Source organism: Astatotilapia calliptera, chromosome 11, assembly GCF_900246225.1.
Source record: "Astatotilapia calliptera chromosome 11, fAstCal1.2, whole genome shotgun sequence".
NCBI lineage: Eukaryota > Metazoa > Chordata > Actinopteri > Cichliformes > Cichlidae > Astatotilapia > Astatotilapia calliptera.
In genome coordinates, this window is record NC_039312.1 from 29,793,060 (window position 1) to 30,081,417 (window position 288,358).

General features: G+C 39.5%; 2 protein-coding genes across 5 annotated transcripts; both read left to right on the forward strand.

Annotated features, from left to right (window-relative positions):
* Positions 1-96,204: 96,204 nt before the first annotated feature.
* sema6cb (semaphorin 6Cb) lies at positions 96,205-241,194 on the forward strand. 4 transcript variants are annotated; one of them, XM_026183764.1, is made up of 22 exons: positions 96,205-96,455; positions 115,545-115,632; positions 137,528-137,657; positions 157,170-157,351; positions 180,055-180,257; positions 184,695-184,809; positions 186,251-186,308; positions 189,413-189,469; positions 189,865-189,966; positions 195,048-195,138; positions 196,038-196,160; positions 197,229-197,317; positions 197,496-197,713; positions 198,726-198,857; positions 199,128-199,283; positions 201,438-201,614; positions 202,065-202,202; positions 209,444-209,521; positions 222,354-222,412; positions 222,866-222,916; positions 227,023-227,178; positions 239,359-241,194. In XM_026183764.1, the coding sequence occupies exons 5-22, from the start codon at positions 180,116-180,118 to the stop codon at positions 240,687-240,689; spliced, it is 3,273 nt and encodes a 1,090-aa protein (XP_026039549.1). In that variant the 5' UTR covers positions 96,205-96,455; positions 115,545-115,632; positions 137,528-137,657; positions 157,170-157,351; positions 180,055-180,115; the 3' UTR covers positions 240,690-241,194. The 4 variants fall into 4 exon arrangements, with proteins under 4 accessions (XP_026039549.1, XP_026039550.1, XP_026039551.1 ...); XM_026183766.1 differs by having other exon boundaries at positions 96,206-96,455; positions 227,023-227,100; XM_026183765.1 differs by lacking the exon at positions 137,528-137,657.
* Positions 241,195-278,471: 37,277 nt separating this feature from the next.
* LOC113032767 (cortexin-3) lies at positions 278,472-285,269 on the forward strand. The gene is made up of 2 exons (XM_026185855.1): positions 278,472-278,771; positions 283,846-285,269. Exon 2 carries the CDS (start codon positions 283,923-283,925, stop codon positions 284,172-284,174), a length of 252 nt encoding a protein of 83 aa, XP_026041640.1. The 5' UTR covers positions 278,472-278,771; positions 283,846-283,922; the 3' UTR covers positions 284,175-285,269.
* The last annotated feature ends 3,089 nt before the right edge of the window (positions 285,270-288,358 follow it).

The following is a 288,358-nucleotide window of genomic DNA, read 5'->3' on the forward strand; positions in this document are numbered from 1 at the left end:
TCACGCTAGTTTGCGTGGTGCAGATGGTCAGCCCTATAAGCTTTTTTAATTTCTTCCAGTGAAGGTAAGACACCAGGAGAAAGGTAACACAATTACACAGAAGGCAATTAGTGCCTTGCTCTCAGCATTATTGAACTGGGAGGTGTAATTACGCAGATGAAGTTTGTGACGACTATGAATATCTTGTATGAGACAATGCCATTACCCAACCCTGTTTTTTTTAATTAGTATTTTGCTCATGTTTGCTGTGACATTAGGGGTAATGTTGCAGAGAGGAGAGCAAGTGGAGGACACGGGCATACTTTACATACGTTAAACCATTAAAACCTGGGATGCAGTGTTATTCTGAATAACAGACACCATTAATTAAATCAAATTATATCTTTACACATTTCAAGAGTGTCATGGACCGTTCTATACATATTGCAGCTTTGTACTGTCACCAAAGAACATTCTGAAAATATGCAGAAATCTGTAGGCTGGTCTTGTTTGTGATTGTGCTGCTGCTGGTTCTTTAGTTTAGGCCCTGCCTTCGAGACCACAGACATTATAACAAGTAAACTCTCTATAATGAAATAATTTTAAGGTTGTTTTAGCACATAAAGTATAAATTTTTTACATGTCTATCTGTATAGCACTATGTTCCTTTGCAATAATAATAATAATAATGGATTGGATTTATATAGCGCTTTTCAACACTGAAAAAAATATGTTGTTGGATTTACTTAATTCAATGGTGGACATTTGTTGCACACAGATGTTTTGCTTCGGCAGCAACTTAAACAATTGAGTTAAATTAACACAATTTATTCATGTTCAATAAACCTGTGCAATTTGTGTTGATAAAATGTGACTTAAACATGTTTTGATGAAGTAATTTGAGCTCTTGGAATATTTTAATCCTTCACAATTTTCTCACGTTATCCCAACACGATTCAATAACTTTTACCCAATACTACTTGGTCACTTAAATACTACATGTTATCTTCAAATTACATTTTGCTATTATATTCTAGTATCAAATACACAATTTTCAAATGGAGGCCTTATAACAGATTGTATTGTTCTCTTCCAAGATGGTTGCTGGCATCCACCAGTAACCTTTCAAAACAAAATGTCTAATTTCACTGCATTGACAGTAGGTAAAGAATTAAACTGACATTACTCCTCCACTGAATCTATATAAATCAACAGTTAAATAATGTCAGTTCTTCCGTGTTCTCTGGAATCAATCACAGCAAAGAAATTGGACTGTTTCTTTTGAAAAATGTTGGGAAAGAACAAATCAAAACATTCTATTTAAGGCCTCTGACCTCAAGATTCAGTTAAACAACAATTATAACTAAACAATTTGAGGTAATGTTAGTTTCCATTAACATTAAATTAGGTTACTGAATTGGCAAACACCTTCCTATTAACACCTCCCATTTTACCCCAATAACTAAAGAAATTAGCACTTGCAGGTCAAAACCTTTATTCAAGAGACGCAAAAATAACATTGATACAGTGACTGTCAAAAATTACAGCACTGATCATACTGTGACATCTTGGTTCAAAACAGCACACTTAGAAATATTCAACGTTCTTTACTTCAACTGAATGAAACTGAAAATACCATTTCACACGACCCATATGGGATATTTAGACTGTATAACTGTTCACGCTACATCTCTTCACTAGTAAAAGAAAGAAAAAATACAAAGAGAAATTTAAAAATGCTGCCAAACAGACAGAGAACTTGTACAGAGCAAAAGGAAAAACAAACAACAACAACAACAAAAAAACGGCTCGTCCTCATGGCAGTTGCAGAGTATATAAAAATGAACCCTGCGATCCGTTCCTGGAATTGAGCTTCAAAAATGCAGCAGAACAAGTGTGAGATTTAAATGTCCTCTCACCTAGAGCTGATCACCTCACATGCGTAACAGTGAGCTTCGTTGCAGGAGCAGTTTTGTCTTAGTTGTGAGCTTTTCTTGAGAGCTGAGTTGCATCCAACTCCATTACCACCCTTTGAATCACCTCAAAAGTGTAGCAGAGTTGTGATGGGTAACTCATGTTGAAGGAATAAAAAAGGTCCAAACAGCATGGCTACTGCAAAGGTCACGTTATCCAGATCTTGAAGAACAACATCAGAAAAGTCATTGCCTGGCGCATCTCTGGAGACAGATGTTCATTGTGGTTTTCTCAATCTGTGCAGTGGCCTCAGTCAAGTCCTGGTTAAACACAAAACATTTCTTTAAGATTCCTTTTTAAACTCATCTCTTTTGAATCTACCAGTTCTAATGTTAGAGTAATTTAAACCAATGCAAGCAACATAGTAAATAGCTATAGCCAAAGAGTGGCCTGCCATGCTGCCATTCATGGTCTAACAGAGTTTCTAAGAGAGGGTGAAAAACATAATAATTTCAAATGCTTTACATTAGTTTTTGTTAGAAAGACACCGGCCCATCAGAAATCCAGGTTATGTCACTCAGAAGATGTTAGAATTTAGACTTTCAGCCCCACAATTTGGTTAGCTGTTGGTCTTTTTTTTTTTTTTTTCAAACAAAAGCTAATGTAAATATTGGGGGGATTTTTCTTTGTTCACTAGAATGACAAATTTAAAGTTTTTTCACACTGATGTGACCCCTAATACAGGGGTGGGGCCTCAAGGGCCGGCGGCTGAGTTCACTACCAGGCCTCATGTGAACTTCAAATTATTAAAGAGGACTACTGGTCCTAACCAGTCCAATGAGGATCAAGTGGATAACTAAATGCATTTTTAAATGTTGCAAAGCCACAATCTACTCATAAAACACTCACCATGAACTCCTGCACCAAGATGTTGCAATTGTCTTTCACACAGATGCGGAGCACTTTGATGAGGGACTCCGAGCATTAATGTCATCCTAAAGTATTATAACAAAGAAAACAGAGATTTGTGAACTTTTCAGTAGCACAGAAGAAAATGATCCCAGACAAAAACTCTTGACTTTTTAAACCAGTCAACATGCAACACCAGCATCTACAAAGCAATATCAAAAGTTCCTGTTTGACATCAACTTTATGGATATATCGTTTCCAGAACATTTATTTTTTAAAAAAGATAAATTTTTCTCAGTGGGCCAGTAAATGCATGACGAAAATTATGGCATCCTTTTAGTGGAATCAGTACTCACAGGTAATAGTTGACGGTTTCAATGGATGTAGCATAAAAATCTTTTACTGACCTAATGCAATACATATACACTTTGTAGTTAAAGAATTTTAAAGTTCTTACTGTCATAATGGCAGCTACATCCATTAGCTTTGTGCCCTGTTCCCCCGATCACTTTGCAAACACTTTCAGCAGACTGCCAGAGAGAAACTCAGCTCCGTCAGAAACCTTGACTGTAAAGGCAAGGTTGGGATGCACTGGAATGCTGCATTTCATCTGAAATGACATAAAATTATTTTGAAATAACAGCAGGCACTGTGCTTGGTTAATCAGTAATGTTTTGTTGAATAAAAACTGTGTTTCCAGATCTTATGGGATTAAAAAAATCCAAAGATGTTTGTTTCTGATTTGCAACCCAACAACCCACAAGTTACAACCTCATTTCAGTTCAAGTGTGCATTAATGCGAGTCCAGTAATCACCTTTCTGGCAATACATACAGGTATAAGATAAACCTATGGCAGATTTTGGATTTCTCAGTTGTATTAATAGGGTGAGTATGCATGCACCTAATAATTATAAAAAACCTATTATAATTAAGTTACAGAAACGAAAATAGAATATACTTTCTTACCATAACACCTTGAACCCACAATCCATCAGCTGACTCCTGGTGAAATGCAGAATAGAGGTCGTCTCTCAATGTGCAGCAAAAAAAAACAAAAACAAAAAGAAAAGGACAGCAGGTGAGGGCAGGAGGGGTAGGGATGTAAGCTAGCATAATGCCGCTGATGATATTAGCTAAAGCTGTTCAATGTCCAAAATCTCACTAACACCACGGTGCAGTAAATACACAATGTAACTGAAGAGTCAGTTGGCAAATCTATTCACACAGAAAACCAAATTATGTTATGAGTGCCTCGTAATTAGGTTTAATGTGATATTACGGCTCTTGTGCCAAAGACAAATTCAAATGAAAAAGCGCCAATTCTTTGACAACAGATAAAACAGCAAATAAGCTAACGGCTCTTTTTTAGCATGTTACATGGCGACACTCTAGACGTTTAACTACATTTGGCTGAAATATGGTAAAAATTAATTCAAAAAATCAAGACATACCAAAAACGTACAGTTGGCTGCTCGACTTGACTGAGATGGATGCCTTTTTTAAACCACGATCCAAAGCCCGCGAGATGAAATCACGCGTGGTTTCACGAGATTTAACGTTGCTATCTTATTAACTTACTTCACCTGAACATGATATGAACAATTTAATACACCCTTTCTGCATATCATGTAGTTTTTACACTATATAGTTACATTTAACTTTAAAACATGAGGCAATTGTGTTAAATACATGCAAGATGCTTACATAAATCCAAGAGATGGCCAGTCCCTTTTTTTCAGTGAAGGCACCCAAAGCGCTTTACAATGCCACTATTCATTCACTTTCACACACTGGTGGAGGCAAGCTACGGTTGTAGCCACAGCTGCCCTGGGGCAGACTGACAGAAGCGAGGCTGCCATATCACGCCATCGGCCCCTCTGGCCAGTACACAGATATATGACACTCCCACAAACTGACATGAGGGTGACTCGGTGCATCTTACATGGACATTTAATGCTTTAATTGTTAAATCATAGAGTGAAAAAAAACAATCAAATAATGCACTGCTTGTGCTGGGATAAGCTGCGTAGTGCTGTTGTGTCAGTAACACATTAAAAGTGTTCATTTATAGCTTCAGCACTGTAAGATAGTTTATGAGTATCCAAAGTATTCCAAAGAAAATTTAATTATCTTTTTTGCAAAACAGTTTTTAGCCTTTATACTTACATAAGATATATTCTCTGGTTATCCACATCTTAATACTTAAATGCGTTATTATGCAAAGAATGTAAAACGCAGTACACATTGACTGCTTAAAGTCAACACAACTTAAATATATTTATGAATTAAAAATATTAGTAGTAGTATAGATATACAGATATGTTTATCAGTATCCAAACATTAAACGCTATCAAGCAGCAGTGGATCATAAACGGTGACATCATCTACCCTCCCAAGACTTGGTGTGACTACCCCCCCCCCCCCCCCGACACTCAGAGTTCAGTCCACAGATCTGAAAGCCAGGGGTCCCGGCCTTTTGGAGGGAAAAGCTTGTGGCGTCTCCCATCTGTCATCAGCACAGCGGCCAAATGAGCCTGTTCTTTACTGGGAGCCAACAAGATAGATTGAGCCACTTCATCATGGCTGTATGGGGCAGAGTTGAAGCACTGCACTGCATGCCTCTTTGACAGCCTGCCCTCCCCCTCTGTGCCTCTCTATGGTTACCATCAGGATAATATAGAGTACAGCGAACTCATTAGCAGTACTACCACTGTGACTGCAATTTTCAATTACTGAATAATTATTTGCACTCATCAACATAACAGGGAAGCTTGATCCTCAGCTTATATTACCCATGAAAAGCTGGTTTGTTATGAAAGACCATGGTGGTCCATGTGGTTTACTTATTTCTCTGAATCATCTGGTTTGTTTGTGCTTCAGTCTCTGACAAGAATGAATCTGAGACAGAATTTGTGAACAAGAAATTCAACCTTACGATAAAACTTTAAAGCAAATAAATGAACATTAAACACATTGCTTGCTTCCTGGGAAAATCATATGGCTTAGACAATTCTGCACGATTTACATCAAATGCCAAAGCAAAATTTTTGTAGTATGAAAAAGAGAACTGTCAGGTCACACATCCAGCTCTTTTCATTACAACTAGAGATGGACCGATCCGATATTACGTATCGGTATCGGTCCGATACTGACCTAAATTACTGGATCGGATATCGGAGAAAAATAAAAAATGTAATCCGATCCATTAAATATCACGAAAGCACCTCACAAAACTTGCAACACGCCGTAACTCACCTCAGAACGTTAGCACGTCGGAGCAGTATGCATCACGTGATAGAGCGGACCTGTCAGTGGTCTGGATAGCATGTGGAGCTTCGCTAGCAACCCGGTATTTCATCTCCGACAAAGTTATCCCCGAGAGAAGTAAAGCAAGTGTGTAAGTCCATCTCTGAATGTTTGTAAAGCATTCCTGCGTTAATCTTACCAAACGATATATGGAGCGACTGCCTCTTCTGGCTGCTACTTCAATCATGAAACTGCTTAACGATCAGCTGATCGGCTTTTCTGTCGCAAGTCCGTCTCTCTGGTTTGTTTTTGGCCCACTTTGCACCAGAAAGAGGAAACCAGCGGCTGAACAACAGCAGCACGTTTAAGCTTGATAAGCTGTTGTTAGAATTTATTTATTATTACTTTCTACTCGAGGATCTTTTTCTACGTAGCTGACGGCTGGTAACTGTGCAGGGGCGGATCTAGCAAAGTTTAGCCAGGGGGGCCGATAGGGCATGAACAGGGAAAAGGGGGCACAAAGACATACTTTTCTTTCTTATTCTCATTTAAAATGTCTAGCTTTTAATAAATAATTATCCGAATCTTACACCCAAAGTTTTAATTTGATGTAAAATGTATAGAAGTCCATTACTGTATATAGTGACTATTAAGTCTAATATATATACCCTAGTAAGCTATAGTACTTTTTCCTTTGGGAAGGTACCATCTGTGCAGTCTGCAATTTTGTTGAAGAAAGATGTTGAATCTATTTAATATTTCTTGAAAAATAATTGATTTCTGTGCATTTTTTTTCACACTGCATCAAATTAAGGTTGATTACGTTGATTAAGCATCATGAGGTGGAGTGTGAGGGGTGGTTCCCTATTTTTTATTTATTTATTTTTGTTGTTGCTGGGAGTTGGAACCCTATTAGTTAGGTTGCTTAATATTTACGCTAAGTACTCTTTAAAATACCAGAATAGGGAGGATGGTGTAGGTTTAAGTTTATTAGATTGATCAGTATTGCTGAACTATGAAATATTTTTTTTGCATATAGGTATAACAGAATAGCTTTAGTGTAGTTGTTGTTTTAAACTTGAGTATGAACTTATACAAAATGCAGCAAGATATTTAAAAAAAAAAACAGTTTTGTTGATTAAAAAACATTATATCGGATTCATATCGGTATCGGCAGATATCCAAATTTATGATATCGGTATCGGTATCGGACATAAAAAAAGTGGTATCGTGCCATCTCTAATTACAACAATATAAAATTAGAAAGCAATTATTAATAATATTTTTTTTTAAAGGCAATGCATGTTTAAAGTGGGCATAGTCCACAAGTTAATTGGAACACCCACCTTTAATGTTCTTGTTTGGTGGTGCTGATTTATTACCCCCTTGACGACCTTTCAATCCAACCAACAAAATTAATATAGTTTCAAACAATGTGGGGAGGAAAATAGTGTTCTTTATTATTTATAATAACTAATGTTCTTTTGCCTCTACTGAAATAACCCTAAAACAATGAAGATAAAATCATTTTTTTGGAATGATTTACTAACATAAACCACAGTTGACATTATAAATCCATCTGTCAGCTTGTTGTGGCTGAAATTATTGCAAGTAAATACTGAGAAAATGGTACAGCAGTTTCTCTTTTAAAAACTAAAGGAAAGCCATGTGAACTGGAACTCCACTAGCCTGCAATTGCAGGAAGAAAAATAACTGTGAGGGGTAGGGAAGTGTGTTCTTCTTTACCTGCTATATTTGGCTGATCATGCTATACCAACAGTTTTCTATACGACATGAAAAGATAATATAGACTGATAGATAGACAAATGCTGATGGATCCTTGATGTTGTTGGGCTTAGTCAACATAATCTTTCCTGTGGAAGTCAACCGCAATCCCTTTTGTCTTGCTGAAATTCAAAAGAGGAACATTTCTTCTGGACCACTCCACAAATGCCCCTTTTCCACTAGTGCCTACTAAGCTCTGACTCGGCTCATTTTTTAGGGCAGCGGTCCCCAACCTTTTTTGCGCCACGGACCGGTTTATGCCCGACAATATTTTCACGGACCGGCCTTTAAGGTGTCGCGGATAAGTACAACAAAATAAAACTAGTACCGGTACCAAAAAAAAGAAGATTTATTCATAACACACGTGAAAAGACCCAGGAAAACCGAGTTGACGATAAAAACAATAACAAAATAACGCTGAAAACCGATAAAAACCCTGAAAACCATACATTTCACACCTGAGCCTCTACTCTCGCAGCCCGGTACCAAAAGACTCACGGACTGGTACCGGTCCGAGGCCCGGGGGTTGGGGACCGCTGTTTTAGGGTACCAGTCCATGCTCCTTTGGGTGGCAATCTCACTTGTTGTTGGCTCTTTCTCTTTCGGTAGAGCATCACTTCCTGATCTTATTACAATGCACAGTGGTGTTTCACTAACAGTATTCACTCACTGTGTCTTTAGGGATTTGCTAGCTTAGCTTAGCTTGTAGCCTACTCACTAGCAGCATAGCCTCTTCAGGTCCCTCCACCACTTTTTATTCATTGTGTCAGATGTTTAGTTACTCCTCTGTTTCCATTAGTAATAACGATACTTGTAATACATGTATTCCATGTCCCTATTGCCAGTCTTGGCAGCCGGGGGTCAGTCCGCCAGGGCCTCCCGGCCGGGCCCCATGGCCTAAGGCCCGGCCACCAGACGCTCGCCCTCGGGCGAGCGTCTGGTGGCCGGTGTTCCTGCCCCTGCCCACTTGGGGCAGGAACCCCAAGGAACCCCACTTGGGGTTCCTGCCCCAAGTGGAGGAGTTCAAGTATCTCGGGGTCTTGTTCGCGAGTGATGGGAGAAGGGAGCCGGAGATCGACAGACGGATTGGGGCTGCAGCTGCAGTAATGCGGACGCTGCACCGGTCCGTCGTGGTGAAGAGGGAGCTGAGTGTAAAAGCGAAGCTCTCAATTTACCGGTCGATCTACGTCCCTACCCTCACCTATGGCCACGAGCTGTGGGTAGTGACCGAAAGAACGAGATCGCGGATACAAGCGGCAGAAATGAGCTTCCTCCGAAGGGTGGCTGGCCTCTCCCTTAGAGATAGGGTGAGAAGTTCGGCCATCCGGGAGGGGCTCAGAGTAGAGCAGCTGCTGCTCCACATCGAAAGGAGCCAGCTGAGGTGGTTCGGACATCTGACAAGGATGCCCCCTGGGCGCCTCCTGGGTGAGGTGTTCCAGGCATGTCCCACCGGGAGGAGGCCCCGGGGCAGACCCAGGACACGCTGGAGAGATTATATCTCTCGGCTGGCCTGGGAACGCCTTGGTATTCCCCCGGATAAGCTGGAGGAGGTGGCTGGGGAGAGGGAGGTCTGGGCCTCTTTGCTTAGGCTGCTGCCCCCGCGACCCGGCCCCGGACAAAGCGGATGAGGATGGATGGATGGATGGATGGATGGATGGTAATACATGTAGCCTATTTGCACCTCTGGAGATCACTGAATTGGAGACCCAGGCTAGACACCTTTGAAAGACCTGTAGCTAGCCAAGATGTTGGTAAAATCCAAGTCAAAACATCAGTTTAGCTGGAAAAAGAGGCATCAGCTTCATTTGTCATGGTTGAAAATCAGATAGATTATCCATCTACATGTTCAATGACATAAAGCATAGGTGTCAAATTCTGGCCCGCGGGCCAAATTTGGCCCGCAGCCTAATTACATTTGGCCCGCCAAGCCATACCAAATTATTATTAGAGCTGGCCTACTGGTTTTATACAGCTAATATATATATATTGTTTACTATTAAGCTTTGCTTGTTCCATATTCAGTTTTTCAGCAAAACTTGTTTGAGTCCATGAGAAGAGATTCATTCTTAAATCTGGGGGAAGATTTTTTTTTTTCTATAAATATTAATGTTAGCCCGCAACCTTGTTCTAGGCCCACTGTGTATCTGAGTTTGACACCCCTGACATAAAGGGTTATTCTGTTATTTTCATTTAGCTACAGCCACCATCATTCGAGGTGGTAACACCCCACCATACCAGCTAGTAGTTGGTGGGTGTGGCCTACTAGCATTAAGAATTGGAGTGGCAACAAGTCATATCCGTAAGTTCATTCACTGAGTTGACAAAAATCAAAACTGCTCTTGTTTCTTTCAGGAGCTCAGATTTGTGTTATAATTAAACTCCGGCAGCCAACCCATTGACAGACTAAAGGCACAAACAAACTTTCTGGGAGCCTTTGTTTTAAGTTTTACTCATTAGTTAAAGACACAAACTCACACAACAAACTCTGACCAGCAAATGCTGCTGAAAAAGCATGTTACTTAAAATGAACCCCTTTGCTTGCACAGTTTGTGATTATGATTGCATTAAAACAGATGCTTCCATTGCATAGGCATGTGGAAAGAATAATTATAAGACTCATTTCATTCACATTAACATAGTTATTCACCTGCCTCGTACCAGGTCTTTGGAACTGCTTGAAGTAAATTATTACATTATTACATTATGAGTTTCTATTGTTAACTCATTGTCAAAATGAGATTTTATGAACAATTACCACACAACGATATTAAGTAAAAGAGATTCAATTTATGTTCAAAACTTACAGTTTTACATTGTAATTTTAAGTGCTTCTGCCTTGGGCGTTTGCTTGGTCTCTAACCCTTTTACTATGATTTCATTTATATGCATGACAGACTGCAGTCAAGTGCTTAGTCATCAGTGAGCTTATAGTCCAGCTTGAAGTGATTTCCAGAGTTTATAATATTCCAACTAACCACAGCTAGGCCTCAAAATGTGATCATGTCACCGTAACCCTGACATCATTTTTATTTAATTATATTCTTTATATCTTGTGTACAATTATCCAAATTGCAGTCTGAAGTACAGAGTGCAGAGAAGTGCACTATCCACTGTGAAGTGCTGAAAGACAAGGTTTTTTTCATTGGAATTTTGATGGGGTTTTGTGTTGTTTTTGTTGAAATGAGATCAGATACTACTACCAGCTATTTTGTTAGTTAACATGTTTTATGAATTTTCCATCTTAAACAAATATTAAATTACCTCAATGGTCAAAGCTTTATACTTAAAAGAAACAAATAGCCCACGCATCAAGTCTGCGTTTGTGTGGTTTGTTAAGATTTTAAGTGTCCTTCATTAATCCCATGTTGATAGAAAAAAAATGAGCAACTACACCTTCAGCAGCCTGTTCCTTATTTTTTCACTGCTTCTCGTCTCTCACCATGCTGCAGACACACTCAACTTTTCACCATGAATTAGAGTTCACAGTCAGGCATCAAAAAATGGCTCCTTTCCTTGTGGAGTCTCTGTCAGCAGTCAGAGCACTCTGCTGTCCTCATATTTCTTTTTTTTTTCTCCATTCCTTTTTGGCTCATTGTCCCTCTTATCTGTAGCTCTGTCTGCTTTCTCTTTTTGTTATCTGGAGCAACTATGAAATAATAAAGGGGAAGAAGAAAGCAGGACGAGACATACAAGATGAATACTATAGGTGCTGAGGACACAGAAATCTCCAGATGGCTATCGCTTGTTGCCACCATTAGTCTGTGTGCACTTGAAAAAATAAGCATGGGGCCTCTAGCATATTGTTGATCCTTTACAATGTAAGTCTTTTATTTTTTTTCTTATATTCAGTGTCACTGTGAAAAAAGAAAAACTTTATCTTAATGACTAAAATGTCTAAAAACAGAATGTACATAATACACAACCAGATTTTTTGTTTTCTGCCGCTGAAAAAGATAATCATGATCTCTTGATCTATAACATCCCTAAATTAAGGTAAGGTAATAAATTATTGTTGTTGTTTGCAAGAAGTATTTTGACCTCATTTTGTGGGTCTTTGTGAGTGTAAGTACTTTAAAGCAAAGTGTGAACCTCTCAGTGATGTATACATGTATTGCTTTATATTTTAAGCACACATTGATTGTTATAGCATTTTCCATAACCATCAAGAATACCCATAATAAAAAATACAACAGTAATCTGGACTGTCAAAACTAATAAAGAAATCTCCCCAAGCACAGACATTTACACAAATGTACATAATGTAGAATCTGAAATCAAAGTGGAATAAAATAAAAGATTAGGATATGCAAGTAATGTGGGTGCACACACAGCAGTAGGAGATGCAGTCCACAGGAAAACTCGGGCTAAAGGTGGTGGCTCCTTGCTTATTCAACACCCATAACAATTTATTTACAGATACTAGAAATGTACGTTATATCATTGCCATGCAATAGAGAACACATATAGAGTAAATACTTAGAATTTACCTCTTTTAAGCACATTTATAAATAAAATTACTATTCATGTTTCTGACAAAATGTAATAAAAAACAAAAGTCCATCATAACCAAGAAATAAGTCGAAAGACATGTTTAGCATGAGCAAATATATATATATATAGCAAGGTCTCTCATCACTATTAATGTTTGGGGTTTTTTGTTGTTTTTTAATGAAGTAGAAGCAGATTCATGTCAGTCTATATCACAGAAGGCCATTCACGCTCAGCATTTTTTGACATCGATATTTCTCCCCTTGCTGGCTGCGATTGGCTTCTTTTGGAGCTGACTGATGATCAGTCTCAACATCGTCTGCAAACTGACTGTCAGACTGATTAGACAGTGGTTCTATAGCTCACCTGGTGGAGCAGGTGACCCGTGTACTGAAGGCTAGAGTACTCACTGCAGGGACGTGACCCAGACCATTTCCTGCGAGTATCGTTCCCTCTCACTCTGTCCCCAACCTCCAGCATACTGTCTGCTTTGTCCTGTCCAATAAAGGCCCCATATTCTGAAGTCTTCTTCATCTTTCTCTTCTAAAATCCCTGAGCTTCTCTGAATAACGAACATTTTTGCCACCTTGATCAACAATGAGCAACACATGAAAGATATTTCTCTGTTGTGTCACACCCCCGAATTACAGCTGGGACAGAACATGAGGAAATATAGAATAGATCCTGAAAAACCGAGACCAAAGCGTGCGGGAAAGGGAGAGCAGAAAGGTGTAGGTGTTTAAAATGTAACAATGTAGGAACCTTGCACAGGAAACGCAGGAACAGAAAGACAAAACACACAGAGGCACAGAAACAGGCATAGAAACAAATACAGCCCCATTTCTCCCCCCTCATCTTTCTCACATCTTCCTCTCTCTCTCACACAAACACACACACATATAGATATAGATACAAATACAGCCCCCATTCCCTACCTCATCCCACAAACACACACAAGCTGACAACAGGCTATGCAGGTTAAGGACAGAATGAAAGGACACATCTCCTCCAGACTTTTATAATCCATGGGTACACTGGATCTGAACACCACATGTGTAAGTGTGTGTCTGTGTGCATAAAGCATGTGCTTTCAGTCACACTCTATAGCCAGGACCGTAAAGCTTGTAAATTCTCTTTTGTTGTTATAAAACCCAACAGAACATACACATCTCTGATCAAATCATCTTCCAATTTTTACATTTGTAGTTGTGTTCCCTCCAAATATCAAGTTAGCATTCTGACTAGCAGTATGCATAGAAACAGAAAAAAAGCCCCGGGAGGCATGCAGTTTTGGGAGGAGTACAGTTTGTAGTTACCCCAAGAGAGTGGTGGGTAGTGTTTTGTTCAGTATAACCAGTATTAGTGAAAACACATAGTCAGAATGTCCAGAACTAAAGTAAACAGAGGATATCCCACCATTCCCTATGCGAAAGTAATCTCTTGTGTACTTATTATATGTACAGTATGTCTCATAAGACTTTTGTGTCTCATGCTGTGAGAGACTGTGGGCCCTTTTGCATTTTTCTCACACAACGCAATTAGAGATGAATGGATTGCAATTCTCTTGACCAATTCCAAAGCATAACCTGCTGATTCTAATTCTCTTTCCACTAACTCGCAGTATGTACAAGCAAAAATCGAATTTTCTTCAATGCAAAATATTTTTTTTGCAATAAAAGAAATGATTAGCCTTTACAGTTTATCCTAAACTGAAGTTACAGGAGCTTCTCTGACTTAGACAACAACTCTCAGCAATCTCTGTGAAGACGTAGAAATAATGAACTGAAGATGAGTTTTTGTACACCAGCACCTTACCACAAAAAAGCAGATAGGCAGCTGCTTTTCTCTTTAACTTTCCTCATAACTACTTTGATCCTCTGCTCATACCAAGGCTCATACCAAGGCATTTTGCTTGTGGCTGGCATGGAGCAGCGAACTTTAGCTTTAGCCATTTTGCCTTTGTGAGCTCATTTAAAGGGTCCATGTTCAACTGGATAATGGTGATTTAAGTGTCTTTATTCTTTTGCCAGTGTTTTCATGAGGGTTCCCTCATAGTTTAGTTTGGTGAACTTTGTGTCTACCCTCACAGTAATGAGCTTTACGCTGACAACGTGTTAGCATTTGGCTGCAAGTGTGTCACCAAACGTAAGTTGACAATACCGGATATGCCTATTCCATTTCCATTTCTAATCATTTTCTTAAATCATGTTTAATTTGCATGTTTTTGGTGAATAAGAAAATTGTGAAAGAGAAAGCTTTATGAATAAAGGACATAAATATAGTTATAAAATAGTTATTATTTTTTCCTCTCGCTCACTTTTATTATGCACAATGGTACAATTCCATTTTGGCAGTTGTTTTAAAACAATGGTGGCTCACAGTTTGTGTTTTTTATTTTTTTGCTGTATAATTGAGATTTTATAATAGACACTTTGCGTGTGTTTGCTTTTGATTTCCCCTTCAAATATGCGGTTCAACCAATAAATTGTCTGTTTGTTTACCTCTGGATGTTTGTCTGACAGCTCATCTTTCTCATCCTGTTTGACTTCTTGTTGAACAGATCTCAGCAATCAGTCTTGAGATAAAATATTACGAGTAAAGACAGAAATGATGGCCACAAAATGAATGTCCTTTAGACAAAGACACCGCTTCTTTTATTCCTCCACTAAAACCTTCTCAGTAGGCATAAAAGAATCTCTGAGCGTCCTAACCTTCAGACTGTCTCTTCTCATTTTAATTCTCTTCTCACAACAGCCTGTCAGCTCAAGAAATGTTCTTCAGTAGTGTATCACAAATCGCCTTGATTTTCCATTTTTAATCCACAGAAATATATCAAACACCACCTCCCAGGTGTGCAGTAATCATGGATTATGTTCACTAAGCAACCACTAAGTCATACATAATGGATTTGGTCAACAGCCTAAAAGAGACAGCATATCCTTCTGTATAATTACTTAGATCTTCTTATCTCAGGCGTAATCACATTCCATGGTTTTGATAAGACTTCTTGATGAGTGAGAAGGATTTCAGAGGACTTTTTTTCCATCACTTCGTTTTACCGACTCTCTTGGGAGGGAGTATGGAAAGGAAGAAATGGTTTGCTTAAAAAATAAATAAAATAAAGAAATCGTTGTTGGAAATTAATCCTTCTCTCTGTATTCCAGAGAAGCCTCCACGATTTCAAGCTGACATGTTGCATTGCTCCACCAGTTTTAAATTATCATACAGATAATGCAAGTCTATGTGACAGTCTGTTGCTTTAGTTCACTTTAATGGAATGACATTAAAGCCCTTTTACAGTCGAGTGGAGAGTGAATGCAAGGAAAAGTGTACGATGTCATTCTATAACGTTCTCGCCTGTGCAGAAGGGCAGTTACTTAGGCAGTGAAGCTCACAGTCTGATTTAATTCATTACACACACCTCACACACAGAGGAAACCCTTGTCTTCCCAAAATGCATATATTCAACTCGGGGGAAGGGAGAGAAAATGTACACCAGCCTTTGCCAGGTACGGCACTGTGTATCTGCATCAGCTAATCGATTGGTACTGTGAGACTGAGTCAACAGCTGTAACTGGACAGATGTACTGTCAGTCTCTGTGGCTGTTTCTCCTAGTTCAACTTGGAATTTATCTTCCACCTTTTGTCTGCAAAGTCTTTTTTTTCAGTCAAGACTTGGAAACACTTCTTTTGTTAGGAATGTATTTCTGATTTCAGTATTAGCTCTGACTGGCAGATTTAACCTGCAAATCTTCAAGTTCAACAAAAGAAAAAGTGCTGTTATGATGGGTTTTGTCAAATCAATATTTGACAAGACCACCTTTAACCTCCTCCCTAGATGATCCAAAAATGCTACAACATTGCCCGATAGAATTCCTGCTCATCGATTTGCAGAACTGGTCAAATAAAATTAGACAAACTTACCTTTCTACACGTCTCTCACCATTTATGATTTATGATATACGGTTCTGAGTGGGCCCATTCAACATGCAGGAGTTGCAAGAGTCATTGCAAGTGGCTAGTTTTTGGAAGATTTCCTAACTTAGGACACTGCAGAAGCTTTGAGTGTATTATTTAATAAAAAACATGAATGTACACCTTGAGTCTGAAAAGTCAAGTGAATGTAGAAGTAACTTAAGTTTTTTTTCTAATGGCTAGCAGGGGGCAAAAGAAATATACTGTATTGAATTTGGTTGAAGTTGAAAGGTGTTTTTCATTATGTTAATAATAGAGGAATAGTCTAAAGCCTTATATGTATCTGGAGAAGATGAGCAGGGAAACATAACCATTTTCTTGGCAGAGGTGTTTTGATTTTGATTTTCAAGTGATGTAACACATAAACCCTGCCTCTCCATATTTATATATGGATAATGTAATAGACACTGTGTGAGAGAGATGCAACATAAGTGTTATAATAATGCATACATTGCATACATTCTTGCACAGCTATGCAATGTTTTTAATTGTTGTGCAAAGTCTAAGAGGTGCAGAATAAGGCTCATTATGATTCGGCGTCACCACTGCTGCTTTGAACTGTTGTCTGCTGAAGGTTGGAATTTAAGATTTCTTGGACTGGGGCCACACTGTACAGATTTGTACACCAGGCGTCCTTCCCTACTGCCTGGTCATGATCAGCTGGCAGTTCAGCTTCTCTCGTCACCTAAGGGGCCAAAACATACCGCCACTGCACACGGTGTGCTGGTAAAAAACTGCACCAATAAATAACCTCATGCTGGAACATGATGTCCGTTATGAATAGACTGTAATCAGCACCGAGGTCCAAAAATAGAAACCCAGTTGAGTCCAGATCAGGCAGTGTATTCCTCACAATCATACCCCTACAGATTTCCCTGTCAGTGCCAATTGAGGCTTTGTGATCCCTCAACAGAAAAATTGCATCCCTACACGCGGGTGCTTTGCAGCACCACATCCCACAAAAGGACTTTAAGAAGCCCAAGAAGACGTCTTGACATTAAAGGCAGTCCTGTTGTCAATCAGACACACATTTTCCTCCATGGCAATAAAGTAACACTTGATGCAGGGGTTTGTAGTTGTGGAGTTCAGTTTATATTTAACAATGTCATTCATTTCCAAGCGCTCAGCACTTTTCTTTGGTGAGTAAAAACTGTAGTTAGCCAGCTATCAACAGAAAGTTCTGATCAGCAGTTTTTGCACGATAATGTTCCTTATAGTCCCAAATCAACTCTCTTCATTATTGACCACCTGTGAGAACAAACATTATTTGTAAAGTAAATGTAGCGCAGGTGCTGAGGTGATCTGCAAAGCTTTTTTGGCTTTCGTTCATTTAACACCATAATTTCTGGTCGCAATTGTAAATATACTCTACAAGCAGTGACACATCAATTTTTCTTTGGAGTCTTGTGTCTCCAAAGAAAACTTTTCGCACAAAGGGGTCCTCCATCTTGTTTCTTTACTTGTCTCATTGCTATAGACCAACACAACCTGGACCTTTGTGATAAAAGTAAGCCAGAAGCAGGGGGAGATCTGTGTGTCTTTTCAGGCACCGCCCTCACAACTTTCCATAGCTCAATGAAATGTGATTACAGAAGACTTTCAAAGAACACTAAGAGATCAACCATCTGATAGGGAGCATTGAAATTCACACTGGTTTGCTTTCGGAGTGAGTGATGCTTATTGCATATCCTCCCATCTGCACTGCTGATAGTTGAGACATAATGAGAAGTGCAAAGACAAAGTGTGTTGAGAGGCTGTATCATTGCTCCAACTTTGAAGGGTATATCTCTCATCCTCTCCCTCCAGCTGGCGACTCCCTCCCTCTGGCACTGTCTCAGCTGCTGGTAGTGGTCTAGGGCTCAGGGTTATGGCCGTGTCACTGGCATCACAGACAGGCAGCAGATGAGCCACGTACACTCATACAAACACAAACACAGTCATATAAGCAAAAAATCACACACAGACGTGCCATATGCAAATAGACCTATAGATGAAGAAAGCATATGGCTCCTTTTTCTTCTTTTTGTATTATTTCTAAAACCCCGTTGTGGCTTTTGCAGTTTGCCTACATTTATGAATGTATGTTTGATTCTAAATAAAATTATTGATTAAATGTGATCTTGAACTCCTTCCTGTTGGCAACGTGTTCATGTGAAAGATTTAATTCAAGATCAGTGTTTTGGCCTATTTAAAACTGTTAACTAGAGCTAGCGGGTTTCTAGTGCTGGAGGCAAGTTAGCATGTAAAATATAAATTTTTAGACAACTTCTATTTTCTTTTGGGCTTTACCAAAGCAAATATATATACCTTACTACAGCTAAGAGCTTTTCGCCGCCTTTATCAAACCTTTCTGAATTAAATTATACATGTCACATTTCAAAATGGGATAAACAGCACAGTTAAAATTAAATAAATTGTGGCACTGACAGCACTTCTACTACTCCTGGCTTGTTGCTGACTTACGAGCATATTAGCGGTTAGCTCCCTATCTTAATTAGCATTTAGCACTGCAAAAAGTCTTTCTCCTCTAAGCTTTACAAGCTTTTTTATAACACACAGATGAACCTTAAGTTATAGAAATGCAATACACTGAATTAACCAACAAATGTTTTAATGTTCAGCCCATCAGAGACTGCTGACTGACTCAGCAAACTGAAAGCTTTGACAGAATAAAAACTAGCTTTGCACCATGTACAGCACATGCCTTCCTTGTCTTGCCTCGGTTAAGATGGGGAAATTATTCCCTTTAACTGGAGAAAGATGACAGAGACACAAGGGGCATCCTTCCTCCAGAAGAGGCAGGCATGTTATCTGACTTTACTTTTTGTCTCAGGATTTAGGGGCTTGGAAATTCATGGAAACTCAGCACAAGTTCAGGGAGACAAAGATGTGTGTCTTTGGTCATGCATACAGATGTGTAGTCATGCTTAGTGATGCGTAGACAATGAGGCTGAAGAGTCAGACAGTGATTGAAGGAGCGTGAGCAGGGCTCACTGATCAGTCCGTCAAATCACATCTGCGTCAGCTCTTTTGAGACTTTGCTGTGACTTTATCTACCGAAAGTGCCCATGTGCCTTACTAAAAGAATAGACGTGCATCCTTTTTTGCACAAAGCAGCAGAATTGTATAATCCCTAGGCTGGTTGTAACTTAAAGGAAGCTTAAATGGGGGATGTTTAAAAAGCCTAGCCCTTTCTTTTGTGACGTTACGATGTTCAACATGTGTCACAGTGGCACCTCTTAAAATGAAACGGTCACAGGAAATTGCGGATCCGACAGTTTCTTGGATAGACCAATTAAATTGCTGTAATCTACATTAGACTTAAATTAAAGTTTTAGCTGAACGCCTGGACATTTGCCTGACAGTAGAAGAGGGTTTATGGCTCAGTGCATTGTACTTTTAACGAGTGACTCACACAGTCCCATAAGTCAGCAACAGCATGGTGTCACTTTATGTTCTACTTTTTCTCAACTGTTGTTTAATTGTGCAAATTAACCTTATGAACTGTCCTGCTCTACTCTTTTTACGCTGTTGTTTCGTTTTGTAGACAAACTGTGTAGACATAGTTATATGTTTTTGTTTTATTTTTGCATTTGAATTCAGTTTTAATTTTTTTTTTACTTTATATATTTATTCTGATTTCTTTTTCAGCTGAGCAGATAATATTATTGTTGAGTCTCTGATTCCATTATTCTAGATTCAAAATCGATATCTTGCATTTTGGTTCACATTTAGATTTTTTTAAATGGTAGATTAAGTCTTTTCTTGTCTGTTCCTTTTGTTCTTTAAATTCTGTTTCTCAGTCTGACGTCTGGTTAACTGTTAATATTCTGGATTCTGCATTTCTGTTTTACTTGCTTCCTGTTTGATGTTGATAATTAGTTTTCTCTGGTGTCTTGTGTTGGGCTGTACTTCAAGTCTTTCCGGCTGTCTTGACTATTTTCTTCTGTGTCACATCTCCCTCCTGTTTTCCTGTGTTATTTTTTGCAGTCTGTATCATTTTGAATTTGTTCACTTTTTTCCCTGAACACTAACTGCCAGCTATAAATCTCTATTTGTTTTATTGCCATTTTTATTCTGCATTTGGATCCATACTAAACTTAACAATAGATTTCAGTGCGGTTGTCTCTCCGAAAAGTGCACCATAATGCTTTTGTGTTATGTAACTTTCTGTCCAACTTCTTAACTCTTTTCCATAATAAGAATATTCACATGATAATAACTCATGACATTTAGAGGAATGAATGATCCATTTGTTTAAACTGTATGAAAATAATATGATGTATTTCAGAGGGAGCGTGGTTATGCAATGCACCCTCTGGCAGCCATTCTGAAGGTCTCTCAGTTCAGCAGCAGGAAAGAGTCACTGCAAACAGAAATATTAAGAAGGTTTGAGGATACAGAAGTTTTCAAAAGTACTGACAAATAAATATTTATGTTAACTAGCATATTGATGAATGGGAAATATGAAGGTTTCCACTTTGGTTGCCTCAGGATCTTGTTTTTGTTTTTTGCAGATGACGTGGTTCTGTTGGCATTAGGTGGTGGCCTCGGGCTCACACTAGAGTGGTTCACGGCTGACTATGAAGTGGCAGGAATGAGAATCAGCACCTCCAAATCTGAGGCCATGGTAAAACTAAAAAGGGTGGAGTGCCCACTCTAGCTCAGGGAGGAGAATGTTGACCACCATGGAGGGGAAAGGTTCAGAGACTGACAGATGGGTTGGTGCTACATCTGCAGTGATGCAGATGCTGCACTGGTATGTTGTGGAACGTAGAGGAGCTCAGAGTAGAGATGCTTCTCCTTGAAAGGGGTCAACTGAGAGGGTTCGGGCATCTGATTAGGATGCCCTCTGGGTGCTGCCTTGTTGAGGTGTTCTGGGCACGTCCTATCAGGAGGAGGAGGAGGGTAGACCCAGGACATGCTGGAAAGATTATGTCTTTTGGCTGGCCTTGGAACACCTGAGTGTTCTTCCCATCCATCTCCCATAAGGTGGAAGAGGTGGATGGGGGGGAGAGGTCTGAGCTTCTCTGCTTAAGCTGCTGCCTCCACAACCTAGTATTGAAAAAGTGGCAAATACACGATAATATCAATATTTAAATATCAAAATTAAGTAAAAGAATGTATGAAATCAAATTTTATTCTCAGAAAAAAAGGGCTGTCCTATTTCCAAAGCCTTTACTCAAAAGCACGATAAGGCCAAGCAAAAGTTTAGATTTGATTTTGATTTTGTCAGGTTTCAGTTAACGGACTCAGGCGCAGACCGGGACTCCTTACAGGATTTACAGATTTTATTTACACAACGACACCAGGTGATGCTATTTACAAAGTGCTGGAGGGAGGGGAGGGGGGTCCAGGGTTCCGGGGTATGTGAGGGAAAAGACGGGAATCTGACGTCCTCCAAAGGCTCTCTCTCTTCACTCCCCACACTGGGGAAACACCATCCACTCACTCGTCCACGGGATGACAGGCAGGCAGGGAAAGGTCCGGGATAGATCTGTACACAGAGATTATAGTTAGAGGCGAACAGACGGAACGAACTCACAGATCCTTATTTACAATCTACTGAGCGACTGACGCTGATAACTCAACGATCCAGCGACGAGTGACACAGTGCTGCTGTCTTAAATCGGCCTTGTGATTATCCCGATCGGCAGCAGGTGCGTGGGCCAGGGGCGGGAGCCCATAATGAGCATCGCCCCGGCAGGAGAGAGAGAGAGAGAGAGAGAGAGAGAGAAAACATGTTGCCTAATACAGAATCAGCTGGTGAGGCACAGGGACCATGACAGATTTGATTTTTTTTCCAGGGAAAAAAAAAAAAAAAAAAAAAGCACAGAAGCAAAACTTTCTAAATCAAGAACACAAGACTCCAATCAGCAAACGTCCAGTGGAAAGGAGACGAAAGGTCTCAGAGCGTGAATTCTGGTCTCTAAACCTCATCCCACGAGGGCAAAAAAGGCCAAATGGTTGGCGTGGGCTCAAACTTTCAAAACACACTGCAGTACATGAAATGCATCATAGAAAGCTTCAGTTGTGGAACTATTGCGCCTAAATGTAAGTTTGAAATCTGTAGTGAATGAAATCTATCCTGACCGATGACAAGTCAAACTTTGTCCATCAGAACCATGAGAAATCCAAGCAGTATGAACATCATAAGAAACTCTTTTTGGAGCATATACACACCTCTTTTTGAGAGCCTTTTTGCAATAAATCAATTAAATTGCTGTACATTTTCCTGTAAGAACACGGGCATGGTGCCAATCATCACTTTGAACTCGGCAGTGCATAATTCTTAATAAGCCATCAAAAAACACAAAAGACAAGATAAACATATCGTTTTATTCTGGCTGAGAGGATTTGGATGGATGAGGAGTGACATGTACAGTGGGGCAAAAAAGTATTTAGTCAGCCACCGATTGTGCAAGTTCCCCCACCTAAAATGATGACAGAGGTCAGTAATTTGCACCAGAGGTACACTTCAACTGTGAGAGACAGAATGTGAAAAAAAAATCCATGAATTCACATGGTAGGATTTGTAAAGAATTTATTCGTAAATTAGGGTGGAAAATAAGTATTTGGTCACCTCAAACATGGAAAGTCTCTGGCTCTCACAGACCTGTAACGTCTTCTGTAAGAAGCTTTTCTGTCCCCCACTCGTTACCTGTATGAATGGCACCTGTTTGAACTCATCATCTGTATAAAAGACACCTGTCCACAGCCTCAAACAGTCAGACTCCAAACTCCACCATGGCCAAGACCAAAGAGCTTTCGAAGGACACCAGGAAAAGTATTGTAGACCTGCACCAGACTGGGAAGAGTGAATCTACAATAGGCAAGCAGCTTGGTGTGAAAAAATCAACTGTGGGAGCAATCATCAGAAAATGGAAGACATACAAGACCACTGATAATCTCCCTCGATCTGGGGCTCCACGCAAGATCTCATCCCGTGGGGTCAAAATGATCATGAGAACGGTGAGCAAAGATCCCAGAACCACACGGGGGGACCTGGTGAATGACCTGCAGAGAGCTGGGACCAAAGTAACAAAGGTCACCATCAGTAACACACTATAACGGCAGGGAATCAAATCCCGCAGTGCCAGACGTGTTCCGCTGCTGAAGCCAGTGCATGTCCAGGCCCGTCTGAAGTTTGCCAGAGAGCACATGGATGATACAGCAGAGGATTGGGAGAATGTCATGTGGTCAGATGAAACCAAAGTAGAACTTTTTGGTATAAACTCAACTCGTCGTGTTTGGAGGAAGAAGAATACTGAGTTGCATCCCAAGAACACCATACCTACTGTGAAGCATGGGGGTGGAAACATCATGCTATGGGGCTGTTTTTCTGCCAAGGGGACAGGACGACTGAGCCGTGTTAAGGACAGAATGAATGGGGCCATGTATCGTGAGATTTTGAGCCAAAACCTCCTTCCATCAGTGAGAACTTTGAAGATGAAACGAGGCTGGGTCTTCCAACATGACAATGATCCAAAACACACCGCCCGGGCAACAAAGGAGTGGCTCCGTAAGAAGCATTTGAAAGTCCTGGAGTGGCCTAGCCAGTCTCCAGATCTCAACCCCATAGAAAATCTGTGGCAGGAGTTGAAAGTCCGTGTTGCTCGGTGACAGCCCCAAAACATCACTGCTCTCGAGAAGATCTGCATGGAGGAATGGGCCAAAATACCAGCTACTGTGTGTGCAAACCTGGTAAAGACCTATAGTAAACGTTTGACCTCTGTTATTGCCAACAAAGGTTATGTTACAAAGTATTGAGTTGTATTTTTGTTATTGACCAAATACTTATTTTCCACCCTGATTTATGAATAAATTCTTTACAAATCCTACCATGTGGATTCATGGATTTTTTTTCACATTCTGTCTCTCACAGTTGAAGTGTACCTCTGGTGCAAATTACTGACCTCTGTCATCATTTTAGGTGGGGGAACTTGCACAATCGGTGGCTGACTAAATACTTTTTTGCCCCACTGTAACAAAGAGTTATGGAGTCCTGCATGCTACTAATAACGTTAAGAGGGATGTATGAGACTTCTGTGGTTTCATGGATGAGGCTGAATACAATAAAGGTTAATGAAACTTTGATTTTTAAATTTAAAATGACTACATTACAAAATTAGGTTCTCCATTTGTCTCAGACTATGATAAGAAACCAGTTCCTGACCTTGTGAAGAGTTTTAGATCATGGTTTTTCCTTGGTAGTCTGTGAGTGGGCAGTATTTGCATTTCAACATTTACATGCTGAAGGTTAAACTTTATTTTTTACTAATCCTGTAAAGAGCACAGTAACAACGCAGCAGTGGGACCAAAACACCCTATGGCAACATGCTTATCATGAAATATGGCCTTCGCAAATCATATTTTCTTATTTTGTACTAGCTTCTCCTTCCTGGGATTGTTGAAAGTTGTTATTATTTTTAAAAAGTTTCTCAGCCATTCCCAATACATTACCTTGTCTTTACGTGATGTCTTGGTTCTGTTAGTGTCAGAGCTGACGGGACAGGGGAAACGTAAACTGAACACACTCACACAAGACAGGGACCTTCAGAATAAAACAGGAAACTCAGACACAAAGAACCAGACAAGACCCTAAACTAACTAAACAGACAGATCACAGAAGTGGGACCAGGGTAAGCACAGAACAGAAACCTAACAAATGGCAAATCATAACAGAATACATACTCAGGATAAACAAACGCATAAAGAAACACAAAACACTGAGTCGGCAGACTCAGGACCATGACAGTTAGCACCTGTTGTAGGTGAAATCCAGATTAATTTGCTGCAGAAAAGAAGGAAGAAGAGATCTTCTATCTTGGTGGATAAATATTGCATTTCGTATGGCATGTTACTTTGAAAAATGTTTAAGCTTACATTACTCATGGGTGCCTGCCAGAAATAGTCTAAATGCATAAAGTTAATGATAGAAAAAAGGAGCAAGCAGACATTAATGTTATGCAGAGCCCCTGCAGCAGGTATACTTAGATATTTACATATTTTGCTTAGCATACACTTCTCCTGAAATTGCAACTGTATACAGTTACATGCAGCGCAGAGTATAATTTGTTTTTCAAATCAGCATAATAAGCACATGTTGATTAATGTATAATTGGAATATTCATTGTGAGAGTAAAATGATCAGACAAAGCTCTTTTATGATTATACATAGATGATCAGAGCTCTAGGTTGAGGTTAAAGAAAGATAATAGTCACTTTTTTTACTACTGAAAAAGTCTTGAATGCCTTGAAGAAAGACATAATTCCAATCTGGTAAAAAGAAATGAGTTTGTTAAAAATGTGATTTTAGGTGATAGACTGTAACTACTCTCTTAGCTGCAGGATCATTTTCACATCCAACATGCTATGAGCATAAAGATAAGACATTTTACTCCCACAGTAATCTCAGTCTTTCTTATCAGATGGTTTCACTTTGATGAACCATGTTATAAATCTACAACAACCTGAACCCTTTGAGCTGCAGTGACAAACAAAATAATCAGCAAGGCTTTAAATGTTTGTGCTCCTTTGTCTGTGCTGCATTACATAGTTTAACAGATTCCTAGGTCTTGGACTAAGGGTTTTGAGTTTGTATTTTTTTGTGTTGCATTTTGGTTCTACGTTCTGTGTTTTTTAGTCTTCTGGTTATATTGTGTGCTATATTGTGTCCCTGGGCTTGATTATTCTCATCATAATTCTCATAATAATGATAATTCCTGTTTCGTGTAATGTTATATTTTCTGATTGCTTAGTTCATAGGTTTATTAATTCCTTTTTGTATTCCTATTCTGTCCTTCCAGTCATGTTTCTGTTTCTCTTCTGTCTTTGTCTAAGGTTGGTCTTAGCCCTGGTCTCAGTCATAGTGATTTCCTGTTTTATTGTGATAGTCTCTCATCCTGTGTGCATTATGTCCAGTTTTGTCTCATTAGTTAGATTCTGTCAGCTGTGTTCCCCAGGTGTGTCCACTCTGCCCTCATCTCCTCTCATGTATTTGAATTGTCTGTTTCCTTCTGCTCCTTGTTGCATCCTCCCTCAAAGTATGAGTTCCTTGTTGGTTTGAAGGATAGGCTTACCTTGTTTTTGACTGGTATTATTTTGTACTTTGTTTTAGTTTATTCCTCGTGCTTCCGTCTTGTACTTGGATCCAGCTCTGTCAGCCGCACAGCCAGTCCCAACACTCAGCACACTGTTTTATTTTATTTATTCTTTTCAGCAGGTTGAGTCATGAAGCATTCATATTAGTTTTAATTAAACTGATTATATATGTGACTTGCAAAAAATGTGAAGTTTCTATAAAGTTTAAAAAAAAAAAGATCAAAATTATGAAGTGTCCCCTTTGGTTTGACTGTTTCATATCCATGTTTGTAGTGTCAGTAAGTAAGAAATTCAAGTGAAACTCAGAGTAAATTTTATTGTCAACTCTGATATATCGATTGCAGCATACAGAGAGACGAGATGACGAGGCTCCAGTTCCATCAGTGCAAAAAAGCTAATAAATAGATATAAAAAGAGTAAGAAAATAAATATATGCTTAAGTCTTAGGGGAAGTCTTAGGAGAAGTTACAATTTACAGCTTGTAGTGGTTTAAAGTGACCAGTGTAAAGTTTATGTATAAAGTGCTTTTCAAAGACATGAAGCCACAAAGCACCGTTCAACAAACTAAAATTCTAGGAATGATCATAGTGAAGCAGGAATGGGAAACAGGAAAGATTCAAACGGCTTTTTGAAGAACGCCAAGCTGACACCAAGTCAGCAAAATGTAGCTGAAGTTGTCTGTTCTAGCATCTTAGGCCATCCTAGTCTTTAATCTCAAACAAAAAACAGCTAATAAGACTGGAGTCTGGCCTTTGTCAATTAGGGTCACTGTAGGTAAGTATGAGAATTAACTTGAAAATCAACTGGGGTCTATTATAAGGAGTAGAAAACAGTAGTAATGTAGCTTACTGAGAATTAATTAATCTGGCTGTCACATTTTGTGTCTCTTGGAGGTTTGAAGGAGATGATTTATTTAATCCAGAAAAGAGGGCATACCAGGAGATTATAGCATGCAGCTTAGAAATATCTCTTAAATAAAGGAAAAGGAAAATGAGATTGTGGTGGGGCGTGGTCTGCGGTGCCGTGCGGACGCACCTGCACGGCATCCGCAATCACGCCCGCCGTGTTAAAACACGGGGACTCAGGGGTTGGGGGTGGTGTGGTGTGAATCTAATAAAGTTGGCTCTGAACGTCGCTCCGTGGTCCCGCCGTGCCTTATTCATGCCACAGAGATATGTGAATCAAAACCCATGGAAGAATCAGATATTACATCTAGGTTATCAATACCAATGAGCAAAAGGAAGCAAGAGTTTGACTGATTCCTGAATGTATTTCAGGAAGAGCTATGATAATGGTCTAAACAAGGTAACTGTTGGAGAGCCAGTTACTGATCTGTGATAAACAAAGGACTGGGGTGGACAGCCTATCCATTTGGTGAGGCTTAAATTACATATGTAACTGAATGTCATCAGCGTAAAAATTATAGGAAAAATATCATTTATTTAAGATCAAATTATTTTTGGCTTAACAAAGGATGTAGAAGTAATATAATAATGTACCTAGCATTGAGGATGTTAGTGTTAAAGAAGAACTTGCTCACTCCAACAGAGCCCTTCCAGGTAAAAAGTAGGAAAAACAGTGTTCTGCGGAGCCAGCAGCACCAGCCAAAACTATAAGCCTGTAAAGTAAAATATTATGTTTAACACTATCAAAGGCTGCATTGAGGTCAAGTAATGTGAGGACAGAACAATACTTCATTATAGACCTTTAAAAAAGATGTGTCAGCCTGTGCTGCAATGTATATGAACATATGAGCACTGTAGCTCTAGGCTTAAGTTCTGCTATGCATACTGTATGCTCCATGAGCAGTCTACATACAGGATAACACATTAAATGTAGCCAGGGCATTAAGTTTTGTTTTCACTTGCACAAGGTTTAGTTAGCAATAGTTAGCAATTTTTGGAAAACAATTAAACTGACCCTGTGACAATACTAGAGACATGCTAGAAAGCTTATTTTTTTCTGTCTAAATACGTCTATTACAGCTATGCTCTTCCAGGAATAAAACCTAAAATTAAATATAGCTGTTTCAAAGTTGTATTTCCAGTAGTGAAGAGTTTTGAGTATAGAGAATGTTCCATGATTTAAATATTGTAAAGCCCTCTCGGGCAAAATTATATTAGTTTATTCACTATATAGAGAAAAATACCTGGACATTTAAACATTAAACATACAGGAGCAGCTCAGAGTTGGAAACCCATGCCATGAAGTTCCCAGTGAACAGGTTTCCTGCCGATGTATTTTTTTGTTGTTGTTGTTTTTGCAACGTGTGGCTGCTCGTGTCACTGCTCGGTGACATTCATCTATCCTGGCCTGAAAGCAGATGCTACCAGTAGACTGCAGCGAGAAGTGCCAGCATCTGAGCCAGCCAGACTCTGTCTCTCTCATCATGGTCATCTAAATTCCACGCACAGTAATAGCAGTTTTTTTAATAAGGTAGATCGCACTAACATAATATACAATGTTAGTTGATTATTTATTTGCCATATTAACGGGAGAGGACGTGCAAACGTTACCGCTGCTGCTGGGTTGAAATTCACGAGTCGGAATTAAAAGCACGACATTCATTAAAGGTTATCGTGTGTTTTGTGAGCAAATGCTTTTGCATATTTGTAGTGTTTCCTCCCATTGATGAAATATCTACTTTGCAAGTATTGCAAGTTGCCCTGTTGGCATCCGTTCTCGTAAAGTATAATCAAACTTTTGAGCGTTTGTGCCGCTTAGGCGCCGTGTTTCCTGCCAGGTAAATGATGCTGTGCAACGTGGTGACATCACTCGAGGCGACTGGAGTCGATATGGGAATCGTTTGCAAAAATGGCAAACAATCCCAGTTAATCAAAACAGTGGGAACTGGTTCTCAACAAGAACCGGTTTTCGATTCCCATCCCTACTTCTACTTTTTAACAATAAAACTTAGAGATGATTGAGGAATATCTAGGAGGGAGATATTTTATAAACTGACTTGTTGCAACAGCATCCTATTACAGGAACATGCTTAAATTGAGTGAGCTCTTTATAACACTCCATGCTTTCACAAGTGTTTGTAGGCAGATTGCATGGCTAGGTGCTTGAGCTTATGCCTCTGTTTTAATAGGAATCAAGACCCCTGAATCTGAAGATTAATTAAACCTCTATACTATTATTAAGACCTAGTTTTGGCTTAAAAATGTAAATTTTAGAGAAAAGCAGTAAAACTCAAAAACAGCTCCACAAAGTTGTAAACATCTATTTCTTGTCCAAATGGCTCTTTTCAAATATTGTGAACATGTGTTGTGCGTCATATTTGGAACTGAAGTGTTATGTGATGCACGGCAGGGTGTCTGTTGTTGAGCGGCCATCCCTCCTGCTCAATTATTTTGTATAAACTAGTAAAATCATTAGATGAATGTTTGCATGAAAATTGATATCATCTGAAGGCTCTCTGATTACTGATGGCTTTTTCACTTATTGCACTGCGTGACACTTGTGAGTTAGTTCCTGATGACAGGGATCAAACTGAGGAGCACAACAACACAAAAAGACAAAAAGTTATGTTTCCTAGCATACTTTTCCAAGTGCAGGTCAACCAGCATGTAATTAGGAGATTAAATGAGCACTAAAGTTGGAAGCCTGTAGTGCAGGTTCCCATTAGCTAGACTGACAGCAGTGGGAAATCTGCTGCAATAATGGCAACCTCCCCTGCTCAGTGCAGATGTACAGTAATTAGCCCATCCGCTTATAATAGCTTAACAATTACTGGCATGTCGCCATTTGTTATTTGGGAGATTTGCATTGTTGACTCACCTGGGAGGTAACTGATATGAGTTTTTGATGCAATTACTCATCATTAAGGATTTAGTTGTTGTTGTCATGACTCTTATGAAGGCTTACCCAGGAGGAAGATTAGTGTGGACATACTTTTCAATTGTTATTGGTTGTCTTTTTTCTTTAAATAAAACAACAAATAGTTATAAAATAGAAGGTTATTGTATATTTAGTTGTTTTCTGGCAGGTTAATAACCCAGTGTTTGGGCTTTCACAACACAAGTATTACTGATAGTAGAGACAGCAAAATAAAGTATGATTTGGGGGGAGGGATCATTGTTTTCATTAGATTAAAAATGAGAGCAAAACCCTTTGAACCATCAGTAAGACCCAGATAATACAAAAACATTCAAAAACAGTATCATTCTGCTGCTACAGGGGTTTGTGTTTCCTGTCTACAGTGTGTGAGGAGTAACCACTAGGTTTGAGATGCAGCTTTGCTCGGAGCTGGGTTGTAGAAATAATAGGTGAGCAATTTGGGACAAACCATTTCCCAGAGCTTAAAGGAGGCAACATATTCTAAATTCAACTATACGGTTTCAACTCACTCAGACGATAGGAACAGGAATTGTATTTTCTTTGCTCTACTTCCATTATCTTGAATTTACGGATTTTTGTATTTCTTAAAACACAAACTGTTACTCATTCTCAGACTGGTCTGATAATAGCCATAGATTGGCACAAATGAATGCGAGCCAAGGATAAAATAAAGGCAGATGAAGTCATTATACATTATATCAAGTTAACTACTGTTAAACAGTTTGTCTAATTTCCAGTTTTTAATTTATTGTTATGTGATGTTTTGCAATTTGTTTTAAGATAATAATTCCAATAAAAGAAGCCAAAATGGCACATCGGTGTGCCGGTGTCACCCTTCATGTCTAGTTTAGTGTGCCTGAACATGCTTCACAACAAAATATTGTTAAAAGCGGGTTGTTTCCACTAAAATGCTAGAGAGGCATGTAAACTGTTCAACTAAGTACAGCGCAGTAACTGCAGTAACAGGAGCACATCAAAATAAAATTCAAACAAAACGGCAACAAAAGCAATCAGTTATATTTATTAATCATAGGAAATCAAAAACGGATGTGCTTCTCCTTCATATAAATGCTTGTCCCCTTCTGCACTTGAGAAAAATAAAAGCCAGTTACTGTTTGAGGACATCAGGTGGTTCTTCCAATGCACAGCTGGCAGCTTTTATCACTCCTGACAAATGCATCGATTTTGTGACTGTTATAAATTAAAAATATTGAATCACAATTTAAAAGTACAAAAGCTAGACAACAAATAAACACGTAGAAAGTAAACTTCTCTAAAAACTAACAGAGCTAATTTCATAATCTGAAGATATGAGGCTGTTCAGGTAAATATGTTTGATGCTCTGTAAATTGTAAAAGAGGTAAATCTTTAGAATTACAATCAGTGTAATCTGAAACTGTTTTATAACTTACCTCAAGGTTTTTTGTTATTTTTTTTTGCAATTATAAAACCCACCAAGAGCTTTCATTAAAGGACACCCTTGGTTTCTTCACAATGGAACATTAAGCAAGACAGAGTCTATCAAAGCCTTGATGTGACTGATTTCACAGTTACCAAACACCTCCCCTCCCTAAGCCTGGTTCTGCCAGGGGCTTCTTCCTGTTAGAAGGGAGTTTTTCCTTCCCACTGTCCCCAAGTGCTTGCTCTTCGGGGATCATCTGATTGTTGGGGTTTTCTCTGTATTGTTTTGGTCTCTACCTTACAATATAAAGCACCTTGAGGCAACTGTTGCGATTTAGTGCTATCTAAAAAGACTAGAAGTGAATTGAATTCAATCGAGACACTCTAAACACTCCAAAATACATAGATATAGACAACTCAGTATTCCACTTTAAGCCCTGATGTCAATATTTGGGCTTTTAAATTAAGAAATCAGTATGTAATAGGCTGAAAAGACTGAATGCAGTTTTAGTACACCAACTCACGATCTGTGTTTCTGAATAAAACGTAATTTATGCTTGCAAATGGAGGCCTCTGTGTCATTCACACTATATAAGTAATTAGTACTTTAGTCACACCATGCAACCATTTTGATTCAGTAATTGGAAATGAATAATTCTGAATTACAGCCAAAAAGCTGCAGTATGTAAAGGTTTATGAACTAATTATTTTCCCTTGTATGTCCATGGATAACCACACTGGAATGAAACTGTGGCAAGGAACAAACTTAAATGACTTTCCCCCAGGACAGTATTTCAACAATCCTCACTCACACTTTTCCCTCCCTGTTCATCTGTGTTCGCTGCTTTTGCCAAATGAAGTCTCTTACTTTATTCCTCTCTCTGCCTCCCAAACGGCTGTTTGAGTCGCAGACTGTGGCCTCAGCTGTGACAGAGCACATACGCCGCCATCAGAATGTTAATACAGCTCCACATTAATGTTGAATAATGTCATAAAATTATTGCTCATGTTTTTATAACCACATTTTACTGTTGCTGCAGATTTTAAGAAGTCAGCCTGAAGGCAGACATATTGTGTGAGCGGCAGAGGAAGAGCACGAATCCTAATGCAAATTTACCGATGTCGCCTGCTGTGTGGACAAATAATCCTTTTCCTGGTGAATGTGTCCTTGGTGGAACCATCTCCAGTGGCTTAAGATGTTGACAGAGAATGGAAAATGCCATGCACAACAAATATTGATCCACCAGATGTGCCATCAATAAGCTGTGATTAGGGGAAGAAAAAGGCAGGTGATGCATGTGAAGGTTTGTCCACCCATTGATGGGCTCAGATACCACACATATTGAGCTATTTTATCTACATGCACAGAAAAAATAAAATGCAAGTGGCATGCATGCAGTGGTTGTGACCCTGGAAGATGAGATTACTGAACACTGATGCAGCACATCCACAGGTGCAAACACTACCAATTAAACACACTTTCTCTGTCTCTCGCTCAGACACTCACACACACACACTGCAATCAGATAGATGCATGAGATAAGAATCTGTGCAAACATTAGAGCAGCCTCTGCAGCTCTGCCCTATCCTTCACAATGGCACGGTGACCTTTCAGGAACATTCCACACACACAGAAACAGAAGGGAATGATCAGCCGCTGCATGGGATGAAGAGAGATTACACGCTCAGTCCTGCTAATCAAATGAAAGAGCAGAAAAATTGTATTAGGTGTTCAAATAATTGAGTTACACCTATTGAAGGACACTAGCGGCTACAGCTGCTCGGGCTCAATACTGAGTACAGTGTCCCACAAACACAGTGTTTGTATTTCCCACAAACAACTGGAAAATACATTTTTCTGCATCAATTATATAACAGTGCAAAAAGAACAATCCCATCAGTCACTAAAAATGCACATCTGAACACACAGCTGTCTGCTTCCAAATAGCCCGTGAGACTGTTTATCAGCATCAGTTGCAGCAGTTTTTTATGGCTGTTTGTTGAGTTGTTATTGATTATCTTTGTCTGCTGCGAAGACAAGCTAACAGCATGAGCAAAAGTCAGAAGGCACAGATTTGTAAAGATAATGTCTGAAGGCACTTGTCGGCTCTCTTTCAAGAAAATATTTTTGTGCTAAATTTATGTTACAAAGGATGCCAGTTTTGTCTCTTACCACAATCATACATGTGTGGGGACAACTAGCATTGAGCCTCTTTTTCACAGGCCTTTTGCCTTGTTCTCTGTCATCAGTTCATCACTTTGTAATCCTTACCACCTCTTTTCCTTTCTCCTCCTGTCAGTTTCTGTTCCTCCTTGTCCTCTTCTCTTCTCCATGTCTTCTTCACTCTTGTGTCCCTTTAATCTCTTTCTCACACTCTCTCCTGCTTTCCCTGAGTCGCCCTCTCCGGGTTTGTAATGGCTCCTGTCATCCAAGTGGATGTGATGAGGGACGGGAGCAGGGAGGTTTTATTCCCTGAAGCACAGAGTCCATCAGATCCTAATTTTTTTCTACTGTCAGACAGGATATTGTATTGTTTAAGCAAACCTGCAACTTTGGTTTTTCACTTTTGTATTCAGGTTTAGAATTTCATTGACTTTTCAATGGTTAAATCTCAACAATGAAAAGAATAATATTCTTTAGAAAAGCCTAATACACACCATAGCTTAGACAGTTTGCATGCAGTTTGCATCGTAACTGATGCAGTTCATTGTCTCTCTTTTTTTTTGGAGGGGGTCTCAGTGTTTAAGCAGCATCGCTCTTGTTACCAGATCTGACTTCAAGAGGTTGTCACTGAAGCTGAAGGTACTTTTCCTGCCTTAAAGGGCTTACAAATGTCACCCTATTTTGTGAAAAAAGGTGTGCTACCATCTTCAGTGCCACTTCTTGTCAAATTGCTACATTGTGCCTTAAGTGATTTCCAAAGAAGAGTCTCCTTTGTCTTTTCCCAGTTTGTCAAATTCAGCAGAAAGCTGGAGGATAAAAGTCTGTCTTTGAACTGTTTCATTGTTCATATGCTGTGAAATCCACATAAAGTTGTATTGTGAAATTTAGGATTTAAAATGTTTAGGTTGAAAAAGGAGCAAAATAATAAACAAAAAGAAATAAAAGAAATCCATCTCCATGAAGGAAAACAGCAGCTAAGGGGACGAGAATACTTAGTAATAGGTGCATAGAAAGCACAAGCGTGCATGCATAAGAGTCCTGTTCATTTGACTTCCCAAAGTTAAATCAGACAGCTGCTAATTGTTTTAGAGCAATAAAAGAGACGTTTGGCCTGTGTGTACAAGACAATGGAATATATATTCATATTTAAAGTGTAACCGCTGGTGTTCCCCTACATAATATATGAGTATCAGTAATACCATAAACACATTGTAGAGGGGGCAGCATGCTGGTGCACTGGTTAGCACTGTTGCCTTACAGCAAAAATATCCTCAGAGTAACAGTTGTTAGACTGTTAGTATTTGACCACCAGGCAGAGCTCTTCTAATGATAATGTAATTAAGGTATTTTATTTTATATGCTTTATTTTTATGTGGAGTATGTTAACATTGGTCTACTGTTAATTTGATACATGGAAAATAACCGGTTAATTTTGTAAGTTTAAGGTAAGGGCAGAGGTCACTTACTGTTTTGGAAAAAAGGTCAGAGAAGTTGCTCATGGTGACGGTCTAGCCATGTAAAAGTCAAGCTAAAGAAGAAATAACAAGTCCTAAGTTCCAATTACAGCGGTTTGTCTACTTGCAGGCCAAAGTGGTATGGTGGTACGTTAAGAGAAGCACAGTAAACATCAGCGAAGAAGAACTCTCGTGTCTCTCACGTATGTGTAGCCGGCATATTCAGTTCAAGTCCACCATCTGTCCAGGTCCTTTCTGTGTGGAGTTAGTATGTTCTCCCCATATTTGTGTAGACATGCAAAAGCATTTAATTGGTGGGGTTAGGTTAATTGGAAATTGGAAATTGCCCATAGCTGTGAATGTTTTTTGATTTAATGCTTCTAATACAGTGGCACCCAATTTTTCTCAGTCATTAGCAAATAAAAAAGGATTTTACTCAAATGAAGGGCATGGTAGCAGCACTGACAATGTCCACTTATTTTTTTTAATTACTAACTTAACTAATGATGATGTTTTGTTTTCACATCCATCCACCCTGACCTCCTCGCTGTGCAGGTATGTGGCTTCACTCATCCTCTCCCTTTTGTCCTATACAGACACACACACCAGGGTGTAATTAGTACAGCTTCAAGAAAGCTCTTCTTTCAGTTTTAAATAAAATGTTCGGTAGCATTTTCTATTACAGCTCAGTAATAAAGGGGTAATAGTTGGGTAATAAGGGGGCAACAAGAGGGTAATAATGTGGTCATTCCTAAGTTGTTACCGCTCAATTAAATCTGGTATTTCTGTGTAATAAGCAGGAAACAGAGCTGCAAAATACAAAACTGCCAGTTTGTATTTAATAACATATGAATAACCTATTAAAAGTAACTTAAAGATGTGTGGTTATTACCTGGCAATATCTCTGATACTCCCTGTGTAATAAGGAGGGAATAGCACTGCAAAATTCAAATCTGCCTGCTAAATGTTCTCTTAAAAGCAAAAACTGATAACGTGACCAGATGTCTTCGGTTTTAAGTTAAAAAATTAATTAACTAAAAATTAAGTTAAGTTAAAAAATAATAATAATAATATAAAAATTGATACTAAAGCTGTTTTCCTCTGTCTCTGTATGCACACACAAACACAGACAGACACACCCACACTGGTGAAACAGTTTGTCTGATTGAAGTTGCCACGCTATATTTTCAGAGAGTCTGGATCACTCAGGCTCACTGGAAGGAAACATTTCTCAGAAAAAGCCTTGGCTCAGTAAAGTTTATTGGGAAGATCAAGTTGCCATTTCTTCGTGACACCATAGAGTTGTTACGTTTCTTTTCCATCAAATGGAAGCAACACTTGAAATGATGAAACTGTAGAAGTACAACTGCTTCTTTGGTGAAAAACGTTGCAAACAGCTGAAATGCAATGTTCACAATATATTGCAAGACATAAAAGAAAGCACAAGTTCATGTGTATGTTGACAAAGTTCAACAATTTATGGCTCTAAGTGAGAAACATCAAGGAGTTTATAAATATTTATTGTTTTAAGTTTTTCCATTTAGTACCAGTATTCAAAACAACAAATCTGAATAGCTAAAATATATGCGACACAAATCTAAAATCGATAAAATGGTGAAGATGTTTATAGATTGTTATTACTCCTCTGAGATTGTCCTTCTGCAGAAAATGAGTCCATAAGTTAACTGATTATGAGCTACAGTTAGCTAGGGGATGCTAGGGGAGGTAGCTAGAGGACGAATTGATGGATGGATTTATTTTAGACAGACTGAAACTACCGTTAAAATCACTTTTTCTACATTTTGACTTTCAAACCAAAGGCATTCTGAGATGCTAAAAATTTTTAGGGTCAGCCTCAAAACTCCCATCAGCTCTTCTTGTTTTTAATTCAGTCAAAAGATCATGGAGGCTGCTGTAAGTCTGGTACAATCTGAAGCCCTAATCTGCCAGAGTTTGAGGGATCAAGCAGCAAAAGCATAGAGGACAGAGGAAAAAATGTCTTCAAAATGTTTTTGTTTTTTTATTTTAACCCCTCGAAAAAGGTAAAAAAGACAAAGCTCAAAACATGATTAGCAGACCCACAAAAGGTCAACTACATATAACTCTACTCATAAAGTAACTTCCAAAAACTTAACCAAACAAAATAGACACAAGTTAACTCACAAACTGACCTGAGCACAAAGACACAGGAGGGTAACCTTTATAGTGGTTTGGCCAAACCATTTACACACAATAGGAGGAAACAAAACAAACGCCAATACTAACTAAACCTAAAATACCCCCATTTCTGACAAGCACTTGGTTGTTCCTGCTCAACAGCTGTTGCGTTTTCAAGTCCCCAGCCCTTGGCCACACATTTTGCCCAGACAAGAAACAGACCCCTCCCCAAACCCAGTAACTCCAAGAAAGAGAAACATAATTAATATAACAGAAAACATTTTTAAAAACCACACAATGCTACTATGTACGCTCTTCTTAATATCACTGTTTGGTTTAAGTAAAGACATTACTGAATAATATTACTGAAATAATTGCAAACCAAACTAATGAAGTGAACGAATGGACTGATTTTACTCATGTGTGGCTGATGCATCACAGGCGAGAAGCCTTTAATTGAAAGAATCAAGAAGGCTTTTCTGGCAATGTTTTACAAGGACAGAGTCGGAACACAGAGTTTTATGCTCATCTAAACCAAAATTTTAAAACTAAAAGAAAAGGAAACATTTGTATCTGAATTGAATGGCTTTTTCACCTCATGAGACATTAAAAATCTTGATTGTGTTAAAAAAAATATACACTTAAGGACATGAAAAGTGGCTCGCTAAAAGCTTCTTCCAGTGATCACAGAGACATGCATTTAGGATGATTGTAAAACTGAGTGACAGGCAAATGATTACAGTGCTCTATCTTTGCATTAGCAAATGGAAATGAATGGCAAAGGATAAAGAGACCTAGGATAAAAGGTGTCTTTAATGATGATGTATGTCAGTGGCATTTGAGGGAAATCTAGCTGTGCAATCCAACACATCCTTGTTTGTGTGAGTTTATTGAGGTCAGTGTAAATATAATGAGAGGGTTATAGTTCACAGAAACCTTTATAAGTGTGGTGTTTCAGATTAATATTTAAGATGTGTAACAGACACATGGGTTAAGAGAGTTGTACTGCACATACTGCACTTATTTTCCTCACTTGTAGTTACTTTGTTTAGTTTCTTGCTTTTAATTTGCCATTGTGATGAATAAATAGGCCTTGTGCATAACCAGGGGACTTTTAACACAGACCAACCCAGTATCATGGCAAAACATATAATAGATACGCTGGTCCACCATGTCCATTTCATGCTTAGCCTGTTCAAAATATGAAATGTGCATGCATGCAGAAGTTGCCTTGCTCCATGCAGGCAATGTGTGAAATGGACACAGTGGACTGGCATATCTATTACACGCTTTGTCGTTGCACAGACAGCAGTGGCGAACAATGGTGTGCCACTGAAGTTGCCCAGGATAAGTCTTTATTCACACCTGAGAAGGCAATAGCGCCCATGCGACACCCAAAGATGACTTGGGTTGTGTTCAAACTTATTTACTGTAACGGGATTTAAAAGGTAAACTTCAAACACTATATAGTGCCCTATGATATTGTCACATGACACATCAAAACCCTGACGCATCAAAAATTTGCTCTATAATTCCATTTTAATGTGGTTTTCTTCCCCAGTGAGAGCACCTACTCATTAGATACCCCGGCCTTTAATTGGCTCATCGTCTCTGCCTCACAACCATGACTTAACAACAGTTATTTAAGCATAACACAACCACATTTGTGAGACTTTAGCTGCGCATTGTAAGCTGTAATTGTGTTAGAGATACAATGTTAAGAAGCTTGCTCATGAAATATTTGCATGCAGGTTCTAACAATCACAAAGCTGCTGCTGGTTTAAAAATACAGTTTTTGTTTTAATGAATTTGGGGCATTAGGGAGTGGTTGAAAGGGATGACATTAATTCGTATTTAATATGTTGAAGAATATTATATAATAACACAGTCACAGTTGCTTTTGTGGGTCGTTCCATTTCGTCCAAAAGTATGTCATGAATATGTGTTGTATGTTTTATTTACATTTTATACAGAAGATTTACTTTTAAAGAAAAACACACAGTTGGTGTCCATGGCCTGAAATGTGGTGCAAATACTGTGCCACTGTTTTTGGGACAGAGATAATTAGGAACAGTAGCAGTTCAGCATTAATGATGTGTGGCATTAAGTGTTAGTCAAAGTGGTTTGTATGTTTATCATGTTTTGTATTGAATTTGTGTTGTAGATAGTAGACATACGTGGAGTACATTAATGGACCGGCTCCACTAAAAGGAATGACAGGACTCCAGTTTAAGGTTTTAACTAGAGAATCTTCCACAATTCACCAAGTATTGTTACGGTTGGAAGGAGGACTCAAGCGCAGGACTCCGGTACTGATGCTTACAAGAAGAGTTTATTTACAAGTCACCAGGTGTATATACAAGAATGTGCGGGGGGGTGTTATATACAGCTGAGTGGGGGAAGAAGGGGTCTCCAGGGAAGTCCAAGGGAAAGCATACGTTCTTCAGAATATCCACTCACACGATCACAGGCTCACACTCCAACACTGCCACACGGGAAACGCACGGGGAAAAATCCAAGAGGTTCTGTAGACAGGGAGACAGGGTTAAGGACGACGCACAGAGGAAAACACTCTTCACTAAACTTGCTGTAGCTTTGACTTTACTAACGCGTGGTAGACAACGATCCAGCGACGAACAGCAGTCACCTCCTGGCTTAAATGCTGCTCCCCTTAATGAGACACCTGGGTCTCATCTCCCGAGGGCGTGGACCAAGGGCATGAACCCACAGTGAGTTCCGCCCCGGCGAGAGAGAAGAGGAAGAGAAACAGAGAGGGCTGATCAGCGTGCAGCTGATCCGCCTGGCCGTGACAAGTATATCAAATTCTGGCAACTCTGTGAAAACAAGATTAGAAAAGCTACAAGTTCTAAGTACTGAAACTTTCTAGACAGAGGCTTTTGCTTCAAAAGCGGTTCCACATTCACTTTTCCTGATTAGTTAGAGCTTGTCATGATTTTCCATTACAAGCCTGTCATTTCTTTGAGTCAGTTTTTATTTAGCCTCAGAATCTGAAAGCTCATCAGTCTGTCTGCTGTCAGGACACTTGACAAACACAGACCAGCCTAGAGTCTGTATCAGTCTGACATAAATCTTCTCTCTTTCATTCATTCATTTTGCAAGGAAATACAAACATGCATTGTATATACATGCACAAACACACATGCAGCCATGCTCTCTAGTTGACAATGGATTAGTTCTTGTCTTTATTACCTGTCTAAACTAGTCAAATGTGACAGTGCCTTGAAGATTCTCTGTGAATTTCTGTACTTTCAGTTTATTAATCCTTTTACTTTTGACATACTAGGTACCTGTGTGGTGTACTGTCCTCCTAATGTTAAATTAGACTGTTATACTGGTCTATTTTGTACATTTTCCTTTAGAGCAGCTGTCAGAGCAGTAGGTCCTCTGAATGGTCTTTAGCATTCAGAGCCCTGCTGCTTTTGTAATTTTAGCCACTTAATCAGGAAACCAATTAACACCTGAGGTGTCAGGTGAACGCAATTAACTAACTGACAGGACAGAAAACAAAAAAGAACTTACCGCAGTGCATGCAATATAGACACAAGAGGTTACTACAAATGTAATAGTCAGAAATGTGTTCTATGTACATGTGCAAAAACAATGCCCATATTTTGCAATCACAATTTAGCATCTTGACCCCTAAAAGCAATTGCAAAAATATTTAGACTACTTAATAAAATACTAGGTCACATCTTTGAGTGGAGAAGGCTGTTGGTTGGTTGTTGGTATCAGACTGGGTCTCAGTATTTAAGAAACTGTTCCTGTCCTCTGGGATTTTCCAGCTAAACAATTCCACGATTTACAGAGAATGGTTTGAAAAAAATATATATACCCTGAGGCAAAGTTTTACAAAATAATATCTTGTTGAAGTCAGATTGTAGGGAAGCAATAATGACTCAAATAACCACTGATTACAACTGAGGCATGCAGAAGAGCATCTCTGGACGGACAATAGCCCTGAAACATTCTTCCTTCCTTCTTTAACTAAATGTTGTTTTTTTTCCGTGAAAAGCTTTTAAAGTCAAAACTCTCGACACTGATTGGATTAAGCACATTTAGTCATCACAAATTACAGTATAATAACCCTATCAACCTCCTGCGGGTGTACCGTATGGTTATTTTATGCTGCAATGTGAAGTGGCAGAGGTTGATAACCTATTTAACCCCTTATTTTAAAACCCTTATTTACTATTTATTTGAACAAAAATGTTTTTCAGTTTCATAAAACCGATGTTGTTTTCCAAAGCACTTTGTTAATCCCTATTGAAACTAGTTCTTTGGGGTTCATTTACACAGAAATTATGATCTTTGTATCGAGGTCCTCTTGTCTGCCAAAGCTGACTTCCCTGTTTTCTCTTGCCATGGATGTATTGAAAGCCAGGATTAACATACTGCTTTTCAACATAATACTTTATAGTTTATTGTCCTAATGTCAGTGCAACAAAAGGGGAGGGGAAAAGGACCTTCACGTCACCCGTAACAATCAACACATACCTTATTTAAATTTAGCTGATCTTCCCTTCAAGGTTGCTTCCTTGTTCACCTCAGACACACTTCCAGCGCTGTCCGCTGCATAAAGACAGCAATTCTTAAACTTAATTTTCACTTGTAACGGGAAGACAAAGTCACATCTGGTAAGTGGGTCTGACCAGTGATGTTTCTGTTTACATGGCCAATTAACTTCTGCCTTTTTAATGTGCAGTCAGCCAGGTGGCTCCCGGCACACGTGACAACATTTTTGCCAACTGTTCTTCCTCAGATTTGAATAGAATTCACACCAACAGTTTGTCTTTGGGAGGAGAAATGCAATCTCTGTATCTTGGTAAAGAGAAAGCCCCATCACAATTCATTGTGAAATTTAATTTAAAGCTAATTTTTGATGTTTTCAGAACACTATCTTCATTAAGCAATCTGAAGCTCCGCATTCCAGAGGTTCACTAGGACAGGGGAAGACCTGAATATTATAAACACTTAAATTTTATTTTTGTAATTTTTTCAGAGATTTTTGATTGTATCCTGTTGTTATGTCATAAATGAAGCAGAGAGCATGACTCTTCAAGAACATCTCTACCTGCAAAATCCACCCAAGACTAGACCATTTTTGGTCGAAGCAGTGCCTCCAAATCTTAAATTGGAGTGTCCTAGTCTGCTGACAACCTTGCTGCAATTATTTGTTAGAGACATAAAATATTGTAGATATTCGGTTTTACACCTTTTTTTGACGAGTTGCAGACCTAGTAATAGGTTACCTAGTTACAAACATATATACAAACAAGCGGGTTGCAAAACAAGAGCACACACATGTACAGACTTATACCAACTTCTCACTCTTATATACCCCCTAACCTTTAATCTGTTCTGTCACTGTTTCTCCTCAGAAGCAAAAATACAAAAAAGCCCAAAACAAATCCAAAAAACTGAGTGAACTCTGAGCTTTATCTTTGACAAACAAAACTGGCTTATCGTGTATGCATTGGGGAAAAAAGCCTTAGGTGTGATAGGGGCAATAAAAAAGGCCAGTGAAAGACTATAGGTCTATGAGGAATTTTATTAAGTTGTCAGAACATGAAGAGACAATACTGTGTGCTCCAATTCACCTTGGTGTAACAACACAGAATGATAATGCCTCACAAATATTTTACAACAGTGTTTTCTGTATGTATGTGTGTGTATACACACTCGCCTATATATATATATATATATATATATATATATATATATATATATATATATATATATATATATATATATATATATATATAGGCGAGTGGCTCCAGCAGATCCCGGGAATAACATCGGAGATCTCTGTCCAGAAGAGCGCAGTCCTGGGAACAGCTAAGATACTGCGCAGGACCCTCAAGCTCCCAGGCCTCTGGTAGAGGACCCGAGCTTGAAGGATAAACCGCCCGCAGGGGCGTGCTGGGTGTTGTTATATATATATATATATATATATATATATATATATATATATATACATATACATATATATATATATATATATATATATATATATATATATATATATATATATATATATAGCTTACAATTCAGTTTGGATGTTCAGGAAAAAATGGCAAAAACATTCTGATCCTTGTCATGCAACAGTGTTTTCTTTTGTTTATTTATATATTTATTAAGATAGGTTAATTTACTAATCCAGCACCATTCTTAAATTGATATTAATTGATTACACAAAGAGAGAAAGGTCAAAGAGCTGCTTTTCTACCGACTGAACTCCCCACAGCGTGTGTGACTTTACCGTCACTGGTGTCACACCAGTCCCAGGAGACCTAATAAAATCCCTTCAAATATTATTTTGATGTGCATCTTGTTGTCATGTTCTCTCAGTGCTCAGAGCTGCACAGGCGTGATTCAGCTGGTGCTGAACAATACATAAGCCCACGAGTTCAAATTACAGCCCACATGTGCGTGACAGTCACATTTCGTATCTGGCAACGTTTTGGGGCCTTCTCTTAGGGATGGAATCTACATGTTTGTTTACTGTCAGCATCTAATGAATCCAGAGCTCTGTTTTCTCTTCTGTCTTTAATGCGTGATTGTTCTGTAGCAAGAAATTATGATGACGAAGGCTATAGTGCTGTGGTATGATAATTGCTTCAAGATCCTGACTTTTCTTAAGCACAGTTTAGGTATACAATCTGTTGTGCACTATAAAATGGTTACTCCAGCAGTGTGACCATTATTCTTTGCATTCATTCGGTCCCATATTTTATTTCAAATGTAAGTTTTAGCTGATTCAAATAGGTGTTGACTGTTGTCCGTGGTTAGATACAGGAACTAACCAGTCATTAAGGTGTAACATTAAGAATGGGGACTATATTTTCTAAGCTGTGGCAGCCAACATACATCCTTGAGGAAATTGTCCAAAAACTGGTAACAAGTTGCTGTAAACTGACAATAGAAATCATTTTAAATATGTCATTATGTCAATGTTTTTTTATGATTATTATTACTTTTATTCAGGCAAGGCACAAAGTCAAACAGAGCTGCAATACTGGGAGATCAGCTAATCTCAATGCCAGCACATATCAGCTGATGGTTTAGCTGTAACTATACTACCCATCCAATGGACAAATCTTATATTTAAACAGTCCCTAACTCTTTTTAGCCTGCCTACAGTTCACATTTGCACGATGTTGTCCTGACTCAGTCAAGCTTAATCTATTGTAAGTTTTTCTCTGTTGCTTGTGTTCTGCTAATGCTTTCCCCACCTTATGCTTTCCATGTAAGCATGTCAAAGGGTGGGGAGGTCCTTGAACAGAGCAAAACAGCCAAATCGAAATTGCTGCACAGTCTTTTACTTTTATGACCTTGAAGGAAATAACAATAGTCCTGATTGTATTGTGTAATGTTGAGGAAACTGATCTAGAAAACAACAAAGCTTTGCAGGGAATTATATTTAATTATATTTACTCAGATTATATTTAAGTAATTATATCTCAGGCCTTTATAAGGTCAACATCTCTTACAGACCTGCAACAATTCAGTACATTCAAGGCCATCGTGGGAAACTTCTCACCAGTGTCGCTCTCATGCTGTTAACTTGTTTAAATATTCATCCCTATGGTCTCCAAATAACTCTCAGACTTTCTTGCGATCAACTACTAAGCAACAACCTCCGGTAGGTTCACACACGCAAAAAGATACCAACCTCTGACTGAACCGCATGTTCTTCATTATATCGAACCACTGACATGGGGAGCCTTGGGCTGTTCAGTAACCCCTAATGGGACTGTCTGAATGTGTGTGAAATTTTGTGTGTGTGTGTGTGTTTGGGTGAGAATGAGAGAGAGTGAGAGAAACTTCGAGGTTGGCTGAAGCTGAGAGAGTTTGGGTTGAGTTAGGGAGATTAACTTTCTCTGTGGGGCTTACAGAGGATGTGCTGAAATGCAACCCATACCTACAAATTACAGACAGTTTTATTAATATAAACAAAAGGGAGCCGCATGTTAAAGGGTGTGTGGTTGCGAGTGTGTGTGCGCGTGTGTGTGTACTCATGTAAAGAGCAATTTGAGTTTTCTCACCTTGACTTTGGAAATACTTTGGGAAAGTGATTACATTTTGGCTGGTGCTTGCTCCTATGAACTGTTGAGGCATTAAGATTTCATTTTAAGATTACATTAAAGCCTGATGCTACCTTTAAAGAATGACCATGCTGTGCACTGTGTATTCATTTCTATGAAACTCCATTCTATGAATGAAGCCGGAGAAATTACTGACAGCAAGAGAAACAACACCAAAAACACAAACAAGCTACTCGTTTGCACACCGAACAGATAAGGAGACTCAATTTTCCTCTGTAATAAAAAGGTTTGGAGGGGGGGCATTTCAGGTGATCTTATTGTCAGTTTTACCTGGAAATACAACTCTTTGTCTTTATGTTATAATAAGTCGAAGTTTTAGTTTAAGACTGCAAGTTTCCATCAGCTTAATGAGTGAGGAGCCTCATTAATATGGCAAAGTGAAAGCACATGTGTGGCTCTGCCTTCACACAGGCCTACCTGTTGAGATATATACACAGAAAAGCACTATGTGTGTCTTTTATGTGTGTATGTATCGGTACATTTACACTATGTGTATGTTATGTGATACAGGCCGGTGGCTAAAGACACTGCGTAACCCGAGAGCTGCTGTTTTATTTATTTAGTCTGGCTCTGGCACCTTTTTTTAACTGGAGAATCTCCTGTGGGATTTGAGGGTCGTTGCTTTCAGTCGGCAAGGCAGCGTGAGGTCAAACTGAAGTGTTTTTACACTGTCAGCTTGTAGTTTAATTACCTTTCTCCTGTACCAAAAATCCTCATAAGGTTGGAGCCTGCCTCCCACTCATGATTAAAGATGTGTCATTTCCAACGTGCTGCCTCCCATTGATAACAATCAGCATCAGAGCTGCAAGCAGAAGCGATGGGATTAGTATTAATTGTTAGCCTACTTTGTTCCGATCATGCGGACTGATCTTGTGTGTGTGAGATCAAGGTAAGGATAACATTTCATTGCACTAACATGCTCCACTTGAACCCCCATAACCTCAGATAAATGACTTACGATTACAGAGAAACAGGGACCCAAAAGTGCTGAATATTTATAGCGTTTTTGTAATATGCAAGGAATATTTTATTTCAATATTACAAGATAAATGGAGAAAATGTTCACAGATGATTAAAAATCCATTCCACAGTACAATAGCTGGTGTGATGTATCATTTTATGCAAAAGCCAGAGTAGCTGAAACCTTTGATTTTTAAAGTGGAAAAAACACTTCTGAGGGTAATTGTCACACTTTCCGCAAAATGTCCCGCAAGTCTTTCTGAAAAGCTTGAAGTGAGAAGCTGATCATTTAGTTGCAGAATCATGATTTTCTTTATATCTACAGCAGTCATCCAGTTGCTAACAGACCACTGACCTCTCGAAAGGCAGAGAGATGCATCCTTATCTAACATGTTGTAATCTGTCTCTCATTGAAAAGGCAGATTGTGAAAGGTAATCTGACTTCATCAAGCTGTAGCAAAATAACAGCAGTTGTTGCTGCCATCTGTTTATCTCGCATTTTGACAGATCTACAGTTAAATACAGCATTACATTTAAGGCGATAAAAAAAGTAGAATTAAAGGTTGAAAAAAAAGAGAAAAATAATGTGTCTATGATAACTGTTAGCAAACAGGGTTTTTTAATGTATTTTTTAATGAACTTTTTATTTTTATGTGTACAAACATGTATAGTACGAACATACAATGCACTAAGGTTGTTTATAGAAATTAATTTTGGGATAAAGAGAAATCTTATTTAACCTGAACGCTGATACAGATATAGCACAAATACTGACTTAATACCAGTGTTGGTCAAGTTACTTGAAAAAAGTAATTAGTAACTAATTACTGATTACTTCTCCAAAAAAGTAATTCTGTTACTTTACTGATTACTTATTTTCAAAAGTAATTCATTACTTGGTAACTTAGTTACTTTTTAAAAACATAATACACAATCTGAATACGTAATAAAGCAGTAGACCTTTCAGCCCAATTCTATTATCAATTCTATAATCCATGTTATCCGATCACAACACATATGTTGCTGCCACGGACATCGCAACGTCATTGTCATGAGACACTCTCACAAACAAAATCATGACGGTTTAGTAACGTAGTAACGCAGTGTTCCTACTGGAAAGTAACAGTAATCTAATTACTTTTTTGCAATAGTAATCCCTTACATTGCTCATTGCGTGAAAAAAATAATCAGATTACAGTAATGCCCATCTCCGGTTAATACTGGGCGACAAGGTGGTGTGGTCTTCACAAGGTGGCTTGAGTCCTACCTTGCACAGTCAGATAACATGCATGTCAGGTAAACTGGTAATTGTGAATTAGTCATAGGTATCACTGCGATTGTGAATTTATGTCTGTCTCTCTGTGTCAGCCCTGTGACAGACTGGCAGCCTATCCAGGGCATACGCCACTTCTTGCTCCAGGACAGCAGGGATAGGCTCCAGGCTTCCCACCTTCTTGAATTGGATAACCAGAAAAAATGGATGGATGATATGGATAATATCCAGTATTTGGTCATAACGTGATCTGCTGTTTGTTTTTTTTAATGCAATCTATAATCGCATTATTTCCAGTTTGCTTCATTTCATTTCAAAACCTACAATATTAGCATTTGATTTAATCAGACAATGTTTTCTAGCTACTATTGCACATTCATGAGTCCATGCCAACAGTTTAGCCACCATCTCCCCAGCTCTCACTCTAACTGGGTGGTTCAGTCATGTTGTGTAATACAGTACTTTAAAGAATCTTAATTCACCACACAGTCCCTCTCAGTGACATGGGACAGCGGCATCGGCAATGACAGAGGGGGCCTGAAGCAGCGATGTGCGGCTTAAAGTAGCTGTCACGCTGATTTGCCGGTCAGGAATCAAGCTTCTGTGCTGCGTCACCGCTGCTGTTATTAGAGAGCAGATTCTGTGGCTGCCTCACAGCGGGGGTATAAGCTCCTTGAGTGCAACGAGGCACAGAAAGTTTTAGCCGAACTGATCAGTCTAACTGTACTGCTGCAGAGAGCCAAAGGGCAGTGACTGTGTCAAAGTAGTGAAACTGAGAAAAATGACTTCACAGTCTGTTTGCTGTCATCAAGACGAACTGTTAGCTAGGTAGACTGTACACCATTTAATAATTTACCTTTTTTTCTCTGTTTTTGAAAATAAGGCTGGGATTATTCTTTATTAGCCAAACTCTAAGCTCATTTGTTTGTTCCCTCGGAAGATGTTAATATTTAATGACGTGTTGGAGCTATACAGTCGAGTCCATAAATATTTGGACAATGAGTCATTTTTGTGTAATGTTGCCTTAATATACTATAGTGCTCAAATATAACATAATGTTAAATATAAAGATTATTTTTAATAGTTAATAAAATTAAAAACCTTTCCAGTCAATAACTGCCTGAAGTCTGGAGCCCATGGACATGGCACAAATGCTGTGTTCAGTGCCTTTACTACACCCACCTTCAGTTGCTGCTTGTTTTTGTCTTTTGTCTTTGATCACTATCAAGCATACTCTGTAGGGCTTAGATTAGGTGAGTTGGCTATAAGTATATCCCATTTCCTTGCTTGAAAAACTCTTGGGTTGCATTTTTTTACAGTATGCTTGGGATCATTATCCACTGACACTGTGAAGCACTGTCCATTTTGTAACATTTGACTGAATCTGAGCAGAGAGTATAGCCCTCTGCGCTTCAAGATTCCTGCCACTTCTATCAACAGTTGCATCTTCAGGTTTCAGATCATGACCTTTCGTTCTTCATATTTTCATCTTTTCAGCATCATCAGCCCAATGATGCACCCACCAATCATGCCCCATAGATGTCCATGTGGGCCAACTGTAGACCTATGCACCCATCATGGGCCCACCATGGGTTTTTAATAGAAAACCCTCTTGGAGCCCAAAAGGGATAACTGCTATGGGACCCATATGGGCCAGCCTACACGTGCACCACTGTGTTTTTGTGAGTAAGCCCACTGTAGGTTGACCACAAATAATAACTCTGCAATATTTCTGCAATCGACCACTGTAATTGTATTCTGCAGTCTTTTGCAACTTGCTGAGCTGGCCAATTCTTCTTTCAGAGAATACAGTAGATTGTTCATTTGGACTGTCCTAAAGCTTTTGCACTTTTGATAAGTTTATGTTATTTGTTCAGTCTAATAATGCCAGTCTTTATTCACATCACCATATTTATGAACCTCATATTGAGCGTTCCAGTCAAAAGTTGCAAAATATAAGTTCAATACTTGCACTGAGCTCAAATTCTTTTATTTGCTTAATTTGGCTTGAAATAACAAGGGGCCAGGCTTCACCTGGTCATGAAACAGCCTGTTTGACAATTGTCCCAATTTGAGCTCTGGGGGGATACTTTTGTTACAATCTATGAATAAAAACTGAAAGTCTGCAGTTCAATCAAACCTTGATTGTTTGATCCAATCCACTGTGGTGGTATACAGACAAAAATAATGAAAAAAGAAAAACCCTTATGAGCCTAGCTGTAAATTGTACCACTCTCAGAGGAGACAGGACTCACCACCTTGGTTGACTTTATTGCTTAACCTTAGCATGACACATGGGAACTACGGAGGTTTCTTCAAAAATCTATGATTTTTGTTTTGTTCATACATAAATGAAAGGATGTGCACCCAAGTCACAGTTATTTTTCCTGAAATGCAGGAACTAAACATTCTTGAGTGACTGATATTTCTGTTTTATTCTCACTTTTGTGAGAAACCCAGAGCCCAAGTGGCTGCAGATAGACACAACCTGACCAAAATAAGTACTGCGCATAGATCAACCTTAACGTGACTCTTATTTGTTGAGTTAAAACTCTGAATGTGGAAAAACAATTTCATAATTGTAATTCTAAAAGCAATCCATGCTTCACGTTAAGAAAACAAAAGGGAGAGCAGCAGTGCCCTTGTTTATATTTACGGAGCATTACTCAGTTTGTGTAGTGTGCAAATATTTCAAATGAGTGGACTTTTGGGCACTTATTGCAGATTTTTAGGCATTTTGAATAAATGCCTAAATGTGGATTCCACACACTTGTTTTGTGACGTCTTCTGCTTTTTTCACTGACTTTAACAATCTACATTTCTATGACGAACCTCAAACTCTTTTAATGTGGAGATGCTCTATAAGCTAAAAAATTAAAGGAACAGGGGCTTTTAAACCTCATTTATGAGTCTGATGCAGTCACCTCAGGTAATCTCAAAATTAAAATGTTACAAAGTTTGAGTCGGATAGTTTCAAACATTACATTTAAAGGTTGGCAACAGCTGTTGCTGGGAGCCAGGATAAATCAGAGGCAACAAACTGAATAAATTGAGCATAAATTGCTTTGTGTTTTGAGGAGTCAGTTGAGGTTTCAGCATTTTAGATGCAAACTTGGAATTTTATTTTATTTATTCATTTTTTTAAGCACAGACAGCCAAAAGGAAGAAGAAAGTGAAAATGTCACCATTAAATCATGTAAAGTATAGTCTAGTTCAAGTGATCTTAAAGAAGCCAATGATGATTTCCTAATCCTAGGAAAATAAAAGCATACATAGAATTATAGTTTTTATAATCTAGTTTTTAACTGCTTTTTTTCTCTCTTTTGGAATAAGCACCAAGTAGAGAACACCCTTTTTTGTATTAAACAACAAACTAGCTCTACACTCTAGCTCTTTGTTGTTGCCTTAAACTTTGATGGACACTAACTGCCTAATTTCATTTCATTTGTTAATACTGTTGAAGGCAAAATGCAATTCTGGTTGTGTGGTGGTGATTTCAAATTAGCATTTTACGTACCCAGCAACCCATTTGCTGGGTTAAACAGTCATATAAGGCTAACTTTATTATCGCTGCTTCAGCTCAAACTCCACCCATCATCCACCTGCAGGCTCTGAGAGAAGTTTCCTTTGAGTGAAGGAAAAATTTATTATCATCACTCCCCAATCTCAGTGCCCTGCAGAAGGGACAGAGCAACAGCCAGGACACATTCGTCATACTTGTACCTACATCTTAATATTCCTACTGCATGTAAGTTGGCTGATTAAAATAATTTATCTGTAAAAATCCAGCCCTGAAGTACAACTGTATAAATCTGATGAAAAAAAAAAACTGTTTCAATCAAGAAGCACCTGTTTAAAATTCTTGCCTGTGGTGCGCACGGCACCAAACTGCTCAGAGGCTTCAGGGGAGGATAGTCATTGCTTTAGTGCAGTGAGGGGTAACACTATTAACTAGATACTATGGGAGTTTCTTAGCAGCACTCCACACTCCTGCAGTGTGTTACATACATAAAGATGTATTCCTAATGATTGAGTATTTTTAGACTTTCCGCCTAGAAGATTAGCATGTTATGTGCAGCCATACACTGTCAGACAAAAGTTCAGGAAAGGAAAAGAAGCACCACCACCTACACCTAAGCTCGAGTGTTTGCTGCACAGCCAGGCACCTGGAACAATATGCTACTTCTACCTTCAGGGTTTAATCTTACTTCATTGTGCTATGTGTACATCAACATTTTGTTTCTTTAGTACCACAAATATTATCCAACATGACCTAATGGATGGATTGTAATTTGCCCTTCACAATAAGGCATCAACTTACCTCACATGCCTGTGAACACTTTCTCACCACAAGCATAAAACTTATTTTCTTCTGATAAATGTTATATAATGATATCGAGGCAAAACTTTGATAGGTACTATGATATTACTCAGACATAAATCGCTTTCCTTTTCCTTTCAGGTGCTCATTTTGAACTTCAGTGGGTCATCCCTGACCTTAAGTACAGACCTAAATGTTGCCATGTCCATCCATCCATCTTCTTCCGCTTTATCCGGGGCCGGGTCGCGGGGGCAGCAGCCTAAGCAGAGAAGCCCAGACTTCCCTCTTCCCAGCCACCTCTCTAGCTTATCAGGGGGGAACACCAAGGCGTTCCCAGGCCAGCTGAGAGATATAATCTGTCCAGCGTTGCCATGTGATTGGCTGAATAGATATGTGTCATATTTGTCCCTTTAAATGGAATTCTGGTTCGGTTTCCCCCTTGGTGTGATGCCCTAAGGCTCTGAATCACTTTGTTTCCACATTTTCTTCACTTGGGAATGCACTCCCAAATTTTGTTGTTTAACTACAAGGGATTGTGTCCATGTTTGCTGTTACATGCTTTCACCCTGATATCCTGCCTGCTTTTTATTTTCTATCTCAGGTACATTATAAGTACATAAACAGTGCTTCTCACAACCCAAGCACTTACAGGAGCAAAACTAATTATATCATGAGCCTAAAACAGATGTATTGTTTACACTGAGTACGCTTATAGGAGCTTGTTTCAGTTCCTCTGCAGAGCGAGTCTTGTTTCCTGCTTCACTGGTTGCTTTTTTCAAATTCAATTTTAAAGTTGCTAAACTTAAGACATATTTGTATAACCTTATGTGTTATTTTTCCCATGACCCTGGATTGGATAAGTAAAAGGAAATGTATAGATAAAAACTAGTTACTAAAATAGCTTCAGTTATATTTAAAAATTTGGAAATACCTTTTGCGTTTCAACCCTCTCAAATTCCAGCTTTTTACGTGCAGGGAACAGCTATAGTTCTGTGTGCATCGTCCTCTTATTTGACATTTCACATTTAGGCTATAACTCAATTATCAAGCTCCTCTCATGTGTGCAAACTGCACAACATTAATAAGCCCATCTTAAGTGCTGTTTAATGAACTATACATAAAGTAAAGGCCATCTTTTTTCTCAATGCCACTGTATGCTAATTGTCCTCATGTCTCTGACACCGGATCAGACTGGCTTAGTTCAAGGTCGTGGTTTGCTGAATTACACCACCACTACAGTAATCTCTGGCTTTAAGCCCACAAGATTTATTAAAATATTCCACTGAATATAACCACTTTGCATTCATGCTGGCGATCTGTGTTGAAATGTCAAAATATTCTATTCTGGCCTTTGGCTTTGTTCTTTCCCCGGAGTCTCTCGGTTCGTTTAAATCATTACAAAAACCTTAGGCTACCTTTGCACACTGGCCTTGCACTCACATGTTGCTTTGCATTTTCCCACCCACACGTCTTATTTTTGGCATTTACTTCTGTGCCATTGTTGTATTACTGATTGTTTGCCTTCTGGTTTGCTTGTATCTTTCTCCCTTTTGCTTTGCTTTTTAAAATGAGCATTGCGTATGATTTTTACTGCCTTCGTGATGCAGAATGATCACATATCTGGACTGGCTTGATGGATTTTTAATTAACATGACAATCACTGGCCCAGGCTGCTGAGATTTCTGGCTTTAACTTTCTCCGTTGAAACAAAAAATCCCATCAGTTACCAGTGGCAGCAGATGAAAGACTTTATATGTGGGGCTATGTGTTTTCCAACTAGGACATTGCAGCAAAACTTTATGGCAGCAATATAACAGGAAAAAGTGGTGTAGCGAAGGTGTGGAAGCACAGGCCTGTCAGTGCTGTTAATTACATTGTTCTAGCAGTCTGAGATGTTTTTACGGGTAGAGCAGCAGGTTGTGTGCAAGAATCACTCGGCAGTAGAACACAATGTCCTTCACAACAATTGAATTCAATCACACGGTCAACCACGCTGCTGGTGGACCTGCTTTGTGCGAAGAATTGCTAAAAAATTAAGAATTGTGCTAAAAATTCAAAATTTCTAAGCTAACAGTTTCTTTGCTCATTGATAATGGCATGTCTCATTATTACTATCAGTAACGCGCATGCACCTAGAATTTCTCCAAAAAGTAATCCACATCACAAACACTGAAGCTGACTTTAAGTGCATATTATGTGGGACATGGAGGTAATTAGCATACAGCAGCACAGAGGAAAAAAAAGATGGCCTTTTCTATATGTATAGTTCATTAAACAGCACTCAAGATGTTCTTTATAATGTTGCGCAGTTTCCTCACATGAGAGGAGCTTGGTAATTAAGTTATAGCCTAAATCTGAATAAGTGGAAAAAGAGAATAACACAAACAGGCCTATAGCTGTTCCCTGCACTTAAAAAGCTGGAATTTGGGATGGGTGGCACATAAAAGGCTGAAACTATTTTACTAATTAGTTTGCATCAATCCATTTTCTTCCATGCAGTTCATAGTGTTTTATTTGTATTTTTGGAAAAAAAAACCCAAAAAAAACCCACTCCCAGCACCCAGCATTTGCAACTAATGGTAAACACTTAGATGATAAGTTTAGTAATGTCATTTTTCAGTTTTACAGTCAGCAAGGAGAGCAGAAAAGTGAAAGCGATGAGGAAGAGAAACAGGCTGCCTTTCTGTAAAAGTGACCACACGCCACTGTAACTTTAATTTCCTTTGGGGAAGAGGATGAAGTTGTGCAAAGCCAAATCTTTTGAGTTGGATGTGTGATGAGTGCAGATCGTGTTGGTGTAGCCAGAAAAGTTGTGCCAGTGGGCGTGGGTGACGTGCCACAGTTGGGTCATCTACGGCAAATGCTACATTTGAGACTGACAGTCTGACACTGCGGGCTCTCAGTGATGCTCTTCAACACTGAAGGTTAGGTCGGTTTAACACAATGTCAGTGATGAAGAAAAGTTTTATAACAATAATAATAATAATAATAAATTTATTGTTTGAAAGCTTTATTTATTTATAAAGCTTTCAAACAAAGTGCTGAATAGCTTTATGAAGATTTAAAAAAGGATAAATAAATAAACAATACAGGAAAAAACAATTCAGTTTAAAAACGGATAAAACAAAAGGGAACAACAATAAGAACCACTAAGATCTTTAAGCATAGAATTAAGACACACAGGATAGGGTGAAAAAATGGGATTTTAACTTAGCTTTGAAAACCTCCACAGAGTATGCCTGCCTAATATCATGAGGGAGGTTGTTCCACAAAGACGGGGGCATGAAACGAAAAAGCACGCTCCCCAGTAGTCTCTTTTCTGGTTTTAGGAACTTTCAGAAGGTCAGAATCCTGAGATTGGAGAGCACTGGATGGAACATAAAGGTGCAAAAGGTCAGAGAGATATGAAGGTACCAAACCATTTAAAGCAACAAGAACCCCTGCAGTGTAAAGTGATGAAACTCATCTGATTTTATCTATCTTCCTTAGGTGATAAAAGGCCGTCCTCGTTGTGTCTTTTACATGAGACGCGAAGGAAAGCACCGTGTCAAACCGCACGTTCTTTACCTTGTCCCTGCAACTTATGACAAAAATTTCAAGGTGAAATTTTGAGATGAGTACTGAAAGTTTTGTGGTCCAATGACCATCAAATCTGTCTTATCAGCATTAAGAAGCAGGAAATTATCAGATAACCAGCCCCTAACTGCAGATAGACAAGCTTCTAATTTAGACAAGTTATGTTTGTTGTTTTAATTATTTCCTTCAAGTAATTTTATTTGCAGGAGTTGTTTTGCTAGTGAGGCTTACAGAAAGAAACACAATGAGAAAAATATATATGCATCATACATATGTGCAATGATAGATGTAAAAATTAAGTCTAAATCACATTTACCATTAATAATATACTACTTGGAAGTAACATTTTAAGAAAGTTTTGACCTGGCTGACACAATTTGCCTATTCAAACGTTATTTTCCATGTCATTTTTCATAAGACTGTCAATGGTTACTTTTAATCCTCTTTCTATTGCTGTATCTTTGTACTTTTACAATTTGATTATATACTAAAACTATAAGATTTATAACAATTTCTCAAATTATTTTAGCTTTTTAATCTCTCTACAGCAAGTTATAAAGTTAAATAAGGAAATTGAGCCCAGAAGATTACATCTTAAATACACAGACAGTGAGGTAGAGTCCTCCCATGACTATGACTGTATCCTTTCCACATTGGAGACGTAGCATTGATTACCAAAGGGTCTAAGCTATTATAGTCATTTGAGACATTAAGTTATATAGCTTTAATGGAGTCTTGATTTCAGTTTGCAAAGCAATACCAACTGTTCTGAAAATTACAAAGATTATTAAACAAGAAAAATAGCTGTTGTTTTATAGTAAGGAAACAATTCTTTGTGCCAGTTATTGGTGTCTCCACTACTGTGTGATTGTTCTCTTTAGCTCTCTGTCTGTACTCTCAGACCTCTGACATCATCTCTGTGCATCTCTTCCAGCTCATGAAATTCAATGTATGCCCCCCACACCCATTACCCACCCTGACACACTTAGCATGTGTCTGTATTTGTCTCCTGCGCGTTCCTCCTTTCTTTCTCTGTCACGAGTCTCTCCAATTGTATATCCTCATCATGCCAGATGGATCATCAAAACATGTTATATAAATATATAAAAGCTTGATGCTTCTGAACAAGGAAGGCCACATATTGTTTTCTTCCCACAAAGAGAGAGCCCTCAGTCTGGCTGAACCAGCAGGTTAGCGGCATAAACAGCATTGCAGTGTGAGGACATTATTTGTGAGAATGCAGCCTCTGTGTGGGTGGGAAAGGCTTCCACATCCATACAACATAAACACACAAGACCTTTAATGTATTTCAGTACTTTAGAGTTCCAGTAAATCAGTGGCAATTGTTACAAATGGATCAGTCTTTTTTATAATAGAGACAGCGAAATTTATACAATAATGTCACTACGAAAGTATTCATCAAGCAAATGGTCTAGATGTGACCTTGAGTCGTAGCGGTTAATGTTTTTTGTTACCAAAGGCAACCACTTATTCTAGAGCAAAAACATCATAATTCAATAACATGACAGATACATAATTTTACTCTTTTTTTGTCCAAATGGAGCAACACCAGGATTCTGTGGTAGACTGCCAGTAAAACAATATGAAAATATGAAACTTTGAACCAAGTTGTGGCATTACAACAGCTTATGCTCCTTCAGCAAATTCTCTAAATCTCTAACATGTAAAAACATCATGACAAAGTTGCCCAGAGTTCATTAAAAGATGAAGTCAACTTTAAATTATTAATTTCAAAACTTGACATGTTATGAAAGTGGTGATGCCGCTGTTGAGAGAGCTCATTCTTCTTCATGGGTCTTCAGTCATTTTGTTAGTTACTGCTGTCTGAGAGCGACTCAGACATTTTTCATTGGCATAACATTGTGTAACATTGTTGGGGTTTTCTCTGTATTACTGGAGGGTCTTTAAATTACAATATAAATTGCCTTGAGACAACTGTTGTTGTGATTTGAAGCTATATTAATAAACCTGAATTGAATTGAATTGAATTGAATTGAACTGAAATGGCACACTAGGTCATGGTAATACCAAGAAGGGTCCCACTCATAACTCATCATACATGGACCACTAAAATAACAAGTAAATACACTACTCTTTTATTAAACCCAGCTATGTTTAAGTGTTTAAACCTAAGTAAACAATATAAAATCATAAGCCAATTACAAAAGACAGAGATTGAAAACACTTAAAACTAAAGGATCACTCACTCACCTGCCTGTTCTAGATCTTTCCTCCATGGTCTTTCATCAGCAGATGAGGGTTATGCACTTGTCATGGCAATGAAGAAATCTAAACTAATGTTAAGCTAAATCAAGCTCAAGCATGCATTCATACATAGCATACCTTGTCACTGGCTCATGAGTGTTTTCCTGCTGATTAAATGAACAGCACCATGAAATCTTGGCTCCCACAGAAGCATCATGATGGCAATGTTGTAAGAGGCTTAGCCTGTATAAATCGTAGTCTTTGCAGTTGTACCACTGATATACAAAGGCGGATACAATGTGCTCATAATGCAGGCTACACACTTGACATGTAGAGAACAATGGCAGCCATTTATTTCAGGCAGTCAAGAAGGTCCAAGTGGAAAAGTGGATCCTCAGCATCTTTGATAACCTGCAGCAGTAGGACACTTTGCCAATTTTTAACAGCCAATCACGTTCCAGTGCCTCTTGGTTATTCCTTTGCTTGAGTGTGTGTGTGCGTGTGCGCATGCGCGTGCGCGTGGGTGGGTGTGTGTTTTTAATGACCTGAGTGAACATTCTCTTTCTGTCTATGTATGAGTGGCCTGTGGGTGCCTTAAACTGTTGACACGAGTAGTTTTACAACCTTCTGTTGAATATTAAAATTAATATTGAATTATCTTACACCAATATACATGGCAAGTACCTTTAGTAGGTGAATTAATCCAAGGTGTCCTGACTTTTATACTTATACATGTCATAGATGGAGACAATCAGTGTCACTTTCTTTTGTATTCAAGAAAGCATATTGCCCAGTAGTAATATATATTTATGAAACATGCATATCATACACCATTCCACAGCCATAAGAAAGATATACTTTTGTGAAACAAATCTGTGATTCATTCTGAGTATGGCTGACACTGCATCAGATTTACAATAATATATAATATATTTCCAAATGCTTTACAAATGTGGTAGCCTGGCAGATCTAGTTTTCCCCTCACCAGATATATATGTATGAAGGATTTTTGTTATCATTATTATTATTAATACTTTATTTTATTTTGTTTTGTGTTTTTTTAGAAATTCTTTCCAGCTGTTCATTTAGCTATTGTAACTATTATTACTCTTGGACATATTACAGAAATAAAACAATTATGGCCAAAATAATAATCAATTACTTTGAACTATGCTGAGATCAAAACCTGTGCTAGAAAAATGTAAATATAACATAGAGGAAAACTTCAAAATTAAATCAACCCGACAATGCTTTTATATTGTTCTACATTCCTGATAATTAAAACATATTTCAAGGTCATTTAATTCAAGCAAAATATAACATTTTTCATTACATTCCTTGAACCTGCAGGACGGCTGCAAATAAAACTGATAGGAGTCCACATCTGTGAGATACCTTTAAAATTCCCACAAAATGTTTTGCATAGAGCCCAGGTACTGCCATTTGAGGGAATGGCATATGTTTTGTCCAGTAAGTTGATCATTTTTATAAAACCTCCATTACTCACTGTGTTTACTGGACGCATATCTCTTGCTATTGCACCTCTCTAAGCTAGATGGATATGCAGACGTGCTCATGGGCTCACTTCTATGGATGTCTTAGTCTGTGTTGGACAATTCACCTTAGCAGTCATTGCTTAGTTTTTGTTTTGTTTTTTTGCCTTCATGTATCCATTATACTGCAATTTCTGTGTTTTCAGGCAGCCGAATAAGTTGTGTTGCTTTGCAGTGCTGACACAAATGCACAGCCCTCTTTGTATATGGTTTGTTCTTGGGCAACATCACTTGGGCTACATCTAAAGAATTTCCAAACAATGGATGCTAAGCATTTTTGAGAGATTGGTTCTTCCCCTTCTGGTATGTTAGACATTTGAATTGTGTTGTATTTGTGTATTTCAACATAGTGTTACTCATCCTGACCAGTCTGAAAAACTTCAAGCTGCAGGAAACAGCTGTGATGGGTTTGTATAGATATGTGGTCAGGCATTGATTTTATAGAGTGCTTCATTTGCTTTTGCTCTGTGTTGTATAAGTGGACAACATTTTCAATCTCACTCTATCTTGCCTATTAAACTTTATTGCAAAAACAACAAAAAAAATGAAGAAGTTCAAAAAGGTTTGAGTCAGACAGATTTTATGACTTATCTCCATAATTAGATTGAATCACCTGCTCGTATAGTCTATGTTTCTTTTTCATGGTGAAAGTAAGAAGTACTTTCACTAGCAGAGTGTCTGCAGAAGAAAAACTTTCAAACCTTCAAAGCGTCGAGAGGTCTCCTTGATTAAATGCAGTGTAATCCTTTCAAAAAGCAAACAAACAATAACACAATCTATCTAATTTATCTCTGAATGATGTGTTTATCAAATGATCTCACTCAAAATATAAAAATGGGCACGGAGAGAGAGAGCATGTAATCATAAATGTGTAAAAGAATGGAAATACACAATTACTTTATTTGTCAAGTCAAGTGTTACGGCCCTGGGCCTTGGAGAGAGTGAGTCTACCCTTTTGTGTTTATGCAAATCTAAGTGTGCTAGGACTCGTGGATGACTGGCTGCTGGGAGTCCTGTGCCAACCTTCTTTTATGCAGATCCAAGTGTGCCAGGCCATGCAGATGATTGGCTGCCTGGAGCTCCCATGACACTCCAAGACCAATTGACTGGCTGATTCTCTGCACCTGGGAGTATAAAAAGGCTGAAGAGCCTTCACACTATGGGGGCTGCTGCGCAGAAGTGAACATGCAGTGGCTGCCTCGTCTGCGGCGCAGTTGAACTTTGTTTATTAAACCCTTTTGCGGTGTTGCTCTTTGTTTGTTAAACCCGATCTACAGCTGAACTTAGTTTCATTAGAGTTTTGTGATTGTTTACCCAGTGGTCTGTTGAACAGCCCCGTCGGTTTTCTGTTTAAAGTTTGAAATTAAAACCTTTTACTTTACTCGGTGTTGTGTGGGGGGGGGGCTTGTGTATTTTACTCCTCCCCTGACGCCTAGCAGAGGTGGTCGTAGCAGTGTAATCCTTTCAAAAAGCAAACAAACAATAACACAATCAATCAAATTTATCTCTGAATGATGTGTTTATCAAATGATCTCACTCAAAATATAAAAATGGGCACAGAGAGAGAGAGCCTGTAATCATAAATGTGTAAAAGCATGCAAATACACAATTACTTTATGTGTCAAGTCAAGATATTAATTCACAGATAACCCATTGGTGTTGCCACAGTAAACACTGTAGTGCAATAAAAACACATTTCTGATTCTGCCTTTTTCTTGATACGAATATTTCATTTTTAAATGTTATTGTTATCATCAAAATTGATATATGTCAACACATTAATCACTGCACAGCATGATAATATGTCAAGTAAAACAAAAAAAGCAACTACCCAAGGTGAGGTAGTGAAGATGTGAACAGGATTTTAAACAAAGAGTTTTTTAATATGTGAGACTGCTGCCATATCATTCATCTGCTTGTGTGAAAACACAAGTATGGCATTTGGAGTTTCTCATGCTGGCCGCTGCTGATTGCAGCTGAAATACTTGCAATCAGTGTAACACAGGAATATTGTGGTGAATCACACTGCTCGCCAGAAATATAAGGTAAAGGAAGAAAGGTAGAACTTTGTAAGAATTCACACTTACCATCATCGGGGCTTTGATATATCCTGTTTGACTTTTTCATCTTCATGAAAATTCAAAAAAAAAAGACGTGACATTAAAAAAAACGTTTTCAGAAAATTATAGCGCTACTATGACAACCAAGGATTTCAGAATTTGGCATTACCTCCTCCTCTTTGACATTTGCATGACTTACCCTTTTCAAAAGTAGGTTATGCAGCAGTTTGCAGTGATCTTGATGTGCCCCTGCTGCAGAGCTAGTCCGATATAATATGGATTCATAACATCCTCTTGTTTAACACAAAAAAACAAAGATGAAACTCTTGTAAAGCATGCACACATGGATGACTTTCTGCACTGCTGAATTAAATATGAGTCCTTTTCTCTCCTGGAGGAGTCTCGGTCTCATCTATTCTGCTCACATTCACTTTCAGGCCAGCGATGTTTGAGGAGGGCTTGTTGGGGTGTAAAGGTTTGTATAAGATTTTCTGTTATCATTTCCACATCTGGAAGCTAAAACCTGTCACTTTTTGACATGAGGTTAAACTCTCAACACTCCTGACTGAGATTTTGCTGAAAGCCAGCACAACTTAATATGCGGGCGGAAGTCAGCTAATGTTAATCACTCGTTATGTAACTCCTCAGCAACTGTTCGGCAAAAGTGATTTACCGTTTTCAGCACTTAATGTCGGAAATTAATCAAACAAGCTGAGTCATAAGAAACTATTTGCAGCACCAAAGGGTGTTTTTCCCTCTAGTGGAAATTTTCATTTTTTTCTTTCTCAGCAGTCTTTCCACTTATTGTGATTACTTATTAGAATCTTAATATAAAGAAGTTTAACTTGTTTCAGTGCTTGAATTCAAAGCTGACGGGGTTACTGAGTTTACAGTCAAAATGAACTTGAGATGTAAGGACAGGAGTTTGAACTAATCCTGAATCCTTTTCAGCCACGCATCTGCTTCATGATATTCTGAAGACACTGTACTGAATTTTTTGCACCTGATTCATTGCAGGTGACAGCATATTCATATTCAGAGCATGCTGCATTAACAAAAGCAATTTATAAAGCTGTGGAAAATGATTTAAAGGTATCAGATAGAAGCTTATTACTGGAGATGTGTTCACTAGATAGATAGATGGATAGATAGACAGACAGACTACTAAAAAGCATCCCATCAGAAAAATCTAAAGATTGTGCAAATTCCAGAAATCTTTTAAAGAGACAATTATTCGTTGACTGTGAGTTCTATTCACTGCTTCTGCTTAATAAGAAAAATTCTAAAACACTGTGCTTACTGAATATTGAATTGTGTTGATTAAATTAACCGAGCATTAACAAAGAACATAACTGGTCTGTTTCATATCAACCATTAACAACCAAGACAAAGTTGACAAAACCATTAAACCAAAGAGGATGGATCCTAAATGAGCTGCTTTTTTTTGAGTAGGTTCCTTGTGTTATTGACCAGTCATGACTTTGTGCTGGCAACCACATTAACCCATACATACATTCAGTGATAGAGTGATCATTTTCTAACAATTGAACATACCTATGCACTCATTGGAGGAGCCAAGATCAAATCACCGGTATGCCCTATGTCATGGTCTGGCTGAGTCACAGTAAATTTCCACAGTGCCTACTCTCCTCCTTCGGGGGGAGCCTGTGCTGCTCCTCGCCAGAGTGCCACCTGAGACTGATTAAACCAGCTGCATATAAGACCAGCGTCCACAACCTGCCTTCGCCAGATTGTCTGCTAACCCACTTGTTTCATGACTCACATTACAACCTTGCAATAGTCTCGCTCTCCAGGACGTTGGACTCCGTTATACTCCAAACAGCTGGTAAAACTCTCAGTTTTCTGCATCCTCACCTGTCTGCCTCCCTGCCTTCAGTGTTTTTGGACCATGGATCACTAATCCACTGGACTCACCGAGGCCTCGTTATCCTGCTTTCCCCCTCTCGCATGACTCCGCCTGCAACCAAGTAAGACTGTTCAGGCTAACAGTTTGGATTAATTCAGTCATTTCCCCAAGGACCACCCTGACTCTGTTTTCCCTCTGTTTCAGTGCCTCCCCACCACCCACTCGCGTACCACTGTTTTTCTCGCTGAGTCCTGTCAACCACCATTCATGTTCTGGGACAATCTAGTTTAAAGCCCCTTAGTGCTTCATGTCACCTTCTTAGTTCTTAGATCATAGCATGTGACAGTTTGCTCATAGCTTCTATTCATAGTCTCAACTTCATTCATATCTCCGAGTCACAGTTTGTTCTTAGTTTGCGACCCTTGTATTTCACAGTTCATGTTCTTATCCTCTTGTACCTTCACGTCATTGTAAATAAAACCCTTGTTCACATCAAAGTTCTGATTCTCAGCTTGAATCTGTTTTTGGGTTCACTCTACGTTCTGGCTTCCAGCCGTGACTCTCTACCGCCTGAGCCTTAACTATATATTACCATATATTTCATTTTAAAAAATAAGGTTTTTTATGTTTACCAGCTGGACTTGTTTTAAGCTGCTTTTGAACATCAAGCTCTTTATTATAGCAAATTAAATTTGTTGTGAATTTATGCATGTGACCTTTCCACTATTATAGTGTTTTTAATGCCTACTTTTGATGTTCTGAAGAATATTTTCTCCAACAGGATCCTGTGTATGGCAATAAGTGCAAATAAACTGCAGTTGTAATTAAGGAACATGCCACCCTGTGATCAGTGTGGTAGACATGAGTTAATCTCTTCTTTTCATTGCATTTATCGACGAGGTAAAGTTTCTGCATATGTCAAGTTGCTGTAGACTGTATCACCCCCTGTACAAAAAGTAGAGGGAAGAGTGCTAACATTGCTGATAGAGGGCACCACAGAACATTATATGGATCATTTAACAGCCCTGCTACACACAGTCCAGAAGTGGTGAAGGTTGTTTTGTGTCCTCCAACATTTTGAAGTAGAATCAAAATGTTGGAAAATCACTGAACTTCACCACCATTAAACTCATATCTGCTGTCATTTCTGTTGAATATTTTTCAGTACGTGATTTTCCTCAAGTCTCTGGCGATGCCTTGAGCAGAATCGCAAACTTACATTTATCAGAACATGTGTAGATATAGAAATTTATGATCATTATTAACATTTTAATTATTAAAATACAATAAACTGAATAGTAAATAACATTTGCAGTAAGAAAATAATACAATTTCTGTCAAAAACATGTATTTCCCATTAATCATTGGCTTCTGCAGCTTGCTGCCCCTTTCTTCCCTGGTATTATTGTTTCAGCTGCTCCTTCCTTACTTTTAGTAATACCATTGTTTTACATTTATCGTTTCCATGATATGACTTTATTATCATTAGCTTGACATAACATATTTAGTGCAGCAGCTCTCCAGACATGTCCAGCTGAGCAGCAGTAATTGGGGTTTGCTTTTCAGTTTTCACACTGGAAAAGGGGGCATTTCCAGGATTGTTTTTTTTCAATGAGTTATAATGATTTCAGCGTGCACAGACCTGCTGCCTCAATAAACACATAGTATAAGACATAGCTCTCCTGTCAGCAGCATTAAAGCACAAGATTTAACAACGTAATGGAGCTAATAAAATACAGTTTGTTTACAGTAATTAATAATATTAAGCACATTTAATTTTACTGAGAAGTAAATAAGAGTGTTTCAAACATACTTTCTTTACAGTTTGAAAATTAAGAAAGTTGAGGAATGATAGGCACTGGACCAAACCGCTGTGAGACACACAGGGGAGTGTCCAAGTTTCCAATTTTTTTCTTTCTTTTTTTACAGAAAAAGGAAGCTATATCTCCTTTTCCCATCTGATAACCCAATGTCAGGAGGTCTCACCGGGGGGTCGGCAATAAATTTATGGGGGCAGAGCTCCTCATGCCAACCTTTTAGCCTCTCCATGGGCTGGAAGAACATTTGGGCTGCTCTAGAAAGATTTCTGTCAGATTTCTCCCAAATTATTCACCAAAATGGGCCTCACATTAGAAGTAGAACACATCAGAAGTACCATATAGGCCATCCAGCTGTATCATGCCTAATTTAAAAAGCCTGACTGGACCGACTTACTAGATGTTTTTCAGATTCATATCCCATGAAAAATGAAACCTGCAAGACTTATTTTGACTTTAAAGGCTACAGTTTTCTTGTTGTGAATAACAGGCAGGTTCCAATGTTCCTTCAGTTCCCCAAATTAATTTTGTTCAATGCAAACATAGTTCCTGTGACTTCAGTCTTATAGACTGTTTGCAAGCTATTGTCACTCTGTTTTATTGTTCTTTACTGCATATATTGGAGTCATGATGTTAAGTTGTTTTCATTTTCTTCTAAGTGTTTTTTCTAATTCAAGTTTGGATAACAGGTTTGCCAAAAGCACAAAAATACTGATAACTTCATACTCACTGTGCAGGATGGGAGACTATATTAAAATAAATGACATTTTTCAATAAAAGTTGTTGTTTTTTTTAAAGTACATAAAAAAATCAACAACAAAAACATTTATAATGGTTTAAGACTATGCACTTTAACCTTTTCATAAACAATTTGGCCATTTGACTGAATGTAGTGTGAAGCGCTTTGGGGTCCTATGGACTAGAAAAGCGCTATACAAATGCAGGCCATTTACCATTTACCATTTACCATTTATTTCCATCCTATCTGCCATTCCTATCAAATCAAACTGTTCTCTTCACATTAACTGATCTTAATCTCTTGTGTGTTTGAAGTGGGGCCTTTTTCTTCCTTTGAAACCTGAATGTGTCCTGATAGCTGCAGCATACCAAAATAAATTCCTCGCGCGTAATACCATACTTGACCGAAAAGAAAATCTTGTCCTGATTCAGATGTAGTATAAATGTTAAGACTAAAATTGAATTGCAGCAATAAATTCCTCAAATTAAACAGCAAAATATGTTGCTAGTAAATGCTCACCGGAACAAAACGCAGTGTTGAGCTCTATTCCAGTTTAAACCCTCTACCAGCGGGACAACATCCTTTTCTGAGCCTTTCACAACTGTTGGAAATAAAACTTAAAATAAAGTCGCACCATGAACCATTTAGCTTCATTCAGTTAAGAAATGTACCAACTTTGTGGCAGCATTCAGACACAAGCACTGCTATTTTTAAATGCGGCAGTGCTTATATCAAAAATCCTTTTAGTTCAGCGATACTGAGGTTAAACATGTACTGCGTTTTGGCAATTTACTGTTGTTGTCCAGCGGTGGACTTTTTAAAGTACAGAAGATATTTCTAAAGCTGAAATGCTTTATGATTAAATAATTCTTTTGCCAGTATCATAAAGGAAGGAATAAATCCTACGAGAGGCGCCTCTGGAAGCTGTGACAGACAAGAATGTGAATTGCAGCTATATAAAGACAAATTAAATCAAATTTCTATTTATGTAGCTCAAATCATACGTCAAGCAATCTAACTATAGACTGTTAACTCTAATAAGGAAGACGTCCCCAGAAACTCACTAACAAGGGGAAAAAAAATGGAAGAGCAGCATAGGAAATCCTTTTCCCACGACAGACAGATCATTGTTGTGTGAACAGAACAGAGCAGCATTGTAAGTTTATAGTAGGGAAGATATTTACACTCACTGGCCTCTTTAACAGGCGAACCCCTTTGTGTTAAGTGCTTGGTAAAGCAAATATCTAATGCGCCAATCACATGGCAACAACCTAATGCAATTAGGCATGCAGATATGGTCAAGATGACCTGCTGAAGTTCAAAGCACGGGTCAGAATGGGGAATAAAGGTGATTTAAGTGACTCTAATCATGCCATTGTTTTTGCCAAATGTGCTGGTCTGAGTATTTCAGAAACTGCTGATCTACAGGAATTTTCTTGCACAACCATCTCTTGGGTTTACAGAGAAAAAGACAAAACATCCAGTTCTCTAGGCAAAAACATCTTGTTGATCTCAGAGGTCAGAGGAGAATGATCAGACTACTTTGAGCTGATAGGAAGGCAACAGAAACTCAAATAACCACTCGTTACAAGAGCATGTCTGAATACACAAGCAGACTGGCTACAGCAGCAAAAGACTACACTCCTATCCGCTAAAAACATTAAGCAGAGGTTACAGTTCACATGAGCTCACCAAAATCTGACAATAAAAGACTGGAAAGATGTTGCCTGGTCTGATGAATATCGATTTTTGGAGCAGCATTCAAAATTTTGCATAAACAACATGAAGGCATGGCTCCATCCTGGTTTATATCAGCACTTCAGGCAGGTGGTGGTGTAATGGGGTGGGAGTTATTTTGTGGACTCCTGAGTAAGTACTGGGCATCATTTAAACACCAAAGCCAGCACGGGTATTGTTGCTGACCCTTTCGGTCCCTTTATGACTGCAGTGTACCCATCTTCTGACAGCCACTTCAAGCAGGATACGGCGCCATGTCGCAAAGCTCAAATCAACGCAAACTGTTTTCTGATCCAGTTGGGATGTGGTGAAAAAAAGATTCACATCACTGATGTACAGCTGCAGCCAACAAATCTGCAGCAACTGACGCTAGGATGTCACTATGAACCAAAATCCAGAGGAATGTATTTAGCATCTTGTTGAATCTTTGCCATGATAAATTAAGGAAGCTTTTAAGACATGTTTACTCTGAGAAGAGGCTTGTCTTTTTAGGTAGAGTACAGCAGTGTTGCTTAAAAGCAGCTTTTTCATATTTTTTGAGGCTGTCTACAGTAAAAGTTGCTTAGAACAAGTGGCTGACAGCTCCATATATGATATGAGTACCAGAATGAACATAGAAGGAGGGAGATAGAGCGTGAGCAATAGACATGTTCTTATCTCTCTGCACAGAAATAGTAAAGGTCAGACAGGAGCCCCTAATCAATCTACTATGTGTCACTATTTTGGATGTAAGTGGAGTGCTGATCTGGAGGTCAGTGGTTTCACAATATTAACTTGGTAATCACATCATTTTTTTTTGTTCGGTTTTTAAGAGGAGCCCTATAATTGGACAGTGTCAATGGTTTTTTTTTAATAATTTTAGTAGAAATAAGGCTTCAGAGATTGCAACCCATCCACATAACATACTACTTCATATTTGAATTACACAGAAATCATAGTGAGGCCCTTCGCCAGGTAAAGTGCTTGTATCTGCTGAACAAGGTTTGATTTTCCTCTGCTGCCAAGTCAAACCCCACAGTGTGAGACAGACAGCCGTGTTATTTTGGCCAAGGCCAGCACGTCATTATCTTGTTCTCAGCTTGTCTTTGGAGGATTTCAGGGCAACAGTGATGTGTCCTCTCCATTCACACTCAAACACAGAGTAAATATGCACACAAACATAACTCAGCGTGATGTTTTTTGCTTTTATCTTGCCTTTTCCCCTCTCTGTTTTTGTAGCAGTGACCTGTCCTGTATTATTGTATGTCCTATGCTACCTACAGGGATCCATATACAAATTTATAGACTTAGCATGCATCAGGGCACAATGTACTTCTTGGACACAAACCCTAGCCTTAAGGGGTAAATTCCACTATATTGTTAAAGAAATAGATCTCATTCACACTGGGTGCTGTGTGGATGAGATCATATTCCTGTTGATTTTGGCCTCTAAACCCCTGCTGCTTCACACAGAGGAATTATATTATATATATTATATTATATATTATAAAATAACCATGGCTCTGCCGACCGTTATTATAGGAACTAAGTTATTTATTCTAAAGCTGGAGCAAGTGGTCTCTGTTCAATTATATCTACTTAACTAGATTCCGCTAACTAAACTTCACTAATACTAATTATAAACTTACAGAGCACTGCAGCCTATTTACCAGAAAGTGTATTTTTTGTACTTAATACACTAAATAAAAGTAACAGTGCAATACCAATACATTGCTTATGTGAATAATAGTATTAACAATCTGTCCAAGAAGCCTTATGAGTAACATTAATCAGCAATGCATCCATATTGGACACCAAGCTTGCTTGTAACTTAGCATTCTACCCTGGCATCCATATATGGTCACTTCTAGCTCCAAATAAACCAACATGGCAGCAGCCAAAGGGCTTATGTTGGAGACTGAAAACAATACAAGACTGCACTTGACATTGTGTCGTTACCTCGTCATTTTTTCCAGACCTTAGCTATTAACCTGTTAAACATGCATTACCATATCAGCAACAATTATGCTGCTAAAAACAATAAAAACAAGATCCAGTCTTTTGTAAAGTCTCAGCCATGTCTGAAACAAGCACTGGGGGAAAATGGTCTCCTGTCTCAAAAATATCCTCACTCTAATAATGCAGCCAATATGGTCTTCACAAAGGTAAAGGCACAATAGCGCATAGACAGACACAAACAACTCATAAAACACAAAATATGTCAGCCTGTCACACAGCCCAAACCATTTTAAATCCCCTGTCCCCCCTCCCTTTAGTACCTGTTTATCACATCCACAAATTCCCAGCTGTGCACACACAGTCTCACAACACACCAGCTCATTTACTGATCAAGGGCTTGTCTGCATGCTGTACGCCTCTTTTGAGCAAAGGTGAAGATGTAAAGGCCCAAGATAGCTTTAGTTTGAGGGCTTGGGATACTGAGACTGAGCCAGATCTTATTTCTCCGTGACTGGGGTTGTCAAAAGCTCAACTTCCTGCAAAGTTGGCTTCTCTCATAGTCAAAAGTGACAATTACCTTAAAAGAACATGTAAAAAGGATTTCTGATGGTTGAATTATCTTTTCATCTGAGCAAAAGCCGTGAGGAAAGACTGTGAAGACAAAGACGTTGCTGTCTAAGAAATGCCACCATTTCTCCACTGCTGCACAAGATATTCACATTTCAAATGCCACCAGGCACAGGCATTGGGGGGGGGGGGGGGGGTTAGCAGAGGGGGGATATTGTGGGAGGGCTGATTTGATCAAGCAGCAGGCGGCTACAGATCACCCCCCACCCCCCTTGCTCTCCACCATCCCATCTCTCTTCCACGGAGCGAGGGAATAAAAGTGACAGAGTGCAATCACTGTCTCTTATCTACCAATGAGGAGAATGGGTAGGGATGAGATTGAGTGACCAGCCGGCTGTGGCGTGTCTGCCGTGTCAGCCTTATTGAATTATGACTCGGCAGGAAGTGGCATGTTATGAGCCGCGCGGGGCCACGGCAAGATATCACGGACGTGGATTCGGGATGAGGCGACAGGGCGGTAAAGTAGCTGAAATGAAACCTGTCTGTATGTAAAGTTCATGATGTCTTTTATGGGGTAATGAGATTTGAAAAGATACTGGATTGGCTGTGATGAAAAGATGAGCTACAGCAGGTTTCAGGTAATGTAATATATCCTGCTTTGAACATATTGACGTTTTCAATATAAGAAACAATGGCTGTGGATGGCTAATTGTCTAAAAAAAACATCACTGAGATACATTTGATCAATAGGGGGCAGTAAGACACAGACAGAGACAGATGCAGATACAATCACGTTGTAAAGATGCTATGGCTAAACTTTAAGAAAGTAATAAGAAATCATGGAACACAAAATTTGATATGTTTCCCTGATGAAATAACTGTAAAAGAGCCAATATTTTGGATCTTATCTCTGATTTACTTTCTACCAAAACTTGAGAAAATGAAGATGCTACATTGGCCACTCAACCATAAAGTCTTTTGATTATTGTTTGTTTCATATTTCTTTGCACGAAATCAGACAAAAATAACTGTAGACAAGTCAACCAACAGATACGAAAATACCTGTAACCCTCTAAAGCCTGGACCATTAAATAATAATTGCCAATAACAAAACTGTAATATTAATTTGCGTATATAAGTTTTAATATGTATCATATTTGTACATGAGGGGTTTTTTGCAGTTTATTCCTTATTCCTTATGTATTGTGCAATTTATTTTGTTTTTTCAGGGTTATAATTTGGTAGAGTCTCAAAAACACACAAAATTTCAAGTATCAAATATGATGCACTTGCTTGGACTAAGGACTGGGCCCTTGTTAAAAAAATCAAAGCTTTTTCATACTGAGGGTGTGGCCATGAAAACAATGTGACATGCCATTGGATGTTGGGACACATAATAACATGACGCTAAGCGTCGGCCAATGAATGTGAACTAACAACCACAAGGTCGCGGGTATGGCTGCACTGTAGGAAAGAATCCTAATATAAAAGTATTTTACTGTGCATTTTACAGTTCTGTTCTGTTCTTCTAAAATATCATTAAAGTTACGTAAATAGACTGTGACTTCACATTTCAAATGTAAATTAACGTTAAATCACTGTAATGTAATAAAACATAATTCTCATGATTATTAAATGTATCTGTCTGTACATATGCATATTTAGATTGTTAAAATACATTCACAAATGTATCATGATTTCACAAATATCTGTCCGTTATTTGAAAGATTAAACTGTTCAATTCAAATGTAATGCTATGGAAAATTATATAACATGATTCCTATAAGCTTGTGTTACATCACATAAGTATTATTATCACTGCTCTTTAGGGCGATCGTGGCTCAAGAGTTGGCAGTTCACCTTGTGATCAGAAGGTTGCCGGTTCGAGCCCCGGCTTGGACACTCTCGGTCGTTGTGTCCGTGGTCAAGACTCTTCACCTACTGGTGATGGCCAGAGGGACCGATGGTGCGATATGGCAGCCTCACCTCTGTCAGTCTGTCCCAGGGTATCCGATCCATTATTTTTTAAACCAACTGTTAACTGTATATTTCTGTACATTTACGTATTATGATTCATATTGCCACATTCAGTGACCTGTTTATAGGTAATTTCATTGTTTGATCACATTAAAATGTTCCTAATTTAATGTTTAAGATCACTTGAAAAGGCAAGATCGCATGTAAAATTAGCACAACAAACTGTATTGTCATTACTGGAAATAACTGTATTTTTATGAGGAAGTTATTTTCTGTTATTTTACGGTAGTATTTTGGTGCCCCAGCTGCCGGAATATTACCGTTTTTTTAAGATGTTTTTTTAACAGTGTAGTCTTTAGGACTTTAGAGTATCCTTTTTAGTTCTTGTTGCCTTTCAGTGTGAATTTTTTGATTCACCGTGCTTTTGTTTTTTAGGATCTTCTTTCTATGATAGTGCTGCCTTGTTCGTTGTCTGCCTGTGTTTCCAGCGTTGTGTGTTCCTGACTACCTTCTAATTATTTTGGAGTTTTTCCAATTGTTTCCTGCAGTAGAGTTTTGCCGTGTTTGCTTTGGACTTATTGTCAAGTAATTCAACGTAACAAGTTTTGCTTTGGAGTCCTTGGATTTGATTAGTCTTCCTCCATTAACCTTGACAACAATAATTTGTGGAAGTTCAGTGCTAGTTGGAATTTTTCACCCCAAGACGTTACCAGATGGTTTGAGAGCAACTTCTTAATTGCACTATACGAGCCCAGTAATTAAGCATTCAGACTTTGTAATTGTGAAAGTTCTTTGTGTTTCTGCCTTACATTTTTTTCCCCTTAATTTCAAGTCAAAGCTTGATGTTTTGACAGTTTTGACATTCACGTGTCAAATTGTCAACTCGTGAGGTTTGCAAAAACTAAATCAAGTCAGACAGCAGCCCGACTTAAGAACAAGAAGTCCAAGTCTGCAGCCCTAATTAATACTACTACAATTAAGCTGGCTGATTACAAAGAATTTAAATGGCAAAAGCTGTCACTAGCAAAGATTTAAAGATTAATGAAGCAGTACAAACCTCTGCAAAAAATAAAAGTAGTATCTCCCTATTGGCCTACCAAATGATTAGTATATTATTAGTTCAAATATTAACATACAGTTAAGTGCTACTTTTATTACAGTCTTTAACTATTTATAGTACTACATTTATTTAACCTCATGGTTAAATGTTCAGCTATAATGTGGCAAAATATGACTTTTGTATCTCTTCATTTTCGTCTTTTCTTTTTCTTCTTCCTTTAACTTTACATTTTCAACATCCTTCCAGATCTTTTTCACCCATTTCACACTTTCATTGTCTGCTACATCTAAGCAGCTGACCCCCATATGAGCAAGAGAACACACAAGGACAGCAATTATCAAAGGTACATTGAGGCCTGCTCTGCAGCTCAGGCTTGGGATTTGTGGAAAATTACACGGCAATAAAATGGTTGCAGTATTTCTATGCAGATATATATAGATGTGTGTGTGTGTGTGTGTGTGTGTGTGTGTGTGTATCTGATACAGAGGGCAAAGGCTGTATTATGGCTGTTGAGGTATTATATGAGAGAAAAGATACAGGCAGGTGTGTGACTACATGCCCTGCCTTGAAATGAGTTCTGAGCAGAGGAGTCACCACAGAGGGCAACAGTCAAGATACCATAGAAAAGAGTAGATGAGAGGGAGGTAGTTCTCTCTCTTGACCATTTATGTGCTTTGTGAAATCACAGATATCTGCTGTCTGGTCTAATAAGTGCTACTGAAAGCATCACAAGTACAGCTGCAACTGTGAGGGAGCTGCTGTCACCGCTGGCAGTCAGACTTTACTCACACAGCCGTCAAAACATGGCGCTGATATGAATAAATTACAACCAAAACTAGAATACTCCTCACTTCCACATCAAAAAGTCTTTTTAATCATTGTTTTGATTGACATTTATGTTTTTTGTTGTTTTGTTTTTTTCTCTGCTAAATTGTTTACTCAATCCTGAGTCCCAACAAAAGCAAACGATGCCACTGAACCTAATTATATGTTATGGATTGTTCAGTCTCGATTAGATCTGTGGATGCACAAGCGCTTTTTATTAAAAATTAATGAGTCCTTTGATCATATTCATTATTATTTAGGTATTATTAAAACCCTCAACATCCAAACAACACCTACCTATTCGGCACAGAAATTACATTTCATTTTTATTCTGTATTTGAACTCTTTTAGTGTTTTTGCTAAAATGATCCCTTTAAAATGGTCAACAGAGAATAAAAGTGAAACTAAACTGGTGTAATTTACCTTGTTGTATTATATCATGGGTATTTTTTAGCTGTGGGGTGTTTTTTTATATATATTATTATTATTATTATTATTATTTGCCTTGCAGAAGGAATTCAAAGCCAGAATGTTACACATGAAAATCAGGATGAAGTATCTGCAGATTTATTTTATGGCTACTTTTCTAATGATGTTGTTGTATTTCAAGGTCATCACAAGCCAAGGGAGTAAAAACCTTTTGTTTTCTTTTTGTATTTTTTGTTTTTTTCTTGAATCACAGGCATGTGGATGTCACTGTATAGACATGAAATAATGGAAAAACTCGATGCCGTCCATCCTGTCATCTGTGTAAAAGTGATTCGTGTTGCTCTAGTTTGAGAGCAGGTAGTGGGGTTTTTAAACAATCCAAAGGTTGGTGGTTCAATCCCCACCTCCTCTAGTCTACATGTCAGAGTGCCCCGGGGCAAGATACCAAACCCCAAATTGCTTTGAGTTCATCCATCAGAGTGTGAGTGTGTGCTTGACTGTCACAAAGCACTTAAAAGGCATCGAATCAAGAGCTGTAGGAATAGCTGAACGACGCTTGTCGTGGAAAGTGGTTTGAGTGCTTTAGAGCAGAAAAGTACAGTATAAGTACCACTATTCTTTGTTAACAGTACATTTAGAAATATACATTTTCTGGGCATCCATATGAACATCCAATTGCATTTGCACTTGCATCTGCTTTACTCCTCTGGCTTTCATTGGAAAAGCAAACCAGAACATCTTTCCCTAAAATGCCCAATCAGTTTACAGAGACAGAGTGCTGAGTCCAGAAACAGATGGATTCAGTTTCCCTTTCTTTAAAGCATCACAGACCACAGCCAAGTTGGTAGTTAAATCTCTGGTCTCAAAGCAGCTGATTATGAGAAGAGAGCTGTCTGTGGCTGCAGTGTTTTCTTGATATATTGCTCTGAAATGAAATACTTTGTAGGCTTAATAAGTAAAATAAATATGCATGGTTCCAAAGCAGTTTCACAGATGTGCTGAAAATGACCTATTTTAGCAGAACCTGGCAGTTTACCTAAAAGAATGTCATTAATGTGGGGTTCAGTGAAACCTACAGTGACTCACAGTCTATGCTGTTTTATGGACCTTTCCACCATCCAGAAAAAGGGTTTTTGCAGGGAAACTGTTCCCCGAATCACTTCCTTTTAGCCAGTTGCCCACCTTTTGTTTATCTGAGACTTGTGTTTGACCCTTGACCCTAATGGGCTGATATTTTGCTAGCGGTACAGCACTGCTTCTCAAATATTATTTCATCTTAATGTCAAAATATTGTATGTGTTTTTGTTGTAAATTTTCTGTGAACGGTGCTTTTCCAAGAAATAACCCTACTATAGGGAGAGTTATTGTTCCTTGTTTCAGTAAAGGTCAGAAATAAAATAGCTGTTTCACTAGCAAAAAGACCGGAAGAGATTTAACACAGCAAATAAAATGGGATGCCAAACTATGGAGGGTTTATCACTTTGATCTTTGCTGGCATTAGATTTAAAGGTTAATAAACTTTTTTTAAAATGTAAAGCAGCTCCATAAAGTTTCACAAAGTTAGCTGTCTTTCAGTTTATATCAAATGTTGTGTTCAATAGAGGACATGTATGAATGATTTATATACATTCGGTTTTAAAGGAATGCTCTAGCAGTTATCCTGAAAGATTTCTACTGAAAACTTCTCTTTCTTTCCCCTTTTTGGAGGACAACAACTACATCAAAGTGATAACAGGACGCAGCAGTTGTATATGTATTTCTGTCAGGCAGAAACTGGGTTTAGAAACATTAAACATACAAATACTGATCAAAGGGAGAAAGGGGATGATACTGCAGGATCTGTGTGACAAGTTGGATATCTTAAAAGGTTTTGACACATTTTTGCCATGGTTTCAGTCTGATCCTGTGCAGTCATAAATCTTGGCTGGTTGACAGATTTTCTCTCTGGTTCAGTGCTTCAGTAAAGACATGAGGAAATACTGTGAACTCAGTTTTATGAGTAGTCATGAATTCATTTCCTCTGTTTATGTACCAACAGTTTGAGGTCATGGTTTGGGTGTCCACACACCACTGAAAGCAAACAAAAGAGAGATCACACAGGAAAGGACAACTAACTCAGATCAGTGCTCTTTTAAAAGCATTTAAAATATATATTCTCCGATTATGAGGTTTTGCAGTCATGTAGACGTGTAGCTAACTCCAGTGTGTTAACTTTTCTGCCATATGGGATGTTTGACAATCAGAAAGGCCAGGTGAAAATTGTTCTCAGTCACAAGGACCCAGAGACCAGTAAGGAGCCTGTCTAGAGACCACTGGTCATGAGGGAAAAAAAATATTATATTATATATATCCCCCAACCAGTTAGCAAATCCTTGTGATTGCTTTGGTCAGTTGCTTTCACAGCTGTTCATAGTTTACATGGAAGACAAGGACTTGTTTACAAACCCTTGCCAGCTATTCTCCAAGCTGTAGTGAAAAAGACTGAGACGAACCAGAAGCAGAGACTCATTCTGAAAGTCAAGGTTGACCTGTTGAAATGTGTTGACTTCAATGCTGAGGGAGAACTTTGGCTTTGAAGTTGTGTCTCATCTTTAAAGTCAAAGTTGTTTACAGCTTGCATCACACTTTTTTAAGTTTTACAGCCACTTGGCTAAAAGTTAGCAAGTGTTTGCAGACAAGCCAGCAAGCAATCTGCAGCAATCTGCTGATGACCAAAGGAATCATAACCACATTGAATATGGAACCAACTCTAAATTTAGATGCAAAAATATGACCACAAAAAAGGCATGCTGTTACACAATGAATCAGTGTGTTACTCGTTCTTTGTAATTGGACTTGTTAATGAAACTCAAGGAGAAACAGCATGCATGTACTCAACTGGAAACATTACAAATTTATACAGGACATGCAGAGCCAGCTGCACATCACCAGCACCCATGTACTGATTCTTCACGTCTGTAATTCTACTATATAACTATGAGGTGACAGTTAAAATCCATGTTTAATCTTTAGTCATATTTTCCCAAATTAGCATTATTTTTGTGTTAGAAGTAGTTCACTCACTGGGCCCACGTCCTCACTGTGGGTTTGATAGCGTTTTAGTAGATAAAGGTGAATGGCTTGAACGTGAATTGAGCTGCATTTGGGGAAGGCCTTGAAGGGGACTGGCAGCAGCTCCCGGGCCTGGCAGATCCCCGTGTGCTAAATAGAAGTGAAGAAGTTAAAGACCTGAAAAGGGGAGGGAGGGTGGAGCAACTAAACGACAACAAACAGCTTGTAAAACTGGGGGAACGTATATAGATAAGAACTGGAAGGAGCATCTTTGGAGACGTGGTCCTGCTCCTGAAATTCAGATATTTTATCTCCAGTTGTAGTGTTGAGCTTGGTGGCAAAAGCTGTTGCTTGCTGCTTTGGTTAAGTACTGCACTCCCTATGGATTATATTCTTTAAAGTGAATATAAAGCTCAAAAATGCAATATTGGGGTTACACGGGCCATCGGTGTGGATTGCAAAACATAACCTCTTTTTCTTAGTGCTAACTATTCAACAACATTGTCAAGTGCATGAAGAGAAGAGTGCCATCTGCTGAATCACAAACTACATCAACAGAAAATCAAAGTAAGATGCTGCGTCGTGCTGCCCACATTGTCTGGCAGGTGATCTCAGGGAAAACTGCGCAGGAGCACACAGTAGTAAGAGCTTAGCAACAAAGATGGAGACAAAATGAAAAAGAAAAAAAAAGAAATAAAACACTCTGTCACAGATTACCCCTTCATAAAGGATTCTCATTTCTAACACATCCTTTCTCATCAGAGCCAGGGCTGCTGATCTAACTGAGCCAAAGATTTTCCACCCAAATAAAGATGAAAAAGGAGGAAAAAAGCAGAATAATCAGGGACACGCAATATGTCTCACACGCATCATCATACTGCTGCCACTTCTCTTTTCGTGGCGATGTTTTGTTTGTATGTTTTTGCTTCCACAACAGCCTGAAGATAGAGTCAGGCTACCACAATGTGGCAGTACGCCTGTCACCTCGAGGTGGTGGGGATGGGGATGAAGGGGGTTAAGGGGGGTTGAGGGGGAGGAAGTCACATGCAATTCTGCATTAATTGGTGTCACTTCACCAAGGGAGGGGGCATAGTGTTACATTAGGTCTCCCTCTGCTCCTTTTTCCCTGACAGTCTAATTAATGTTTCTGAGCTGCAGTGCACCTCTGTGTCTGCAGGCATGCATGTGCTGTGCGTGTGTCCGTGCATGTGCGTATGTGTTGAGGGGGCTTGTAAACAGGTATGTGGGGCACATGAAAAATTTCCTGATGAGTTATGGGTCATCAACACCTTATCTGCTGCTAATCAGCACTGCGTTTCCTCCCTCTCTCAGCCCGGCACCTCTTCATCACCCCTGTGCTTTTTGCAAACTCCTGGGTCCTAAAAGGAGCTGCTCTGTCACTGGGTTACTAACCAGTGTTTTTCATGGTAAATCACAGAAAAGGCTCTTTCTTTCTAACTGAGTGCTGTAAACATGTTGTAGAAGACTGGAAATGTTTGACGGACCTATCAGTGGCATAATCAAAAATAGCATCCAGGCCCCAGGAATTTAAATAATGTAGAAGAGACTTTAAGACAAAACACAAAGTCCTTGATTATTTTATATAAACAACCATCGCCAGCCCCTAAAGTCACAAATATGTTATACTTAGGGATTTGATTTGATAAGGTTTTATGCAAGTCAATGCCATTATCTAACCTGCTCATCGATCCAAATCTTTATTGATTTCCATATTGATCGTTGACCCATTTTATATGTGGAAATAAATATACCTACACAGACTTTTCAGGGTCAGTACAACTGCTTTATTATCTAAAATCCCAAACAGACTGCTGCTTAATGCTAAACGTAGCATCTTAAGTGGAGAGAATGTTTGTATGGCCTTATTTTTCATTCAGGCTTTGTGAATCACATAAAATTGTGTTAAGCATCTGTACAGATGTTCAGTTGGGGAGCAGTAGCTGCAGCACCTGTGATTGCACATGCATACACAGAGTGTTAAATACATGGCAGCTCTTCCATGTTGTGTAGAAAAATGTTTCATCGTGTTGCTGTGATTGGTGTTTCCAGCCTAGTTGAAATTATCATGTATACAGACATTACAACTAGCACATCATCTTTCTCTGGGAAGCAGTACTTTAGAGCACTTTGTCCGCTCTGCAGTGACTCCTTTTTTGGCAACGCGAAACTTGCATGTATGACATTGTTGATTGGTAATCAGTGTGTAGTGGCAGCAGGTGCGGGCATTGATAAAGGAATTGATAAGCTCAGGCGCATATGATACTGATGCTCTGGAAAATTTGGGACCCGATTTCAATTCCCATCCTTAACAGAGCAGCACAGCTATTCATCGGTTAGTACTGTTGCTTCACAGTAAGACGGTCCTGTGTTTGAATCCAGTGGCTTATTGCTGCTTTAGTGGCTTTGCAGTTGATTGTTTCTTAACTGTGTGATGTTTAGTATGTTTCAAGTTATTTTTCCCCTGCAGCAGGTAACCATATTAGAAAATTTTCATTTAAACCTTTAATCGTTTCAATAAATTTCTTACCTGTGTGAGCATGTCACCAGGTAGAAAACAACAGAAGCAAAGTCTGGAATTAGCATTGGCTCTTTAACATCACAGCTCTATGACATTAAACAAAAAAGTCATAACCTTCATAATTTTATGACTCATGGACTGATATGAGTGAGCAACTTTGTTGATTTATCATCCTCACATTCTACGTATGTGGAATATGTAAATATCGATCGGGTTTTTATTATCTGCAACATCCCCGTTTCTGAATAGATCCAATTTTCCTAAAAGATCATCTGACATTAACCCAGTTTCCCTCTTACAGTTTCAAAACCAATCATTTATGCAGGGAAAGTAACACACAATAAGCCACCATTTATGTTTTATTAGCCCTCTTATTACCTTGACATTTCCTTGACATTATTATCTCGGCGTTATCTTGACAAACTACGACTGTGTTCTGCTCGTCTGCGCTGCTCCCCCTCGACAAACAGGAGCTTCATTGGGAAAACTCATATTGAGGGTCAGGAAGATTAGACTTTTTAATAACAAGGCCAATATTTGACTCTAGACTTCGCAGTGCAAAAAACATCAATATTTTTAGTCATTAAACAAATGCTGAACAAAAAAAAAAATTACTCCCGGACCACTTCCCACTCCAGAGGCACGGCAGACGGATGCTGTAAAACATTTAATCACCGCTCTTTAAAAGCTCAGAGATTTACTCACCCCACACTGTAGAAGGCTGCAAACGGTGTGATCTGATCTGTTTAAAATACTGCCCTTCATTCGCCCAGGGCAAGAGGGCTTTTTTGGCTCATTTTGTAATGTGACTTGCTATTTAACTGCCCACAAGTGATGTAGAGAGAGGGAGCTAGGGAGCCAGCAGGCAGTAGAAGGTCAGCCCAATGTGAGCTGCCGTGCCTGCCTGGTAAACTTTCCCGCATACCCAGTGTCGACCCGCAGCCCACCAGGCACGGCGCAGCTGATGAGGCAGGCATCATTGAGTGAACCAGCCAAATCTCCCACCTACCTACCTCCCACTAAATTCATTCTTATTTGTTATTCACATGCCCTTAAGGGCCCGGTGCCTGCCTATTGACATCCATGCCAGCCTCTCTGTGTCCATAACACCTATCTGACTCTGGAGCTGGTGGGTGGGTGAGTCTAACACAATGCCCTTTTTAGAGGCCCCTAGCCTCACCTCAGACCATAAATTTAAGAACTTTGTATACACAAAGCAAAAGCGTTTCCAGTATCAAGTAGACCTTTTTTCTGCGTAACCTTGTGGTTCCCTGCATTATTTCTCTCTGATGAATCTCAGAAGGGTCTGCAGCTGTCTCACCATGTGCTGTTTCTGCAATTGTTTGCTCAGGTTTGATGGATGTGACGCCTGATCCTTGTGACAAAGCGGCTGCTGCAGCGAGCCCAGAGCAACTCCTCGTGCAGCCCGCCTTGCTTGCCTCGCCTTGGGCGAGTGATGTAAGCATCCAAGACAAAACCGTGATGACGAACACATGACGAGGTCACAGGACATTCTTCATGACTGACAGGCAGCATAATAAGGGCCTTTGTTTAATTAGAGTACATGAGGAAAACTGCTGAGTCAAATCCTGTTCTACTTGCGCCAAACAAAAAGTCACCAGGGTAGGTGATGCTTAAAGAGCAAAAGACAAAAAAATAAAAACAAAACAGATCATTAACACTGTGACGTCCAGGCCAATTATATTATCCTCTAATGCTGAAACAGTGGTTGGTACACAGGGCAAAAACAAAGTCCTCTCAAAGGTTATACACTTTGTCGTTGCATTTTTGGCTGTCCAATCTCTCAATTTTCCTTGTTAAAGTTCAGTAAAGTTCAGCTCTTAAAGGAGCGTTTACAACGATTCCTCAAGCAAATCCTCTGATCATACCAGCTACATTGGAATCTAATTGATTTTTGCCATCTAAAGTCCTGGTGTGACGAGAGTCTTAATGCTAAAAATCATTCACCATGTTTGGAAAAAAAAGTCAAGTCAATTGTGACTAGTCAGAACTGAGTTTGAATTTCAGTTCCACTTCAGGGATCCAGTACAATTACTCTGTGTGTATCAGCCACCTGAGAAAGTTCTGCAGTGGGTGCAGGTAATGGGTTATTGTCCAAGATAACTGTGAGCTAGTGCGAACTCCTGGACAATTCTCTGAGTAATAATCCCTGAAATCCTGTAAACTATCAGGCAGATCCACTAGTGCACAATAATGGAGAGGATGTGAAGATTGCGGCTCTTCCTCTTCTTCCATCTCCACTTGCAAGCCTGTTTTCTTTCAGATGGGTAATGACACTATTTGGGAGGGCAGCCTTGATAACTCTGCTGAGATAATCTGATGTTGTAATCCTCTCTTCTGTAAATTGGGCCTTTTCGACTGCCAAGACGATGGCGCTCTGAAGTGCTGTTGAGAAACACTCTCCTACATATTACCCCCCTCGTTTCCCATCTTATACCCCATTTCACACATTTTCATGTTGCCATTTTTCTGTTTTGTGCACTGCTTTTTTGCAAGAATAAAAAAAAACTGTGATCCTTTTAAACTACAGCCATTTTTTTTCTCCAAAATCCATTTGGAGAGTTTTCCCATTTGGTGTCTATGAAATGGAAGCTTTTCCAAGAACTGTCAACAAAGTTAAGGGCCCTGCATGAGGTGGCTGTTTGTAAGATTATTATTGCTCATAATAATCAGCATGCCTTCAGGCGAGACTGTGTCTTTTGCTGCTTCATCGAACGCAGATGAGTGAGGAAGACATTTGGAATGAGACTGTATATTGTATTTTGAAATGATAATGATGATGATAGGATTGTGCTAAACATGCTTCATGGGTGACAGCTTGGAGAAGCTGCAAGCCAGCATATCTATTTTGTTACTAGGGTTCTCGTGCCATATGGTCTATTAATGTAAGAACTGTAATAAAACACTCTTTTTGTCTAGTTATGAGCTGGCTCAAAGAGCAGTTAAGTTGCACAATGACCACTCGTACATGTATGCAGACCTTTTTTTATTTGTAAAATTTGCCACTGAAAATTGGACCCGGAACTGCGTAAGTGGTGAAGAAAATGGATCGGAAAGTGTTTATAACTTATGACAGGATCTGATATCGTCGTGTTGGTGTTGTTCCCAGATCATCATGAAAATGTTGTTCCAGGTTCAACATTGCAAGTGACCAATCACATTGTTGTGACGTTATTCTTTTGCGTGCCAAGCCATTCGTGCATTTATGAAATTCTAATGTTGCAAGGACAATATCAGTTCTGCTTACCGTTTATTAAAGGGTTACGGTTAGGGTCAGGGTGCGTTGATTGGCGGACAGAGGCGATTTCTCTCAGCTTAAGTACAGTTTTTTGTTTAACAGCGGGTTTTCCCGAAGTCGCAAAAGTATGACATCACAACATTCTGATTGGTCACTTGCAATGTTGATCCTGGAACATCATTTAGTATGATGATCTGGGAACAACACCAACACGATGATATCAGATCGTGCTTTTTATAACATAATAGAAACTGGATTGGGAAAATGAAACTAATATAAAGAGATAAATTTATGTAATGACTTAGATCATTAGTATAGTAATGATATACATGACTCAGTGTTTGAATGTGAGAGTGAATGAATAGTGGCATTGTAAAGCGCTTTGGGTGCCTTGAAAAGCGCTATATAAATCCAATCCATTATTGTTATTATTATTATTATTATTATTATTATTATTATTAACAGTTTCCAAAAAGATGCTTTTTTTTTAGAAAGTAGTGGTGAAAAGTTGAACCACTTAGGTTTTTGGACCTGTGCGCCAAAGGAGCAAATAAGTAGATAAATCAAGACATAAAAATGATGAAAGACACTTCAGGCATTTTTCGTATAATTATAAAGAATGATCATCATGATCAGATTGATCATTACACTGCCATCTATTAATGCGGTACCTCAAGGTTTGAGGTAATAACGGCAATTTTGGACCATTTTGTGAAGTTTTGTGTTACCAGAAAGAGAAAAAGGGAGGAAGAGCAAAATACAAGGTTAATTTAGGTTGACCAGTTGGACCCTTAATGATTTCCTTTCCTTTATTTCTACTAAAGTAGAAAACAAACTATAAAGTTGGCCACAAAAAATAACTCATCGTTCTTGTCCTTTGTACTTAAGTGTTTAACCCTGTAATGCTGAGAGTATCTGACTATCCTCTACTTGATTAGTGCGATTTTGTTTTTCATCGTTACCTTCTTACATGTTTTTATTTGTTTAAATAATCAAACTGTTGGTAATAAATTCCCCAAAGGTTCAGATGTGGCAACAATGATAAGAATACAAACTCAAATATGCAAATTGTTCAATAAACACTGAAGTTTGGTTTTTTGTTTTTTTTTAAATCAATTTTCTAACAATTTTTTCATGGCTCAGGTCATACAGAGGTAAGTAAATGTAACTGTTTTTCCTCTCCCTTCAGTTAGTAACATTTGTTTTAATCTATACAACAATGTACTATATAATAGTTTTCCTAATTTGCAGTATGTGTGTTGGTTTCCCAGCGGACACAGTTTGTTCGTTATCGAAAAGTTCCACTGCAGACACAATCACAGCCTTGAAAGTTAAAGTAACAGCGAGGCACTGAATGAACCCAGCAGAAAAATGTCCTTCTCACACTGTTTTGTTGCTGCATTGAATGTTGTTTTGGAGCCTTTGTCTGTGCCAGCTCTGACTTCTATTCCAGGTGTACACATCGTACTGTTAAAGCTATGCACATTAAATGAATGCAATGAGATCATGAACAATATCACTGAGCTGAGAGGATTTTATACAGCCTTTTAACTGACCTCTCTGATGTGCCAAAAAATGTGTTACAGAGGAATTTTTAAAATGAAATTACAAATAAGTGAATTTGGGTGAAAAACGACTTGGATTTAAGTTCAACTTTATTCCTTAACCTTTGGGTTTATGATGCAAGTCAACACATCTACTGTATGTTCAAAGTTTGCCTCTCACTACATTCTTCTTCCCAGCACCTGCTTTGTTATCGATCCACATAGGGTCATCTCTCTAATGGTGGAATGACCTTCCTATTCCAGTCATAACAAAGGATTCACGCCTCGCTTTCTTTGTAGACTGAAAACTCACCTCTTCAAGGAGCGCCTCATATCTCTCCTACTCCAAACACTGAATCATATCCATTCTCCATATCTTTCCTCTCCTCTTGTTCTCACATGTTCTCATCAGAAATCTTTCATCTTTTCCCCTTAGCCTCTATTTCTATTTTTTGCTCCGACCTTTCATCATTCTGTCACAGTAACGTTCTGAGGGTGCTGCGGTTGTAACCCTTGACCTTCCTAGTATGGTTTTCTTAATATGACGGTGAGCTGCTGCCGGGGGTGAAGTTCATTCTGCTTTTAGGTTCGCTGCTATTCGTCAGCTAAAGGTCTACACTGTAAATGAAAGTGGATATAAATGGATAAAAAAAAAAGAAAATGGATTATTGGGGGGAGAAAAAAGAAAGCCTTAGGGCAAAGTATATACGATAGACCAGACAGAGGGGTAGTGCAACACTGTAATGGATGCAAAAAGCTGGCACACTTTGGAGGATGTTCAGAGTACATGTTATTCCTTTCACTGGAATTGGAATGTAATAACCGAATGGAGTCTTCATTATAAATCTGCCTTTTTAATATGTTCCTTACTTGTTAAGGGGATGAGAAAATTATTTTGCATCCTTTTTTACTTTGGAACATGCAAGTCTAATATTAAAAACCCATTGTACTTTGAGGCATGTGCGGAGTACCATTTAACCTGGTGCCCTGACCATCAAAGACCGTGAAAACCACCATTTGGCTCATTTTAATCTGAATATGAAGCATAGTAGAGTTAAATCTTAAAAAAAACAAAGAAGAAGAAGAAGAAGAAGAGAAAGTATCCAGAACCTAAACAAGGACATTCACAAGTTCCTAAAGAATACAAGACTTGCAAGAAAATGTAGCTATAAGTGGAACAATTTAAATGCTTTTGTATGCTTAAAAGAATAGGATCAGAACGTGTATAAACTCCAAAATTTGTCGTTTTAGAAGTCCCTCAAAAAGCATTTACGGCTTTGAAACTGGATGTGCAAATGACAGCTGACAGAAGCAGCTGTTAACTGTATAAAGATGTAATATGTCATGTTTTTTTCTTCTGTCTGTTTTCTGAGCGACTTTGAAGAATATTCCATATCTTGTAATAGTTTGTTTTTTTTTCCTGCCATTGTGGGTGTCTTGTTTTCACCAGCTGCTTATTGCCCTTTCCTCCTTTGTAATTTGGGCTTTTCTCATTTATCCACTTTGTGCCTTCTTGTCGCCTCTCTCCTCCTGCATATGACCCAGAAATTGATCACAAAGCGCCATCTTGCAGGACGTCAGGATGCATCTGCATCTGCATTTACATCAAAGAGGAACAGGGAAAGAGAACTGCTGGAGGAGCTTTGAGCAAGAATGCACAGGCGCACTCTTTGTGGAAATGTTTCTAACCATCACTTATAAACAAGGCGTGACACCCAGCTTGAATATATAAAATGTGACAGTCATTGAGGGGTGGACACAAACACAGGGCATGAACAGAAAAGGGTTCAAGTCATAAAAAAGATGTTAACAGGTAGTGGTCATACACAGGGCATCAGACACAGTGGGAAACAATCCAAGTGAGGCCAAAGCAAAAGGCAACGTCAAAAAAACAAGCCAGAGGTCATACATGAGGAAATACAAGCAAAACAACAGGAAGAAGCGATAATGGGCAGAAAGCTAAAATAAGAAAAGACAATCTCACAACTGGGAGGTGAAGGCATGAGATATTTACACCGAGAAGAAAGATCGACTGAACACAGGTGTGGCTCAGAAAGGGCAGAAAACAGGACAAAGACTGGGCGTAGAGCAAATTAATGTAGACAAAACAGATTTGAGAATAAATTCATTATCACGATAGAAAAAATCTACATATGAATAATTCTGTTGTAGTCTTTGTTTTCTGTTAGTTTTTGTGGGATGAGCCACTGTGTAATAAAATGTTCTGTTCTCGGCCATTTGTGGCTTTGATGTAAAAACAAAAGCAAAAGCTGGAATAATGAACACTGATATGGTCATCTGGGACAATAAAATGACAGGTAGCTTGTCAACAAAACAACTGATAGATGATGCAGCCCATACCTACCCATACATCATAATTAATCAGCATTGCCTTCAAAGGATTGGTCTAAATGGAGAACATGTTTTCTCACAAGCTTAGGTGAGTTATTTTGTTGTGCTCTCTGTGGGTTTTTTTTTTCCAATATACACTCCATAAAGACTCAGGTGAGATTAGTTTTTTTGGACCTATTCAACTTTTTTGTATATAAGGGCTTATATAAAGACATTCATGTGATTTGAGTATTATTATACACTTAGAACCAAACCACTACATACTGTGCGATATGTGCTAAAAGCAATATATAACTAACCAAGACTATTTCTAATCTTTTATAAAGTGTTTTTTTTTTCTATATAACTGGTACACACTGGGCTTTTTTCTGCCTTGCTGCTCTTTGGTTATTACACTAAATGGTCCATAAGCTTTCCTTCAGTGTCCCTTAGACTGTAACAGCATGTATCAGCTGTGGTATTTTTCACATTTCATAAGTATTATGTAACACAATATGAAACAAAATTGTTATGGCAGTTCAGTATAAAAATGCTCATTTTCAAGAAAAACACTATGAATCAGGCCAATTTCTGGCAGTTAGGTTTCTAGGAATGCTTTTATTCTCATGGATGTCTCACATGCTGTTTTAGCCACACTGTAGTGGGTGGATTGCTGCATCTTAAGGTCCTTGGGTTCAGACTGTGAGTGTCCTTCAGCCAAGTGGCCTAAGTTCAAATTAAAGTGTCAGCAAATGTCCACTCTGCCAGAGTGCCCTTGTGTCAGACGGTGAAGCTACTGTGAAACACTGTTTTCACCGTTCACCACTATCGATTCTGTATTAGTGTATTTTGGGCAATTTTTAACACAGAACAATGGACCATAATTTGAATAAAAGCATTCAGTGTCTGATCCATTATTGAAACATGAGGGCATGAATACCCAAAACACATATATATGGCAACACAACATCATAAGCTACTTAAAATGTGTAATAGAATTCACGAGCTTATATAAGCTGGGGGCTCGTGTGGTCTTAAATTTAAGACTTTTTTTCTTTTCTTCTCTTTTCTTGTGATCACAATGCTCCGTTGTGCTTGCAGCTTTTTTGTCTGTTCTTTGATGTTTTGTGTCTGCCACTGAGGTTGATGAGGATGGCTAAACTAAACCAAACTGTACGGTGATAAAACTTAAACGGTCTATAGAAAAACCCTAAAATACAAAAATAGAATCGAGAGGAAATGTTTTGAGTTCATGATCATTTTCTATTGGTTTTTCACTACTCTCTCTTTATTCTTCTCCATTCTTTTTTCATTGGCTCCATGGTTGACATAAACAAGTCATTACTGCAGCTTTAAAACAATTGAGATGCCTATAAAAACTTTCAATTCTGAGAGGAATCTTTTCACAATGCTTTAACAAAACCATAAATAAAGGATGCAAGCGTGTCCTGTAATTAAAAAAAAGAAGAAGAAACATGAAAGCCATTTATTATCAGAGATAATAAAATAATAATGACAACAGAGCAGCTTTTTGTAACTAAGTCATAACCTCCAGGAAGTTCACATAAAATATTGTTACGCCTGAGGTAATGTAATTGCTTTGGTTTATCTCTTTATTAGCACGATTACTCAAAAGGTTCTGAACAGATTTACACTGAAAACTTTTCCCATAGGAGAATCTTGGTCCAGTTTGCTGGGGTGCAGCTGTTTTCACACATGGCAGGAAATGATTGCATCCACTCTTCTATTGTAGCTGCAAATTTCAGAAGCAGCTCTAAATAGCCAAAGTGCTATTTTTTTATCAAAACGTGTCAAGCTGTATGAAGCACTGAGGATGACAGAAATCCAGGCAGGAAGATTCCAGTCAGTTTTCAAAATAAAAGACTTCATGAAGACTAAGCAGGTGTGATTTTAATCTCCGTTAAAGATGGAACTGAATAGCATAACAGACATTAAAAATATGCACCCCATTCACTGATGTATTTCCAAATTCAGAGGTGATTGACTTTTAGAGTCAATCTGGATCTAGATTGGATTTTTTCCATTGTGAGATGGTGCAAAATTGGGCCTTTCACTGCACTAAACCCCAGAAAATAATATCAAATTGAAATGAGAAAAACTGGAGAGATCAACTTCATATTCTCAAGAAAATAAAACCAAAAAATCCTGATCCAGATAGTTTTCTGAACACAGAAACTCGATTCATTCGTTGTGTGGTGGTGCATCAAGTGGGCATTTTGCAACAACAGTAGATTTCTGTCTGAGGCTCAGTGTCTTGGCATTGATGGGAGTAGTGAGAAAAAATTAGAGCGCCATTTGTTCTGCTTCCATTTGTCCTGAAGCTGACCTCTGACATTCATTCAGATGATAAACAAGCAGCCAGATTCCTCCTAATCTTTGTTTAGTTGAAAAACCTGCTGGGGATAACGAACCCCAGTATTGGATTAAGATCACACAGACAGCAGATAAACACAGCCTATCACTAATACAGCCAAATGGCTAGACATGTTTCCAGACTCTCCTTATGCCTGCTAACATTATGAAATCACCACTTGTTCACACTCAGCTGTGAGGGGATAAGTATTGTAAGAGTTATTTAGATCAGATACACGAAGAAGACACATGTTTTATTTTCACTCTGCAGTGGAACATGTTTTGGTTTTGTGGTCCTGCAAATTTCATTTAGTAAGACACAGCAATAAATGTTTTATCAATTAGGTGCTCTGTGTCAGCTTTTATTTTAGTGTGTTTGCATCAGAAATTTATCAGATATAGAAATCTACCTAATGTTATCACTATATACACATTTTCACAAAATTCTGCCTGACATAAACAATGAAAAAGTTGTCAGTCTGTGTCTGATCTGACCTTCAGTTTTCCCTCCTTGTGCACTTCTACACCACTTGCATTTATTTTTTACATTTGTTTAAACCGTTGTGTTTGTATGTGTTCCACTATCTAGTTGCCATATTTAGAAACTGTGCTGTGCCCAAGTTTTGTGAGTTTGAAAAATGTTCATTTTCACACTGTGAGTTGATAATCACTGACTCACGTATAGTCTCTAAGGGTTACATATTGAAACATAATAATTCATAATCTGGTCTATACCACATCTTAAAATAAGGTAAATAGAACAGATGAACTACACATGACTTATTATAGTGTGTCCTTATTTATTTACCAAATATAAGCCGATATGCAGGAGCAGTTTGTGAAAACTAAATGCTTGATTAATTGACCATCAGCAAGTGCCACTACATCTATTAAGTTTTAGTTTGTATTGAGAATCCAGGTTTGTGATAACACAATGCTAAGGACGAAAAACCTCAGCAATGATCTTAGGGAAGCAATTTTTACTGCTCTTTAGTGTGATGGGTTATGAGGTCATTTCCAAACAATTTGAAACACATTGTTCTACAGTGAGAAAAGATTATTCACAAATGGAAAACATTCAGCACAGTTGACAGTCTTTGCAGGAGTGAAACCAAGGCAGTCTAAAAGTCTACATCTCAGCCTCAGGTAGGCTGTTAACTGTTAAAGTTCATAATACTAGAAGACAGACTTCAAGAAGAAATAAAAGACTTATTTCAAACAATTGCCAGGAGAAAGTCTCATCTCTCTAAAAAGACCATACAGGACTGCTTCTGTTTGCAAAGCTGAGTCTAAACAAAATACAAGACTTCTGGAAAAATGTCATTTGGAGATGTCTAGCCAGGATGCACAATACCATGTTTGTTGAAAACCAAGCATAGCATATGTCGAGCATAACAAGTATCAAGCGTGTTGGTGGAGGGGTCATGATTTAGGCTGGTTTTGCTGCCTTGCAATCATTCAACTCCTCACTATGTCAAAGAATTCTAGAGTTAAATGTGAGGTCATCGATCTGACAGCTAAGCTTGGTCATAACTGTGTCATGCTACAGGATAATTATCCCAAAATGATCCCACACTAGCAAATTTACACCAGAATAGTTAAAAAAGGAAAGAAGGTGTAGCAATGCTGCGGTTAAAGCTCAAACCTCAACTCTCCTGGAATAACCTTAAAAGAGATGGGCATAATCAAACAGCCACAAATCTCAATGAGCTTAAATAACATTGTAAAGAAGAGTGAGCAAAAAAAAAAAATACTTGTAGTATGCAATGCATAATTTTTCAAACATAAACATTATCTTTGACAATAATCTCAACACCACCTTCTAAAGTTGCCACATAAAATTTTATGGTATTATTTTCTTGGCAGTTTAAAGTCAGACAGTAGCATTACCATAGAATACATGAACAAATTCCACTCATATTCCCCTAGAGCTTAAAAAGATAAATTGTGCATTACATTAGTCCTTTGCCACATACTATCAATCCAAGTTTATAGCAGCAGTATAGCATGAATATATTTACATTATATTAATGATTATTGACAGGCAGGGATAAGTCCAGCTTCTGCGTAAACACAGGGGATCTGTGGTGTACAGGCCGTCTTTGCAGTCCTGTGAGAGGACGAGACACCAAAGCCTTGTAGAGCACTGTCATCATTATGCTGGATTCATAGCCCACACTTCTTCTCTTCTGTTCTTCCATTTTCATTGCTTTAGCTTGCTCAAAGAGACCCATGGGACCAAACAGGGAATATATTGCTTGTGTGTGTTTTTTATAATTGGCTCTAAGGTGACACGAGTCCTCGAGTTGTTCCAGCAGACTCCAAAACAGGTTGTTTGAATTTGCCCATTGTGTTTACATGATTCTCTGTCAATGCAGGCATTTGTTGATATGCTGCATGATTGCCAGTATAAGTTGCAGGGGCAATTTTGGAGACAGTCTTGTGGTCACAGGAGTATTTTGTATGCATTAACTTGTTTGGTATTTAGATTGCTGGCTCTGTGAGTTGGGTTATTGCAGTATTGATGCAAGCCTTTCACTGAAATGGACCAAGTGATTAATCCTGCGATTTCATCAACAACATATTACCACTTTATATCGATAAATATACACTTTACTTATAAAAAAAACAAGTACAAATTGTATTTCTCATTTAGAAATTCTGATCACCTCAAAGTTTTTACAATTTTAACATGAAAGAAATGCATTTAGTTGAACAAATGTTATACAGCGTTGTAATATACTGCAACGGGCCAATGTTTAACGCAGCCTCCAATATTGCTGTCTTGTAATATGCAGTGGATATATTAGTGGCAAATAAAAACCTGTCTATTAAATGTTGGATTCCCGTCTTAATCTGACTCAGCAGAATCACCTCTTCATGATTCCTAATGTTGGCAAGGAAAATGTAGAGGGTACAGTAAACAGAAGTTAACTAACTTTAAGTAAAAATAACACATTGACAGGTGTGCATTGGTGGACAGTGGTGTAAAATAAATGAATGGAGACAGTACTGAAATGACATCGATCGGGCATAGCACTAAGACCAGTGACAAGTGAAGTGAATAACACTGTTTATCTCTTCATCATGGCGCCTGTTAGTGGGTTGGATACATTAGAGAGAAAAGAGAACATTTGTGCTCAAAGTTGATGTGTTAAAAGCAGAAATAATTGGCAGGCATATGGATCTGAGTGAGTTTGATGGGGTCAAATTGTGATGGCTAGATTTCTGGATCAGAGCATCTCCAAAACTGCAGCTCTAGTGGGTTTTTTCCAGTGGTCAATATCTATCAAAAGTGTCTATCAACCACAGACTCACCGACAGCCAAGGCTCAATGATGCACATGGGGAACGAAGGCTGGCCCGTGTGATCTGATCCAAAAGGTGCAAAAAAGTTAATGCTGGTTGTGTTAGAAAGGTGTCAGAATACACAAAGCATCACAGTTTATTGCATATGGTGCTGCATAGCCAGATCTGATGATTCACGTTACCTTTTGCATCACATGGATGTTTGTGTGCGTTGCTTACCTTGGGAACATTAGGCACCAGGATACGCTATTGGCAAACCAGCAGAGGCTGCGCGATGCTGTGACCCACAATCTGATGAAAAACCTTGGATCCTGGCATCCACGTAGATTTTACTTTGACATGTACCACCTACATAAGCATTGTTGCAGACCACGCATGCCCTTTCATTGAAACAGTATTCCCTGGCTGTGGCCTCTTTCAGCAGGATAATGTGCCCTGCCACAAAACAAAAGTGGTTCGGGAATGGTTTGAGGATCACAACAATGACTTTGTCCTCGGAATTCTCCAGATCTCAGTCCAATCAAGCATCTGTGGGATACACTGGACAAACAACTGTAATCCATAGAGGCTCCACCTCGCAACTTAGAGCTCATGCCTCGACAGGTCAGGGCTGTTTTGGCAATAAAAGAGGCACTAACACAATAGTAGACAGGGAGCCATAATGTTTGGCTGATCGGTGTACGCTGACAAAAGCGGTAAATTTATACACAGTTCATTATGTCTGTCTTTGTTCTGTTATTTTTCTTCTTCATTTACAGTTGCTGCAATGTGTTCTAGATTTTTTTGTCTTGTGATATATCAAATATCACAGGATCATATCATGGTGTGATGGTACCATCATGTCAGGAGAATGACTGAAGTGTTTTATTGTTATATGTTGGAAAACCAAGGATGGACAAAGGGCTAAAGCTCCCGCAAAAAGGAGAAAATTCCTGAATGAATTTGTTGGTATTCTTGTGCACAGTTTTCAAGTTGGTTGTTACAAAAATCTTGGCGATCCTTCCTCAGTTGATCTGGGTATCTATTCTGAGTCGCATCTGTCTTTTTTTGTAATCCCAAAATCACTTGATGAGGCCTTGATAGGGGCTGTGGGGGCTCCATGCAATCTGTTGCAGTGCTTCTTACAAATAATTCTTCATGATTCTCACTAAATGGTGCAGAATGAGCTCAAAAACTAACAAAATAGTGAGATTAAACTTTGAACATGTTAAATAGCTAAAACAGTTGTATATTACTGTATATATTCCACTTGTCTGATGTAAACACACAAATAATTTTCCAAATTTGTTTGAGTAGGATTGAACAAATTTTAGCAAGAAAAATAATTAAGACATAGGCCTGCTGTGCCATAAGTGTGCTCATATCGGTTTAGTCTAACAACATCCTTGTTTCTGTGTAAACAAATGAGCATCAGTTTGAATGATGACGATGATGACAGCTGAAACCACTGCTCCCATTTTCCCAGCAGTTACTGTGTTTACATCTCTCAACACCTTTGTTGTATTTGCTGTGTGTTTTCGTTAGATAAGAAGGCAAAAAGTCAAGTTCAATCCTCGTTGTATGCAGAGAGTCACAGAAAGAAAATGATCTGCCCCGTATTTAAAATGTCATTGTGAAATAACGGTTGGATTGACAGAGTGAGAGATGTATTATTATCAAATAATTATTATCAAATTAAACAGATGCGTAACCTGAAATGCTGAACTATGGTTATTGTCAGCCCAGCAATTATTTTGTCAGAGTGGCCTTGATGTCCTCTACACATGAAATGGTCTTTATTGAGAAACCACCACATCCCTAGGCTACAAAGTTATTTACATTAAGGCTCTAACCACTGACCCGCTTATTTAAGGAAAACAATAAAATAAGGAAAACAGTTTGCCAATCTTTCAAGCCTCTCTACTGCCAAAACCACTGCAAATGTTGTGGTGAAGTGAAAGTTGCCAAAGATTTACCAAATCCATGTAAATCATGGCCCTCTGAGCTTGTGTCCTCTCCCTCTCCTCAAAAGCCCTTCAACACAACAGGCAGCATCGCACTGCCAAAAGAAATGTCTGGAGTAAATCTGCTGGTGTTGAGTCACAGCTAACCCAAGGCACATCCATTTTTTTTTCTGCGGCTCGAGGCCAAAGAGAGATCTAATAAACAAGTAGGACCTGAGAGAAGGGCCCCTCATTTATCCGACTACCAGAGCAGTTAGTATCATAGCACAGAGGCCACTTGAACTATTGTCCTGTGTATAACTCATGAGCATTTTGACAAGAAAGACTGACTGAAATGGTAATGCAGTAGATGAAGGCTAGAGATGAATGAGACACAGAGTCCATGGCCATCTATTAGATTATCATCAAACAAAAACGCAGTCAAACCAAATTCCTCAGCGCTGCCGTCTCTACACAGGTGTCTTATTAGTGTTTCTGGCAATGCATGGCACATCAGCATCACAGCTGATTAACTTTTGTGGATACATTTTGTTCCCTTCTTCAGATTATACTCAGCTATTTTCCTCAGTAGGATACTGACAGAACATGCACAAGTTTCATAGTGTAGCATCCCCTATGGAAATGTGAATGTGTTATGTATGAAATTATAGTATTTGTGGAACACAAACCAAAATGATCTGAAAGTCTTTTAGTTAGTTCCAGCATCTACAACTGATTTTATCCTCTGCTTTATAGCCATTTAAGCTGAATATCTTAAGGTTTAAGAGTGTTAGCAGGGCAAAATAAGAAACTGTATAAAGAGCTTTTGTAGGACGTAAAGAAGAGTATTTTCATTGTTTTCTAAAATTTTATATTTCTAACACTTCATGTATAATATCAATTACTGATAATTACTGTAATGAACGGCTCTTACACTAACAATATTCACTCATACATGTATATTCTGTACAAACAGCAGAGATTAGTCGAATCCACTAGCATGACTATACTAAATTTTGTTTCTGTTATAAGATGCTTTATTATAAATTGTAAAAAAAAAAAACTGAATTCAGAAAAATAATTCTCTAACAAACATTTTATAATACCCTATAGTGCGGGCTAATGTGCAAGATAATAGTGCGGCTAAAGTACTTTCACATTGGTTTAAATAGATTCAACTCCTCCCATAAAGTTAAATTATCTGCGTTTAAACCCCGTATCTCGCGCTCTGATTGGCTGGCTAAACTGTATGGGGACCCTGGTGCTGAGGCATTCAACATCTGGGAGAAAAGTGAGCATTACAGGGGCGGGGCGTAGCGCAAAAAAACTGCTCCATTGGCCAATCGAAGGCAACCTCATCCTAACTTCACTCGTTGATTGGTTTGAATCCCTGTCAAACAGCACTACGGGGCGTGGTCTGAGCTGCAGCCGAGGTGTTGTGATTTTAGTCTAACCAGCTTCAGTCCTGTCACAACAGTGAGGGGCGTCTTTTCGCTACGCTGGCGCTCTGGGAATACTAACCATTTCAGAAACAACTAGCTAAAACTAACAACCCCGCTTTTTTTCCTTCGTCATTCTCGAGACTTTACAGCTTGTTCTCTGCGACAGTATCTCAGAAACACTGCGACGTGTGTATTTTCAAGGTGGAAGCACGAAGGTAAGTGGTTCGTTTACTAGTTGAGGACTTTGGCGATGCTGTTGCAGCTGTGCTTACTTTGCTAAATACGAGACAGATGCTTTAAGTTTGCCACAGAAGAGAGCTTATTTAGGCACGTGAAGATCGACGATAATCACTTGAAAACAACATATCAGACGCTTTTAATAAACCTGAACTGTCCCTGTACTCTCCCGGAGTTTCATTTATGGTCCGGAGAAGCCGCTGCTTTTCTCGGCTGTGTTTCGAAGTCCCCGTTTTTTCTGCACTGGTAACTGAATAACAGAAATTACAATCTGACATCAGCCAGGGTTAGACCAGTTTTATATAATAGTTGTTTTTTTGCAGTAGCTCTGTTCCTTTTTGTTTTCATTATTTTCATGTGTGTATCACGGACGGGTTTGGAAGCTGTGTTAACATCGGCAGCGAAAACTATATGCATAGTCATATGAAACCCTGACATACACGTTTTCTCTCTTGTTGCTGCAAGAGTCCCCAGCAACTTATCACAAATAAGCAACCGATAACACGTCTCTGACTGGCATCTCGCCTGAGACACTAATTGAATTTTTGGTTTATTTTCTGGCGGAAGCAGCCCAAACTTGTTTATCAAGGACCTGATTGTGGAAAAACAAAAGAAAGAAAGAAGGGGAAAAAAGCGGGGGATTAGTGCGTAATGGAGACTGTTCACCATCAGATAGAGGGGGAAATCAGTGTGAGTTTCTGGAAAAGAAAAGCAGCAATTACGTGGCAGTTGGATTATTGTGAAACGGCACATCTCCCTCTCACTCTGCACAGATTTTACCTCTTAAATCACGCTTACTTGTCTTAATGCCAAACTCGGAGGGAAAACGATGAGCTCATTGTTCTAACAGGTTTCAACGGGAGAACCTGCATTAGACCTCAGTGTTGCCTACGATGCAGAAAGAAATTGGAAACCTGTGTTTTTCTTCTCTTCTCCTGCTTTCCTAGGAATCGCTGGTGAATGTTTATGTTGAAATGGATGCTCGTGGCTGCTTTTAAACCGTCCTCCGCACAAAGGGAGACCACGATTTGTCTCAGCCCGTTGTGCATTAGTCCTCTAATTTCCTTAAGTGGGTGTTCAGTTTCAGTTGAGGCTAAGAACATTTCAACAATAAATAAATCTCTGTTGTGCATAAACACTGACAGACTACACCACTGCCTTTTCGATCCTGGACTCTTGCAAGGTGATATTGTAGACTGCATGCCCTCTTGCTTAACTCAAAGGCTGCCCGCTTCTGCCGTTTCTCTTTGCTGTATCTGTAGCCTTGCAAAAGTTTCCCAGGCATTTTAAAAATTCATGTTCAGCTTAAGGGTTGCTTTGCCTGGATTGAACAGCAGAGCCAGCACTTACTCGTCTAGCATGTGCCTTTTTGTTCTGGCTGTGGCATGATGTTTTCCTGGAGCAGTCAGATGTTTAAGCAGAAAGTGTGATTAGATCTTGTGATCTTCTTTGGGGTTTTTTTTTTTTTTTTTGCCTTGTCCCCACTCCTCACAGCTGCTGCAGTGATATCATAGGATGATGAAGCCACAAATGGCTTGCGGTTTCCTACCCTAGTTGTACAATGACTTGGCACTCTTTGCTGCTGCGAGGACATTGCAGTGTGCCTTCAGGTTATTTTATTTGACATGTAACTGGTGCGCTAACCAGAGGAAAGGTGCTGCTGCTGTTGTGCAGGACTAGTGGGATGCTTCTGTGTAACGTATCCAATGCTTAAGCAGCAGCAGTGGTGGTCTGTGGTCCCATCTGTACTGTGCACAGTTCATACAAATCTACATTCAGCCCTCATTTGTGGTTGTCGCCCACAGTCGCAATGAACCAACTCTTTGTTTTTTTTGTTTTTTTCATTCTCTTACCATTAGGAAAGTCACATTCTGCTGATGGGTGAGTTATAGTTGTGAATGTGAGCGAGAGCAAAGTACCAGCAGTGCGTTCATTTCCCTGTCACTGCTGAAAATTGCTTGCTCTTCGTCCAGCTCTCATTTTCAGGCCCCGATAGGTCGGTCGCTCAGTTAGCATGGTTAATGGTGCATTTAGCACAGTGTGTAATTTTATTTCCAATTTCCATTCCGCTGCTTGCTTTTAGTTTGAAGTGACAAGAAGCCCCGATGGAGGGGCCCTGTGTGTGCAGATGGCATCTTCCTAATGGTCCTCAGGGTAATGATGGTTGAAATAGGCTCCTAACCAGGGGCTGAGGACTGTGGCCCTTGGGGGACATTCAGCAAGCCTATTTCCATTTTCATCATCAAGATAAAGTACTCAGAACATAGGCGTATGTACACACACACAGTTAGTCTGCACTTTGGATTGGTCAGAAGGAAAAAAAAGAAAAGAAAAAAAGAAGAACTTCAGCAGGACTGATGAAGACACTTTAAACCCTCAGGCGAATTTGAAGTTTGTAAATTGCTGTGCCCTATTTTGAGCTCAGTGGAACTTGAGGGCATAGATAATATATTTTGGGATAAATTTTGTTTCACATCATGTTCAAAATTGTCTGAAGCGCTTTAGACTTTAAGCACTTGTGCAACTGCTGATGTCTAAAGAAGGGTGGGTGCAGTGCCGTGCTTCAGGAAGCAACAGTTAATCGCCACTCCTCATCCGCAACATATGGGACTTTGTTTGGCCCTGTACCTGAGAGAGTCACCGGTCTGTGGCACCTCATATTTCATTTTGATAATGGCTGGTAACCCGTGGCAACTGTGGAGGCAATGAGAGCTTGGCTTCCTGAAGGGCATGGTTGAAAAAGGGAAGAGGGTGGGTTAAGAGGATGTGAAGTCCAAGGCTGCTTCCCCTGCTCTTTCCTGGTTGGTTGCGTTGTGTCCAGCGAAGGATGTGGGACCCCTGGGGAGTGAATTATTACCTGTCAGCCCCGCAGGCTCCCTGTCATCCATAATCCAGGGCTGACACAGCACAGGCTGGTCCAGGCTATCTGCTGGGACCACAAGGCCTTGGCCTCCAGGTCTGGCCTGGTTTGGCCGTAGCTGGTAAGAAATCGCATTAACATGTTGAATCAAGCGTTACAAATGCACAGTTTAAGACTATCATACAAACCTACCTTGTGCCTTTTGCATTATAGCCAGTGGGTCTTTGTTATTATTCTGACTAGTGTAGCTTTTGGGGGGGTTTAAGTTGGTTCTTTTTTTTTTTCTTACTGAGCAGAAGGAGCTTCTTTACTGTGCCTTGAAGTAAAGCTGTTGCTCATCATTTTGCTGATTCAGTGTACTGTATCTCCCAGGTTTATCAGCCTGTGTGGTTTTTAAAGTTCATTTACAGATTGCCAGTGGCACAGACATAATATATACTGCCAGCTGCATCTGTTTTCCTGTGATTGTCGCAGCTTGTTGAAAGTAAAGGTGAATACGGCACTGACAATTTTTGTCCGACAGGTCTAATCATTAACTGTTAGATGTGAATCCTTAGCAGGCATATTATTACTTTTGATTTCAAAAACAGGCGTGCAGCTTCATCCTGCAAGTGGTCCTGTGGTTAGGGTAGAACTGAAAATTATAGCCAAGCTGATGAGTGTGTAAGTTTTGGGAGGAAAACCTTTGAGTTCAGTGAAAGGCTAGAGGGAAGAAGTGAAGGAAGAAGAAAAAGATGGCGGGAGGCGGCAAACCACAAACTGGACAAGAGACAGGCCTTGGTGCTTTTATCCAGACTGCCTGTCTTCCTGAGGTTTTGTCAAGCTGTTCCTCAGAAACATTAACCCCTTGTCAAACATGGACTGGGTCTCTGTTTTCCAACTCGCCACAGCCACATGCAGTGCGGCAGGAACACAGGATGATTGTCTGGTAACACTTCATGAAGCATGGTGGATGCAGTCCAGCAATTGGAGTGGAAAATATAACCTGTGGCTCTCAATGTCAGCAAATTAGCTCAAATTCATATTTTTAGTCTAAATGGGGGTCTCGTGTATCACAAAGGAGTCTTTGTCAAAAATCAGACCTCAGCTTTATTCTCCTTTGTTTCTTTTCTGTATTAAGTCATGCACTGAGGTTTCACTGTTTTCAGTGTGGTTTGTCTTTTTAAAAATGCTGAAGTCGAGTAATGATACTTGTAGTTTCATGCTTTTTGTCTATCTCACTCCATATCAGTTGCCCTTTAGATGAAGGACAGAATACCCATCTTCAGATATCAGACACACTCACTCTTTGATTTGTGTAACAAGGAGGCTGTGTACGCTACCTACGGGGAAGCTTGGAAGCAGCATGCACCACAAAAAGGATTTCTTCTGAATGGAAAGAAAATGAATCATCCAAAAATAAATTCTTGTCATTTTTCATGCATATTCTATGTGGAGAAGTAGCTAATGTAGTGCGCTGTGTGCGCTTGAAGTTTTTTATATAATATATAAAATTATTAGCTATTGAATAAGCACAAAGATCCTCCAAAATGCCCATTCAGCTGTGTGATCCACAGAATCCAGTTTATTTTGAAAACCACAACAGTCAGTAGCAGAGCTCCCCAAAGATTAAGATAATGCAGACATCACAACAGGCTCTCTTACATCCACAGAGAGCAGAAATCCCCACATTTATGATTCCATTTCTTGCCTCTGTGTTTAATTGTAGGAAGCAACTGATATGAGGAAACGCGTGTCTCTTTAAGTAGCCTCTGCTCATAAATACTAGCTCTTGATTCTTGAACTCTTAGTTGGGTCAGCTGGGGAATGGCAGAAGGGCCCAGTTTGTTGCTCCAAATGATCTCTTAATTACTTCATAATGTGGGCAGTCCTCCTGCATCATTGATTAGCCAGTCAGGCTTAACATGGAACAAATTGCTCCATGACTTTCCAGTCTCGCGCCCTTATTGCTTGTATTGGTAAAATTGGAAACTACAGTGAATGTTTTATGTTTTTTTTATAAACTAAATATTAATTTCATTCAAATGGTATATACTGTACACCAGAGACCTTATTAGTTGTTTAGCTATTTACCAATAGTTACCAAAAGTAACATCATAAATGCAGAACATTAAGGCAGTATGGGATCATCTTGACAGAGAACGTAACTAAAGACGACCAACATCCGAATTTCCTAAAGACTACTTAAAGAAATTACAAGAAAACTTTAATTCAATTAAGTTCAAATCAAGTTAATTCAGTTCACTTTTATTTATATAACACCAAATCACAACAACAGTCATCTCAAGCTTTCCTTAAGATAGTCCAGGGTGCGTTGAAGAATAAATGGTCATACCAAATATTGACTTATATACTGTATTTACGCCTATGTTTGCATATTATTCAATGCACTGCACCTATTTCTAATTTTTAAGAAAAATATAAAGTAAAAAGGGGGGCAGGTCAAGACTTTTTCATAGTGCTGTACTTAAACATGCTGGTATGTTAATAAAAATGATCAGACATTAGGCACTAAAGTTGGCTTGTACTTGCCTATTACTGCAGTGCATTTGAAAGTACTAAAGTAGACAGTTGGATATCTGATTATTAATATCAGCATTGTTACTGAGCTTGTCTTGCAGTGTTTCGTTTTCTGATTTTATCTTTGTCTCCACACAAAAACATTGTTGAAACCTATAAAAAGGCCCAAGTGTACAAAAAACTCTGCGCTTTAATGTCACTGTTTTGCGATGTGTGACTCTCAGAAAAACATGCCAGCTCTGATAAAAGGAATTGATGAGCTTAGAGGCTTAGAGGCTTAAAGGCATACAATTCCAATGGATTGAAAAATGTGGAGAACTGTTTCTCGATTCCGATCCTTTGTCCCATCTAACTGTTTTTAGCAGTGCAATTTATTGAGACTGCCCAGTCTATGTCACACACATAATGGCCGAAACACTGGAAAAATTGCAGCTGGTGTAGCATATGGGGAAGATCGAACAAAGAACAAAAACCTGTATTAGTTATGCCAGAACAACTGGCTTCGATAAACAGAGTACAGAACAACACAAAACTACACTTTAAAATTAGTGTGTGAGGGAGCGAACAAACTATGTATTTTATCGCCTGAAACACAGCCATGATATGTTACAAATGCTGTGTAGCAAAGAGAAATGTTGCACATTTGCTGCAGTCAGTTACAAAAGCTTTGCTAATGTGAATTAATTAGGTCATATTTGGTTGTTTATGACACTTTTTTTTAAGTGTTTGAGTATTTTAAGATAGCTGCTCTGCATGTATTCTTAATATTTTGGTGGCACAGTTGGAGAATGATATTCAATTCTTGGAGTTAAACTTTGTAACTTTAATTTGGCCATAACCCAAGAACTAGAAAACACAGATCTCAAAGTAGACAAGAATAACAGCAGTAAAAGTTACACATGTGCAAAGTGTCCTCTATGAATTACCCAGTTGTGTGTTTTTTGCAGACCTGGGCTCACAGAGCATGCAAATTGCCATCCTTCTGAGCTGATCTTGCAGGGAGTGTGTGTAAGTGAGACGGCCTCTGGCCAAACCAGCCAGCTGACTTCCTGTTGGCTCCCCACACACATGAAAATAATCACATTGGTATGACTCCTCCGCACTTTCCAAATGATGTTGTATCGGATGGATCAAATTCTGGTAATAATTGGGGTCATTCTCTAATCATTGTAAGCTCGACCATCTCCATATACATTCACTGAAATGGGAAAGTCAGCCTACTTCCAGCATGTTTTTCACACTTTGAAATCTGAATGTTTGAACAGGAACATCTTCAAAACTGTTAAAGATAAAAACCTGAAATTTTCAATGACCTTTCTGGCCATAACATTGAAGCAGGATCTATAATTCAGGACAGATGCATTTAAAAAAACAAACAAACAAACAAACAAACCACTTGAATAGTGGCTAGTCAAGAAACATGTTATGGGTAGACACAAACATATTTGCTATATACAGCTATAATTATATATGTCTAAATTTTAAACTATAGATTTTACAGGCAGAAACTTTGAGCAGAAATTGTTCAAAAACTGTAATGATTTGATATGGAATAAACCAAAGGAGTTTTGGGTTTCTTAATACTCGTAAAACAAATGTGTTTTAGCAGCTCCTTTTCCAGCAATTTGGTTTATTGCTGTGTGCATCACAAGATGAATGTGGAAGTTGTAGTAATGTGGTTTGGCCAGTTTGCTGTGCAGCCCAGCAACATTTCCTCGTGTTGGATTTTTGTTTTTCTAGAGCAGGAGGGCTGGTAGATCTTTGATTTGGGTTTTGTTTTGAGTTTTGTTTTTTATTCGCTTGTAAAGCGAAAGATAAGAGAGAGATTAATTTTGCCTTAATAATTAACTTATTTCAGTTCTGCGCTGCATCAGTGCAGTTTTGAAGTTCTTGTGTTTTGACAGTTAACCACAAAAGATTATATCAGTCCTTTAGCTGGCAGTATGGCAGTTTAAGTATGATGAAGTTCTTTATTTTGTTTCCTGTGCATTTTCCTGTTTTATTTCTGACAATTTTTGATCGCCTTTCCACTAAACCTGGAGCCTTTTTATAGTGCATGTTCTCAACAACGTTTATCTATTTTCTCTGTTGTGCAGTATCGTGTTTTCTTCAGCATTTTCGTCTTCATTGCTGGTTGTTGTTTCTTTCTTCTTCTTTTTTTTTTTTTCTGTGTGTGCCTCACTTTTCAGAGATTGGCTCTCAATCAAGTGGTGTGGGCAAGACTGTAATGCTGTTTTCAATTTGTGAAGTTTTTGCTTCTTTTAGTGGAGCTTTTTTTTTCTTTGCCTGTTCAGCCACAGTGGCTATCACAGCTTCTACTAACAGCCAAGTTACTCTCCTATTTCCTGCAAACAAACAGCTGTTGTTTCTGGAGGAAATGTAACCATCCATCTTTGTCCTTGGCAAAGACCTACAAGATAACCAGAGCTCTTTTTGTTTTGGTTTGCACTTTCAAAAAGAACATTAGGCACAGCTTATTTTCCGTAGAATAAGTTGTTACAGACATGTATTGCTTTGAATTGGAGCACGTCTCTATCCAAGACAAACATTTGGGTCTTTTAAAAATATATATATTATTAATAAAAAAAGGGCTAGTTTGTCCCTACATGTTTGGCTGGATATCATTACACACAGAGCTTTTGGTGGCACAGATTAAAATCTCACAACTCCTGAAATGGTGAACTGAGAGAAAACAAGGCTGATCCAGATCGGGTGGCAGAAAAAAGACTGGCCTCATTTAAGCCGGCTAACAATGCCTGAGAATCAGCTGTCACCCGTGTCTGTTTTGATACAGTTGTTTTTAGACTCTTCATTAGTCTGCTGTTTAAACAGAGTGATACTTTTTAGTCAGATGCATGCCTGCTTTGCGCATTTCGAGGATGAGAGACTTTATTTTTGTAACGATTGTGAGTACTGTGTGTAAGGAATTTATGTTGTGTCAGTAATCCAGTCTGCTAATGTTTTAGAGGAATATTGGAGCTGCTGGCATCATTACTTCTTTTTTTGTTTTTTAAAACACAAATGCAGAATGAGGCCTGTTTTCATAGTAAATCTTTTGATAGCTGATCATATGAAACAAGCAACTGTAAGTGTCATATTGCACTTTAAGCCACTGTATTTATTTTATTTCTCATACTATAAATCAACTGATTAGTTTTTGGAAATAACAATAAAATGAGTTGATACTTCCAGGTCTGCATGCACATAAATGTATCAAGTGTATAATGGGGGGGAAAAAAGAGAATCCCGCCAAATTCTCACATTTGAGAGGTTTGCCAAACATAATTGAAATCCACCAGAAGTGGGTTGCACTGAAAGACTTGGAAGGAAGTGTGCAAAGTGTTGATGTTGAAATGGCCATCGCTAAGGCTGTAGAGCAGATATGCGGAACGAATTGGGTGATGCAAAGCAATGTGGGTTAAGAGTTTCTGGCAGAGTGAGACTGAGAGATTGAATATCTGATTTTTCTCAGGTTTCTCTTTTGATAATCTGTTGCACAGAAATTGTCTGGCTTGTCAGATCTCGACTGAAGCAATTAGGTTGACTGCATGAGGGAGGAGGGGTCTGGTGTGTTGTTGCTATTGAAGTAACTTTGAGTTATGATCATGCCTCATTGTTGCTTATTGCAGTTTTTTTGAAATGAGAATTTTTTATGGCCCTGAAACGTGAAATGAAGCAGGAAATTAAAAACCTACGTTTTTTTCCCCCCCTCCTTCCCTCCTGTCCTATTCATCCACAGCTGATGCCTTCAAACAGTAGTAGTTCCTCGTTTCTATTCTCCACGCACTCAGGTGACAGGTATTCACATATTTAATTCATTTAAGTGGTCAGAGAATTGATTTTTTTTCTGCAGGGAGTTATCTCACATCTTTTGAAAATGAAATGGGCTCTTCTCACAGCTGGATGGTAATATGACAGTCATACTTTGAAAGAAGATCATAAATGCATCTAATTTCCAAACTTTCCAAAAATAGCCCAAACCACTTGACCCCATTCCTTGAAAGGTTGGGCAAGTCTACATGCACTTACCGTGCTGGTCTTACTTTAAATGGATAGCAGAAGTTAAACTCTGCAAACCTTAAATTTAGGTGGAAAGTAGATTGATATTTTCCGGAACCGAGACTGGCTTCCCAACTCTCGGCCTCCCTCGGGGTCTTTATCCGATTTCTTATGCATGCACCCTGCGCTTTGCAGATAGGAATTGTGGCTGATTTTGTGCAAACAACACTCTGCATACCCTTGTGCTTAAATCTGTAATGTGTTAAAATTAGAATCTATAGTGTGTTTTCTTTTAAGATTTAACTGTGAATTCCTGGGTGAGTATGAAATGTTTTACCTGTGTGAGCATTTGGGGCCGGATGTTGGCCGCTTTAATCTGCTCTGACGCTCTCATGCTATTATTTGTGTATATTTTAGTGGTCACCATATGTGCAGTGAATGTTTGGCTTGGACAATGTGCGATAAGTCTGCTCGCCTACACTTAGCTTGGTCATTTTCATCCATTTCTCAGAACTCCGGGCTTGTTTCCATTAAACTGAGGCTATTTTTATATCAGTGTTTGAGGGGGAGGGTTTATCAGGGGGTTTCAGTTAGTGTCATATGAATCCAAACCGGGCAGGGGTCCAGGGTGAGTAAAACAGACCTCCTCCTCCTCTCAAGTGCCCTGAACTCTTTCCATTTGGAGAGTGTGTGTACCAGTTTATTAACCATGTGTTGACTCACTGCCACAGCTGTGTGATTGTGTATGAGTTTGCATTCTTGTGGTTAGGGGAAAAAAAAGAGGAATTCTTCATAGATTCACCATGAATCCCTTGATGGTTAAGCACTGATGCAAAGAAATGTTAAGAAGAATTAAAATGTCACACTGTGTTGCTTTTTTTTTATTTCTTGACCATAGACTAAAAACGCCAAACGTGAATTTACTGACACAAATCAGAGAAAAACAAATTAAAATGCCCCAAAACATGAATAACATAATTGGATTAATACGTTAAAGCTTGCTCTATACCTCTATAAGGTCTTGACTAGGGATGGGTATCGTTTAGGTTTTATCCGATACCGGTGCCAAACCGGTACTTTTGAAATGGTGCTCAAACCGGTGCTTAAAGAATGGAGAACACAAACTTTGTCCAAAAACCTCTCATGTTCAGCTGTTTTGTTTTTTTTTTTTTTTTGTTTGTTTTTTTTTTTTGTAAAAAGGTAACAATGTTAGCCTTTTCTGCAGCTATGGGGCATATATGGTATCACTCTTGGCTGGAAGCAGTGCTTAATCAATGGAAAAAACACAAACTTTGTCCAAAACCTCTCATGTTTAACTGTTTTCCACTTTTTCTTTGGTCATTTTAGCCTTTTTGGCCAGGGTGAAGGGAGCATCTGCCATCAAACAAGAAGACAGCTGCATGTAGCTATGATGGTGTTTGCTAGTTCACCTTACATGCATTAATGTAATAACGTGGTTAGCCTACTCAACGTAAATTACACACGAACAACATTAAGCTACTCACGCAGAGAAGAACGGCTGCTGCCACCATCACCCGTCATTCATTTCTGCTACACTGGCAGGGCTAGGGGCCAGGACTCTATTCTTCGGGTCTTTGGGGGATGTTGCTCCGGGTCCGATAACTGGCAACCCACCCGCAGTAGATGTGCACGGTGTGAGGTCTTGCAGCAAGCTATCAAATACGGCGCATTTCTCGGCTTTTAAAAAAAACGCTATGCGTCGCCAGGTGTTTCATCGGATTTGAGGTGTTACCTCCTTTGACAGTATCAGCTTAAAGCACTTGTTGCAGGCTGCTGAGTTTGCATCTTTTGCTGTGAAGTACAGCCAGACTTTTGACCGCTTCGCCTTGGGCATTTTAATCTGTAGCTCTGCATAAGAGAACGTACGTACCTAGACCCGCCTACTATCCTCGGAAACGTAAAATGATTGGCTAGAATCTAAAATGTATCACAGCTTAGGAAAAATAAAGCACCGAAATGTGCGCTGCTTTTCGGTCTGGTTACTACAGTTTATGTCAGAACCGGTACCCATCCCTAGTCTTGACCTCAGTAAATGCACGGAAATTACTTTTATTTTGATTTTGCAATAGATTAAATTGAATTCAACTTAATTGCTGCTTATTCCCTAATCAAATAAGCAGAGGATCATTTGAGCACCAAGTTAACATTTCTTGCATCATGCTTCATGTGTTATCTCAGATTGTGAGCTGTTCATCTTTCTTCTTTTTGCATTACAAAAAAAGCATCTTGCATACATGACACATTTATAATTGGGTTATAGTGAGTGTGACTAAATAAGAAAGCAAATGGAAACAAAGGTTGAATCTTCTTACTTGAGCATATATAAATAAAATATAAAATAACCATCAATTATGTCAATTTGCAGCTGTGTTATTGAATTTTGGATATCCACTGGTGAAGGAAAAGGTCATGTTGCTTGTCAAAAAATTATGTTAGTCAAACTATAATTCCCCGAACATAAAAACAATCTTAGAGTAATTGCACATGATAATTTTGGCGTGCGTGTGTGCGCGCGCGCGTGCATGTGCGTGTGTGTGTGTGTGTGTGTGTGTGTGCGCGCGCGCGCGCTCCACAGTGATGTGGATGACTGTGCCGGGATTTAAAAACATGTTCATTAATTTACTCTGAGGCTGTAAACTTATTTCCACCAAGAGACACACAAACACAACAAAACACACCCACTCAACCACATGAGCAACTTCCAATTTCCAGCGAATGAAACCTTGTTTGAGCTGTCTTCATTGCCTCCCTCTCTGTCCTCCCGGCTTCCATCGTCTCTCCCTGAGGGGCAGTTTTTAGTGACTGATGGCATGAAAGCCAGCTGAGGGTAAACAAACCAGCAGACCACACTTTTGCTTTAATGTCACAAGTCAATGACATGCAGCTGGGTGAAAGGAATGAGAGGGGGGGGGCAACACCTACACTTTCACTCTCAGGGCCATATCTGAGGCTGACAGTAGCCCTCCAGCTAAACACAGACAGTCTGCATTAGTGTTGGCCTGTAGCTACAGGTGCCAGGAGAATCAAGCCCAGTTTTATAACTTGGACAGAAAGACATGGTACGAGTGTTTATGCTGCTCTGAAGCAGGTTTATACAGCTTTGTTAAAATTATCATTATTAGGTGTCAATTTTGCAGCCTTATGGAAAAGAAAGAACAGTTCTATGAGCTACAAACCTTATTATGTACACTTAAGTGTATTTCAGTTGAGCTGTATTTTTTTTGCACAATCACTAAACAAACACTATTTCTCGTTATTCAACTATGAAATATGTGGGTTCTTTAAAAAAAACCAAAAAAAAAAAACGAGGGGGGCTTCCCCTCTGTGTGAGGCACCCCGGATTCTTACTCGTTTGTGGGCCATGAAGTTATCAAATACCAAGTTTCCACAATATGGCAAGATTAAGAGGAAGGCCTGTTCAAATTGCAGTGTCTCATAGTTTTCTTTTGTTTGGTTTTAAGATTTTAGTCATTTAGACCCAAGTAGGTTTGACGTGGGTCAACCTTTCACAATGCAACTCTGTCCACCAGCAGCTGTCAGATCCTTCTGGAAAAATAAGGTTTGATCTCACAGGATAGTTTTTGTCAATGGAATTTAAATGAGTTTAAAAGTGCCACTGAGTTGGCAATATTTCTCCTGGATTACTAAGTATCAAACCCTTTCTACTAGGATTGTGACAATAGTAGAATTTCACATTTGATATCAATACCCAGGAAATACTCAGTATGACTTTGATACCAGATTGTCTGACTGTGCTATGTTTCTGTTGTCAGAATTTTGTTGCTGATCAGAGTTGGTAAAGTAGGGTGCCGCTCTTGTCTAGTTGCTAGTGGGCTTATCTCAGCTTCAGAAAGCTTGCAAATAGCTGTGATATAAATTAACACTGCCTGTTGACTTTACAGACACGCAGGACTCAACATTTGCTTTCTAGTTCCAACATTACTGTCATCATTTTTTGTACTATCCCCCACCTTAATGATAACTTAACAGATGGCTGATGTGCCAAAGGGGTAATTGCTATTAGTTTTACAGTTACTGTTAATGTTTGCAGTGTCTGTGTGAAGATATACAATAACTGGTAACGGGCGCTTTAGTGGTGTTGAAGTGTAAAGTGCTGTGTCAGCCTGGAGGCAAAGGTGGGATGCTGCAAATAGTAGTTGTTGTTTTTTTCCTACCTACTTATCTGTCTCATACAAGCAGGTAAAACAAAATGGACTAATGCAGAATTATTGTCACATGCATGGGGTTTGGGGTGTGTAACATATATTGACACAATAAAAGAGTGCAAACATTAGGCTTGGTGCCTGTTTTGTGATAAAACAACCAACTTCTTCCAGTGAAAGTAAAGTGCTATGCCATATATAATGGTTTTTATTGTTTGTTTCTTTTTTTAAAATATTTTTGCCATAAGTGTCTTTTTTGTAATTTCTTTTCCAAAGCGTCTTGAGAAGTAGATCTCTTCGATTTCTAAAGATCTTTCAGAAACACTTGACTCTGACCTATGAATCATCAAGCATATAAAAGGCACCTAACTCAAGGGATGGACCAGTGTTGTCTACCCATACCAGAAAACTTTTTAAATTGTATCTTTAGGCACTTTAGTAGCACTTTACTGCCTGGGACATAAATGCACAATTTGTTCCTATTTCTTTAGTTGAATCTATGAAAAATGCCAGAGATAATGACACACATGCACGCCATTCGAACTGGCATCAGAAATGACATCAGTGAAAGTGTGGCTGTCAAAAAGCCATTCTTAAGGAAAACTGGGAGAAAAGGCTGAACTGTTCCTGAAGACTACTTAAAGAAATGATTAAAAAAAAGTTTGCCTACAAGGGTTCAGGCTATGTTGAAGAATAAAGGTGGTCTTACCACATTTTCACTTTCAGGCTTGTTAGAATTGTACAAACTCACATTGCACATTTCAGTAAATCAATCTATTTTTCCAATTTTTGAGCAAAACATAAAGACAGTACTGTATGTTCCAGAAACATTGCTCTCTAACAATTCAAGTCATTAAAAAAAATAGCAGAATAACTTTAAGGCATAGTCGTGTGTGCATGTCAAACTGTCTTTGAACACATTTCAAATTTGTACTAACTGAAAAACTCGATATATTGACCTTTTTGTGAAAAAGTTCTGCACGAAAGATGGGGAATTAAATCAAATGTCATGTGCAAGTTTTATTGACTATATAATAGCAATTCAAAGCCGTTTATCAAGTACCAGCACCCCAACCGAGATCTAGTGCACTTCCTGCAGCGTACTACTGTGTTTGCCGCTCGTCAGTCAAAACCCCTCTGATTTGAAAATTAAATCTGTGAAAGAAGAGAGCTACTGACTGGCCTATGCCTAACATGTGCAGGAGACAGAGGTCAGTAACTCCATAGACGGCAGTCTATTCACAAGGAAGATCTTTTTAATTAGACTATGTTCTTTTAATTAACCAGCCAGCATAATATCTGTGTCCATTTGTCAGCCCTTTACAATGCTTAGCGGAGCAGGGTGAAAATACCTTCTTTTGTCTCCTCACTGTTTCAGAGATCCCTGCTTCCTATTATTATATATCATTGTTCACTGAAATGTATTTTTTCTTGTCTTTTAGATTAGCATGATAATACCCCCATGGAGGGGAGGAAAAGTGGTGAAGAGCTATTGCAGGACTGCTCGTCAGGCTCACTGTGTGCAAGACCGTGGTTATTATCATACTGAATGCACCATCAGTTAAGCTAACAGCCCAAATTTCGACATTTATCTCCAATATCATAGCCTGACTGTCAATTGCATAGGGAGCACTATGGTAAATTACAGGTTATGTCTTGCTCCTTGGAGCCTGGATCGTTCCCCAGTGTAATTACGTTATGCTAATTCTGCCCCCCATGTACTTCCCATGACAGAAAGAAGGCTTTCCAACTGTTCAGATATTAAGTAAAATATGAAGGAATAAATGTGGCGATTTACGCTACGGCATTGCTCGCGAAACCCAAGCACACCCCTTGTTTCTCCATGGAACTCTAGGGGATTGAGGAAAAGGCTCAGCTAGAGCTTGTAGCCATGTTTCCATAGACCGGTTCAGCTGCAGGTCAGGCTACCTTGAACTCCTCAGCTGGAATTATTGTGTCAGAGGTGGACAGGGTCAGGCCACGCTCCTCCCTTCAACACAAGGACTTTGTTAGTGTCGGACACGCAGCAGACACTGGCAGCACAAATCCCTGTCACGCTCTCGGAGTAGAACCCTGCATGGGTCAGAGGTTGTGTGTTAAGGGGGCATCCCCATTTCATGACCTGAATACTGATTGATTTCCTTGAATGGCTATCAAGGTAGGGGGCCTTGCCTAGTGATTGCAGGGACTGGTCAAATCACTTACCCTTACCCCATGTGGCGATTCGCAGTGAGAGAATGCGGTACAAGGGAAGGGAAAAGCCACTCTTTGTCACAACATGCGCAACTCCTCTGCTCAACTGTGTACCTCAGCGGGCGTATGTTTTCACTTTCCCTGAAACAAGACACTAGACCACATGTTTCCCTTTTAATAGGCAGCTGAGTGAGGAAAGGGCAGGAGTGTGGTCTGTTTGCCATTTGGTAGAAGATGGACGAGGCAACACTCCCTAGTTCCTCTGATAGATTTATTAGTTGTTCAAAATTGCACAACTGAAGTGGCCATTGACCGTTATATCAGTCATTCAATTAGCGGTGTTCAATGTGCTTGACAGTCACCTAAAAGGCTGAACAATTTTCTTTATTTTCACAGCCAGACGAGTAATTAATCATTCCTTTCAGTAACCATGTTCTGGTAAACACTAACCAGAATATGGCAACAATGCTAAAGTTGGAATAAACAATAAACAATAAACAAAATCAAAGGCATGATAAAATGAGCCCTTCAATTACTGTAAACTTTGTTTACCATAAACTGAATTTGATCTGTTAAAATGACTAGCACAGGGAGAGCAGAATAATGCACAGAACTGTGATTATGATTACTAAAAAGTTCATCCTTATAGAGTATCTGCAGTGGGACAATGCCATTTAAATGTCTCCCATCTCCTCAAGTGAAAAAGAAAGGTCACAAATAAGACTGAAACATGGCACTCATCATCACTATAAAACCTCATGATCCCTTGTACTGATGGGAAACCCTTTAAACCTGAGTTTCCCCCATCAGGGTGGATTTGATATTTGAAGTTGGCTTGTTTCTGCTTGAGGAAGCAGCACAACATGTCCTTGTGTCCTTTTACTGAACTACTAGTAAGTGAACACATTTAACAATGTTGTCAATTGTTCAACTAAAAAAATAATCTTACCCATTGTTATGATTTTGGTTGATCATGTTGTTAATGTCTGTGTAAATTAGTTGTAAAACGGCCTTATTGACAAGAGCTTGTGTATTTAAAAAAAAAAAAAAAAAACTAAAATATTAGTTTAAAAATAAGGTGAGAATAAGTTCAATGTGTGATTGGCCTAAATATTTTAGTGGCTTTCAGCTTTGAGTCATCACACGAATTGTCACAGCCCAGATCATACACTCTGGAGTGATATGAAAAGTGAATAAAAAAGCGAATAAATATTCCTACAGCGAACTCGGATGATTAACCAAAGGCTGAGAGTTAGAGAAGATGTGAGCGTTCACACTGAGGCTTTTTGCTTTCCGTGCAACCTGAAAGTTTGTGCTTTTTAGTATAATTAAATAGTAATTAAGAACTGCTAATCACTCCTCCCCACCATTGATCTGAAAAAATGTGCATGTGGTGTGTTTTGTTCATTGGAACTGAGAAATGATAGTGTCATCTCCAGTCTCATTGTGGTGCATTTCTTTACTTTGGTCACTTGAAAAGACGTTCCCCAGGCGTGAGCTTGGAGGAGTCGATATAACCGTAATTGATTCTTTATACTGAAATGACTAAAAGCTTGAATTTGCAAAAGCAAGCAAATAAGAAAAGAAGTAAACATCCAGTCCAGAGATGAGGCATCAATTTGATTACTCCTTCAGCTGTAGCTCCCAGTTGTGGTTTTGAAATTATTCTATTAGAAGGATCTAGTTTATGGGTTTTATTAAGAGCTGAGTGTGAGCCCAGACTAGTCCAAAGTTCTAATGATCAGGGATTTTCTTTCATGCTCGTCACACGCTCAGGACAGATTAATATAACACTAAGAAGAAAAATCTCTCTTTAATGTCAGGACTTATTTTTTGATTTTTTTTGTCAGTATTGAAAATGCAATTTAAACCGTTTGCAACCTTAGGTAATATGTTTGATATTTTATATATTTATGTAGCAATTGCCACATAATACTGAGTTGTATATTTTGTGGCAATTGCCCCCCTATTTCTAGACACGTTGCACGAATCTACCAGATGGCCTGATGTATGGTATTTAAATCTTCCTTAGTTCTGGTAAAAACACAAGAACACAGTACTGAAATCTTCTAGATGCATTTAGGGGCAATTTAAAGTCTTGAAAGTGCACCAGAGATAGCTTTGTAGCTCAGGCAAAGGAATTTGTTTTCCACAAGCCCTTATCTTCCTTTTGAAGTTTTGTGTTTTTTCTCAGACAGTATTGTAAGTTCCAACAAATACCAAACACAGATCCTTATTGTCAACATACCACTGATGCAAGAAAATAATGACCGCACGCCCAATGGTGTCACAATAGCTGGTATAGGCTGTTACTGATGCACAGCAGTTCTACTTTCCATTTGGGACTTGTGGTCCTTTTGTCAAAACAGTGAGAACTTGAGAGAGAAGAAAATATGCTGGCGAGCTGGCTATGCCTTAACCTTAACTGAACCATCATCAGCATGTGGCTGCCAGCTGGAGTGTTTGCTAATCCAGAGGATGCTGCCTCTGCAAGTCTTTCTGGGCTCTGCTACTTGAAATTTGCAGGGTGTAAAGGTCTAAACCTCAGTCATCACCATTTGTCTGAATTAATATTGGGACAGGTGGAGATCCAACTAGGTCATTATATTACACAGTATTTCACAAAAATGCTTAATAGTTATTGCTGGTTTAATAATTGAGACTCTACATACTCCCTATGGCTATATGATAAAGCAAATTAAATACTTTTGCTATAGGATCAGGAACTACATCCTTCTAAAAGAAAGATAATCACTTGTCAACTTTTATGCATCAGTGACTCAGAATTTCACATTTTACATTTCAGCTTTCAGCTCAGATGGAATTTTTTTATTTTTTTTTGGTAATATCAGGCTGTATGAAGCTCTGTTTAGGTTTGTGCACTGGCAAGGTGAAGACGTTTTTTCTGGGAGCAGACTGCCAGAGCAGATTGTGAGCTGAGATGCCATCATCAGATTTGGCAAGTTTGGGCTCTTGGATTTGTCAAAAGATTTTGTTCACTTATTGCAAAAGCAACCTGTTGTCATGCGAACAGCATTTCCAGCAACATCTTTTCCTCAGAGTTCAAAGCAAGTTGATTCACATTTTCATTTCACATTCTGGCATTTTTCTGATGAAAGTGAATAGGACACCCAGCAATGGATACTTGTCATTGTTATCTATACTTTGGCGTTTTAGAGATTTGTGATGGAGAATACAACATGACTACTATGACTGTTTTTCAAGGCTTAGGCAGCATCACCGTAAGCTGTCCTGCATTATGTCTGAGATGTACACAGATCTAAGAGGCATCTCCTATTTTTCATTCACAGATTCACTGACAGCTGGAGTGTGTACCAAGCTGGTCTAGTTACCTGTTTGGTGGATCACTGGATTCAGCAGAGTGTTTGAAAAGTTAAGGTAAGCTTTGCCGCTTCTTTCTAAAAGTGTGACTTTCTAAATGGATCCAATGTAATTAAAAGTTAAATAAGATTTGATTTGATGAGGCACGGAGTCACTATTCACTGATCTTTCAAATGCAGTATTTAGATTGAACTGAATATATGTGACAGTGAAAGTTCTACTTTCATGAGGCATCTACAGAGGATACTTAATTAATGGATGGTCTATGGAAACACTGCTACTGCTGCTTTTTTTTAAAAAATAGGTGATTGAACATACAGCACTGTATCTATCTAATTAATTTAATCAAAGGTAAGGAACCAGCTTTAACACATTTGCCATACAGCATTATCCAAGGACAAACTTAATTTAGTCCACTGGTTTTTAACTGGTGGGCTAAGCAACTGAATGAATATGCTATTTTTAGGTAAAGACTTTGCTGATAGTATTCCTTTATTCAATTAAAATATAATTTTTTTTCTTGCAAATCACATAAATTGTGAGGTGTTGAGCATGAACTTTTTTTGTTTTCGAAATAGGGGGCATTCATAAATTTAGAGAACCACTGATTTAGTCAGAGCGTGCATAAGAACCACATATTACAGTGATACGTAGAAAGTGTGACGGACTGAGCTCATGGTTTGAGTTTGCAAGTTGTCAAAATTGCTTGAGTGGTCAAGATTTCTATATTTCTGTTTTTGCTCTCACTGGTTTGAATTTGGTGAAGCTCTGTTAATGGCAGTTGTTGAATTTGATGACATATGGGACTGTTTGCCTACATTGCCAGAAAATGAAAATGTAGAGTTTGTCAGATTGCACAGCGCATTTGTTAGAATGGACAGATGGGAAATGGTTACTTTAAATCAAGAAGTTTTGGTTCCTTATGTTGATTTAGAGTGCTCACCATCACTGTTACTTAATGTCCTCAGGGGGAAAAATGTCCAAAGTCTCTTCATTCATCGATACTCGATAATTGCAAATTGGCACATGTCTGGTGTTGACCATGTCAATGTTTTCTGGTGCTGTGAGCTCTGTTGTCAGGTAGACAGGTAGTCAATGGGGAGAACAACTGAACAAATGCATCAGAAACTTGTAGCATCACTGAAAAGCTATTGTGTCTGGCCAAGCATTTCCCTTGTGAGCTTGAATGTGGACAGTAGAGGACAGGGCCAAGGAGTGCCGATGACAGGATGCCTCATGGGAAGGCTGGAGACAGATGGCTGGCCAGATGTAGCCCTGCTGTGACCTTGAAGGCATCTGAAGGTAAAAGCATAAAATGTCTCAAAAATGGCAGACAGAACAGCAAAGAAATGGGAGTGTTTTGTTGTGGTCTTCTCATGAGCTGTTTTGGTTTTTAGACTCGTTGTTATGTTCTTTGTTCTATTAGCATGTCATCATTTATGCTCCTAATTTTCTTTGCGGTGAGCTGAAGTTTTTGTGCACATCCGGTTTATTTTTTAGCTCACACTGTTGAGGGATTATTAGACACACGAGGCACTCACTTAGTTGTGCAGCTTTACGTTGAAAAACTTTTCTAGCAACCCTAAGAGTAAGATCTGATGTTGCAGGGAGGTAAAATTACTCAGGTTTCAGTTCATAGTCATTTTCACACATGTACTGCATACATTTTTGGAAGAAAAAGGTCAGCACACTGTGCACAATTGCCCTTTTGCACTTCAGGACCCACAGCAGGAGTTTTTGTCAGGCAAGGGTGCTGCCTCGGCAGAGTCTGCAGGAGGTAACCACTAGCTGGCTGTGAATTTGCTGAACTATTAACCATGCTGTTCCTGCATTAGTGCAAATCGTACAACACACAGACTTTGTACTATGCAACTCTCTGCATAAAGACCATTTAATGTATTTAATGTTCCAGCAAACTGTTTTGGATGTTTGCACCAGCATCAGAAAATGTCTAGAAAAGTACTGAACTGCATTGTATGTGTGAATACAGATGCATGATGGACTTATGTATGCTATTTTCCATAGTTTACTTTTACTGTTATTCATGCCAGTTAATAATAGACAAAGAAACTGAATGTAAACATAAGTTAAGAGTCTTGTTCATCTTTGCTTCACTGTACAATGTTGGGCTCTCTAAACACTGGGAAGTATCAGGTGTCAGCATGCACATTCTTAAACCCAGTGTTTAAAGGTTTCTGTGAGAATATCTTATTTGGTCATGTCTTCTTGATTCTCTCTGGATCGTGGAACTTTATTTTAAATTTGGAGTGAACTTTCCACTGTTGCTGGCTGAACAGTAGTGATTTTATGTCAATACTAGAAGAGACACACTCCTGATGCAATTCAAGCAGCAGACTGTGAAGCAAACGCCACCAGCAGCCCGATATTGTACAGGCCTCTGGGGCTTTGAGCACAGCAAAGGGACAGCCTTGATCAGAGCTGGGAACTGGATGGTGAGCTGAGGGTGGGGGGGTTGCTGTGAGAAATAAGAGGAGATGGAGGAGGGTAGAGGTGTCAGGCGAATAATTGGGGTGAGGAGATCTCAGGGGTGGATAGAGGGAAGCTTTATTAAGACCGCTCAAGTCTGATGTGCTTGCATGGCCGCCTAGCTCTTCCTCACGCACCCACGCCTATGGGCCAATCCGCCGTTTCCACAAGAGACTCTGTAACAACAAAGGGATGAAGGCCAAAGTCCTCAAGCTCCTTTCAGTCACAGATAAGACAAAAGACCCCATTACTTGAAAAGCGCTGATGGGAAAGCAGCAGTATATGGATCTGCCTTTTCTTTTAAACCAAGGCTCATTGTTGCTTCTTTTAAGCTATGCTGCTGTTACTTGCTGCTGTATTATATCCTGAGATCCTGTAGATTTACTAAGTTCGATGAGGTGCTGGTAATGTGTTTGTTGTTGTACCGTAACTGGTGAATGCTTGATAGTCTTTTTGAATTCCTCCGCTCGTAGAGGAAATGTCCTGACCTCTTTGCTAAGTTCCTCTGAAATGCACGCTTTTGTCATTAGCTCACTGTGACACATTTAGACACGTACTTAGCACACTGCACAATACGGTCTGCTTTTAATGCATTTTGTTTGTGATACAATGAATGCACAACTTGCAAATGTACAAGCTCAAAGTGCAGACAAATATTACCACTTAATATGGATAAAAGATGAGTAATCTCTTTTGTTTTGCCTCACAATAGGAAAACAAACTTTCCAGGGTGACCGTGACCGATCGTATCAAGTGTGATGGTGAGATTAGGAGCTTAACTGCTTATTTTCCCCTGCTCTGTGAACATTGAAATGTTACTTTTGAGTCAATGAAGTTCCCATATCAATAATTGAATCCTTTGTAGATGCGTGCTTCCTTGAGTTTGGTATTCTGAAAATGTTTGCAGTTTCACAAAAGCAGATTTTTGTGAGTGACACAACAAGGATTTTGAGTTGAAGCAGGAGGCGGTTATGGGGAGAATTAGCGGCCTCCCCCAGTTCTCTGCTGTAAATTGGTTTCTGTGGAAGTCATGAAAAAGGGGGCTTGGAGGTCTGTTTTCTGCTTCCTTAGTAGCTTGCTAATCCCCCACGGCTCTGGCTGGAGGGAGAGCTGCTTGCACATATACAACCGTTGTGGAAAATGGCGTTTCTCCTCCTCCAGCCCTCTTTCGTCCTCTTTCCACTCGGTCCTGCAGGGCTTGGCTAATCCTCTGCCTGGTCATGGCAGGGAGATTGCAGCCTTTTTCAAAGCTGGCTGGACTTCAAAGTTACAAGGATACAGGGACTAGAGGAGGTGGGAGAAAATTGGGTCCACCGCAAGCAAAGACTGCAAGGGGTTCACCTCAGCTATTTCTTTTGCTGTTTATGAGGTGACACTGAAGAATTTGTGGTCTCAAAGGAGAGACTTTGTTGATCGTAAAGACAAGACCTTAGAGGTGGTGGCTTTTTTGGATTATGATTTCTATATAAAAAGAAAAAACAATACCCTTATGCAACAATGTGGGGCACCAACATGCAAAGTAATAATAGACACACAAATGATGCAAGATTCGTGATAAAAACACTAAAAGCTTATGTATGCTTTTACCTCTTTAGAAAATCAATCATGTTAGGGTTTTTTTTAACTTTTGTAAGAACTACTGCCAAAATGCACAACGAAAAGGGAAGTGGTATTTTTTTCCCTATTATTTTAGAAAGTGTGTTTACTTTGAAAGATCAATAGATTTTGAACTCTTTTCTCTACGCGTTCCTTTTATGTTGGCCGAGTTTTATCAGGTTGTCATCAATTTAGCATTGCCCAGTTGGACTCACAGGTGCTCAAGATTTTGGTTCTGTCATTAGACTAGTCTTTGTTAGAGCTTCAGCACTGATGTTTTGTGCCAGTTTTTTTTTTTTTTTTGTCCATTACTCTTTATTCTGCTGGCAAATTGTCTAATTTGCTGGAAATGCCTTTGAATGCTGATCCTTTGTTAAATTCTCAGATGACAGAGAGATTAGAGTGAGATCATTCCAGATGAAGAAAAATGTCTGCTATTGAAATTTTGTGTAGTAGTGTGTAGTTGGCTTTGTGATGTGTTGACAAGCACTACGCATGTTCACTCTGAAAAGTCAGACGGGAACTTAATTTGCATGTGAGTTTGCATGTGTGTTGCGACACACATCTCGTGGCAACAAAGCTCTTTGCATCCTTGAAGCCATAATGTCTCAGTTTGTGTTTAAAAATGCTTTTTTACTACTTGGAATAGATTAATATAATGAAATTGAGAAAAATGAAAGACACACTTCAAGGATATACTTTTAAAATAATTCCAATTCTTATTTGCCAATGTCAGAAATCAGTTTTAAGTAGTTTTACATAAGTCTTGATAGAAATTACTCAAAATGGCTTGTAAATCCCTTTTTTTTTTCTTTTTTTTTTTTTCTTTCTTACAGACTTACTTGGTATTTCAGTAGACTGCTGATCCCAGCTGTCCTTTAATTTAAGAAAATATTGGCTAAAAACAACCCAAGAAAAAAACCGAGTCAATGGTCACACTGTATTTCGTCTTTCTTTAAGCTACTCAAACCCTTTAGGCCATTGTGTATCCTTCTTTATTTGGATTTTGTCTGGCTTTTTAAATATAGCTTTTAAAAAAATATTTTCATGGCTTTAATAACTTATTTTATTTAAGGTCTTGACTACAAGGAACCAGGATTGCAAGTTTATTGGTACTCCCTATTCACCATCAACATGGTAATTACTTTAAGTGGACTCTTGGGGAGGAGGAGGCACAGGGTTAGAATTTTACATGATTCCCTGTTTTGGTGTTCAGGGAAGTGTGCAGTCAATATATATTGCGTCAGTCAGATCTAATTCACACCCCTTTAACCAAGCGGGTGCGAGATGTCAATAAGCTTTTCTAAGCTTCACCCTGGGGTAACCCTTCATGAAGGTTGGTTAGTTTTAGCTCAACTAGGAGGATTATGTAATTAACCATGGTTTCCTTAGTAACTGCTGTTATGGAGTTTCATTGCGTTCATTTTATGTCATTAGTACCGCTTACTTTAAATGGATTTTAGATGCTATCAATATGCTCATGGTGCAGAAGACCTGCAATCTGCTTACTTTGGTCTGAACCGTAGCAGAAAAGTTTAATGTGTTTTTGTTTTTTTCTTATATGCTTTAAGGTTTAAATGGTTTAATTTTGGCATATTGAGCTCAGATAGCACTGGCCGATGGCTTTGAAACAAAGGTTGGTGCTTACAGGAAAGTTTAACAATCTGAGTTTATGTGTACTTCTATGTTAAAGAAAAAAATTATTATTATTATTATTATTATTATTAAATGGAGAGGGATCACATGGATGTCAAGTACACAGCTTTAGGTTTTATTGGCATCCACCCTGCAGGTACAGTAAATGAAGTGATTTTATAATTTGCTTCCAAGAGATGCACTTGGGCCAGGTGAACTTCTTATTCAAGCCACATTATAAAGGTTAAAACAATGTCAAAGATGTATCATATGGAGGCGTAACAAACTATTACACGCCTAGTTAACATCAAAAGTGCAAACAGTCATGTAACAGAGTGAGTATTGTCCAGGAGGTCTGTGGATTCCCTGCTTTCTGGCTCCTTTATTGTGTGGGTCAAACCACACCAACCTTCCAAACTTGACCTGCATTTTGATTGCAACTACATGCTGTGAAGCTTTGTGACTAACATGTTTCAGCACGCTTGCATTGACATTTTGTTACACAGCTGCCAAAGTGTTTAAAACTGATGCCCTGAGGACAGACGAACTCAAAGGGTCAAAACATAACCAGCTATGTTGTCTTCTGGGTTAATGATGGGCAGAGTTGTTTGATTTGGAGATGTAACTTTTCAACTTCCAATGAGATTATTATATTTTTTACTGCGAAGAGCATGCCGTAACTGCTGCAGAGCAGGAGGCACTTTATCCGAGAGCCTCTCATATTTCTTAAATTGATGTTTACAAATTCCCTAGGTGGGGCATTAAGGAAGATTGGTATATTAATTGCCATCGCATGCCATCTAAACGGGTAATTGCAAGCTGTTTGCTGGAATGCAAATGTGCTCAGCTTCAGTTTGATGGAGCTTGTTTATTGAAGTGCTGGTCGCTGACAAATTAAGATGGTTAAATTGATGCCCTTTACTTTTAAGTAATCAGTTTGTTTGCTGATTGTTGTATTAGAGTAATAGCAATTTGCCATTTTTCTTTTTTTTGGGCATATCAACACATTAACAACAGCTCAGTGGCAAAAAGGACACGGTTGGGACCTCTGTGTGCTACACTAACAATTATTTTCATTATTTGTTAAACCTCCAGTCATTTTAGATTATTTATTCAAATGTTTAGAGTAGCTGTTTGAGACTTTTGGAAATGAGAACCTCTAACTTATCTGAGAACTATGACTTTTACTCGGGTGTTTAACATATAACAACAACAGAATGTAACAAAACAAAGGAGCAGATGAATTAGTTTGTATGGAGTACATTCCTCTTCCATTTGTGTTGTTACTGTTTTGAGGCTGAAATATTAAGTATCGAAGTCCATAGCTACATGAGTTAACCCATAATTACTCGTATGTATAACAATGCCAGCCCTACAGATGGTTGTGATTTATTTGTTTTTTATTATTGTCTTGCTCATGTATATCAAATTGAGGTAATATTTTTTTGGCTACATCACCACACTCTGTGAGCAACTAATCAACTCAATGTTTCATCACGATAACTCATGCACCCCAGCTTGTAAATTGTTTTTTCCATATCCCGGGGTTCAGCAGTGCAACTGTAAAGTATGCAAATGTGATTTACTTGCATAAAAATACATTCTGAGCCTCTTGGGTATTCTTCCTCAATAAAAGTGTTTATATCTATGAGAACCAATGAATATGAATGACTTAGTTTTTTTTTCATTTCTTATCTTATAAAAAAGACATTTACCTGAATGCCATTTTTCTCTGCACCACTGTGATTTGAGTTAAGCTACTTTCAGCCATCGTTACCATGAGACTGATCATGACTGATGAATGTCTGTTGTAGTCAGCTTAAGATATTGGCATCCCCCTCTGTTCCAGAACACCTCAACACCTACCGTTTTTAATAATATTGGCCGTCCCATATCTTTACATATGTGTGGGTGTTTGAAATAAGTTCATTTTCATTCATCCCTTCTCGGCGGGCTTGACTCCTGCACTTAGTATCCAATTTCTGCCCATTTGTGGGCGTAAGCAGCAGAACACTCTTTCTACAGCTCCCGTTCGCTTCCTGAATTTCTCCACACATCAGCACACACCGTCTGCAGGGCTGATCCATGGAGAGGGGGGTTAAGCGCTCTCCTCATAAGCACCTGTGTACCTCAAAGATCAGGGGATGAGAGTGGGCGGGTGGGATAAGAACAGAAGGCGAGGATGAAGCAGTTGAGAGGGTGAGGAAGGTGATTACTGAGGGCCAGCTTCAGAGAAAGTGGCACTGGGAAGAAAAGATGATAGAATTCTCTTTTCATTGTGGTACAGCTGAACCATTTCTCTCACACACACACACACACACACACACACACACACACACACACACACACACACACACACACACACACACACACACACACACACACACACACAGTTATTTGTCAGTCCTTTCTTCCTGTTTGCGGTTATTTTCAATCACTCCGCCTGCCTCTTAGAGCCCATCGGCCTGTCCTCTTTCTTGTATTTCTTTTCACCTTTGTTATCATTTCACTCTTCAACTTCTGTGATTGGAGAATACTGAGCATCAATGATCTAATCTCATCCCTATTCATCACTCTAGGGCCTCCCTTTCCCTTTTTCCCCTCCCTTTCGTCAGTCCCCACATCACTCAGTACACAACTTGCCGCCTCTGCTTTTTACCTCTTTGTTTCACATGTTTTGTTTAGCTTTTAAGTCCCCTTTTTACTCATCCGACTGACTTGCCTACCGTAGAAAAGTTGACACGGCATCACAAGCAAAAGGCTTGGTAAGCTTTTTAGAGCCAGTCACGGTGCACCATTTCCCCCATCTTAATTACTGCTGAAACAAGCAGCTATGGGAAGTTTCAGCACTGGTGGACCCGTCATTACTGACAATCTCCCAGCCTTTATCTGCCATAGCTAAGACGCTCTTGCACTGCGGGGCTGTGATGATTGCTTTACTGAGCTTGGGTAAGAATACGGGGGGGGGAAGAGGATGATCAGAGACTGTGCAGTTGGAGGTTTTTCATAACGGTGAGAGTCATAGCAGTGAAGCTAAAACCCTTAAACTTAAAAAAAAAAAAGTATTTTAAACCAAATGCTGCCCAAACCCTCCAAACCACCATCTCAATGTCCATGGTGATTTAACACTCTCCAGCTCCAAGAGGAGAACTTCAAATCTATTACACTCACCCTGTCTCGTCAAGCATGCTTTTGCTGAGGTGTCCAGCTCTTGGCTCCCAGCCTCCTGTCAACACAAGGCGCTAAAGAACACCAGATTGTTTGTGCCCTTCAGATGAAGGCATCAGCACTTGGAGCTCAGGATGTCAGGAGTCATTTACTTGTCCTCAAGCAGTGTTTGCATCAACTAGCAAACCTATTACTTATCAGTTACAAACCAGTTCTTAAAGCATCGTGTATGAGTGGATTGAGACCATGATGCAATTTGGAGCTTTTAACTGTTTTAAGGTTTCTGTAAGGAGAACTGTTATGCTCATGTATTGATTTTGTGACTCCTAAAAAAATATATAGATATAGAGATATAGATATAGATGTATAGAAAGAAAAATAAATAAAAATCTATTTCATACTTTGCTGTGGTGCAGCTCTTTCACTGCTCTAAACACATCATTCTCACTTCCATCCCCCTCCCTTTAAGACAACTTCCCTCTGATTGGATGTCACAGACAGAATACTTGAGCAGTAGGTGTAGCTTCTGGACTCGCAGCCAGAAATGGTCTGAGATGACCATATTAATCCTGCCTGTTCTCACTGACATTGTGCTGACCCAGTTCACATATTTTACTGAGCCAAAAAACTGCCAGAAACACAAAATAATTGGAACAGTCTTGAGCTTTTGAATAGCAAGAATAACTTGCACATACTCTGACTAGATTATTTAAAAAAAAAAAAAAAAAAAAAAAAAAAAAAAGAGGGGTTGCTGAGGCGCTCTGTAACACCGTTTTATTCTAAACAAATGTATTATTGGAGCAATTCAGCAAGCAAAACAGACTGATGTGCATTGACTTCCAAGTCTTCAGCAGGATCTCTACGTCTTTGAAACTCGTTACGTTTAATATAAACAACTATCATATATATATGTGAGAAAATAGGCCCACTATAAAGGTTCCCTGTTCCTTTTTTTGGAGTACACGTCCAGTTTGCAGAATAATGTATGAAGTCCAAAATCAGTGAATTGTATAAAGGCCTAACATGTGTATTTAAAAAGATTTTGAAAAACAGATCAGAAGTACTTGTGATATGTCTCAGAAATAAATGATAACTTGGAAACGTCTGTATCTGCAGAAAGCTTTTTGCTCAATATTTCTTGGGTTATTTACATTTGACGAAGCATGACTCATTGCTTCGAGAAACTGTTAAGTCTGGCATTCTTTGTGGTTGAATTGTTATTTCAGAAGCCTTTTCTTCCATTTTTAGGAAACAAATGTATTTCTGGCTCTGAGATGAGTCACTAAATGTGAACATAGTGATAATCAATCCGTAGTAGTAACCCAAAGGCTCTGGAAATGTTCGCCGCTGTAGACCAACCAACTGTTTTCACCAGCCATTGTGCAGCATATAGTCTACCTTCTGTGCTCACTGCTTGTGCTTCAGTGTTCCATGAAATAACTTGGCTAAATTTGCAGGCTCGTGGGTGTGTGATTGCATGCAAGTGCGTGTTTGTGCGTGTGTGTGTAGAGCTCCATCCGCTTCCAAATGGACGTGGGACTGTGCTAAAAAGGGAGAAGTGAGGCAACTGCTGGCAAAGAGCAACTGCGACCCAGCAGGTGGAAACAGGTGTCATTACTTACCTGCCTGGCTGTTAGCACCTGCCCCCAGGTGGAAAAAACCTGTTCTTGAGAAAACAACCCAGGTAGAGGGACACAAGGGAGTGAACCTTTTTATTTTTCCATTCTGTAAGCTTGGGCGGGCTGCATTTCTTCTTAAGTGTATTCTTGTGGTCATTGTGCTTCACACAAGCTTGAAAAAACAACTTCAATGCACAGCCTTGCTGTAATTTTGAGTCTCAGAAGAAAGATTTGGAAATTTACCATAATTTTATTTCCACAACTTGGAGCCGGACTGCAGATTTATATACTTCCTTAAACAACTTCAGAATAACTTTGAAAGCCAGTATTTCACATCTTTTGCCATTCATCTCAAGTTCACATTTTCTGACTATACTGTTTTTACTGTACTGAAACTAGATGATGGCTTGTATAGTGTATATTCAATTTGTTTAAGCTCTGTTACCAGTTTTTACACTGCTGATACTCTACCACCCCATAATCTCATAAATTACTCATCACTTGATTTCTACTCAGAGGTCACATGCATAATTCAGAAAACATACATAATATCATAAAGGAGTAGATTGAAATTCCAGCATTATTGGTGTTTTGTCTCCTTCTAAGCTTGGGTAGAATATGTAAAAGTGCAGCATGGGAGTTTATTTTTACAAGTAGAGCACAGTGGGAGGATTTTTTTTTTCTCCCCGAGGTTGTTACAGTCTTCTCAGTTCTCTGCACAAGCTTTGGATATGCTTTCCAACTGCATAATACCAACTCCAACCATGCCGGTGTTGTCTCAAGGGCAAAACCTGAATAGGCAGTAGCTCGCTGCCCCGTTGATGGATGAAGCTCATCCATGTGCCAAGTTCAACAAGTCACCCGCTCTTCCCTTGCCATGCACCCCTTCAGCCTTTCTTTCAGCATACTGGTCTGTGTGCCCCCTGCTATTGCACTCATCTTCTCCCTTTTCAAATGGTAATAAAACTGAACCATGCTGGAACTCTTCAGCTAGGAGTGAACTCTCTCTTCTCAGAAGAGAAATTATGGATGGTCATGCAGAGTTTTTAAGGTTTGGCCCAGCAGGCACCAAAAATTTTCCTTGTGGCCGAATCATTTTGGCCACAGTCTAGGCAGCTTACCGCAATACACCACGGGTCTCTGGCTATTGTTATTATGCATAATGGAACAAAATCCAGTTTCAGTGCCCTCTCTGCACACCCCCTCCCCTCACTCTCTGCTCCACAACCACTAATGTAGGGGATGTTGCCTGGCTTCTGCATGCTAGTGTGCTGACAACTGCCCATATTAAATTAAATTTGCCTCTTGAGCAACATAAACAACTCACATCCCCCCCCCGCCCAATCAAAGCCTGTTTAGCCAAAGGACAGACATTGACGATCAAAAGCTGAGCTCCAGCAAGGCTGCTCTTGGTGTGTTTGGCTTGTGGAAAGCGTGGACACGATCACACATAAAGTAGAGAGAAAGAAGAAACATAAATTTGCATCTGTCTTCTATTGTTTCATGGTTCCTTGTCTACTCATCCCACAGCCATCAGCTGTCAGTACACCTGCCAGATAATATAAAGAAAGCTTTTTTTTTTCTCCAGAGCTTTTTTTTCCCCAGAGTTTTAACAGATGCAGCAGTTTCAAAATATTTAAAAAAAAAAAATGTACAAAGCAACAGTATTTGCGTCAGTCTTAATTGTTGTGGAACATTTTCTTTCTATAGTTCATCAAAAGGGTGTTGCAAAAATGCAGTGTGACAAATATTCATGACTGCTCTGAACATAAAATATTAAAGGTGCGCAGCTGTGGTGCATTAGAGGTATGCATTACGACTGTGCCATTGGCAAAGGTGTAAAATATTGCCCATTACAGCAAATAAATAACAGGGCATTGTTAGAAATAACAGAGCGGTGCAATCAGCTGCTTCTGCAGTGAGCCTGTCATCCTTTGGGAAAACTGCAACACCGCCTTCTTGGACTGCTCCACTCCTTATTCTGGCTTGCAGCCTCAGTTTGCGCACTGCACATGTATTAGATTTCCACCTGCTGTTGCTGGTTCTACTTATAGTGACCCTTAAGCTCACAGCAGATCTCCATAGCAAAAGGCAGACTGATGTCACCAAATGCCATCCACAACAGTGGAATGGAACCACTGTAGCTCCTATGCTCTATACATTTTTAAAAGTTGTAACGTCCGCCATTTTCTTTGAGTATTTATTACACGGCGTGCTTCTGGGAAAAGCCTGTTCTAACGTTTGAGTCTAAGGTTTATTTTGTTTTGAGTTGTCTTTCTGTTTCTCATCATTTCAGTTTATTTTGAAAAATCTCAACAGGATCTTCAGCTCTATTGTGAAAGGTTTATGTGGAAAATAAACAAGCGGACGGTGGAGCCACACGCTGGGTTTACCGTTGTCGTTACTTATGACAACGCGTAAAAACAGTGGCTTGTCCATTCGTAGTGTAGTTATTTTAAACATAAGAGAAAGAGAGAACTTTAAGAAATGAATATAGCCACTACAGTACCATCAAAACGATGAAAAAATATTGCCGTAACAGTTGATTTTTGGGACACCACGAAACAACGATGGTGTAATTTGAAACGATAGACGTTTTCACATCTTCATCCGATATATATCGTTATATCGAACAGCCCTGTTTGATTTGTTGATTACAAATGTGATTGACGTATAAGGACTTAGGCCTGAAGTAACAATCGAAAGTATCAAGTTTGCAGCAAGTGCAAAGTTAAGATTTAACATTAAAACTTAACATTTAAAGGCTTGTTTTAGGGCTTCTGTCCCTAATTCTTTGAGTCCTAATCTTCCGTGCCTCACAGTCATTAAATGTTCATGTGTGCTCGTGGTTGAGGTTTAAAATCACTTCCAGGTGCATGAAGATTTTCAATGAGGCAGCAAAAGCGTTGGCTTCTGTCTGTCGCATTGAACTCTTGCAAAACTGGTTAGTAGGACGAAGTCTGAGATGCATTTACCATATGTTGCCTGCCAGTTCTTCTTGAAGGTTTGACTTTGCATAGAGCAATAAAGTACTCACAGCACTGGTCAGCAAAATAAAGTGATATCTTTTTCTTTCTCTCTGTAAAAGAGACAGAAAGAGAGACAATCTTGGCAACACTTAATTTTCAAAACAGCCAGACGTGTCCATGAAGGCAAGGCTACACCCTATTAAACATTGAGATGAAAAGCACTTATTAAGTTCTTGTCAACATAAATAAGTTTAGGCGTGTGCTGTGAGCCAGCAACTACGGTATAAACCAGTTCTTGGCCAGTTTCCAAAGCTGTTGTAGTGAGCAGCATTTACTCATGATCGATTGTCAGCTGATTTTTGTTTTTAAATCCTTCACGAGGTTCAGGGTTCCTCCGAAGCAGCTTCTTGTAACTCGGCTTCTATCTTTCTTATACTGCACATGTGAAAGGCCACAAGTTCCTAGAGTTCATGTAGGGGAAAAAACACAAGAGTACAAGAGTCCAGCGCTTGTTCCTGCAAATAACACGAAACAAATTGGATACAGAGACAGAGGCTGTTGAGAGAGGACAAGCCAGACTAGATGACCATCTAGCCCTTGCAGTGTCAGTGACCCAACCAATATGCTGTTGATCTTTTTCCCTTAAATAACTCCAGTCTTTATTGCTACAGCCTTTATCAAAACCTCAGATCATGGAAGAAAAACTCTGGGTTGTAAACAGTGGGTTGTTCGCTTGATTACAGTTGCGTGCTTGTGCTAGTGTGTGCGTGAGTGGAATCTTGTTGATTGTCTGCATGAGCTGATTGGTGGTGATTTGTGCGAGGGAGGGATGGAGTGACAAAGTAAATTGAGGCGGGGAGTGGAGTTGTTGACTGCCAAGTTGTAGGCTCACTGTATAACTTGTCTGCAGCTTGCTACATAAGTCATGTTTTTTCTTGGGGCTTTTCATAGCACAAAAAGGCAGCAAAGCAACAACTAGGGTCCTCTCAAAAGACATTAATCTGAAGCTGGCACCGCTCTGAAATGATCACCTCTCACTTCATATGTCTTTATTATGGTTTAACAACCCTCTAGAGTTGAAGATTGTTCTGTTTGTTTGGTTCTTTGTTTTCTTTCTCAATAATTAAAGCCTGAGGTTAAGCAACACAAACTTGCCTTTTAAAAAAAAAAAAAAATAAATTCTGTTTGGGGTACCTATTGGGACTAAATATTGGTTCACAGTATGAAGGAAAGCAGCACTGTATTCAGCTACAGCCATGCCTCCCAGTGGTGCTGCAGCATTGTCACTGCTACTGGATTTCAACATGGAAAACACGGCTACTCTCGCAGAATCCAGGCGTGTGTTTAAGAAGTTTGCAAAACAATGCCTGAGTGCCTTTTTTAATGTCTTTTTTTTCTTTTTCACAGTTTATTACTTGTGTAAAACTAAGAAATACAGAAACAATCAGCTGACATTTGTCCAGGAGGGAAATTCTAGGGCTCTGTAATTTAGTCATTTGTGTAAGAGGGTGGCAGTTTGGAGATTTTTATTTATTTATTTATTAGGATTTTATTGGAAAACATTCCCACTCATATTTCCAGTGGCTTTGACTCTTAATTAAATGCAGCCTCTAAGCAACCTTTTAGAATTTATGAGTGTATGATGACAGAGACAAAAGAAATCCTGTCTCTTCAGCAGAAATATACACGTCTGATGGTTTAATGCTACATTCATGCAAATATTGCCTGCTGTCCTTGTTTCAGCTCAACTGTTTGTTCTTTCATTTTTTCCTCTTTGCTTCTCTCTTTGGTACCCCTCCCTTTCTCTTCTGTTCTCTGCTCCTCCCTGTCATCACCTTGGCAAAAACCCTTTCACAGGCCCTGAAACACTTAATTGACTTTTCATTGGCACAAGCTGTAATTGGCTTTTAATCACTGTTTTACATCATGTTTTGAAATTCAAATCAGCAGTGTCAGCTCAGAGAAAGGGGCCTCTTCAGTGCTTTGCTGTCATTCACGGATGCTACAAGAGGAGCATCTCAGTATTGATGGCATGTTTAACATCTTTCACTTGCTAAGTGAGTGAACGGAAACTTCAGGGTTTGTGTATAAGGTCCCTTCTGCAAGCACCAATCTACAGACTGAGTGATACTTGATAGAAAACATTTGGTTTCGCTGTGGCTCTTTCTGACAGGCAGCAGTTATGAGACGTTAGCATCATTTGCACAAGAACCAGGTAGATGGTGCCTTTCTTGACCTCTCTCACCATTTAATGCTAAAAGAACCCAAACAAGTTCTGAGTATCATAAAACTAATATGTCATATCCCAGTACATGCAGTGGAAAATAATGGACAGCTTAATTTATGTAACAGTAAAAAGCAAAGGTAAGTCATAAATACGTCAGCAACCTCAAAGTGTGCATTGTGTTATGCAAACAATGCTTTTTTTTTTTGCTCTTATGGTGTCTATAATGTAACTATACAGAGAGAAATGTGTATATAGGTTTATAAACTTGCCATGGATTTGGCTGAAGGCCACGTCAGGCATGAAGATGTGCATTGTGAGCACTGTTCGATAAGTCAGGGTCAGTCTTCCACCTCCGCTCAACACTCTAAAAGCAGTTCCCACGCTCTCTGTTACCGATGGATGAGAGATGAGAGCAGCCGTGTACACTTGGATGGCATCAGTTTTACAGTACCCCTTTTGTGTGTGTGTGTGTGTGTGTGTGTGTGTGTGTGTGTGTGTTAATTTCTGTCTTTGTTCTGACCAACTGTGAGCCTGGCAGCAAAACCTGAGCCGTGCATCAAGATGCCTGTAAACTCCTATACTTCAGCATGGCCTGTAGTTATTTGTGCTTTGCTTGGATAGCAAATCCCTTCACGATTCCCAGCTCTAACCCTTTCTCACATTGGTTAAAGAGCCATAGGAGACAAGGATTAGCATACATAAGTGTTTTTTTTCTTTCTTCACTTTCTGTCTCCCTTTCAACTTTTAACTCCTTTGTTTTTTTTGTTTTTTTTTTCACATCAACCCTCTCTCCTCTTTGTCGATTCCTGTCACTTTCTCTATTTCCTCCTTTCATTTCCTCCTTTTTACTCCTTTCTGTGTTTTCACTCTCTCCTCTCCCTGGTGGCTGAATGATCGTGAGTGACGTTTAGCAACTCTTCAGCCGCCAGGAAGGCTTTGGGAGAGAGCCCACTCTTTTTAGAGCATCCGTGATGCTCCCCAACAAATTGTGACACTAAGACGAAATGTAAGCTGGCAGCCAGCGTGTAAACCGTTCAACTCCTTAGACCCTGGACAGTTTTTTTGCTCCACTGCTGCATAAGACTTATTTCATTCTCCTTTCACATTCCTTCGGCGCCCAGCTGGAGAATGGAAAATAATATTTTTTATTTATTTATTTATTTTTTTAACTTCTGGAACAGAGCAGAGGAAACCCTGTTGCTCGACAATCCCTCCCACCACAGCCTTTCAGCTGCTCCAGTGTCTTTCCTTGATTTAGGATGTAATTCAAAGATTTGCACTTAAATTCTTCGTTTTCTCACTCATTTCTGTCTCACCTCCACTAAAACGTTCCTTTCAGTTTTCATTATCATTGAACTGTCAGGACAAAACCTCCTTGTTGTAAATCACGGTTCTCTTTCCACCCCAGCAGGAGGGATTCATTTTCCAATTCACTTGCCACATGTGATTAAATTTGGTTGAATTGTGAGGGAGGCAATTATGATTTCAAGTAATTCATATATTACTTAACATTGAATAGTCTCCTTAGGTCATCATTCAGGCGCTATATTAACTTTAAATAATCAAAAATAATAAGACTGTGATAATGCACATTCTGAAACTGAAATGGGAACGCCGAGCATTAATATCTTTCGGGTTTGTCACTTGGCAGATTCATGTGTTATTAAACACCCAGTCAAATTTGAATGAATGGAAAAAATTAATTAGATCAAATGATTGAAGGTCTTTGCTATTTGCCAGTAGCTGATCTAATCAATCAAATGTTCTATTCTAGTTCATTAATTCTAATGTTCGAAACACTGTAAAATGCTAATGTTGTTGCTAAATCTTGATGTACATATGCCAGTTCATTATTTTTAATAGTCCCGTTAATGCTCAAAAGAATTACGTGGACTAAGTTGCCCATTTGTGCACAGCCCTAATTGGTACACTATGTGCAATTCTAGTATTTTATGAATAATACTAGCTTATTTTGAATTTGATGGAAATTCAGTTCAAATCAGCAAGTCTCACAACAGTTGGGATGGGGCAACAAAAGAGTAAAATAATAAGTGGCACTGAAATGAGAGAGCTGGAGGAACATTTTATAACAAACTGACAAAATGTCATTTAACCTAGTTAGCTCACTGGGTAAAAAAAGAAAGAAAAAAGAGCATTTTAGAGAGGCAAAGTGTTTCTGATGTAATGCAGGTTGAAGCTCTAGCATGCAGAGAAGAAGCCATATGTGACCATGATCCACGGGTCTCGGATTTGCAAGTCATTGCATTGTTTTTCTATAAAGCGCCCACACTTTTTTGGATTTGGGATGTACATGAGCAGTGCATCAGTAGCTGTGGGTTGGGATGATAAATGCTGGCAGTGAAGATGGTTTGTATGAGCTTATTTAATTGTAATAAGGGGATAATCCTTAAATTCCAGCTGGCTTTAATAAAAATTAGAAGTTCCTAATGTAAAATGGCCACAGTATGGTTTCAGTGTGGCTCGTCTGAGCTGCGCTGTCCTGGTGAATAAGGGCTAAAATTCCCAAAAATAAAATCTGTAGAAAAACCCCAAAACATAAAAAGTCACAGTGGTAGAAGTTTTTTGTGGTGCTAACACACAACACACATCAATACGACTCTTCACAAAATCAATCCATTGCTGCTTTTGATTCGGGAGAATGAGCTGTTCTGCAAATTTTGGCTTCCAGGACGGATACGTTGGACAAGGACATAGCTAGTGTAAGAAGCTGTGTGCTGCTGTACCAGTAAATGTAGTAACTGATTGAGCGGGAAAACCACAGACTTAAATGTCAATGGTAAAACCGCACACACTGTGTAAAGTGTCTCTCCCACATTAGCTCAGTAGTTCAGCAACCTCTCATATTAAGCTTCAGCAGGTCTTCTGTCCAACCCTTCGTTACTGATGACCCATTATCAGAATCTTTGTCCCTCTGAGGCTGTGAAACCAGACTGATAACGAGGCTTGCCATTTGAAAGGCCACAGTATTCTCACTGTGTCATGTCTCATTACAAACCACCACGATATTTGTTTACATCCTCTCCTGGCCCCTGAGCGCTCTTATCAAGACCTTTTTTGTAAGAGCCCCTGCAGTCCAAAACACCTTCATCAGAGATGGGTCTGACAATTTCTGCATTAGTGTGAAGTGCAGTTGCACTCTATATTTTCCATCCTCTGCTGCCCCCTCCTCAATTATTTCTTTTTCTTTTTCAGTGAGATGAGTCTTATTTCTGCACAATTGCACTGATTGTAATCTATTCCAGCTTTTTTTTTTTTTTTTAAAAAGAGCTCAACCTGAAATGAAGCCATTCATCACAGAGTAAACAGCATAGCAGAAGGGCAGGAGCAGGAGAATGATAAGAGAAAATGCTTGGGGTAGAGGCAACAGAAGAGAAATCCATGCTGAAAAAGCAAACAAAGCATGACACCCTTTGCCTGACAGAAGTTCGCCATCCCCTGCTCTCCTCACGAGGATGTGACATTTAAGAGGGTGGTGTCTTGTTATTGCAGGCCTAATTAACATTCCACGTTACGCCAGCTGGAGATGGACACCCTGCCAGTGCCGTCCCCCTTTTCACCCTCGTGTTTGTCCATGAAGTTCTTTGCTTTCTCTAAGTGTAACTGGCTCTCAGTGTTCCCTCATGCCCTGAGGTCTTTATTGTGTGACGATGCACACGGGCTCTGCCAATGTCGTCTCAAATGTTCCACTGTGGTCAGTCTATTTGCCATTGCCAGAGGTGTCAGGCAGTAGTAACCATGGTGACAGTGTAAGGTCTGAATTGTTGGAGGTGTCGGAGCCCTCGGGGGTGCTGCAGATCTAACTACAAGAATCTGTGGCGCCCAGTGAACTTTCTCTGTCAGGTCAGTTACCGTCTTATGACAAGATGTCGAAAGTGATTGATTTCATTTTTTTTAATTTTTTTTATGAAGATGTATTTAAATTTAAATATATTTCTCAATATATCAAAGTGGCCATGTCTGTGGAAGTTTCTCTTTGATAGTTTTGTTTCCACCATGAATGTTATGATTGCTGATGTGATTATTTTTGCATTTTTATTTCAACCTTAAAGCTGCTGTTTTTAGAATGGGGTTTAGAGGAGAATTCCTGTCTGACCAAATCAATTACCGTCAGTTTAAAGCAGTAAACCGGTTTGTTAAATTTAAAGATCCCAAAGCAACAGTTAAATAAATGGGCGACTTTAGTCTGAGAAGACCTGCACAACTTCCAAACTGCCACGAGGATGGTTTTGGCAAAGGATTTCTCTCTGAAATAAAGTAGGTTTAAAGCAGTGAGCTGTTTTTGAAGCCTAAAGTTGACAGAGGTGAACGATCCTGTTCACTCCTGTGCTAGTGATTTGGTAAATATAGAGAAGCTTAGTATGTAGAAATATGTGAGTATTCAAGGAAATTTATATAAAAATGGTATTGACGTAAACTTGTATGCACAGCCCCCCCCCCACATCAAAGAGTTTAAGTTATTACCCCATGGCTTTACTTTTCAGACCCTGAATGCTATGACCATCATGTACATGCATTTCTATAGAGATTAGACGGGGATTTTTCGGATTTCTTTTTTTATTATGTACTTTTTATTATGTACTTATGTACACAGTCGATATCACCACAGAGCTCATTTAAAATTTGAAGTAACTCTTCAAAAATGTTACACCGAAAAACAGGTTTTTTTTTTTTTGTTTTTATTTAGTTTGGTTTGATGTTGGTAATGATCAAAGCAACGATTTAACAAAAAAAGAAAAAAAAACATCTCTATATTCACTCCCCATCCTTCAGTGATTTCCAGAAAGAGCTGAAAACATTTAGTGTGTGAGAACAAGGAGCAATCTGACATGCAGGGCAGGGGGTACAGAACTGAAAGAAAACAGAAAATTGCAGACAACAAATAGTGGATAGTGACTTTGAAGTATATATATTTTTGTTTTGGTACAGGCGCTGTACTTATTATACTTGATGCTTAGATGTTATCCTTTTTGCACAAAACCTTAAACACTCTCTTCAATGGAGAAACAGAGTGACATAATATCGGACGTTGCTGCAAAGAAAGTTAATTATCGTTATAGCGTTTATGGACCTCTTGAAAAAATGCGAGAACTCTTTTTTTTTTTTTTTTTTTTTCTTTTTCTTTTTTTTTTTTTTTCCCTGCTGTTGGTCCTCATTTCAAAAAAAGGGGGGAAAGCTTAGATATGGAACAACAATTTGATATTAGAGCATTAATTCTTGAGTAAAATTAAAGAATTAGAGAACCAATTTTTTTGAGAGATAATTTCAAATACAAAGCTTGAAACATTGTTAGTCACACAATTGTCACACATGTCACACTGACAATATTGTGAAATGGTGTGAATGTGAGGTATCAATCATTACCATAAGTAGTGGTGTGTGCACCTTAACCAAATAATACAGCATGAAGCTGTGCACAAAATGTGTCCTAGAATTCTTCAAACTAGCCAAAAATACACCAAATAAATTGGCCTCCTCCTGGTTTTAGCACATGTGTATGTGCTTCATTGTGATTTATTCATCACCTCAGTGTTTGGCTACTTATCAGCAGTGCAGGCAAGTATTGAGCTTGTGGAGATGATAGAATTGTGGGACTTGCTGTGCCGGGCTGGAACAATAGACGATGAAAATAAGAGTGGCAGTGCAGAGTGGGGGTGGGGGGGCGTTGTCACTCGTGTGAAAGATGGATGCCACACAGAGCCAGGGCTGAAAGTGGGACAGCTCTCAGAAGGACAACCGGGAGACAAAGGGCTAAGACACCAAAAAGCCTCAGAATCGGCAGTCTGAGGAGATCTTTCAAGGACTGATTCCGCAGTCCTCTGTTTCAGGCATGCCAGTCTAATAAATAATAAGCATGCGCGGTTTGGTTTTGAAGTTTATGGCCCCTTCTCTGCTGTCAGTTCAAATCAAACTCCAATTTAGATTGTATTCCTCTGCGCATTTGTGCCTCTAACTGTAGTGCTTTCTCCCACTGGTAGTAAATTCCAGTGACATTTCATCGTCTTTGATATCCTTGATTGTGTACTTCACCTCAACTAAAACACAGCCTCTGAGTCTGTGCTGGTCTCTGTAGACTGTCTCCACTGATCAATTCTTCAGCCCATCTGTCTGCCAGGCTTATTCACAGGGCCGCACCATAGGCAGACGAACTCTCACGGCAGGAGTCTTCATTAAACCAATCCTCCCTACCTCCTCCTCTCCCTCCCTCCTTTCCTTTTTCTATCTCTCCACAGGCCTGGGGAAAGTTAATAAGAAGATTCGATCAGCTGGCAAACCACCCCCCCACCACCCCCACCTTCCTCGACGCCATCCTCTTATCCCAGCCATTGTGTTGCTGTGACTCACTGACATAGTTGGATGCTGGTGAGTCAATAATGGTCTAACCTCAGCTGTTTTTTGATGGGGGTTAGTTCACTTAATTTGAGAAATATTGCTAACTGTTCCAAGTATCAGATGTAACTACAGCAGTATTAACGCAGCTTTATCAGTTGTAGCAAACGTTGTTCTGCCTTATGTTCATATCATAGCTTGATTAAAGCTGCTAAGTAAGTGAACTTATATTAGCTGTAGTTTCTTGTTTGTATACTGTTGGAAACTAATGATCCAAAGTAATCCCATCTTTTTCTGTGATCGGTTACCTGTAAATGAAAATCCTGTAAATAGCTTTACCTCACTTCACACCAGTGTCAATCACTGCTGTCTTGATCTTAGGGTTCAGGCTTACGTTACTGTGCATACACAGAAATAACACTGGTGTCTGTGTCGGGGCAGTATTTGTTATTTGTACCAAAGTTTTTATGTTGAAGTCGGGAATAGAAGAGCACGGAAATGGGGCAAAATATGTGAACAGCAATCTTAGTGTTATTTTCATCTAAGCTGTGTTGGAGAAGGCACATTTTTGCCGAGTGTTAGGAGGATTAGAGCGAGAGGAACTGTAAACAAAAAAGGGCTAGTAATATATGGTCATCTTCAGCCTAACAAGACTTCCCTATTTACTGAAACCATCAGAACCCTTGTATTTTATATTTCTTTCTACCTGCTGCTATGCTGTGCTTTGCAAGGTGAGGGGGTGTCGGTTTGGCTCAGTTGTCCTGCCAGAGAAATGGATTTGCCATGATGGATGGCATCAGTGGCACTGTACAGGTCTCAGCCTGTTGCTGAATCACAGCTTTAAACTAATTTTGTGGGCACAGCAGAGCCGTTGTGCTTTGTGCCCGAGCTTGGGACCTGGCTCATCTAACAGCCCAGCTGAAGCTTGCATGCCAATTACACCCCCCCTCCAACCCCCACCATTGGCCAAGAAGAGCAGGCAAAGCAAGAAAATAAAGAAGTATCTGCTCACTTGCTGAGGCAAACACTTTGCTTTAGTGCCCTTGTAATTCAGTAGTGTAGGTAACAGCCATGCGCTGTAATATCCTGTGGGCGAGCACCGAGTTAATTTAATTATACTCGTCATGGTCACTTTCCTTCCCTGTAAAGATTGTTAACGTAAGTGTACTACTTTTATAGTCGCAATTTCTGCTTGATTCAAAACATCTCGGACATGTTGACATCTTGTTGTGATTTATAAGTAGCGTGTGGGGCTCAGATTTGTCTTAAGCGTTGAAGCTCAATGAGCACTGTTTATCCTGTGCATGCTTTGAAAAGTGATGCGAAACCCAAACTGACGAAATGTCCAAAAGTTTTTATTGATGGAATTAATTTTGCTCAAGATACTTTCATGTCACGCCCTGTTTTTAATTTTCCATAGACTGCTGCACTTGCATGTGTTTAGCTTAGATTAGAGGTTTGCTATTGTGTGGCAGGAAATGTCTTGAATTCAAGGTCTGCATCACAGCAAAGAAGAATGTCTATTGCATAGTGTTTTGACCTTGAGCCCTTTCTTGTTCTAATTACTGGTTTTGCTGTGTTCTTTAGACTTCTGTGATTCGACTTAAGCATTTCCCCGTGACATAAGATTTTGATGCAACTAGGAAGATGGTGAAGTTGTAGTTGGATTCGCAACCTTTAGGTGTCATAGGAAAAATCAAGTGCTTTCACATTGTTGGATGTCATCTCAGTCTGATATTCAGTGCCTTTATTTTATTTTTTTTAAACTTGGGATTCAATTTACTCTTATGGTGTAACAACCATAAATAATGAGCATAAACTGATTTAAATCAAAGCGCTTTTAGTCATGGTGAGTAAATGTAAACGGCTTAAAGGTGTGTTTGGTATGTTTTGGGGTATAATTAATCATGATTGTGCTCTTGACTCCAATCTCTTTGTGGGTGCTTTGCATTATTGTGCTTTTAATTTACTGTGTGAGAATTTTGACTTGGGGCGCTTTCAGAGTGAGACGCGACAACAGCAGCAGCTGCCATTTATTCTGCACGGCTCTCACCAGATTACACAGTGGCCTGCTCTGCATCCAGCAGCAACATTTTTGACATGGTCAAACTCGAGCAGCAGCAACAGAAGAAAACTGCTCATTCACGGTTCTCTACCCCCACAATGCCCTCTCTCTGTTCTCTGGTCAGAAATGACATGCGGGTAAAATAGCATGGTGGCAACATGCTTCTGATACTTGGACCTTTTTTCACACCGACATTCTGACTTGCCACAATAGGTAAAGCAAGGCTGCATAATGGTGAATGCATCCATTCAGCAGCAGTCAGGCTTCTGAACATGCTGCTTGGCTGCCATCGCTTACTGGGACACTTCTTATGCTGAGCACAGTCTACACAATATTTTTGTTTATGTATATGATGGCCAACATTTCAGATTAGATGATTAGAGCCATAAAAGCTTGTTTCTTGTTTTTTTTTTTTTTTTTTTTTCAGTCAAGCTTGCTGGCTTTCACGACATGCATGATGTCAGTGGAAAGGAGAGTCGAGCTAGAGAGTTAAGCTGTGTGTGTGTGTGTGTGTGTGTGTGTGTGTGTGCGTGTGCGCGTGTATTCTGCTTCACAGTTCCACCTACCTAAACTGGATAATGAAGCAGTCATGGAAGATTTTTTTTGGGAGAATAAAAAAAATGACATGCAAGTCATTGTGCAGGGACATTATAATGTACCCCAGATATGAGAGATGTGAGAGAAAACAATCAACTGACATGCACGTTAACCATTTCCAACAAGACCCTATGTTGTGTGTGTTGGACCATAACTGGGCTGTTATTGTGCAGTCTGAACTTGGTAAGTATTAATTCCACCTGCGTTTCCTCCCCCTGTGGAAATTGTGATGTAAGAATTCTGCAAATCCACAGTTTGAAAGGATATAGGCATCATTACTTAATCGTAATTGGATCATGAATGAACTCTTATTCTAATACACTGTTTTTCCAGTTCACGGTTTACCTGAAATATCTTTAAACATGAAAGCTTTCAACACGCTGGCATTTGTAACAGTTCAGGACAGTTAAATGCCAAAAGTAACATGGCGTCACCTCAAGACTGGTCTAGTCTTGAGGATGTTTGTACCTCAGTTTTAGTCAATAGTGGAAAAAGTTCTGGCAGTGAATCCAGCTTAAAAGAAATTAGTCTTAGTCACGCAAAGTATGCTGCAGTTGTGCGTCATAAGGATGCATTTTAGGGTGGCTTTACCCTATTAGAATTGGTAAAACATTCTATACTCTTAGGACAGCTTTTACTGATGGCCTGTCACGATGCAGGTAGTGCTAGGAGGTGATACAAACATTAAAGTGACAGTATTGTTCTCCTGCTATCTTTGTGCACCCACCAACAACTCCCTGGCCATCTCATCTCTCCTCCTCTTTTAGAATCAGACACAGGGATTCATGGCAGCAGTGTGTGACCTGGGACCTGTTTGGGTCTGCAATGCATTAAGATGAATACAGCCATCCCACTGTCAGATGATAAATGGCGGGCTGCAGGGAAGGCTCTTCACTATGTAAAAGAGGTGCTTGCAGACATGGCACTTTCATCAATCAGAATGGGAACCGCTGTAATGTTGTTACACCACAGAAAAGATGTACAGTCTGTTTCCGTGCAGCACACAAATGAATCCTCTTTGTCTGTTTGGATAATGCTTTTCACCCTCTGCGTTGCAGGGGACGTGATTTGGGTGCAGTGATGAGATATTTAGGTGCATAAAGTCCTTGTTTTGAGCTTCATTTAAACATAATCCCACTGTGTAATCAGCTGTCCTTACACAGGTGTAACGTCGCCTTATCTGCGCTACAATTTTTCCGTTTCGCTCAGACGGCAGCATCAAGGTCTCAATTAAAGTGACACCTGGTATCTCACATTCACACTTCCTCGCGAAACCCCAGCAGAGCTCCCTGACAGTGAGCCTGGAGCTGCTTAGTCAACACTTCAGAAACCCTGGAGATGATTTTGGGAAAGGTGCAGTGGAGTGACGGTGTGTTGTCTCTAAGGCTACGTTCACACTGCAGGCAAAAGCGCATCAAATTTGACTTTTCTGACCGTATGCGACCCATATCTGATGATGGTATGACAGTTTGCACAGCACAAATCCGATATTTTCAAATCCGATCTGGGTCACTTTCGAATGTGGTACTGAATCCGATACATATCCGATGTTTTAGAAAGCGACTGCTGTTTGAATGATCATGTCGCATTAAATCTGTCTTTTACGTCACTTACACAAGACAGACGCCAATTATCAGCTCAGGAGAAGCGCCCGAGAAGACATCGCGAACGCTTCCTGGCCATCCGGTGTAGATGTCAGTGAAACTGTTGGGAAGACAACATTGGAGAAACGTGAACATTTTATTTGTACTGTATAATCTGCGACTATCCTTGGAAGCACCGCTCCTCTAAAACAGCAATAAGGATCATTATTAGGTTACATTATTATGTAAATAACAAAATAGCTTAAAGCAAAAATTGGGAAACGTAAAGTCAGAAATCTTTATATAAAGGGCCAGCAGTCAAACAATACGGTTTGCTCTGGGTCTAAACAGAGCGCGTTGTGTGTGACGTCTTCTTTTGCGCATGCGGGCCGCTTTGAGGGTTCACGTTAGAGCGCGTTTGCTGTCGCATTTTATTTGTAGTGTGAACAAGCAGACAAAACAAAATCGGATTTGATCAAAAAATCAGAATTGAGCATTAAGACCTGCAGTGCGAACGTAGCCTTAGATAAGAACAGCAGACGGGTTTATGTGGGACACGCAAGGGTGAATAGTGCAGTCCCAGGTCACTGGTAAAGAAAGCAAAAGGTAAAGGAATTTTTGAGGGGTTATTTTTATCTTTTATTTCTTGTCTTTTTCTTTCTTGTTTTCTGTTGTGATAAAGGATCCAGTGTGAATTGGGATTTGGTTGTGGAAATATTATGATTAGTCTTTAATGTCTCTGTGTTTGCGGAGCTCATTTAAGTGCCTCGGCTCAATAAAATGTGTATGTTTTTCTTTAAATTGCTTGCTAAATCTCTAATATCAGTACCCACACATATATCATTTTCACCATTTCTCAGTTCTACTCTCTCTGGTATTCTGCCTCTTCTACAAGCAGCACTTTCTTATAGCTCAGAGGATCTAATCATTCTCCTGGCTTTTGTTTTTTGTACGCTGCTAATCTCCTCCCCGAACCTACTGTATCTCTACCTCCCTTTTCTCACGTCTCTTCCATCATGTTGCTACCCTCTCATTCTCTCTGCATGTAGCCGTTGAGTCGTAGCAGTTCTTGTGGCAGGAGGTGTGGTGTAACCCCGGCTGTTTTGGCAGATAAGCCTCAGCCTGCCCACCTGCTTCCCCGCTGCTTGTCAGCCAAATAGGACTTGCACTGTCACTGACATTCATTCGGCGGCAGGAGGTTGCCTCCTCGATGGATCCGCCACAGCCGCCTCACCGCCTCTAATTTTCATGCATGAGAAGGCTGAAGAGCATTCGACTCTCCTTGAAACAAACAGCAAAAGTCTCAAAAGAATTAAACCAGTGAGTGTTAAAATTGCTCCCTGTTTCAGTTTGAGATGGATTTTACGTTTATTTTCACTCAACCTTTATCTTACCTGTGGAGATCAGAGTATTGCTTTTTTATTCTGGCTATATAATCGCAACACAGTGTACAGAGAAAAAGCTGCATTGCCAAAAATCTAAATTCTAACAGATTTTGTTGATCAGTCTGTTATTTTTTTATGATATATTTTTCTTAAACAAGCCTTCCAAACTTGACAGTTTCCCATTAGTCTGTATTTAGACTCCAAGTCTACAAACATGATCAACAACAAGAGGAAATAAAGGAGAAAGTTCAGTGCCAGTATACCAGCTCTAAAAGAACATTTGGGACTGGCTATTTTAAAAATATCTGTGAGGATGAAGTCTGTCATTTTAGATTTGGGGAGTTTTACTCCATTTTAGGGCTTGATCAAAATCGGGGAGCAACACATAAAAATCAAATTAAAAAAAAAATGTTTTTTTTTTGTTTTTTTTTTTTTTGTTTTTTTTCCCCCCTTCAGGAGAGACTGGTTTGACTTGTTTCTCTTGTATGCTTTTATTCATACTGCCCTTCCTTAAGGGCATTGTCCTAATTGAAGATTTTAAAGCCAATAGGTTATGCCTGTGAAACTGGATGACAGCAGCTTGGGCAAGACTGAGAACCATCAAGTATAATGTTGTGAATACAGACTGCGAAACCATATGCCTCTCAGGCACTCGTGTGAACACGGGCCTTTAGTGCTGTAATTCCCTTTAATTGATTTGTTACTGCACTAATGGTGGTTATAATATTGAGTTGTCTTCTTTGATGATACAATCATCGCTGCTGTCAGAGAGGCACTCCTCCTTCGCTCAGGCACCAAACGCACTTCCTGAACTATGTACGCAGCTATTGAAGCCAGTTGTACATTTGTGGATTTGTAGCACTGAGGCGGCAGAGCAGTGGGAGCTATAGCTCTGTGTCTTGAGCCAAAGGAGTGATTGCCTGGTGAATAGTTGTATGGTAAAGGTCAATAAACAGTGGCTAGGTTATTGTGCGGCAGATTGAAAAGGAAATTATATTGCGGTGAAGACGGGGAGGTGTGCGTTTGCATGTACTGTTTTTATGTGTGAAATTGTGTGTAGAGGTGCAGCCCTGTGCTCTTTTCTTTCCGTCGTGAGTTTCTCTTGGCAGTGAGTCTTCCAGCTGACCTGTCAGTGTTATTCAGCCTACAGGGCTGTGAAATGACCCACCACAGGGCTCACCTGGGGCACTGCAACCTCTTTTAGCTTTTCCCTTCACACTGTTGCTCCCTAACTATGTTTTATTCCTTTTCCTCCCTGTGTTCTCACTGCTTTATATTCACTCGCCACACCTCATTCACTCTGTCTTTTCACTCTTTCACACAGACAGAATTGCTGTACTTTCTCTCTATTCTCCAGAGACTTAATGTTTCCTGTTTGGATCCTGCTTGCAAGGCTTCAATAAGAATCGCTTAATGAAGTAAGAGGGGCGATGCAGACCCCTATTTTTATTTTTTTTTCTCATAGACTACTGAAAATGTTCCAGGAATAGGAACAACCTATCTCAACAGCTCGTCTTGCTTTCTGTGGTTTTTGGCTGTGTCTGATGCTCTTCTATTATGTACAAGACGAGAATGCCAAGTTTTTTCTTTTCCATTTTTGTTTTGTCTTCTCTTCTGCTGCAGTAAATTTATCCCCTTATCCTCACAATACTCAAAACACACCCTGCTCTACCTGCAACTTTGAAGCTTCAGGTGTTTTATTGTGTGAGGTTGATTTGGGGAGCAAATCCATGTTGTTCTGGTCCAACATGCCGGAGCACTGTACTTTTGCTCTGATGGTGAAGAGATGGATGATTGAAAGAGATTAATCGTCATGGAGCAGACATCAGTCAAGCTGACAAATGGCAGCCGCAAACTTGGAAAGCCATTAGCGGACCAAGGCGGGAGTGAAGCCCAGCCAAGCCCTGCTGATTTCCATGAGTCTCCCTTCTAAAGCACAGGCCCGTGCCAGGCCGCAACACAGTGGTGGGTGTGAGCACCACCTCAGGTCCCTTCTGGCCTTTGCTGCTACCAACCAGTATGTTGACATAGGGTTGATTCTCAGCCATTAACGAACAAACGCTCCAAAGAAACATGAAGGAGTTGGTCCATCATTTCACTTACCTGTCATGACTCAGGCAAATAACTCACGTGAGTTGAAAATAAGGGCGTTGACTGGCGTTATGTCTTACTGCTTAGGGTTTACAGTGTCAGCATTAATGTTGTGATTCAAACGGATTCAGATTCAGACAATTTGAACAAAATAAAATAAGATGATGTTCCAAACTGATATTGAACATTTTTTGCTGAATGTGTCAGTTTGGAATGGTTTCGATTTTGATTTTCACTGCACATATTATGCAAAACAACTTTTTTTGAGCCTCTCGTACAAAACCAGGTGAGAGGTTAGCTGTTCTGCTTTGACTGCACTCCACAGAGAAGAAAATGTGTGGTAGACATCAGCGAGTGCTGTGTTTTCTTTTTTCTTTTTGTTTTAGCAGCTGCTTTTGTAAAGGAAATAGCTTTTTTGTTCAAACAGAAATAAAGAGTCACTTGGGAGGGAGGGCAGATGAGGGGTGGGGAATGGGCTCGTATAAACACTGTGCCAGAACTGTTCTTCTGCAATTAATGTAAACTGACACCGAATCTACTAAAGAGTGTTCAGAGTCGTATTTTGCAAGTTGTTTTAAAAAAAATGCATCAGAGTGAAGCAAAAAAAAAAAAGCAAAAGTGGATTAATGCAGCATTAAAAAATAATTTACCCTATATTAGCAAAGCATTAGGGCCAGAAATCTCTCTTAAGTTACTATAAGAAATGGCAATGTGGATGCAAAATAGACAAGAACAATGAAAGTCTCTGGCAGTGAAGTATCTGATGCTCTAGTTGAAGGGAATACCTTATCTTGCAGACAATGTTCTGGAATGTATCAGTGTTGTGTTAAATGGCGTACAGGTGGGGAGAGAATGTCACTCTGCAGGAAATGCCATGAAGCACTTACAGAGGTAGCATGAGGAATGTGGTCAAACTGTTGCTCAGACCAGCCATCCAGTTGTTGATGGGGGGAAGATGCACTTTAAACTGAAAACAGCAAGAAGCCCCCTCACATGGATAAACATTTGGACTAAATTTATTTTGTAATTTATTCTGTGACGTCACACAACTTTGGAACACTGCAAAAGGGCATCGAGTAAGTAATTTTCAGCTTTTTATTCGTCTTGTCTAAAACACTTTGGCTACAGACAAGTCAGTCGTTAGTCTGACCTCAAGTCAAAGTCTCTTTAGAATGGGATTGATTACAAGTTGAAACACTGTAACCGCTCGATGGACAGACCTCAAAATAACTTGCAAGGACGTATAAACGCTAACATAATAAATGATATTTGATTGTTTTTCATGCAGGCTGCTCATTTAAAATAATCTGTGTATGAAACTTGTGATTGATACTGGGTATACAGCATGTAATTATTACTTTTTTCTTTCCCAGAAGAAAGATGACAACTATGAAGGAGTTGAGCTGATATCTTTGTCTGTTGCTTGGAAATACTGGAACTGTGTCATGTTGCTCATGCAAACATGACCGTGTGATCGACACGACCGTCGTGCCGATCACGCAAACATTAATGTTCGTGTGATTGACATGGCACAGTGCCACCATTTTTGATTCCTACAGCTTCTTTTCTGTTGAAACCAAAAAAATTTTTTTTTGTATTTCTTTATCTTTTTTCCCTGCAGTCTCATGCTGATCATGCAAACGATTGCAGATTTGTGCAAAAAATGGTGGCACTGTGTCACGTTGATCACACAAACATTAGTAGACCTACATCTACTAACCTGTTACGTGATCAACGTGACACAGTGCCAACTTTTCAGATATAGATTTGCCATTGTTTGAGTGATCAATGTGACACTGACATTTGTAGAAAAGAAAAAACAAACAGATAAGAACTGCAACAGAGATAAAGGTAAGGCGTGTTGGCATTCCAACAGAAAAGAAGCTCTAGTTGAGCTGCGGTAGGAGTAAGGTATATGCACAAAGTGTCCTCCAGCTGTGACCGATACTGCAGCCACGTTTCTTAGCCTGTGATTCAGCAGATAATATGATCACACAGAGTGCAAACATAAAATCGTATTAAGTTTATTAGAAGCATGTTTTTAGCGTGTGGCTCTCAAAGAGCTTTGTTGAAATCACTGAGATGGCACTATATTTCGTAAACAAATATGTGACTCTATGCTTGCACAAAACAGAATTGGAATGATGATAAAACACTGGGAAGTGGGGACAGAACTAAAAAGGGAATTGGATGATATAGAAAACGGGAAAAGAAGGAAAAACAAATGGACTTTGATCTTAAGGCTATAGGTTGGAGTCTGTGACGAAGCATCCCAGTTGAACGCTCATACTAAGACAATTTTAAGGAAGTGGACTTAAAAACTCACTTTTGTTTTTCAGTAAATGGATTCAATGAGTCATTTAGGCCAAATACAGGACAATCAATGTGTATACTTGGTGCCTTCAACAATAAAACAAATCTTTAACTTCAGTTTTTACAAGCTTGTCACACTGAGATTGTGTGTGAACCTTACCTTTTACCTTTGTTACTCTGACATGCTCCCTTTTTGTAGGATTTTAGTTTTAGTCTTTAGTCTTATAAGCTGTTGCATTTGTTATCTCTCCAGGAAACTGCAGACTAGTTATAATATTGTCAGTCTGTGGGTGCCTGTTGGAAGGATTTTGAAACAATATAAAATTTAATTTACTATCTGAATACCTTGTTTGCTTTAGAGCTCCAAACACCTGGAAACTGGCAAACGTGAGCTTAAGATTGTCGGAGGGGAACCGGATGGCGTTGACAAGGCAACGGGAGCTCATTATCTCGTCGTCTATGCTGGTCCACGGTGCGCCATTGATGGGTGCCAGAGGAGAGTTTCGAGCAGACAGATGGGGTTGAACTCTGCATTTCACGCAAAAGACGAGTGAGCTGGGATAACAGCGTCCACAGAAATGACATGTCGGTGTTGTAATCCTGGATTACCTGTCTGCCTTGCTCTACTTCACTGTTCGTGTTGCACGTTCCACATTAGACAAGATGACAAACAGTGGCTAAGCCTGAGCTGCTGTGAGACTATTTGATATGTATTGTCAAGATACAACATGTATGCATTTAAATTCAGCTATCTAACACTCCTTACCCACACGTTTTCTACTGACCATTTTTTGAAATGATGTCTGAAAAGGACAGGTAAGCCTGAAGCAGTTAAAGAAGAGGGGAAGGCGGAGATGCATCTGGACCCATTTGAAATTACTGCTTGTCTGATTTCTTTTTTCTTACTTTTCTGTTGGAAGTGAACATACAGCACTCAACTTGCAGCAGGTGGTTTACGTCATATCTTCCAGGAGTGAGCTATTTAAGTTCTAAAAGATTAAGTGTTGGACTATGGCTAAAGCTTGCAGCATAAATCCTGGTGCACAATACACCAGCTTCCTGAGCAAGAGACCTTCTGAACAATAAAAATTTGTTTTTGGTCAGGTAGACCAAAAAAAGCGACTGAAAGTCACGAATATGAAACCACATAGTGAGCATGAATTATTTACTACAATTTAAGAGATTTTAAGTTAACAAAGACGGTCAAATAAAGGTAGTTTTATGTGGCATGTTCAAGATATTTTTATTCCTTTTTTGGATATTTTCAGGCGTTCTTTTGAATTTTCACTGAGCTGAGAAATCGGTGCACACACCAACCAGGCTGACAGCTTTGGCTTCTGTTTTTGAGTTCTGGTGCATCTTCCATTCCAGCAATGGTTATGACAGCTGAAGCATCTAATTGGCATGGAGCTGTGGTCATAAAAGTTTTCCTTTATTCAGACTAAAAACAAGAAGTTTTGTGTCTCGAGCCTATTTGTTAGCATAATTATGTAGCTATGATGCGTATTACAGGAATTAGTTTTGCGTAAGGTCTGTAGGGAAACACCTGAATTGAGACAGTTTTCTGACTAATTATGTTCATGCTCACAGAGTTTTACCTTTGTGGGTACAGATTGTGGAGGACTCTGGTCATGTCACAGCCACAGGAGCCTGCAAAGCAAAACCTCTAACAAGTAACCCATGCCTTTGTTCAATTCCCATCCACAGTATTTTATTTCTAGAGTGTAACAACTTCTATTCTGAGAGTTTGAGAGCTGTTTACACTTCTGTCTCTCAGCAGCGAGGCTTTCTTTGCAGGATGTGTTCTGCTGCCAGTGTTTACCAAGGGATGCGCCTTGTTTGCAAGAAATGAGTGGGAAAGAGATTTAGTGTTTTTCCTGTTCTCGATTTGCATGATTTTGGTTGGAAGCACTGTGGCAGCCGGCAGAATCTTAGACACATTTAGTTGGCACAAATAATCACAGCTCTTAGTGCAGGCAGAGACTTGACATCTTGGATTCCTTCAATCCTTTCAATAAAGCTTTTTCATCATGTATATTATATCCAAACCCCTAAGATGAGGAGTAGCTGTCCTTAGGGGCGAAAGAACAAAGATGCATGAAAACAATCGTGATTATTAAAAGCTCTAATTGAATGTAACAAGTACATTTTATGCAAATATTGACCTGTAATGAACTTGACATCTTCTTTCAGTCGCTTCCTTTGGGGGTCATAACAGCGAATTATTTGCTGCCATCTTACCTTGTTCCTGGCATCCTGCTCGTTCACACAAGCCCTCTGCTGAATGGCCCTATGCAGCTTAGTTGCTTATTTTTATTCCTTTTTTTTTATTTTAAAAACTACATATAACAAGAACCTCTTTTTGTGTGTAATCCTGTTGAATTTATGCTTCTTTGAGTTTTAATAAATCACTGGAGCTGACAGTATAGCTATGTCACAGCTGGTACTGAGTCAGGCAGTTGCATTACTGTAGGTTAAAGGCTTTTAAAAAAGGGGAAAGGAAACCACACACATACAATCTGAGTTTTGTTTTGTTCCATTTTATATGTATTGTCTGAATTCTGGGGGGGTTTGGACTTTTTTTTTTTGAGTTCTTTATAATGATCTGTGTGACATTTGCACGATCCATAAGTGCTCGTATCAGACTTGGGCATAAGAGCATCAAAGGAACATTTGCCTGTTGTTCCTTCACAGTTGTTTAAAGCAGTGGGCAGTAAATTTAAAAAAACAAAAGAATAAATCAAAAATGCTCAAAAGGAAACATTGGTCTTTTTTTGTGAATAAAGGATTAGGACGGTGTAATTAGAAGGTTCAGAGTTCAGTAGGGTGGAGAAGCAAATCGATTGCATTTGAAAGTAAAAGAGTAGTCAACTATTGTCTTTTAGATGGGAAGAAAACTTTGAGAAAACGGAAAGGATCAATGTTTTCTCTCTGTCAACATATACGGCTATATGGTGACTCATCTCATGTTATTGCTATTTCTTTGTCAGCTCACATGATATTTACTTTTGCGATTTTTCCCATTTAGTTGTCAAAGTTAATGAAAGGATGGAGAGATAAAGCAAATATAACACATCAACAAAGCAGAGCACAAACTCATACTGTTGTGTGCACTGTACAGCCAATAACACGGAGTTTCACTAAGGCAAATCAGATATGAATAGACATTCATACTTCCGAACTGATGCCTCACTTGCTGTGGGAGGGAGACAATTGATGTAATTGTGAAGAGGAATGGTGACAAGATGTAAAAACAAAGGCACTCTGTCACAAACACACACAGAGACAGTTTTGTGTATATTAAAGCTCAGAGAAATGTATTTGTGCCTGCAGAGGAAAGTATTTGTATTCTTGTTTGCATAAAAATGAGTTGAGGCATTTATAGTAGGGGCAACTGAAGAAAAAGCGCCTTTCAATATAATATGCTCTTTAATAAAGACACAGGTTGGCAGATTGGGAGTGTCAGTGCATGTGGCATACAGCCTCTTCAAGTGATTTATGAGCACACCGCTAGGCTATTACATTATGGGCCCGAGTCCTATTCAGTGAGGGTGATAAGAGCAGCCCACCTCTGTTGAAACACTGCAGGTACAAGCGTTTTGTTTTAGTGGAATATCACTAGTTTTTGATAAAGGAATTAAGTATGAGGAGAATCTAATCATGTTGTCTCTGCTGCAGCTGTATCTCATCCATTAAGTTAGAGTTTGTGCTTTTGTCCTTCAGAGTTTGCAGAGCATGTTCGAGGGAAGATTGCTTGGAATTGTTTGCATCTTCATTGAATTTCAAATTGAAGATCTCTTTTTAGTGTGTAAACAATGTCATGCATCAGTTATACTTGCATGAAGAAGAAAAAAAGGCAAAAAGCACATTTTCTAACCTGTAGAGGACTGGTTTCATTTACTCTGGAGAAATGTCTTTAACTCATAAGAACAGTGAGGGAAAACATGCAAGTCTGCAGTTTCTTGCCGCTCTGTGTGGCTTCGGATTTGGCCCCGCATTCGCAGAGGGAGAAAGGTGAGAGGCCAGCACGGCGAGGTCAGAGTTGACGCCGCAGTCGAAAGGCCAGTTGTCAACCTCCGGCGGAGAGAAAAACAACGGGGCATCAGCTAGAGTGGTTTGGAAAAAGGACGAGTCAGGGTCGCTTTCAATTAGCACAGCATGCTGTCATAGCAGTGAGCCACCGAGGCAGCGAGAAGGAGGTGAGAGGTAGCTTTGGGCTTATGGAAAGAAGAAAAAGGAAAGCAGCTACAAACCAAGATTGACAGAACTAAACATGGAAAGACATGCACTGAGGCAGTTGTTTTAAAGAATGGATAAGAAAGAGCTTCCTCTATGGCTTGTGGTGTTACAGGTTCCTAACCCAGAGGCCTGACGGTAACAGTCTGTAACCTTTGCTTGCTCAAACCCTGTGTGGCTTCAGTTTTTCCTTTTTCTTTTTTTTGTCCCGCTCCAAACAAAAAAGTGCATCCTGGCAGCGATGGCACAGTAAAGTTGGTAAATAACATGTCAAGAGTTCTGAAGGTGGCTTAAGTTCAAAAGACTAATCATGACAGTTTCTGCATTGTGCATGAATTTGTTGGTTGTATTGTCCTTTGGGATGATGTGTCAACAGATTTCAGTTATGGTAGTCTAACAAAGCTCCGTCTTTAGACATTTGTTGCTATAGCAGTGGAGTCAAGCATAAATGAACTTTGTCAGATACGAGGAACTGTCTCAGAACTGCCTCCCAGCAGGATGGAGGAGTGGAATAATTAATAGGTCTAATATTCCACTTCATCCTGACAGCTTCTCGAGAACTCATGTGTGACAAGAAAGCGTAAAGACCTGTCTCGCTGTCAAACAGGCTGATAAAGATGAGTCTTTTTATGATTCATGACATGAGATAAGAAGCACAAAAAAGCAAGCCCTGTGTTGGCGAAGTGCATCACTGGCAGTCCAGCTCTGATGTCGATGGCATTATGTCAGATTTGTGAGATGGATATGGACGACTGCACTGTGGTGCAGGCTTTCCTTGTAATTTTGCAGTTGGGCCAAATGCATGTTTTCGACAGGCTTCTAGAGAATAAATCTTTTTTTTTTCTTGTCATTTTTTTTCCCTTTAAAATCAAAAGTGGCACAGTTATTGCACTGAACGTAGCAATGCATGCTGGGACTGTTCTCCCATGAGCTTTGTGAAAACCAGCAGAGCACGATATGGCTCTCCATGGTCTGTTGGTGTAGAGGCAAGCCGAAACAAATAATACAGCTCCCTATTTGGAAGGCATTATTCCCACAGAAGTGTGAGGCTATTTATGTTGAGTGTGGGCGTGTATAATGAGTGTGGCCATACCAATGTGCCAATTAGTCTCATACATGCATGCCTGCTTTGCCACTTGTTGGGAATTAAGATGTGATTTTGACAGAAATAACTGCAGCTGTGATGTCGATCGTGGGCTTGGATTATGTGAATTTTTTTAAGCCTGATGCCTGCTTTAATGAAAGATGGTTTTCCAATAAATTTTAATATTTGGATTAAAGTGCTTCAGAAAGACTGTGTGACTGTGTGAGACAGTCGGACGCTGTTAATTGAAAGCAAGGATAATTATTATTATTAAGAATAACATCTCCCACAGTCTGCCAGATAGGTCCTGATCAATTTTACAATAAATACGCCTTCAAACAAAAATGCATCACATTCATCTTGTGGAGGTTACACTGTGACACTGAATATCACGAAACTGAGTTTTACTTTGAGTCCAAAATGTGAGCAAAACCAATTTCAGCCCAAAGTGACTTGGGGCAGAAATTAGTGTTGTGAATTTAACTGAATGCTGTGCGGAAGAAAAGATGGCGGTAAATATATTTGCCTAATCATTTAGTGACTTTACCACTCACACTACACAATGTGTGTAACACAACTCAAGGCTTTGATGTGAGTTTTATTAGTTTTATCTCTAAAGGACAGTTGGGAGATTAAGTGTAACTTAATCTCTCCAAACCTCTGTGCCTGTTGGCAAATGGCAGTTTTCTGCAACACTAGCATTACCCTCATTACATGAAAACTGGATAGAAGTTGGCCTTATCATGTTGTGTTTTCCAGATGGCAATAGCTAACAAGACAACAAACGTGGGAATAATAGGAAGGGAATGGCCTCGAATCAAAGCAACAAATAGTACTGCTGTCGACCTCAGTTAGTACTACGAGCACTGCAGGTGAGTTGTTCCTTTGGCATGGACAGGTGCGTTTAAGAGAGAGGCCTGCAGAGAACAGAGCAATTTATTAGACATTTTTAAACCAATCGGTGGGTTGGCTCTTGATTGATCTCTTGTTTATTGCACAGACTCGGGGTATTCTTTCCTTAATTTAATACGGAACTGAGAGGAGAAGCCTGATTTGCAATCTGCAGAGCCACTTTTCCTCACACTGTGTATGTATATTTTTCAGCCATGCTGGCTCCAATACCATCACACTTGTCAGGACTCTGGTCTATTACTTTCTCCTCCTTTTCTAAAAGACAGCAATTAATCTAATTAGTAATCAATCAGCCTTTAGGCCTCCCGCCTCCTCTGTGCTAATGGAGGATATGACAGGCCTGGACCTTGCATTATTAATACCACCATTCCTGTACCCCTAGACCCCCCCCCGAACGCCCACTGCCAGGGGGCCATTGATCACTACCATAACCAAGCGAGCACTGCAGGGAAGTTTTCCAGCGTAGTGGGATTGTAGACGGGAATGTGGTGTGTCGTGGTGTGGTGTGTTGCTGTGAAATCCGTTCAGTGGGATTTAGCATAATTTTGGTAACGGGAAGATTTTGCCAACTTTGCTCACGGGAGACTGACTAGATGCGAAACTTCTAAAAATGAAATATTTGCTTGCTGGTGCATTGAGTCTGTGGAGAAGCTCATGGTGCACATTTGAAGGAGAAGAGGGATTGTATGAGTGGTGTTAATGGGAATGTTGTGCTCTGAAAAGCTCATTTGGTAAATGGGGCTCACCTCAAAACTATTATGGCAGGATACGGGGGCCTCTCTGCGGGACTATTTCTAGAAAATGAGATTAGAAATTATAAAACGCTGCTAATGCCGGGGCACAGTGATCGCAGTGTGGCAATAAAACAATCACTGCAACATTATCCTTCATCTCCCATGCGCTATATGAGCACCCAGTCTAATAGACCCAGCAGCTGAAGTGATGGAGCCTGGTAGCAGCCCCACCAGCTGATCTCATTCACTCTAATCAATACTGGAACCTACTCTGCCTAGACTGGGTGGGAAAACAGCTGCGCAGAACAACAAAACTTCACCCTGTGTCCTCTTTAACTGAATCTGCTGATCCTAATTTATCTAACCTGTGTGCCAGTGGCTGTTAATCATGCTGTCGTCCAGACTACAGGTTGTTTTTGAGAACGACAAGTTGAGGCTTGTGTGACATGGATGTTTTTGAGAACATCCCTTTTGTTTGAGATGAAGCCCTACCCTTAAAATCATTAGTCAGTTTAAAGCTGAAATGACAACTTTATTATTATTATTATTAGTAGTAGTACTGTATAAATGGGGTAAATGTAGGCTTTGTGGTTGGACAAAACAAGTAATTTTAACATAATTTGTATTAGTTTCAGCTTTATTTGAAATAAAGTTGCACATTAAACAAAAAAATTAAGCAGGTGATGAGTGATTAAAGGTGTTTTGGATAACAAACACCTTATTTTAAACATATTTCTTTCATTCGTCACCCTTCTGCATGCACAGTATGTGTTGGGGGAAAATAATCATTATTATTGTTGCCTAATATTTTTGATGGAGATGATTTTTGACAAAAAAGACAGCTGCAGCCTGTCCGCAACATGACTGATGGGTGGGAGGCTGGAAAGGAGTGGTCAGAGGTTCTTTTTGTTCTTTTTAAAGCTGACATCATTCTTTACTTCACCAGGCCACTTCCCATGACTAAATCAGAGTGTGATTTGGCGTAGTGGCCATAACATTTAAACTAACCAGCCATGTGTTTAGAGTATAACACGGCCTCCTGCCTTTACACCACACAGGTTAAGTCACCACAAACCAGCGTGCCAAAGCTGTCACACCACTCTGCTTAATTTGCGGATGGCTGGGGTTGTTAAGTATTTACAAGCCTTCAGTGGCTTTATGAATCTATGATGGGAGTGAGCGTTGGTGTTGAGCTCACAGCAGCTGCAGTCGGCTGCCTCATTCAGGAGGGATTGGGAAAGCAATGCAGCTCATCTGCTGCGCTGTGTGAGTGAGTCAGTGGACAGGCTTTATCTGTGGCTAAGGATTTGGGGACTCACTCTGCGGTCACAACCTCTTCCCCCCCCCCTTTTTTTTTTTCTTTTTTTTTTTTTACTCGAGCACCATGTGTATGTAGGTTTATATAGATTAAGAAGTCATTTTCTTAGGAGGTAAGCTCGGTTACGGGAATTCGTGCACTTTCCATTAGTCATCGCTGGTTATCTGAGATGACTTTTTGTGTGTGTGTGTGCGGAAAGCTGAATTTGGGATAATGGATTTACAAGGAAGTTCATCTGTCATGAATTCTCTTCAGTGCGATTGTGGTTTTGCTATGGGGAGGTTGGGTAAAGAATGACTGTGCAGTTGGAGAGATGAACTAACTACAGAGCAGCACTGGTTTAAACCCCCAGCTGTGTTGCATGAATGAGTCTCTTGAGAACAGAGAGGGGCTTCAAGCGAATGAAGAAAGTTTCAAAGTTCTGACAAGTCTAGATAGATGTGAAAAAGCTCCCAGCAAACATGACAAATAGTAAAGCTCCTAAATATCTGCTACAAAGTATGAAAAAAAAAAACAAAAAAAAAAACTTATTTGCGTGGTTAATGCTGGGGTAACAGGGTTATGCAGATCAGAATTAAAGTGCGGGTGTGTTAGGTTCAGCTCTATTTTTATACCATCGTTGCTCCGTTTTATTATTTTGCAGCTAATATTTGGAGGTGCATCAGTCCTGTTGTTCTACATAGTCTTACCTCCATATTGAATGTTACAAAACCAAGTTTTGGATGAAGTTCCCACACAGTTTACCATAAGCGTGGGCACGTTTAAAACCACAAGGTGCATTTGGTCCACATTTTGTGTATATATGCAGAGAGTGTGGGCAGAGGTTTGTGCATTCGTGCTGAATAATCATGAATTTGTCTTTTTGTTTATACATATTTGATATTGTTTGTTTTATTACACAGTGAATGCACACTCATAAATCATAAAATTGAAAGAGGGAATGAAAATATAGGACTGGGAAAGAGCAATGTGGTCTATAAGCAACATGAAGCTGCTTGCCTATACCAGCACATCTGCTTCCATTTCTGCTTGTGTTGGTTGTGATGTTATGACAGCAGAGGGACTGAGGAGTTTACACTGAGAGGACATAGAGCCCCTCTCTGTGGGATCTCTTTGGGTCAGTGGCCCCGTTTAAGGAACCCCAGAGGTTTTTCGGCAGTGTGTTTGCAGTGCAGCTGTCTTTATTCTGCTTTACATTCTCATTTTTTTTTCTCTGTTTGCTTTCAGAGGAAGTTCACTGAAGATTGAACGTTTTTTGAATGGAAGACCTCAAAGAGACTTTTAATCCTTGAAGACCCTGCAAACACCTTATCTTCATAACCCCTTCTGCACACGGCTGCCGAGGTCCTTTCCCGAGAGACGAAGGGGCAGCAGAGATTGGTGGATTGCTGGATGTGACAAACACCTTTGTAAGTTCAGTTTTAGCTTTCCCTTGATTTAAATTTTTCCCTTCATTTTGGGTTAAGGAATTCCCAATCTGTAATCAGGATAATATCTTAGGATATTTCCAGCATTGTACTTGAGTGAGGGCTCCTGGACACCTAATTTCACTCCTTTGCATTTTGCTGTGTTCAATATTTAAGATTTAATAAGCAATCAAACGGTTCATGAGGTTTACCCAAAAGTACAGTGAATGATTGATTGATTGATTGAAAGTGGCAGCTTGATGGCACCATTAGAAACGACCAACTTCCATCAGATTGAATATAAGAATTTGATTTCCATGCTAAATTTTGAATTCAGCAGTGCAGGACAAAACAGAAGTTTGCTTTAGATGGCTTTATGATCTGTAGAGCATGCAGCATCGTCTGCCCTTAGACACGTCATTGAGAGAAGCCAAACATGTACCAGAAAAAATGGAGGTAATGGTTGCAGAAACACAGGCGAGGATGTTTTAAGCATACAACACAAATACGTCAAATTAACCATGCCCAGGCTTTACACTGCGTTCCTCTGTGCATGCTGTAAACTCTTTCAGAAGCATAATTTCACACAATTTTGTGTATTGCTGATGAATGTGAGAAATGATGACATGTTTGTCTGCCATGAATTTGAGTGCATAAAGTTCATACCCTGTGAGGCTCACATTGGCCATAGTAATAAGAGAAAACCATTTGGCAGTTAAGAGCTTGATTGTATGACACAGTGCAGGTCATGATTTCATTTTGTGTTTTTCCAAAAGCAAAATGACTCGAGGGCTTTCAGGCAAAGCTCTGCCCTCACAGAAACAGGTAGACAAATAAACGTGTAAAAATCATTTGTAACTCGAACACATTGTTTTCCTGGGGTTGGCAGAGGCTTTGTCCCCACGAGCTGTTATTTACGATGATCTGACACTATGAATGCTCATGTTGGACTCTTGATCTCTTTATTCATACCACCTTTCAAAGCTCCACTGTTGTGTGATCCCTCTTTTGGCTGGCTCTGCATATGTGCAGCACAGGACCATTGTAGAGTGTTGTGCGTCAGTCAGAATGAATAGGAGCCCACCGCTCTTGCTTTGCGGTGTGCTGACAGCAGGGAAACAATACATGATAGCTTGGTTAGAAGGTTGAGTTTGTAGGAATTAGGTTGTTGGTGTTGAACCGGATCACTGGCATCACGGTGGCATAAGGGGCCCCGATGTGGACACCCATTTTCTGCCTGTCATTATTGATGACACAAAGACGTATCAAAAAGGGTGAAATGGGACAGAACAGCAGTCAGTGCGGGTGCAAAGGCGTGAAACATGATCAGACCACTCTGTTGAATAGTGGTATTATGGTGCCAAAAATGTGAGCGAGAGAGAGAGAGAGATGGGGGCAGAAAGAGAGTGACTGGCATTGCTTTCATATCTTGTCACCTACTCACTCCACAGTGCTGGCACTGTGAAGCATAGTTTGATGCATAGTTTAGATGTATGAACATTTGTTCATGGCCCACATGGTTTTGCAAGAAAAACAAAAAGGGTCTTTGCACGCCAAACCATAGCAGCCGAAAGCTGCAGGCAAATCCTGCCCTCTGTCTTAATTTGTACAACTTTACAAGCAGGGCACTGAGCTAAATTTTCGAACCTGCATGATAGGAATGAAAATCACAGAGGGGTTAACATTTTAGAATTGTTGTCTATTTTTTTTTCCAGTTTATTCAGATAACAGATTAACATTCTTTTCCACCCCATCACTTCTCTGCATGACCCTAGTTTTAGCACCTGTCTTTTCAGCTACAAATAAGGAAAGCTGTCTCTAAATCAGTAACACACTGAGAATGCAGCTGTCTCTGTTTCCTCCTTTTTATTTTAAAATTAAATTGTGGATTTTTTTTAATTTTTATTTTTTTAGTTTGTTTTTGCCTTTTCCTAAAAACTCATATGGTTAGAAGATGTGACATACGTGCTGGCCCACATTTTAGCCCAGGGTGTTGCAATGTGGTTTGTACTGGAGTCACCAGGATGCCCCCCCGTGTATATTTCTTTGTCTTTGCCCTCTGATAAACTTCAGTTGACCTCTCTCACTGCATGTCTCGAGGGCTTGAGTCTTTGTCAGTGCCCTAATTTTCTCCTCCTTACCCTTTTTCCCATCTTCATTCCTGACTTGCGCTCTTGTTCAGTGTTAAATGAACGCATGGCCACACTTGGATGTGCTGTGACAAATTGGCACACAGGAGGCAGATGGTGATGGGGAGGAGACTGGTTGTCATGCCATTTGCTGTAACGACATGAATTGATCTCCGTGCCACAGAGCAGCCAAACACGCTTCACTTGTGTAATCCTGACTTTGGTTAGCGCATACGTGCATGCACACACACGTATGCCTACACACACACCCCAACAAACTCTGTTCCACATGCCACACTACACCAGCCTTCCGTCCCCATTAGTATCAATGATGTGTGCAGTGGAGGCGCTCGCTAACTGTCATAGGCTCTTTGCTTGGATCCGCTCAGAGAGGCAAAGGGATGCTCAGGGATTTTGACAGAGAGACAGAGCTCAGACTAATGGTAGGCCGGTGAGAGTCGGGGAGCCCTAAAAAAGAGCCTACGATAGGCATAGCTTTGCCGGTGTACTGTACGTGTCAGCCAGCTGTTCTATTTACAGAGCTGCTGTCTTAACAATGTTTGCCCATGAGGCTTTGGTGCAACTCGTCTAGAATCCCCATGGGTGTTTTTTATTGCAACATGACTTCTGGTAAAATTATAGTTTTCCTGACAGGACTGGCATTGCTCATTAGGCCTTCCAAGGGATATTAAATTTGTTCCCCAATTGGGTTTTCTTTGTAGCTGCATTAAAATATACTCATCTTAGCTTAAATTATGTGTGGATACACAAGAGACTATGTGTTACGAATCGGTGTAAAATTAAAAAATGAAGCAAGCTTTACTTTATAATGTTGGCACTCTTGACACTTGAGCAAAAAGGTAAAGGGTCAAGGACAGGTTAACAGTTAAACTACTAAAATTCCTGCTGTAGTATCTTACAAATAGTTGTCAGTTTAACACAAAAACAAGCGGGCGTAGATACCATCAGACAGGAAGTCTTAACTTAGTGTAAGACTGATAAAATGCCCAACGAACCAGTGTTTGATAGGGAAACTGCAGAGAACTGAGAAAGGTTAATGGGTTGTGGTCTGTAAAAATCACAACAAGTACTGAATTCACGTACACGCCAAAACACTGTAAAGGCCAGCTCAATGACAGGATTTCCTGAAGCAGCGGTTCAGAAAATCAAATTTACTGATGAACTTTTCTACCCCTACCTGATCGATACAGTCTTCAATACACGGTAGAGGGTAGGAGTACGAGTCTGTACAAAGTCTTGGCATGTTGTCAGACTTGGACAAACATAGCAATGCCCAACTAGAACTGGAACGTCAAGATATTTTCGTCGGACAAGATAAACCCAGTAAAAACATGTGATTGGATTTTAAGTCTTTACATCTATGTTCTGTTCACTCAGCTGACTCTTATATGGCTTCAGTAGAGTTACATGACAAAGCTGCTTAGAAGCAGTATGATCAGATAATTCTGATTTGAAACCATCCTCCAAAACTGCGCACAGGCCAGCAAACGTCATCTATAATAGGGAACTTAGAATTGGCAACGAGCTAACATCTGATCTCCAGGGAGAAAAACGCCTCTCTCGCTCTCTCCACACACTGATCATAAAAGCTCCTAATTCTTCTCTGGGTGGATACCAAACTCTCCCTCGTCGGCTTCTATTCATCCTGGAACAACAAGGCAAACCCTCCTCCCAATCACGCTTAAATTGTGCACAGTATGCGCGCAAGGCAGACTTCACTATGTGGTTAGGCTTACTTGAGCCTTGGCATGTGTCACATGGCTTTATGTAGGCTGTGACATTTCAATCGTCGCCAAAAAGCGTATGTGAGGATGCACTCATGGACACCTGCATGACCTAACTGATCATGAGAAAAGTGGAAAACCACGTCATGGAATTCTAGACCGAACTGACCCTCAATCCCCTAGTTCCCTTGGCGACAGTCTGCCTGATGTGAGTAAACCTTCTGCTGATTTGCAGAAAATATTTTTGAGTATGTATTAATGTCCGTTGGGTGCCTCAATAAAAACACCCCAGTGCTAGTACATTAAAAACCACCATGCAAATATCAGTCAGTTGTAATTAATCTGATTTAAAGTTCTTAGCCATGATTGCCACTGTTAGAATATAAACATGTGTCTTTCGTAAGGGAAAGCAATCTGCTAGTCACATATGGCTCTAAATTGAGTTAACCGTTAAAAGTACAGGTTTTCCAAATGAAAGGGGATCGTTAATGGATCCGATTTTCTTTTCATTAAAAGCCTGCATTCAGTATGTGGGCGAGAGGATGGGATAATTGCTGGCTTTAGCGCTCCTCACCTGGAACGTGACAGGATAACTTTCCCACGGTTGTTTAATATTCAGTGAACTCGCGAGCCCTAAGCAGGGAATATCGATCAACACATGTAATGTATTCCTTGCATCCCTAACAGGCATCTGTAGAGCAAAGATCTCAAATGGCAGAGTCTCCTTTCATGATTTTCCTCAAGCAGTGAATTATTCTTTTTACAGATCACTATTTAATCTGGTATTCAACAGTGTTTTGATGAGCTTTATAACTACAGAGAGAGCCAAATCGACTTTTCTCTGAAACATACCTCTCAGACTAATATTTGGACTTCAAAGCAACTTTTTGCTGACTTTTATATTTATCAATGGCTAATTAACCTCACATGGGAAAGCAGAAATGATGCAATTTCTTGGGGCTAGCTTAACTAGCCAGCTTAGCAAAAAAAAAAAGAAAAGAAAGAAAAGTGCAAACCTCACACAGCATGCAGTGTTTTATGAGATGTCCACACGCTATTAGACACTCAGAGTTGCTGGACAGGAGCCAGTTTGTCAGTTTGTTACAAGAACGCATACAAATGCATTTGTGCGTCTGTGCTTAAGCACAGCCGGCAAGCTGTGAGGAGGAAAACAACTCTCTGTTTGTGATAACAGCTCTTTCAATGTCAGGACAAACAATCTGCTGGCCTCACTCCCCATAACTAGGACTCGTGTTCACATTGGCCATATTCACACTGAAACAAAAAGCTTCCAGAATATAGAGTGCAAAAACAAACCTGCAGCTAAGTTTAAATAAATCATCTCCCTGTAATGGGAAAGAAGTAGAAGCGTAACGGCTTCTACAATGTCAGCAAACATGGCTGCAGCCCTGCCGTACACCACTCAGGCTTAACATCTGTGTCAAGAACAAAATTCAAGTGATGTGGATGTGCGCTTTACTTCACTCCCAGTTCTCACATCTCTAAGTCATTTTATCCTTCTGCTCAGGTTGGAAACATTAAGTGAATTTGGATAATGAAGGTTTTGGATTGCATTGAGGTGAAAGTCAGGAAGCCCTCCAAAGTTTGACTCAAGGCTGTTTATAATTACAATTTAAATGAGCAAAGGGTCAACAGTTTGCTAATATTTTTTGTCTTAAACAACAAGTAAAGGTCATAAAATAGTGACTCTTATTTTAGAGTTGGTCTAGATTTAAGCATAATTTATGGTAATGCTCTATGCTATTGAATAATGTTTACTTTGAGGGCAAAGCCTAGATTAATTCAATTATAATAAAGTTCATATATTTGCCCATTGAAGTTCTGTCACTTTCACCCTTCAGATAACTCCTGTGCACATTAAAATTGATCTGTTTGGACAGTTGGCTGGAATCCAAAAGAGCTGCTTGAGATGGAATAGGATCTCAGATTTTTAGCTTTCGGCTGTTTGCACTTGTTAGCTTGACACTGTCTCGCCAAGTTGAAATAGTAATTTGTTTTTTTGGCTCTTTTTTTTTTTTTTTTTTTTTTTTTTTTTAACTTTTTTGTCTTTGTTTGTGCCAAAATCAGTGCTCTAGGAAATCCTTCTCGTAACACATCAATTTTGGGTTCTATGGTTATTATTCTAGGGTTGCTATAGGTTATTTGTCACATAAGCCCTGTTTTAATTCAGGAAATCCTTGAATATACAGGCTACAGGTTTTAGTTTCTCATTACATTTTTTTGTGTCAGGTTTGTCTGCAACAGGGTATATAGTGTGTGCAAGCAAAACAAGGGTTCGGGTTGGCGATTACGGACTTCAGAGTTTGAGTAGTCTAGCTACGGTCTTTCTCAAAACACAGAGAATTGTGCTGTGGACAGTATTAAGGTCTCAGCCAGTGCAAGTAGATCAGAAAACCACAGAACTGCAATAGATGTAGCATCTCAGACCTGCCTTCAGCCAACAGACTTGAAGGAGAGACTGAAGCAAGCCTCAAAGCCTGTTTTTAATGACAGAATGTGCTCTGTTATTGAGAAGACTGATTAAAAGCCTTTTGTGTCACAGTCTGGGCGGCAGTAGCATATGGCCGGAGGGCTTAAGCATAGAAAACAGAGATCTGTAGTACCAAATCCCTGGGACAGAAGCAAGGAAGTACAGTCATGGAGATTAAAGTGAATCTTCCTCATTCCTCTGCTACAGAAAGTCCTCATTTGTGTATAGGCTTTTAGCTGTCAATTGGGGTGCAACACATAGCACTGCACTGCAATCAAAAAATGACTGAACATGTTAAATTGGAATTTAAAGCTATGCTAGATGACTTCAGGTTAGAGTTTAATAATTTCAGAATGCCCTTTGGTGAAGCAGGCATGTTTCTTTCTTGTATACCTTCGAGCCCTGCAGCCTACGGCCCTCAACTGACCCCTGGTCCAAGTTTAAGCTTTAGGGAAGTGTGTATTACAACTCTCAGGTTGGCTAATGGATCCTTTTAGGGAAAGTAAATATGGACCTCTTTTGCAATTTCTTTAAAGACGTTTTTGTTTGCAAACCTCTGCCTGGCCTCCATCCAGTGTCCAAAGTTTGAAAATTCAGTGTACAAAAAAAAAACTCTCACAGTTTTCACATTGTAGAGAGTGTTTATAGGTTTGGGTCCATACTGTGAATCTATGTCAAAGACTTATAAACAAACATAAAAAGACAAATGACAACTGTTCTTCCTCATATACACATAAGAGTTCATCAAGAGTGCTTGCATTTGCTCTCAGGCTTTTGTTTTATACTTTCAAGTCACTTTCAGGGAATTGTTGCACTGTTTCAGGGAACGGTTGGACTTTGGATGGACTTTGCTCTAATTACATGCAAATCATGAAAATGCATTTATAACACTTGTGTTTGTTAATATGTCACAGCTTAAAAATGTACAAACTTTTAAATCAAAGGAACTGTAAAAATTATGAAGTTAAAAGCACCAAAGATTCAGAAATAATGCAGATATATTCCTCTAGTGATAACCTGCGAACACTTTCACTGTCCCTCTGGAGGTGTGCAGGTTTGCGTTTAAATTAGCTCATGCATATTTGTGAGAAACTTTATAGTTATCTCAGTGAGTTTCTCCTAGACTCGAAATAGTCTACCTGTCTCTTTATTTACCTTTAATTTTTTTTTCATTTTGACTTGCCTGAATGTTTGAATCAGAGTTCAAATTTTTCTCTGCTTTCATCTTCCGAGAGTTTACCCCTCTGAGATCTGAACAGTCTCATTGCTGTTCTTCTTTTTGAGGCAAGCAATGATGTCAGTTACTGAAAGAGGATCAGATTTTATAGCTCTCATACTGCTTCATCAGTACCCAGCACATATTCTTCAATTGAAGAACAACATGGCACTCACTCCGCAGAGGCTCGTACATAATGAAAAATATGCAGCAGTTGAGCATCAAGGTCATTGTCGAATAGGATTTCTCAAGAGGGCTGAAAAGTCATCTACAGAGTGAGCAAATAAGGCCAGGTGGCTGATGAACTCCAGGAATAGTTTGACAAACCCTATCGACAGTGACAAATTAAAGTGTCAGCGGCCGGCCTGTGTGGCATCACATTACCTGTGTTATTCTGTGATAAGTCTCATTGCCGAGCCAGCAGCACATGGTCGTCTGGAAAACAGCCTGAGACAGCTATGAAGACAGAGGTACAGTAACAGGAGACCTGGGCAGATGCTTGTCGCTGAGTATTGATTGGACCAGACGTCCAGACGACTTTAACACCCACTGACGCAGGCTGTCGAGCTAGAGTGGAAGCTACCTCTTCTTAGCTCCCACGTCAAACTGAAAAGAAACTTGAATAAAATGTGCAGTTATGTATTGTTACATAGCATCAGCTAATATGCTAATGTTTCCTGGGGACATATAGCCTATTTACACATTCATTTTCAAAGGTACTGAGCAGCCATTATGTTAGTTTGTGACACAGGCAGCTTTTACAATACATTTTCATGTAGTACTATTGCACATACTGTGTTTTCTAGATAACAGCTAACTGCTATCATTATACCAAAGAAGCTGGAAGAGTTATTATCCTATGTGTACCACTTAAGGTTGTTTGGAAGTAACATTCACGATTACTCATAGGAAAAGTAGTTTATCATACACCGTGGTCTTTAAACACAGTTTAAAGTTTAACGAGTCAGCTGTTGTTACACTTGCTGTTGTAATAAGTTAACACGTAGCCTCAGATTTTGAGATGTTTGTGATTGGACTGATCCTGTGTCTTCATTTATGTTATAGGAGAATTGTGAGTAGGGCTGAGAATGCTCCCAGGGATGTTAGTGGTGTGATTGCATGGAAAATGTAAGACTGATGCAAATGTTGACATGGTACCTCAAACTACATTGATTTAAATTCTAATGTCTTGTTCTTTATCTCTGAAATGATATGGAGAGTCATCACACCACTTATCTCTATGGACCATGCCAGTGATTTTCTCTTTAGTCTTCATAAAACACCAGAAATGGTGAATGTAGCGTGTCTACTCTAAATCTAGTTCAAAAAAATTAAACGGGGAACATAGAAAATATTTTAAATCGCAAGCTTCTATTTCTGCTGTTTCTTTGCTGACTTGCATTATGAGACTTTGTAAAATTATAAGACATGAAAAGAAATTTGTATCACCTTTAACATAGTATTAAGGTGACACAAAATATATTCACCAAACACCAATTTGTTATTTAAATAGAAACCACAGTGGGAAGTGATAATTAAGAACATGAATTATGACTATTGAGACTTCCAAGTCATACAATCAGCATGCCTGTCTGTTGTGTGAGGACACAGGACCTTTGACTATGGCTATCAAAAGGTGTCATACATCACCTAAAATGCCTCTACGCATACAAGAATTCCTCTCGAAGTACACACTTTCTTTTGCTCTCATATACAGACACCTTCAGCCTCATGTCAGGGCAGCTGCAAGAGTAATGGCCCAAGGTCTCCTCCTGAACACAGACTAATGAGAATCTCAAATACGACAAGCAGAGTGCATTTATCACGCACTCACACTTAATGACACCACCACCCAGGCTCAACTGCATGCTCATGCCAGTATCTAGCTCCCTTATAGATGGCCCCGTTTGTCCCTCTGCTTTTCTATTATTGTAGCTGCCTGGTCAAGCCTAGTGGAAGGATGGAGGGGGCGGGGGGGAGCAGAATCAGACTCTGTGTTTGCAGGTAAAAGAAGACCTTCTTTGTGTGTGTCTCTCTCTTTTAATTTATGTGTTCCTGTCTTTTTTTTGTTCAATACACCACCCTCCCAGTGTGAATTGGTCTATTCTCAACTTCTTTTATTCTCTTTGTGTCTGTTTTTTCTCTTGTCTCTAAAAACTGAAAAATGCAGATGAGTGGAACTCTTCAGCTGAGGAATGGTGAGGGAGTTGACAGATGAATGCTACATGCACTACTTTGATCTACCTCAATGAAGTGGTGTTGTTTTATTTGTGGGGTGACATGGAGCTTTGTACGAGGACTCTTGACTTGAAAAGCTTTAGAGATCTGCCTGTCAAGGTAACACTGATTTTCACACAATTAGACACCAGGCAGCAGATATTAAGAGGCATAGTTTCTATGTGTGTTCAGTAATTCAGTTAAGCTCATCATTTTAGGAAAAAAATCTCATTTAAATAATGATTAATGCTCACTTCAGGAGTTAATCATGTCAAGGTAGTGAAAATGTCATCATAAATACAATGCCCAATGCATTGATCTTTATGTTGGGAAGAATGATGATTGGAACTGTAATTAGTTGACTTCCATGGGAGCCCCATTGCCTCTAATGACTGTTGGGTATTTAGACAGAGATAAGGACTTATCCTCCTTAAGTGCTGGAAGGCTACATTATCTATACTGAGATCCAAGCCAAGCTTTAACACAACTCAGACACATGCAGGAATGCAAGCAGCCAACAGTCCCATTCAGGAGTGCAACAAAGATGGTCTGTAGGAGAGCCGACAATAGTGATGTACTGTATGCCTCCAATGGACCTGAAAATGACTTGGATCACTTGAGGTGCAAGTAGTTCTGATCATTTGTCACCAGGTTTTTTGCAGAAGACTAATCAGCTAAGCAGAAAGGTTGCTTTCTAAATATGATAAATAACTAGTACAAGCCCTATTTGTCTGAGCAATGCCAAGTTATGTGATAACTTCATCTTGTTTTCAGGTTATGTAGCATCTGTGAGTTAGAGGAATCATAAAAAATGTCAGCTTACTCAACATGTATGTATGCAGCCAATCTAGCCATGCAGAAACTTTCGTGTATTCTATCAGAAGTGATGAATCTTTTGGCCTCCACTGTTTTCATTAAAAGAAACACTGGGGGAGTGTCTTAGTCATTAACATGAGTGTTACTTTGTTTTTGTGTATCCATCTGAGACTACCTAAGCTGCAAGGGGACATTAGATGGATGTTATTTTTAAAACTGCTGTAGCTTTTAAGGGTTTAATTGTGGTAAAACCCATTTAACCCAGCAAAGCAGTAAAGATGAGATTCTCTGTTTCTACTAAAAAGAGGTCAAGAATTGCAATCTGTTACTTTGCAGTAGTTCCTCATTTCTTAAATCTTGGAAATTTTCCATCACTTATGTTGTGTTGTTTTGACTCTTGTAGCTCATGCTCAAAGTACTTAATTAATCCCAATGGAAATTTTTAGGGAATCATCCAACAAGGGATTGAGCCCAAAGCTGGTTAGTTGTATATTGCAGTGTCGAGGGTCGTTCTACATTTGTGTCATTTGGCTACTGTAAGTAATCATTAAAGTAATTTAGGCCTGTTAGTAATTTGGTGTTGTAGCAGGACCTGCTAACCTGAAACTGAGTGGTGGAATTGATTGAGTTTCTGATTCCAGATCAGTGATCTGTGCGATACTGCCGTCTCCCCCTCTGCCAGCTCCTCCTCCTCCTCATTGAGATTTCTGTCTTTTTACTGTCACTATTCATGTCCCATTTCCATGTTTGATGTCCCAGCTCCTGCTAACTTCCTCTCTTGATCCATGTCACACTGGAGCCTTTGATGAGGTGAAAGGAGCCACACTGCTACTTGGTGTATGCTAGCCCGTGGCCATTGACTTGGGCAAGATGGAGTTTTTACAGCCATAAAATGAGATAAACTGAGCCTGAAAGCTTCTGGGTCTTTCAGTATGTGTTAAGATGATATCGTCAGTGTGAGACGGTGGTAATAAAAGTGAGGTCAGCTGCCACCGTGGGCTACTGCCCTGATAGGTAGCACTGTCATGATAAGACTGCTGTCTCTTTTCATCTCTCCCTTTTCTCCTAGTATGGGATGAAGCTGACACATGGATGTTGGGTTTGAGTGGAAAAGGCATCTAATAATTGGATGCATGCTTGCGTACGGAGAATGTTTGTCCCAAAGACAATGATAAAGTATTTAATCTTCCCAGGAACAGTGAGCCACACAGGCATGATGATGCCATTATCTCCGTGCAGCACTCTCGCTAAGAAGCCTCACTCTTAGCCTTGATTTATATTTCCCTTCATCAGCATCGACCAGTCAGATTGCAAAAATCATTCATTTATAAAAGCAGGGCTTGCTGCTTTTGTTCTTCCTTAACCAAAATTCACAAAATGTACTTTTGTCACACATTCCCTTGCTAGCTTCCCCCCCATTCCTTGTAATCTTGTTGGGATAATGTGACGGCGATGGATCTTCTCGGTGACGGTTGTGTGATTGCCTCCGCTAACAAGGGATAAAGGCAGCGGAAGAATCTTCACAGCTATTTATCTTCCTTTGATCAATTCTCAACTACTCTGCCTTGCTCTGTTTTATCTTTTGACTATAAATATCAGCTTTGGCACAGCTGAAATTGTGACCTCTTCTTTTGTCAAGACTAAGAGAAATGGTCAGGCGCTCCCCTCATTGCATGATAGTGAAATAAAAACATTTCCACACAGGGTGAAAACACCATTGATTGGTTGCGGAAGACAAGTAACAGATACCTTATGCCTCTCAGCTTTCCCGGCGACCCCTCATTTGAGTGACCTGAACCCGAACTTTAGAAAGATCCCCCTCGAAACTCACTTTTTAGGAGGGAACAAAAGTTGTGGTAGATTGATAATTCATGCAGGATGTCTTTCAAAATAGGAAGTGTGAAGAGTTTGAAATGCAAACGGTGCAGCAAACTAATTGGTACCACAGGGAAGATGGAGATCAAAGAACCTCTGTGTTAATAGAGAACTCGCACTCTCTTTTCGTCCGCTGCCGAGTTAATGGACACAAAGCCACTGTGAAGTCCTCTACAGTGGTGGTCCTCGGTTGAAGCATCCTTAGCAACAGCAAGCAAAAAAGAGATTGCCCATCTTCTGACTCATTTTATCAGTGGTGCAGGTTTTAGCACTGATTGAGTCTTGTCAAATCATGAAAATGCAAGTAAAACCTTTGAAGTATTGATTGCCTAGGTCTTTTTCATGTCTTTGCATTTGTTGTGAGAAAGCCATGAGTATGAGGATTTTTATGTACACTTGTACCTCATGGGGGTCTTTTTTAAATTCAAGCTTCCTTATATAAACCTCACCGCTCTGCTTATTTATCTGATGATAGAGCAGATTTTTCCTACACTGTTGTCTGATTAAAAGCCCACGCCCACTCTACAGTCACTGTTGGCTTTTTATTTTAGCAATAAAGCAGTTGAGTATACAATAGGATCATAAGCAAGATAAGCTTCTAACCCATTATTTGTATTGCTGTTTGCACAACAAAAAGTCTCATTCTTGTTGTGATTTCGGCCAGCTTGGCATACTTCTGCTTATGCATGAGGTTTTGCTTTTGTTTCCTAGGATTACTGTTTTTTTTTTTTTTTGACTGCCTACTGCAGTGACAGCTGAATCACAGCCTGCCAAGTCACCACTCTAGAAAACTGTATACACAGTCTTCTCAACGTATTGCTTGGTGTAAATGGTGCAACTTAGGATATAAAATAAAAAAGTAGATATAAATAGATGAATAAATGACAAATAAATGTGTAGGCACACCCACATGGCTGCAGGCAAACCTCTTAGCTCTTTGCGCTCCTCTTCCCATGAGTTTGTTTATTCACCTTAGGGGATGTATAAACATCACCAAAGCTTTTAACCACCTGGCTTGCTTTGACTGAGAGCACAGGCAGTGGCGTCTTAGCTTTAGTTCTGGTCTGAATGCCCATCACCTGGCAACAACAAACCTTTTTAATGGCTGACATCATTCTCACCACATTTTATTGAAGCATTTTATTAGCTTATTTTGATCCCGTCTGGATTGTTGGCTGCTTCCCTGGATAACCTGTGCATCTCTTATGCCCTTGCGAGAGGTCAGCAGTTTTGTGCAAATCGTGACAGATGCAGGCACCGTGATGGTGTGTAAAGTGCACTGTGACAGGAGATTATATCTGCTCTTTCCTCCTTTATATCAGCACTTTCATCATTGCTTTAGTACCAGAGCAGACAACAATGTACAGCATCTGAACAGAGGTGTTGTATTTCCATAATGTCCATGCAGTTGAATCAGTTTACAGGGAGAACACCTGATTTAACATTTAGGATGGTATCAATTAAAATTGGTTTGTCCTTTATAATGTATTTAAGTCAGCCCCCTCGCCCCTAAAACAAGCAAACAAACAAACGCAAATTAAATAAATTTCCCACAGTGCAATACGGAAATAAATTTACCAACAGTTCAGTGATTCCTTTTTGTAGTTATAATTGGGATCCTCAAACACATAGTCAAGGGAAAGTCCTCTGTTCGATTTGTTTGCCGACTTCACCTGTGAGGTCAGACTGGGGTTCCCGAAATAGAAAGTTAAAATTGGAAACACAAAATAGAGAAAACAACAACAATCGTCCCACTTTTCCCCCTTTGCTCTGCATTTCTCATCAGTGGCCTCTGGGGGTATCCAATTATGACGCCCTTGAGGGAATGACAGTGCTTGGATTTCTGTCAATACAGGGTTCAGGTAGTGTTTCTCAATAACATTGTGAATTATTGATGACTGAGAGATTGAAAGGAGAACGGGGTAGTTAACATTCACTTTTATATATGAAGAGGAGAAAGAGATGAGGGAGCTAGGTTAGCACAGGTGCTGCCCAGCATATTTTAAGCTGATCTATTTGATTAGAAGACCCCAAGGTAAGTCTCGATTTAAATGCCATAAGGACTCCGGAAGATTGAAGGTGGATCCTGACTGACAGGGAGCACAGAATGTTAGTGGAATTATAGGCCTCCCTGAAGATGAATGTAAATAATTAACAGGAGGGAGACGATTGAAGAGGATTTCACTGGTGCAAGCCTTATCCTTCTTCCACTGATAGCCCTTTGGGTTTTTTTTCGCCCATTGCAAATAGACATGAAGACGATGGATGTTGCCTGCAGCGGTTTTGCAGATCGATCAGAGAACCGTCTCACTGTCTGAGTCCTGCATAGATCCCCCTGTGTGAAGTCTGGCCAACTTGATGTCTGTAGAAAGAAGTCCTGAGAGCAGGCCTGACTGCAGGCAGGGCTACTTTTCTCCAAGAGTGATGCCCAAAGCAATTGGTGTTAGCCAGCATCATCTATCCATTCCTATTGAATCCATGCTGCTCAGTAAGACGCTAATATCCTCATTTTTGCTCGAACAACTGACAGTGTACATTATTTATTGCGGAAACAGTTTCCAGACGTTTGTTTTCTCTCTCCATCAGCGGGGTTGTGCTTTGATATCAGCTCTCTCAAGATCTACCATCTAAGCTTAAGTACAAACCACACTCTGGTCCGTGGGGATTCTGTGATGAGAAGAGAATGGAGATTTCTGACATGGGGTGACAATCGATGGCCTGTGCAACAGGACAACCCATCACTTGTCTGAACTCTGCGGGCACTAAGGTTAAAGCAGCACTTTCCTGGGAGCAGGCTGAGTGGCATTGATGGCGAGGAGGGTCCCAACCTCCCCTGACAGACATGTCTCATCCCGGATGCCATCTTGCCCTCTCTTTTCCATGGCACAATGCAGACACTGTGAGAATAAGACTACATTATACTGACACCAGGCAGTTGACATACTAATCCAAGAACTAAAGGACTACAGGGACCATTGATTTTCTATTCTCGGTAAAATGCAAGAAGCCAGCCATCACTCCTCTTCGACCTGTGATGCTAATGGACTTTTTAAAATGTTGCCACAGTGATCCCCTAGAGCCGTTCTGTTTTTGCCACTGCAGGACCTTTTGAAAAGCACCAAAATCCCAGTTCCTTTATCTGACATGTTTGTATTCAGCACCCCATCTTCGATGTCTCTGCTGTGTCAAGTGTTTGTACATAGCATCTGCCTGGCCAGCGACAGGTAACACTGGAAGTCTGATTTAATAATGAAAGTGGCATTATAAACATGAACATAAGTGTTTCTTTTTATGTGTTAAAATATGTTTAAAGATCTTTTTATCTAGGTTGTAACTACACTACAGTGAACTGGCTTGTACCATGTGCAGCATCTACCTAAAATCTCGAATCCACCTATGTGTCTTGTGGGGGTTGTTCTTTCAATTATTGTCCAAGGCTCCTTGATCCCAATTCCAATTTGCAACCACGGCGTCTTTGCGGTGAGCCATTGGAAATCTAATTAGTGAAGTTTCTCCTGTCTGGGAGGGTTCAGGGGAGAGTTGAACTAACTGGCAAAGGAAAGCATTGCTTCGAACATTTGTAGAGAATATTTCCAATGAAGAATATTTTCAGGACATTTTATTTTTCACATCAGCTTTTGAACATTAACCGTGGCTTTATGTGGAAATATCTGAAAGTATGCAGGAAGAGCAGGATTTGAGTGCTTGAGAAAAACAACTCAGTGCAGATGGTGATGTGCTGTGTGATTTGTGTCATGGGACTGCAATGAGATTGGTGATCTGATGAACCTTCCAAAGGGAGTTTGGGGAGGGACAATATGGCTCGGGACTCAACAACGAAATGATTGTCTCACCACACACCATTCCTATCATGTGTTGTTTTTCCTCCGGTCACATTAAAATTCCCCTGCAGTTGTTTTGACAGCAAGACCAAAAATAAAAAATAAAAAAAATCATGAGGCAAAAATATTCATTAGTTTTACAAAGCTAGAAAACTCAGATATGGTCTGTCATTCAAATGTTTAAATTTTTTATTCATTATGTGGATTTTACAGTTGGGTCCATAAATATTTAGACAGAGGCAACTTTTTTCTAACTTTGTTTCTGTACATTACCTCATTGAATTTTAAATGAAACAACTCAGATGCAGTTGAACTTGAAAAATGTGAGGAAACAGCATTTTTTAACACAACCCCTTCATTTAGGGCATCTGATTTTATTTCAGATATGTGTCCCTGTAAAATCTCTAAACAGCACAGAAAGTCCATCACAGAAGATTAATTGTTGTTGGAGCAGGTTAATGGAGGTATAAAGGGTGCCACAGATACACTAATGGAAAATGATGTTTCGTAAAGCATCTCAACTCTCTATATGCCTTCTTGCATGAATAATATAACACCATGACCCTAATTGTATATCCAGCAGTCAGGGTCTGTTTTCTTCGCTTACTCTTCTGCCTCTCTTGCTAAGTGTTCACTCTGTAAAGCTTGAACACAGCGTCCTCAAACATACCCCACACTTGACTTATCATGTGGAAGCCATATTCTTGGTGTTATTATAGCACCCAGAATAATAGCCTATTTTGTAATGGCCTGCTGAGAGCAGAGGCTAATGTGGCTAATTGTGTCTGAAATTATCATGGAGTCCAGGGATATGCTCGCTCATTATGCTGACCAGTGTTTCCTGCAAATATGTGAGAACAGAAACTAGTGTGTCTTCAGACAAAAGATTCACAGCCAGGGGGCTCAGAGATATCAAAGCCCACAGAGGTGAAAGGTAGACTCAATTCTGTGGCTATCAAAAAATGAGTGGATTAGCCTCCCCACCACTGAAGCACGGTAAGATCTGGGAATATTAGAGAGTGATTTTTGCATCAGGATTATGCTCTGCTGCTCAGTTGTGCAGCAGGTGTTGTCAGAAAACAGAAGTCCCAGGAGTTGACAGGTGCATACAGAGCAATGCAGCTGATTGAGGATGAAATTGAAATTTAGATTTTAAACGTGACTTTTTACGGGACAGTTATTGTCAGGCAAATGGGGACGCAGAACATAAAAATTTACTTGCAGGAGTTCATACATGAATTTAAATGACTGCATGGCTCAATTCATGACAACGATTTAAGGTCATGATTTCTTATCGTTTTAGTCTGATTTATGCATTAGCCCAGAAAAGGCCTGGATTCTGTGTGGATTCATCTTACAAATCCAGATGCGGTGCTGTTGACTAATCCAAATGAATGTCAGATTATCAATGGTGTGCCACAACATCCCAGAAACACTTACCCCTCCAAAGAGGCCCAACTGCCAGTCTCTCACAGATTGCTTAACACGTCCAGTTCATTAAAAAGAAAATGATCCAAGCCCTCCCATCAAACCCTAGAACACAGAGAGTGAACATGGAATAGGATCAGCACTGGCCTATATCCTTTGGACAGCTGTCAGCTCACCAGCTATCCCTCTCTCCTTAGACTGCACAGAAAGTCATTAACTGATTAGACTTTGTGTTGGGTTAAATTAAGAGAGCTCAGAGTTCCAGAGGGTAGTTGATTTGTAGACACATTTTTCAGTGTGCTTTGCTTTGTCTGCTAGTGTAACAGATTCAAAAGTATAGTTTATGCTCGTTTCCAGTTCTATATCTTTATGTTTCTTTGACTTTAGCGGGGTAGCTTGATTTGATTTCCAGTTGGAAAGGAAATATGCATCTATCTCATAACCAGCCCTGGTGCAGCTGTTCAGTTCATCCTGTCTAAAACAAGCTGCTTTAGCTTTCCCTTTAAGCCAGCTTTCTTTTGATTAGCTGCCTCGTGTAAACAGAAGGTTTTAACTGTTTAGCGGTTGTGCTCACAGCTGTGGCTGTGAGGACCATATTAACAATATCACCTGTTTTTGATGTTACACAGACCTAATGGCATTAAAAACTGTTGAAAACGGAGCTTTTAGGGCAGACTGAAGACTGTGCTTTTGGCACAAAGGAGTTATTTGTAATATACTGACCTCACTATTTGGAACTTGGGCCATATTTAATATAAGAATCCACTATTGAAACAGCGTCTGTTTGAGAGAAAACGGGGAAATAATAAGTCTACTTTAAGCTGTACAACCAGAACAATGTCAGCGATGGAACAGAACTAAAGGCAAGAGCTTGGACCTTCAGTATGTAATGTCTATCTGCAGGAAATCATCTGATGGAGCACCAAAGACTGTTTATTCTAGGAGAACAATTTTAGTAAAGCCGACTTTAGGTACAAATCCCAAAATGAAACTTGTTTCAATATCTTCCATCCAGAAATTTCCTATAAATATAATATACTGTGATGTTTGATTTCATAGTTTCAGGTAAGCAGTGTCTCTAAAATAATCAATGATGCTGCATTCAGTGCCTGATTCACATACAATAAATCACACCCAGAGAACAAATTTATAATCAGGTGAAATGTTTGATATGCACTGCACAGTGTACACGGCACAGAAATGAGTATTTAATCTTTTTCAAGTGCAGAACTGAAATGTTTTTTTGTGCAACATTGATTCATTGATGTGAGCTTCTTTGGGGAGCCTCATTTGCCAGCATTTAACTTAAAAGTTCAGCAGCTTGTGGAGTATATTTTCGTATGATTTGAGCTCGCCAGTATTTCACACTTGAAATCTGAAGGTAAAAATCAGATTTTCTTTTTTTTGGTGGGGGGTAGTTTTTAGCCTTTATTTGGTAGGGCAGTAGAGGGCAGACAGCAAAGAACAAGGGGAATGATGCAGGAAATAGTGGGTGGAATCTAACCAGGAGCTCTACTTTTCACATATGCTCAACCAGGGGTGGGTGATATATCCAATACACTCGATGAGTATAAAGACAAATCCCTTTTGTCTAGATTTGCAAGTATTTATTTTTGTCACACAGCTTCTAGCAGTAAAGTTTGAAAAATGTCTCCAGCACCAGTTCAGGATAATGAAGTCCTCAACAGTCTGAAACTCAACCTTAACTATAAGCTAATACTGTATGCACAAACCATGTGGGGTATATTACTTGTCTTGCATAAGCTCTTGTACTCAGTATGGTTGTCTTGTTTTCACACTCTGTTGGTTGCCTTCCTTTAGCTAAGTAGGTTGTCAATAAATGATCTCTGCCTTTCTTTCTCACAAGAATATAGTGTTCCCCGGACACGCTGCTTAGGTTTATGTGCGGCTCTGCGTATTCATGATGAAAGTGGATAAATTTTGACATTCGGCTGTTTTATTGGTAATTTAACGCTATAAATGACAAAAGTTTGTTTAGCCTTTTTCTGCCGTCAATGTTTTTGACGTTTTAAGCGACGTTTCTCACTTATTTGTCTTCATAATAACATCATCTGTTTAAATAGCTGCGTCGCTGGCTGGGAGAAAAAAAACAAAGCAGCCAAATTATACCATATGAGGCTAATTCATCAGGTATATCGCTCTCATATACTTACTAAGGCAGGCCACACAAGCTGCTGTAATTCACAGAGTAAACACAAACAGACACTCGCCTACTCACGTCGATTTATGGTGTTGTGATCATCGCTTGACCTCATTGCTAAATGCAGCTTTCTGCCTGCATTTAAATGAGGCACACTATTATCAATATTGATGACAGTTCATGTCTCTGTTGACTTAATTTTCTGCTCCCACTTAAAACCATGTGGCCCAAGTCTCACTGCCAAGCGACACAGTGCATAAACTTGGGAGGGCTTGTAAGAACCCCTGTAGAGGACACATTGCCCTCAATAAATTGGCAAGGAGTGCAGGTCATCACAGTTTGAAGTTGGTTTCGACAAATCCCTCTTCCATCCATCTGTTACTGTCTCTTTCCTCAAATATCAAACAGATGTGGAAATTAACATTCATGCATAATCTCAGCCTTGTGTACAATGTCTGGAGCTGTTAATTATTCCCACACAGACACCCGAGTCCAACTTTTATGCAAACTTTTTTTTTTTTTTAAAAGGAAATATTCGCAGAGCTCCTTTGTCAAACACTTTATTGAGAATGATAATCTGTGATTTGAATTCTTGGAGGTGGATGAGGTTGCAACATCTTTACTTGATAAGCTGTCATTGATGGTTTTTGTTTGTTTTGTTTTTTGAGATCATTGACAGATACTGCTTGTGGTGTTATTACATCTTTCTTTGACTTTTCAGTTTTGAAATCTTGATTTCGATGGCAGCACCCTTTGTTCGGCTACGGAGTTGTTCCTTTAATTATGCAAGACAAGTTCTTCTCTCATGCTAACAAACGCACAACAACAAATGAATCACTTTCTGTTTACCACCCAACTTTTTTCCAAAGGACGTGCTGTCTGTACATTTGAATGTTTTTAGCACCAGGTGTTCAGGTTGATAAATGCAGCAAGTATTTGTACTATTTAAGTATTAAGCATTTGAGTGGTACAACCTGGCACATGCATCTGTTTCCTTACTCTGTGTGCTTCAGTGCAGATCTGCTTGCAGGTCATGTTAACATTTTCTGATATCTGTTTAAAAGCTGCTTTTAAGCAGTGAGCCTTTTGAGCCATTTGAGCCTTTGTGATAATGGCCCAGGAAATTTTCCTGCCTTTCTCGGACACTAACCCACACCTAAGCCCAACAGTGTTTGCCAGTATTGAAAAGATGCCTGATGCAGACAAGGTCCCGTTATGTGATTGATTAGAGAGTGCATTTTCATCTGTGAAAATTACTTAATAAATCTTTGAGGCTCTCCAGCTTGGGTTTGTGACTTTTCTCACATTGATTCTCAATTTCATTTTTTTACCCATTACTATTCATTTTTTTTAACTTTACCAATACATTGCAGTCTGCATAATGAAATATTTTGTCATTGTAGCTTAACATATCCATTCTTAAGTTATATTTGTATTTATTTTCCAACTTCTGAATTGTTAAACCTTTCTACCCAGAGTCCTAAAAGGCTGACTGGGTATTGCCACCACCCTGCATGGTGGGTGGGCGCAGTGTGGACACCAAGAATCACAAAGAAATAGAAAGTTATGGGAGAATTCAAAAATACCAAAGATAGCTGTCACTTCCAAAAAGCCAATCATCTTCTTTGTAGCAGAATCTGGAAAAATATTAGCCTATTGTGTTGTTGCATAAATTCCCACAAGTGAGTTTCCTACACTTTCAACTCTGTGGCAGCAGACATATCTACTCTTTACCATAATAGAAATCCATGTGAATGTTTCTTTTGATCTAATATCACAAGTCCCGGTCACCATTGCCTTTAAATGTACAGCCCTGTCACAAATTATCCAGGTATTAGCTTGGGCCTTTTAACCAGACAGACAGGTGTGGCAATTCTAAACATTTATGGTCCTGACCTATAACTCACAATTGATTCTCCGTATAAAGCACATAATCCTGCTGACACTCTCTCACTGGTGCAAACAGAAATGTTGAACGTTCTTGCTGCTTCACTGTTTTCATCTTTTTTGTTTTGTTTTTTTATTTGATGGTCTCCACCTTTAGTTCCTCCTGTAAAAGCGTATAGTTGTATGTGAGAGATGTTCACCCTGCTCATCCTCATTACATTTCATCAGTTTCAGGCTCTCTTTGGTGGCTCATGAGATTATGGAAAGTCTTTAAAGCCTCCTCATATTTCTTAACCATTGGTGACTGTTGCAGTTGAAGGAGCTGTTTTTGCACAAAGCTCATGTGTGAGAGCCACCTTTTAGAGGTGATATTTAAATATGCACAGGAGTGACCTTTTACCTTTTACTAAATTAAACAATTGCAAGGACATCTCGCCATATCAGGTGGAGCAAGGAGTGTTTATTGTGTTTAAGACACGGTTGGGCAGTGAATGTTTAAGTGTCCTTCTGGTCAGGGTCCTGCAGCCTGCCTTCTCTCCTGGTTGCTTCCCTCACACGTCTGGTTTGCTCTGACTCCATCTGCCTTTTTTTAATGCATTTGCACTCTTACAAATCAGTGGTTGGGCGGACACTCAATCACATCACTGCATTGGCATGAGGCATTGCATGCTAATAGGAACTAAGATGCCACCTTTAAACATTACTCTAGTCATTCTTCAGTTATGTAATTGTTGCCTTTTAAATTAGAATCTCTATAAAATGCATCTATATCCAATGCGTGCTACTATATTAGAAGTCCATGTTACAGTGTTTGACTGTCTTAATTTTGTTACACTGAGGTGTCTCGGATGTCATATTGATAACAACAATGCACCAACTCTGTGCCTTTTCTTTTATAGGTTGGTTAGGTGAATCTGCTGTGGGCCATGTGTTACTGGTGAGGTCTCTTCCTCTGCCAAAATGAGGCTGATGGTCGCCTTGCCTCGACCCATCCTGCCAGCCTTCCTGGCTCTTACCTTTGTCGCCTTCTTAGCTCAGCTGTCCTCAGGAGCCACGCCGTTCCCCCAAGACCTGGAACCAATCAGCGTCGTGGGCAGAGAAAGTAAGTTCAAAATCTGTTGTTGCCATGGTGATCTCTGTTGCAGGAGTACATGTAAATCTAGAGCGAGGGTCACTAAGGCATATCTCGTCACTGGGGGATATAGCTTAGTGAGGTGGATGTGTTTAAGGCTATGTTTGCAGCAAGCAAATCTGTAGATGTTTATTCTGCTGCTGGAACAGCTATAATTAAATTTATTTGTTGAGCTCTGCGCTGACTCGGTGTCGAATAAGGTCACTTCAGTTTTAGTATGCATGATTAAAAAAGGTCTCAGTCAGAGCGGAGGTGCAAACTTTTAGCAAATTTGTAGAATAATTTTGATGTAAAGTGTGTAGCGCTGTTTTTTATTTTTATTGCCCATGTATCTGATTCACATTAGGATACAGCTGGGTTATTTAGACTGTCCAACAGGCTAAACATTGTTTTGAATAATAAAACATTTATTGTATGTGGCATACAACTGGAGTGTGTAAATAATGTCTGCAGTATATCATAAAAAGAACATTTTCACAATGCTCTCATGTAAAAATTCTTCTTCTTTGATTTATTTAGCTTGGTGTAAAAGTCAGCAGCCAAATTTCTCACAGTAGCTTCATTTAGCACTGACTATGAACAGTTGCAGGAAAAATGACTCAGCTGTCACTCTGTGGGGCTTTCATGTGTACTACTACTGACTGGTGTGCAAGAACAGCACTGACAAGAAATAAACAGCAAATATTTCTTTCCTCCCTTGGTTTAGATCAGAGTTTGGCAAACTTGTACTACAAAAAGAGCAATTTTTCAGTATTTTTTGCAAAGCAAAACAAAACCCCATCTGTATGCATGCACAACACATACATACTGCTGTTATAATGAAGGTGACAGCTGGTTAGTTTACTGACATCATAAACATTCTTCATTTTAATTTTCATATTGAGCTTTTTTTCCTGATAAAGAGTTGGATCACCACTGATAATCAATACTTGTCCCTACCGAGGAGACAGTGACTACAATATGGATTTTTTTTTAGTTTTTTTTTTCTCTTTTAGTTAATATCACCTGACTTAATTAATGTCTGAATTGTCCATGCTCTTCAGTCCCTAATAATACCATAATTTAATTAATTCAAACACATAATAATGCTTTTTTTCCTGTAATCTTTCATATGAACAAAAGATTTTCATAGCACAACTGTCTCAGCCATATTCCAATGACAGTTGATAGAAGCTAATAATGAATTATTACCCCGGCTCCACATGTTACCACAGCACAAGACATTAAAACTTCAGAGCTACAGCTGGAAACCAGCAAGTTTTTGATTTAAGAGACTCTTGAAGACTTCTAACAGACTCAAGACACTGCTCTGTTGGACCACCTTAGGGACCCATCTGTGGCACCCAATAACTGGGAAGGTCTACAGAAGAGGTCTTGGCTGCTAAATGTAATGGCCCATAATTGATTTAAGAGGTGGCTGAGACCATGGCCCACACAATGTAATTGATCTATCTGGAAGAGAGTAACGCTACCATTAGCAGAAATAGCTGTGCTAATAGTGCTATATGTGGAGCTCCGTCCCAGGTGTAATGAGAGCAATTTGTCACTTCTAGTTCCAGCAGGTGACAGCATGGCGCAAGGTCCCTCGCAACTCTGAGACATCCATTATGAATCATAGTACTTCGTCAGGATGAAGTCTATGAAATCATACCTAAGTGACTCCTTCTTTTAGAAAGCGGACAAATAATTTTTCTTACACTTTTGTTTTTGACTGACACCGTGCTGTTTAAGTTGGGCATATTTAGGTTTTCCACAGCCAGGGCAGCTGATACAGGTTATACAGAACATGAGGGTATTAATAAAATGTCTAGTCTTGTTTAGGATGCATACACTACACTGCCTATTTTCATGATTGGTTTCAGGCAGCTTTTTTGCTATTCTTGGTTCTGTATAATGTCTGAAAGAGGAACTTTCTTTAATCTTAGCATCTTACACACACAACCTTTTCCCTTGTATGTTAGAGGCAGCCAATCAAGAGATACTGTCCTTAAGAGGGACGTTGTTAAGGTTAACCTAAAATCTCTTGTTTCAGTCAGTGAATGAGGTGCTGCTCCAAGGTTCTGCATATGATAAATAAGAATTATTTTGAACAGTTTCTCATGCAAATCAATTCCAACAGAGTTCAAGAATAAAACCCTGCAGTTGAAAAAAGGGCATAAAAGGTTCCTTTTAAAAGTTATCATTACTATGCAGTAGCAATAGCTTTTAAATATTGAACTAAGTCCTAGCAGTTATGGATAACATGTCATAACTTAACGCGTGTCCTTGACAGACTGTTTCCCCTTTCTTTCATTTGTTCTTTAAAATGCAATCTTTGAAGTGCAGTTTGGGGAAAACCTCTCAATACAAAATCGGCTTTACAGCATATCAACTTTACCTACTCCCATTGTCCGTGAAGACTAAAAGCTAACCATCAAGATGGTCAAGAAATAACATTGTTCTTAATACTACAAGTGTTGCTGGAGCTTCAATGTAGGATTCTGGTGTAGTTCTTTGAGTACTTTGTCTTATGAGTTGTACGTTCTTCTCGTTGTAGTGATCCTAAATGCCTTGAGTCATTATCCTGGGGGTTTTCTGCTAGCAATGACCTAGCCAAGCTAAACAGGGTGTGAAAGTGCTAAAGAGTAATTAGAAATCCTCATTTGCCAAGGGGGAGGATGGCAGGGCGGGCTGCTGAGCCACTGGGAGTCTCTTCACCAGACAGCACAGCAAGGTCCAGCACTCAGCCAGACATTAGGCATTTAAATCTTTAAACAGTCGATTTGAGACGAGTGGTTAAAGGAGCGTGTACGGCTCCCTGTAGAGAGACTAATTTCAGATTGTGGTGTATTTCTAGGGGGGATTGCTAATTCAGCAGCAGCCCAGGTCAGATGGGAAGCTTGAGGGCACTTAATACAGTACTTTACAGACAGAATGCTCTGGCCTTCAGCTGAATCTTTGCTTAGTTTAAAAAAAAAAAAAAAGAAGACAGCAGGGGAAGTATCTGTGATATGGAAGACAGCGTGGTGTCAGTATTGAGCCAGGCTTATTCCATTTTTGCCTGAAGGATCTTTTTTTAATCAAGTTTTTGAAAGGCATATCCATCCACTGGCTGACTGTTATTTTGTTATTTAAAGTACTGGACACAATCTCCCATTGTTTAAAATAATATTGCCCTCTAGTGAGTTCGTCTGCACTTTGAGTAAGGGAAAGAAAATGAAATTAACATGCGGAAGAGGAAGAAGGGGAAGCTGAAAATCAGCCATAGTGCACCATAAAGTTTATATTATATCACTGTTTCTTTGCACGACTTCCCTCAGTTCATCTTATTTAACATTTTATGTTTGTTTTTTGTTTAATGATTTTCCTGTTGGTGTCATTTGTTATAGAGGCACTTTACCAGGTGAAGGTATTTAATGGCATTGATGATAACACTAAAGACATGTTCACACATGAACTTTCGGAGGTTTCGGGAGAATCGCGTTGGGATATTTTCCTTTCTCACACGTGTCATGCAGCAGTAAATGGTTTGCGTTGGAGTGAGTACATCCTGTCGTTTCTGTGACAGGGATGCATGCAGGAGATGGAACACGTGTCGCCCACTAGTTGGCCTACTTGCACATTCAGCACAATCCTGCATCAGACAGACCTTGCAATAAGGACCTCACAAGAGTATTTAATGTCCAACATTTGCATTTTCGCGTGCACTCTCCCTGATAAGTCCTAGAAAAGTTCATGGGTGCAGTGCATGCATGAAAACGGCTTAAGCTAAACTTTCGTGACCTTTGAAACAGGTGAGACTGATTTAAATGTGACAATTAGAATGTCTATTCAGATGTTTTTGATTTGTTTCTTTGTTCTCACTTGGCACAGTCCCCAGACATGTCTGCTCAGAAATGCTTACGAGGAGCCAGTTATTTAAATCAGATTGACTTCTACGACACGACTGCCTAATTTGCAGCTTAGGATGCTATTTTTCTCCCTGATCCACCTCCACAAGTGTGCATTTGCATACAGTGTGAGCTCAGGGTTTTCAAAAAGACGACTAAATTGTAACCTTGGGTTAGTGTTTCTTAAATTGCTAATACTACTGTGCATGAAATTTTTAGCTGTCGTTGTCAAACTGCCTCCATAAATGTGAAACTGAAAAATTGCTTTTTTTTTTTCTTTTTTCTTTTTTCAAAGGGGAAAAAAACGCCACTGACATTTGACAAAGACTGGAAATCCCTTTCCTTTATTCCTAATTTTAGTTTTAAAATTTTGATTCCACGGTGAACTGTCACAGTAAAGTTCTGACATTCCTTTCCAGTTGGGTTTTTTTTGGTTGTTGTTTTTTTTTTTTTTTTTTTTTTTTTTTTGGAGGGGGGGATGCATATGACTGTCTTATACTCGAATAATTTCTTCTTCTCCATCTTTTTGCCCGTGCAGCGTCGTACCTCTACCCCAGCTTCCAGGGACTCATGTCAGACAATGACACTGTCCGCCTGGGTCTGGATTTCCAGCGGATGCTAAGGATCAACCACATGCTCTATATCGCTGCACGGTCAGTCACCATCACTCACCTGCTAATTCAACATAACAAAAGATATAATATAACAATGTTTACATTGTTTACTGAAGTTGAAAATATGACTCAAAACATCTCATGTAAAACGTTGACCATTACTTCATGTTTAAACATACAAATATTAGGACTATAAGGACTAGGGATATTTTCATACATGTTTTTTACCAACCTACTGTAAAATCTGTACATTTATAAAGGGATAGTTAATAATGATGAATGATGACCTTACACATTTATATTCATTAGCATCCGTCTATAAGTCTGATACTATGTTAACATGTGCATGGTTGCACAAAGGCTTCAGTATAATAAATATTTTTGTGAGTAATTATAATCATGTTTCTTTAACCTAAACATTTATCCACACACTTCTTAAATAGTTTGATAAGCAGCCAACAAGCTCTGAATAATTTATCTGAGTATATAAGCAACACATTTACCCATTTGGAGTTTTTTGTTTGTTTTTTTTTAGCCAGTAAAGCTAATTAGTTTTTTTTTCTGTTTTGCAGCAAAAACAGGGCAAGAGGTAAATTGGCTCTTGAAAGGACACAATGAAGAAAGACAAAATTTGCAACTAATTGTCAGGGCGGGAAAATAGCCCAGCAAAAGAAATCAGTGTCAACAGTACAGATATTATATATTAAATGCATAATAAAGAACTCCAAGAAGGCCAAGTGAAAGTAAAAAGTGATTAGGGGAAAAAAAAACATGGCTACAGAAACTGCTTCTTGCAATTTTGCATTTATGTGAAAATGTAAAACTTCCAAAAGGTAAATGTTTCCAAAATAAAACTTTTAGCTCTTTGTGAACTATATCTCAGGCAGCACTTCTGCATCAGACTGCTTTCATGTTTGCAGTTTGGCAGAACCTCTGAAGTTTTTTCAAGTGCATTACACAGCCTAATTTGCACATTGCTCTGCTACTCGATGTGTTTTAGGTTAATTATCTAAACAGTACAGGGTTGCACCTTCTCTGCCCAGTTGCATTGTGCAAAATAAGTTCTGCTATAGTGTTTGGCTCTATTTCAAAATAAAGTGCTCCCACTGCCAAGAACCCAGTCCAAAAAGTTATAGAGGTCCTATATGCACATAAACTGGCTTAATATTTTCTACAGCTGCGTGCAACAAATGCATTCCTCACTTCACAAAGTGATTCATATGGGTTTTGTCGATAGTTGGAAAACTCCTGTGATGTCCTGAAGCCAAAAAGCCAATAAACCTTGCCTGTTAATCCACCTCCCAGTCTGTGTTGCTGCACAGCTGTAATCAATTGCACTCAGAGAAAAAAGGAGAGTTTTGGGGCAGGTTTTGGTGAATTGGTTAAGTTAGATGCTTCTAAAGCTTTGCATTGGGGAAAAAAATATGAAGGGTTGCAAAGAAAGATGACATCAATAATGTCATGACTCACTTTCTTGCAGGGACCATGTGTTTGCCATCAATCTTGCAGCTTCATCTGAGCAGATAATCCCACAGCAGGTAAGTGTCTGTCTGCTATCATGATTGAAAATCTTCCAATGTGTTTACTTTATTTCGATCTTATACAAAAAAAACCCACCATAGCTATATTCTAGTTCAACATAGAACTTTTAATTGATACATGTGTTTAGGTCGATATTCATTTATTTAAGGACATTTTATTTATCTTGGATCATGCACTTGCCATTTGCTTTTAAACCTTAACAACGGTCTGTGGATTTTTCTGAATGCAAAAACCTCACTTCAGAGGTAAATTCTTTCTGTAAGACTTTGACATTCAAGGAACGTTTGATCTCTCGATCCTTCGCGATCAATACCAATAATGTGAGCGTTATCAGGCTTACTCGACTATTTTGGTCTGCTAAAGTTGAAATAAGTTTTAGGATTCTGTGCTCATTAAACATAAGATTAACTTTAAAGTCGTTCACATAAGCGAACATGGGCTTTTACTTGCCAATAGTAATAGTCTGGATAATACATCACCAGGACAAAATAGACCTGAACCCATTTTAAGGAATGGTTTGAACCAAGGTAGAGCTCTTTGTGCCGCTTTTCCTTTCTTGTACATTTTTTGTTCTTTTTTTGAACAGTGGTGTATTTACAGGGGGGATGGGCTGTTTTTTTTGTATCTCGTTATTTTGCTTTCTACCCTTTGCCTTTCACTTTCATTCAAGTATTAAGCAATCTCTCTTCAGACATCTATATCCACTACAAGTGGAGCGCTGCTCTTGTTTGAAGTGCCATGTTCACTCCTATCTGAATCTCATTTGTCAAACATGATTGCACTTAAATAAAAGCCCTCCAAGGCTTGGACTTTTGTTTGGTTGTATATAAATTACTGCCAAACACGGATATTTATTCTGATAACACCTCTGTTCCACACTGAGGACATCTAAACTATTGATTTGGGTGTGGAACAAAACACAAAGAAGGGGAACCTTTGAACAAAACTATGTTAGTCGTTTTTTCTACTGGGTTATATGAGGACTTGAACATTGAATGTGTGTATATGATGTGCATTTTTTCTCCCAATTCACCCATACTGCTGCTGCCTCCAGTGTGACAGCAGGAACTGAGAGGCAAATTATTAAAGACTGTATGAATACACCGCCATCACGTTCTCGCTGTCCTACCCTGTTATCCATCTGAGTTCAATTGGTGGTGTGTGACTGACTCATATCAGAAAATGGTGGGTCCCCCATCATCATAGATCCATTCCTTCATGGCGGCTAATTTTTAAACTAGCTCTTCATTTTTCACACCGGGCGCTCATTCGCATTCTCCCCTTCACCAGTCTCCTCGGGCCTGTGTGGCCAAAAGTAATTATTAGTAAACCGAATCGAGCGTGGACAAGGTAAAACCTATTACCATAAATGCTGAGTCCTACTGAATCATTTTGGACCTTCACAAAATCACCTCAGAGGTCTTCCAAACAAAAGTCTTTTTCTACAGCAAAGTGTTGGCTGTAAAATCAGTGTGCCATGTACTGATTACAAAATGATGGATTTGGTGTCAAAAATTTGACTCATGATCTTGAGTTTTATATAAAATAAGTTAGACCAAAGATGTACACCCTCGAGCACCAGGGACATCTCACCTTTAGAGTGAGGTTGGCAATGTGTAGTTTTCCTACAGACAAAATAATTAAAATGAAAGACCAAAAGCAGGAATGAATGACTCCTACTGTAAGTTGGATTGTCTGTATATCACAAATCTGTGACTTGTGCTTTATTTTATTTTTTTTATCTCTGTCCTGTCTAAACTATCATGCATTATCCTGCTGCTTGAACTCTCATCCATAGAAATTGTGTGATGACTATTTTATATCCATTGTGCTCAAGCCAAGTGAAAAAAAAAAAAACAGGGTTAAAAATCCAGAAATGTAAGAGAAGTACTGAGATATGTTTTAATTCTATTTTTTGACAATGAGAAAAATACATATTAATAGTAACCTTAATCTTTTATTCATTCATTATCATGTTTATCTGAGAAAGTGGAAATGAAATAATACTAACTTTGTAGATGTACCCTTAACAATTAAAATGCAAATCTATTCTTCATAAGTTTTGCTATACTGAAAGCTGTCGGAGAAAATTGAGAGGCAGCCACAAGAAATGGAGAACAAGGTACCTGTGGGATGAATTGTGCTTCAGGGACTTGTGGTCCAGCTGAAGTGAAACCTCAGCTTCAGTAAAGATTCAAGATGCATTTTAAACCGGTGTTGCTTTCTGTGAAGCTTTAGCAAAGACATAAAAAATATGCACGGCACTGTACAATATTACTTTAACCAAGTATGGCATTGGATTTGTGGCAAATATTTTCGTTTGGTGTGGACACATTTACCTAAAGCTCATTTCACTCAAAAATGTATGTTATTATGTGGCAACGAAGAGAACTCTTGGTCTGGATATCGACCAACTGTACAGAAATATTGAATACTTCAATATTGGCAGCCTTCCACTCAAGCTAGCCAATTTGTTCCCAGACAGCCAATTGAGCCATGCAGCTCTTATCTGCTCACATGCTATTGAGAAATGAGTTTAAATAATTCCAAGTATTTAGCCTGGTATTGATAAGTTCTGAGAAAATTTGGCCACTAAATTAGTCAGCAGTTGATGGGGGAACATTAATCCTTCAGCTGGCAGAGCTTGTTAACAAGCTGATGGATCTTTTTCAATAAAAGCCTGCTGAACGACTAGCACGGCTACAAAAAGTGTATTTTGTCGTGTCTACAAAATAAGGACAGGGCTTTTGGCCAGCAGGTTAATTGAAGCTAATTGACTCCTCCTTATATAGACAGTGAAGTGTTGCGAGCAGCGCTTTGTGTTTTGTTTCACTCGTGTGTGCATTTTTACAGATCCAGAGATTTTTTTTTTATCACTGAGGCACCACAACTGCCCACTGATGAGCTGCTCGAGCCACAGCAGGCATCGCTGATATTTCTCTGTTTGCTTGTTTTTCTCCACAACAGTTTATTGAAATTAATGAGATTTTCATCACAGCTGTCTCGTAATAGCACTTGAACGATTGGGAGCAACAAAAGCTGGGATGGTGAGAAGCAGCTTGTCTTTGAGCTGACAGTTGGCTCTCTGTTCATTTTTCAGAAACTGACTTGGAAGACGAAGGATGTGGAGAAATGCACTGTGAGAGGGAAAAACAGCGTGAGTATAATCTTCCAGACACATACACATTCTCATCTCGTTCTGTTTTCGGTCTTGGGTTTCACTTCTTAGGTCTTCTGTTCTCTGTATTTGCCACTGCCTTCATTTCCTGAACAAGAGAAGCTTTTTAATGAGCAAAAGTAGTGTGCAGGTAGCTTATCAGAAATGCAGCCATCAGGAGAGACATACTTGAGTTTTTTGGCATCACATTTTTCTCTCCAGAGCAACGGTGAAACCCCAAGAATCGCCCTGAGGATTACGATAATGACTGTGAAAACGCAGAAAACTGTTAACCTGCTACAACTCCTTCTTTGATTGTGTTTTTGCCGTGCCAGGACCCACAACGGACCGGCTTTATGATGTGCAATAATGTCCAGGTCTTTTTCTCCTGACAGGATGAATGTTACAACTACATCAAAGTTCTGGTACCACGCAACGACGAGACGTTATTCGCCTGCGGCACCAACGCTTTCAATCCCACCTGCCGTAACTATAAGGTAGGAAACCGTACACCCGTGTGCCGCCGTCTGGCCTCAATTACAGATAAGAGATCATATTACAGCTGTTTTGAGGTTCCCTGTCCTTGTATATTTTGTCAGCTGGATGCTGTTATTTGATTTGCTAATGGAAATGACAGTTTAAGCTAAACTCATGCCACATGCACACGAAGCCCGTGAGGTGTTAAAGTCATCAGGATGACAGTTGAAACCTTAAATTCAAATTTTATTTGTCTCATACACAGTACGATATGCAGTGAAATGCTTAGACAACTGCTCGTGACCTAAAATAAAAGACTATGAATAAGATGGCAGAACTTGAGTGATTGTGTGGTGGTGCTTGAAATCCTCTATTGACATCTGTGATAAAATATCTCATAGGTTTGATATTTGTTTTTATGAAATAGAAAAACATGTCATGCACACTTATGGAGAACATGCCCTTAAGGTTGGGTAATAAATAAATAGCTGGCCAGGGTGTCTTGGAGAATAACACCTTACAGCAGCTGCACCAGAGATAATTACAATGTTTCATCATAATATAATAGAGCAGTTTGAACAATTGAACTCTACAGCATGCATACATTAATTTACTATTAAAACTGGTCAAATAGATGAATTGCATAAAGTGGATTAAAATAAAGGTCAGGCATGCGTATGGAGCCCTGATTATTGTAAATAACAAGCTGATGCAGTACATCTGTAATAGTCAGCTAGAGCTCGAACAATAGATTAAAAAAAATGTTAGCAGCACTTGGGAAAAAAAGACATCTACTGTGATGTAACACCCACAAACACTGCCACAAAGAGAGGTCGTTCCAGGTTGAATGCAGCATTCGTCAGCTTTAAAAGAAGTCTGGCAGTCAGCACTTCAGCGATAATACAACAAACAGCTGTGAGCTTAAGCTACAGGCACGCCTAAAAAGATAACTGGAAAAACTGATTTAAGACATCAGCAGAGGCAGAGACGCGCAGGCTGAATGCAGACAAAATAAAGAACCAACTCTTAGATGTTGAAATAAACACACACAAATATGGAGCCCAAACATTTAAATATTAGCAGAGTATCTGTACTTAAATATTACTGCAATGTATTCCCATATTTGTGTGTTACATAGACTTCAAACTTCGATGTTGATAGAACAACGTGTTGGTAAAACACGAAGAGCAGACTGTTGATTGAACACAAAGTATGCTGATGGTAGCTTGATTTATACCTCTTAGACAGCAAAGCTGAATGAGTGGGGAGTGGGAATATCAGGGACCATAATGGCACAAAGTTTGAGGCAAATCCATGCTAGTACATGAGGCTCTCAGATGCACCTAGCCTCCCTGGTTACCCCTCCACTTTAGAGATAAATAACAGTGTTTATAGCCAGCTGAAAGCACTATATTTTAGCAGGAGCACAGGTACAATTTTTGTGCGGACAATGTGAGTGTAAGTCTTCCGCAGTTTGAGGACTATTGGGAAAAACCTGACAGGAAGCAGTGCAGTGGAAGCTCTGAGGTGACATCACAGCTCTGGACTGGGATTCACAGCAGGCTATTAGAAGAGAAGGGAGTAGACGTCCTACAGCACCGACTGTAAATCTAAGGGTGTGGGGGAGTCTGCAAACCAAAGAGGAGTTGAATAACTCTAGACTTTAGTTTTTATAGTTTTCTTCTTCTCCCCAGTGCGCTAACCCACAAAGTAACTCCTGGGGTTTCCAACAGTCCACAACATTAGAAATTAATTAGAATTAAACATTTTCAAAATAAGGGATTATTTTGAAGAAGCATAATGGATCTGCTGTAGAGAGCAAAGTAAAAACGTTTTCTGATGGCTCCTTGTTTCCTGGTGGATGCATACTAAGAAGTGTAATTAACAATATTTAACCAAGTGCAGTGCATAAAGATAGCTGTTTAATTTCTTACTTTTGTAAAACAAAAAATAATCTGCCAGATGTTTAAAATGAGAGTTGCCCTCACTGCAGCATGATTATGTCTAGTTTTGGGAAATCGGAAGTCATTCTACTGAACGATGCTCAGTCTCGTCTCGGGGCTTATAGACGCAGGATCTCCACAGGCTGATGTTTGCTTCCAGGATCAAATCCTGTCTCAGTCATGTCCTGAAGGTCCTGTAGAGAAGTTGATATAAAATGTTTAGAGAACTGCGTAGCGACCTACATTCACACATTATCATCGTTTCCCTGCCACAGACTCAATTTTGGTAAAAAGAGCAGCTTTACATTTTTACTAAAACACATCCACACGTTCGTTCTCTCTGCAGCCTCCAACGCCCTTTTTTTTCTGACAAGAGATGACTATCCACACAGCTGGGGAGAGAGGGAGGAAGTGTAAATCATATCAAGGAATCTGTCTCTGGGAATCCACGAAAAATCTGTGGAAGACAGTAGGGGATTGGGTCAGAGGCGTGTGTGTGTTGTTCAAAGAAACGAATGGATGCCCAGCCATGCACTGGCAGCTTGACTGACCAGGCTGCTGAGACAGCTGGTGTGTAGACAACAGTGAGGCTGTCTTCAGCATGCGGTTACGATACAACTAAACCTTGAAGCATCAAATCCGTCTGTCTTCATGTGCCCACTGGGGTAACGACCCTACAGTCACTGCACAACTTTGCTGAATCCTAATTTCTCTCTGATGTTCTCTCTGAAATGTTTTTGGGGGATTAACAAACTGCTGTGAGGAGAAGTTGGCTGAAAACTGGTGATTTTTATTCAGATGTAAACAGAATTAATTCTCGCTTAAAGAGGACCAATCTTCAGATGATTACTGATTGGGAACTGAATGGGACTAACCATGTTTGTTTTGTTTTCTTTGTTCAAAGTCCTCCTGATTGTATTAATGTTTTCTTCTCATTAGTTACACCATTTAGTAACATCAGAATAATTTTCTTGATGAATTTTCGGGGTTCAAGGTTTCTTAGAGGTTGAAAGCTTCCATGGATGCGAGATTCCGAGTCTATTTTGGAGAATTAACTTACTTCGTAAGTAATGAACAAATACTGTGGAATGCACCCAGTTCCTTGCAAACATTCCCAGTGTTGAAAAAATGCCCCAAAATTGCTTCTTTTTTACCAGTCTTACATTAAAATTTTTAACCATGTTTGTTTATTTAAAGATTTTTTTTTTTTGAGAGGCATGTTTTTAATTTGCTTTTTCCTGTTTTTCTGCCTTCTCTGATTCGTTAAGCTGTAAAACACATTAACAGCACTTTATCTTTACTGCTGTTACCTTCACTTGTGCAACTCTTCACCTGTATTTTTGTGAAAAGCACTATTTACCAAATCTAATCAAAGTTCACCTTTTAATGCTGAACAAGAGGCACATTAAAAAAAAACGAACTACAGCAGTGTAATTCTTTTTATTACTGCAACAGCAGCACAAAATAAAAATCTCAGTCAAAGCACTTGAAGCTACACCAAAGTGATATTTGGGGCAGAGCTGTTGTGCTGGATTACATCAGCTTCAGGAGTGTAGTGTAGCATAAACACATACTCTGTTAAGAATCTGAAGTGTTTTGTACAAATCCCTTGAGACATTTATGCACAATTTAGAAGGCAAAAGTCTATTGTAAGGTTTTGTCTTGCTTATTTTCTCCTCTACTGCATGATCTTATTGCCAAATGTACAGGGAGCAGGCAGCCATTACCCCACCAGAAATGTGAAGTCGTTTTTTATAGCTAAACTGGTGTGAACGAGCTCAGTCACAGGGTGCTGTTGCACCACAGTTAGCTGTGTGGCTGCGCTGGAGAATGGATTACAACCCATTTCCGGTCTTGCGTATTGCCACAAAAGCAAAGTCCGTAAAGAGTAGATACCAACCAATGTTCCCTTAACCTCAACTCATCGCGAGTGAATGAATAGTGGCATTGTAAAGCGCTTTGGGCGCCTTGAAAAGCGCTATATAAATCCAATCCCTTATCGCGGCCTGGAACAGCAGCCTAACTCTAACTTAACCCTAAGCTTACAAAACATATCCATACCTGACAGTGTGAACGTGAAGTGGTCTTGTCATGTCTCTTGGAAAACAGCACCTGCTGGGGAAAGTGGTTTACCATTTAAGTGCAGGAGAAAAACACACTGGCTTGTATTTTTTAAAAACAATCTCTCGTGGGGAACACTTAGCTCGGGACGCATTGAAACTTGTTTTGGTGAAGCATTTGCACACAGGGAGGTGGGTGCTGTCATGAAATGGGTAATTCCTATCAATAGAGAAAAACATGAAAACTGTAAAAGACATTCACAGTCCAGGCTGCCTGAAAGAGCATTGTTTTTTTTAAATATTCTGAATATTGTAACGTGCAAATATAGGTTTAGATAAAAGTTCTTCCCTTTTAAAAAATGCAATATATTTCTCCTAAATGCAGAGCATATGTCTTGTATTGCTCTTGTTATAGTTGTGTAACTGTTAGGTTATCATGTCTACTCCACATTCATGATCTCTCTATTTAGTTTTGTAGAAAGGACCGAGTTTGACAATCATCTTGCAGAACAACAATAGAACAGCAATCACACAGAGCTATGTGTCGAACAAGCCTGAAAAATCCAGGCCAACGTGTTTATGGACTGTTAACGCGGTGTATGTGTGTCAGTCACCTTGTTGACACAGAGGGCGGTGAAGTCGCTCTGCTGGGTTTCTCTTGTTGTTGTGTTTGAGGCTCGCAACCTTGTTAACAGCAGGGGCTGGAAAAATAGCAGCTTTAATATCTGTGCCTGAGAGATAAACTGGCCTCTCTGCTTTCACACATCTTTTATGGAAATGACCTGTATACAATACACCAAATAAAACTAATCTTTATGATGCATGTGTTGCCTTTCATTATTACACAGTGATTTGATACACCTCCTTTGCGTCCAACTGCAATTCTCACTGCATTAAAGACTTTTGGTGTTTGAGGCTGATTGATTTTTTTTTTTTTTTCTGTCAGGGCAGAAACAACCTCGTGGGTTTATAAGTGTAAACAGCGGTGTTGTTTTCTTGTTTACAACTGTCACTCTGTGTTTTATAGCCCATTCTTCTGTTGGGTTAGCTTTGAAGCTTTGTATACATCCTTGTAAAGCTGCTTCATTTCTGTCCTAGATGTCGACACTGGAGCAGGAAGGGGAGGAGGTGGTGGGACAGGCTCGATGTCCCTTCGAGTCCCGCCAGTCCAATGTCGGCCTTTTCGCAGGTAAGTAGTGACCCAGATGATGTTCAAACTTGAAATCTCACAGGTGATGATCTGTGCTGTGACATTTTTATTATATAGGTCAGGCTTGGAGTAATGTTTTTTTCTTTTTAATCAAACTAGCGTTTATTAAATGAACTTGAAGTCGGGTAAAACGATGTTTGTGGTGGACTATATTCAGAAGAAGTCACATATATTTTGCCTGTTTTGTTTTTTATATTAACCTTGTGAAAATATGTTATAAATGTATTAGAAGGGGGTGGAACAATAGGAAAATGACGTTCATCTTTCAGAAACAGAAGAGGATGGTTTGCTAAAAGTGGGTAGCTGTTACATATAAAGGACCATTTCTAATCAATAGGCTTAAACGTGTAACTGCACTTGGCGTTCTGTCTCTCTGACGTGGTAATTGGATACTAAGATAATAATATATAATCTGCTAAACTGCATGTTAACTTCAATTAGTGCCTCATTACAAGTGTGTCTCAGTAAGAGTCTGAGCTAAAAGCCTGAAATGTCGATATAATTGAGTATCTTGGCATAAATCATCAGATGGTATAATCTGAAGTTTCCTCTTCACAGATCCCGGTTTGTGGTTAGATTTACTGCTTTATGAACATAGCAGTGAAGCAAGTTGATACATTGTGAACACATCAGGATCAAGTTCAGGGAAGAGAGAGCCAAACGTACACTCAACCCTGCCAGGTTTCCACTGACATTTATGCAAAGTTCACACAGGCTGTTATTAAAGCTCGCATAGTCTCCTACAACTGCTTTCCTTAGCCTCCTTTTAAAGAGGAATAAAAGTCACCTGTGACCAAAATAGACACTTAAGAGAAGTGGGTTAGTGGGAATTGTGATCCTTGACTGTAGTTCTCAATAACTTTTTTCCTTTTTCTCAGGTGGTGATTTCTACTCTGCCACCATGACTGACTTCTTGGCAAGTGACGCAGTTATTTACAGAAGTTTGGGTGAAAGCAGCCCCGTGCTGCGTACAGTGAAGTATGACTCCAAATGGCTGCGAGGTGAGAAGCCAATGCAATAAGGTGTAATGTAATAGCATATCAAATGCAGCTGTGGCTCTGTAATGCGGTTGGTGGTAGGTTAAGGAAATGGAAGATTTTCTGATATGGTGTGGGATCTGAGACCTTGTTTCATTTCAGATGACATCCTAAATGTGTAAACTACTAAAATTCACCGAGCTTTGAGGTCTAATGCAGGGCTTATCAAATCTTGTACAAACATTTACATGGTTGACATCTGCAGGTAGCACTGACCTTTAAATTGAACCTTTATTTTGGAAGTAACTTTCTTCGTGTCCAGGTTTATGTTTTTCCACACTTTCGAGCCGTTACAAATAATTAATAAACATCAGTTTCATTTGTCAAAATCTCCCCTTTAGTTTTTATTGGCACTGATACCAACAAATATTTTGTCACTTAATGAGGGTATTTTTCACTTCATTGCAGATGTGAGTAGCCTCATCCAGTGAAGTGAAAAAGATGGCTAGAGTATCTTGACTTGTTATGTGTCACTTTCTTTATGCATTTAATTTCATCTGATTTCAAAAGGGAGGAAAGAAACAATCGCTTTTCCTCATCTGGGAGGAAAACGGAGCCGAATCAACCTTCCAGTAATAAGAATGTTTGATTGTTATCATCACAATAATTGGCAATTAATTTGGCGTTAATTGTTTTAGCTATATTATCTTTATGTGCAATAGATTATTTTTTTTATCCTCGTTAACAGCGCTGAGCGAGTGGGGTCGTTTCAGTAAAGCAATTGCTTGTGACAAGATAGAAATGTATTCAGAGTTGTAGAAAGTGCTGTTGCAGAATGTTTTAAGTTATCTTTATTTCACTACTGATGCAGGACTATCTCTGCTATTTCACCCGAATAAGGATCTGTTATTGGAAGAATTGGAAGGACATTTTTCTCTGCTAAAATTTGGATTTTCCATTTTAGAGCTCAGGCATTTCACATTTATCTACGATTTATAAACCAAATTGAACATCTGTGTTTACCAGCTCCACGTCCAGCCTGTCATACTGGAAATAAGTCATCATTACCATTTTTTTCCTTGTCCTCTACAGAGCCCCATTTCCTCCATGCCATTGAGTATGGGAACTACGTGTACTTCTTCTTCAGCGAGATCGCAGTGGAGTACACCACTCTTGGCAAGGTGAGGTACTCATTTCAGAGCAGACACTACACAAATTTGTGTTGTGTGTTGTTTAAGCTTGTTGTCGTTTCTGCTCGAAGTCAACATGCAGAGCACATTCCTGACTGCTGTTCAGTATTCTGTGTCGGCTGCGTCTGAGTGTGGTGATTATAAATGATTTCCACTCCTGTCCCCTCAGGTGGTTTTCTCAAGGGTTGCACGTGTTTGTAAGAACGACAATGGGGGCTCCCCGAGGGTGCTGGAACGTTACTGGACATCATTTCTTAAAGCTCGGCTGAACTGTTCTGTTCCTGGTGATTCTTTTTTCTACTTTGATGTTCTCCAGTCTCTCACCAATGTACTGCAGATTAACCACCGGCCGACTGTGCTCGGAGTCTTCACCACACAGGCAAATAGGTTGGCATTTTTTCATGTTTTTTTCAAGGTAAAGATGAAATTGAAATGTCCATGTTATAGTTAGTTAGTAGCTAGTGTGATAATTTCTCTCTAGTCACGTTTGTTTAATCCTCTTTTATGTGATCTGCAAATTTGACCTGTTAACAATGAAATGTTACAGAATTCGATAAACAAAAACATCTTCGCTAAAGTTAATCCAGAAAATGTTTGTTTTCTGCGATGTAACTTACTTGTAAGGTACTACATGAGCGGTATCTCAAATGCTATCACTAGTAATATTTTTTTTCACTTTTCTGTGTCTTCTGAAACGTCGCTGAGCCAAAATAGCAATTTACACTATTCTGATGCACTTTTTGGCTTTCAGTGAATGTCATTGACAAACAGGAAGCAGTTCCTATCATGCTCTGCAGGTCTAAACTCTTACAGACATCACCCTGCAGAGTTGTTTGTGGCAGACACAAATGTTCAAATCAGTCTGATCGGGTATTAAACTGAGTTTAAGCAGCCAGCTTTTTCTAATTGAGAATAGATCAGTTATATGTTCTGCCCCCTGCGCTCTGCTGGAGCCTCACTATTCTCTGACAGAGAAAACTTTTGTTTTTGCGAGAAAGAGCAACATCTGATAATATCACAACGTGATTTTCATGATTGTCTGGAGTTCATATGTCAAAGCAGCTGGGAGGATCAAAGTCATTCACTGCTTTCCATGAAAACATACAGTACAAGCTATTAGTATGTAATTCTGGATGGATGCATTTTTAACTTCTGCAATATGGAGACTGTTCTGTTTTTTTTCCTTGTATCGTATCTACACTGTAGAGGGTTAGAAAGAGGTAAGAATATTTGACATATACTAGTAGTAGTAAAGACGAGCACAGACAGAGCAATCAAAAATCACATTTCTGGCCACTTGTGACAGGAAGTCAGTGGGCTGAATTCTTGTCTTTAGTTGGTGAATTCCAGACTTTTGTCTTGCTCTTTGTAAAGTCTTCTTTTGGGGTCCTTTTAACAGCATCACTGGCTCAGCAGTCTGTGCTTTCTACATGGATGACATAGAGAAGGCCTTCAGTGGTAAATTTAAAGAGCAGAAGAATAGTGAGTCAGCCTGGACACCTGTTCCAGAGGAGCAAGTCCCAAAACCAAGGTGAGAGACTCATCTTTAAATAGAAACTGTCACTTTCCTAGAACATTTTTTCTGCTTTTGACAACAGAGCTTTTGCAGCTGTTGCTGTTATTGTTCTGCACAGACATCTCTTAAAAAAAGGCAGCCACACAAGGCACCTGTTTTTTCCTCCTGCTCCTCCCAAAAACAAACAGCTGCCAGTGTTTTTACATCTGCCTGTGGAACCAGATTTATGTCTAATGCTTTTTTTTTTTTTTTCTCTCTCTCTCTCGCTCTGCTGTTGTCGTGCAGGCCAGGCTGCTGCGCTGGCGAGGGATCAGCCGCCGCCTACAAGTCATCCACCAATTTCCCTGACGAAACTCTGACTTTCATCAAGTCTTATCCGCTCATGGACGAGTCCGTCCCCTCCGTCAACGACCGACCCTTTTTCACCCGCACCACCAGCAGGTAGAAGATTTGTTTCAATAAGAGAACAGATGGAAAGTATTATGAAAAATATTTTTGTTAAATTACTTTCAGTCACTTTCTGATGGCAGTATATGTACTTGGAATTCACTAACAAAAGGCAGTTGGCACCTGCCAGCATCTGCACAAACTTGTGAAGTGTTGAGTTAAGAATTACATTCTCCTACAGACTAAAAACATGTATGTTATGTTAACTGGTGGCTCTAAATTACCATAGATGTAGATGTGAGAGAGTGGTTGTGTGTTTATGTTAATGTGTGCTTTAACAGACGGGCGAGTTGTCCAAGGTGCTACTCTACCTCGGTTAAAACAGACAATAGGTTTAGCGTTGCAGGTCTATCAGACAGCTGAGAATTACAAAGAAATGCCTGCTATAATTATTTAAACAATAAAAACTGGTGACATTTAAAGGAGGACTTGCATAAGCTCTTTGGTTTCATTTCCTGTACTTAGTGCATCAACACCTGGAAAACAAATGCAAAGTTATTCCTCAAGACCTCTCAAATGGTCACGTATTTTTTGGTGAACGTTGTCATTAGATCACATTTAAAATCATTACCGTGAGTGTTGCTGTTCAGAACGTGGCTGCAGTTATAAAACAGACCTTTAGGAGAAAATGCCAGGATTATTTCTTTGGTACTTTAGTGGCTGTTTGCCTTCACAGCATCATGTACCAGCAGTGTTTTTCTTGCAACCGTGATTGGTATTGATGAGTGACCTCAAGTGGAACACACTACCTTGCTTGCCATTAAAGCACATTGAATTTTTTTCAACACTGGATTTACATCAAACATGAAGGGGGCACAAGGAGAGGACTTGTCTGTAGGGCTGGCCTAGCTCCACAGCCCACCTGTCAAAGGGAGGGTGTGTGTGTGTGTGTGTGTGTGTGTGTGTGTGTGTGTGTGTGTGTGTGTGTGTGTTGTGATATTTGAGAATCCACTCATACCAGATGACGATGCCGTGAATGTTAAATTGGTGAAAAGTGTCACAAGTGTTTCACGCAGTAGCTCACAAACCTCAGACATGTATGTACTCACAGCGGATACATATCACCGATTCAACTTACAACCGCAGGCACAGTCTCATAGTATACAGGAGCCTTGTCCACGCCTGCTGAAGCAGAGCCAGGCTGACAGCCAGCCAGACACTGCAGTGGCTCCACACTGGGGAAACATGCACCGCTTCACATCTGGCGCCAAAAACATCACATCTGCTTCGCCTATCCCCAGAGTGATGCTAGATAAATGAAATCTAACCAGAAACGCATCACGCGCTATTGCCGAGTCATTGCGGGGACGTGCCCGTCAAGTTCATGTGGGTAAACACACCAGCCTCTGTGGGACCATCTGGGAGGCACTGAGGGAGAAGTGAGGGCACAGAAGTTGCTGCGGGTGTCCTTTTTATAAGAATCTAGAAGCACTGCAATGCCAAAGAAATTATTAGAGGAAGTTTGTTTGTTTAAATCCCCGGGCCAGAGAATGGAAATACAGCAGAGAAAATGAATGAGTTAAGCCTATCCACCTCTCAGCCACCACTGGACTCAAGGTGCCCTTCAGCACAGCTTTTAATCCTCACCTGCTCCAGTGGAGCCAACAGTAGACAGCTGTGGTGATACTGGGCACCTCCCAGGTGTAACTGCGAGAAGCTGGATGAATATGAAGCAGGGTGGCACTCCAAATAAAGCGGTGTGTTGCTGGACTTTCACACAAATACAACCAGAAAATAGAAAACCGGGCCTCTGTGCAAGACTGCATAGAAAAGTGGCTCAACAACACAAAGAATGGATCGATTGAATGGCTCTGGGTGGGCGGATAGATGGATAGATGAATTGATAGGATGAAGGCTTTAAAAGATGTAGGCGATGAAGGAAGGGGATGGTGGGTTGGTAGATGAAGTGACTGATTTTATACTGATGCTTTATACAATGAGCTTAGTACTCACCCACTGTTTGTTTTGTTTACCACTGAAACTCTACTTTCATAAAACAAAGAAGCAATAATGAGATGCTAACCAGAGCATTTGGTGTTGTTGACGCCCACAAATTTATGCAAGCAAGTGACATGACAGCTTAAATTTAGATGATCTTCAGTGTAGATGTAAGTCGCTTTGTCTTGTTGTCTTGTTTTTTTAATGCAGGTTCAAGTTGACTCAGATTGCAGTGGATACATCTGCAGGGCCATATAAGAACTACACGGTAGTCTTCCTCGGGTCAGATAATGGCCATGTGCTGAAGATCCTGGCCAGCACTGAGGGGGCCAACGCATCTTTCAGCACCCAGCTCCTGGAGGACCTTGATGTCTATAACCCTAACAAGTGAGACAAAGTCTATTATGTGTCATGTTGCTTCTGTATTAAACGATGCGTGTTCTTGTAATTGTCTCTTTGGTTTATTGCTCTCTCTCTTTCCATTTCTTTTGCTTTCTCTGTACTTTACTTAGCACATCTCTGTTCTTTTCCTTCTCTGTTGCTTGTTCTCCTCCTCTCCTTGTTCTGCCTTGATCTGTCCTGCCCACCCACTCTTTGGTCTATTGTAACACTTTGCATCACCCTGTACAGCTGGAGGGGATGCTTTTTTTTCCCCCCCATGTATTCTTTTGTTTTCTTGCTGCACAGCTTGAAAAATCTATCTGCATGGAGTTTGATTCACAGTCGGCTTTCTGTATAATTTTCAGACTGAACCAGCCGTGTACAGCGCTGATTTAAAAAATGAAACGAAATACAAAATGCCTGATTGTGACAGTTGGTGTTTTTCCGTGTTCCCAGGTGCAATGTGCAGGGGGAGGATAGGAGGGTCCTGGGGCTTGAGTTGGACCGGGATCATCATGCGTTGTTTGTGGCGTTCTCAAGCTGCGTGATCCGTGTGCCGCTGAGCCGCTGCTCTGAGTACAGCCACTGCAAGAAGTGAGTCAACTATACAGTAAAGCATTATCGCCACCAGAGTTTGGACAGAATATTATGCATATTCTGTATAAAATTTTTGATACTGATCAGTATATTTTGTTTAAGTGAAAGGTCCCAAAACTGTGCAGTACCTCAGAAACCATGCATGGGTTTTTTGTTTTCTCGTTTTGTGCCACAAAGAAAATGACACTAACTGATCCAGGTAAATCAAGTAAAGTAAGATCAGTTTCCCTTTAGCAAATGCATCCACTCACAATGCTTTTATAGGCTTTTGAATAGAGTACTGTACCATAAAGCAGATGTTGGACTATTATTTCCCCAATTCTTAAAATTGGACCACTTTTTCAAATAAGTACTATTAAGTTATTTGTGGTGTTGGCAGGTAAGTGACCATAGGAAAAAAATGAAAGGTTATTGAACCCATTAGCAATTTCGTATGCCTTCTACATTGGAAATTCTGTGTTGAAAGGTTGGACGTTTTCATAAGCTCAAGTCGTCAGATTGCTGTCTGATCTTCATGTTTGAGTATACGTGGTCCATTGTTTATACAGCTGTAATAAGGAGCATTTGCATGTGCGAAAGCATGCACAAATGTTAACTGGCGAATTCGAAATGCAAGCATACGAGCCCCAAATGTAGTCCTATTAAAGATATTTTTTGCAGCTGTTTTTGTTTGTTTTAGATTTTGGAGTGCGTTTATACTGTACGCTGGCAAGAAACTAGATTATCCACAGAAATCAGAAAACACATTTGCATGCATTATAAAAGTGTGTGTGTGCATGTGGAAAGTCAGTAATAAGATTTCTCCACTTGCTTCGACATTGTTTTGAGGGAACAAATGGTGCTCCTTTCTTGATTTTCCCTGTATTGAGAGAGCATAACTTTTGCTTTAGCGTTTGATGTTTCAGATGTCAAACGTTCACCGGTACAAAATTACGTATACCCTTTCATCATTTTGTTCCCTTTCTTACACGTGTGTAGCCGATGTTTAAAAGGCTGATTGCGTTTACGGCCAAGAAATCAACCACTTTAGGAGAACAGCAGGGAAAAGCTTTAAGCCCTCCACCTGAACTTTAGAGACTGCTTTTACATGAAGTTATTATCAGAGTATTAGGTTACCGCAGAATGGCGAAAAAGAATGTAAAACACATGATGTAAGTATTTCACCTATGTTACTTTCATGTATTACTTTTAGGAAAGGTGTGGTTACATCATTGGTCCGCACAGATCTGCTGTTTTTATCTGCTGCGATTTTCATCTCTGTGTTTGAACAGAAGCTTCACTGAATGTTTATGCTGCATGCTTCAGGTCGTCGTTTATCTGCCCCGGTCCCATTGCATTCAGTCAGTTTTGCTTTTATCCGTTTCTAAGTTTTCCAACTTGGCTTATATTAAAAAACTTTTCTTTGTAATTTTTCAGGGGTTTACTCCAAGTTCACGTTGCCTACCATTGCTCAAACACAGCCCGTTGTATTCTGTAATTTATTAAACAGGCCAAAGTAAAAGCTTTTGTGAAGGAACACACTTATAAGCAGAGCACAGCAACAGCTTCAAGTATCCTGCTTTGCCAAACTACATTATAGCCTCAGCTAATGTAGTTGCTCCTCAGCTTCAAGGTCTATTTTTGGTGCTGTGAGGAATGTTGGCCCCTTATAACTCCCCCCTGTTCTCAGCCCCTTCAACCCAGAGGAAGGATTTCTCCTCAGCTACCCCAGGGAATGCATATACCCCCATAGCATGCAAACCCCTCATTGCAAAGGCCTGGAGAAGCTCTCAACATCATTTAGTCATAAATTGCATCCAGCTGATTGGCTGAGAGCCAGTAATGTTGGTCACTGCTTTCTTTTCCTGATGTTGTAAGGGAGAGAAAAAGGAAAAGAAGGAGCAGAAAGAAAATGGATAGGGCCTGTCTTACTTGAGCTCGTGGCCTTGCTGCATCCACAGATCCTTTTTAGAGACTTACAGCTACAGCACACCTCATCCTGGGATTAGTGTCCCCCATAAGCAGCATCACCACTGTCCAGGAGGTCAGATTTCAGCCACAATATCCTCCTTTACCACACCGCTGAAACAATCTCCCTCTAGATGAGATTTACTCCATCTCTCTCGTGTCTGCTTCCATTTTCTCTCACTCTTGGCTTGTTTCTCTCTCTCGCTCACTAAAACCAGTACCGTCAGGTTTGTTTTCTCACTCGAGGCCCTGCTGCCAATATTAGGTTTCAGAAAACGCTCTGTTTTGAAGAGCAGCAGAGAACTGGATGAAATGGGAATTTTAATAAAACAGTATAATAAAGGGGCAGAGGAGGCCCCAAACCCTCAAAGTCTTTAGATCCAAGGATTTTCAGCTCGCTTGACTATTTTTTTATTTTTTTATTTTTTAATATGAACTGGTTCAACTTGCTCATATTGTTATTCAGGACTGCTCTTAAATAAATGTATATCAATTGATGCTGTCACATACAGGGTACTGTTAATTAACTGAAGATGTAATGCCTCAAAGGGTAATTCCAGGTTGTTAAAACTTGGCTTGTATTTTTATAGCATTGGCTGTATTTTCTGTAACCTATGATGATCTTGTATTGTATCAAAGTTATTGCTGATATCCGGGAAGATTGCAAGTCTATAATAACATCCGAAAGGTGCCAGACACATGAGCAGTCAGGTTAATAGAAAGGCTTTAAATCAGACAGTCTAATCCCCCAAACAAGTCTCGCACATTAAACAACAAAACACACTGTAATTGCTCAGCAGAATAACACTTATAAGCCCATTCTTATTTCAGAACCTCATTTTTTTTCTTGTATAAGGTTAGAGAATAATGATAGTCGTTGTTGAACTATAGCTATGACTGCCAGTGGGAGGCAGTAAGCAGTCTCCTGTAATAAATTATCCTTTTTGCACTTCTTATGGGTAAGAGACACGTGAGTATTTTCACTTCAGCATAAATATATAATATGTACATTTGGTCTGGAGCTAATGTTCATCTTGGTTAAGAAGTTCATTTGACTTGAAATATAGTGGTTTCTAAAGCTGTGTCGCAGTCAGCACAAAAGGTCAAAGTTGAACTGTAATGGATATGTTAACAATACAGGGCCCTATTTTTTTTTTCTTACAGGTAATCTGAAGAAAGTGTTGTATATGTGGTAAAAGGAGCTTTGAAAGGAAAGCGCCTGGACTTCTTTTGTTTTCCTTGAAGATGTTTCACCTCTCATCCGAGAAGCTTCTTCAGTTCTAAGAGCAACTGCTGGAGAGTCCCAGATTTTAAGTCCTATGGGGTGTCCCCCAAGAGGGCCATGGACCCCCTGTTGATCCTCTAACTAATCACACGAGTGAAGGTGTGAAAACAGGTGTGTGTCACCTTCACCCAGGGTTTTGGGTGAACCCACTGTGAAGTCTAGCCCCACCCTATCATGTGATTTCCTGAGGTCAAAAGGCCCAGGATATGAGTAGGTGTGTGGGAGTGGTTAAGGCGTCTGAGCAGGGATCTCAAAACTGGATTATAGATGGCAGACAGGTGTCGTAAGCCATCGCCTCTGTTCAAAGATGGTCGTTCACAGTGGACACAGATGGCTTCTTTCACTCCTCTTTCAAACCATCAGTCTTCTCTGTCCAAAATGTGAACACTGGCATCCTCGATATCGCCTCGATAATAGAAGTCAAAGAGGTCCATGAGCCTCTTGGGGACACTCCCGTAGGGCTTAAAATCTGGGACTCTCCACCAATTGCTCTTAGAACTGAAGAAGCTTCTCGGATGAGAGGTGAAAGGTCTTCAAGAAACTTAAAGAAGTCCAGACGCTTCCTTTCCAAGCTCCTTAGACTACGATCACCTGGATGACTGAGAACCTTCACAGACATGTTGTCCATGTGATGAAACCACATGTGCAAATGTTAAGCAGCATAGTAACTATTCAGAATGGTTAATATTACCTTTTAGTTTTCCATCAAGCAAATATATGTAATCCTTAAATAGTTGTTCACCAGTGACATATCATATCTGAAATCCTTTCCACTCAGTATTTTGTTATTCTCAAAATTGTGGCTGCATAACAGCTGGAAGTCATGAGGCTCAGCCTTGGAGGCCCTCGGCAGCTAATGGATGCCCCATACGCGCGCGCGCGCGCGCACACACACACACACACACACACACACACACACACACACCATGACTTACACACCACTGTGTTCACTTTAGTTTGACAGATAGAAGTCTGAAGTTTTAAAGAGTGGCACAGGACACACACAAGTCTGTTTTAGAGAAACTGCACTTACGACAAAGAACAAATGACTTCACTGCACATCTTTAGAAATCAGAGCTGGAGAACTGACTGTGCTGTAGTGCTGATGGCTGTTTCTGACCTGTAAGTGTAGATGAATCTCTATGACGACGGTGAGAGGAGAGTTAGAGTCAGTTAGATGTGTATATAAATACAGACCCTATGGCGACTGTATGAATAATGTATTAATGCAGCACACAGTGTCACATATTGGCAGTCACACACGGGGATGAGGCTAATTTCAGGTTCTTGATACCTAGAGGGCTTCAATTTGTGATGCTGGACAAAAACAAACACTCCAGTTTTGGGTTTTTTTATTTTGGCATTTTGTTTTTCATTTCCCATGCATGTTGAAGTGTCAGTAGCCCTGCATTGAACACAAGCAAAACGAGGATTGAAACATAAGAAGACATGCAATGGTGTCTGGATTTTTACATTTTTGTGTTTAGATAGACATCTGACAATGATGATTTCTCCAGCCACTTCATATTCTAAGCCCCTCCAACCAAGAATGATTCTGTTATTGCAAATAAATTATCCTTCAGAATAAAAAATATTCCAAGCTGTAAAGAAAAAGATGTTGGTTTACCATGCTTACATCATGCCTAAAGACACAAATACAAGTCTACTTTTGAGGTAAGCACTCAGAAATAGCCAAGTATATGACCTTGCCTAAACCTACATTAACAACAGGGCTTTTGTATTATTGTACTGTCCTCCCAAGAACAAGAACCGTGGCAATTGTTTGTGAAAATGCCTAAAGCGAGCGGTTTATATCTGTATGTCTCAGTGTTTTGTTTTCTTGACAAAGCATGTGGATCGAGGGTGTTTTATGTTGCAGGAAAGGTAAAGATATAGGATATTGTTGTAGAGCCTCAAAGGTCCACATTAGGAGGAGGTCTGGGTGTTTGAATTAATCCACACAGCACACTAACTGCTGTTCTGGAAGACACTGACACATGACATCCTGTTGATAAGGGCATCAGCTCAAAGAATCTAATATCGGCTCTTTTAAAAGACAAAGACAAATGTTTTATTTTGTCACTTGACATTACCATTATTGCAGTGCATTTGATTTAGCTTTAAAAAGTCATGCATTATTTATTTATCTTCCATTCCACGTGATCGTACATGTTTTTCCATCAACCCAGTATGCAGATAATTGAAGAAAATTGTTGCTGTAGCAATTGGAATATAGTTACTGAATTTAGGATGGGTATCATTTTACATTCCTTATTATTTTACATTTTACATTCCATTTTACATGTATTGCTTTGTAAAGTGTTGCACTTAATGCGTATGATCTCAAGGTTAGGGATAGGTTTTTATTGTCGTTTCAATCAAGACAGAAAGAAAGAAAGTTTGTGTAATGCTTTGGCCCGTGTATTTATTTATACCCAGTTTGCAGCTGCAGATTGCACAAGTACTAATGGGAGAATATGTCCTGTCTTGACTTTCAGTTTTCCTGACCTGGCACAGTAATATGTTGGCACAGCTGCACACACCTGCATGTTCAGTTGAGACATCAGTAAATACTTAAAGATATTTAAAACGGGTCACAGGATCTTTGTTAGAACTTGCTTTTTTGTCTGCCTTGAAGGTTTACTTGACTTGTTTTTCTTTTCTTTTCTTTGGAATTAGGCTAAAAATATCTCTAAAGTAACTGTAGATGGGAAAAGCAGGAGAGCATTATTGTTTTTGTCATTCTTTTTGGGCGTACTTTATGCTCATTATGTCGGTGCTGCTGGGTGAATACCACACACATGCAAAAAGTAAGCTCTGCACCTGTGAAAAATTGTGTTCATTCGCTCACTGACACCCAGTGTTGTTTTGCAGACACATACTGGAAGTATGAAGGCCACATGATTCATACAACACAGAGAGGGAAAATTGCATCCACAGACTTGTGCAGAATGCAGTGTTAGAGTTTTATCAACAAAACTGATGTGTGGGTCTCAAAATGGAAGAAAAGTACTGAATGTTGCAATGCTGCAGGGAGTTTTTACTGTAGGAACTGTGACTAAGTGAGGTTAATGCTGACTGCTATAAGAAAGAGGTAAACAGGTCCAGGTTTTTATACTAAAGCAAACAGTATCAGCTTACTGTTGCAGCAGTCTGCATGCCTCGTCAGCGTGACTACACTAAAATCTTGACATTCATCATATGTCTCTAATTATTAATGAACAACTTAACCTAGCTAGATTTAGAATTGATGTATAATGCAAAACCAAACAGATGCTGGTTGTAACTTTTAACCTGTGAGACATGCAAAATGTCACAAAACCATTCTTTTATCCCCTAATGTCTATTTGTGTTTTTATAGCCAGATAAAAACAAGTCTACAGTCCAACCTCTAATTACAAACTAATCTGATTGCCATCTAAATTCTGTCTCTTTGTATGCGTATCAACATTAATTTCTGTTGTAGAGAATGCAGTATTATTGGAAGCAATAACAGGCATGTGATTAATTGTATGAATAATTATTCCACCATAAAGTCGAAGCTATACTCTATTTGAATGTTATACATTATTCGTATAACACCAGATTTTAGAAGTAAAGTAGTGCAGCTCTTGAGCCTCGGACCCCCCTGTTTTTATGCAAATTAAATAAAGATGTAAAGATTTATGCTGCAGTTTCAGTAACTCTGCTTCTATTTCGTCAATTAGTGCTGCTTGGTAAATGATGTTTTAGCCACACTTAAAGAAAATGAGGATGCTGCAATTTCATGTTAAATGTGTTTATTCAACTTATCTTTCTTTTCTTAATGAGACATTAAATGTTCAGCCACGTGGTGCAAACCAGCCTACACATGGAGTTCTTTACCCTTTGTTAGTTGAGGGATGTGGGGCTTTTTTAGGTTTGTGGCTGGGTAGTGCCTCATTACCCAACTAACATCCACTGTCTGCATGCATGCTGTTCTTCATGTTTCCTTCTATCATTAACTGTCTGTCTTTCTATTATGCAGAAGCTGTTTGTCCTTACGGGACCCTTACTGCATCTGGCTCAAGTCGGGCAGCTGTGTCATAGTTTCACCTGGTTTCAGGTAAGTCACACATGCAGTGAGTAACAATAATTTTTATAGGGCTTTAAAAAAAACACCATTATAATCATTAGGCGAGCGCTGACTTTGAAATCAATCAAAGCTGCTTCACTGCTGTGTTGTTTGTATCAGAAATTGCCAAAAGCATTTAGTCTAATGAGGTTCACTGCAGTGCTGATTTGAAATTATTAGCTGTCTGTTTCATTTCATTGCATACATTTAATGTCAAGTGAAAGATCTTTGCTTGAATGGCAAGCTGCATAATGTAGGCATTTAATTGTTAACATTCCTACAAATTTTACAATCCTCAGTCATATTTTAGGCACCTGTGCCAGGGTCTGCAGCGTGTTGCTGTAGTGCAGTTTGCTCCATTACCGTCATTTTTAGTTCTATGTAGAGATCCGGGATAGTAACTGTTTCTCATGCTCATGTCTAAAATTCAAAGTGCTCTGAGTAGCGTCTAAAACAACACCCTGACAGCAGAACAGTGCGACATGATTATCAGATTTGAAGATTCAGTGATTATGAAATGATACACATTTCACTGATTCACTGGATTCCAATCTGTTTGCATTATACTCAACATGGTCAAAGGTCAGCTTTGAGTCAGGAAATTTTGGTTAAGCACATTGTTAATTAAAGTTATTATTAATTGCTCTCTGGATGTGAGCAGTGTAGCTAAAAAAACAAAAAGGCTGCATTACAAATCTATGTAAATGGTTATGAGACAAGTGCCTTAAACCAGCATGTTGTTGAATGGTTAGCAGGGGCCAGAAGTTGAATTACACAACATCCTATACAAAAAACACTATATTGCTTACTTTAAACATTAAACTACTCAGGCTATAACTTTAGAAAAAAAGTATTTAATACAAAATGATGCTAATTTTGTGAATTATAATCTCATTTAGAGGGAAATTCAGAATAGAAAACAAGATATGATTCACAGTCTGGCTACCCTGTAATTGAAAAGTCACAGTGTCCCTAAGTTTCTCAATCAGATCAACTCTGCTGTTGGTTTAGTCTCAGAAATCAAAGCTTGATGCTTCAGAACAGATGTCTGCTAACCACTAAGCGGTTGGATATTGATTCTGTGAATTAACTCATAAACTGATTCTGTGCAGTTGTAAATTCAAGCTACTTATTTTTTTATCTTTTACTTTGAATTCTAGTGGGGATTCAGATCTGTTGAAGGATACAAAATGCACTCATTTAAAAATGCCCTTTGATAGATACGTCTTTCTAATACCAGCTTGGCCTTCCAAATGCCTTAACCCTCTCATGGCAGGCGTTGCCGATTTGCAATAGTTAAAAACGAACAAGCTGATTACCCCACATACATATTTTATGAGGTTTTTTTACTCGAAAGTACCACTGCAGGACATGGTTGTGCATTAGCAACAAAAAGTTTAATTTGAGCCTGAGAGGGTTAATTCTTTATGGCACAGATTCAACAAGGTCCTGGAAACATCCCTCACAGATTTTGGTCCATATTGATATAATAGCATCACAAAGACTTGTTGGCTGCACATCCATGATGCAAATGTCCAAATTCCAACACAACCCGAAGGTGCTCTGTTGGATTGAATTCTGGTAACTGTAGTGGCCATTTGAGTATAGTGAACTCATTGTCATGTTCAACAAAAAAGGTTGAGATGATTGAGCTTTTTTGACATGGTGCATTATCTTGTTGAAGGCAGCCATAAACCCATAAGACCCTTGTCCTCTGACCTCTGGCATCATCGAGGTATTTTCACCGAGAGAACTGCAGCTTACTGGATATGTTTTCTGGTTCAGACCATTCTCTGTAAAACCTAGAGATTGTCGTATGGGGAAAATACTCAGACCGATCAGTCTGGCATTAACAACTATACATGTGAACTACCTTTTTCCCCCAAATCTAATTCTCTGTTTGACCTTCAGTTCTTTTTCACATTGTCTTTGTGGCTGATGACATTGGCTTCCTGTTATGCGACTGGCTGATTCGATATCTGCATTGCTGAGCAGCTGAACAGGTGTACTCAATGAGGTAGCATATCTTAGTAACAAATATATCTATCATTAACACTAAGCTGCTTTTGGCAAATGAGTGCTAGTACAAGGTGAAGCTATTAAGGGAATAAGCTGACCTTGGTCTTTATTAATTAAGGGTCATTCTGCAGTTTATTTCAGAGGGCACTGCAATGAACTGTTAGTTGACATTGGTTTTCAGGCTCCACTTCAGTGAGTGGCGGTCTGTCCAAAACTAAAACATACTTTAAAAGTTAAAAGCCCTTCATGTCGTAAAAGTAATTTTCTGATCCCATCTATAATAATGAATCACCCAAACAAAATTGTGCAGATTTGCTTCATAATCAAACACTCCAGGAGGTTTCAGCTGTTAATTCTTCCCCGGACGAACATATAGTAATTAGTGGGAACCGCCACTGTGGTGTTTGGTCAGTCTGAAAGCACTTGGGAGGGCACAGCGATATAAAGGCATTATTAGTTTCTTAACTCCCAGGCACAGAGGACAGGTTCGCAATTTAGTCAATAATGTGCAGCCAAACAGGAAGAGAAGCAATAATTTTTTTAATCTCATTTCACTCCTCAAGTGAGTTGTTGAACACTGCACGGATCAACTTGACCTGCTGGGGTGATGTGCTCTTGACAATCAATAGCTAATCTACGATGAGACAAGTGGGCAACATCAACATGATGAATATGTGATCATCATTTTGCCGGACTCTCAACATGTCTCACTTTTGTTTGTTGTACTGGACGTGTTAAAGCTGTGTAATTGGGTTGTTGATGGTGAAAATGTGGTGGGTGAGAGGCAGACAGGTCAGCAGAATTAAAATCCAAATATATTTCTTTGCCCTTGCGAACTGGAAGGAAGTTTGTTTTACGTGGGTTCTCCCCGGGTGCTCCGGCTTCCTCCCACAGTCCAAAAACATGCAGTAGTGGGGATAGGTTAATTGGCGTTTGGAGTTTCTTTTAGCAAGTAAAATCCACGCATCCATCAATTGGTCCATCAGAGCTCAAAGCTTTTCAAGATTTGTGTGATCTTGTAGCACTGAAATAACTTGTATAGTATAATGTTCTGCTATACACTCTCCTCCAGTTTTGGCTAATGAATACATCTTTACTCATAATACTTTTGGTGAGGCCAGTTTTTCCACACCTCAGTATAGTACTAGGCAGAAAAACAATTCTGGTGCCATTACTGCCAACCTGTTTGGCTCTGCCATTAAAAGGAAAGTTAAGGTTTGCAGTAGAGCACCAGTAAAACCTGCTGCTGCAGCTCAGTTTGTGCTCCAAATTTAATCTACGCCCATTTTCCTCTGTCCCAGTATGTTTGAATATTAAGACAAAAATTTTTATGCTTCATCTATTTCTGTTGTGTGTTCCTTCCCGGTGTAAAGGAGTAGGCAGTTAAGATCTTGGGAGACACTGGGGCACTGCATCTGATTCTCCCTTTCACTTTGATGTGTGATGTGGCTACAACTGTTATGCAAGAACACGAAATTGAACCTAGCCTGTGGTTTGGTTACTGGAGAGGTTGCAAGGTGTACCCGGCACTACCCGTGGAGGAGGCCGACATAATTAAGCAGAGCTGGCGCTTCTCCCGTGTGGCTTAGGGCAGGAAGCAGGATGCTGTGTTGATTCATTCGGTTTGTTTTGACAAATAAAAAATGAAACATGATTAATTTATTTGCAGTGATGCTGATTATAGGACCTCAAAAATGTGCATCTAAATTGACCAGTCTTTGTATTTGTAGCTAGACTTTTATGCTGTAGTGTACTTGCTAATACAGGGTCTGCATCTAGCCTGTGTGATGTATGACTGATGTTATCAGCATGACTTTCTCCGCCAGATGTTTGGCTGGTTGCTTGTTCAGCAAGCCAAGGTGTAACACAAGATTGATGGAGTTCATATTCTTTCTGTATTGCATCACAGTGATGGGTGCGTGAGACATTTTTTTTGAACACATATATATTTATAATGTGTAGTGTGTGGAGAGAAACACTGCAAGGAATTGAAGTTCAGGTTCAGAAATGGTAGTAGGAGACAATAAAGGAAAATAAAAATGGAGCAGGGGAAAAACTTTTTGCAAACTTTCCAATACTCAGATTGAGAAAGAGTAGCAGTCTGGTTAATGCATCAAAAGCCAGTTCCATAATAGAGATTGAAAATAATAATGTCATAGTTCTATTTAAGGACGATCACCTGAGACAATTTTGTTTCACGGCCACTGCAGACCACTACTGTATGCTGTAGGAACAAAATACGCAATGCAATTTCAGCTGGACTCTAATGTGCAAGCAACAGGTCGGCCATTGCCTCTGTTTTCTTCAGACCCTTCCCTCCCCCTCTTCTGAAGTCTGGGCCATAAAATCAGAAGTGATGTTCAGCTGCATGTGTTTCAATCATGCAGCCATGTACCGCTCCGTTTGGTAAAATAGGGAAGAAAGATGGATGGCTGGTTGGTTGGATGGACAGATGGATGAATAGGTAGGCAGATAGATGGTGGTAATAAAGGCTAGAGGAGGAGGGGTAGGAGGTAGGAGTAAGGGCAGTTAAAGGTACTATTTTCTTCTCCTGACAGTCAAGGACTATGTGCGTCCCTGTGTGGTTGATCTACAACCTGCTGCTAAATCACCTCGCCTGGCGTTTTTTTTCCCTTCCTTTCTTACCTCTCTGTACATGGGTTGTAAACTGTTGTGCTTGGAGTTTGCTGTAGACTGACATCGCACTACATTTGCCCCTGTCTCACACACAAACACACCGAGGGAGAGGAAGAGAGGGAGAGTGGCACTCTCACTGTTGACTGGCTTCCAATAGATTATTCTGACGGCTGAAAATGTGCAGCTCTGGAATTATTGCATATCTTCTGCTTGGCCACCCAGACATATTACTTTCCCTGCCCTTGCACGGACAGAGGCTAATGGGATTTTTTTTCTAATTCATGTTGCTGTGCGCCACGTTATATTTGTGTATTTGAGAGAGCCTGGTATTTTGCTTCTTGTACATAAATCATTATTTTTGTTTTGTTTTCAGTCTGTGTGGTGAAATTGTTGGCATGTGACTGTAAAGGGATAGATTTTAGGAAAATATACACTTAATAGCTATTTTGAGAGTTTTTTGGCCAAGGATAGTGACTTCCTGGAGTTTTGTGACTTTGCGGTTGCCAGACAACCATCCGATTCCACCAAATGGTTAGCTTATCTTAGCATATAGCCTGGAAACAGCTGGTTGTCTGGCAGGCTAGCATTATTAACACTATTCCAGAAAGTCGCTGCACACAGACAAGGAAAGGAACAGCATATTGTAGATTTTAAGTTGTGGTTTATTTACAGAGTCAAGTTGGCTCAAATACTAGAGTAAAGTGGTTAATCTGATAATGTGTATCCTACTGAGGGGAGGAGGAGGGGCAGGCATTACTTACTGGGTTTATAGAGAGCTGGATGTCAGCTAGAAATTCGCTGCATTGTTTAGAAATCTGTGAATGTTTTATGGGTTTGGGCTTTTTTATGCCTCCTGGTGCATGCTGAGATAATCAGTAAAGACACGCTGCTTTCAAGAAAGTAAGGAAGAGATTATGATTTAAAATATTTTTGTCATTATTAAGAAATTTGTGTGGAATGAAATATAAAAGTTGGTAAGCACCATGAATTTTCAGAGAGTTTGAGAACTGGAATGAGTCTTAGGGTTGGTGATTGTGGTTGAGGTGAAGACCTTGCAGTTCTCACTGGATGGTCCTCGCATATAGAGGAAGTTTTGATGTGGCGTCGTGCTGCCAGTGTGCACTGATTTATGGATATAGTGTGCGGTTTGATTTATGAGTCGTGTTTAGCGTGCAGGACAGAGCCACACTGGAAGCCAGCGGACCGTAGTCTGAGAAAGATCAGCCAAAATATCCTGTCCAAACTCAACTACAGTATGGGAACCCTGCCAGGGAGGAGGAGAAGTATGAGCAGACAAAAAAGAAAACAAAGGGAAGGAGGAGAGGAGGAAAAAAGAAGCTGGGAGAAAGGACAAAGCCAATAGGTGCAGAGAAATGTTCATTAAATGAGCGGAAAATAATGAAAAAAAGAACACGGGGGTAAATGAGGGAGAGAAAGTTTAAGGAGCATTTCTCAGAGCCGAACATGTGTTATTCATTTAGATTTTTGTATTCATGGAAAGAAGCGGTCTGCTCCAGCTGTCTGTGTGCGACTCTGAAGTAACATCAGATTTTAAAGCTGCATTAACTGATATCTTTTATATATGTGTATATATATCATTGAAAGATGGTGAGAAATAGCAAGTGAATGAGGAGAAAGGAAAAAGAGGATGATGAAGGGATGGCGATGGGACGGGAGAGGGGTGAAGCGATGTGAATCAGGCAGCAGCAGAAAAAAATCTTTTTGAGATGAAGCTGCTCAAAAGTCATCTTTCTCCTGGGACTTCCTCCTCTGTCTGTCTGTCTTTTTCTCGCTGTCTCCTCTCTCACATCACTCTTTTCATGGACTATCAGTCACTTCTTTCCCCCCCATTCCTTTCTCATCCAGAGGTGGCATAAATTTTAATGACTGATTTGTGGCAGATCCAGAGGATAGGTGGGAGAGAGCAGAGCATATTCACAGCCCTGTTTCCATCTTTTCTTCTCTCACATTGAAGTATGGCAGTACCAGATGGCTTGGCTTCATATCATTTCTGGGTGTTTTAGTTTATCCATTATGCATTTAATGCAATCAGTGTCACCAGTGCATAATGCCAAGGACAAAGAGTGGACAGAGATCCTAGAAAGAAAAAGCATATCTGCTCTGTAATGAAGATGAAACGGCTAGGATGAGGATCAGGCCACCAGTATTTCTACTCAAGATGTGATGACAAAGTTCTGCACCTCTGCTCATTAGATGATTTAAATTTGGCTCATTGCTCCTTCAGGGTTGCTTCCTTGTGCACCAACTTTGTTTATTTAAATCACAGTCCTGTTCTGAGTCTTTGCAGTCTTGTGTCGACAATTTAGCCTTTTCTATGTCAAAATGGTCACATTTTGTAGCTCCATCTACAACCCGGAGATCAAACATCAGTGTAGTGTCAAAGTCAAGTGAGTTCTTTCCTCAGGGCTAGACTGTACCCAATGTTCTCTCTCAGGTGCCTCATGGTATAGTACAAATGCACCAACAAGTGACCTTGACCACAGTGTGCGTCAGCAAGAATTGCAAGTTTTCTGGCAATTTGATGCAGTCATCAATCACCACCTGCTCTTCTCTTTAGATATGGCTTTCTTCTCTTCCACAAAATTAAAGACTCACTGTTTTCACTCACCAAAAGAACTCCGGTGTGCATTACAGATATAAATGATCACGTCAAAACTTCCAGAATATTTTAAAAGTAGCAGTTGCTTTGCAGCTCTTCCAAGCTGATGACGTTTAATGAGCTGAATTTTAATCAGGGCAGCGTTTGGATTTTCATAGTGTTACAGGACTCACCGGTTCCTGAAGGTGTCAATCACCTTAAAAATGCATTTCTTCTCTTTCAGTTTCTCAGAGGCTTAGGAATTTCTTTAAAAGTGAACACTACTTTTTAGAAAACACTAATCAAATGGATTAAAAGAACAAATATGGTCTATTTGCTGGGGACTATTTTTGGCTTTGGATTAACTCATTCTGCTCCAGTATTTCCAGTAATCATCAGTCTATGTGGGATTAATAATAAAAAAAAATCTACTATGTGTGGGAGTTCAGTGCAAGAAATCATAAATAATATGTCACCCACTGCAACCTCACCAATGTGTTTTTAGAAGTATTTGGAGAGCAGTTAACCTCAATCTACTAAACGTTTCAGTTATTTACTTTGTTTTGATCTGTTTTGGACTCGTAAATACTGAAAATATAGTTAAATGCTCTAAAATCTTACAGATTCTGCACACTTTGGTTGTGTTGCAGTTTATCTGGGAATTAAAATATGGTAATATTGATTAAAAATAAAAATGGGACACAGGCATACCCTGATGCCAAATGCCACTAGTACCATATAATGTGATGATGGTTTCACTGACTGCCAGCTGGAGCAGACTCTGCACAACTTCTGTTCAGTCATGGCGCCAAATCATAAATATAACTGGCTCTGCAGTCATTATTTCCCTGCTTTAGGACATTAGCAGTTATACTGTATGTTATGTGGCTCAAGGGGTTGGGAATCGCATCTGTAACCGGAAGGTCGCCGGTTCGATCCCTGGGCTCTCTGTCCTGGTCGTTGTGTCCTTGGGCAAGACACTTTACCCTACTTGCCTACTGGTGTTGGCCAGAGGGGCCGATGGCGCGATATGGCAGCCTCGCTTCTGTCAGTCTGCCCCAGGGCAGCTGTGGCTACAACTGTAGCTGCCTCCACCAGTGTGTGAATGTGAGAGTGAATGAATAGTGGTATTGTAAAGCACTTTGGGTGCCTTGAAAAGCGCTATATAAATCCAATCCATTATTATTATTATTATTATTATTATTATTATTATTATTATTATGTATAGTTCATACATTTTTCCCCAAGCACCTTGTATTTAAATTTCTTTGAAGTTATACAATATTTATTATTATTTTACTGAAACACTGAAATGCGGTCAACTCTAGAATATACATACACATGTTTACATATTACATATATATCTGTACAAAATATTTACAGCCATTCAGGTTGTGTATGATTGTATCCGTGCAGTTCTCCATCCTGCCTTGGTGGTTACACGTGTGATTAATTTGAGCCTACGTTTTTTCCTTATTTATGGATTCCCGTGTGAAAGAGTTATTTTCTTGTGCAGATGCTCACCTTACGTGTTATTTAAGATTGGCGTCATTAAAGTGGAACGTCAGACATCCAAAAACATTATTTCTCTGATCTGCTAAATAAAATCAATACTGTGCTCCTGGCTGGAAGGGCATTTTGTTTTGAGTGTCAGAATAAAGATAAAGACCACGGAACAAATCTAGCACACCAGGCAGAAATTTAGATCTCTTTGCTCAGCAGCATAGTAAAAGCTGCAGTACTTGAACCTAGACTGAAAGATTTTGTAAATAAGAGCAGTGAGCGCGTTGTAATTGTGAAGTTGAGCACGACAGTGTGAGTGGTCCTTGGGTTCAGCTGTTTATTCATGCTCATGAACTCCAGGACAATTATGGTGAAGAGAGCCAGCGGTTTTGCATATTTTTTTTAAACATCAAGGTGACCGGTCAACCTACTAGTTAAAACAACTCTATTTATAGCCTTGGTTTACTTTTAATCCACAGTGTGAAATAAAATAGTCTTTCCACTTGCTGATTGTCACTTCACTGTTTGACCTTCACTTTAAAAAATGAGTTTGAGGCGTGTGTTTTTTGTTTTTTTCTTTTTCTGGTGAACAGCTAAAGGTGGATGGAAACGGCAGGGTGAAAATGTTGGTCATTTCAGCTTAACATTGTTTGTCCAGAGGGAAATTTGCCTCACAGCAAAATGAATTTATAATACAAAATATAGATGTAAGTACACTCTCCAGCCACTTCATCAGGTTCAGCTGCTCATTAACCTCCTAGGACCTGGCGTCCATAAATGTGGACATCACATTTTGGGTTGTCCACACCAAAATACTACATTTTGCTCTACAAGGCCTGATATCCACTTACGAGGACATTATACTGCCACTGTTCTATTGAAATTTTAAACAAATATGCTCATATGTTGCTCTCATTTTTCTCAGAAACAAAAATTAGGTAAAAAGAAAAACAACAAAAACCTGATAATTCTTTGTTTTTACATTCATCAGGTGCCAATCAGCCCAAATATCAAAGAGAAATTAAAAATGCATGCCATGGAGAAGTTCAGGTCTTAGGATGTTAACCCAAATATCTAATCAGCTGTTCAGATGACAGGAAGTCAGTGATCTTAGGCAGACATGGTCAAGGTAACCTGAGTGTTTCAAAAACTGGAGGCCTGCTGGATTTTTCTGCTACCTAACCAGCCAACCTCTTAGGTTTACAAGAATAGTCTGAACAAAATAACATTGTGTTGATGTCTGAGGGTTAGAGGAGAATGGCTCGGCTGCTTCACATTATGAAAGGAAGGTAACAGTAATTCAAATAACCAGTCATTGCAACCAAGGTATGCAGAAGAGCGTCTCTGAATGCACAATACGTGGAACCTTGAAGCCGATGGGCTTCACTAACAGAAGGCCACACTTTGTATGACTCCTTACAGCTAAGAACACAAAAATGAGGCTGAAAGGGAATGAAGATTAGACAGTGGGTGATTGAAAAAACGTTCCCGATTTCTACCACGGCATACAGAACTGGAACCACATAAAATGTGTTGTTGATGGTATAACGGGGGGATATTTTCTTGGCATACCTAGGACCTGTTCACCTTTGTTTAAATACCACAACCTACCCCTGTATGACTACAGTATACCCATCTTCTGATGGCTACTTCCAGCAGGATCGCACACCATGTAACAGGGTTCAGATCATATCAAACTGGTTTTCACTCTCTGTACTCAAGTACTCCACAGTCACCAGATCTCAATCCAATTAATCCAAATCTGAGAGCCACTTGGGGGTCCAACCTGGTAGTAGCAAGGCATGCCTAATTAAATGGCCAGTGAGTGTAGAAATACAGAAGCAAAAAAGCTGTTCACTGTACTGATTAAAAGCAAGTGCAACAATGGTAGGGTGAATAAAAAGCAAATGACAACTAACATACAAAGTCTGTGACTTAAACAAAAGGAAAAAATAGAAACGGATAAAAACTTCATCAGTTGTTTAATGTCAAGCACACCAGCTACTCCCAAGCTGTGAAAATGCATCCTTTAAAGATATATCTTCTTTTGTTTTTCTCAAGTTTATCTCGCAAACTACTCTTTTCTCCACACAACACTGAGTATCAGCATGGTGTTCTTTGATTTGATAATCACCTCCTGTCCTACACCAACACTCTCCCTCCTCAGGAAACATAAGAAGTTGGTATAAAAGAGTCAGGGTTTTTAGTGAGTAACAAAGGGTATAATTTGGTGCACCAGGTGGGCCCATGTGAGCTAATCAGCCTCCTTGCAGAAGGTTTTACAAACACAAATCCCTAAATTTGACTGTTTGCAGTGAAGAAATGATTATTTGCGCTGATTCCCCCCCACCAACCCCCTTCTGAGTTTAGTATTATTGCTTTTTCGATGCTCATTATTTGAATTTGTGCTTGCAAAAGTGTTTCTCTTGTCTCTGTGTTAGAAGACTTTTTTTGCTAATAATAGATGGATGCTGGGGGTCTGTGTTTGCATAAAATCTGTGTGAGACTTATGTTTCTGTTTAGGTTATATAAGGAACTAATTGGTTTGTTATAGAGTGGGCGTGTGAGTGTGCTTTTACAAAGTGTTTCTTCTTGTATACTGGATCATTACACTTAAGCTTATGCAGTATATGAGCCTGTGTCTGCTTTATTTGGTTCATTACAACATGTGGGAGGATTGTTGGCGACGATGTGAAGCTCATTTCAGCTCAGCCTGGAAAGACTTCCGCTCCACCGTGCACTGGCTCAATCTCAATGCTTAACCATCAAACGGATGCATCTGGATGAGCCGTTTATTTGTGATTGACTTGAAGGTAAAAGATGGCTCGTCTGTATTAAGGGGAAAAGCGTATCAATCGTAGGCGCGTTTTGATCAGAGCAGCAGAAAATCAATAATTGTCAGATTGTGTTTCTTGTCAGTTTGAAGTGGTTCAAAAGGTGAATTAAGAGGATTTGAGTTACATACTCACAAGTTCACAAAGGCAAAAATTACACGGCGAAAACATTTTTGAAGGGACTTATTTGATCTTTTGTCTCTTCACTTCACAGTGGCTCAGTTTATGACTGTCACTCAATTAAATGTAATCACACTCTACAGAAATGTAACCGAATGTAGAATAAAGTGCCACACAAGCATGCATAAAGTCTGGGGACCACAAAAACATTATAATAATTATACAAATATTCATTAACCTTCCACATCACTTACATAAAACAGTAAATGGTGTTTTGAATGAGACCTTGTGCTTCCTCTTTTCCTCTCTGAAATCCACAAAAAACATTTAGAAAGCTTTCTGCAAAAGCAATTCATTTTTCTGTATTTATTTCCTTCACTTTGTGCTACTCATTAATTTGGAAAAATGTCCATGGAGGTGGCCAGGGAGTCAGGAGCAGAAAATGTCTCAGTGAAGACATCAGGGAAAATGATAGGCTTTGGTGTCAGTGAGTCTGACCTGATACACTTCACTGTTTCATCCGGCGATCGTACATGGCAGAGCAAGCGAGCGAGCAAACTGTAGGTACCAATTTTATCAGCTGCAGCTTTGGTAGACTTAAATAAAGTGCAGCTAGAGGAGGTGTTGTGGATAGAGAGAGAGGCTTATATCTACAAATTGTAGGAAATGACTAAGTAGAGTACAGGCAGAAGAGCCAAGCTGAGGAAATGCAAGGACACACAAAAGTAAATTACTACTTTCATCACAAACTAACTTCTGGAATCTGCTGAACGCCACAAATTTGATGGTATACAACCTTGCAGGAAGATCTAAGGGTAGATTTTTTTTCCCTGCAGTTCTGGCCACTACTGTGTCCAAACAACAAACACTCTGACCTCAGCCAGATGTAAAACAAATTCAATTTTGTTGTTCTTTCTTTTCTTTCCCCCCCCCTTTCTTTTGGTGCGCTTGCCTTCCTGTCTCCAAAAGCTGCTTTTGAGCAAAACCAATTTTGGAAAGAGGTGCTTTGTTAGAAATGGACATTGAGTGAAATGGATTGATGCAAATTTACTGACAGGCTTCGTTGTCTTTGTTGCTGTGTGGGTGTGCGTCTTTGTTTCTTTGTCTTCAGAGGCGGGTTTGAACAGGATGTGGAGAACGGCTACCATCAGCACCCCGATACCTGCCACGGTGAGATGGAACAAACTCATTTATTCGTAGGAATTTACATGATCAATAAAGGCAGATTTAAAACTACTGATTGTTATCAGATCTCGACGGCAGCTGGCGCAACTGAACAAATTAAAATGGAGCGTTATGTTTTATTTTAGCTATGGCTGCAGTTTAGTTCATGTTGAAGGAGCTTGAAAAGTAGTTTGTCCACCTCCGTTCACAATCCCTGCTGGAATACTGTTCTCAATCTTTCTATGCTAATTAAACATTTGCTCAAAGAAGCATGTTTTTGTAAGACAAAGTGAATTGTTTCCAGCTCTTTTGCATGTGTCTGGGATGTGATGAGAACCACTAACAGGACAAATTCAGCAATCATTGCCTCCCATCAGAACGTAATGAAATGTTGTCCAGAAAACGCAAATCTTAACAAATAATATCACACTGATATTGTTTTGTATTTCTTTTCTCCAGATGTCTTGGCAACCACTCGCAAGCAGAACACAGCACTGGATTCAGCGTATGGTCAGTGGACACATTTATTTATTTATACGTATATTTATTTCCATTTATGTCCCTTTTCTCTAAAGTCAACAGTCTCACAGCTAAGAAACAACTAACAGCCTTTCTTATTCCCAAAGGGATGTTAGTTTTATCTTTTCATTTATTTATTTAATTTTGGAAATTTTGTTTGCATCCTGTATTATTTTAGAAGGTTTTTTTTCTACTATGCATAGCAGCAGCACTGTGAGGCCCAGAGGTGTGTAAGGAAGTTACCTTGAAGATGAGACCAGCAAAAGTTAAAATCAAGTAGGTTTTTGTATGAACAGAAGAGAGATTGGAAGATTGGAAAAACCTTTAAGGCCGTATTAGTAAAACAGCTGGGATATTTTTTAAAAATATCCCCAAATATCATTGCAAAGGACTTCTCACTCCCTACGAGTCAGATCTATGCAGTTATGTGCCTGTAAAGTAAATGTTTCCACACTTGGCTACATGGGAGGTTAGAGAATCTTTTACTGAGGCAGCTGAATGGCTGGCACCACCTCTCCCTCTTAGCCAGTTTGACAGTTTAAACATTGAAGCCATTGTCTGAAGCATCACTTCTTTGATGGACCAGGAGCTCCGCTGGCCAGGCTGCCTAATGCCCTGTATCAAGAAGGATCATCATCCCTGTCACGTTCCATTACTCCCCCGCCAGCCACACCGCACAGCCCCTGGCATGGCCGGAATAGAAATAGAAATGGCGCTAAGCTGGCTAGCACTCAGATAAGATTGAGGAGGTGGTGTTAGGACAATTTTCTGACACTGCTGCATTCAAAAGTAGTCATTTTCAAACAGATGGTTGCTAACAAGGCTCATTCACTTTTATCTACACAGCTAGTGCACCCGCCTCAACTTTTTAAGGAGTTGAGGAGTCAGATCCCTTTGTCACTGGACAAATTGAGGCACAGGGGATCTAATGGCAGTGGCTGATCCAAGACAGTGATTTATAACAATACCGAGCCCATCATCCTAGAAGATGCTGGCCATTATGGCTCAGAACTATCCTTCCTACATCTGTGTCTTTTTCTTAGAACAGAGGCCACTTTGTCTGCTCGAGGCTTCAGCCCAGACCTCCACAGTCCCACACTGCCTCAGTAGTCTGTAAAGCCTCACTGCTGGAGGAATTACAACTCAGTTGGTAGCAAGACTTGATGAGCAACCCTACTGCTTAATCCTGTGGGGTTCTCACTACCCTAATGCTTCACTGCTCCGTTTGAAGTTTTCCACACGCAGTCAGATTCTGTCTCTGGTTTATTCTTTTTTGTGTCTATAGTTTTTTTTTCTAGCTGATTCACAAGAAAAGCCTTTTAAGTCTCTACACGGAACATCAATTATCAGCTTTCCGAGACAATAAAACACTCCATATGCCTAACAAAGCTGTTGTCATTCGGGGGCTCTGTTCCCTGTTCGAAAAAACCACCAAAGGCAGGGACGTTTTCTTTCTTCCACTGTCACCCAAACAATCACAGCCAGCACAGGGATTAGCTTGAGACAAGCACCTGCCTGTGTAGGTAGTAAAGTGTTTCTGTGTTTTATAGTGAACGGGGTTTTTGTGCTTCACTAACAATAAAAAAGACAAACATTTTATTAGATTTTCTTAAAAAATGGTAAGTTAATAAAGTAATGATGAAGTCATGGAGCTGCCGTCCAAAGTGCCAGGGCCAAGCACCTCCTGGTACAGTTTTAATTTGCCCAGCACAGATGGCGAACTGACAGGGCTCCTCATTCAGAGTGAACACTGTCAACTGGCTCACAGTGAGAAACGGAGAGAGCAAACTCTTCTCATCCAGTCTGGGTGTGAACTCTGCAGAATGCTAACATTATGGCTGGCTTATTAGTGCGTGAGCCCAAGCCAATAGCAGCATGCTGCTCACCATACCTCAAGGACAACAGAGAGCTAATCGTGCAATCAAAATGTGGAGTGTGTCATTGGGAAAAAATATGTTTGATAATACCGTGCCTGTGGCAACTAATGCCCAGTGTGTTTCTTGGCATATGTTTGAACCAAATCCAAATGTGTTAGTCATAATGTTTGCTGGGCTACACCGAGGTGATGGAGAAGTTAAGTAACTTGTCAGGAATGAGTGTTTTTAGACAAACGTAAGGAAAATGCAACTTAAGGTGTCTTAGTAATGCGTTGGGACACCATGTATGATCAGAACAACTCCAACTGATTTTTTTTTTTAAGTCACTAAACTGCACTGAAGGGAAGAAACACGTTGTCATCCCAAAGGAGCTTCTGGTAACACTTTCTAATACAAAACAAAGAAATAATTATACTTTAAATTTAAGCATTATCCAAGTAATTTTAAGTATTTTTTTGGTAGTGGATGATTAATTTTAAGTATCATATATCCATATCACAGATTATGGAGTGACTTAAGTTGTGTTTCAACAGTAGGGAGAAAACAAGTACATCGAAGTAGTCAAAATTCATTTGAAATAGTTTGCAATTTTGTAGTAATTTTACAATATAGGAAGTTCTTTTTCCCCATCTTATATCGTAATTCCGCTGTAACACAAGTGCATGATGATTGTTGTAATATTCAGGTATCCTTTTATTTTACCAGTATAAATGTGACAAGGATGGTTTTTGCTTGCTTTTATAGGAAAAAATAAATTGGTACCATCAAAATTGGAACTTATAATGACAGAGCAAAGTCCAGCTGTTTCTTTTAGTTTTTTGTTTTTTTTTTTTCTCAAAAGAAGTGTGCATGAAAGGAATGTCTTCTCTTCTGTAAAATACCTGGAAGTTAACAAGGTTAAGCCACTCCCTAATCTTTAATATGGTTATGCAATACCTGAAATTACTTACGCATTACTTTAAATTACTTGCAGATTAAATTTAAACTCTAACCATTTCTTTATTTCCTCCAAAAGCCTGACTTTTACCACATTGTTATAGTGTACCTACTTTTAACTATTTTATAATTACATTATAATTTCAAAAAATTATCCAATGAAATTCCATTTATTTACAGGTGATTTATGCCCGTCACAGGCTGTATTATAAAGTGCTACCGATCTTCTTTCCTTTATTGTTTTGATGATTGTGGAGGAAGAACACTTTCTACCATGTGAGTGCTGGTCATCAGGAACACCGTAGCTTGTGATACATATCATTTTCATTCTCTTCAAACTATTCAGTGGCCCTTTCTGTCCTATAGATGAGGACATTGCCGTCCTGGCCACTTTTGCACAACAGAAATGTTGCATTGTAGGTTAAAAATGATCGCTCTGAACATTTGTGTATTGATTTGCAACAACCTGTTCCTTTTAGCAGACACATGGACCCAAACCGTGTTGTGAAAATTGAGCCACTGGATCTACTTACTGCTCAGGGGTTCAGGTTTTTCCTTTATTTTGTCGCCCATCCGTATGTTCATTCATTCACTCATGTTCACTCAAGAATTTAAGCTATGAGTGAACCTTGGTGGTTCAAAGGATCAAAGGATCTGATTAGATAGGAATATGCATAAAAGAATAATAAGTTGCAATACAATAAATTCAGAATATGAAAACCTTTTTTTTTCCTGAGCTCTGGGAATTTATTCAAGTGTTCAAAACCTTAGTTGCAGTTATGCCATTATGAAAAGAAATACTTATATTATTATTTCAGTGTGAACCTTTTCAGAGCATACTCTCATCGTGCCCTCATAACTGTTTAGAGTCGCAAAATGTGAAAAACAGCTTTTTAAAATGGTACAAGCTGTTTTTGGTTGTAAAATATTTTTTGAGTCCAGGATATGATCTCAAATGCTGAGATGCTTTAATCTCATTTTGCTGGAGAAATACATTGTGACTTGAAGCAGCTGGTTAACTACACTGCAGAGATTTAAATCACTGTATCTGCGGAGTGGCGAATTGACAGACGAATTAACTTGTGCTCTGTCTGCTCATCATGTCCCTGACAGTCATTACAGGGTCTTTATGTTAACGGGTGATGGTTATCTTTCGACTCAGGAATCACCCTCATTTCTCTAAAGTTGATTCTACAGACTGATTCACATTTCACTAATCACTCACTCTGTTGCCCCCTCCTCCTCCTACTCCTCCTCTTCCTTCCCCCTTCGCTACAACCACAGGGAAGACCACACCCACAAGCGCCAGCACAACCTATCATGGGGCGGCATTCCCAAAGGAGGCAGGTGACCCTGAAAGAGGTACAGGTCCTGATCGCCCTCCCCCTGTTGGGGAACAAGGGTCACCTGACTCGGAGCCAATCAGTGTGGAGATGGAGGGTAAGGGGGAGGGATGTATGTCCTCGATACACTCTGACCTGCTGAGGATTGCACTGCTGGGCCCCGAATGCCTCACTGTACACTTCTAACCAGACTAAAAGTAACCCAAAATATATATATCACTCTGGTGCAACAGTTTCCCGTTTTCAGCATGCATACCTGCAAAGCAGTTCAGTCATCTTGCATTCAGTCTCACACAGCTAATGAAAAAACACAAGTGAGACAAATTCAATCAACACTTATTTTCTCCAGTTTTCAGTCATACATTTTTTCTCTCTGCAAACTGTGAAGTAGACTGATTCTGAATTGTCAATGACAACAAATACTCTCCAGTAGAACACAAACTTATATTGGAGGCTGAACATTGTTCTGAATGTGGTGGTATGCATGCTAATATGGGCTTAATGTTCTTCTGGGGTGAAATATCGCTTTCATTATCTGACTAACACGTAACTCTCTAGTTAAACCAATCTCTTAGTGAAAGGGAGAAGGCATTACTAATTGATCCTTTTGATTCATATACTTCATTAGTCCCTGCGATTCATGACGTGATGCATAATTTCCCACACAGCTTCACCTAATGGTTCTACTGACTCAAAGCCCAGTGGGGTAAGATGAAAGTGAGCTAAATGACAAGTTCTTGGTACAGTAATTGGAGACCACATTGTGCATAATCACTAAACAGAGATGGACATTAATCAATACAGCTGAGTCCGGTAAGCTTAAAAAGTGTTAGAGGATCTCGCTTTCTCCTTATGCGCAGCCATACATCTTGATGTGCTCTGTTGACATGGCAGCCATAAACGTGACGGATTTGACGACGTAAATAGATTCTGCGTTGCACTAATTAACTCCTCGCATCAAGCGGAGATCCTAGGTCTACACAACACTGCTCCCGCATGCCCTTTCCTCATCTTTTATTTATTTAGCTCATCAACACACACAAATATCCCCTCAGCGTCAGTGTTCTGATGAGAAAAAAAAAAATCACAGGCCAGGTAACATTTCCTTCTCTCTTTACAAGACCATTCATTTACAATTTAAATGCCCCTTCCAGTTTTAGGCAAGAGTCAGCTTTTAATACAAACTTTGAGAATGTAATGTCAGCTTTCAGGCTATTTGGGGTTCTACCACCGATGATACTCTCTCTATACCTGAATTTGATTCTGAGTCACTAAAATAATAATTTAAAATTAATTTTTTCAAAGTAAAATGACAGTATAAAACAAAAAGAATTGATTCCCTAAAAATTGTGGCATACGCTTTCAACAAATAGCATCCCACCAAGCTCCTCCTGTTCTTCAGACTCTGTCAGAAGAAAATACTATAGGGAACAAGCTGTTTAGAAAGATGCTAGCACCAATCTCCCTCATTACACCTAAAACCACTTACTTTGGTTTCTACATACTTTGATGTCTCTTTCACACTTTTTAGCTTTAACTTCTATGGTAAAAAAAAAAAGTGTTATCAATAAAAGTCATTATTAATTCTCATAACTCAGCACTCGTCTTTCCACAGCTTGCAAAACTGGTGACTTTTGCAGCAAATAGTATTAATATTTTCTTTAAAAATGAACAAAATGATCTGTTGTTATCATTCATGTCTTCACACAAAGTGACATACGCTGTTTTACACTTATTGATGTATTTGGCACAAATTATTTTATCAATAAGGAGGTTGTCTGCTAACATCAGTGATTAATAACAAAATCCTTATGGTAGTTTTAGGCTAAATTAATAAAATCTACTTTTTCTTTCTGCTTTTACTTAATTTGCTACAATGTTGCACACAGAAAAAAAGCTACAAAATCCTATATTTTAGAAGGTGGAATCGTCACATTATTTAAAAAATCAGTCCTGCTTGAAAGGTTTCATTGTTAACTCAGACATCTATAATTTCTGTAGTTATAAGTGCTGCAGTGATTTTGAATTAGGTTTTATTACTGCTCAAGTTTAAAGTGCTCTAGTTTAACTTCAGTTCTGTTCTCACATTGTTAAATACATCAAACATTTCATTTCTCAGTAAGAGCATAAACTCTTCCACACCAATCCTCAGCTGCCACAGTAAATGACATGACCTATAAAAGTCTAACCAGTTTCTGAATATTTAATTAATTCTTGATCTTCATTGTCTCGAGTATCATTTTTTTCCTCACTTTTCAAGATGACAGTTCAAACTTAATCCTGATTAACATTCCAAGCATTTGGCGTTTCAGCAGCTGTTACTCTGAAACGATCTTGTAACGAAATAGGAGCTGCAAAGCAAGAGAAAGTTTTTGAAGCTTTGCTGTCTTGAGTCAAAGCATTTTTGCAGGTTTACAAAAGAAATGCAGTTCATTGGCTAGAATTCAATGAAGACAAAACATCGTGAAGCAGTGTTTTGTTCTCTTCTCGCTGCTTGCCTGTGCACACACCGTGTCAGAATCCGTAAATCCTCACCATGTAAAATAAGCTTCCATTCAGGCAGAAACACTGTGCGGTGGCAACGATGAGCCGTTCAAGCTTACATTTTAAAATAAAGTAAATAAATGACAAGCAGGACCTTAAACCAGGAAGTCAGAGAACATGTGGTGTGTAAGTGAGGCTGTTACACACCTCCCAAACGATGTGCCAGTAGACGGATTAGGACACAAAATAAACTTATGGTAAAAGTAAACTAAAACTTGATTTAATGATTGTCCATCTTTAGGCCCAGTCTTTACTCAAAACATAGTGTCCAATAATTACAGCACCAACTGACCTTGAGGCTAAACCAGTGTGAAATAAAGTTTTCTGATATACTTCTGATTACTTTCAGCTGTATATATACTGCTGTGATGGTTGATGTTCATATAATTAAAGATATGAGCATGCTCAGGCAAAGATTACTAATAACAATAATGTTTAAGTAATCCCTGTGAGGCACAAGGTCAATCTTCAGACTGCTCTAAATACTGTTTCTGAAGGTTTTTTTTTATTATTCCTTTTTTTATCTCAGTGATGTCAAAGATGGGGGTGTCTCATTATGGTCATTTCAGGGATACACAACTGCTGTTCAAACACTGTCTGCAACGAGCAGCTGATTAGAGCAAAGCCGATTTAAATGGATAGTGGCAGAGGAGCTAAAATGTCTTGTTTCAAACGGTTGATTAGCTGAGGGGCTAAGTGTAAGTTAAATTAAGATTATTTAGAATATGGAAGCATGCTCCTGTAATAGTAGAAGTACTAATGAAGGTAGTGGTGGTAGTACTCGACTAATCCGTGAATAAAAATATAAAACTGTAAATGAGCTTAGTTGGTCTTGTTTGTGATGCTCGGAGGTTTACACATGTAAAATAATAAATGGGAAAGTAGCCGACGGGCTGAGTAATATTAGTTATAAGGACAGCTGCAGCTGTCTGCCATTAAAAAAAAACACAACTGACATAGTATTGAAGATGAATGATCAAATGCTATAATCTTGAATTGGACTTGCTGTAAAGGACTGAGATTTGACTCGGCATGCACTGCCTGTCTGCAAGAGATGCATCATAAATCTCATTCTCATCTGAGGAAACAGATGTGCATGTTAATCAATACTCCTGTAGGCACTAGCTTGAAATGAGTCTGGCTTCACATTTGAGGCATCTCTATAGGCATCGAGTGTGTTTTCTTTCAAAGTGCTAAGCCACCATTTATTACTTATAGATTCAGCTATGAGCACTTATAAAACACTTCATAATGCACAGCAGTGGCTGACAGGATTAAAACTAGATGCTAATGGAATTGCTGATGCTGCTGACATACTGCTTGCCTACAAACTTGGAAACAACTTTGTTAGTCAAGTTTTGGCAGCAGTTAAGTTGCCATGAAGCCCCCAGGCTACATAATCAGTGTAAAGTAATGTGAAACACAAACTCTAGACCTTACTCACAACAGCAATTTAGACTTGTTAGAGTAGGAAAAGCCCAGGTGTCACTAATGAGATTAGAAATGGCTGGAGTCTCTTCAAGGTCCCAGTGAACTCTGTCAGGATCATCAGCCCCGTAAACAGAGCTTAACCATCATTTACTTTTTTCTGCACTTTTCTTAATCTAAAATATCTGTGAAAAACATTTTTACAACCCCTGTTTTTCATAGAAGATGCAGAGATTGGAGAGCGGACTAAATACTATATATGGTTGGAAAAATGATCAAAAGTGTCTATGTATGTTTACTCCTAATAGGAGAACTTTTTTGTTTTGAAAAAGAGAAAAGTGCCTTAAGCCTGCCAAACAATTCACAATGACTATTCAGCTGTTTATAACAGTATGAACAAGTGAAAACATGAATGAAATTCAGGGCTGTTCTTACCTGAATTGACAAAGTCTTTAATTTTGAGGTTTGACCACAGTTCCTGTGATTTTACTCACAGAAAATAGAAAAAGAGGGGGAGACTGGTCTTGTGGGGCAGCAAACATGATACAAAACATTTGGATAGCTGTTAATCAGAAACTTCTGCATATGCAGATGTCATATGGAATATTACAGTAGCTTAATCACTGCTGTCACCATGCACTTCCCAGTGGCTGCAGCTAATTTGTCTCACGCAGTCATTGCCAAATTTGCCTCAACAAATGAACTTTGTCACACACCGAGCAGAGGGCTCATCGGTTAGCAAGAACATCAGTCCACCTTAGATTTTAGCTTCTTGTCTAAATGTTGTTGTGCAAATAAGCAAACAATTGAAGTGAAGCATCTTAGCCAGATTTTCAACTTTTGCCTTGAAGCTTTGACTTTTAGGGGCAGCCCTACTAGACACATTCAAAATGTACAGTAACACAGGGTTAATCGGTGTCCTAAAAGGCATCCAATTCTCAAACCACTAGTATAGACTTTAAACACTAACCTTCACTTCTGGTTCTACTTTTCAACTTGTGGCCTGTGTAAGATGGTGATTTCCTTCAGGGCAAAACTAAAATTAACTTTGGAAAAAGGATAATTGGTAAGGCAGTCACTGTTACATTGAGAGTGTGAAAGAGCACCTGTGCTATGGGCAACAGTTCAGATATAATGGCTCAAAAAAGTAACCCCAGATTTCAAGGTTTGCCTTTGAGTGGACATCTCTAAAAGAGCCTATGAGCAGAAATAAACCCTTTTATTAAAGGTGCGAATAAATAGAAAAGGCAGATATTCGACACATAATGCATTTAGGATTAGCATAGCTTATCTCTTTAGTGTAGCTCAGTTATGGTTTGCTCTGATGTGGATAGCTGCATTACATTATGTAAACACCAGAAAAGACTAAAAGGCTGGGGCAGAGACCTGCTGACCTGCTGCTATTTAGAAAAGAGAACAGCAGTCGGGTGCACTCGAGCAGTTTCTGGCTGGGAAAACGCCCACCTCTCCATTTTGTGTGAACACACATTAGTCTCCGGGCTAGCAGAAGTGTGTTGCATCAGATTCCCAGTTCCAGACCTCTCCGGTTTGTTTTCTCCCCTTCGTCTGCCCTCTATTGTTATTTGACCTTTTCCTTGACTCTTGCACATTTAGATGAACCAGCGTGGGTTGGACCAAAAACTCAGGTTAGCAGCTAATTTAGCTGACAAGCGTGGGGAGATGGCTCGATAATAGAATCAAGTCGGGCGGGCGTTTTCAATCTCATTAAAACACTACAGGAGGAGAGCAGAGAGTGAACTCGAGCTGAACCTTTTCATGAAGGAGGGCTGGTGTCCTGGGGGGACATTGATGCCAGCTAGTTTTCTAAAGAGTTATTTATACTTCTGAAGACCATGGCAACAGACACAGCCTGTATCATTAGTCAATGAGCTCTGACTGTGTCCCTTCTAACCACCCTCCAATATCCACTCCTCAGAGACACTTCATTCCACATCAGCATGCGTACTGTTCGATAATCAGATATCCGAAATCTTCTTAGACTTGTTTGTCTTAAATGAGATAAAGTTGGTAAAGTTGTAAGCAGTGTGTTGTTATAAATAAATACCCAATGTCATTTCTCACTATTTAAAAGAAAGGGACTTACTTTCATACTTTTAAGCACAAAAGTGTGAAGTTGAGCATTCAAATATTTAATGCATTTTTTAGATCTTTAGGGTCAGACAGAGGCTGAATATTCAGAACATGCTCATTATGACAGTTAAAGACTGCCGCCGTCTGCCAAATTTCATTCAACCCGTCGCTCTGTGTTGACCCTACTGGCTGTTTTTGCATCATTTATCACAAGTCGGGCCACGATGTGCGCACACATTAAGCGTTTGAAAAGCTGCTCCAGTTTGGACTTCCTGAGTCCTAGTCGTGGCGTAAAGGTTATGCAAAACTAGGCCATCTTTTCCCTTCACTCAGCTCACCAGCACTTCACAGCGACTGAGTGACATCATGTTTTACTGCAATGTGCTATAAAGACTAACCTTTAAAGGCATTACACATACCAAATACTTCACTTTCCATACTTGGAACTTTTAATGGCTTTTTATTCCATATTGGCTATTAAAGCTCAGCTTAGCTCAGGGTGTCACAGAAATCCACGGGGCCCACAGTGGTGAAATCCAACTACGCAGTAGTCCCGGCCCTTAGCCTTAACCCCTTACCCTTTTATCTGTCTCATTGACCTCTGGGGGAGTGTTACTCCCACTTTACCTGCTTGTTTTCTTTCTCTTTGTTCTTTTCTATGTTTAGTTGGACTAACCCTTTAGCTTTACCTGCCTCCTTTGTTGAATTCTTTCTCACTGACCCTTTTCATCGTCTCTTTATGATCTGCCTTTCCAATTTTACAGCCGATGGTTGAAACTGTGTGCAGGTGTGTGAGTGGCCCGCAAGTTTCTCCATCTCTTAAAGCAGCAGTTCATGCCAAATAAAGCACAATTATAAATGTGCACACAAAGACAATTCGAAGAAAAGATTTCACACTTCAGGTGATGTGGCCACTGATTTTCCTCACCTTTTATTTGTGCGTCTTCATTACAGTGTAATATTATTATTGTGTTATGCTTTATGAAAAGTGACTTTGGTGTGGACTGTCTCTTTAAGTTTACTGGTGAAGCCAAGATTCTTCCAGTGCCACGTTTCTGCTGCACCAGATGCATTGGAAGCATTTTGTTTCACCATTCACTGAATGGCAAAATAAATAGCTCTTTTTGTTTCTGATGCAACTGCATGTAAAAAGGAAAAAGGACCCAGTGCATGTGCTCTGCATAGTTTAAGGGTTTGTGATGAGTAAACCCGATACCAATTTATATAATGACAACAAAAAGCACATTTACTCATGTAAGTAAACTGCAGTCCAGTAAAAGATGCACCTATTTTGGGAGATATCAGCCTCTGAAGATTGTGTTCGTGGCCCATTTCCTTGAGGAAGAGTCTTTCTTTTTTTCCAGCAAGATTTGTTTTTTTTAGGCAAACAAAGCTCAGTCACCTTTAGATGTGCTGACGTGGCTTCGTCAAGTGTGGAGGCTGATAAATTAGAAGAAGGATAAATCAAATTAAACCTGTCTGCACAAGAAGTGAGAAAATGTGTTTTTTGGGTAATCTGGAAGGCTAGACCCTTTAACCAAACTATTTCCTGTCTGGGTTTTTGAAGCAAAATATATTGTTGCTGCTGCTTGAAAACATGTCTGTCTTCTCAAAGCACAGGTGTAGATATTGAAGGATGTCAGGCAGACACCAGATTCTGATTACCAGATGTCTCAGCATGGTTAATTTACCAATATTCAATCAAAACTGTAATGAGATATATGCTCTGTATGCATCAGCACACCAGGAATGAAATGCAGCGCTCATTACAACTACTTTTCAATTGGAATGGATCTGTTACATTACACCATATCACCTTAGCTCGTGTGCATATATTAAACCGCATCCAATTGGCTGAGCACTGAGGTGGAATATTATGCAAATGCCTAATAACAAGTGTACATGATTGAATTCACTCTGTCAACAGCCAGAGCCCTGCACACATACAGCCCGGATATTCCGTGTATCTGTGTGGACACGCACACTGATGCGCACAATCATGCTCCATTTGCTAACCATGTCTGTCAGTGTGCAGACATCAAGTATTAAAAATGTCAAATTACTAAAAGCTCACAGCAATGGGGCAGAGCTGCTCTGCTTTTCACACAGACTTGAAAAAAGGCAAATAATTAATTTGTTCCGATCTTCAACCTCAGGGTGTCTCTCAAGAGTTAAATTGTTATTTTTGGTGTGGAAGCATTAGCAGACGGGGGGCAATGCTTGTCTATGAAGCCTGGGGCAATTTTGTCTCATTGGCTTCTCATTGGGATGGAGTAGCCATTAACAGAACAATTACATGCACTTGTAAGCTTGCAGAAAGCAGAAACTAATTAGGGCTATTTTGGAACGTCTTCACTTGATACGAAAAAAATAGAACATAAATTGTTTTCCAGGTTACAAAGCATTTAAACACACCCTTGAGAAAAGCCTTCTCCACTGGAAAAGTTGTGCGTGAGAGAAAAAGCTCTGAATTATTATGCATCTGACCTTGACAGTGTTGGTATTCAGTCCCTCTTTATATTTAATATTTAAAATTCAAGTTTTGTAGAGTGCTAATGCTTTAATGTCCTGCAAGACATGCAAAAGGAAATTTTCACAATTGAGCAAGTGTGAAACTTCAAAGGGTTCAGATTACCGGTAATTGGTGTCATGGAAAAGCTTATGGGTGTTTGTTAATGAAGTCGATTTGAGAGCTTGCAAAGACAGGATCCATTTATTTAATCGCGCACTCCTAAGATAAATTGTCACTTCCATTGTAATTTGTTTTCAAACTCTCCTTTATCACCTGCAGGGGAAAAAAGGGAAACTCTTAAAACACACCTATCAACAGTAAGCCCTCCTTACTTTGTTTCCCCTCGTGCAAAAACCAGCACCAATTAGTAAGACGTGGCACAGGCAGCGCTATGTAAAATCTGCCTGTTTACATAACCTGCCGTGCTATCTATTTTTAACAATATGGATGCAATCATAAAGTGCTTCTCTTCCTACGGCACTGTGGAGGAACGCGAGGCTTGTTCTCCATCCGTATCACAGATGCCGCAGAGCACCAGGCTTCAAAACCCAGCAGAGTGACGGTCTGTCACTCACCCCGTCAAGTCTGCATCTCTCACTCTGCCTCTCTCCCAGTCTTCTTCTTTTAATTCTTCTCACATACATTTGCTCACTCTCAGTCTTTTTCTTTTTTATTTTGGTCCTCTTCTTTTTCTTTTACACTTGCTCCCCTGTGTCTTGGATCCTTGGGTCCCCACAAATTCACCTCCCCCCCCTGCAACCAAGGTTGAATTTCATTCCTTCATCTTTCTCTTCAGTTATTTTTTTTTTCCTGGCTATCAACATCCGTCTCTCGCTCCTTCTCTCCTTTGCCTCGACACATGCAGCCATCTGTCTTTTTACCTTTTGGCAGACTTGGGGTACTGCTATATTAAGCCACCGCTGAGCCAAGTCCATGTTGAGTTGACACAAAAATATAATGTGACAACGTTGAAGAGGAACACTGATGGAGAGCTGTGTAATTAGTGTAAAACTCTGTTAACATGGGGCGACCCCCCCCCCCCCCCTCCCAATAAAGACTTTTTCTGAACTACATATTTATTTAGTTGCACACACTGTTTCGTTTTTAAATGTTTGTGAAGTGGTGCAAATTCAGTAGGTAAAGTTGGCGAGCACTTCCTGTCCGCCACCTAGCTGCTCGCCAGGCTGTTGGTATGATTCACCGGGTATTAATTTCACTGTGACCGGTGGCACCATATGTCCCACATACCCACTGATTGAGTTATTCAGCCTGCTCATGAAACATGTTGTGACAGGCCATTCATAGGTTCTGGGTTTGTTTACCTCAGCTGTGTGTTTTACCTCCTGCTGTGGCACTTGACTCATAGCCCTCAACCAGGAGGAACATCGCTATAAGCCTGTAAGCACAGACACTGAGGAGGGTGTCGTGGTCCAGAGGGAGAAGATGACTCACAGCCACCGGGAAGCCACGGGGGTGACGGGAGACAAAGTGCACACCGAGATGAGAGCAGAGTTTTACCACTCATTACAAAAGCTGCACGCCGCCAGGGAACACATCAGTTAGATCCAAAATCTTGGAATCATACTGATGCTGCAAAGCTGATTGAAAGAAATGCCCAAGATTAAAAGAAGTGGTATTAATGGGCTCACTGCAGCATCACTCCTGATTGCCTCGCCCACTGGGATTGCAATTATGATTTATGACTTTTTAATGCGGTCATAAGTTGAAGCAGTCATAAGAATAAATGGCTAAAAACTGAGAATTTTTAATTGGAAGCTCTATTAAAAGCATTATTTCCAAAAAGATTAGTGCACCACAGAATCCTTCAGCTGGGCAAACGATGGTAAATCACCCCTCACAATGAATGCAGTGATACATTATGAAGGGATGGTACGCTTTTACAAGCACACCTGCTCAGTTCACATAAAAGAAGTGAAACTTTTTCGCTTCTTTTAACTTCATGACCTAAATAATTGAGTCTTTCTCCAAACACAAATTGCTAGAAACTGTACATACAGCTCCGTTGTGAAGAGAGATAAATCTTGTTTGATTATTATTTCAGCATATCAGTCCACTGTTGTAATGAGATTCTGTCAAATTAAAGTTGTAATGATGACAGGAGGCAAATTGCTCGTCTTTCCTTGTCATGTGTAGTGTAGTTACCGTGGTCTCTTTTGAGGCTTAAGAAAATGAATTTATATTCCACTCATTTGTGCTTTTGTCTCTTGTGCATTTGTGCAGAGATTTAACTGAAACTTAGCGAGTCTCTGATCAGATTTTCTCTGTGTAATATCTTACAATATTTCCCTCTAATTCCATAAACACAGTCAGAAAGGCCGTTTTTGACTCTCCTAACACATAGTTATTGCCTTTAATAATGTTATGTAGGCGGTTTTCTTCCTGCTCTTCACCATACTAAAAAGTAAAAGTCTTTTAGTGTCAAAACCAATATCCTCTAAGACTGGCAGAGAACTCGGGTTCTCTTCGTGACTCCCTGGCAGACTAAGATGATATCCTAAAACTGCACATGCTTGTTAACTTTCCTAGCAATCAAGAGACGTTACTGTCTATACAAATCACAATATGTTATATACCATTGTCACAATGCCAGATTGCTTCACTGATCCCTGATTGCTTTTCTGTTTATTATTCATTTTTCTGAGAGGAATTTTAATTTCTCTAAGTTTTAAAAGTAAAGTAAATATTAAAACTATTTATAATGCAGACCTAATAACTGAACTGGCTGCCTTAATACTCATCCACAAATCGCTCTTTAAACGCCTTATAAACTATCATCAAGGCTGATTTAGATATAATTGTTTTCCATTTTAATTCCTCCACTAAGCTTTCATGTGCTGCTGAATTTAGCTTGTGGGGAGCACCTGCATTCTTCTCTGTTTTCAGTTCAGCTCAGCTGTCCCCCTCTGCAGACTAATCAGTTTCGCAGAACTGTCATTAAGGGCAGAGAGAAGGGTCTGTCACCACAGATGGCAACAGCCTCTTGCAAATGAGCTCTGATTACAAGAGGTGGCAGGTTTCTCTCTCCTTATCATCCCTGCCTTTCACGCCATTAGGCAATCACGGTGCTTGGGTCACAGCTCCTAAGGACAGTTACATGGTAGATTTACCTTAGCTAATGTCCTTGTGTTCTTGGTGTGCTGTTTCGCAAACTGTCCCCTCAGCTTCATTTTGAAAGAATTTGACAACCTCATTTGAGTCTGTGTTGGCAAAGGTGCCAGACTCGGTGAGCTATTGAATAGACCTGTTATTTTTGGCTCGTTCATCGTACCAGGTGCTCTCGCTCCTGATCCTCGCATTGGAAGGCGAAGTCTGTGAAAATGACATCAGGTTCCTGCTGCTGTGCTCCCATCAATATTTAAAGCTCTAACTCATTTCAGAGTTGATTCCTCACTGACTGGGGAGCTCTTGGCCTCTGCCTGTCTGAGGTGAAAGCACAAGTCCAAGAAAGAAAGGCTGTATTCATCTATTAACAGTGGAAGGAAAGGAAGCCAAGAGCTTAGTTCAAACACCCCTCCCATGCTGTTTCCCCACATAGTGAAGCTCCTGTAAACACAACCTGTCTGTCCCAGCTGTTGCTTGACCTATATTAGCTCTTGAAAATTTTTTTTTATTTTTTTAAACCTTCTGGCTCAGTCAGAAAAACTAACTGGAGTACCTTTTTCTCTTTTCATCTGTTTTAAGGTGTGAGGCGACCTCCAGAGCAAGACAAACCCAGTCCTAGTGTCCATTATACTCTTCTGATTGCTTGTGTTTTGGTGGCCTTTGTCCTTGGTGCCTTCCTCTCTGGCTTCCTGGTTTCATGCTACTGTAATCACACAAGCCACAAGACCAAGAAGTTGTCGAAAGACCCCGAAGCCCCAATCCCACATGCTCTATCACTGCGCAGCCTGGCCAAGCTCAATGGCCTCCTGGACAGCCAAAGTAAGGACGACAAGCTGGAGGTGTCATCTCCCAAGATCTACAACTCTTTCTTCGCCAACAGTAAGGAGCATCACCCATCGAGGAGAAACGGTCATCATGGAATGACAATGGGAGACTTGGTCCATGCCCAGCATCACCAACTCCACCATTCCTCAGAGCTCTCTGGTCTGCCTACACCAGACTCGACCCCAGAGCTGCCAATTAAGAGCATGAAAGCATTCAAGAACCAGTGGGAGAAGAATCAGAACTGCAACAATGCCAAGGAACCAAAGTCCCATAATATTGGCTCCAGGCCCAGCTCTGCCCTGCTTCACCAGCAGGTCTTCCCTTACTCCCATGGACTGTCTAATAGCCAGTCAGCAGCCGGACACCTTCATCCCGATGAACGCAAAATCCACAATGTTGAGCGTGTGTTGTCTCAGCAGCCTTACGCTGGCTACTCTCAGAAGGTGATGGAAGTAACCTCACTCGATGAGCTTCTGAAGCACATCCACGAGGCTAGCGGCAGCAAGAACTCTCAGCTAATGAGCCCATCTGGTCTGATGGCCAGCGGAGGTGGAGGCCAGCTAGTCTTTGCCAACCGTATCCAACCTCAGATACCTGAGACAGAATCAGCCCCCTACTACAGCTCATCCACTTTACCACGTGACAGCCTCACCCGTCGCATGGATGTTCCCCCAGACATTCCCATGCACCACCAGTCTACCTTGGAGAGGAGGCATTCCTCCCAAAGGCAATCACTGATTGCTGCAGCCACCAAAATGCCCAACGGAGGTGGAGTAATAGGAGGAGGGGGAGGAGGAATGATCCCTCGCCAACACAGCTTCAGCCAACGAAATGGCGGGCCCCACCAGCCACCTCCCCTTTTGGCGCGGATGAACTCGACGGGCAGCGCGTGTGAGGTTCACTATCCCCTGCTTCCCAATGGATACCTGGCACGTCAGCACAGTTATAATGGAGAACAGCAAGAGGTTCCACACAGGGGTGCGATCGTCCGTCGGGCAGCTTCTCTCAAACCTGACGTCCCTCCCAAGCCCTTGTTCATACCTGCCACATCCCCAGTCAATGAACAGGGAAAGTTCAACTACTGAGGGGTATGCTCTTGGACTAAGAGAAGGAGCCTCCCCCCCTCCCCTCATTGTGTCATCTGTAAGAAACTTTGAAGAAATGCAGTGAGTTTGGGGTTGCAGACCTTTACCTGAAAACGCAACCAACTGTGTGGCACCAGTGTCACTGTGGACAAAAGCCTCAACCAAACTTGTTTTTTGCCGCTTCTTTTTGTCCAACGAATATCTTTGTACCATATTGGTATTGCTTAGCTACTTGCTTATTATAGAACCGCTTACTTGGGTGACGTGATGCCACCTCCTTATATTAGGCTGCCAATGTCCTCAATGTGGATTTACAATGCAACTCCGTTTTTGGACACGTTGATGTTGGAAAAACTTGACACATCAGTCATCTTGAAGACTTAAAAGCTCGAGGCTCGCTTAGATTCATGCTTTTGCTTAACCTTTTCTGATGTAGTGTTGGTATCCGGTCCCCACCCACCCCACCCTCGAATGTGTTTATATTATGCATGTGTGTGTATATATATGTGTGTTTATATTTACACCGTATATGTATACATATACATATGCAGTATGTGTAACCTGTGGTTAAAAAAAAAAAAAAAAAAATCCCCTGAAAGTAGTTATGTCTTTGCCTTACTATACTCTCTCATCTTTGGGCATATCAAACGATCCCCCCGCCCAAGCCCTAAGAAATATCTTAGGGGCATCAAATGTTCATCAAATGTTGTCATTTGGCTCCAGACACCAATTCAAATTTGGTCACAATGACAAGACAAAGGAAATACTTCAACAAAGCAGCTACACTCGCCTTCTCTTTTATTTTTTCCTGTCCCAGCTGATGTCAGGTGACAACATTCGGGTCCATTTAAGTTCTTCAAGAATGTTTCGACAACATTGGTGCTCCGCAACTCTAGTGGGTCTAATATTCTTTGAAATGGAAACAACCAACATGTTTCTCTGAAATTTTTTGGACCCAAAGAGGACAAGACAAACACGTCTTGCCGTCTGGTGTTAGGAGAATGAACACTGAACATCGAACAGACTGCAGTTATCATAATTATTAACTCTGTGGCTATTGGTTGTAAATAAAGGAATAATTACTAGCCAAATTTTAACTGTATGTGTAAATGTGTGCCTTATTTAATAATAGTGTGTGACATGGGCTTAGGGGTCAATGCAAGGGGCTCAGATGGCAACTATGCTACAGTATATTGTAGGTGTTTGATTTTTCTATGGTTGTCAGTATGTGTCATACAGTATCTATTGTATATGTGAAGAGTTTCATTCCAGAATAAGATATTTCTCATCGGTTCTAATTAACTGAATTAATAGTTTGACTGTAACACCCACTAATAAATCATATTTTATGTCATATATTGACTATAATTTTTTTTACAAAGTAGGCTAATATTTTGTAAATTATCTAATTTTTTTTTTAATCGACGTAAAATAACTAGTACCCTTTTTTCAGCATTGTTTTGGAATGAAACCCTTCGTTTTTCGCTTTTCTTTTGTTTTCATCCCAAAAGTGTGAGCCTACAGGTTTTTAATGCGAGTGTGGGACACAGCAAGTACAAAGCCTGAGACTGCAGACATTCAGGTTTGACTGTATACTGTCACTTTCACCTGGGTGTCGATTTCCTTGTAGGTGCCATTGTTACGTTTTTGTTTTTTGTAGTATTATCTTCTTGGGTTTCTAAAGGAGCAGTTCACAGTTCCTCTTAAAGTTATCACCTACAGATGAGTAGCCATTGTAGAAGTTGCATTTACCTTATGGGAGGAAAAAGTGTGTCTTGCTTGAGTTTTGAATGTCAGGATATATGTTTTAGCAAGTGTGTGAAACCATACGGTTTCAGTTCTGTATGAAAATAAATCCAGGTTGGTGGCATGTAGCATGACTTCTACAATGGTTACTGCTGTAAATGTTGACCTAGTGGTGCCACCGGGTGTTGAATTTCAAAACATGGACAAGAAATATGGAGCAGTGCAATGAACTCTGATCCGACAGGCTGAGATTGTCTCTTGGATCGATACTTGGGAAGTGATTGTGGAACCGGTTCGCAGGTGACCGTGCTGCCAAACACTGCTGAGGATTTTCACCTCATTAATGGTGATGCCAGCCGGCTGTGCCTCAGACATATCACCCCTTCAAAACTCAACTGTTGTACTTTTCAGGAGAGTCGCTTTGACCACGGTTGGCTGGAACCGTAATCTATTCTGTGAAAACAGCACTATGCTATTTACTGTATCTGAAAATGGTGTTTATTGATTGAAATTTCCCAGAGCTCATTTGACCCAGTGTAAAGTTTACCATTCACACTACTCCAGCTTCAGTAAATTAAGGAAAAGTACCTAACATTTGTAAGGAAAAAAGTTGATTTGGTAATTAACAGGCAGCAGAGCATTAAATAGCCTTTCAGACGGCAAATAAAAAACATCCAACTTGATTTGGGGTTGGGGCGGCAGTGTTTCATAAGAGGAATTGTGGCAGCTACAGTGTTTCAATGGATTTATTTTTCTGTTTTGGTCTATTTTTTTTTGTTTGTTTTTTTGGTAATTTGTTTGTTTGTTTTTAATCTGCCGGTTAACAGATTGTACGGAAATGGGGACGGTCTCGCCTCTTAAAAGTTCTATCAGTATTTGATTTGGTGTAAATACATTCTATCTGGGCGAGGTCTCATTGATTCAGTATTATGTTTTTCTCCGTTTGATTTCCAGGCTTTGCCTCTTGACTTACTATGAATTTGGTCTCACAGAATATCATTGTATGTCTCTTATACTAGGAATAAAATGGAAAATATGATGAACGTTTCACTGGTCAATGTGTCAAAATAATCCCGGTAACATCGTTGATGGTCATACACAAAGTCTGAAAACAAGAATAGCAATTGCAGTAGCAGATAAACCAGTAGCTCATCTCTGAGGCAGAAATGTTTAGGTGAGATGGTAATTCAAACTATACTTTGAGACTGTATATTATAATAGATACACTGCTCAAAAATTAAAGAAACACTTTTCTAATCAGAGTATTGTATCAAGCAGTTTGACCTTGTGACAAGGGAGTAGGTCGAGGAGTTGTTAATCAGTCTCAGCTGCTTTACTGTTAATGAAATTAACAACTTGTGCAAAATAAAAGTGTGGTCTTAGAGGTGGATGCGACTTACATTTTTTTCCTGTTTATTTTTTCACTAGTTTTGCATTTGTCAGTGTTTGTAGCATGAGGCGATCCCGGACCCTACAGAGGTTTGATAGGTAGTCCATTTTCTCCCAGTGCAATCTCAAGAGAATGGAGGAGATTCCTGGAGACTGGCAGTTACTCTAGGAGAGCTGGACAGGGCCATAGAAAGTCTTTAACCTATCAGCAGGACTGCTGTTTGCTTCTTTGTGCAAAGAGAAACAGGATGAGCACTGCCCGAGCTGCAAAATGACCTCCAACAGGTCACTGGTGTGAATGTCTCTGACCAAACAATTAGAAACAGACTTTATGAGAGTGACCTGACTGTCCAGTGTCTTCTAGTGGGCCCCGTGCTTCCTGCCCGGCGCCATGATGGCCAATTGGTTTACCGGTATTGGTGAAAAGCCCTGGTCCCTGTGCTTTTCACAGATGTGCTCAGGGTTCACCCTGAGCTCTTATCTGAGATATGTGAAAGGGTCTGGAGAAGCTGTGGAGAGTGTTATGCTGCCTTAAACATCGTCCAGCATTACCAATTTGGTCTGGGGAGGCATATCTACGAAGAGATTTACAGAGCTCTCTATGATAAGCAACTGTGCCCCGGTTGCTATTAGATATTGGGATGAAATCCTTAGACCCATCATCAGTGATGACTCATCATCAGACCCTATAGAACTTGGGTGCTTTACAAAGTCCCATTTTGAGTTGCTGAAATAAAATTTTGGCAAAATAACCAAGCATACATCATTTTTTTCGCTTGGGTTTTCTGGCAGTCTTTGAATTCAGCCCTATGTAAGTTGATGATTTTAATTTGCATCAAACAGTGTGGCATCCTTTTTCCCCCCTAACACATTACCCAGTCCATATCAGTACAAACACCCAGCAAAATTCTTATTCCCATTGAACTCGGAAATGTTGTCAAAGTATTCCTATAATTTTTTGAGCAGTGTGTAGTAGTATGCATCTTGGATCTGTTTGCTCTCTCTACTAAGTGCATATTCTGTCCCATGTCTTGTGATGTCTGAGAGATATAGATGTAAAATTTGGATGTCAGTCAAGAAGCAAGTGATTTGTTTTTTGTGTGTGGATGAACGATGTTTGTTTGTTTTTTTTTAAAGGAATTTTTTCAGTGGTTCTGGGAAATAAAATGTTTTTCTGTGTCTCTGGGATTTAGAGTACAAGATATACTAAGCATCAATTTAATTTGTGCTTTTAGTACAGAGAAATCCAACATGTGATTTCAACTGCCATCTCCAGTAAGAACCAATATACTAATTGTTTCAATACACAGGGGGCAGTGATGAGCCCATTAGAGTCTGGCACAGCAACCCGAGTGAGATGAAACGTACTCCAAAAGTACTTGGAAAAGCAACAAAAGTAGAGGATTTTTTTTTCTTTTTTCTTTATGAAATGTCTTCAAACAAATTAATTCCCCAGTGAAAGCTTTAAATAATAACAACAAAACAGATTTTAGTGAGTTCTTGTGATAAATAACAGCACAAAGCACCACAGGAAACAGCCATGATCCATGTCCAAACAGCGAGCCAATTCCATCCGTGCTCCCAGGAAGAGGGAAAACAAACATACTTCCTTTTTTTTTTTTTTTTTTTTTTTACAGCTGCAGGGATATAATCTCAAATTTTAGGCGAGCTAAATCAATATAAATGACATGCACTGTTCCCCCTCCTTCAATTCTAGGGTTTAACCTATCAGGACATTACAGGTTCCAAAATGATTTAAAAACAACCTCAGCTGAATAAAGGTGACATACATATGACAACATTTTATCATTAATTTAACAAATAGTAAGCCAACATGCAGAAGCAGTGCATGAAAAACTAAGTACACCCAATGATTGAATTTCAGCAACAAGAACTTGAAGTAGTCATTTTATCTCTGACTTCATCAGTTTTTCACATTGAAAGACACAGTTTTGTTCATGTCCTGTTACATAACCAACTTTCAGACAGATGACCTCACATTCACTCTAGAATAGTTTGGTATACAGAGGAGTTCATGCCTCAATGACTGCAAGGTGTCCAGATACTGTGGCTGCAAAATGAACCCAAATCATCCCCTTTCCACCACCGTGCTTCACAGTTGGTATGAGGTGTTTGTGTCGGTGTGCTGCGTGTGGTTTTCACCGAACATGGTGAGTCAAAAGTACTTACAAAGGTTTGACTTCTCAGGTATGAGGTAAGCACTAGGCTTCTGTTTAAAGTTGAGTGGACTTTAAAGCAGCTGACTTGTTTGCAGATCTATATTTCAACTCATCACAGGAAAGCAAATAGTGTCATTTTCACGAGTCTGAAAGAAAAAAAAAAAGAAGCTGTGTGGTGTTTGTAGAAGTAAATCTGAATTTAAATGCTGACTCACATTGAATAACCGAATCCTTGCAGGCTATTACGTAAGTTAATAAACAATCATGTTGTGATTGCACCCCTACAGTGAGTAAACAGCAAGGAGGTTCAGGGTCATGTTGAGAGACATTTCTGCTGAGTTACTGTTGATGGAAACGCCATGTGTGAGATTTATTTTGGTTCTGTGATAGTCATTTTAACCACCACACCAGTCTGACTAAAAGTACTGTGAACAGTCTATTTGCAACATAACAAAAAGATTCATACTTGCCGCAAGTGTTGTATAACTATTGAGTAATATTGGGATTATTCTCCCAGGTTAAGGTTGCTTGCCTACTTCCTTGTTGGTAAATAGTTCCTAATGACTTTAACTTTATTTTTCCCCTGTAATTTTATGTGAATCAAACTGACAAATGTATTTCAGGTGAGTTATCTGCTTGAGATAATCTTTGAAACATTGCGAACAAATATTTTCGATCATGCTTACATTGTGTTTTTAGCCGAACCCTCCACAATCTCCTGCAGTGTGAATGCGGGATTTGCAGAGGCTGATTACCAATGTAAAAGACTTGCAGCAGCAACAAAACAAAGCTATTAAAGCAGCTTTGCTACCTTTTCAAGGAAGTCTGCAAGCTTCACTTTACTGTAACGTCCCTCAGACTGATGTCTGCTGCCTCCTGTAAATGCATTAAACCGCGCTTGGCATTTAAGTAAAATGATGTCTTCCCCTTAATATATACAGTTAAAGGACTGTGATGGGTGCTGCGATTGACCTTTTAGCCAAAACTGTTCTCCTAATGAGGTGGTATTGATTAGTTTATGCAATTATCCTCCCCGCAGTCTATTAGATAATCATACCTGTTCCAGTGTGAGATCCCTGCCTGTGAGAAGAGGTGGCTGACAGATGGAGGTGTTTGTTGCAGTTGGACATTGAACTCGGGCTGGATAATGGACCGCGATTAGCCGCACCATAATCACTGGATTCCAGCAACACGGCTGTCGATAACCGGTAGTCCCAGAGAGGTCAAGCTTTTCTCAAGCATGTTTCAAATCAAATGGCTTCTGAGAATGAACAAGTGGTGATAGCATTAAGTCTCCACTGGAGCTAGTATTTTAAGTCTATTCCATAAGCACAAAAATCATTTTCACTGAAATTCTTCCTTTATAATTCAACTTTTGGTAATTCTACCCTCACATATTGATATTATTGTGATACAATCCAGCATGAAGTTTAAATAACTATTTGTGTTTTAAGAGGAAGATTCAATACATTGTTTTTTTGTTTTGTTTTTTATAAAGGCGAGGCATATCCTGCACTAGCAAATTTTTGTGTGAGATGAACTTTTGATGGAATGAAAAAAAAACTTTTCTATTTGATGTTTAATGTTTTTTTTTTTTTTTTAATCTTTTAGTTTTTTCAGTTCTCGTTCCGTTCTGATTGCTACTTTTCTCTGCGTTTTGCACATCGTCTTCTGAAACCTAAAAATGGGGCTCTTTGTTGCCTGGAGCTACATCTCGATCTCTCCATCTCTCTTAAGACTGTACAACTTTAAAGTACGTATGACATTGTCATTTCTTTGTTTGTATGTTTTGCTTTGTGGTGTGAAAATGAACATGGCCAAATACCCCTGAGACATTCTCCTGCAAAATATTTTGATCTCTAATCCAATTATGGACTTTCACCTTGTTTGCACTTTAGATGTCCACAAAAAGAAAAAGCAGAATAAGAAAGTGAAAAAATGGTGTGACTGACAGAAAAAAACCTTTCCAATTACTGTACTCAGTCCTCTACCTCTCCTAATCTGTCTGACTGGTGACTCCATGGATTTTTAAATGTGTTTTGTGTTGTCGACCATTCCAGCGTGACCTCTTGCACCTTCCCCATAACCCTCTGCCCTTACAAAAAATACAGGGGAGTCATGGTATGCACCAGTAATGACTTTCTATTCCCCACATCAGCGCCCTGCCAGCAGCACACTGACAGCTGGCATCACAATTCATTATGTGTCTGCTGGAAAAGGCTTCAAAGAGCCAGGGAGAAGCTCTCTCCATATTTCACTCTGTAGACCTGTCAGTAAAATAATCACCAACACTGACAAGTTGCCAGTTGGTTATTTTTTTATTTACTCCTTATTCTTTTTTTTTCAGGCAGATGTTTTGAGAGCACTGATCCTGATTTCAGGGCACACTTACTGTTCTTTGTCCCTCACTTGAAGTAACATACTTTCTCATCAGCCCCTCCTTGCATTATCTCATTCATCACTGTCAACGGATGGTGAAGTAAAAATCTTGATTTTGCTGTAAAAGCAAGAAGAGCGATTGTGCAGGTTGTCTGGTGGGAGGCAACCTGTCTCCTAACAATGTTGGTCTATCTTGGACTGGCTACAGTCACTCTCAGACAGATTGGCGAAGGCTTGCAAATAACTGCTGTTTAATTGATAAAGGCAGACAGACACAGCCAGCAGATTGCAATCAATCTCAATCGGCCTGCATCGATGAGCAACACTCGTCTGCAATGCAACTCTTTGCAATTGGAAATTTGACTCAACTGGTTGCCAACTGGTCAACTGCATTTCTCTTTCAACTCAGTGAGTTTCTGTCTGGACCCTGAATCTAAATAATTCTTGTAAATGTCTGTGTGTGTCGGAGATCTGTGATTTTTCTTTCTTTTTTCATTTTATTACAGTTCATTACAGTATTATGATGAACAGATTGCATGCAATTGACAACTTGACCCCATTTAGTCACAAACTGATAGCAGACTGATAGCACGCTTTGAAGCAAATAAAGTAAATTAACTATGGCAGCAAATTACATTTGCAATAATGAGTAAACTTAGATATTCAATGTCTTAAATATTAGCCATTGCTAATATTTTATTATGAGTCAGTTTTCCAAAGTCCTCGTATGGGAAGGACTGTCTATTTGAGTGCAAACTATTCAATAGTTGTTCAAACTCAGGATCAAAATGTGGCACTATTCAGCTGACAAACCGTGATCAGCACTACCGTGGCTTTCTGATGTGTCATTTTGGATCACAGGACAATTTCTGTAACTTTAATTTTTAACTTTTAACTGAACGGCCGATGTGCTCGGTGAACGACCTAGCTGCCCTGCGCCTCGGGATCATATGCAAAGGCTGCGTTTCTGCTCTGCTCGCTCCCAGGACTCGATTGAAAGCATCCAAAAAAGTGTCTCATTAAAGTGGGCATTAATTTGAGCTTGTTAAATATCCTGGCACAACTTTCATCTCGTTTCGTGACAGACACATTTTCCTGAAGCTGACAGTAAAGGAAGTTTTCAGTTAGAACTTGGCAGTTGGATCCTTTCCCTGTCAGGATGGATTGCGAAAGCCGGGTGAAGAAAACGGGCAGAACTTTTCTGAAGTCTCTTTTCTAATTTACTTTCCGAAGCTTTGAAGCACTGTGTGTAAAGTCTGTGTGAAAATTCAAGTGAAATGAGGGACATTATAAGGTCTACAGCTGCCTGTTGGGACTGATCTCACTCTTTTGTCTTTATATTCCATTCTATATTATGGATGTTATCAGATGTTAACAATGTTTCACTTTAAAATGATTATACACTACTATTTCTAATAAAACCCAAGGGTCTTCTATGTGACAGCTGCTACATACTGTTAATTATACATGTACAATAAGTGAAAAACCTAAAAAAAAAAAAAGGGATGCATATTACACAAATGTGCAAATAGCTCAAATTGCCTCAACTTGACCAAAGAAAATGATGAAATATTCCACATCTATTTATTGCAAATAATAATTTAATAATACGTGACACTATAACACTCTCAGGCGGTAGCAGCTGTTGCTAAAAGCTGTTGTGGGCGGGTGTGAATGCAGGAATGTAAGACCGAGTGTCGAAGGATAATTTTGGTTTACTGTAACTTGGCATGTGTCTCATTAATCTGGCTATTGTAGATCAGTGGGTCACGCTGACTTTGTACTCGCTACTTCAGCTGTTAAGATGTGCAGAAAGTGAAAATTGCCATCTCTGTGCAGACTTTAAAAGAATATTTAATCATTTATAACTATCGTCTAATTTCAGATCTGCCCAAAAGTAAACAGTAATTCACAGCAAGCATCAATCGTTTTACCAAACGCATTAGGGACTTCTATTTAACAATACTTGCACTCTGCTTAAATCAATGAAAATATATTGATAAAATCAGGTAATAAACATTGTATAAGCATTGTTATTGGTAACAGTTTTATATCAAAGCAACAATAGTACTTTTTACCGTCCAGGAAAACAAGGCCTGTTTATTTCTGCACAGCAAACTAACCAATCCATCAGCCTTGCACCAGGAAGGAAGGGTGTTTAAAAGAACAAAAAGCTGTGCCACATGAAATACAGAGATTCACCTGCTGTGACACCCCCTTGGGAAATAAAGGAGCAGCAAAAAGCACCTTCTTATTCTTCATGTGTTGCGAGGCTGTGACAAACCCCGAAAATCTGTCTGGCTATGGTGAGCACTGGACATGGCTACTTCTCAGGAAGGTCTTTGGGACACTGGACAAAGCCAAGACAGGAGGCATGAAGATGGTCTTGAGTGAATTGAAACAAAACAACAGGAAAGTGGAAACTCTTGGCAGCCCTGTTTGTGGCTCCGCAAACCAATAAACACCAATCCCACCAAATCGTTGTCTTCCCAGCGGGGGTTCAAATATTACCGTACTGTTAGATTCTCATCTAACATGATAGAGATTTGGACAAAGTGATTGTGCTTCAACCCGCCAGCTGCGCCACTATTTTACGCCAAGAGATAATCGGCTTTTAAAGAGCAAAAATGTCTACTTAGACCTTTGAGTTTATCCAAAGTGCTTTATTTTGCTCTGCTCGTTCATTCGTGCCATCCTTTATTTACTTTTGTTTTCACCCTCCGGTTAAATTTAGGCACCAGAATGACTTGTTTAGGTTTGCGGCATTAACCCTGCACAGTGAAAAATGACACCTAATTAAATGTGATGTCAAGGAGTCCTTCACAAATAACCTTTTGTGGTTTATTATTGTAGAGCCTTTACCTTACAATATAAAGCGATTGTACTGAACACACTCGTCAGTTGAAATATTACTTATCTAATTACATTGAGTCTCTGTACACAAATTCTGCATATGTGTAGCATTTGCACCATAACTTTATATTGTCCTGATATTGAAAACCGTCCAGTCAGGCTTGTTTCCAGTGTTTGAACTGGAAAGCATCCATTCAGCAGGTTTGCTTCTTTCAATTAGAGGAGCTGCTGCTGTCAGGGGCGAGCACTGTGAGGACTTTGCCTTCAAATGGATCCAATATGTACACTTTTAATTAAACTAAATTTACTTGCAAAAATCACTAAGAAACTTTTTTTTCCTCACTGAGCAAGTGCATTAAAAAAACAAAACAACTTAACTACTTCAACACCACAGGCTACATGAAAGGTCTGCCATTATAACAAATTAATGTTTCCCCAAAACGAAGAGCCGTTCAGCTGCCTACTGAGACAATTTACTTATCTGAGTTTTCTTCATGTTGATTTTCATGACATGCTGATACATATTAATGTAAACCGCTGGAAGTCTCCAAATGAGATTTCCAAAAACAAGATGTTTTTTAAAAAAAAAAAAAATCATTAGAAATGAACTGTAACCATTAGGCTCCCACGTTTCAGTCAGTATTGTTAGAAATAAATACAAAATTAATTATGACAATAAAACAAAAAAGATTTGCACTGACGAGGACAAAGATGCACATAAAAACCCAATGAGCATGAATACATCCATACTGATCATCCATCACTGGGTGAGACGTGGCTGCCAGTCCGACAGCGATTCACACCTCACATGCATGTTTTTGGATTGTGGGAGGGCGTTGGACTACTTCCATAATGCACTTGAACATGCAATGTCCACACACAAACCCCACAGCTGCATTTGAACTCAGGACGTTTCTTGCTGTGAGACTTTTTCTTAGCAACGAAGGTTGAATTTGCAGTCAGATTAGGAGGAACAGAGACAAATTTCCAGAGTGGCAAGGTTCAAAGTGTCAAAGAGCGCCCTGTAAATGTTTTCAAATATATGAGCGAGAGGTAAGAAGAACAATCTTACTGCCCAGGAGTGTTTCTTAGATCAGGCCCTTATTTGGCTGATATCTGATCTCGCCGTTAGCATCTCATTTCTAGCTCTGCACAAAATGTGCAGAGTAAAGATATAATTAAGTGGGATTTGAACCACGAGGAACAGCAGCAAGATGTGAACAACACAAATTGCTATCCATTATCTGCTGATTTAAGAGGGATCATTAAAGCTCGTACAAGCGCACAGTAAGTAAATTGAAGGACCGCGTGGCCCACTATTAAACAGTGTGATTCCTTTCAGTAAGCCGAGGCTGAGTATGGATTTGTAAACCTCAAAATATATTTAAGAGGTCAGCTGAATATTTACATGGAAAGACCACCAAATTAAACTGTTAGACTGGCCACATACTCTTTATCAGTCAGATAAAAACACAACATAATGTAAGAAGTAGTTGTTTCACAAGCCAAGACGAGAGTCAGCAACCTTCTTTCTCCTGCAGCCCCCAGTATAACTCTCGCTCGCTGTGTCTGTGCTGTTTATTTTAACTGTGAGCCTGCGCTGGCAGCTTGCCCAGGGCTTTTGGGGAGGACTCGTAGGCCGCAAACCACGGCACATTTGGAGGCTTTTAAATGCCCCATAAACACTAGTGGAGAAACACACGGAGCTGCAGCACACAGAGTGACAAGACTTCCATCCGCTGCCTCCCCTCAGCCCCTCTACCCCCACCCCCCACCACCGAGCCAAATACCAATTCCTTTTCCCCGAAAATGGCTTCAGTGAAAACTATTACATTTCTCAATCTGATATGCCTTTGCTGCTTTTTTATAAGAATTTCCATGAAAGAGCCTTTTATGCTGAGGCGAATGAGAGGAGAAATTACAGTTGTTATAAAATGTCTGGGCTGCCAGGAACATCACAGGGCTCAACGCCTCATATGAAATCCTTCCTAACTGATCGAATAGAACAGACCGAGCCGGAGTAGATAAACGGCTAAAAAAAAAACCTTCTGGCTTCTGTGGAGCACGAGCCTCAGAATCAGCTGACTACCAGTTGTTAGTTTAGACGCTGTCACGTGTTTCACTGATCACGATCCGGCATCGACTCTGAACTTAACTACATCTCAATCCAGCGTACTCTGACCTCTGTCTTACCTCTGTCCAGCAGTCAATTCACTCACACTCCGTTTATGGACTCTTTTTTTCCCCCAGCACATTTAATAAAGGATCTTGAGGCCTTCTCAATAAGGAGCAGACTGTGCTGTGTTTGGCAAGGCAGACTTGGACCCTGATCTTCTTTTGCGGCTTAAGAGTAGAATCCTTCAGTTATTGAATTTCTATCAGCTTTTTCCTCCGTTAATGTTGTGGTGGTGGACGAGTGAGAGCCTGGTCTCACTTAAAGTCAGGGTGAAATGGCAATTAGAGCATCTGTATCTTTTTAAAATATGATGTATTTCGGAGTGAAATGGACATCACTATGGTACAGCAGCCACAGTGGTGACTTTTATCCAAGTTTCTGGTCGATTTGATTGGACTGTTGAATCGTGAGTGTGGCCTTGTAAACCCGTAGCTCTAGTAGACTGTTATTATTTTTATCCACATTCATTACATTCACCTCTTTTTGTTGCATCAAGAAGTCGAGCATAAATGACGGCACCTCAGCCACATTTACTGAAAGTGTAAACAAGTATAACATCCATTCATGTTATCCAAACACACTCCAGTCCAGAAATTCACTCTTCTGGCTACAAACTACAGTCAAGTGTGATGTATGTAAAAGCCGACAATAGTTGCCCCACATTATGTATAACTGGATGCACAATATGTAAGTGGGGGGGGGGGCACTCTGGTGCTGGGGTGGCAGATAGTTTAGCGGTTAACACAACAACAATGTTCTGGGTTAATTGGTGATTATTCATTTGCCACAGGTATGAGTGTGTGTTCTGGCCCTGCTGTTGGTTGTTCTAGTGTGAACAGTAGTGACCAATCATGTCGGAGCACACTGTAAGCACGTTTTTAGCAGTCTGTGCTGACAGCAAAGGAGTGATTGGCAAAATGAAAATCAAAACGATCCAACTCATCTATCATCTGACAACAATTTATCTCTGCATCAGCTTCTTCCACTCATACATTACCAGTTCATTTGCAACCATCCGTGGCTCAAAGGAGCTGAACATATAATGCTGCTGTAGTTCAACAAGCTTTTAAAATTTCAAATAGAATTTTTACAAAGATTGGACACAAAGAAAGGAGATGGGAGGAAAAAAAGCCCCCATCGCCTTCTCCAAAGAGGAAAAACACCGTGAACCAGCCACACACTTGGACACAGCTGACTTCTTCCTTAAACAAACATTAGCAAAACTAAGCTAACAGAACCAAAATGAAAAACGGGACTACTGATAACTACCAGCTCAACTGATATTCAATTAAAAAAAAATCCTGCAAAAGCAACCGAGGGATAACAACAGTGCTGATGATAGTGAGGGAGATACTCCATGCTCCACTTGGTTTGGCTCTATGAGTTCAGGTGGACCTTCTGTAGCCAGTCAACAGGACGGCACCAAATCAGAGAGGAGAGAACAGGTTAATACGGATAATAGAAAGACAATAACAGGATGATAGATGTGCCGGCACAGAAGGGCAGAACGGTTAATAGAAAACATGCTGCGGGTGCAGTTTAGTCCCCTTAAAATGTATGCAAATTATTAGACAGTGTTGCCCTGATGGAGAACTTAAGATTGGATATGTTTTCTGGTGCTTTTAGGAAGTATAATATAAACAGTGTTTTCATACATCAGTAATGGCATTTCAATTTTGGAGACTGGATTCCCCAAGAGAACGTGCTGTCTTTGCTCTTTTATATCTCCAAATCTGTTCATGTGTCACTTCATTTAACAGGTAATAAGAAGAGGTCAAACAACCTGCCAAAGCTTCACAATGTAACATCCACTTCTGTTCAGCTGTCAGGGTGATATATATACCTGGATTCACTGTGATATAGTGAAGCAAACCCTTATGTAGGAAAGCCATGAACTGGTCCATCTCGCTACTCTGAAAGTATTCTTCTTTTCTTTTGTCAGATCTTTTCCGATCTCTCTTTCACTTTGAGTCCTGGAAATCCTGCCAATACATAAATGAAGCTCACTGGTTAACATCTGTCATCATATACACTGTGTAACTGTGTAGTCACAGAGAGACCTTTAGTATTTGTAAAGTTAAACTATGTCTTTAAAAAGCTGGAAAAGTCATATTCTGATTTTAAGAATTTATTAATTTTAAATATATTTTAAAAATGGTGGTAAGTGGAAGATTGTTATTCTCATCTCAAACATAATTAAAAGTAAGAAATATGTTCACTAACTGGACAAGGTATATTAGATATACCTTGCTAATAGCGAGTGAATTGTTTCCCTTCAGAACTGCCTCATTTCTCTGTGGTACAGACTTAACAAATTGCTGGAAAGATTTTGGTCCATATTGACATGATAACATGACACAGTTGCTGCAGATGTGTCAGTTGCCAGATGTGCTCAATGTCATGATCAAGACACCATTTTGAGATGATCTAAGCTTTGTGACATAACATCCTGCGGGAAGCAGCCGTGGTCATTATAGGGTGGACGTGGTCAGAGGCAAAACTGTGGCATTTAAACATTGCACCACCAGCAGCCTCAACTTTTGAGTCCATGCAGGTTGAGTCCATGCTTCCATGTGTTTCATGCTTTCATGTTTCTGACAGTACCATTAGGATGTTGCAGTACAGTGCTGCTGTAAACCATCTGCTTTAAGGGCTGTCATATTGTGCCTTCAGAGATGCTCTTTTGCATGCCTTGGTTGCAACAAGTGGTTATTTGAGTTACTGTTGCCTTCCAACAGCTCAAACCACTCATTCTCCTCTGACATCTGAGATCAACAAGATGTTTTTGTTACCCAGGAGTTTTTTTTTTTGTTTTTGTTTTTTTTTGTTGTTGTTTTTTTCTCTCTTCCCCCCCTTCTCACCGTCTCTTCTCCCCTTTGGTTTTCTTTCTTTCTCTCCCCCTCTTTCTTTCATTCTTTCCCCCTGTCCTATCCCACAGTTATGTCTGTCCCGTTTGCAACTGAAAATAAAATAAATTCATAATTATAATAAAGGTCAATCAAATGGACCAATATGGCAAGGCCATGATGATCCACTTGGTAAAATAAATCCGCTTGGCATCTTTCTTGGCCTCAAGACAACAATTCTGATGGCTATAGATCCAAACGGGACACACACAAAAAAAAAGATGTTTTTGTTCAAAGAACGTCTGCTTACTGGGTATTTTCTCTTCATTTTGAACCATTATCTGCATTACATCAGCATTTTCTGAACTACAGTCCAGCCCGTCTGGATTTAAATCACTTTTCTTGCCCGTTCAGATGCTCTGAATTTCAGGAGGTCTTAACGACTCCTTGATGTTAACGTCCCTAAATGCACTGAGCAACTGCAATGTGATTAGCAGGTTAGATATTTGCATTAACAAGCAGCTGAATGGGTGTACCCAATAAAGAGGCCAGTGAGTGTTGAGGCTAACACAGAAGATCTTAGTAGGCATCAAATTATCATTCAGTAATATTAATCTAAATAGCTGCATATACAGCAAAAAGTTATAAAAGAAAAAGTTCTGTAAAATTATTAGATTAACTTACTTTTTGTGGTCGTTTTGGGGATTTATCAGTCTTGCAGTGAAAGCTGGTAAATCTGGATTATCAAACCCAACTTGAAATTATGGAAGAAAGTTAAGAATCCATCCAAAGCCCTGTATATACACAGTAACCACAATTACTGTGTTAGCATGTCTAGATACCACCAGTGTAAAATGAGAACATAGTCATAGTGACACTTCATCCATCCATCCAAAATTCACAGAAATCAGAGTGTTACTTATGAAAGCTGTATGGTTTTAAAGTACAACCATATACAGGATATTTTGCAGAATATGTTTGATTTTTTTTGGGGGGGGGGCATGTTGCCCTGTATTCAAAGCCGCTGCACTTTGCCATAATAGGGGCTGAGGTCAGTGAACAGTTATGTGGTATGGTTGGCATGCCCGGCACTCCTGGCACTCATGGCCCGATGCCTGACCCAGCTCCCAGTGCTACTGTAGCGTGTCTGTGTGTATGTGTTAGTGGTTTAATTCAGAGCACTCAGGCGAAGAAGAGGTCTCGACTCAGCAGTTCAGACACTTTCACCCGGAGACAAGGACCCACCTGTGCTTGTCTGTTTCATGAAGAATCTGATTCCGCCTGTCGCTCGCACTCCCTCAGCCGGCCATAACCTGTTCACCCTGCACCTGTCCTCACCAGAGCTTCTCGCTCCATTCCTCCTCCCCTGACCCGCCACATCCATTGCCGTCCCATTGGAGCCAGCTGGAAATCCCCCAGCACAACCGGTTCTGGGCGCTCTCTTCCAGTCCATGATGATAACCGTCATCCAACAGCTCAGTCTGCACTAATCTGTCCTGCCAGACCAACTGTGTCCATATTAACAGAGGAAAAAACAGGACTCTCTCTAAGGTCACTGGTGTTCGAAAGCACTAGTGGTGCAGAGGTGAATGATTTAATTATAGTTCTTCTAAGTGCACTGCTTCTAGGTGCAAAAAACCCAAGTCTTCATTCTGTTTTTGACCTTTCTGCAAACACAAAATGTAGTATCTAATGCTTGCTATTATGTTCCAGGGATGCCCTCAAAGATGTATTTTTAGATAATGTCCTCGGGCTAACAAAGGGCTCCTCTCTTGCTTTCTCTGGTGAGCAAAGGAGCCACAATCGATGACCAGACATTGTGCTGCTGGATAAACTTCCCACAACAGGAAAGCTCAGGGTGTTCCACTGTACAAAACAAAAGAAAGAAAGCTTTGTGTGGTTTGTGTCATTTGATATTTCATTATATAGTCATCATCCACAGCTTGAAGAAGCAAAGTAAGACATTAAGTGGGAGGCAGAGATGTCAAGTCATCATTGTGTCTTATTTATCCAGCTAGTGCTGTAAAACTTGCTGTTAAACTGATGAGCCAAAATATCATGATCACTCCAGCCTTTTATGGTTTTGGTCCATCGTGTGTCTTCAGTCTCTGAAAGTGTTTTCAAGTCATTTTTCATAACTTTGAGCTGGAAATCTTCACCTAAAAGCTACAAAGTAGAACATTTTATGGCAAGTTAAGCTAATGTGAAATTAGCATTCATTTAGATTTCTTTTGGATTTTTGACACTTGACAGATGCAAGCCTGGATCTAAGATCTGTTTGGCTACTACATGCTCCACTTTCATCATCTATTGTCATATCTCATCTACAGGTCAGTGCAAGGAAAGCAGCTCAGCAGGCTTATTAGAGCTTGTTTGAAAACCGCTCTCTGTTGCTGTAGGAAACAGTGAAAGTCTAGCAGTTTAGACTTCTTCTGAAGCACTAGCAAGCTAAAGAAGTTTCCAAGCTAAGCAAATGCTTACTAGCCAGCTTCAATATGCTTTCAACCTGTTTGTTGAAGCTGTTTGCAATTAGTTAGTGAACTTGTGTGATTGTGGGATTCCCTGCAAAAGCAGGCCACACAACTTCAGTTAATCACTAACTGCAACAGTGCAAAAATACAAGTTTATTCAGAGGGCAGCTACTCCTTATTCTGAAATTAAGGTTGATGACACTATGGATTCTGAGCCAAAATAATAAATGTGCCATAAAAACCAAAACAGTGAGTTAAAAGAGGCTAATTTGAGTTTCAGAGTTTGCTAACTGTCAGTGTGGTTATTATCGTGAGCAGGACCTTTTTGCAGAGCTTTAAGTCTTGTAATTTGATTGATTGTTTATTTTAAAAAAAAGACTGACTTAATAGAAGTTTAAATAAAATCCTGTGATTGTTTTAGCTGTTGACCAAGGCTAAGGGTTTGTTTTTTCTGTAGCCAGCCAAGAATTTTGAGGTCATTCTTTCTACGAAGGATATTAGACCAACATGTGGGGTAATCATGCTCAAAAAGGGTGTTTTTACAGCATTACACACCTGATATATGACTCCACACTTATTTTATGTTCACATGCTGGTTAGACACTGAAAAATAAATATGTTTTAAATAGATTATTTATACGCTGCAGGTGTTTTTCCCCTTAATTTTACTATTTGTACTGGGCAGACACAAAGAGGAGACTGAGGGGAAAAAATCTAATTGTATAGACGTATATGCAACCAAACAAGACAAGTAAACTGCTTTTTAAAGGAGTTAGGGAGTGTGAAGATAATCCAAAAAATGCAAAAAACTCAAGAGGTTAGTGGTATAAGGAGACAGATGTTAGTGTTTGATATCCAGCTGTTCTTCATGCTTGGAAAGCTGAGCATAACAAAAATGAACTGAACACAAAACTGGAGCCAAGTTGAAGTGAAATTCCTCCTGCAGGGCCAAAGAGGAGATTTCTGAACTCTTTAAATTAAAGTAATCACAGGGTAAACAGTGCAGAAAAGTCCATCGTGTTTAGTAAACATTACACATGCTGGAATAAAACGCAGTTAGACTTCAAGCAAACAAAATATAAAGCACTCCGCATAGGAATTACATCCTGGTACAGGAACGTATAAAGTAAACAGAGTTGACTTCATTCCAAACAAACACCTGTATGAAGGTTATATTTCATCTGAAATTAAATATTGATATAGTGTCAGTGATGCTGATGTGATAAAATGGTCAATAATTGTGTAACTATTTTTTCCCCTATGCTTTTGCGCAGCTATGTGTTTGCTATTTGTTTATACATCATCTGCATTTAATCATTAGTTATTATTAATCTCTGGCTCACTTTGTCCTGTCTTCTTCCCATCGCTCCCAACTAGTCGTGGCAGAAGGCCGCCCCTCCCTGATCCTGGCTGTACTCAATGTTTCTTCCTGTTAAAATTCAGTTTTTCCTTCCTTTCCTTTGCTAAATCTCAATTAATTTTCATGACCTTAAGTGTTGTTGTCCTTTTTTTATTTTTTAAATAGTTAAAACCCAGGACATAATTAGTACAACGTTTCTAATTAAATAGAAAATGATTTATCCATTTTTTAAAAGAAAAATCTTAAATAAAAAATGCACACAAACCAGTAAACAAAGTAAAACAAACACGTACTGTTGAGAAACTATAATACAAAAATTACAATTAAAATTCTCAACAACAAAAACAACAACTGGTGAAAATCTAAATAATATTTAAACAACTTAACAACCTCTAAAGCGTCTAAGTCACGTCAGGTGACGGCGCAACATCTAAACACAAGAAGGGGGAGTGGGAGCAAAGTGCTCTGTGCTGACACTCTGGCGACCTGGCTGATTCGTCTTTGCCAAAACCACAGAATTGCAAACAAGGACGGAACTTAAAGAATCGATCTCAGCAGGCTAGTATCGATCCGATACTGATGCCGATGGCTTGGTATTGATACAAGCGATATTTGGGTCGATCCGCCCACCACTAGTTTTCTCTGTATAATTGGAGTCTTTCCCTTACAATAGAAAGTGCCTTGAAGCAACTGATGTTGTAATTTGGTGCGACATAAATAAAAAGACCTTGTTAAAAGACCTCTGTTTCAGATTTTGTAGATTTGTAGATATCAAATTCATATTTTTACCATGGGTTGCTTTTGGCTCTGGTAATCATGAAGTGAAAATATGACATTGTGCCATTTTGCAGATTGCATTAGCTCTGTCGTTTTAAATAAGTCACATGCTGATCATTACAGCAGCTCTGATTCATATGTTTTCCTGCACTTCCTTTCTCACTTACTGATATTCTACCAGATGGTGTGGTTGTCTCAGTTCTTCAGTTCTCTTTATGAGATATTAAGGTTTCAGCCTAAGTTACATATGAGCTTTTTTCTGTCATGGACACACTCTTGACTATATAGCGCTTATAGTTACTCCTGTGAACTCCTCATTTCACTCTCAGGACTTTTCTCATCAGTGAGCAAAGATTAGAGGACAGTTTCTGTTGCCTTCCTTCCAGCATTAAGAAAATTGTCTCTTTCAGCCTCTCCTGAGTGGTGGTAGCGGAGCTGATTACTCTGCAGGTCATAAGTTAATTGTTTATGTGACTTGCATGTCAACTAGAAATATGTCATCTGCATCCCTGAGAGAGGAATAAAAACCTTGACACTGCATTAACTTCAGTGAGGACTGCAAAAACTGAAAAAAGATTATTGGATCTTCACAACAAGCCCGGCTTCTTTTTCAGAAGTCAAAGATCACAGTAATGGCTGGCAGCGAGGAGCAGCCTTTTCTTTTTATTGTGAATATTTTACCACAAATAATAAATATGAACTTCTATGAATGTCTGCAAAGCTCAGCAACACACTGTTAACCTGTGAAATATAGGCAATAAATTTGGGCGCCCGGAAGTAAAAACTATGAGTCAAAGTTTAAATGTGATTATGCTACTGAGCTAGTGACAAACGTGTCTGGAAGCATTTTCATTTGGTGCAAATGTTTAGGATGAACAATCAGAATGTGCAAAAACATCATGGTCATTGTGACTTTGCTGCTTTTTTGGCCAGATGGCAATTGCAGCAAGAATTTGCACAAATCTTTAGTAGAATACAAATTGTGAGTTTTTATATCTGACCCAGGCACAAGGGGGCCACAAGACGGTGTGCTCCAAGCACTGGTCCAAGTCTGGATAAATGGAGAGGGTTGCATCTCTGCAGGGCATCTGGCCTAAAACATGCAGATCATCTTGAATGAGGGATTGGAACAACAAGTTAACTACGAAGTGGTAGGCCCCGTAAAATCCCACAGTGGGGTCAGCAGATGCTGAATTGCATGATGTGCAGTGGACACCTACTTTCTGCAGAGTAAATCACAGACTACCAAACTTCATGTGGACTTCAGATCAGTTCAAGAGCAGTGCACAGAGACCATTTCCATGGCCAAACAGCTAACCCAACATGTATGTGCACCGGTGCACAGAAAAAGATCCATAAAGACATGGATGAGTGAGTTTAATGTCCCGAGTCTATCGGGTTGAGATCAACCTTGGAGATGATGCAATGAGCCAGGCTTTGTCATCCAACCTCTCAAAGAATGATCAAAATTTCCAACAAACCCACTCCGAAAAAATTGTGGAAAGCCTTCCCAGAAGAGTTGAAGCTCTTCTAGCTTCAAAGGGTGGGCTGCCAACATATTAAACCCTATGGATTAAGAAAAGGATGTCACTCGAGTCCATAAGAATGTGAGGGTGAATACTTAAGGCAATATAATGTACGAAGTACAACTTGACTGGCTGGTGGAGGTGCGCGACTGTGATGGAACAATTTGCATGTTATGTTATATCAAACTGACAGTATTATAGGTAACTGTGAGCATAAAAGTATATTAATTTAATGTGATTTTAGGGTTTACACATAGTCTGCAAACTAAAATCCAAGCTTTGTGCATATGAAATGTTACAGTTGTAATTATGAACAATGAATGAAGAAAATATTAAGTTTATGGCTAAATATAAAACATGTAGGATCCTATTTTACAATCCTGCCTGCTAGAATAAGTTTTACTGCTACTACAAATCTGCAGTAATAACTGCAGTGTCTGAATCGCATCGGTTTAGCTCAAATATTACAAAGAAATATTAAAAGAAGGTGTATCAGAAAACACTGAAAAAATACAACAGCTCGTTACGGATTCAAAATATTGGAGATGGACACAAGAGGAAAAACCACAATAACAACACTGGTCCGGCCGGGTCAAGTCAAACGATGATTTTAATGATCACACGCGTGGGAGATGGATACTGTACGCAGACAGCATCAGATCTCAAAATGGTGGAGCATTGATCAAACTCTTATAGCCTCTAGTGGCCCCCACCTAATCATAAAAGCCTAAACATTCACATTCTTTCTCTCACACAGTGCCTAAGCTACGACCTTGGCTCCCTGTTTATCTGCTCCTGCTGAGATGGGGCAGAAAACTCCAGTATATTCTGTTCTCTTCTAATCAGACAAATAAGGCGATGACTTTCTGCGAACAGTATTTCTTATAACTCAGCAGTATAATGCATCATAAAACAATATCATTCATTCACAATAAATCAGCAGTCTAATCTAATGCAAATGTAATAGTTATCACCTTCTTCTAATTCAGGAGAATAATGCAAACTAAAACTACATAATAATTCACAATCTTTAATTAGGGGTCTAACATGGCATAAGGTAATATTATAATCCCACAAGCTGCAGTGAGATTTGGACAAAGTGGCTTCTTATTAACATTTTAACAAAATCATGATCTTTCACTAACTTTAACCAGGCTAACCACATGTCCAAACTTGTTTCTACACTCAAATCCTCTTTTATTTCCTTTCTGAATGTAGAGATGTTGTTGTTGTTGTTGTTCAGTGCAGAAAATATTGTTGTTGAACTTAATCTAATGTAAATTCTTGGAGATTTGGGTTTGTGTTCCTTCAGCTGCCCTTAATCTTACACCAATTGACTTTATTTATTTATTTATTTTTAAATATCTCTCCCTTAGAGATGGGGTGAGAAGTTTGGCCATTCGGGAGGTGCTCAGAGTAGAGCCGCTGCTCCTCCACATCGAAAGGAGCCATCTGACAAGGATGCCCCCTGGGCGCCTCCTGGGCGAGGTTTTCTGGGCATGTCCCACTGGGAGGAGGCCCCGGGGGAGACCCAGGACACGCTGGAGAGATTATATCTCTCGGCTGGCCTGGGAGTGCCTTGGTGTCTCCCCGGATAAGCTGGAGGGAGGTGGCTGGGGAGAGGGAGGTCGGGGCTTCTCTGCTTAGGCTGCTGCCCCCGTGACCCGGATAAAGCGGAAGAAGATGGATGGATGATTACTTTAGTTGGATGCTTTTTAAGTTTGCACACCAAAATGCACTATTTAGGATTGCTGCAGTTAAGAAATGCATACAAAAGCTAATACTTGAGGTTGGTCTTGTCACCCTAACAGCTGAGAAAGTGGAGCAGAAGCTTCTTACCATTTGTTGGCATATAATTTCAATAATTTCACATTGTATTCCCCCACCACTTGATACAGTGTTAAAAGATCATGTATTATTTCATGTATTTCTCTGTAAAAAAAAAACAAAAAACAAAAAAAAAGACTGAATGTCTCATTTAGCTTCAAATGTAAAATTAAACAGATTTAAGAGGTTTCAAGGGGATGTACTTTACTGCAGGCTTTTAGAAGCCTTTTATTTCTCTTTTCCTTCACTGAACTATATTTTTATTATTGCTGTTGCTGTTTTTTAAGGGTCTCCAGGAACTGAGAGGTAAAATAATGAAAGCCGCTGATTAAATGTGTAAAGGTACAGTGCGAATTTCTAAGCTTTTTACAGATGATCGTACACGATGAAGTTTAGGAGACGGGTGCAGATGTGGCATCGCAGTCAGGACATCGTTGCTTCTTTGTAGCTTTATCAGCTTCTCCGCTGCTCTTTGTTAAATTCAGGGATTGCCGTATGGCTCCGTTTTTACAGACTTCACCTCTCAAAGCCGCCCGTCTGCTCGTGCTGACGACAGCAGCTTTGAGGCCAACCCACCCATGGCTCACGCTGATACTCAATTAGTCCTGAAACAGCAGTGCTCCCATCGAACTAATGATTCACAGCAAACCCTCGCTCGCTCTCCCCTCATTCTCCCTCTTTTTGTCTCCAATCTCTCCGCCATGAGACATTTCTTCCCCCTCCTCAAGCTCATTTTTTCTTTAAATTGCATGTCTCAAAATGGCGGCATCTCAAGACCATTACTGTCAGCGTGAGATTGAAGAGATGACAGTTTTGAGGAATGTGGATTTCTCTGTGCAGGCGGTAACATGGTTAGTCTTTGTCACCCTAAATGAGTTTGGGGTCACGTGGAGTGTGTGAGTGCAGAGAAAATGGAAACCATGAGCGCAACCACAGGATTGATCTCGTAGACTCACCGCATTGATTTCCCTCTTCACCACCCATTTGTTTTCTTGTTCGATGAATCAGCGGACATGCTTCGTATGAGTCATGTTGCCATCACATGGGGAGGAGGGGCCGTTGACCAGTGATGTAGTGTGTGTTTAACACATGCAGCGCTCTTGTTCTCTCTTTGCTTTATTATCGTATAGGATTGGCAGCTGTTTTCTTTTTTTTTATGTGAGGCTTTTATGGTTCCAGACACGGCATTCCTCTTGAAAAGAAAAGTGTGTCACGTATTGAAGCAAGACTGCAACCTTGATGAACCCACACTGGCTTCCTTTTGTCTGAGAAGATAAAGCTTGATTGATCAGTATTAAAATTCAAACAAATAAGCACATATACACCTTAAAAGGCTTTAGTCTGATAAACCCACACACAGAAATGACAGCAAATACTATTTGCTGTCATTTCTAGGCTGTCCTACTGCAGGGGCCACTACAGAGGGTAATTAACACCACCCATAAAATCATTGGCTGCCCTCTGCCACCCTGGAGGCCATCGGCAGATCCTCCTGTCTCAGAAAAACCAGCGGTTTGACCCCCTGCACCCCGCCCACCACCTGTTTGACCTGCTGTCCTCTGGTCGGTGCCTCAGGTCAATCAAGTCCCACACCTCCAGACTCCAGAACAGCTTTTTCCCCTGGGCCATTTGGACTGTTAACAAACACTATCCCCCCACACCTTCCCCTGCCCACCCACCTCACCAATCTGAGCAATGGTCTGAGTTACCCTCATCACTCAGACCACTCACACACAGACTCTATACTCAGACCAAGTCCTTTCCACTACACTTTGTTCTCCAATGTGTGCCTTTCTCTTGATTGTATATATTTCTCATGTTTATTATTTATTCCTGTTGTCTTACTACTTATATTTTATTCCTGCACTGTTGGCGTGGAACACCCATAATTTGGTTGTACATGTAAAAAGACAATTTTTTTCTATTCCTTAGCCTTTTAACATACTGTTTTGCAACAAATTAACAACATGCTGCCATTTCGCTGCTTTCTGCGTCTGTTTCACCGCAGAGCTTTGATAAACTGTCACCTGCCCACCTGCAAATAACAGAGTTGGTGAGAAGCTGGGAAAGAAAGTGGAACATTAAGTAATTAAAGAGCCAGGTGTACTCAATAGTTAGTTACCAACAGAGGAGAACCGAAACAAGATGAAATATTGAATTTCTGTTACTCAGAAAACATGACTGAAAATATGTGCAAATTGACCATCTGCTGGGCTTGTAAGCAGGCTATTGTTTGCTAAACTGTTAGCTAAAATTACTTTATGCTGTAAACTGTGACAAATGAGTCAAATTTTCTGTCAAATCACTGTACTTTTAATTTTGGACTCACCAGGTGGAGGACATATGCCCTTTTATTGTTGTTGTTGGGTTTTTTTGGTCTCTGCTGTGGCCTCTACCCACTTCTGATGGAGATCTGCACCACTTGACCACTCGTCTGTCAATAGTTTGGTGTTTTCATTTTTGTTTTGTTTTGTTTTGTTTTTCACCGTCAAAGCAGTTCCAGTGAAGCAGAACTGTGAATTTATTACCTAGACAGCTAAAGCATGAGCTCTATGGGATGAGCGGTGAGGAATTTGTAGCCCTCCCTTTCATAAATAAAATAATTTTCAAGTCTTTGACTATTATTAATATAATGTCTTTACCAAAAATAATCATATTTATAATAATGAGCCACTTGTTGTGTCTCCATGAGTCACACATGAGTCTGTGGTCTCGTCCGCTGTAGTGAAGCCAAGACTGACATAGGCCTTCATAGTTTTGTTTTGGTAGATGTAAATCCAATCCCTGCTTTAGGGTTACCTGGGTGTACTTTCACAAAGCTGTCCATTGCCATCCCATCAATGTTGTACCCCATTAACAAGCTGCTCCTCCATTTCAAGAATCACTGATAAGTACATTTTATTTATATACAGTAAAAGAGAAACATTAGGTTGGATATGAAGATAAATCATGTATGAATGGACTGGAGGACCATCGTTTTAGTCCAATGGGGTAAGAATCACGGGATAATCTCCTGCTGTGAGGAAGCAGCAGAAACACATCTGCTCATAGCTCAGCATGTTTACCCTCTGCAGCTGGAACTACAATACAAGCAATTAATTAGTACTTTTACTGTATATGTTTGTCTACGGGTGGATTTAACAGTCACAACTGTGCACTTCTTGGTCATGAAACTGTAGATGATGTATTAAAAACTAAAAACTAATTTGCATCCCAACTGAACCCCAGGCTATATGACTTTTGGTAAAATATTAGTGAAATGCCAAATGAAGATGTTCACTGCAAATCTATACTGGAGCCTTGAAAAGTGATTGTGGGAGCTTCTTGTTCACAGTCAGGCGTGTTTAGATTATACTGCACCACTAATAGACAAATTCCAGCTCATTAGAAATGAGTATTGTAATGAGATCATTTTTCAAGACCATTTCGGGCAGATCGCCAAGTGTTCTCATTTCTAGGACTGTTTACCCATTTGCTAAAGTCAGGAATTATTTGCCAGCATGTCTAGCAAGAAAAATCTTTCGTGGAGTTTTCAAACTCTGATTATGCACTTTCTGACCAGACTGATATTAAATCAATTATGTTAATTTGAATGTCACAGCAGTTCAAAAGTTAAAGTCCTGGGCCCGGTTGACAGGACTGTACAGCATCATTCAGACTCACTCTTTCTTTACACACAAGTTTGTGCTAATACTTCCCGTAACTATATCACCAACACGACGTCCTCTGATTCTGGCAAACCACTGAAATCAAATAGGAGTGAGCCATCCTGCCAACATTAGACAATGACAGGAAATGAGGCATATTTATCACTCTGCAGCGAGGGAATCAACCCTTTCTCACAACAGTTCTATCAGTTCAGGTTTCTAATCAACTTGCCTCATTAATTCAAATGACGCGACACAACAAAACCTTGTTGCAGCAATCAGAAGGTTAGTTAATCCAAATAATTAGCTTCCAAGTGGCCATGGAAAGATCGCAGGCTTTCAAAGGGTTTCCTGGCCTCTTTCCATTTGCACAATAAACGATAAATGAAGACAAAAGCATCGAGCCATTTTATGAGTTTAACTGCAGGCAGGATTTCTAGTGATAAGAGCAGAAGTCAGAGAATACATGGGCTTTGTGAGCGTCTGTGTAAGTGCTTATGTGTGATGGGGATTTCTTTAGTCAATCCACACCTTGTCACATACCTACAAAGATCTGTTTGAAGGTTTAGACTTGTCTTTTGGGTTCAAGCTGAGGACTGGTTAAAGCTAGGGAATATATTGTGTCAGTCCTCACAAAGGTAGATAGACAAATATGTGTGCGGAATCAGGCTCTAACAACATGAGATACGGTATACGCTTGATTTTCTGTCGTATCCTGTCAGTGAAGTGCCCACAATTCATCCAGACCGTCACTTTAGTAAATTAAACATTTGTCCAGCTAGCCAAAACTCATCAGGGTGTACTATCAGGTCTGTACTGCCGGCCCCCAGACTCCCATCCAAACAGTGTTTAACCACAGCCAATAATTCCTAAAACACACAGGATGTCTCAGTTGACAGATGAGAGGTTGGAGGTTGTTTGTACTTTAGCACATCCATAGCTACATACTGACACCCTGTGGCCACTGCTGGGTAGTGCAGGAAGTCTTCATTAAGTATCATCACAAAGAGCACATCCTAAGTGTGAGAAGAGTATTTTTTCCTTGTTTTCAGTACAGAATGGACCTGTTTGCCACATTTAAGGGAGCTATTCTTTAAAATTTGGAATGCTGTTTTCCCAAAGCATGTTACAAATGTAAATTACTTTTTCTAACATTGAGCCACAGGTGACGGGTGAAGTGAACACTGATCGTCTTGGTACAATGCACTGTTTGGCTCTGAAAAATCGAGGGCTTTCACCAACATAAGCATTAGTCAACCCCCCTCACAGAAAATGTTATTTCCTGACAGCAACAGCCTCCCCCAGCTGGGTAATGTACTTCACACACACGAGAATTACTTGAAGAATACAACAATCCTAGTCCAGGGGATCAGAACCAGAACCAGCCTAGACTGCACCCCTCTGTCATCAGATCCCAACACCTTGGATGCCTTAGAGGTCCCATGTCTGTGCCTCAACAGGGCTTGGGGATCTACACAATACTCTCATTGTTTCTTTATTGTCATGGCTCCACTAACATCCACTAACATTTTTTTAAAGCAGAGGAGTGGTAGGAAGCTGTGTTGCATGTGTTTGTGTAGTTTAATAATTACCCTTTCAAATGTGCAAATTAATGAAATGAAAAACGCAAATATATCATTATCTCGTTTATATTGGCGCTAATGTTTTTGCTGTGACCACTGTTGAAAAGACTTCAGCTTCCACAGGGCTTTTGCTGTGGATCTTGCTGATAACACCAAAATTAGCACTAACAGTACTGCTGGCAGAAGATTGAGCTTGCCTAATTTCACAACAGTGATTCCATTTGCTTGCAGTAATTACTCTATGGCACTGAAATTTTATTATGTTTTGCAGGCCTAATGCTAGAAATGCTGTATTTTTCAGGTTTTCAGAGAGAGCACTGCAAGCTGAAGAGAAAGAATGTCTTATCAAAAGGCCAGTGCTGTCAATAACACACATGCCGAGAGGAAAAAAAGACCTCATACAGAGCAAGTCCATTCTGTCAGTATGGTGCACTGTAAGGCTGCAGCTGTAAGTAGGGATAAGCAAGTGCACAAAAAAAAGTGGCTATCCTTCGCTGAGATCAGATAAATGAAATGCACAGACAGTAACCATTAGGACTGCAGGTTCCCACAAATACTCAATAATGCCTGAGATGCTCCCGGAGATTACTCAGGGCTCCAAATTGGATTAGCGAAGATGCTTCTGCTAGCAATTAGTCTGAGAGAATAGATGAGCTGAAGGAAGCACAAAGCTATTAATTAATGCTGGAGGGGAGATGTGCCACTTAGTTTATACGGTAGCAATGACGATGAGCCTCTGAGGGAGAAGAGGTGTCAAGCAAAGTAGCCCATCATAGGAAAAGTGTAGAAAGGAGCAAGGAAATCAATAAAGTCTTGAGCTCTGCTTTTAGTACAGTTGATGGCAGACTTGCAGACGAGTTTGCATGCAGGCAAGTCTCAAGGAGCTGCAGCATTAGGAAAGTTTGTAAAGTGTATGGTTGTGTGTTTTCTCACACTTGCCTCATTAGGAATTTAATTTGAGAACTCTATGTTGCAAAGCAGACAACATGAAAGGCGTCTGTGGGGACGGGGCAAGACCAGGGGCTCCAAAAAGTTGTCTCATCAGTCCACACACCAAACTCCTGAGTGTTCCCTAGAGTCAAGAGCACTCGAGCAGAATGCAAACTGTTTTTGAGTGTTGAGCATACCTTTTCAAATGCAAATTATTGGAATCTAAGTGATGTGGTCAAATGACTTTTCCCTTCTAGAAAACTTGACATAAAAGAAAGCTTTTAGATGAGAGTCATTCCTGCAGAAACTTGACATCTGCAAAAGTTTTTCTTCTGCTTCAGTTATTCGCCATCCCTATTTAGCGTTCACTGTCCCGGGACTACTTTTGTGTTTGTTTTTACTTCACTTGCTTCAGTTTCGAGACTTTTCAAAAGCCCTTGACAACATTAGTGTGTCTTCCACTAAAGACAAAATACGATGTGTTGCTTTTGTAGGAGAAAATGATAATTTATTAGTGCTTTTTAAGATTAGCTCTGTGTAAGAACTCATTCAAACAAGCAACATGAAAAACACCTGGCAGGGGAATAAAAAGATTAATACTTTTATTCTGAGCACAGGAAAGCGTCATTCTACAATCACCTTACATTTAAAGCAGCAAACAAAAATTTTACTACTTTAAACACTACTGACAAAGATTAGATGTGCCAGTCATATTTCTCTGAGCTTAAGGAACTGCTATTTGCCACTCTTATGCACTGGGACTACTGCAAATGGGCTTGACTAATACTTACTGAGCAAATAACCTTAAACTGAAGCATCTTTACTCAGATGCTCGGATAATTTGGTAATCCTTTTGTTCTTTCTGTGGTTGAAATCTGCCTCGTTTTATCTTTTCTAGGAAAAAATGTTTGTGGTGGGTGAAAAGAAAGTGTGTAGACTTTCCTTGTACTTGAATTTGAACTGAAAATATATGTTTGTTATTGAACCTTATCTTTTTACTTCAAATTCAAACTGTGTAAAATAGTTTTGATTTTTTTGAAGTATAAAAACCCCCCAAAACGTATCATAATGCATTTTTTTTCATTCGTTTAAAAACCCCAAGCATTATATTGACACTAAGGTCAGAACACTGGGGGAGCACTGGGGAGATTTTATGGTATAAATAAAATCTACTTTCGATTTCAAATGAGTCACAGATCCACTTTCAGTATCAGCAGGATTCATTTGTTGACTCTCTGCTTGTCATTTCACACAGTTCACATCAGTTCAACCGTCCTGGTCCCATCGCTGTCCCAGCCTTTTCCTTTTTGAGTCCTGGGGCATATTTTCTTCTGTGTAGGAGCTCAGATGCTCTGCCGGTCACCCACCCCCAGAGTCCATCAACTGCTCTGCTTGGCAAGCTGGTTACACAACCTCCCCTTTCTCATTAGCCAGCCACTGTGCTCACTAGTCATTAACTCTCTTCTCCTCTGTCAACCAGCATATCTGTTTCTCTTTTAAGAAGCTTCTTTTTAAAATACACATCAGCTGGCTTTCCAACAGCTAGTTATCCCTTTGCCTCCAGACAGCCAAACTTCCTTCTTTCTCCCAGTTTCTCCTCCAGTACCCCCAATCTGTTGGTTTTCTGGTTGTTAAGGTTCCTTGTCTTCCAGTAGCCAACTCCCTTGGGAAGCATTGCACTTGCTGCTGCAGCACTGTTTGACCCTGAGTCTTTTTTTTCTCAGAAAAAAGTTGTCTGGGCATAAGCTTAAAATCTGCCTCCCAGTCTAAGCCTAAACATGAAACTTAGATCTTCAACAGTCTATTCTACTCAACCCAAAAAACCTAAACATGTTAGCTTGGACGTGAGCCCATGTATCAATATAAAACCTGCTGTCTCTATGCCTGAGCCTAAACCATAAGCTGTCTTTCTATATAATCCAAAGCATTCACTCATCTCTCTGTTTAGGTCTGACTCTGCCTCTCGGCCTGAGTTGGACACCAATTGGTTTCTTGTTCTCAGCCTAAATATCAGCTTATCTCTTTTCTGTCAAACAAAATGACAAAAAAAAATCATAAGAATCTGGAAAAAAAATCTGAAACCAACACGTAAAAGTGAAGCAGAGCAGATATGTACATATTTTTATTTTGTACTTGTTCTGAGGTAGTCAGACACATCACCAGGTTCTGTTTGGGGTCAGCATCACACATCTAAGCCAAAGTCAACCGGTGCTTGTATACTTAAAGGATTTCTCCCCTTGAGTCACAGCCATTGTGACACAAGCCAGGTAGGATTTAAAAAATAGCAGCTGCTGACATGTATCAAGTTGTAATGAGCAGCTGCTAAAATCACATTGTGTTAATAAGGTTGCAGCAGGATAATGTGTTTGCCCATGGCAGCACTGATTGTCCACTTTAACCCTAAAGTTCTTCATGCCTGCAGCCAAACACGAAAACGAGTGACATTAATAGTATCAGTATTTTAAATCTGACGCTTATAGGCTGATGTCTCTGCATTTGGGTAACAGCATCCCTGAAGGAAATGTATCAACCAAGGTTCCATCAAATATTTATTTTATTTAACGATTAATCTGTTTCTCCGTGAATCAATCCATTATTTGTACCATAAAATGTCAAAATAGGAAATATGCTCACTGTTCTTTCTCTAAGCCCAAGGTGAGATTTTCATACTATTAGTTTCGCCCAAACAACACTTTAATCCACAATCCCGTGTAGAACAAAATGTATATTTGAACATTTGGATATTCAATATATGTAAAGTCATTTAATATACAATAAATGTATAATAAGTGGAAACATTAATACATGGATGATGGATGAAATGTAACATTTATTAAGAGCACAGAGCGGGGTTTTTTGTTGTTGTTTTTTTATGTTGTAGGTTTTATAACACTTGTTTTTGGAGAAAAACATCTACTATCACACAATGTTACATTCTGTTTCACCTAACATAACACCCATAACGACTGAAATCTAATATACTGAGAGGAAAAATGGCAGGAACAGTCTGGAACTGTTGGGATTTGTTATATAGCCATGTCTTTTTTTTAACCATTCTAACCATTACAAGTATTAATGTCCTTACTTCGCATCATAAAATACAGCCTCATAACTACCATTTAGCATTATCAATATTAACTCAACACATATTTACACATAAAACACAAAACATCATTATTGTTGCAACCAGTTGTAGAAAAACCTGCTTTGTTTTTCCTTTTGATCTAATTTTTTTAATCTCACTTTACTCAGAATAAATTCATTCTAATTTGTTGCAGATGCTTATGCAATGCACTTGTATTTATTCACTGCATTTCTAGTTTTGCCGACCAATCAAAATACTTGTAGCTGCAAGTCACACTTTAACTATGCATCACTATATTTTATATGCTACAAACACTTTATCAACTTCATATCCACGGTCAGTTTAGAATGACCAGTTAAACTGTCGTGCATTTCTTTGGACTGTGGGGGGAGGCCAGAAGACAGACCAGGAGGAAATTTCTTCTTACGATGATGGTTTGGGGAGAACATTCAAACTCTGCACAGAAAAAAAAAAGGCACCAGCTAGGATTTGAACCAGAAACTGTGAGGCAATGTTGCTATCTACTGCAATGTGCTCTATTACGGATCCTGTGTCTGTGTCAAGACACGCTCTATATGTATCATATGTGCTCATTCCTGTGCTATTTCACTGTTATACTCTTTGGAGAGTGCCCCATAACTCTTGAAATATCAGCAGGTCCCTGTCTCTGTGGGAACCTGGGCAAATGTGATGTAAATACCGATTTTTCTTGTAACAGTGCAAAGGTCCCTCCCGAACTCTGTCACCAGTGTCCCATAAAACATACATACAGACATGTCATATACAGTTTCACATGTGCAGAAATCCCTAGAATCACAGTTTGGTGGTGGTCAAAATGAACCCACACAGTATGTAAGGGCAAAAGAGGTTATAGATAAATATTTATGTCTTTTAAGCTTATTATGCAGGAGCAATCAGCTGAGAGTTACACATTAGCATTCACTGCCTCCTGCAGCTGATCGTGTACCCACTGTAGCTTTTATTGGCAGATCAGTAGCAGCTTCACATCTATCAAGCCGATTGCTTGCCCAAGTAAGTTTCAAACTTACAAGGTCTGAAACAGCTCTTCTGCAACATGTTTGTTTGTTTGTTTGTTTGTTTGTTTGTTTGTTTGTTTGTTTGTTTGTTTGTTTGTTTGTTTGTTTGCTTGCTTGCTTGCTTGCTTGCTTGCTTGCTTGCTTTCAGTAAACAAAAGGGTAGCAGGGAGAACACTCCACAGATTTCCAAGATGAGATGACCTTCCCTCTGTGAAAAATGATAAGGGACAGAAATTCACCTAGGACAGAAAACTTTATGTGCCGACTATGTAACTCCCAAGGATCAGCAAAGGTTTCCTCCTGAAATCCACAGTGATACACAATGTAATAAATTCAGTTTTCTTTGTTCTTTTTTTTATTCTTGTTTTTGTTCTATGATATAGAAACTGGAAAAAAAAAGTTTTTCCCAAAGAAAATAATAATTCTTGAATCATATTAAGGAACATTGTACAGGTATTCAAATTGTTTTGTAATTAATTGGTTATAATCTGTTACTGTAATGTAAATAACATTGGCCAAAAAAATCCTATATTATATACATATACATCCCCTATATGCCTATATGTTGTAAATACAAACAATGGCAATAAGAATAGTTTTAAATGTTTCTATATAGCATTATTATTACTTTGGCCAATGTAGTGACACTGAAGGAGAGGTCAGAGGTCAAATGTGATGCGACAGCCACAGGATATTGAATTCCTAGTTGTCACTGTGTCACTTATCACATTTATATCAATTAAAAACTTTATTTGATTCTTAGCCCATTAGCACTGATGTTTTATGAAAACCAATGTTTACTCTGTCATCCAAGCTGCACCAGAATGACAGTTTTGTACAGACATTCGTGGTTCCTCAGTGATGAATCTCAGTGACTTAAGAATTAAAAAAATCCTAAAGTACAAGGAATTATTTGAAGTGGTGAATATGTTAAATCTTACTCTAGTTGAAAGATGTTAACACAGTCATATCTGGTGCATTTTAGCATGCTGCTGTTTGCTTTGAGCACCGGGTTGCATAATGTGTAGGTTTTAGTTTGTGTTGACAGCAGTCTGCTGGAAATAACATTTATTTCTAACTAATTTACAGCATCAAACACATTTTAAGCAAAATTACATGTAAAGTTTTATCAACTTTACAAGAATAAACGTTTACTAATTAAAGAACATTCAATTCATTTTAATTCAATTTTATTTATGTTGCATCAAATCAAAGTTGTCTCAAGCTGCTTTATATTGTAAGGTAAAGACCCTACAATAATGCAGAGAAAACAGAAAATCCCAGCAATCAGACGACCCTTATGAGCAGGCGCTTTGGTGATAGTGGGAAGGAAAACTCCTTTTTAACAGGAAGAAACCTCCTCCGGACCAGGCTCAGGGGCGGCCATCTGCCATGACCAGTTGGGGTGAGGGGAGGAAGACACACAGTGTGGAAGAGAGAAATGCTGTAGTATAAAAGTAAATTGAAGCATGTCAGACCAGCTACTATATACTGTATACTTATTGTAATTTGGAAATAAATGTGATTTTTTTTTTTTTGGGGGGGGGGGGAGTGTTGTTTTAATAGACACTAATGGGCTACACTGGCACCCAACAACCTTCAACTCAGTAAGGAAATATGTCACGGATTTGGTTACATAATAGGACAATGAGAGTATTCCTGTTTTTTCCTCCTTTAGTCAGAGTTGGTGCAGACATAAGGCAGATACATTTGCTATAACTGTATCTTGACAGTTGCTTTAATCACTGAGGGCTGAGAGACTGACACAGCAGCATAAGAGCCAATCAGCTGTCTTCTCTGACCTAGCTATCCAATTAGCAGCTCCCTGTCCTGGCTTTCATAACTGTGTTTTGTACAATCTGTTATACATATGTAGTTTTCCACTGGGTGAGTGGAAAGCATTTTTAAATTCATGTGTTTTTTGTGAACTACTTTGACTGTAGACTTTTTTTTTTCCTGTGCAAAAAGAATAAATTCAGTCATGAAACACTTTTCTGTGAGATTATTAAAAGGATTTCTAAAGTTTCATTTAGAAAGTCCGAAAGGCATTATTATTGCTTTTACTCATTGATGTAGTTATTAAAAAAAAGATGTCAAGATCTGGAGGCCAACCAATCTAGCATGGGCTTTAATAAATAGATAGTGAATTTATTTTTATAGAGTGTGACTATAGATGATTAACAGCTCTTTCTAGTTGTATTGTTCACACTAATATTTCAACCACAGTGAAGCAAACTTTTACACTTCCTTCCAAACTTTTCATAATTAGATAAAATATTCATGAAATAAGGAATTTTAAGGTTTAACGCAAGATGTATTTGATTCTCAGCCAGCTCTCATTTGAATAATTATGGATTTAACGGCTGACATTTTGGAAAATACCAAGAAGCCGAGAGTTCAACATTAATCTCATTGGTACACTAAGTGTGAGAGTACAGCCAGGAGACCATTAGTTCAGCTTTGCACAACAACTGGAAAACACTGCAAGTTCCTTGTCGGTCTTTGTCCTGGAGTAACAAAATCCACTAATACTTTTAAATTCTGAGTAGTCTGGCAAGCTCACGGCTATGAAATAGTCTGACAGATAAACTCCTACAATCTATGGAGGTTCAAAACTGCAAAAAAATTTAAAATACAGAAAACACAAGCCAAAAAAAATTAAATACACATGCATGTCATTAGTATAATAATTTACACATCGTTTTGGCAAGTGAAAGGTCACTAGTTTGAGCCCAGCCTGCAGGGTTGCATTAAGTAGAGCATCTAATGTAAAGCTACCTTCTATAAAAGCTACCTGCTGTGGCAACCCCTTATTTATTTATTCAAAGCATAGAATTTTTTACTTGCTGAGCTTTAGAGATGTTTGTTTTTCAAAAAGTTAACAGTGTCTTTGTTCTACCTTTATATGACAGATATATTCCTAGTTAATGTTAGACCCCTGTTATACCCTTTTAGAATGTGGCAGAGATGGTATTTCTGGTAAGCTGATGCTCCTAGTAAAAAGGACAAAACGATGAAAAAACATCTTCCCTCATAAACTGTGAAAAGGTAGAAAACAGTTCATTACTGATATGGAGTTTCAGTGGTTTTTCTTACACCTGCAGTCTTCAATCAAGGCCACCAGATGGAGATGCAGTACAGCTGTTGGACACTCATTTGAGCAGGACATTATATAACCTGAGATTTCCCCAAACTGCTGCTCTGCACAGTCACTCTGTGACCCTTCACGGTCCGTCACGTTTTTCCACATCTCTGAGGGGATTCGTGTTTGTCACTATGAGGCAGCTAAGTCTCTGGAGACTTAGCTGCCTCATAAGAAAAGTTTTCTGCTTTAGATGTCATCACATCTTAATTTCCCACCTGTACACTGCCCACAGCCAAGCTTGCACTCCATTCATGAAGTTTACTCTTTATTTTTAGATGACTACTCTGCTGTTTTAGAGTAAAGTGTGTGACAAACTAAAACATATTAATCTAATGACGTGGCACGTCCTGTCTTCCCAAATCTCTGCGGGGATTCGTGTGTGTCACTGTGTGGCAGTGAAGACTCCAGAGCTTGTCTCTATAAAAGGAATGTTTTCTGCTTTAAATGTCATCACATCTTAATTTCCCACCTGTACACTGCCCAAAGCCAAGCTCACACTCCAAGTTTACTGTTTATTCTTTTGACGAATACACAGCAGTTTTACAATAAAGTGTGCGACAAAGATCAAATACTAATGTAACAACATGCATTTTAAAATATCCCAAGGGTGATTTTATATTCTTCTCACCTTTGAGTTAAAGTCTCTCAGACGCTATCACCTTTTTATTATTATTATTTAATTTTCGAATTACCTTTAAATATGTGTTATATGTGTGTTTATGACTCAGTTTGCATGTATTGTATGAGGGCCACACCTTTCCCTCATCCGCTTGCAATATATAGCCTACCTGGAAGATTGCTATGGCAACAGGTTGCCAGTAGCGACTGGGTACCACTACATTCCTGCCTGTGTGTCTGCGGGGATAAGCGGCGCGTCAAGAGCAGAAGAGGAGAGAAAATCGAGCAGCAGAGGGTGAGGTCTGCTCGGCTCAGTCAGCAAAGACAGAAGAAAGAAGCTCTGACAGGCTTTTTCTGTCATGTAGTGAGGAGCCCTGCGGTCTGCAAGGACGCGTCTGTTCGTCGTTTTTGTTGTTTCGGTGAAAGACCTGCAAAGAGAATCGTCGGATCTAGCGGAATGGAGACCTGCCGCTGACGGAGATTCCCGAGCTCCCCTGATAACAACAGGTTAGTGTTTACAGACTCGGTCGCTCGCACCCACGGCTGATGCTCCATCTGACCACAATCCTCTTCGATATGAAGCCTTTTAAAAAAGAAATGCGTTTATTTTGTGCTTTGATCTTCGGGCTGTAAAGGTGTGACAGGTGCAGGCAGACGTACCAGAGGCGAAAGAAATGGTATTTGGACACATTTTGATCCATCCACGTGTGCAGCGAGGAGTCCAGCTGAGGCTCATAGGAATAATGGGTTCAAGAAAGCGGGCAATTTTGAGCCGTTTTATTGAAACAACAGGGGCAGTTTCAGACCGAATAGCCTATATGTTGCATTTAAATGGCGGTTCATCATTACGCGCTGGATTGTTAAGCATTCCTGCGTTGAATCTGCGGGTGTGTCTACCTTTGATTACAGTTGCATTACAAGGATTTGGATGAATTGGTCGATATGAATAAGAATATCTCAGTATGAGGACTCTTATTCATAACACCACTCTTTTGCATATTACATGTTTAATTTTGCATCCACCTGCACTCACATGTATAATTAATTTTGCAGTGGTTCCTCTTTGCTTACATTTATTTACACAAAGTATGTAACTTAAAAAACAAATATTAGGCCAGCTGAAGAATTTGATTTCTTCAATTAATCTTCTTCAGCATATATGTTTAAATAAATGCTGTGTGTGTGTGTGTGTGTGTGTGTGTGTGTGTGTGTGTGTGTGTGTGTGTGTGTGTGTGTGTGTGTGTGTGTGTGTGTGTGCAGGCTTTATAAAGATTTTAAACCTTTTATCTGTTGCATTCATGAACCGTGTCTGTAGAGAAAAAGTCCACGACATTGAAAGACATATAAATAAATAAATTTTAAAAATAATGCATTAAAATGGAAACATATGCAAAATGTATATTATGGCAAAATTGTGTATATTTTATTCATAAATGGCCATCATAGTGTAATTTCTGCAGTTAATTTATTGTAAAGCATATTTATACTGTGAAATGATTCAAAACATATTGAAGAATTCTCCTTAACTGCTTAATTTGACCTCCACTGATGTTGTTTTCATTCTCTATTAGTCATAATCACAACACAGACATGCAGAGCCTGCAGGTTACATCAACACTTCAACATCACTGGAATCATTTCTAAATTTGGCTCTATATCCTCGTCACACTCACTTCCTTGTCAATTTTACTCTCAGCGTCTGGCACGCTTTCATATCTTTTCCTCACCACAGCAACTGCAGCTGATTTTGTACAGTTGAACTAAAAAAAATAAAAATTGCGCCCTTACATAGCTTCTAAAATTCGACACTGTGTATTTGTATCGCTGTCATCTACTGGCAATTTCAGGGCTACAGAGGCAATTTGCTTTTTTCTGAAATTCAGCTGCTGATGAGCAAAGCACAGACCGATATGTGACCTAACGTTTCGTTTTAAAATGAAAAGCTCCTTCTAAAGTTGTCACTAGCAGCTTAAATGTTTAGCGTATCCCTGTTAAATACTGTCAAGAAAAGCTCCAAACTCCGAGTGCTTAGTCATGGAGCTGCTGATGATGTAAATGTTTGGAGTCTTTGAAGTCTATTACATAACCTTGTAACAAATATCAAAGTGGTTTCCGGCCCAAAGTGCTAATACCCTGTAACCTCACTGTGTCATTGCAGGACAAGACGGTGAGATTATGATTTGACAGTAAACCAGCAGACAAAGAAAAACAGCTATGTTCCTTATCATTTTTTACTGTGAGGGCAATGAATCACTGCTGTGAAATATCATTTTTGAGTTTTAAGTGTGATGGATTACAGGCTGCTGATCAGCGAGGCATGGCTGAAGGCTTTGCTCTCTCTGGGTCTCTCCTGAGAGTTGCTAACATATTTTTTTTCTTTTAGGCAGAAAGAGACAGCTCTTCTGCCCGTCTTGTCACTTTGAGTTGTCTCATAACACATTCAGCACTCCTCCCAATGTGATTGTCAGTGTGTGTGACGGCTTGTCGCACTTACAGAAGCATTACTGAAGGACAGAACCAAAAAGGATTAGACTTTGGGTTATGCAAACATTTCTCAGAGAACATTGCAAATCAGATAATAAATCTAATAGATGGGAAAATGTCTGGGAGGAGCCAAAGTTTTTCCGTAAACGAGTAACGGCAGGCCCACTTTACGCAACCCGGATCTAACTGGTATACCTTGTTCCTCTAGCTCGCTTCTCATCAGTATGTCCTGAATCATCCGACAAGGCTCTTGTTACATTACATTTACATTTATTTTAAATGTATCTGAATTTTAATCATACTATATTATATTTTGTAGGCATATATTCCAGTACAAAGGGACTGAAAAAACATTGAAGAACCTCTTGTCATGTCTGCTCAAGTCCAAATCTGTCAGTTGACCGTTAGCTAAGAGGACAACAAAATTTATGTGTGTGGAAATTTCAACTAACCACCACTACAACCACTGGGGTTTTACTGATGACCTCACCACTGAGGGCAAAGATGACGGGGAAAAATCAACAAATTTTTTTTGCCTAATCTTGATTGTGTTTGTGTTGTGTGTGTCAGTTGTGGCCCAAATGTTAGTAGCCATGTTTGACGTGGGTTATTGACACATGGCTTCATTGCAGCAGTCGTGTCTCAAATGTGGCCCTAAGAAAACTGCATATGTGGTCCACATTTAGGCCAAACACACATTACTTTCTATGTTGTTTCTGCAGCTGGTTTGGGGATTTCAAAGTCATTTGTCGGGAGGGATTTGTTAATGTTGCCAAGCAAGCTGAAGAGGAAAACTTGGCCTTCTTCAACAGAGTCTGGATCTAAACCAAGCCCATTTAATGGGCTGTGTGAAAATATCTGATAAGGTGATTGAGGCAAGCTGAAAGGTATTGGCGCTTATTGCAAAGCAACATTAATAGGTCCAGATGATCAATAGGTTATCTGACATTACAATCAAATGACAAACTGACATGCCAGATATCAGATATGCTGTTTTTCACAGGTGTCCGTTGAAACTTTGGCTTGTCTTTGGTGTGTCTCGGACACAAAATGATTGAAAAAACCACTGAGATAGACAACTCTAAAGTATGTTTCTCCCACTTCATGCCAAATAATTTGGTGTTCTGTGTAATCTGATGGTCAGGACCCACAAGAAATGTTAACTGTGTGATAATACGATACGTAAGCCAAAAAAAGAAGGGAAAAACTGTAAGGATTTACAGATGTTCCTCCAATCAGTGTCTCCGGCCTTTTAATAATTATTTAAATAGAACAACCACACACATACAACAGGTGGCTTTGGGTTACAGTTGGACATCACTCCAGCTAATATGGTGGAGTTGTATAGCTATGCCAAATGTGGTAATTAAGCAAATTAATAATTTGCTAAGCTACGAAAATTATATACAAAAACGCGTTTTGAGAAAAACAACCTTGTGATATCTGAGCAATCTCAAGGTTTAAAAAATATATTCCCTCTGTAGCTTTCCTGTGGTGTGAAGAAAATAATAATATTCAAACTGGTTTGGAATAATAACTCGAGTGTTTGCTCAGCAGGAGGAAAAACATCAAACGATGAACAGTCCCGCTGGCTGTTTAGGAATTGATTCATTTACCTGCAGCTGTCTCTATAGAACCGACAACCCAACTGCCTCCAAATTCATTGTATTATGCTCTTTTTTGTTAGAACAAATGATCCACACAGCAATAAGCCTTTCTGGAGATATTTTTTTGAATAACTGAACATAATGAAAAAACATGACCTAACCACTATGGATTGAAATGAAGTCATTCCCCAGCGTCTTTTGCTCTAAGCTCATACATGACATTGAAATAGCATATCAACTCACATACTGCATTACAGAATTCCCCATGAGTTTCCTGATTTAGTGTAATCTAATTGACCCTAAGGACCCTTACTAATTTAATACACTCCTTAAATGAAGCCAGCACTATCCTAAACCTATGTGGAAGTTGGCTCAGTACAGGGGGACTTATTTTATTTTAGGGTCTTTTTTCTGTAAGTCTCAGGTTTGGGTTCAGGTTTGCTGTCTGGTAACTGGATTAAAGGCTAAGGCTGGTGTTATAGTGCACTTTTTATTGACATCAAATAAAAAAGCCCCAGCAGTGTGTTGGTCTCTCAATTTTTATGGCTTTAGTTTTTACTGAAGATGTTAATCTTTAATAATTTCCTGTGTATAGTTTCATTAAAAAAAGGGGCTCAGCATTTTTGTAAATGTGCTAGGCGCTGTAATTTTTAGGAAACTTTATCTAGAAGAGAGTTTAGGATTTGTTTTCAGCTCAGGAACACTTGCATAAGATCATATGCGTTAGAATATATAGAATCGAGGTACGAAGATATATGCAGATTTCTTAATTATAGTAATTCATCATACCCATTCGCCTAATGTGTATGATGTAAAGTTCAGAGATATACACTGTGTAAGAACTAAACTAGATCTAAAATATCTCAATTAAAATGATGTGCTGAAGCAATATGAAATAATGCCTTGAGCATAACAGATGTTAAACATTTTGCCATACAAATGCGTTTTAAAATTTCATTTCTATTAAATGTGCCCTTTTCATGCACATTTCTGTCCCCCTGCACTTCTGGGGGTCTGTAGCAGCTCTCTGCTTTGTGTGTTGGTAATCCATCCTTCATCAGGCAGCCGTAAACCTATTTGAATTCATGTTTCATTCATGTAACCTTGTCTGAGGAGAAACTCATTTTTGCTCATGCATGACAATATTTAAAATAAACGTTTCCACAGAATCTAATTTGCTGATGCAGGTTGGTTGCATATGAACACAATTCACGGGAGGCAAGGTTAGAAATTCAGTAATAATAAGCTGTGGTTTAATGAAGCCAGTGACATTTCTACCTTCAGAGCGGTATTGCTTCCATTAAATGTTGTATAACTAAAGCTCCCTCGTGAATTTCATTGCCAAAGGAGTCCTCTGGGCCTTCTTTATTCACAGAGCAGACTTTTTTGCCAAATTGAGTTTTGAGAATTTAAAATTATTGGTTTACTCATTCACCTGCCAAATCACAGAAGACATGATCTATAATGCATCTATCTGGATTTTCACACAGGTCTTTTCCACTGAGTCCATCTTCCCCTCAAAAGTCTTTAAGCAACCGACAAAGAGCTGGAGCAGAGACGATCAAGCATGGATGTGCCCAGGATGGCTGAGGGCCTCTTCAGCAGCACGCTGTCCTCGTCGGGTGGTGGCCATCACGTGCCTTCCTACCTGACGCTTGAGCAGAAGGCTGCCTTTGTCTTCGTGCTGCTGCTCTTCATCTTCCTGGCCCTGCTCATCGTACGCTGTTTCCGCATCCTACTAGACCCATATCGCAGTATGCCCTCATCCAACTGGACAGACCATACTGAAAAGGACACATTTGATTACCGCATCGTGTGAGGACCACTAAGGGTGCAAAAATTATATACGCATATATTTATCTCTCTATATATAAAGAAAAAAAATTACACAAATAGACTGATTTGATGCACTTTGCCAAACAAAAGACTGCCAGGAAAACAAAAGCTTTCAAAGAAATCTTCTAAAATTTAAGACTGAAAATAAATTTGACACGATTATATTGAGTGCAAACCAGAGTTCTACAGCTTCTCCCTGCCAATTCAAAGCAATTCTCAACCACAGCAAGAGAGCCTGAACTACACTATGAAGATTATTAATCAAACCACAAGCTAACGCGGCCCTCAAGTCCGAGCGACACACCAGAGCCAATTAAGGTTCACCCATAGCTCCTTTCCCCTTCCATTAAGTCTCTTGTGGACTACCTCGCTCCTCCACCATCTCATGTGTGGGACTGTTTTCTCGTGTCATACAGGGTCAAATATCTTCTGAGATCCAAGCCAGTTGGATACTAACAGTGTTTACATCCTATCATGTTTACTTACATCCTTAGATTTCTATTGATAATGTAGACAATCAGTGTTTAAAACAGTGAACAAGTATTTGCAGAGTGAATAGTTAAGGTTTTTTAGCGCTTTCATTTGTATGTGTGTTTTTTCTTATTTATGCACAGAGATGAAAGGTCACAAAGACTATTTATGAGCGATATGATTCATGCGAAGAGGAATTTAATGCCTTATGTTGTATAGGATATCCTGTGATAGTTTCTAGTGTCATCACAGAAAGGAAAGGCCATAAAAAAGACTGATACAGAGGTCACAAAGCAGGTTTAATAATCACAAAGGAGGAAACTGCAGCGGAAAGCTCCCTTTAATGTTTAGGTTTGGACAGATAAATGCCAGCAGCGAGTGACTAACTGTTCTGTGTTTGCGATTAAAAAAAAGAAACAAAAAAGCCCTATTTGTCCTTTTAGTCATGGAGGGGCCTTCAGTGTCCACGTCTTTAGATGTCAAAAACCAAAAGAGGTATTGAAGAAAAAAAAGTTTACTGTGCTGTACCGTGTGCCTAATTTGAAAAAAGATTGACGTGAAAAAGAAAGAAGATGGGTTCATATTTCTGTTTTTTGATGTAGTTTTTTTGTTTTTTCGTGCGTGTCGTGCCCATTTAAATAAACTTAAACAGCATTTTACTGCCTGCAGTTGGTATATTGACAGTTGGTATGCCAGATCTGCAGAGTGTTGATGATGAAGATGATGACGATGCATTTTCACATCAGACCCTTTATGAACTGATGTTGTGGCTCTTTTGTTGGGCAACTTTTCAACTGTGCGCCTTATAGTGTAGATTGTTTACAGTATTGTAGGTAGCTGAGACACTGGAGATGCTGATGCCACGGTGTCTTTGCACTTCACAGAGATGTCATACAACCTGTTAAAGTTTTAAAAAAAGATATATAGATATATAGAGCACTCCCTGATCTATTTCCAACCAAGTATTACTTCAGAATGTGTCATTTCTGCATTGTTTCACAGCACAAAACATATCAGTTTCACAATAAAGGCTGTAAGATTTTGATTTGCCTATAATCCTTTTTTAGGCCCATTGTTTTCAGTTAACCTCCATCAACATCACATGACTGTAAAGTTTCTTTTTTATTAGTTATTGTTTTAGAGTTAGTTTCATATTCAGTTGCGGTGTGGTCCCCATTGACCAGGGATAGGCAACTCCAGGCCTCAAGTGCCGGTGTGCTGCAGGTTTTAGATGTGTCCTTGATCCAACACAGCTGATTTCAATTGCTAAATTACCTCCTCAACGAGAGTGATATCTAAAACGCACAGGACACCTGCACTTGAGGCCTGGAGTTGCCTACCCCTGCCATGGACTGTATATGATAAAATGTAGGCAGGTAGCTGCTATGACCATAACCATTAGTTTATAAACCTCCATTTCCAGCACGCTGACATCTGGCATTATGGCCATCACCATCTTTAGTAAGGCTTGTTTAGTAGTGTATATCCCACAGATGCAGTACTTGCTAAATAGTACTAGCAGATATAAACAAAATACTACCTAAATATTACCCAAAACTGGAGCACAGACTTTTTAAGACTGCCTGTTTATATCGATATGTTCATAAAAAAGCCATATTTGTCAGAATAGCTTCATTAAAAATGCTCCAAAAGGCACCAACAGTATAAACACACACCATAGCTCACTCAAGCTATGGCTATTCCTGTGAGTGCCTTAATGCAATTTAAACAGTAGTTATTTAGTGGATGTACATTTAACATGGAGACCAAAATCATTTTTGTATGAGGCTGTAAACATGCTTTTGTAAAGCTGAGTATTTTAACACATGAGTCTAAAGAAAGTGGCGAAATTTTGGAGTCAGTCTCACGTGGATAATTGAGGAACTATAGACTTTAACAATTCTGCATTGGTGTCAGCACTATACAGCTCACTATAATGATCGTAGTTTATGTGTGTGTGTATATATATATGTATGTCATGATCACCTCCTCAATGGGTGGGTCAATCTGAAAAAAACTTTGCACGAACAATGTCACGCATAAAAAAATATTAACATGTATACATTTTTGTTTTGTTTTTTTAATTTCTAAATCCTAAGTCTTTAGATTTTCTTTTATGTTATCTTCATTTCACAATGAATCACTGCTAAATACAGAATGAAGACTGAAGCAAAAACTCGTCCTGAAGGATCATTTTTAACCTTTAGATTATTACTAAGCTTACTTCATATTTTCCATCTTTTTTTTCTTTACGGTCACATTTTGACGACATTCATTAAAAGATCATACGTTGACATTTGACAACACATGCTAGAAAACCCCATTTTCCATTTTATGTTGCTAGAAAGAAAAGGCAATATTGTAGGCATCTCACAATTTTACAGCCTTTACTGTAAAGCAAACATGTTTTGCACTATGGGCCAGTGTAGCTATGACACATTTTGCTGTGCTACTGGTCTGTCATGTTCCCGCCCGGGACAGCAAGTGAACTGTGACCCTTTTGACAACATGTGACGTTCTTGTGATCTGCTGTGGCCTTTTCCTACCTAATGCAAATGTTGCAATGTTGTGCTGAGGTAGCGTGTTTTTGGTTTTTTTTGTCCCTCCCTTTTTTCCACCGCATGTACGTCCTGCAGAGTGTCTTCTCCGTGCATGATAAATTGTGAAGTGCTTTAATCCTGATGTTGTAGCTGTGGGTCAGTTACTCAAGCAGCTATTTCCTGTCTGTACTGGAGCCTTTTGTTTCGATCTGTTTTTCGCCAAGAGCTGACGTCCTTTTTGTAATAAAAGTGATCACAGTGCACAACTGCCTTTTTAATGTGTTTTATTTCTTCGGGTTCATTTTCTGGCCAGAAAAGGTGTCAGGTGTTAAGAACAGACAAAAACATTACAAATAAAAATGGGTGAGGTAACCATTCGTCCAACCTTTCCTGCCCTTTCAAAGGCAGGCAAATGTGCTGGAGGCCAAACACATTCTTTTCCCCGTTTTATCAGCAGCTGGCAGTGGTAGCCGGCAGGTGTCTCGATTGGTTTTCTGTGAACCCAGACACTTTGTCTCACTACACGCATGCAGACACACACACACACACACACACACACACACACACACACACACACACACACACACACACACACACACACACACACACACAGAGTAGTCTCCAGGCTCCAGGCGCAGGCTGCTCTTTGAGCCGAGACCCTCCAGAATGCCTCGCAGAATAACACTCTTCTCTCTGACACCAACACTGCAATCATCTGCAAACCACCTTGAAAAACCTGCATCATTCCTCACACTGAAGCAAGACATGGACAGATTGGGGTATGATTTTGTTTGCAAGTAAATATAACTTTCTACATCTGTTGTGTTCGTTATTAATTCTGTTGATATGACACATCCACAGTCTTTTTTTTTTTTTTCTTTAAAGGGAGGGCAGCAGAGCTGAAGCGGATCAGAATTTTAAACGGGAGCTGATCGCACTGAGCTGAAATGTGCAGTCTGTGCTTTTTGGATTATTATGTAAGAGGCAACCTACGTCTTTATTGTAGCCTTTTCACAGTTTGCTTGTGTTAAAATACATAACAGTGATATGGATGCCACCTTTGGCTGATTGCAGCTGCTAACGAGAAGGCAGAACTAAGCATGCGTCATTTGCTTAGACAACACTTCTCTTGTACAATGCATGCTGGAAAGAGAGG

Excerpts from the sequence above, each read along its gene's own strand:
- sema6cb (XM_026183764.1), top strand. The coding sequence starts at position 180,116 with ATGAGGCTGATGGTCGCCTTGCCTCGACCCATCCTGCCAGCCTTCCTG. Across the intron at positions 189,967-195,047 it reads CCACCTGCCGTAACTATAAG|ATGTCGACACTGGAGCAGGA; the intron begins GTAGGAAACCGT and ends TTTCTGTCCTAG. Across the intron at positions 197,318-197,495 it reads AGTACACCACTCTTGGCAAG|GTGGTTTTCTCAAGGGTTGC; the intron begins GTGAGGTACTCA and ends CTGTCCCCTCAG.
- LOC113032767 (XM_026185855.1), top strand. The coding sequence starts at position 283,923 with ATGGATGTGCCCAGGATGGCTGAGGGCCTCTTCAGCAGCACGCTGTCC.